This window comes from Euprymna scolopes, chromosome 22, assembly GCF_053919585.1.
Source record: "Euprymna scolopes isolate OS-2025 chromosome 22, ASM5391958v1, whole genome shotgun sequence".
Classification (NCBI taxonomy): Eukaryota; Metazoa; Mollusca; class Cephalopoda; order Sepiida; family Sepiolidae; genus Euprymna; species Euprymna scolopes.
Window position 1 is genome coordinate 39,706,354 of NC_136503.1, and position 237,501 is coordinate 39,943,854.

Genomic DNA, 237,501 nt, shown 5'->3' on the forward strand with positions numbered 1-237,501 from the left:
GATAATTTTTACATGAGAATATTTGTCAAAAATATTTCTTTTTAATTTATTTACTTGCCTCCACACGAGGACACAGTTAGACACAAGGTCGGTTTTTAATGTGGGAAAATTTAGCTCCCCAAAAAGGAGCACCCTGGATAGGAACAAAAATAAAATAAAAATTGTCTCGGTCATGAAGGATTTCTCCTCCACTGACCGAGGACAGAACAAATGAAGTGTAGTATCAGAACAGATACTACACTGTGATTATTATTGTAAATGTTTGTTTACTATCTTTTCTTAGATTTTAGCAATAGTTTACATTATAGTATGAATGTTTTCTTTAATTATGTTTTTAGGTATGGGAACATCATTTTTAGCCTGAGGATGTAATAAAGGAGAAGTCAAGATTCGATGATAAAACGTTGTGAAATAAACACGCAATATGAGAACATTAGTTCGAATAATCTCTAAAGTTCCAAAAAATAACATTCAACCCATGTGATTTTTCTCTAAATTAAATTAAAAAAAAAATTTCTGCACTAGTAACTTTTGTTTGTTTGTATTTAAATTATTTGTTTTATTTAAATTTTTTGTATTTTATCGTTTGTTTTCATTCTTAAAATTATTTATCGATGGTTTTCACTTTTAAAATTATTCATCGTTGGTGTATAATATGTTTTTTAATTCTTTGTTTCTTAACTTCATAATTCAGTTTTATCAGTATTAAATTGTATATTACTTTAAAATTACTTAATTTTACATAGATAATATTTATATTTTATATTGAATAAAGTTCAGTTTCAGTATTAATCGAACTGTGTTCCTTTTTCTTTTTAAAAATGTTTTATTGCTCTTTTTTAAATGGGCCTCATATAGTACTGACAGTCTGACAAATCTTACCTACATTGCCTGCATGCATTTTCAGTTAACAGGCCTTCTTCTTACTCTCGGTGGCCGTGGTATTACACACATTAATAGTGACGTCATCATTTCGTGTGTTTGTGTCAATTTCTATGGATAAGCGTTTGCGTTATAATGGTTAATGGAAGTAACATTAAAAAAAATTTTTTTTGCTATGGATAAAAAATAATATAAAACTTACCTTTTGTAAAACAAATACATTTTTATTAACGAACTACACAGACTAGAGTTAATAAAACAAAATTAATTTTAACGTATTCTGTTGACACATGGATTTAAAGATAATGTTCCTTACAAACCTCCGTACATTTTTGAAAAAAAAAAAAGCGCAAAACATAAGGACCACCCTCTATCAATTTAAATAATAAAATCAAAACGAATTTTTTAAAGGTTGATTTTGAATTTACAATTTTTATTATCTCAATAGTCTTATATTCTTTTATATGAATATATTTTTTATTATTGGAAACCTGTTATTAAAAAATCCATTTAAACTTCATATTGTGTAATATTTGAATTTAATATAATTTAGAGCTTTTTAAAATGATTTATTTTTTAGAATTGTTTTTTTTTTGTTGTAATTCAAATAATTATATTACCGAAAAAAAAAATTATCAAGAAAAGTGTGTTTTTTTTTTTAAGCATGATAATATTGATTTTATAATTAATTTATTTTTATTATATTATTTTATTATTAATTATTATATTTTAAATTGTTTTTTTTGTTGTAATTCGAATAATTACATTACTGAGAAAAAAATTATCGAGAAAAAGTGTTTTTTTTTTAACATAATATTGAACTTATGTCCAATTTTATTTACAACTTTGAGGTAAGTGAAATAAATAACAGGAGTTAATATATATATATATATATATATATATATATATATATATATATCATTTAAAAAAATTATTTGATCTTTTCAGCTTTAAAAAATGTTGAAAGGGTTTGTATTACTGTACACATAGATTCGAAAAAGTTGTCAAAAAACAAATATGTAACAAATAAATGTTATCAAAGGCAAGATAAGTTACTTTTCTACCTAACTGGATATGTTTTCAGTGTTTTTATTTAATGTAACATGTTTATTTAGCTCGAAAAAACATACTGTGTTTACCGATGTATTGGAAAATTCAAAATGGCACCCCACTCTCTCTTTAACACGGTAAGTTTGGGAAAAGGTGCTATAAATATAAAACTAGACAAAATACTGTTAGAAACTCGCTCAATATATGTTACCGTGACATAGGTTGACATATATTCGGTGGGTTTTTAATAGTATTTTCTCTAGTTTATTATTTATAACACCTTTTCCCAAACTTACTGTGTTAAAGAGAAAGTCGGGCGCCATTTTGAATTTTCCAATACATCGGTAAACACTGTATGTTTTTCGAGCTGAATAAACATGTTACATTGAATAAAAACACGAAAAATATATCCAGTTTGGAAGAAAAGTAACTTATCTTACCTTTGATAACATTTATTTGTTATATATTTGTTTTTTGTCAACTTTTTCGAATCTATGTGTACAGTAATACAAACCCATGTTGAAATTTTTATCGACCCACATTTATTTTGTTTAGTTTTTGGTATCATGAAATATAGGGTGGGGGTAGAACACGTAAAAAAATATATTTCCTCTAATATATTTAACGAAACCTACTTTTATTAAGTAAGTTTATTTAATAATGAATAAATATCGAAAATTTCAGGAAGATGTGACTATTTTTTAAAATTTTTACTAGATTTTTAGAACATGGGTGTGTCAACGGCTTCAAAAACGTCACTACATAGGAACGTTGTTTTAAAGGGTCGATAATGTAAACACGATTTTTGTGTCGCATTTTCATTATTTTTGTATGCTGTAAAAAATAAATAAAATATTAGCAGTTTATTTGAAGCTTTTTCTTTTTGAAGGCAAAAAAAAAAATTAGGATTATAATATTAAATTAAATTACACTTACATCTTGTTACATATAGGGTGGGCGTAAAACTGTGGTGCGCGTTGGAGGTACCTATTGACAATTGTTGATAGTTTTGTGAAGATTTTATCTCGCCTAAAGGTTTCTTTTTATTAAGTTCAAAAGTTGGCTGGATTAAAAAAAAAAAAAAGAAGACATATTTAACGAAACAAAAATTTCACTTAAACGATTTATTTGCAACAAAGAAATAATATTATTTTTTGTCTTTCAAAAAAACAAAAAAATATAGAAGGTTCGCACTTAATGTGACGTCATTCGGCGGGAAATTTTCGGTTTTTTTTCCGCTTATACATTTTCTTTCGAAACAAGTAAGTTATTTATTTTTTGATTTTGTCCGCATTATTTAGATTATTCGAACTCCTATTATTATCGAGATTGTTATATTCACAATATTTCAGCTGAATCTTGTTGATATAGATGTTTTCAAACATGGGAATATTTATGTCGAACTGAGCAAATCCCCCACCCCGGATCCACATTAAACTGACTTCTTGCTTTATATCGTGCTGGAGTGGGAAACATGTAAATAACATCGGGACACTAGTAAACTTTTTTCAGTTCGGAAATAATCCTCATTTAAAAAAAAATTCAGTGCTTATTAAGTAGCAGATCGATTTTTTTTTTAATATGTCGTTTCAACCAAAAACAATATTACGTACTAACTTAATTGTCATGCTGCAAATAGTAATATATTCTAAAATTACGAAAAATCGAGTAGAAATTTATTTATAGTTAAAAGGGTAAATTTTTACGACGTGCTCCAGAAGCACCCCAACCTCCCCATGTTAAGAACGGCTTTCGGAATAAACACCCCTCAACCTGGAAAGCCGTTCTTATCATGGGGAGATTGGGGGGGGGTTATTCCGAAAGCCGTTCTTAACATTAAGTTGGGGGTGTTTATACTATGCTGGGGCATTCGTAAAAAAATACCGTTAAAAGTAATTTTTATGGAAAAGTGGGTAAAATCGCATTTTTCGTAACGTCGTTATAAAAGTAGACAGTAGGAGTCTACACACAGGGGACATAACTCCGAAAGGAATATTTTAGATAACTTGTGTAATATTTGTTGTCTGTGTCGATATATACTATTTTTGGTATTATTATACAAACACCGTGACAGCGTTAGGGTTAGGGTTGGGTTTAGGGTTAGGGTTTACGGTTAGGGTTAGGGGTTAGGGTTAGGGTTAATTCGCTGTCACGGTGTTTGTATAGTTTTACCCTATTTTTTGTACTAAAAGCACAATAACAGTTATTCTACTCGGTGAATTTTCGTAATTTTTTGATATATTACTATTTTCGACAAGTACGTAATATTGTTTTTGCTTAAAACGATATATTTAAAAAATCGATTTACCGAATTGTAGTAGACTGGTGGATGTATCATACATATCCCCCAGTCGTACAAAATAGGAAAAATGAATTGTTTTGAGGAAGAAACGAACAACGTGTTAAATTGAATTAAACGAACTAAAATTTATTTCATGAAGAAACAAACGAAAGAAAAGGGTACAGACAGCTATAGCACTAGGTGTATCAGAATTTTTGTAGGAATTTTTGACACCCCTAACACGAAACTGAATAAAATATAAAAATCTCGTAATTTCTCTTTTAAAAGTGGGTTGTTTATTTTCTTTAGTGATTATACTTCCAAAATAAACTATTAAAGTTGTTTTAAAAGTAATAGAAATATATATATATTTTTTAAAACAGTAATGAATTTTCCGAACTCAATATTTTTCAATTTTTAAACTTTAAAAATCTATCAAAATTTTTCTATTGATTCTATTTTTACAATATTTTCAGGGTCAATGTGAAATTTTATGTTCTTTCCAATAAACCGAATATAATATTTTAGACAAACGTTTTTTTTTTAATTCACGCCCCCCCCCCCATTTTCAAGTTTCTATTAAAAAGTAAATAATTAATTTACTCACCGAAAAGTAAATAATTAATTTACTCACAAATTGAAGAGAAAAGGTCAATAAATAATATATTCAAATTTAAAATAAAAAAAACGTAGTGTTTTTGAGAATTTTACCTGTAAAGTTTGAAGTTTAAAACCTTTTTTTTTAAACCACGTTATTTGTTTTTTCTTTTTTTTTTTAATGGAACCTTGGTCCTTGCTCCTTTTAATTGAAAAATTTTTTTCGAGGAGTTATAAGAGTGGAAAGACAGTGGGTCGAATAATTCACGCCTCCCATTTTGAAATGTCTATTAAAAAGTAAATAATCAATTTATGTACCAAAGTGTTATATATCACAAATTGAAAAGAAAAGGTATTCAAATTTAAAACAAACAAAAAAAAGAACTGTTTTTTTAGAAATTTACCTGTAAAGTCCGAAGTTTAAAACCTTTTTTAAAAAAAAACCACGTCGTTTTTTTTTTTTTTTAATGAAACCTTGGTCCGTGCTCCTTTAATTGAAAAAAAAAAATTAGGGCTTGAATTACATTTTTCGAGGAGTTATAAGCTTGGAAAGATGGGGTGGAATTATTCACTATTTTCACGAAATTTCTAACACACCTAGTACAGCACATGTTTAGTTTGGCGCGCGTCTCTCGCTGTTAGCTGGTGAGAGGGAAAGTCTATTGTTGTAGAGAGAGAGAGAGAGAGAGAGAAAGTCTATTGTTGTAGAGAGAGAGAGAGAAAGTCAATCCAGGCCATGGAGATAGAAAGCATGTAAGGTGTACGTACTGTCTGTTGATTCTTGCCCCCCACACACATTCACATAGTAGCAGGTGACGTGAGGCGCGCGGGCGCGAGCGCCCTGAACTGGAGCGGATGGTCCGTCGACCGCTCAGCTCGGGAGCTGAGTCGAAAAGAGGAGAAAACAGCTCAGGTCTCTTGCTTTTATAGTTGTTTCCGGTGGTCTTTTGCGCATGTGTGGATTTCCTTCAAAGGGGAAGTGATGTTGCCCATGTATGCGTACGTTTGTGAATGTGAGTGTATGTATGTGTGTGTACGTGTGCACATATGTTTGTGTGCGCGTATGTGTATGACAAGAAAAATTGGCTTGAGATGTGTTTTTGTGCAAGACTAGAAGAGCTTGTACAGACTAAAGCTTAAGAAACACCAAAAATTCTGGTACATGATTTGATATTTGTGGCCTGGCGGACCAATCAAAAGGTTTGATTTTTTAGGGACATTCAGCCCCCTCCCCCCCTCCCTAAAATTTTGGAAAAACAAAGCCGGGTTGACTTGTTTTCAAAAACGAGGCTGCGTTGGCGTGTTTTACTTGTAAACAATATTCGAATACAGTTTTGGCTAGGAGCAAAGTGTAGTATCTGTTCTAATACCACACTCCACCTTTTCTGGAGGAGAAATCCTTTTAGATTGAGGCAATTTTTATTTTTGTTCCTATCCAGAGTGCCCCTTTTTTTTGGGGGGGGGAAGCTGAATTTTTCTCACATCAAAAACAGACCTTGTGTCTAACTATGCCCTCATGAGGAGGCAAATAAATAGGAACAATATTCAAAATGGCAACCAGTGAATTTATAAGGAATACATTGGTAAATAAAGGTTTCACTTAATATCATGAGAACTACTTACCAGCGACAATTTTAATTATGATAGTCGTTTGAAACAAACCCTTTGTGAGAAATTCCATTTACATCGCCATGTTTCTTGTTTAAGCCGCTTACACAGTTCTAGTAGACGGCCCATGTTTGAATGAGTCAAGTTAATTACTTAGCGCCCTTTTTTGTATCATGCTTTTTCATTTTGCAGTCCATGTTAAACCACTCGGCAGGAAGAACTCACCAATGGCCGCTCCGAAAAGAAAGCCTTACAGAAAAGGGAACTGCCACAATTTATTCATGTTATGGCATCCTTTTTTGAACATTTTCTTCTTGGTTATATCTACTAAATATTGGAACTTTTCTCCATTCAATTAGAATCCCAACCCTAACCCAAGGGACTTGCTTTATGGCTAAGTAAAGGCACCAGAACTCTTGCCGAGAACACCATGGATCCTTGCGAAGAAATTAACTAATACTCAAACAATAGGAGTTTAACTACTGGCTCCCTAATATAGGTAGGCAAAATTTGCCCACTTGCACAAGCGCGCATATTTTTGACACACGTGTCAAAAATATGCGCGCGTTCGCACATACAAAAATGGCCACCAATGATAACATAGAATTATATGGCTTAATATCTGAAAAACTACTCATTTGCAGAAAAATATGCGCGGTGTTGCACGGATAGAATGGTCACCACTGATAGCATTAACCAATGTAATTCCTTAATATCCAGAAAACTACTCGTTTGCAGCAAAATTATGCCTGCTTACGTGTACATAAATGGTCACCACTGATAACATAAGGAATTATATGTATCTGTATACAGATTTTTCTTTATTTTTAATTTCCTTGTGTCTTTATTGAAAAGTGAAAGCAGAAAAAAACAAACAAAAAACCCTTTAGCCAATAAACAAACAAAAAAAAAGCCCCCTAACTAAGTGGTCAGAAAGTAGATGCTCATTTTAAGTGAAATTTAGATGGAAAAGTGATCACCCAGTTTTTGAAAAAGTAATATCTTCATATCATGAAAACAATTTCTTTGTGACGGAAACGATTAGCGGATTAGTTTTTAGCACACCGAAATCTACAAAAAAAAATATATTTTCTATGCGAACGTGAGACGGGTCTTAAAGTAAAATTTTATTAAATATGTAACGCATGGAAAGCTAATCGTATTTAAAAAAAAAAAAAAAAATTCTTGTGCAGCTAGTGAATTTTTAAACCAACGCATTTCAGGTGAAAACATTATGCCCTTACATGTCGTTGAAATTAGTAAAAATTCCAAAAATAAGGAAAAATGATCTAGTAGAAAAATAACTGCAAGTAAAAATGGGATATATCGAATTTTATTGTATGTTTTAATATGGAAAGGTTTGTAGCATTTAACAAACTATTTTATATATGCGAATCAATGCACTCTGCCAACCGGTTGGTCAGTCTTGTCGAATCACATTGTCAAAGGGCATTTTGCTCTTTCTTTCTTTTCAGTTCGAGAAACAATCTCGTCTTTCTTCTGCAATAAACTCCTTTTGTTGTTATGTTTCAAGGAGATGTTTTGTTGTTTTTGTGATTATTAATTAAATAATTATTAGGAGACTAATGCACTAGGTGTATCAGAAAGTGGCCATTAAAAATGATGATCAGAACTTTAATAATACAACTTACTATTTTTCAAAGCTTATAACTACTTGAAAAATGTAATTAAAACCCTAATTTTTTTTTCAGTTAAAGGAGCAAAGACCAAATGATTGAAAAATAACAGGTTTAATAGCAAATTATGCAATATTTGTTCTTTTAAAGCTGTTTTCTTTAAAAAAATATAAAGAAAATCAACATATAAATGCCAAAATATCACTTACCTAAAAAAAAATACTATTATATGGGTAGTTCCATTCTTCATTGTTAAGAATTTATCCATATTTATATTTTAAATTCCATGTATTTTTTAAATAAAAGGATTTTTTAAAGCGAGGGTCGTAGAAAATCGCATTTTCGTAAAGTGTTTTGCGGCAAGCTTAACGAGCTGCTGCTGCTAATATTAAATTTATCAAATATGGATTTTTCCAAGTGACATAAATAATGTCTCTTTTTTTATTGTGTATATTAACCAAAATTAGTATTTTTCGTCCTTGTAGTTAAAAAGAAAGGCACATTCACAAGTTTTTCCCTTAAAACAAAAAATCCACTTCATCGTTTTTTTTTTAAATTCTTTTAATGAAATACACAAGTTTTTGATAGATATATTTTAATACTTCTTTATAAAATTAGTTTTTAACCTTTAAAAAATACAAAGAATGAAATTCTTTAATAAAACAAGGATGAAACTTTTAAAGCTGCAGTGACTTTTTTTTTTTTGCTGTAACAAAGTTTATAATATTAATAACACTAACATCTAATTTTTAATGTTACAAAAAATGAAAATGTGACGATATTTGTAGATGAATTGCAATTTTTTATTTAAAAAAAACTGCGATATTTATGTTAAAAACTAGATAAAAAAAAAAAGCCACTGCAGCCTTTTTTTCATATTTTTATCCTTGTTTTATTAAAGAGTTTTGTTTCAAAAAAAAAATTATAATTTCTTATTGTTGCATTTAATCTCTTAATAAGTCGTAAAAAATGTAGAAAAAAGTTGCCGCAGCTTTTTTAAATGTTTTCATCTATGTCTTAGTTGGGCTTACCTACGGTAAAAATGGGTTCGTCCAAGGGCTATAAAAAGCCGATACCAGAGTAATTCAGGGAGTAACTGCTGAGGTTGTTTGGGTAACATGTCGTGTTGAGTCATTTCGTTCAAAATCATGTGTTGAATTGTTAGAGGAGTTCAGGTTTTACTCGATGGAGTTGTTCGGGATCATGTTGTGGTGTGTTGAATCGTCGGAAATGTTTGGGTTCCAATCGATGGAGTTATTCGGGATCGTGCCGTGTAGAATTGTCAAAGTTGTTCGGGATTGTGTCGAATTGGCGGAGGTGTTCGGGTTCAAATTGACTGTATTCTTCAGAATTGCTGGATTGTGTGGACGAAATTGTTTGGGACCGTGCTGCTGCGTGTGATTTTTTTTTTGTTTTGTCTCTCTCTTCCCTCGTGAAACAACATAATCTCAAACACCAAGACATCATCATTTTCTGCATTGTCATTGGCCTGGATGACACTAACTGTATATCGAATGGATACCATAACAGTTAGTTTGTTGCATCTTGTCATAGCAAAGGTCCATACAAAATTTCAACCAAATCGGCCCTGTAGTTTCCAAGAAAAGGTTGAGTGGACAGACAAACTAAGAGAAATATAATATAGATATTTTTAAATGTTTTGGAAATTGTTCTTTTTTTTTTTTTTCGATTATCAAATTTGTTTTTAATAAAAAACTTAAAAGCATTTATTTTGTGCAGGTTTTAAAGATTTTAAAGGCAGGTACTTTGCCGAGATGTCGTCCAGAAAGATGAGGCGAACTGCTAAGCCGAACAACTCTGCACTGCAACCCAAGAGTAAGTTGATTTGAATCATTTTTTTTATTTAATTAACATACAGTCTATCACTGAACATTTTAGTCTTTCTTTTACTAATTTCTATCTATATAAAGTTAAGTGTATGCTTATAAGGGTTCGTACAGACTTGAAAAGACTTTATTTCAAATGAATAATCCTTTAAAATATGTAAAATGTCTTGAAAAGGCCTTGAAAGCCATATTCTTTATGACCAGTAAAAATTTGTGCCAAAATATTAAAAATAAAATCAAAATGAGTACTATTAAATTATTTCTCAAGTATTAATAAAAAATAATATAATAATACCATTACAATATTTGGTGCAAATCTATAAACGGGCCACAACAAATCTTTTTTATAATAAAAATCTGAAAAAAAATCTTTATAATGTACATACTTGTCACTGCATGAAAATGTCATATTTGAAAAATCACGTAAATCGATCAAGTAGTTTTTTTTATTTAAGAAAGTCAAATATTAGACATTTTATTGAAGAAAAACTTCACGCTATCTTGTTTTTGAATAATACACTGCTAGCGACACCTATTGGGAATGTTTGGAGTATAAGATCAGCAAGGGGCAGACAATCGACTTTCCACTCTCTAAAAAAAAAACTTGGAAAATTGAGACATTTATAAGTTTTTGAGGATGTTGAAAATGAAAATAACATTTAAAATTACAGCAAACGAGTAGTTTCCATGTTAAATGTTAGGTTAAAGAAAGTGGGTGATCACTTTTCTATAATAATTTAACGTATAATGATCACCCACTTTGTGGCCAGAGGATGTTGAAAACGAAAATGTTTAAAATTCCAGCCAACGAGTAGTTTCCAAGATATAAAAAATTTTACGTAAATTGAGCACCCACACGTTGACGCTCCTCCAACAAAAATTTGGCAAATGTGTTTCAGCAGCGTAAATTCAAGTTTTACACTATTGGGAGGGATTTTATTGAAGCAGTCGAGTGCCGTACATTGTTATTACATATGTGTATGTTACGTTTATGGGGGCAAAAAAATTAATCTGCAATTAAACAAAGAACAAGTGAATTTATTGGAAGCCTGGAAAAATCATGGATTACAATAGAAAAATGCAAGCATGAAAAGTAATATGGTTAAGCTTAAACAGGAAAAGTAAAGGACTAGTTGTTAAAACTGGAAAAGAAAAGGACAAGATATTCTAGTAAAAATATAATAAATTTATAACTTAAAATATTGCAGCATTAAGAATTCAATTTAACATTACATAATCAATTCTTGATGCTGCAATATTTTAAGTTATAAATTTATTATATTTTTTTACTAGAATATCTTGTCCTTTACTTTTCCATGTTTAACCATATAACTTTTCATGCTCGCATTTTTCTATCGTAATTTAAAATATGTATCTATTTTTTGATTTATTTTATTTTTTTTTTGACAGATAATCTGCCTCCAATTCAACAAAACGAGATGGAAGTTATTGAGAATTATGATGATGGAAGTTTGTTTTGTAATCTTTTGAAAAAATCTGGCGTTCAATTAAAATCCACCAATCACAGTAACGAACTTAGTAAGTAAATTTACTTGTAATTTAATTTATCTCTGTTGTGGCTTTTGTGAGAAATGCAGGATAATAAAAATACAACGCAATTGATAAAACAATAAATGAAATCTGATAAATGTAAAGATAACAACATTTTATTAAGAAGATATTTTAACTTTTAGCAAGCGTAACATAGTGCAGATGCGCGCATACAAATGCATGCGAAATAATGTCACAGGTAAAGAAAAAAAGACTATAAAAAAGAGAAAAAAGATGATTATTTGAGAGATGTGGAGAATGTTAGAGATCACGTGCAAGGCGTGAATGATGCTTGAGAAGACGATCACGTGCGGGACATCACAGCAGTAACGAGAGAATGAGGAAATGTTGTACAACAAAAAAAAATGCGAGTTGAAGTTCTTTTCTATTCTTGGTCTCCTTTGCGACTGAGGCTACAACATGTTGGTTTCTGGACAACGTTACACAAAGAGTAAAGTGTTGTTGCAATATTTTTGACTAATAATGGGGTATTGTCCTTTACAATTGGAAGATTCTATTTATAAACAATGCTGCTAGGAACTGACGAATCAAATTAATTCACGTTCTGCTACCAAACCAATCAGAAACCAGAATTGCTCCATAAAAAAAATTAAACCTTTTCTGTAGTCACCTCGCATGTATTTTCTTTGTGTCAACATGGGAAGAATCTTTTGCTCTGCGACTTCAGTCACCTCCAGGACTTGTATAGAACGACTAACCATCAGAAACTGTTCTGAAACTAAACATGGCTTACAACTCACGAAGTGTGGTACCTGTTCTGGTAATACGTGTCATATTTTCTTTTCTCCTTCCTAGACTGAGGCAATTGAATTTTTTTGGCGGACCTGAACAAGAGTGCCCCCCCTCCCAATTTTAACTGGTATTCTGCAATTAGTATTTTTTACGACCTAATCCAGTACAGTATAAACACCCCCCAACCTCTCCATGTTAAGAACAGCTTTCGGAATACCCCCCCCCCCCACACACACACCTCGAAAACTATACTACATACTAAAATATACTATAAAAATTATAGTGGGAGTGATTCTTGTTCAGGTTCGCTTTTTTATTTTTTATTTTTTTTGTCTCGATCTGGAATTTCTCTTTTTGGAGATCTGGATTTTTTTCTATATTAAAATCCAACTTTGTGTCTAATTCTGCTTGTGTTTGTGAGAAAATTGTCTCATTCGTGTAAGTGAAAGTTTGTCAGTTAGAAATATGTATGGATATGTGTGTTATCAACAGTATAATTATTTTGTAATACTGATAGCTTCATCAATTAAGTAGATGCTGCTGGTTGTTAGGGCTGTGCTGATTTTATGTAGATGATGTTGATGATGAGTACGGCATAATCACATTGACACACCGGTTCCCACTGGATCACCGAAGTTAAGCAACGTTGAACCTGGTTAAATATATGGCCATTTGAGACTTCCAGGCGCTGTATGTGCTCTCCGCTTATCCAATATTTGTTGTTTTTTGAGTACCGTGTGATGCTGTCATGTAATTTCATAACAAAACGTCTTTTTACAAAGTGGTTTACAGCAATGAGGTATACATTTTTTATTTTTTATTATTTAGAAAACATCAGTTTTTATTATAAAAAAGAAAATAATATTTTGTAAGGTTTTATTTCAATTCAAACAAAAAATGGAATAGAAGAAAGTTTGGTGCTTATGCACTTATGTTACCGTGCTATTTTATAAAAATAGTATTTTCAAGTTAAATTCAACTTTTACAATATCTTTTTTTTACTATTATTAAATTGTTAGGTGAAAATGCAGAATAATTACAAAACACCCTCCCCATCTTAAGAATGTATTTCTAAATAACGTTATTTCAACACTGTAACATAAGTACCAAAAGTTTATTTGTATAAAACTAAATGAAAAACATGATTAAATGGGAGAGGAATGTTTAATACAACAAATAAGACGTATTATTTGGATTCATCGGACTACTGTTCTCATCTTGAGTGTCATTTTCACAATAGCAATGCAACCTCCAACCTTCTTCAAGTGTATCTTGTCGAACTTGGGAATTTCGACGGAATTTCGAGTGAAACCCTTTATTTACTTCACAGGAGTAGCGTGCTCTTGTTCTGTCAGCCATGACTGGATAGAGGTCCTAAGTAATTTGCAATTGTATTCAGAAACAAATAAGACTTCCAAAAATGTTATCATTTTTATACATATTTATGTTATATTCTGTTACTGTTAATTAATAAATACTGAACATTTTATTAAAATTAGTTGATTTCCTGAATTTTGGTAAATTTTTAAGTGGAGGGGGAGTTTACGACTCTAAAATAGAATCCCCCAAACTTCTGAAGCGCTTTATTTAGAAACCCATTCTTAGCATGGGTTAAGGTGTTTTGTAATTATCCTGTACTTTCACCTAACAATTTAATAAAAAATTATATTTATATTAACGTTATTATTTAGAAACCTATTCTTAACGTAGGGAGAGGAGGTGAGGATGTTTTGCAACTATTATGTACTTTCACCGAACAATGTAATAAAAAAGGATATCGTAAAACTTGGATTTAACTTAAAAATAGTATTATGAAAATAGCACTGTAATTTTGTTTTATTTCGTTAAAAAATTGCTTTGGTTTAATTTTAATTCAAACGGCTGAACTCAGCACCACTTTTTTTAAAAGTAAAATCCGCCTTTAAATGAGTTAAAACTCAAACCACTTATCCAGTAAAGTAAAAAAAAAAAAAAAAAACTTATCTTGCCTATGATAACATTTATTAGGTTTGTTTTGCAATCCACAAAAGTATGAAAAAGTGGTCACAAAACAAATATATGACAAATAAATGTTACCAAAGGCAAGATAAGTTACTCTTCTACCTACCTCAATAAATTTTTGATGTTGTAAATATTTATTTTATTAAAAAAAACAAGTAGTGTCGAGCATTGCATGAGAACAAGGAAAAATGGCCACAATGTCTCTTGAAATCTTTGAAGTCTCGACAATAACTTAAAAATATACAAAACAGTAGTAAAAACCTCCACAAAAATTGTCATGGCAACTTAAAGCCGTAAAAATGAGACTTAATTATGCTAATTAGTTTAATGTACTTGAAAACATTATAATTGTAATCTGTACAAAATCTCCTTTCATTTGATATGCTACAAGCCATATTTTGTTTAGAATTTCTTTGAATTGTGTCGTGGTGGCCACCCAAGATTTATGATATCACGGACATGAGAAGCGGTAATTTTCACATCATCTAGTGTGGCTTCAGTCTGCATAGGCAAATTTGGAAGAGAGTTATTTGTTGGCTCTAAAGTGGAGTTGGAAGCGAATCGCCAAGCAAGCAGTTCCGCTTTCTTGGATGCTGTACATCCGATCTTCTGGTTGTTGGTTAGTAGGAAAATTACTGATTGCTCTTTATTCACTACTCTATTACAGATTTTCCAGAAATCATGAGTTCCTATCTTTTGCGATTCTATGTGTCTCCATGGTTATTTCAGCATGCTTTCTTTTGACTGTCACTATTTCTCTCTTACAATGATTTCTAGCATCTATGAATTTTTGCCTCTTTGTATTTGACTTATGATGTATGAACTGGTGGAATGCATGCTGTCTTTGTGCAATGGCAGCTGCACAATCTGTAGTGAACCATGGGGGTGAGTGGGGCTTGCTGTAATACTTCCATGTGGGAACATTTACTACAATGCCCGCTTTGCACCATTCAGTTGTCTCATTGGCACACTGTTCAGCAGGAAGAGAAAAAAAGATATTAGTACATGGGACATCTCTGATGTGTTCTCTGATGGCTTCTGTCAGCCCTTTTGTAGTGCCTTGTTGTTTTAAGCATTGGCTGCTCACTTTGAGGTTGGGATTTAAGTGTGATATCAACTACTACCACTAGGTGGTCTGCATTTCCAAGTGGACTGTGGGCATTAGTCACACAATCCTCGGGTACTGTGGTGAAGAATAGGCTTAGAAGTGAAGCCTGCTGGTGTTCACGATCTGGAGGCGGGTCTGTGTGAGAGAATAGGCTACAGAGAAGCTATAAGTAGAGCATCCAGCTGCATCTGTGTAACCTGAAAAACCAAGCCAATTTTTCTGGTGGACATTAAAGTCATAAAACACATCTATTTGGGCGTTACTATCTAAGGAAAGTGCTGCGTCTATACTATCAGGGACATGATCGATTAGGTTACAATCCTGACTTGAGGGAGAATAGTAGAGAAAATATAAGTAACGCAATATATATATATATATATATATATATATATATATATTATTATTATTGGTAGAACCAACCTCAGTAGATACCATAGAAAATGGTTGTGAAGAATCAAGAAGGATGACAAAATTGAGGAGAAAGAGCCCTATTGGAAGTGTGGTGAGAATACTGGTGCCTTATTGCCACCTAAATTCTAGAGAAGGTCAACTGTCATTATCAACAATAACATGAAATACTTTGCGATAGTTAGTGAAAGAGGCAAAGAGTGCTGGAAATCTGGGGAGCATTAGTGTCGCTCAGGCTCCAAGGAACACCGCTTGTTATTGCTATCGTGTAGTGAGAATTCCTAGAGAATACAACTACTGAAATCTATTGATTGGCCATATATTTGATGACAGATCTTAGCAATTTTTTATTTTCAAATTTTTTTCTAAATATGAAAAGTCGTCAGAAAATCAGATAATATGAGGCAAGTTTTTTTTTTTTTACTCGCAAAAAAATGAAACCTTTATTAAAATATAAAATTTTTGGTTTAATAAACTTTTTTGTGGTATTCAAACAGTTTTCTTTTTTCTTTTCCATTGTCAAGATCTTATGTCACCACTAAAAATCAACAATTTCTCCCGGTGGTGTTGTATAAATTTATTTTATAAATGTCTGAAAATTTTGGACTTAAATAAATGTTTCATTTATTTAAAAAAATAAAAATTTTCTCATCATTATCTGATTTTTTTTATATTTCTAATGTTACTATCCTATTATATTTAATTATCTTTATGTTACAGCACAAAATATGTAAAATATGCAGTGGAAAATTTTTTATTATTCTCTTTATATTACTGTAGAATTTCTCATGGTCTTTTAAGTAATATACCCAATTCAATCATTTTTTGCATTTGATAATAATTTCTCTGTAATTTTTTTTTTTCTTGTAGATGTAGAAAATATCGAATTCTATAGAAAACTTACCATCAATTTGAAACGACATGAAAATTACCCACAGGTATGTACAACTACTATTTTAACAGCATTCTCTCTCTTCTACCATATAATGGTGATGCAGGTAGACTAATTCTTACTTATACAGAGTATGGAATTTGCAGACTAAATTCCAATCTAATTGTGGATGGTGCTAAACTGCATCCAATGATGAAATCCCAATTTGTGATATTTTGGGTTGTGTAGGGCCACCACCTTTTTTTATTATTATTCCCAGGCAGTGGCATGCAGAGATCTGGTGATGTCCGAGGCCAATTCCTTTATTATATTCTCCAAAGATTCAAGTATAAGTCATAGTACAGAGAAATATTATGAGAAAGAGAGATAATTTGAATATGATTGGATGCCAACGGCTGCTGCTCTGTCACCTTCTCCCACTCTTGACATACTACTATTCACAGGTCCATTTAAACCTGGAAGCAGTACTAGTTGTTGGGGCCTCACCTAAGAGTGAACTCAAATCTTTCCTGGTGATGTTCAGGACCAACTCCTTAGTTGTATACTCCAAAGATTCAAGTATAAGATGTTAAGAACTTAAAACATTATCACTTTTACCAAAATGACTTGATTTGGTATTAAATAACCCAGAGATTATTCCATGCTTATCTTTATTAATTTGGATTTCTCATTATGTCGAAAGATGTCTCCATTCTGGTCATTTTTTTCATTGCAGGTATTGGATGAGTTTCTAGAAGGTTTGCAGCAGTACATTGAAAGCAGAGATAGGTAAATAAGGTTTATATTTTGTGCAACAGTTTGTAGTTAGAATTTCTATATTCATCCACCTAATCATGTTTGCATATACATTAGCATTTTCAGTGCTTGTAGGTTGACATACACAAGTGAAATATGACAGTTCAAAATAAATCAACAGGAATCCTCTTTGGGATATTTACATATCAGACAAAGGTAGATATCTACACCAAAATTAAGGAAAATTATCAAGTAGAATTTTAATTAAATATATAAATTAGTTTTATTGTATATTTTCGATTCTCCATTGACGCAAACACATTTTATGTTTTTAAAATGGAGAATAGTCATTGAATATGTTTGTGCCAATGTATGTCAACCGACAAGCACCTCATCTGTAATAACCATTTTATGGAAATGAGACTGTTCAATCACCAAAGATGAAATATATAAGTAAGTGAAAATTAACTGGTATTGCTATGTAACGGGATTGTCCCCGGGGTAATAAAAAAATCAGGATAGTAAATAAGAATTATAACTTAGATGGTAATCATCTGTACGTTGGAGAGGTGTACAACACCACTGTGATTATTTTGATGATTTCAAGGTTAAGACAAAACTATAAATACTCTATTTTTATTCTGACATATGTTGAGTTGAGGAATGTGTTAAAACCAATCTTTATCAGGAATCCCTTCTATTGAAATGGATATCCAGAGAGCACCACATCAGCTCCCAGAAATCTGGATCAAAAGGACCCCAACGGACAACTCACCACAGTTTGTTTACCATATATGAAAGGCATGTATGAAAAAATATCAGATGACATATAATCCATATAACATCAGGACAATATTCAAGAGCAACTAAACTCTCTAAAAATATCTTGTGTAAGTTGAGCTCTCTACAGAAAGAGACATGACAAAGAATTGTGTCTGCAATTAAATGTAAGTTTGGAAAAATATACAAAGGTGAGACTTGCCATCCACTAAAAGTAAGGCTAGAAGAAGATTGGAAAGCCATAATATGTGGAAATATTGATCACATGTGAAAGGATAAGGGAAACCGTCTATCCTTATGGGAAGAAGTAAAAGTTAAAAACAAAGAAGAATCCATCCATCTATAGCCTTGAGCCCCTTGAGGGGCATAGGCTATCCACAACTTTTTGTAGATGCTTTTGTAGCGAGGAGTTCTCTTTTTGAGGTGAGGGTGCTGGCCTCCATGCACAACCTTCCTAGAAGGTACATACAGCGCCTTCCCAAATGGTCACCCATCTGATACTGGCCAGGCTCAATGTTGCTTAACTTCGTTGATCTGGCGAGAACTGGTGTAGAGTAAAACAGTGCATATGTTGGACAACAGTGACCTCTTAAGTATGTTTGGTATAGTATTTTATGCAATGTGGGGAAACATTTATTATCAACTAGCTGGGTGCCCAGCATTGCCCGAGTGTTTGGAGGTGTGTGCTGAGCAAAAAAAAAAAAAAAGTTATAGCAGGTAGGTTCGAACCCGTACTGCAAAGGAGGAAAAGAAAGTGAAAAAAAAAATTTGACATCTTTGCCATTATGTCCATCGCCAAACTGGAAGTGGTGAAGGTTTAAATTAAGGCTAGTCAATCAAAAAGAGATGATGGCTTTCGAAAATATTGTCAAAAAAAGCGACTCCTCCTTGTAGAAAAATGCCCAGTTGAAGGCGAAGGAATTAATGTTTTTGGCCAATTTTTCGATATTTGTCGTCCAAAGGGCCAGGCCTCAAGACGATACCGATCTCATGAAAATCTGTCTCTGTCAAAAGTTTTAGGCAGACATACAAACATACATATATACATTTAAACAGACAGGTAAGATTTATATTATAGAATCTAATAGATTAGAATACCATTGAAAAAAATTATATAATAATATGTAATAGTCTGTAGTGATAATTAGTAAAAACACACATTTAAACCAAAAATAGGTTTAAGGTTCCTAAAATCCATACTAGAATTGTCTGCAAGAATCTTTAGTATAATAATGGGTCTAAGTGTTAAATGATAATCAGTTCTAAGTGACAGTCTTCAGGAGGTTGAAGGTTCAATCCTAATGCTACATATGGAAGGGGACAGATCCCAGTATTTAAAGGAACAACGTAAATAAGTTTGAAAATAATATTTGTTAAAAGGAAAAGACTAGAATCGAACCGACTATTAAAAATTTAATGTTATTTTTGTCTATCGTATTTGTTAAAAGAACATTGTATGAAACACCCTTCCTAAGTGTAACTGAGTCCCCCTTCTCAAAAGTGTAATATGAATCCACTCCTTCAATAATGAATGTTCATCACGTATGTTTAATAAGAAATGTCATCACAGTTGTATTTGTTGTGATGTACGCAGTATATAAATCTCTCATCCTCCATTATCTGTATTATGTTGTTCACCGTTATAAATATGTTGTCGATATATACACACTCTCACTACACAACACTAATATGATACTCGAAATACAATTAAGAATTGATCCTGGATATGACCTTAAACTATATCCGATGGTGAGGCCCCAGCTTGCAGGCTTTGGGGAGTGTGGAGCCACCCTTTAATTGCCATTGCTCCCAGGTCCACTCTGACCCGGAGTGGTAGTACCTGTTAGAGTCCCAACTATGGGTTAAATAGAAACTGACTTGAAAAAAAAATATATTTGATTAAAAAATTTTTCTTCAAAATCACTGGATTCAGCGTTAAATAACCTGGAAAGGGTTGATATGCCGTAAAACAAAAACAACCAACCAACAATAAAGAATTACTTAAAACTTCTACCGGTAATGGCAAGCTACCCCTGTAGATTAAATAGGGCTTCTATTAACAAAATTTAGTAAAGATTCTTGAGTTTAACAAAGCATACTTGAAGAAGGTCAGAGGTTATTTGAGCCGAAACATGAAAAATCCAAAATAAGAACCATAGTCCAAATAATTCAAATTATCAATTCTCGTCTCGAAAATTCCAAAACGGTACACTATTTAAAAATTTTTAAGGTATTTTTACTTTTTTGATCTTTACGATTAAAAACAAATTTATTTTTGTTAATTCATTTTCTTTTTTTTTACATTTATTAATTTTCTCTTTACTTCTTCCAGGTTCAAACATAGTTTGCTTCCTTGCATTGCCCCAGAGGATAGGTAAATACCCTAAAAGTTTTTGGTCTATTTTTATCTTCATTTCATAAATTTAAGAAATTTAACTTGTATAAATCTCTACATTAATAATATTGTGTAGCCATTACTCATGTGACTGTGTCTGTGTTTCTTCCCTCTATGTGACTTACACATTATTATTTTATTAATGTATTATTAAATTAATATTGATTTCATTACAAAGATGCAATAACGTAAAATTATATAAAGGGAAATTGTATGTCTAGCTAAAACTAAAAACTACAAAACAAATACTCACAAAGTTGGCCTTTTCTTGATCAGAATTCTTCTAAATGAATAATACTTATAATTTTCTCTAAATGAATAATGGATACTTATATATAATATATACTAATATATAATAATGAATAATAATACTTATAATTTTCTCTAAATGAATAATGGATACTTATATATGATATATACTAATATATAATAATGAATAATAATACTTATAATTTTCTCTAAATGAATAATGGATACTTATATATAATATATACTAATGAATAATTATACTTATAATTTTCTCTAAATGAATAATGGATACTTATATATAATATATACTAATGAATAATAATACTTATAATTTTCTCTAAATGAATAATACGTGTAATTTAGAAAAATAAGCATTCATTGTTTAACACAAAACTGGCAAAGATTTCCTCAATAATTATTCACTGAAAGTTACAAAACTCTGATCGTTTATAAGTTGTGACTCTAAATACAAATTCTCTGGGGACTGGCAGCTTCCATTAGTAAAGTTATGGCAAATAACCTTAAGTCTTGGGGCTTGTCTCTGCACAGTGTAGATTCAGAGGCTTAGAATAGGGTGAGACTTAAATCAGAGGTTTCTCTCTGACTGGTGCCCGGGATTGAATGACAAATGAAAAAGGTAGCAGTTAGTTCCTCTTTTATTTTCTTACTAGCAAGGAGACTCGACATTGCCTGGGATTGAATGATGATCAACAAATGTTTCACACTCCCATATTTTTATTGTCGTTGAAATCGATGAAATCGCCCATTTAAGCAAATCAATTGATTGACTGCTCTAGTTGAGGACCTATTGCAGTGCACTGGGAGAAAACTTACGTGCCTGTCGCTATGACTTATTTCACAATACATTGTAATCTGCATTGCACTGCAGAGAACCTACTATTGATTTTACAAAATTATTTTTATATATAATGGTTTGAATTAAAGTTTAAAATGCAAAAAGTCAAGTATCATACTCCAATTGTGCTCTAAACAGAAACATTCATATTGAACGCGCTCCTGTTATATCAAAGAAACTACTGTTGATTTTATATGTCGAGCCTTTCAGCTTGTGTGGTAATAAAACTACTCAAATGCACTTGTGATGTTGGGTTGTGTAAAGTGTTAACTTTGGTCCAAATCGTCTGTTCCTTCTTTCATTGAATTATTTCAATTATCGATACTTATCAAAGACATTCCAATACAAAACCTATATAAGAACACTGCCAGGCACATGAAGTTTCTTTTGCATGAAATTTCATAAAAATCGGCATGGCTGTTTTCGAGTCCATAAAGAATGAACTCACAGACACCGTTCCTTTTATGTATAGTAGAGATTATATACATGTCTGCATGTGTATGAAGGGAAATTCGGAAAGCATGGGGAGGTTTTAAGGATGCAATGTTTCGATAACCAACCACTGAGGTGTTCCATGCTTTACAATTCTGAATGTAAAAAAAATGTTTCTGAAAGTCATACATGTTATTTTTTGATTTGATGTAGGTTAGACACATATAGATCAAAAAGGTGCTACGGATTGTTGTTGGCAAGATGGTTAATAATTTTTTTTGGTGTTTACCAAGGCAGTTGCTAAGTGTCGGAGCTTTGACGAATTTAAGTCCAAGGAAGCAAGACGTTAAAAGTATGGCAGGTGTCTAATGGACTGTATTTACCTGCTTGAACATCTTTCAGCAAATTTGAGGCAATCAATGGATGGACCAGATTGTAGACCATAACTAGCTGTTACACCATAAAAGTTGTTCAGGATGTTCAGTGTGATCTAGTCGATGGTGTAATTGAAGAGCGTAGGTGAGAGAATGTATCCTTGTCGGATGCTAGAGTAAATATCAGAGAAGCATGACTGCTGACTATATGCACGGACTTTAGTGTGAGTGGAGAGATAGTAGGCTCTGATTAGGTCGCGCCCTGCTATCTCTTCACCTACACTGTAGTCCATGTGTATGGGGAAGAGTTTATAAAAAAAATTCTGATTGTTAATCTTGCCAGATCAGTAGTCATTCTATCACAAAGCCTTCTTTTCTATGGAAAATTTGCCTGATGCTACACTCTTGTGAAGAAGCTATTTTATGGAAATTCTACCTGTTTATTCCCTCGTTTTTTTTTGTTCTTGTCGCAAATTCCATGTATTTTAAAAACCAAAAGTAAAGAAAAATCTCTACGATGTACATACTCGTGACAAAATGAAAATATCATATTTCAAACAATCACATAGATTGATAAAGGAGTTTTATTTTTATATAAGAAAATCAAATTTTATGAGTATCCGAAAAGTGACTGTCTTGCCTGCTATTTAAAAACAATCTCAAGAAACAAAATGATATAACTCAACAATAATTCGAGCTTGCAAGATTTATGTGTTGTAATGCCTACAAGTTCACATTAATTACTTAAAAACGATTTTCTGTTATAAAAATAAAACTACTTGATCAATTTACATGTTTTTGAAATGTTTTGCACGCCTGTGGAACTCTGTTCCATCTGCCTGCTTCCCTCCGGACTACAACTTGGATGTCTTCAAGTCTAATGTTAACCAGTTCCTGATGAACCGCCCCCCCTAATTAAACACTTCATAAAATCTCCTCACTAACGTAATGTACTTGCAATAACCCTTATCCCTGAGTGGCTTCCGGGCCTTGATAAGTGGTGATCACTGTGTAAAAAAAAAAAAAAAAAAAAAAAAAATATGATATTTTCATTTCGTCACAGGTATGTACGTTATACAGATTTTCCTTTATTTTTGTTTTTTAATTTAGGAGAAATTCTGAATATAAGTCCATTTTGTTTTAATGTGTTTTTGTGATTCTTTTGTTCATTTTTTTCTCAATTTTTACTTTTTTTTATTCAGCTTGAGAAACAAACAACCGATCTGTTTGATACGTTTACTCTTGAATGTCGATTTGCTTCAGGTGAGTTGGAAGTCCTTTAAAAACATCTATTTTGTATCTTGCTTATGAGATTATGAGATGAGCACAAATTATATTATCTAGTTAATTGTCACATCACAGTAATTAACATATCAAAAAATTATGAAACTCGGTGATAAGGTAGAAAATTAATTATTAAATAGCTTTTGAAGACAATTTAGTGAAAATTGAGTTTTGCTAAAAAAAAAAAAGAAAGAAACTGGAGAGTTTCACTTGCAACAAGGGAGGTAAATATGTTTTTAAATCTTGGGCCAATTTAGCAATATTTTGTAATTTCTCTCTAATAATGAAGAAGTACCCTAAAAATTTTCGTTTTTCTGTTACTCGGTTTTGAATTGCCATATTTCAGTTAGATCTCAATGTATAGTTTATAATCAATCATGAGTTTTTTTTTTTTTTCAGCCTAAACTAATCACTACTTTACTCGAGAAATTACCAGAATTCATGGATGATGAGTAAGTAGTATTTATTAAATACTAGCTGGTATACCCGGCATTGCCCAGAGTAAAAAAGTGTAACACATTTCTTTTAAAACTTCTATCCCTCTCTCTCTCTCTCTCTCTCTCTGTATGCTCGCCATCTTTCTTTCTTTCTCCCAAGTTTCCTACCTCCTCTCTTGCCACACATGATCAAAACAAACACTATGAATATATAACTAAACATAAAGAAGTGAAGCATAAAAGCCTTCTCTAAAATGACTGGATCTGGTATTAAATAACCTGAGAAGGGTTGATATGCCATAAAACAACACAACCAATTAACCAGCTGTGACAATCAGGCTTTAGTAGGATGTATATCATAAAACTTGATCGGTCATCTCACAGTATGTAAAGCAATAACATACGGAATTTTCAAGAGTCTATAACAATTTTAAATGCCTGAACAAAAAAATCTAGAAAATTATTGAAGGCACATCATAACATATGAGTTGTTTTTAAGGTAGGCAGGTTTGGAAATTCACTGCAATTTTGTCCTCTTTTAAACATTTGATACTCATAATTATCTTTCTTTCTCAGCCTGTTTTATTTACTAATACCATCCATTTTGAAACAACTGAACCAAAGCAATATTTATGGAGGCATGAGAAGAGATATATGATTGAAAAAACAAACGTTTTATCAGTAAAGATTTTTAAGATTGACTAATAGTGTAATTTTCTCTCTTAACCTAGCCCCCCCCCCCAGTTGTATGGGTGTTTTTATATCCAGCTAAAAGCTAAAACTATAAAACATCGATCCACAAAGTTGATATATTTTTGATCGGGGCGTTACTCTGGATGAATAATATCTAAAATTTAGAAAAAATATACAAATGTATTAGGTTTCTGTGTGTGTGTGTGTGTGTGTGTGTGTGTGTGTGTGTGTGTATAATATATACAATATATATATATTTCATATATATATATATACAGGGTGTCCACAAAGTCTGGCTACATTATGTAGCCGGATTTTGTGGAAGCATCCTGTAGATTATTTAGCCAGACTTTGTGGGCACCCAGTGTGTGTGTGTGTGTGTGTATATATATATATATATATATATATATATATATATATATATATATATATATATACAGGGTGCCAACAAAGTCTGGCTACATAATGTAGCCAGACTTTGTGGACACCCTGTATATATATGTATATGAAAGGCATTCCAAAAGTAATACCTCATATTTTTTTAATTTCACCTAAATGGATCAAAGAGAATTGCAAATTGCATTGTTATGATGACTGAACTTATGCATTCATTACCTGGAATTTTCATCTCTCTGTTGCAGATATTGACACTGTAAGACTCTAAGAAAGAAACCCGTCACGGACGTGTGTTAGAAGCAGAAATGCATCATTGAATTCCTGGCAAAAGTGCATTAAGAATGGTGGTGACTATGTAGGAAAATAAACTCTGGAACACAAAACGCTTTAATGTTTAATGGTACCACTCCCTCCCATCTTAACTTTTGGAGTAAAAAATAGGAGGCTTTATTTTTGGAACTACTCTCGTGTGTGTATAAGTGCTAACAGGACACCTGGTGTTACCTGATCGTTAGATATGCTTAAATATGACATTTTAATTCATGCATATTACGTATTTATTATTAGCGAGACAATTTTCTATCAATTATTACATTAAACCTAATATATAGTAGTCAGATTAAAACTAATATATTTGGATGCCATCAGCTAGAATCAAAACAAAAACTTATAACTCTGTACCCTTAGCTTCTGAGCCATGCCCATATATATATATATATGTATATATATATAAAGATTGTTGATTTTATTTTATTTATTTATGTTTTTATAAGTGATTCTGTGATATTTTTCTTTCTTTTCACTCGCTGAATATTCTAGTCGCTGCACATTTTGGGACACATTATTTGTAATTATTAATTTATTATTTAAATATTTTAATGTGCATATATATATATATATATATATATATATATATATATATATATATGCACATATATTCACCTGTCACCTTTTTTAAAAGATGGAATTGCCCGATAGTCGAAGACAAGATTCTAACAAGCACGGCCGTATGGACTACAGAGTTTTATAATCTATATATATAAATTTGTATTCCTGTCTGTTTGTTTGTTTTTTTGTTTGTTCACAATTTGATTAATATATACAAAATGTGTCTTATTTTCATCTTTCATTTATTTATATATATATATATATATATATATAGTATTATACTTGCAAAAATATGTAATTAAGAGATCATCTTATTTGCATATGACATTAAGAAAGATCGATTTTACTAAATAGTGGTATCTTAGCTAATGTTTTCAGCAAGAGAATTATTTTAAGTATTCTATTTAAAATTGTTATTTAATAAATTTTAAACAAGAATTATATTGATAATATTTAATTTAATTTATTTTGGAAATAATATTTCCAACAGAGCGACCTTTTTATTTTTTAAACTTTTTTTTAGAGTTATTTGCCCCTAGATGCTATCCATAAAAATAAAAAAAACAAACATTCACCAAATATCATCTGGTAATTTCATTAAGTTTCTAGCTGGAAAAATAATTCTGTGTAGATAGAAAAATGTTTGGCTTTTATTGTTTTTTTTTTTAAATATTTAAAAAAAAAAAAACACTTACGAAAAAACTGAAAAGATTTCATTTGTTTGTTTTATTTTATTCCTTAAACAGAGCGTTGTTTAATACCTAAAAAAATGAAGATCTACTGGCCCCCCCCTTTAAATTCCACAATTTACATTTTTTTTTTTTTTACGCGTTAATTTCATCGATTACAACCTTAATTTTCTAATTAAAAAGGTAACTTCATATGACGTGACCCAGCGGCGTTTAACCCCTAAAAAAATGGAGATCTACTTTTTTTTCAGCCTAATATATTTAAACAGCCTTTATAAATATTATGAGAGAAGAAATTTTGAAAATAAAAAAATAAAATAACATGGTAGAGTGGTGGATCACTTTTCTATATAAATTTAACATAAAATGAGCACCCACTTTTTGGCCACCAACGAGACATGTTACCTCTAGCATTTTTTCAAGTTTGGTGATTGAAGGGTAGGACAAAATCTGACAAATACAATTTGTTTTTTTCTGGTGTGGGTGGGAGCGGGAATTACATTGGAAACATAAAATAACGATCTCTACTTTCACCTAACAATTTAATAAATAAAACAAACCCCAAAATATGACCAATTTTTTTTGGGGGGAGGGTGTTACATTAGAAACATAAAACGACAAATAAAAAGCAAATCGAAAAGCCCCCCCCCCCCCTAAAAAAAAAAGCAAATACACATTTACCAAAATAAGAAATAAACGCATGCATTAATATTTATAAACCTTATTTCTTTAGGTTCACAAAATGGTGAGTTTTCTTAGGACAGTGATCTCTTCTGTCGAAATATCTGGTGGAGAGGGTAGATACTTCTTTTTGGGGGCGATTACATTTACATGTTTTTATCCGTTCTTTTATTTTTGAAATTGTTGTGGGGGTATCCACGTTACCCATGATGAAAATGATTAGTATAGCAGGCGTGTTTCAAACAGAACTTCATATCAATGCTGGGTACCCATGCTAGTTATATATATTTATATATATATATAAATTAATTAACCTGTCCTTCTTTTTTTACAAGATGGAATTGCCCGATCATGGAAGACAAGATTCAATCAAGGGCACACATTCCACAGAGTTTTATAATTTTATATATATATATATATATATATTGCAATTAGGAAAGGAAGACTTTTATGATTCATGATTAAAAGTAAATTTGTATATATACAAATATATATATATATATATATATTTTCTATCCAAAAAGGTGGGAATTAAGGGGAAGCAGGAGAGGAAAGAAAAAAAAATGGGGAGCCAGCTGACCGGTTTCGACCCTCGCTTCTCAAAGCTGTATCGAGGGAATTAATTTTAAAATAAAGAATGAAAGCGATTAAAATAGCGTTTTATTAAATTTACAGGGGGAAAAAAAAAAAAAAAAAAAAAAGTGGGAAAACGATTAAAATAAAACGACGTTATGGACGAATACCCTAGAGATTAATCACGTTCAACCCCAGGAGGCATTCCCTTTGCTTGCAAAGAGAAGGTTTCCTGCAAGCAAAGGGAATGCCTCCTGGGGTTGAACGTGATTAATCTCTAGGGTATTCGTCCATAACGTCGTTTTATTTTAATCGTTTTCCCACTTTTTTTTTTTTTTTTTTTTTTTTCCCCCTGTAAATTTAATAAAACGCTATTTTAATCGCTTTCATTCTTTATTTTAAAATTAATTCCCTCGATACAGCTTTGAGAAGCGAGGGTCGAAACCGGTCAGCTGGCTCCCCATTTTTTTTCTTTCCTCTCCTGCTTCCCCTTAATTCCCACCTTTTTGGATAGAAAATATATATATATATATATATATATTTGTATATATACAAATTTACTTTTAATCATGAATCATAAAAGTCTTCCTTTCCTAATTGCAATATTTAAATTTTGTATCTCTAAAAACATCATGAAATATATATATATATATATACTAGCAAAACTTTCACAAGAAACACTCGTCTAGCTGAAAACACTATCAATAATTTCTCCCACTCTTTATCTGTGCTTAAACCTAAACGTAGATTCCATGAACAAAGCTTCTTTCTTAGAACTGCACACCTGTGGAATTGTCTTCCGTTTTCCTGCTTTCCGGCTGACTACAATATGGTTGTGTTCAAGTCTTAATGTAAATAAGTTCTTGATGAGCCGTTCCATATAAGTTATCAAATTTACCGAATTTTCATTACTAATGATTACTATATTGTCTAATTTCTACTGTACACTCTTTAACCCTTATCCTTGAGTGGCCTCTTGGCCTTGATAATGTGTTGATGCCTGTGTAAAAAAAAAAAAAAAAAAAAAAGTACCCGTCGTTGACTGGGTTCAAAAATAGCCTACAGAAAATGGACTCTGATTTATGAAAGTATGATAGGTTATGAAAAGGAAGGGTTGTAAAGAGATAGCTTCGAATTTGGGGGTATCAAAACCAAAGCAAAATATGATGAAAGTAAAAATAAAATAGATAAACCCCATAATTTATTATACCATACCTGTTCACACTGAAACACTTATCACAATATTCTGTGGATCTGTATTAAAAAACCTTGTTAAACTTTGTGACATATTTCCATTCTATGGAGGTCAGGCGTGAACGAACACCCAATAATTTTATTATACCGTGTTTCTTCAAACTGAAACATAATTATGAAAGTATACTTACGCAGATAGATATGAAAAGTCTTAAAGTTTGTGCCTATTTCCATTCTATGGAGGCCAGGTGCGAACGCAGACCCCACAATTTTATTATACCATCCCTATTTAGGTTAAAACATTCTTATCAAAGTATTCTTATGTACATCTATATCAAAAACACTTGTAAACGTTTTTTTTAATTTTTAAATTTATTTCCATACCTTGTGAACCAGGCGCGAATGCAGACCCCACAATTTTAATGAACCACCGTTCTGCTAGAGCCAACATACAGATTCCTGTGTCTTGATACATCTTCTATCATTATATCTAATCAATTTTTTAAAATAGTCAACCATATAGGAGCCTATTCATGACTACACACACACACACACAGCTTTATATTATATATATATATATATTTTGTTATTGTTGTTTTTTCAAGCGATACATATGGTTAATATTGGCTCCGCCACGAAGCTCATTTTTTTTATTTACTTAGAAAGTCACCCTTTTAATTTGTTTGGACGTATATAACATTTTTATTTATTTATTATTTTTAAAACAGTAATCTACGTACATGCGTGTTTCGAGGTCGTTAACTCTCGTCAGCGTAGTTCAACTGTTTCTAGGGATCGAACCTCAGACCATGTTTACCACAGTCCGGTGGCCATAATCCCTAGATTAATTATACTGTTTATTTTTATCGCTATTTATTTTTAAACTAGCGGGGGTACCCGGCGTTGCCCGAGTGTTTGTTTCCGGGACGGGGGGGGGGGGTTAAAAAATGTTATGGTAGGTAAGTAGGAAGGATCAAACCCGGAGTCATGAGTAAAAGTAGGAAAATAAAGTGTGAAAAAAAAACCAAAAAAAACATCTGCAACGTTAACAGTTCGGCCACCAAGAAAAGTCCATTCCAGTTGTTTAGGAAAAAAAAAAAAAAACGACTACGGTAGGTCGGCGTGAACGTGAAAATATAATGTGAATTGTCCAGCATGCTAACCACTACGCCACAGAGCACTGCAGCTTAGTTTAGTGATTTTAAATAACTTCACATGAAAGAACTACGAAGCCAAACCGGTGTTCTCTTAACTGTTCCTTGTGAACGATCCCCAAACGGTGTTAAGTGGTGGCAGGGGGAGGAGGAATTTATTTGAGAGAAAATATTTTACCACTTCCATTGATCTTAACCGATTTTGGCCGTGACTTCTCAGCAGAAAAAGTATAGAAATCTAAGATTATCGAGGAATTTGAGAAATAATAAGCCTATAACACACCTCAGATATTGTTCTGCCGTTTGTGCATATTATATTTGCATGAAATATCTTGATTTTTAATCCTATTAAGGTCAAAATCAGACGGCGGGAAAAAATGAGTTCATTTTATTTATATAGAGATTATATATATATATATATATATATATAATTTAAAAGATATGTTGTCTATTTTCAGGCCTTTATTTGAATGTGATGAAAATATGAACATACCACGCCAAGTTTTGGCGCAGCTACAATGGCTGGACCACATTGAAGACATGAGTGTAAGAATAATATTCTTTTCATTTATCTCTTTCCTCCACTATGTGTGTGACTAAAATAACTAAAAAAAAAAATCTGGTAGTTTTTAAGCAATCATCTATGTTACCCAATTAGAGGCTTCTTCAGACCCAAACAACTATTCTAAATTCTCCAAAATGAAAGGATGGATAGAGAATGATGTCTTTGGAGTTCTTTGCAGGATAAATAATAGATATTATTCCTGCAGAGTACTTTCAAGAGTGAATCCATATTGAGAGCTTGTAAGTTCAGAACATATGGATATAGCATGATCATCCCCGTAGAGTCGCTTGCAAGATATATCCAAGAAGAGAGCTTAATGTAATTAGAACTAGGTAATTTTTATTTTTTAATGGGAATTCATAGGCATTACCACTTAAATATTGAAAGTTTGAATTATTGTTGAATTATCTCCCTTTATATATATATATATATATATATATATATATATATTTTAGATTGTTTTCAAAATAGTGGACAAGACAGCCGCTCTTTGGTTATACATAAAATTTGTTCCTCTTACTTAAAAATAAAACTACTTGATCAAATTACATAATTTTTGGAACATGATATTTTTTTTTCATCATGGATGCATACATCATACATATTTTACTGTATTTTTGTTTTTTAATAGGGGTGGGTTCTGGACAAGAACCCAAGTTAGATTTAATAAGATCCTGGAGAGTCCCTTGCAAGTTATATTTATACCTTGCTTACAGCCTTCACATTCATTCACTCCCACTCATGTCTTGGGGGTTAATACCTCTGGCGTTGGTTGATGTGGCATTGCCGACTTTTGCTGTCTTCTTGGGATGCCAATCTTGGCAAGGTTTTCACTCCTCTAAAAAAGACTGATGTTGATACATTTCTTTTGATAGAGCTGTACCTCCTTCAGTTTGTGTTGATTGGTCAATAAATCCAGTCCAGTGTCACTCTGAGAATTGGTCATCAATTGCAGGATGAAAAGTGTCTTGAAAAATGAATCAGACAATTATATATTGACAACTCAATAAATATTCTTAACAGGCCTCCTGGCATTGCCTGGTGGTAAAATATGCATAAATATGATATTTTAATTTATACAGATTTCATATTTATTATAATAGTGCCAATCCTCTATTGATTATGAGCCAATCCTCTATTGATTATTATATTGTACCCAATATATAGTAGTGATTTCAAAAGTTAAAAAAAAATGACTTGGGTGCCATCAGCTAAAACCAAAACATTTAGTCCTTCTGCCTAAGCTGTTACTGTTTGAGCTATCGACAGATCGATAAGAAAATAATAAAAATTAAGTGACTTTTGTATATTTGCACATGCGCGTAAGTAACAGGTTTAGTCGACTTACACCTGCTAAGATTAATTTTTTTTTTTTTAAAATTTTAACCCCTTGACAACAATTTTTATTGGCTAAAAACCAAATTGAATTTGTTCCACAGATCCAAATCCCTTGGATATCAAGTTTTAAGTCTGTACAGTAAAAATTGAGAAACGTTTGGTAGAGATCATTCCGCACTCACACATACAGGCTCACTTTATATTTATATATATATGATTATTTAATTTAATCACATAAATTAATATACGAAAGTATAAATTTATGCGTAAACTTTAAGTATTTACTTAAACAGTGCTCAATACGTAGGTAGAACTAGGTAGTAAGTAGTAGTTGCCATATATTTATAACTTTATATATATATATACTAGCAAAAGTACCCATCGTTGACTGGGTTCAAAAACAGCCTACAGAAAATGGACTCTGATTTATGAAAGTATGATAGGTTATGAAAAGGAAGGGTTGTAAAGAGATAGCTTCGAATTTGGGGGTATCAAAACCAAAGCAAAATATGATGAAAGTAAAAATAGATAAACCCCATAATTTATTATACCATACCTGTTCACACTGAAACACTTATCACAATATTCTGTGGATCTGTATTAAAAAACCTTGTTAAACTTTGTGACATATTTCCATTCTATGGAGGTCAGGCGTGAACGAACACCCAATAATTTTATTATACCGTGTTTCTTCAAACTGAAACATAATTATGAAAGTATACTTACGCAGATAGATATGAAAAGTCTTAAAGTTTGTGCCTATTTCCATTCTATGGAGGCCAGGCGCGAACGCAGACCCCACAATTTTATTATACCATCCCTATTTAAGTTAAAACATACTTATCAATAGATATGCAAATTAGTTCACCTTTATTTAGGTGCTCGCATAACCATGACCGAGTATACTAAGAAATTCGTTTGAATAATTTTTAAATACAAAAAAATGTAGGCTTTTAATATCAGAAGTAAGTGTGACAAAAAACTCAACTTTATCTCCTAACTGTATCCTCAGTAATTACTGCATTCCATAGTTGTTGTAGTCTCACCATATTTTGGCCAAGTAAGCCTCTGGCTGACTTTGGTTAGGATTGAAACTGCTATCTTCAGACAATGTTCATCTGGAACCGTAAAGATTCAACATCTCTATCCACTGTGCCACAAGGCCTTCAGCAATTACTGCCATCCATAGTTGTCGTTGTTGTAAGACGACAACAACTATGGATGGCAGTAATTGCTGAGAATGCTGTTAGGAGATTCGGAGTTCCTATCCCGTCGCGGTGATCACCTGACGAAGGCCAGAGGATTAGTTGGCCGAAACGTCGTGAAACAACAACTAAAAAGATGAGGAAAATAGTCCGCAATAAATAAATTAATAAAATGATTTAATAAAAAAAATGAATAACTTGCAAGAATTCTTGCATAAGTGGGAAAGGAACAAGGTGGAAGAAAATGACTGGGTAGCAAGCAAGTTACTGACTGACTCTATCTCTCTGACTAGTTGGCTAACTGTCTGTGCACCCTACCTCCTTTCCTTCTTTCCCTTCCTCTCTTCCCTTATTGACACCATATAGGATGCTTATCAGCATCATATCACATGAATCCGAAAATTGGCATTGGTTTAGCACTGGTTTCCACACTATTTTTCTAATCAGAATCCTTTCTACAAAGACATTGGTCATTTATGGGAGGGACCATGTGGAGGTTGTCAAGCGAAAGTGATTTTTGTGGAACAAACTCGATTTGAAGTTAAAAGACTCAGACCATTGGTCTGTGTTGTTATCCAATTGAGCACCATCACCTTCTATCTAGGATGCTGAGAGCAGATACTACATTTTGAATTATTTGCAGAAATTCGAAAAATATGCATCTATTTTCAGAAAATAGAAAAATATGCATCTATTTTCAGAAAATAGAAAAATATAAATCTATATATAAAACAAAAATAAAAAATTAAAGCAGGGATTACAGCTTCCATACGTGCAGCTTTTTTTTTTATAATACTTAAATGCATTTTTTTTTTTTTTTTTTGCCATCCAATTATAATGTACCAGCACCAATCCTTGCTGATGGTTTGCATTCATGTTTTCTGGGGTTGTCTAACTTTCTTTCTGTTTTCAGGCTCTTCGAGAGAAACTGTTAGAGATTCTTATGGTAACGTCGTTAGATGTCCAGCGAGAAATCATTTCCTGTTTGCCCGAAATAATGGATGTCGCGGAACACGAAAAAGTTGTTGGAATTCTGAAGTAAGTACACATTTTCGATATTTTCTACTAGCTCTACCTACCTGGCGTTACCCGGGACCCAGTAAAGTCTTTTTAGTTTAAAATTCTTTATTCATTTACACATTTTTAAATTTGAGATAGACAACTTTAATTATGTTTTTCAATTTTTAAGGATTATTTGTATTATCTTGGATTCTTCAGAATACCATTCTCGTGAATGTTATTTTCCCAATGTTTTAGTCAATGTAACCTCCAACTTGTATCTTGTCGGACTCGTGAAGCTTTCTATTGAACTCTGGAATCTGCACGGGATTTTGAACGGAACCCTTTATTTAATCTACAGGAGTAGCATGCTCTCCTTCCGTCAGCCATGACTGAGTAGAACTCCTTAGTAATTTGCAATTGTATTTTGAGTGTCGCCAGCACTGGGGATTGAACCTTCAACCTCCAGAAGAAACTTTACAATTAAAATTTACCAAGTAATTTATTCACTACACCACATGTACATATTCTTGAGTTTGATAGAAAGATTCTCTGAGTCCAACAGAAAGATTTGTGAATTCGACAAGATACACCTGAAGAAGGTCGGATGTTACATTGACTGAAACGTTGTGAAAATAATACTCAAGATAGAACAGTTGTCGGAGTAATTCAAATAATATGAATTATCAATCTTCATTTAAAAAATTCAGAATCAGAAATAAGGTTGTATAAATCTGTATTGAAAACAAAAAGAAAAAAAAATCTCATTATGAAAATAGATTTGTATTCTCTTGTCCCTTAATCATCAAGTTTTCTGATGAATTATTTATTAAGTGGGAGATGTTTTGTATTAGTAGTTGTATTCACCAAATTAAGCCATTTTTGTAAGAAATTGTAGCTAAAAACGTTATTATATTGCCAATAATATGATACAATGAGAACAAATGAAAATTGGCTTGTCAGAAGCAAAGTTTGATTTGTCAGCTTAAATGGTATTTGGGTCTGACTTTGAGATCAGACAGCATCTATATATATAAAAGGCAAAATGGGCGTGCATATTTCTGTATGTATGCAAAAGGCTTTTTTCGCCGGGGTTCTCGCGGGGAGGGTTACTATTTGGGATAACTTTTTATATACTCTCTAAATTATAATATAATATACTCTCTAAATTATAATATAATATACTCTCTAAATTATAATATAATATACTCTCTAAATTATAATATCTACGATTTGTGAACGGTCGTCGTCTCTACATTTATTTTGAGCAAGTTTAAAAAACCCCAAAAAACCTGGTTTCCAGTGTTTGTTTTTTTTTGTATAAATAAAATGAAACTGAACTGAATCAAATTAACTCGCTTCGTGGTCATAGTCGGCACGTCTTGAAGGCAATCAGCTTTGATCACTATGGGGAGTATCGTTCATATCAGACAATTGCTATTCATTAAGACACTGCCAGAGCTCCCTTCCCCCCCAAGAGGGGGAGCTGGTTTTCCCCAACATCGTGGTGAAGTAAATACGGCAGAAAACTGGAAGCTTAACTGGCTGTAGGCCAGTTTAGCTTTCAGCCTTCTGCCGTATTTCGTTATCGTCTACGGCGTGATGGTTCACATCGTTAAATTTCAACACTTTACACTTCCGCTCCCGTCTTAGCGTAGCAGTAACATGTCACATTTTCTTTCACTTTCTGCCTTCACATCGCGTGTTCGGGTTCCAGCCTCCCTGCCTACTAACACCTTTTTTTTTTTTTCCAAACACCCGGGCAATGCCGGGCACCACCGCTAGTAAGTTTATATGTAATATTTTATCGCATATCAACACATTTTTTGATTATTTAATGCCAAAACAATAACTATTGTGAATGATTTGTTGATTGTCTCCATTTTTAACTAGCGGGGGTACCCGGCGTTGCCCGGGTGTTTGGTGTTTGGAGGTGTGTGTGGTGTTAAATAAAAAAGAAACGGGGGTGGGGTAAAAGTTGGTAGAATCGAACCCGAAGCCCTGAGGTGAAGTCTGAAAATAAAATCGGCCAGCCGGAATGAGTTACTGAAAGATGTTTCAATTTAACCAAATTGACAGGTGCGCGCACGGAAGTCGTAGAGCGTTACGACGACGACGTTTGTGCTGTAAAAATAGGGGTGATATTTCTTAGGGGGAAACTAAGTTCTTTGATCTCATAGGTAGGAGACACTAATACCGGATATTTAATTATCGCTAAAAAATCAACAACAGCAAAATAACTTTAAAAATGATAAAAATAGCTAATAATATCAGCAGGAGACCGTAGCGTAACAGTATATACACTCGACTATAAAACCTATAGTTCGAAGTTCAAGCCCTAATATAGCCAAGTTACTCTGATGAATTGTAGAGCAGTGGAACATGTGTACGTAGAGTACTGTTTTAAAAAGTAAAATAAATATGTTATTATTAAAAATGGAGACATATATAGATCATACATACGAATAATTAAGACATGATAAATGGTTCCTGCTAATTCTCTATTTGTGTAATATTTAGGCACATCATTCAAGTAACCTGCGATTCTTGTGCCAAGAACAACTTGTGTCAAGAGCAACTAGCAGTAACCGATTTTAAATTTTCATTTAGCCTAACTGGCATAGTGTTTCTTTTTTCTGTTTTTTCAGACTAAGATTTGACGGGATTAAACTAATTTGTTGATATATTCACTTTACATTGTCATTCTTTTTTTTTTTTTTTTACTTGCGTGCAAGCGACTCTATTGCGACCGTCGGTCGGTTGGTTGGTTTATCGGTCTGTCCATAGCACTTTTGTGCTTGACCTTTTTGGTTAAGATCAAAGGTCTGTTGTTCAATAGATGCTGTTCTTAGCTTTTTAAGCTTTTCTTGGCCTTTTAGCCAAAATAAATTTGTTTTGTCTTTTGGAAATTTTACTTAAATTTTTTAATTTTATATTTAAATTTTTTTAATTGCCATTTTTTCTTTAAGCGGAATAAATTAAATATCAAGATCAAAGTGTAGTATTTGTTCTTACTACATGCTGTATTTATGTTTGTAACTTTGTGATATAAAGTGGGGGATACCTTTTCTGTATTAATTTAATGCAAAATGATCACCCACTTTACAACCAGTCAGTCTCAAAGTCATTCAAGTCATTATCCAGATCATTCAAGTTGTTTTTGAAGGATTCCAGTTATTTTTTAAGCATTCAAATCATTCTTAAGGTCATTTAATTCATCCTTAAGTTCATTAAAGTCATTCTAAGTCATTTACTTTTTATTTATTTAAATCATTTCAGCCCATTTTTCGATCATTTTAGTTTATCTTTAAAAATTTCATGTCAATCCTTCATTCACGCATTCATTCATTACACGAGAGCACGCGACTAATGGCTATTGGCCTTATTTTGGTAAACATTTACTATAAAAAAACACTATAAAAAAGAAAAAAAATATTATTACTTTATAAAAAGTAAACAATTTTTTTTTCTTTTAACATTTTGTTTCTTTTTATGCGTGACTTGTATTTTTGTTTTCAAATATTCCCTCAGTTTGAAAAATAAAGTGTTTTTTTTACATAGATTTTTTAATGTAACCCCCCCCCCAGCCATTTGTCATGCTTTAATTTGTTGTATATAAATAGTAAAACTACATACATTTATCTATCTCTCTATCTCTCTCTCATATATATATATATATATATATATATATATATATAAGTAGATGTGCTTGTGTGTGTCTTTGTGTACAACTCTTACAGCCCTCATCATTGGACTGATCATGACCAAATCTGACATGATGATGGTCCCTCACTTAGAAATAGTGCACATCATTTTTCAAGGTTAAGGTCAAGGTCATAGCCTATGTGTATATACTCTCGTACAGCCCACACCACTGGATCAATCATGACCAAACCTCACATAATAATGGCCTCCGACCTAGGGATGGTGCAAACCCTTTTTCAAGATCAAGGTTGAATGTTAAGGTCATATTTGGTGCGGCTCTTACAACATCCACTTACTGCAAGGGTATCTTTGCTGGTAGTATATAATTGATTGATCTGATGAAATTACAAATAATATTATGGACAATTTTTAAGATACATGTTTTATGGCGTATCAGCACATTTTCAGTTATTTAATGTCAAAGATTATTGTAAATGATTCATTAAGTAGTTTAGTTTCTGTTGAAACTACATACAAAATTTGGGTGCTTCTTCATTATAATAGTGAGATTTGAAAATCGAAATATTGAATTTCAAGTAAAACCAATAGTATCTACTAAATTGTCACGTCACAGTAATGAACATATCCAAAAATTTAAAAAAAAAACAATAGGGTAGAAAATTAATTATTAATTAAAATAGTTTTCGAAAACAGTTAGAAAGAATTGAGTTTTGCTTAAAAAAAAATAAACCAGAGAATTCAAATCCTAACAAGGAGGTAATTATTATCTGAAAACTGAAGATCTTAGGTTAATTTAGCAAAACTCAATTTTCGCTAATCATCTTTGAAATCTGGTTTGATTAATAATTAATTTTCTACCTTATTGCTTTTTTGTAATTTTTGGATATGTTCATTACTGCGACGTGACAGTTAAGTAGATACCATTGGTTTTATTTGAAATCTAATTTTAAGTTTTCGTTATTATAATGGAGAAGCACCAAAATTTGTAATGTTCCTCGAGTGGTTATGTATGATGTTGCTTCTTATGGTTGTGGGTCACAAAACCATTATTTTCGTATAATCTATTAAATAAATCTCAAACATCTTTATGTGTGTTTGCTACAAACTTTTGTCATCCGCATCGTACAGGCACAAACGCAGCATCATTAGAAAAAGTGATCTTTCGGACAAACGAAAAATTGGAATAAATCGTTGATTATTTTGTGTAGAAATGTTGTGTTAAGCTTTGAGACATTGTGTTGAACAAAGATGGCGGCGTAATTCAGATCAGTAACCAAGATGGCGACCAAGAATCAAATGCGGTCCGTGGCGTAGTTAACGGCGAACTGATTGAATTCAAAATTCAACAATTTTTATGATAATTTTGAAACGTTTTCATTGGTTGTTTAGCACAGCCGGTGTTTATAAAAATGATTGGCGAATCCAGTCGGCTCATACCCTCATTAGGAGTCAAAAACATTTTACAGTTTGTAGATGAGGTCATATAAAAACTCTGCTTTCGATATGGTTTGTAAACCACGCATGCACTAACTGTTCTTCTGTTTTAAAAAGCTAAATATGCAACATGATAACATCTGTGTTCTCCTGGGCCCATCAATAACATGAAAACAAAATTTTGCTTTAGGTTTCGCCACCCAAGTCTCCTTTTTTTATGACTGGGCAATGCCGGGCACCCCTTATAAAGGGCAGTTGTCTGTGTATGACCAGCTAAAACTCTGAAACTATGAAACAAACTCCCACAAAGTTGGTATTTTCTTGATCAGCATTACTTTGGATGACGAATATCTAAAATTTAGAAAAAAATCAGTTCTTCTTTGACCCTAAACTAGTGCAGATTTTGTAACGAGAATTGTGTGTTTAGTTTCCAGTCATTTAATGTAGTAACTAAAGGGAAGCAACTCTGCTTTATTTTTTTTTTCAAGGAGTTATTTCTCTTATGTCAACTCATTACTTGAGTAATTTATAAAATGTGTATGTGTCCAGAAAGAGGAATGGCCTGGTCCAAAGAAAAAGAGGGGATGGGAAGAGGAAACCACAGGGATAGAAAAAGATGTTTTAATAGAATTATATATTACACTTTTGCACTGGACAATGTCAGGTAGCCATGCTAGTGTTAGATAAAATGAAGTTAGTTTTATTTTCTGGTGAATTTGTCTTGCATTTCAAGAAATATTTTCGTTTGCTGGTTAAATCACAAATGGAGACTAGAAAACCCACAAAAAAATTTTTACATTGGTTTTATTGCTGAGGTATATTAGCATTATCTTACTCTCACACTCCTTTATATAGAGGGGCTCCACTAAATAGAGTAAAGCACAGCACACCTTCATTACGTGGTTTCAATCTTTACTCTCCCATCATTTTTGATTGACTGATCATATCTTATATGGATGAAGATTTTAACCATCCGTCTGTCAATCACAATTCTTTTAAACATAATAAATACATTACAATATTACATTCTCCCTCACTAAAAAAAAAAGAAGGTAATCCTTGAGAGGAGGTATCATATTTCATACTGTGTAGATATGTTTCCCTGGTAGATAACATGCCAAAGCAGTAGTCAATTTTATATATAGAAGAAGAAAAGCAATTGTTCGTTAGTGAACAAATAATCAGCAATGAATATATCAAAAAAATTTTTTTATATAAATAGAGATTTTGTCTGTCGTAATTTTGCCGTCAATCGCTTTTTTTTTTTAATAAGTACATTGTGAAATTTGTTTTATTTCAAAATAGAGATCTTAACTGTATTTATAAATGGAGAATATTGCAATTATGATAAATTCCCCCCAAAATTTAGCAGATGCCGTGACTGAAAATCAAAATCGATTGATCTATTTAGATTTTCTTATAAACGGAGGCTAAAACATTATTTTATGACATAGATATATATTTCAGAATATGAATTGAAACATAAGTGATAATAAAACATCATCATCACCATCATCATCATCATCATCATCATCATCATCATCAGGACGAGCTCCTTGCCCGGACCAATGTAACTCTTCCTCTCTAGAGTTTCCTGTCTTCCATCAGCTGCCTCAGATCTTCAGGTTCACAGTTGACGTTGTGTACTACGTGGATCTAGGTCATCCTTTGCTTGTGCGTCCATGTCGTAGAGTCCATAGCAATACATCATTCACCAATTCATGCTTGCTTCTCAGACAGTGACGGACAAATCGTAGGCGGTTCTCTCTGATGGTATTAGATATGGCAGGTAGGTTGCCATAAAGTTGCTGCTTTGTGGGATGATTTTGCCAAGATATATTTAATACTGGTTGTAGCATACGGGTGTATGTACAGTCTAGTTTTCTTTCCAATCTTTTGGTGAGTATCCAGGCTGTAGAATAAAAACATAAGTGATAATAAAAAAATAAATAAATGAGTAAACATTATCAATATTGTTGGCAATAATATTTACAGTCTAAACAATTTATTTAGCTTCAATTACATATTGTATGTAGTGCTTTCACAATTATATAGCCCTCCTCAGTCTAGCAAAATCTATTTTTGTTTTTGTGCAAATTCTTATCTAATTAACAAAAATCAGTATTTATTTTACAACTTCACTTATTATTCACTTACTAATTTCCAGAACTCATAACTTGTCAAAATAGACTCAATTTTGAACTCCGAAACAACAAAGAACTGCGTTCCAATTGTTAATTGATATTTAAACACTCCATTTTATTATATATATTATATATTATCTTATCGTCATCGTTGAATTAGTATCATAATCATTATTAGCATGCTTATTACATTCACTATTGCCTTATGGATAATCTCGTTACTCCACCAATGTACGCACTGCTAATAATGACAGTGTTTTTTTCAAGTAGAATTACGAGGAGCATTTTTTTTTTAATATTTAAAGAAGTTTTTATTTTTATTTTTTTTAAACTTCAGAGAACTTCTTGAACAGACTCCTGTGTTGACCATTCTAATTTTAGAGACGATGTCCAATCTTGTTTTGAACAAAGATGTATTGTCTGAGGTAAGTGGTGCATATAAAATACATTAGTAATATATACTTTTTAACTGAAGTGAAAAGATATTTCTTTAAGATGAAATTGTTTTGTATTATTGGGATTACTTTTCTCATCTTAAGTGTTATTTTTACAATGTTTCGGTTGATGTAACCTCCAACCTTCTTCAGCAAGGACCCATGGTGTAGTGGAGAAGGACTTGGTGAAATTCAATTATAAAAGTTTCACTCTTCTGGAGGCTGAACATTCAATCCTCAGTGCGACTGACACTTAAGATACAATTGTGAATTACTTAAGATTTCAACCCAATCATGGCTGTTGGACCAAAACCATGCTACATCCATGGATTAAATAAAGGGTCCATTTGTATAGATTCCCGAGTTCGACAAGATACACCTAAAGAGAAGGTTAGAGGTTACATTGATTGAAACATTGTAAAAATAACACTCAAGATGAGAACAGTAGTCCGAATAATCTAAATAATTCGAATTATCACTCCTCATCTAAAAAATTCAGAAACGTAATATGAAATTGTTTGTCGGGAATGATTGCTGAAGGGAAATGAGAAAGTTAGGATCAGTTAGAACTTTGTTTAAAAAATAGTTTATTGTTTAGCTTAAACATGTAACGTAGGTGTGAAGATGAAAATAAAATTCATACATAATTTCAGTTAAACACCATGTCATGCAAAGTTATGAGAAATGAGGTCACTAAATTGCCTAGTTTCACTGTAAACATGAAGTTAAGAAATTGAAGCTCCATTTAATTCAGTAAATACAATCCAATTTAATTTTAAAGTTGTCTCTTTTTTCAGAATGTACCAATCTCAGGAAAAGAGTCAAGAGAACATTTTCATATTTTATTTTAGCATAACTAAATAGTAATCTATTATATAAAGGGTAGTTGTCTTTATGTGTGTTTGTATGTTTAGCTAAAACTAAAAAATAACAAAACAAATATCCTCAAAGTTGGTATTTTCTTGATTGGTTGCCCCAATTGAACAATATCTAAAAGCAATTGGAATATTTCCCCAAAATAGTCATGTTTACCTTGGCTTTTATAGTGTTTGTCCTGATTGCATTGTTTTGTGTATCTGTCTGTATCTTTTCCATTTTTCCTTTTTAAGTTTGCTTTCTGTAGCTATGCTCATGTTTTCTCATGTGTAATTCTTTTGACCCATCAGTAGTTGCTTTTTGTGATATTGTTATTCTTGCCAATGAATGACTATCTATGCTTCGTTATCTTTGGTTATATATATATATATATATATATATATATATATATATATATATATATATTATTTATTTATTGACGGTAAAGAATTTTATTTCATTTATGAGTAGTTCATAAAAATAATTTTTAATTATTGCCTTAAAACAAGGCGAGGAAGAAAGAAAAGTTATCTGTGCTAAACTCAATGGAAATAAGTAATGTGTACATGGGATGTTAAACAAGTTAAAAAAGGAGTATTTCATTATGAGAAAAAGAAAGAAATGAATATGAAAAACCCTTTACATTACTCCTCTTAATCCTTTTCTCTAAGTGTATAGCTAAATTGAGATTACATTTAATCGAAGAAACAATCTCTTTGCTTATAAAGAGAATTCTTCAATGATGATATATAAATTGATCTTGAATAGTAGAAAGAGGTGGAATATGCTCTATCTAGAGAACAAATTATTATTATTTCTTTTTTTATTCCTTTCTCACCTATTTTTTTTTAATTTATTTTTTACAATAATGTAAAAGTAATATGCATGTTCTACTCATAACTGTAATAAATAAACATTGTATACATTTTCTTTTGTAGGTATTAGCATCCGTTTTAAAAAGCTTATCTTCTTGCAAAATGGAAGACCTACCTGTTGTTGTGAAGTTCATATTGCATTCTGTACATGTAAAAGATGCAATTGGGGTAAGTGACTTATAAACTGTCTCCTACTATAATATAATTAATTATATTATAGTATATTATATATATACTCTAGTAGCTAATGCTGGTTATGTATGCACTTTAATGTATACAGCTAAACTCTTCAGAAATCTACTAATTGAAGATCACTGATTAATGTTTGCTAAGTGACACATCTGTCACTGACGGCGAAATTGATGAAATAGTCATGCCCATTTTTAGCAAAGTACGAACACCTACCAGCACTGTATCTCTGAAACTGTTGAGCGTAGATGGTTATGTGACCACTCAAAATGTCCGGAATTGCCACATTATTTGGGGGGGGGGGGGGTCAATAATACATTATGATGTTCTAAAACCAATGGCTTTCGAGATATTTGCAATAAACTAATTTTAACACATTTCGAACCTATGTTCCGTGTAATTTACATGGATGTACTATACATGTAATGACATGACTAACCCGGCTATTGCCCAGGGAGTTTTTAAATTTATGTTCTCAAACACCAGCAACACTACCACAGATGATTGGCTCCTGAAGCCACTCTTTCAGTATATTCATTATTGGTTAAGTTCCAGATAAAGTAAGCTGGTGCTACCAGATCAGGCTGTCTACTGACTTCCTGAGATGAAACGCACCTACATAGATGTCTTTGTTTTTTTATTCCCTTTTGCAAAACTTAGTCATGTTCTGCGAAAACAAAAACAAAAACAACATTCTCCTTCCCTTCCCCTCCCTCGTTTTCTTTTTCCTTCACCTCCTCACCCCTTTTTTTTTTTTTTTTTTTTTTTTGCCTAGTTGGTAGGGCGATAGAACATACCAACTGCCCCCCTGCAGAGGGTAAAAATCCTTCAATGGGACCACCAGTTGACCGTTGGTGGCAACCCGTAATGCATTAAGAACGGGATCCTGGTGGTTGAGTGGAACATGCCTAGGAAATAATAACATGATACTACAACACACCACTTTGGCCCTTACTAGGCTAGACGGGAGGTTGGATAGGCCCGATCCAATCAATCGGTTGGTCATGACAAGCACTAATTCAGACAATCCAAACAAAAACACACTAACACTCAACATAAACAATAAACTGAGTTAATAAGCGATGGCTGAAGGGTCAATCAAGCTGGGAAAAAGGTAACCATCAGGAATAATAAAAATACAGGGAAATCCCATACTTGGGTGGGCATAACCATATATTGTGAATGCTTGGAAACCTCCCCATGTTTGAGTATACCAGCTATGTAGCCCTGGAGAACCGAGGCGAATGGGATTTACCCCCTCATAGTTCTTCCCCATAAGGGGCTCCGAGGAGGGTGGGGAGCATGGCTGATGAATTTTTCAAAAATTATTATGAATGCCAAAAAATCCAAGAGACCACACACAGAAATAGACTCTGACAGCGACAATGAAGATACAAACTTTCCAAGATTCATCGTGCTAGAAGCAACGTCTAATATACCGTTAACTAAAATGTCACCCTTCATTATCCAAAAGGTAATATCAAGCAAAATAACACCTAAAAATGTCAAAAAATTAAGGAATGGTACCATATTGGTAGAAGTACAAAATAAAAAACAGGCCAAAACTCTACTTCAACTACAAAAATTGCATGAAACAAACATCAAAGCTTATCCACACCAAACACTAAACTACTCCAAAGGAGTCATAAAAAACCAGGAAATCTCCGTCTGCACAACAGAAGAAATCAAAACAGAACTAAAAAACCAAGGGGTCACAGATGTAAAAAGAATCACATTTAAAAAAAAAGGAGAGGTAATATATACAAACACTTATATATTAACATTCAATTATCCTCAAATACCAGAGACCATCAATATAGGTTATGAAAGAACGAAAATAGAACAATACATTCCAAAACCTTTACAATGCTACAACTGCCAAAAGTTTGGACATAATAAAGACCAATGTCTAAGATTCTTCACATGTGGAAACTGCAGTGAAAAAAACCCAGACCACGATGAAGAAGACTGTCCAAATAAAACCAAATGCACAAACTGTCAAGAAGAGCACCACTCTCACTCAAAACAGTGCAAAATATATAAGCAAGAGAAGGAAATAATAACAATCAAATATCAAAAAAATATAACCTTCCAAGAAGCCCGCAAAGAAGTCACAAATCGCACCAAAAACTCATATGCCACAATAACCCAACAAGCAAACAAAATGTACAACTACAATGAACTAAACCTTGCTCCAGAAATTGCAAACCTAGCAAAAGAACTAAAGAACATACTTGAAGAATTAAAATCTTTTTTATCAGAACTGAAAATAAATTCTAACAGCCAAATAAAAGTCAGAAACGAACAACCCAGTATAAAAGAAAACGAAACAAAGGAAATCAGAAAAACTTCCATCAATATTGAGGAATCAATCTCTAAAGAAATGAAACCTCCTCAATTATCAAAACGTGAAAGATCCAAGTCACTAACAAGGACAAAAACAGATGTTAAAAATAAACACACAACAACAGAAAAAATGGAAATAGAACAGAACAACAAAAAAACTACCCCCCAAAAACAAAATGACAAACAAAAAACAGAATTAGTATTAATTGAAAATGAAAATAAATTTGAACTAGTTGAAACTGGTAGCCAAAAAAGACAGTCAAGACAAAGTAAATCTAAAAGTCCCAGACCAAAACCCAAAAAAAGCCTCTCACCAGAAACAAGAAACAGACCATCCACTTCCAAAAGAAACACCCAAACTAACATCGAAACTATGGACGTAGACATAAACACCAACAGTCCAAAACCAAAAGAAAATATAAACCATGACTAACAAAATCCTACAGTGGAACATAAGAGGATTAAAAATTAATATCGAAGAAATGCAAATACTTATCAAATCCTTATGTCCTGCAATAATTTGCCTACAGGAAACACACTTAAAAGAAAATGACAAAATTAACATAAAACACTACTCAATATACAACCACATAAACAAATTATCATGCAAAGCCACCGGTGGATCATCAATACTGATAAACGAAAACATTCCACACAGCAAAGTGAACTTAAAAACAAATATGCAAGCTGTTGCAATAACTGCAACACTACACAAAACAGTAACCCTATGCTCACTCTATATACCACCAAATGAAACAATAAACGAAACAGAATTAAACAATATAATCAAACAACTACCTAAACCTTTTCTACTGTTGGGAGACTTCAATAGTCACAATATATGGTGGGGCAGTAAAAAAAACAACAAAAGAGGCCAAACCATAGAAAAAATAATTAACCAAAATGATCTATGCCTACTCAACAACAAAGAGAATACATATATGCACCCACCAACGGGAACCCTATCAGCAATCGATATAACACTATGTGACCCAACTATATACATGGATTATAGCTGGAGAACACATAAGGATACATGCGGAAGTGACCACTTCCCAATCATAATAGAAAACGAGAATCCCAAGCCAGAAGACAAAACACCCCGCTGGAATTTACAAAAGGCAAATTGGGAAAATTTCCAAAATACATGTCAATACAGATTAATACCTGAAGCGAATCCTGACTTAGAACACATCACATATTTCAGCAACACCCTACTCACAATAGCCGAGGAGAACATACCAAAAAGTTCCACTACTACAAAATATAACAAACCCTGGTACAATAAAGAATGCAAAGAAGCTATAAGAGCCAGACGTGCAAACCTAAGGAAATTCAAAAACAGTCCAACGAAAGAAAATTTGGACACCTATAAAAACAGCAAAGCCAAAGCACGGAAAACTATCAAAGAATCAAAACGGAACTCGTGGAAAGACTATGTAACAAAAATTAATCAAAACACAAAACCCAAAAAAGTATGGGAGATGGTCAGAAAAATAGCAGGAAAAAATACAAAGAACCCTATTAAACACCTTATATGCGACAACACAAAGATTACCGACAAACAAAATATCGCAAATAAATTAGCAGAACAATTCTCAATGAACTCATCATCAAAAAACCAAAATAAAAAATTCCAAGCTATAAAGAAAAATGAAGAAAAAATAAAAATAAACTTCAAATCAAAAAATGAAGAAAACTACAATCAATTATTCAACAGTGCAGAACTAGAGGAGGCAATAAACAAATCTCCCGATACAGCAGTCGGCCCCGACGAGATCCATTATCAATTCCTCAAAAAACTACCAAAACCATCACTGGACTACTTATTACAAATTTACAATGAGATATGGATAACTAACAACATTCCAAAAAACTGGAAGCAGGCAACAGTAATCCCAATACCCAAACCAAAAAAAGACCATACAAACCCAACAAACTACCGACCCATTGCACTAACTAGTTGTTTGTGCAAAACTTTTGAGAGAATGATTAACGAAAGGTTAAATTGGTACTTGGAAAGCAAAAATCTAATTACAGAAAGCCAGTCGGGTTTCAGGAAAAATAGAAGCCCCACCGATCACTTAATAAAACTGGAAACACGCATAAGAGAAGCATTTGCAAAAAAAGAACATCTAATAGCAATTTTTTTTGACATGCAAAAGGCGTATGACACCGCTTGGAAATACGGAATCCAAAAAGACCTGTATGAACTAGGACTTAGGGGTAGAATGCCAGAAATTATCAGAAATTTCTTAACAAATAGAAACTTCCAAGTACGGATGGACAACACTTATTCAGTCCAAAAAGATCAAGAAATGGGGGTCCCCCAAGGCAGTATCCTGTCTGTCACCCTCTTCAACATTAAAATAAACAATATCATAAAAAACATAGACCCAGGAATTGAAAACGCCCTATACGTGGACGACCTACTTATATACTACCAATCTAAATATATACAAACAGCCGAACGCAAACTACAACTCTGTCTGAATAAAATAAACAAATGGGCCATAGAAAATGGATTTACATTCTCAGAGGAAAAAACTAAATGCATCCACTTTTGCAAATTACGAAAATTCCACCACGACCCCAACCTGAAACTGGATAACAAGAACATCCCACTCACCGACCAACATAAATATTTAGGTATTATATTCGATAAAAAATTGAACTTTATACCGCATATAAAATATTTAAAAGCAAAATGCCAAAAGACAATGCAATTGATCAAAGTCCTAGCACACACCGATTGGGGTGCAGACAAAGTCACATTATTGAAATTATACCAAACTCTAATCAGATCTAAAATGGACTATGGATGCTTCATCTATGGAGCAGCAAGGAAGTCCTACATAAAAGAACTAAATACAATCCATCATCAAGGATTAAGATTAGCCTTGGGAGCATTTAGAACCTCTCCAGTAGAAAGCCTCTATATAGAGGCCCATGAGCCTCCACTGATTCTAAGACGACAGAAGTTAGCGCTACAATATTACCTAAAGCTGGTATCGTGTCCAACAAATCCTGCATACCAATGTACCCTCCACCCACAATACACACATCTCTTCAACAAGAAAGAAAATATCATCAAGCCCTACAGCCTCCGGATAAAAAACCTACTCACAGAAGCCCAAATGGACATTACAAAAATACATAAATATAACAAATCAAAAACTCCACCCTGGATGATCAAACAACCACACATAATATTAAAATTAAATAAATATCCCAAAACGAAAACCCACCCATCAACCTTCCATGAAGAACTACTTATCATCCAGAATACATACAAAGAATATACACAAATTTACACTGACGGATCAAAAGATGGAGATAAAGTAGGATGCGCAGCCATCCACAAAAAAATAAAACTAAAGAAAAGGCTCCCAAACGAATCTTCTATTTTCAGCGCAGAAGCAACAGCCATAGATTCGGCACTGAATATAATAACCAATGATGACCATCAAAAATATATCATATTTACTGACTCACTTTCAATACTCATATCTCTAAAAGAAAAAAAAATGACAAACCCACTTATTACAAAATTGCTAAACAAAATAGATGCCATAACCATGAAAAAAAACATTATCTTTTGCTGGATACCAAGCCATATCGGCATATACATGAATGAACAAGCAGATAAGGCAGCAAAGGAAACTCTGCAACAAAACCACATAAGTGGAAAAATCCCCTATACAGACCTAAAGACTAAAATAAACACATTTTTGAAGAGAAAATGGCAAGAAAACTGGAGCTCATGCACCAAAAACAAACTATTCCAAATAACACCAAATATTGGAACGAGAAACACCAAAAAGTTAACAAGAAAGGAAGAGGTAGTAATGACCAGACTGCGAATAGGTCACACTCACATCACCCACTCACATCTACTAAAAGGGGAGGAGACACCAAACTGTATAACGTGTCAAGAACCCTACACAATACACCATATACTGACAAACTGCATTGACCTTGAACAAATCCGAACAAAGTATTACCAAGAAAAAAATCTGAAAACAATATTAAACAAGATTGATCCCCAAAAAATTATCAATTTTCTGAAAGAAACTAAAATATACTCAAAAATATAAGGAAAGACCCCCCCCCCAAAAAAAAAGAAAAACCTTAAGAAGAACAAACCAATATTTAACACAACATAACGAACCTTTCGGCATTAAATGACCCCAAAGTGGTTGATATGCCGTAAAACAGAACAAACAAACAAACAAACCAGATAAAGTAAGACCCCATTTCATTGTAGCTTGACACAAACTGTCCATAACCTATCTAGATCAAGACAGCTGATTAACATCATGAATAGGATGAATCTAGCTATTAGCTATGATTCAATGAAGAGAATAAACACCTCCATGGCCCAAAAAATGGTGAAAGATACCCTACCCAACAGATGTCCTGTATCATCAAAGATATCTGAAGGTCACATTATCCACGGTGCAATGGACAATGTTGACCACACAGAACACAATATCAGGAAAGGATTCCAGTCATGACACTGTTCTAGTTATATTTCAGAACCAACCAGGAGGCAATCATTTTGAGGACAATCACATGACAACCTGCTCAGAACAACCAGAAATGAGAAAGTTAGCTGATGTGCTTCCCTGTCAGGTTATTGAGAAGTCTTACCTGATCAAAGGGAGCGGTGATATACCAGAATCATTTTCAACAACACCTTATAATGATACACGAGAACATAATATTGATGATGATTATGTTCTTTGGTGCATGGTCATGCAAAAATACATATATAATGAGGAGAGATCATTTCCTAGCTTTATTGCAATGATGAGTGTCCTCCAGGATAAACCGAAATTTGATGTTACAAAGATATCATTTGCACTCATCCTTCCATATATTGCAACCGAAATGGACACAATATTTACATCAATGCTTAATTTTCAGGATGTCTTGAAGCAAAAGAATACCACATCAGGAGCATTATGGTCTGATGAGGGGGTGTATACTATCGCAAAAGAAATACAATTGCTGAAACCCGAACAGTTTGGTAACATATTCCTTGGAATGGGACCATTTCACATGGAGAAGATTGTAATCGCTTGCCTTGGGAAGTATCTTCGCTGTATCGGTATAGATTTGGCTTTGATTGAGACAGAGGCTTTTTGGAAGATTGTTGTAGAGAATAGTGTTATGACAAGGGGTCACTATTGTAAAAGCAAGGAGTCAATGAGTCTGATATCAGAGGTTATGACAGCCCTAATGTTTGAAAGATTTCAGTTAGAGAAAGACAAAGATCACCATGAAATAGATAGGCACACTGAAACCATGGAAACTTGGATGCAACAGACATTAGATGATAGCCATGCAGAGTTTAGACAGATTTGGAACGTAAGCAAGATATTGAATGAAGACCTGAAGAAGTCCTTCACAGAATGGAAAGAAACAGAGTGCAATGAGAATGAGAATGTGAGGTATTGGAAGTTGTTTCTAGATGATCTGTATCCAATCTTGAGAGATCTTTCACATTCTATCCGACAAGGCAATTGACATATGTTCATTTCAGCCATTCGTGGTTGCATGCCCTTGCTCTTTAGATTTGGTCGAACCAACTATAGCAGATGGGGTACACTCTTATTTGAAGATTGCCTTGACTTAGAAAGGAAGTTCCCTGGTATATACAGATGCTTCACACAAGGTGGATGGATGATGTACCACACTTTTCAACAAGGCAGTGCAGTAGGATTTGACATGGCACTTGAAAAATGTTACAACAAATCTGCCAAGGTTGCAGGGGGTATCATTGGAATAACAAAACAAAAGGAAGCAGTAACTTTATGGAATCTCTTAAAGCATGAGAAAGATCTTTATGCAGCACAACTGCTTGAATGGTGTAATTTGGACAAAGATGATAGTGAACTTAGTCTACACCACGAGTTCAATCCAGCCTCTACGAAAATCGGCTATGAACGTGCTAGGACACTTTTGGATGACATAAAATCTATTAATAATCCATTCAGTACTGGCACCAGATTACACAACATCTCAACTGGGGCTGGTATATCCCAAGACGTGGTTGATGGATTGCTAGAGTGCCTGGCAACTGGTGAGAAAAGTTATGAAGAGTTTGTTACAATGAGACTTCAGAATAAGGAGAAGCATCTATATGATACAATACCTACTTACCGTAAGATTGTTTTCGTGCAGCATGCTTCTGCTCCATCCATTGGGCAGAAATCTGTGACAAAAAAGATGCAGCAGAAACGATAAGGTACATTGACTATGCAAGAGAAAGAGGATACAGCATGCTGGAGCTTCTGAAGTATGAGTTGACAAGTACATCTCATTTCCTGACTACTGAAGGTAAGGATGGAATACGATTAAAAAAAACAGATAAAGCGTCCCCATCAAGAGAATTGGTCAACCAACTTCCCCAGTACAAAAGAAATGTAAAATGTGATGCTCAAATGACAACAGTTGATTTCATGGCACTCGTACGTGTAAAAAAGATGGTATTGAAACATTTGGCCAATTGGTTGAGACTTTATCCAAAATTATTCTTGCTACCACAGAGGATTCAACAAGAATAGATATTATTTTTGATGTTTATAAAAAATCATCGATCAAGCAAATGGAACGTGCAGTGAGAAGTTCTGAACAAATAACCATCACCATTAAGTCTGACAATCAAAAGGTACCTGTTGATCTAGATATGTTCTGGAGCTCAATATTGAACAAAGAGAGGTTCCAAGAATACTTCAAGTGGATGCTACAAAATATTGTATCAAATTAAGAAATCTTCTTTGGTGAAGTATATAGTGGTGAATGTAGAAACTGTTTATGGGCAAAGAAATAACGATCACAGAGCTCTCCAGCAACCAAGAAGATGACAGAATCATGTCTCATATTAATGATGGTGTAAAACATGGTTTTCAATCGATCCTAGTTGACTCACCTGACACGGATGTTCTCATAAACCTCATCGACCATTTCAAGAAAACACGGGAACTACAAAAACTCTATGTCTATGTAAAGCTTGGCAACAAGAAGACTGTGCCTGTTCACCTGTTGGCTGATCAACTGAATAGCAATTTGGTGTCCTGTCTACCAGCAATTCACTCATTAAGTGGGTGCGACAGTACCAGTAAGGTGGGTTCAAAGCTGACTGGTCTGAAGGCTTCAATTGATCTAAGTCTATTGGAAAGGTTTGGTGCAGAGGAATTGTTGCCGAAGATAAGTAATGCTGAAAAATTCCTTGTAACTATATTAAAGAAAACCGACTGTTCAACATTTGATGAGTATTGACACAAAGTGTCGAAATCCATAAAATTAAACTAAAAAATTAAGGATAATGTACATAAGTAATATAATAAAAATCAGAATGCAATACACTGTGCGATGAACAATGTTAAAATTAGTTTATTGCAAATATCTCGAAAGCCATTGGTTTTAGAACATCATAATGAATTATTGATCCCCCATAATGTCGCAATTCCGGACATTTTGAGGGGTCACATGACCATCTATGCTCAACGGTTTCAGAGATACAGTGCTGGTAGGTGTTCGTACTTCGCTAAAAATGGGCGTGGCTATTTCGTCAATTTCGCTGTCAGTGACAGATGTGTCACTTAGCAAACATTAATTAGTGACCTTCAATTAGTAGATTTCTGAAGAGTTTAGCTGTATACATTAAAGTGCATACATAACCAGCATGAGCTACTCTAATAATAATAAAATGATCTCGATTTTTTTCCCCCTCAGTCATTATAACAAATAACTGAACATTTCCTATATACATCTCCACTCAACACAAGCATGACTTCCTGCATCTTCTTCCATGAAAATATTTCTACATTTTTAATTATTACAAAAAATATATTTATTTTGAGATTTCTGCCTCTTTTCAAAACATTTTCTAAATAGGTGGTAGCAACCATATTCTCTCCCTAAAAAATATTACTACAAGTGCCTTCAATATGTTTTTAGACTTTTTGTTGTACAGGCGTTTAAAATTGTCATAAACTCTTGAAAATTTAGTATGCTTTTAATATACTTGTTATGAGATGACTGACTAATCTTTATGATTTAAAGTTCAAATGAACAGGTACAGCAGGAATTGGAATACATCCTAATAAAGCCTGATTGTCACAGCTGGTGAATTTCAAAAATGCAGTCTGGACGTGAGGACACTTTAGAAAAACAATATGCAATAAAATTCTGTTTTTAAACTTGGAAAAAATGCCACAGAAATGTTTCAGGCCGCTTTTGAACCATCTTGCATGAATCGAGCATCAGTATTTGAGTGGCATAAGAATTTCAAGGAAGGCAGCGAGTCTGTGAGGGATGATGAAAAATGGGGGAGGAGTAAGGAAGTCAGAACACCCGAGTTGATTGGCCAAATAAAGAATTTCATGAATAAGAACCTTTGTGTGCCTATAGAAACAATACGTGCACAGTTTGATGTTAGTGTTGGAACTGTAGACACAATTAATTGTGAGGAAGTTAAGATGCGGAAGATTTGTGCAAAGTTTGTCCCAAGAGTGCTCAGAAAAAATCTGAAAGAAAGACGTTGTCATGGGCATCAAGACAGTTCCTCACCCTCCCTATAGTCTAGACCTTGCTCCCTGTGACTTTTCATTATTCCCTAAGCTCAAGGAAAACCTTAGGAACTGTCGTTATGAGACAATTAAGAAGATGAAAGAGGTTGTGACGAGGGTCATTGACACGCTCGCACAAGAGGACTTCCGTGTGGCCTTTCAGAAGTTGTTGGAATGATACAACAAGTGTATTGCAGCCAAAGAAGATTACTTAGAAAGGGACTAGAGTTTCATGCGTGTACTATAATTAAAAGTTCTCATGCAAAAAAAATCTGGAAACTTATTGAAGGTACCTTGTACCATGCCATCACTAGACACCGGAGTCAAGAGAAAATATTTTACAGCATCGCTACATTCCATGATTCTTGTATTCCTATTCTTTAATTTTACCTCCTTAATTATATTATTAATTATACATTTCGAGTAATCGTATTCAGTTTAAAAATCATGTTTCAGCTAACAGGCAAGTACACTTTGAACATTGATCTTTTCAATTTATATTTTTGTCAAATAAGCAATGTTTCTGACAAAAGGTGAAGAATTGCTGTTTTTCTGAGTCATAATTAATCCATCTAACTCTCATAGTTAGTTTTTTTGCCATGCCTGAAGTGATTTAAAAATTAATAAGACATAAGGTGGCAAATTTTGGAATGTCCAACGGACTTTGAACAGTCATAATTCTTTGGCTATTTGAGCTACCAATTTGGTACCATTGTTTATTTTATATAAAGATTTTTATGTCCCACATTTTTTTTTTTAGATATAATGGAAATAAAATTTTGGTTTTAGATACAAAAGAAATAGAAAAAATATGCAAGAATATATGTTATCAAAATTTGTCTCAAGAATTTCTTTTATTTTAAAGGTCTTTAACGAAATCAGAACAGCCTTAGAATTTTATTCCACCCTCGAACCGATTGTTTCTTCGACACCTGTAGCTGGAACTTCAAAATCATCCAAGTGAGTTACAGTTTATGAAATACTAGCTGTTCCTAACTGGTGTTGTCCACAAATCTTTTTACTTTCATATTTGTTTTGATTTTTAACATTCTTTTTTTTTTTTTTTTTTCGATGCTGTTTGTTTTTAACCAAAATGAGTTATTTTTCCAGAATTCCCCCTGATATTAAAAGAATGAAGAAAAATCTGTATGATTTACATAGCCATGATAAAAAAAAGTATTATACATCAAAAATCGCGTAAATTGATCAAATAGTTTTATTTTTAAATAAAAGTCAAATTTAATGGCTAAACTACAAGAGAGAATCTCGTGATGCCATCTTGAAAACAGTCTAAAGAAGGAAGGGAGATAACTCCAAATCATTTAAACGTGCGAGATTTTAAAACAATATTTTTAACATGGCAGAAGGGGCGCATTGTAAAAGCTCAAATTCGCTTACAAATGATGTTCTTTTTAGAAATAAAGCTATTTGATCAATTTAAGGGATTTTTTTGTGTACAATATTTTGTTTCTGTCACAGGTATGTACCTCATACAGATTTTTCTTGTTTCTTTAATATCGAAGGAATTCTGGATGAGGCCCTAAAATGATTATATTACCAAAAAATACTGGAAAGTTTTATGAAAGTTAAATTTAATTATTATAGAAGCCTATTAACAATATATGCTAGTGTCGAGTTGAATTACCTCTTCTCTAGAAGGTTGGACACAAGGTCAGATGTGGTTTTGAAATGCTAACATATTAGAATAAGTACTCTGGTCTACAAAAAATGCCTGAGTAATCCTGTCTACATTTCTTGGTACCTTAGACCATTAGCCATAAACTGCCCCCCTTTTTAGTAGGGGTAGGCTATAGAAACAAAATTTTTCAAATAAATGCCAAAAGTGGCTTATTACCTTCATTTATATGTAAATAGATGGGAACAAGTGATTTTGTTCAAAACGGGTCAAAATTGGAGGGTCGCTGGCCCCAAACGTGATTTGACCACGTCAACGCGTGAAAATGGCCCAAATTTCGCCCCCGAACACACTTAATCACTTATTGAAAGCTACAGGGTGCATTTTTTGACTATAAATGCATTTGTATCATTAAATCTAACATTCTCATTGGCTATCCCACAAGTATAGGGCTTTTCAATAAATGATTAAGTGTGTTAAATTTTGTTTCTATAGCCTACCCCTATTTTTAGACATGTTGGACTTCCAAGGGCTGAACAGAACTGTATCTTAGCCCAATAGCAACAGAGTTATTGGTGGAAAGTATCAGCAAAGTATTTTTTTATTTCTTTTTTTAAATATAACAAGAAGAAGAATCCACTACAAAATTTTTGGTTCTTTGTTTTGCGAAATTCGAAAATTGAAATATTGAATTTCCAGTGACATCAATGGTATCTACTGAGGTGTCATATTGCAGTAATAAAAATATCCAAAATTTACAAAAAATGGATTAAGGTAAAAAATTAATTAATCATGAAAACAGTTTTCGAAGACAATTTAGCAAAAATTAAGTTTTCCTAAATTGAACAAAGATTTCCAGTTTTCAGAAAAGATTTACCTCCCTTGTGTTATGATTCAAACTCTCCGGCATTTTGTTTTGCAAAACTCAATTTTCGCTAATTGTCTTTGAAAAATTTATCATTATTAATTAATCTTTTCTACCTTATTATTTTTTTGTAATGTTTGTATATGTTTATTGCTGTGACATGACAATTTAAGTAGATACTGTGGGTTTTACTTGAAATTCAATATTTCAAGTTTCGAATTTCACTATTATAATGAAGAAGAACCAAATTTTTAATCTTATTATCTCCCCGTAATCTACTTCATGATTAATATTAAAATGTTAAAAGTTTTTTTACACACTGACAGTGTCAAGAGATGTTTGTTGAAAACTGCATAAACTAAGGGCAAACGAGTGTTTAGTGAAGATTGTGTTCAAATGAATAGCACATTTAGTGAAAGCTTTAATGTTAAAATAAGAGTACATCATGGGAGTATGTTGCTTTTTATCAATATCATAGAGGCATTATCCAGGGAGTTGTGCAGGGAAGTTTAGGCAGAAGAGATGCTGTATGTTGATGACTTAGTACTTGTAAAACAATGGAAGTTTTGCTTGTTAAATTCAAAACTTGGAGAAATGCTATGGAAAGTAAAGACCTGGAAGTGAATGCCACCAGTGTTGGTCAGTGGTTGTAGTATTGGAAATTCCCGAGAAATACCACAATTTTCTTAGAAAACACAAGAAGTGCGATGGAATTGCTGGTAGGCTGAGAGAGGACAACCAATTTGTTTGCAAAAAGTGTAAAAACAGTAGAAATCAATGCAAACTCAGATATTCAAAAAAAAATGTGTGGTTAGGGTTATTGAGATTGTTCATAAATTTTGGGTTCTTTGTTATTGTCACGAAATTTGACAACCAAAAAAAAGTTTTCATTAACAAACAATGATAACTACTTACTGTTTTTATCAATTTCCACAATAAGCAATGTTACAAACTGGCTTCAATAAGTTTTTCAATCTTTTTCGTATGGGCACTTTTATTGATAGTACACACATGAAACTCTAGTCACCTTCTAAGTAATCTCCTCTGGCTGCAATGCACTTGTTGTACCGTTCTAACAAATTTTGGAAGGCCTTATGGAAGTCCTCTTATATGACTGTGTCAATGACTCTCGTCACAGCCTCTTAAATCTCAATTGTCTCATAACAACAGCCTTGCTGGGTCATAGCAATAAATCCAACTTTCATCGTAGGTCACCAGAGCACCAAGAACTGCAGGATCTGAATTAATCAGCCCGATGATCTCCCTGCTGTCATGATAACATCTTTCTTTCTGATCTATTTTAAATATAGTACAACAGTGTGGTAATCGTTAATTATGAAAATTGGGTATAATTTGATTATTTAGGGGGACGGCTCAACAAAGGAAGATTAAATTTGAACAGTATAAAGAGATGTGTGCAGAACAGGAATCTTCGATGGTATGGTCACATTGAAAAAAATGCATAAGAGTTAGGAGATGCAAAACAATTTAGAAGGCTAAAAAAATATAGGCTGAAGTGATAAAGATGGACTTGAGAGAAAGAGGGATGGATTAAGACCTGGTCAGAGAGAGGTTATCTTGAAAGTGAATTTTTAAAAGATGTCCAACACAAGCCAGCATTTAAAGTGAATGTTAAATCAAATATGATGATGATGATGATTTAATTTGAATTTTTACATTGAAATAAGTTAATATAATAACAAAGCTTACAATACAATCGTTGAAAAACTTTATTCACCTTAACCAAGGTCATCTGCAAATCTTCTTTGTTTTATCTCCGTAGGGAACCGTCAGGCTAAAATGCCGATGACAGGCAAAAGAGTCTGTGTAGTGTAATCGCGGAGGAGAAAGACAGGATTAGAGAGAGGGAGGGGTAAAAGGAGGTAGGAGAAAAAAAAGAGAAAGATAGAATGAGAGGTAGTGAGATAAAAGATTTAATTTTTTTTTTTTTTTTACATGGGAGTCACCACTTATCAAGGCCCGAAGGCCACTCAGGGATAAGGGTTATTGCATGTACAGTAATCAATAAGATAGTATTGTAGTAATCATTAGTATTGGGGGTTTTGATAGAGTGTCTTACTTAAGGGGGCAGTTTGTCAGGAGTTTGTTTATGTTGGACTTGAAGACGTCCAAGTTGTAGTCAGGTGGGAAACAGGCAAGCGGCAGAGAGTTCCACTGGAGTGCAGTTCTAAGAAAGAAGCTTTGCTCATGTAATCTACGTTTGGATTTAGGCACAGATAAAGAGTGGGGAAAATTATTGACAGTAGTTTCAGGCAGACGGGTGTTTGAAATATGTTGGACTTTAGCCCCATCAAAGCCGGGTAGGATTTCTAGTCTTCAACAAGAAACAAACTACTTATTTGTCTTTCCTAAAATGTAAAATGTTATTACGCTATAACAACACTTAGAATAGACGTACCTGCAAATGTGATGTTCATGTGGCTTAAGAAGCATGGAAATATGTTTTGTAAGAATTACATTTTTAATTTTTATAAAGCAAGTTAGTTCCTATTTCTTAGGTCCTGGATAAAACTATATCTGATGGTTAGGCTCCAGCTTGTGGGCTTTGGGGAGTGTGGAGCCGCCCTTTAATACCATTGCTCCCAGGTCCACTCTAACCCGGAGTGGTAGTACTTGTTAGGGTCCCAACTATGGGTTAAATAGAAACCGACTTTAACAAAAACAAATATACTCTATTAAAAAATTTTTCTTCAAAATCACTTGGCATTAAATAACCTGAAAAGGGTTGATATGCCGTAAAACAAAAACAACCAACCAACCAACCAACCAACCAACCAACCTATTTCTGAATTTTTCAGAGGAGGATTGGTAAGTTGAATTATTTGGATTATTCACATCTTGTGTCGTTTTCACGTTTTCATTGATGCAATCTCCAACTTTTTCAGGTGTATGTTGTTGAAATCAGGAATTGGCACAAAATTTCAAACACCTTTATTTAATTCAGAGGTGTAGCATGCGCTTGTTTAATGACTGAGTAATATTCCTAAGTCATGGCTACCAGATCAGGCTGTCTGAAGATATTGGCTTCCTGAGACGAAATGCACCTGACATTGATGCCTTTTGTTTTTCTACTTCCTTTTGCAAAACTTAATTATGTTCTGCAAAACCAAAAGCAAAAACAACTCGCCTTTTCCCCCTTTTCCTTCTTCCCATTTCCCTTTTCTATCTCCCCCACTTCCTAACTTAAAATGTACCAAATATTAATACTGTAACCCTTTTCTCTCTCCTATTGCAAAACTTATTAATGTTTCGCAGGGCAGGGAACAAAAATGATAAAATCCACTATAAAATAACCAAACCAAACCAAACACTACAAACTTGCAATTAAAGATACAAAATGCTTGAAGAATAAAAAAAATTCTACAAAATAACTGGATGCAACATAAAATACTATTTCTAAAATAACTGGATGCGGCATTAAATAACCCGAAAAGGGTTGATATGCCGTAAAACCAAACCAAACCATGATTGAGTAAAATTCCTAAGGCATGGTTGATGGGATAAAATTCTGTGCAGATTCCTGAATTCGACAGTTTGACCTAAAGAAGGTCGGAGGTTGTAACAACTGAATTGTGTTGAAAATGACATTCAAGATAAGAATAGCAGTTCTAATACTTCAAATAATACATAGTTGCCGCCGCCGCTGCCGCCGCCGTCATCATCATCATCATCATCATCATCATCTTGTATGAATCCGCAGATTCTATTGTTGACATTGGTTTTTCGAATATTTTTCTAGTCAGAATTCTTTATAGAAAAGCATTAGGGATTACGGGAGGGATCACATGAAGGTTGCCAACATCCTAAGTGAAAATCATGTTTGTCGAATGAACTGGATTCGAACTTGGGACGCGCAGTCAGTCTGTTTCAATCACTAGATCACCGTCACCTCGCATAATATGTAGTGAGTTCAGTTTATTATTAATTTATAGTCGATTTAACTTCCAATTTTTTATCTTATTCATTAGAATAAATTATTATTGATTCTTCCAATTTAGATGAACGATTCTTATTTGTATCTTTTCAGTGATAACCGGCAAAGCAATGAACTCATGGCCTTGGAATTATTGACGATGAAATCTTTTCACTCTTGTCTTCAGTTTCAGAAATCCTTAGTGGCGCCTTGGATAAAAGTAAGTTCATGTTGGCACTAATATGACTGGGTTCAGTTAATCATTTACAATCAGCATGTGAGTTCTCCGCGTTTTAGCAGGCAGAATTCAGGGAAAATAAAGCGAATTTCCATTTTATTGTTCGAGTGTCTCATAGATGCAAGTTCTTTTGCAGTTTCGGTTGAAATCTGTCTTTTATTCTTCCCTTATTTTGTCCTTTAGTTCTCACATTTCATGAGTGATATTTCTGACAAAGGAGAAAAATTGCTGTTTTCCGAGTTGGAATCCATCCATCTCGTACTTGTTGTTTTTTAACCTTGAAGTTCCTTCCATCACGTGTCTTCATGCCTTGTTTCTGTGAAAACAAAAAGAAGAAATAGCTGATAGTTAGAGCTTTACCTTATTTCATCACTATTTGTCTAGATTTTATTTTTCTATCTTTCTTTTGCTTTCTCTTTCTTTTTTTTTCTCTCTTCCTCTTGCTCCTGGTGCTACCAGATCAGGCTGTCTATTGGCTTCCTGAGACGAAATGCACCGACATTGATGTTCCTTTTTGTAAAACTTAATTATGTTCTACAAAACTAAAACCAAAAACAACAGCCCCTCCCCCTTTTTTTCTTCCTCCTCTACTTCCCAACCAGCCCTGTTAGTAGGGCATTAGAATATACCGACTGCCCCTCTACAGAGAGTAAAAATCTCTCAATGGGGTCACCTGTTGACTGTGGGTGGCACCCTGTAATGCCTAAGGACAGGATCCTCGTGGTTGAGGTACATGTTCACGGTACTATTAAGACAGGCAGTTGGATAGGCCCAATCCAATCAATCAGTTGGTCATGACTAGCACTAAATCAGACAAACACAACAAGAAAATAAACTCACGCTCCCCACATTAGGCAATAAACTGATTTAGTAAGCGGTGGCTGGATGGTCAATCAACTTGCTGAAGAATGGATAAAACACGGCTGGAAAACTAACATCTTTTTTAGAAATGAGGCCATTAGAAAAGATGAAGGAAACATGGGTGCTTGAGTCGATCAGCAGGAAGAGTATACCTCTCCTGTATCCTTGTTGTGTCGGGGCGAATGGGTTTCCCCCCCAACACTTCCCAAATAGGGCTCCGAGTCAGGTGGGGAGCAGGAGAAATGAAAAATTAAAAACATTTAAATGGCAAATAAAAAGCTTCAAAAAAGAAATCATTGTGAAGTTTCAGACAAATCTAGTTCAGATTCAGAAACAGAATCACAAAACCAAAATCTCGTTCAAAATCTACCTTTTTTCATAATTATTGAAGCAACTGAAGGAGAACCGATAACAAAAGTGTCTCCCTTCAAAATAGAAAAAATTTTCTCAAGTATCAAACCAAAAATGGTCAAAAAACTAAATAACGACACACTATTAGTGGAAGTAGAAAGCCAAAAACATATCACAGAAATCTTTAAATTGAGACTTTTTAATAACAAAAAAGTGAAAATCTATCCCCATAAAACGTTGAATACTAGTAAAGGAGTAATCAGGAGTTCAGAACTATCACTGTGTTCCTTGGAAGAAATTAAAATGTTATCGATGTAAAAAGGATCCAAATTAAAAAATATGGTGAAACCATCGATACAGACTCCTATATTCTAACATTTAATACCCATCAAATCCCAAGTAACGTCAAAATAGGATACGAAAAAAATAAATATAGAACCATATATACCAAATCCTCTCAGATGCTACACTTGTCAAAGGTACGGACACCATCGAGACCGGTGCACATGCTCATCAGTATGCATGAGGTGTGGAGAAAACGAGACCCATACAGATTGTCAAAAAGAGCCAAAATGTATTAACTGCAAAAAAGGCCATAGTGCAAATTCAAAAGAATGTGATAAATGAAAGAAAGAAAAAGAAATTAAAATAAAATATACAAAAAATATAACCTTCCAAGAAGCTCATAAAATACTCGGAAATAACAAAAAAAAAAAAACATACAGCATACAACCGGACCAAATAACCAAACAACAAAAGAAGTATAAAACAAATCAACAACAAAAATAAAGATTACAAAAGTGAACAAAACTTCCAAACCAAAACTCAACTCAAAAGACCCACAAAACCCCAAAATGCTACAACAACCACAGAAACAACCCCTCTCACCAAAAAAAACCAAAAAAACAGACACCAAAAAGGAAGGAAAAGGAAACAAACCACCAACCAACAAAGAAGCTAAAACCAAAATAAACAGACCACGTTCATCTTCCAGACCAAAAGACTTAATCCAAAACAGGAAATGGACACGGAAGATCGAAGATCAGACACCAATGACTAACAGAAGTTAAAAAATAAATACATAAAATAAATAAAAATGGCAGAACAAAATAAAAAAAACTAGGAATGTAGCAGCTCTACAATGGAACTGTAGAGGATTGAAACCAAACTATGAAGAACTACAGCAATTAATCAAAGGATACAATCCAAATATCATATGTTTACAAGAAACTCTTCTGAAGGAAAATTCCAAACTATCCTTTAAAGACTATGAAATATACAATAAAATCAACTTTTCACACATAGACTGTAGACCAATAGGCAGTACGACCATTATGTTAAAGAAAACAATACCCCACGAAAAACTCAACCTAAATACAGAACTTCAAGCTGTTGCAGTAAGAGCTACCTTACACCAAACTCTCACAATCTGCTCAATCTATATTCCACCAAAATATAAACTAGGAAAAACTCAAATAGATAGAATAATTGAACAGCTCCCTGCACCATTCCTAATCTTGGGGGATTTCAATGCACACAGCCATCTTTGGGGAGACAGACAACTAAACCACAACGGAAAAATAATAGAAGCTATACTAGAAACTACAGACATATGTATACTGAACAACGGCAAACACACCTACCTACATTCACCTACAGGAACAGCCTCAGCCATAGATCTAACACTCAGCTCTCCGACAATTTACATGGATTTTAATTGGGATATCCATGAAGAACAGTGTGGTAGTGACCACTATCCAATTATTATCAAAACAAACAATCCCACAATAGAAAATGGAGCACCAAAATGGCAACTAAAGAGAGCTGACTGGTCCACATTCAGGAATCTCTGCCAAGTACAAATAAATAATGAAATACTTCAGGAACTTGACCCAGTAGCAACGTTCACTCAAATGTTAATAAAAATAGCAGAGGAAACAATCCCCAAAACTGGAAAGAAAAACAGTAAGTAACCTTGGTTCACAAAAGAGTGCAAAGAAACAATCAAGAAACGGAAAAAAACCCTAAAAAAATTCAAAATAAATCTATCCACAACAAATTTAGAAATTTACCGCCAAGCCTGTGTAAAAGCACAACAAATAACCAAAAGATCCAAATGGGAAACATGGCAAGATTATGTATCTAAGTTAAATAATAAAACACCTAGCAAGAAAGTATGGGACATGGTGAGGGGGGGAAAAAAAAACCTGACGGTAGAAAATGCACTGAAAAAAAGGACATGGCAAACTTACTTGCTGAACAACTAAACAAAAACTCTTCGCCCAAACACCACAGTTTAACATTCCAAAACTACAAAATAAAAGCAGAAAAAGGAAAACTGAATTTCACCTCAAACAACACAGAAAAATATAATTTACCATTCACAATATCCGAACTTAAAACCGCTCTGGATAGAACCAAAGATACTGCTACTGGACCAGATGAGATCCATTACCAATTTTTGAAACAACTACCAGAAACTTCATTAAATACCCTTTTAAACATATTCAATAATATCTGGCTCTTGGGTTACCTAATGTTTGGCAAGAGTCCACAATCATACCAATCCCAAAACCTGACAAAGACCCCTCGAATCCAACAAATTACTGCCCTATCTTTCTAATTAGCTGTATCTGCAAGACTATGGAGAGACTGGTAAACGATCGCCTTGTATGGATATTAGAAAAAAACAAGATAAACATCAATGTGGTTACAGGAAAAAAAGGAACACAATGGATCAGTTGGTTAGGAGGGAATCTTACATAAGAGATGGACTTATCAGAAACCACCATGTGGTGTCAGTATTTTTTGACTTAGAAAAAGCATACGACACCACATGGAAATATGGCATTATGAGGGACCTGCACAACCTGGGAATCAGAAGAAGGATACCAATATTCATACAAAATTTCCTTAAGAATCGTTCTTTTAGGATGCGACTCGGAAAAGAAAAATCTGAAGTGTATGAGCAGGAGATGGGAGTGCCCCAGAGCAGTATAATATCCGTTGCACTCTTCCTGCTAAAAATCAATAGTATTGGTAAAGTAGTGACCACAAACATTGATAAATCCCTCTTTGTAGACGACTTTTCAATCACCTATTCATCCTCTAATATGTTAACAATAGAAAAAAATTACAGGAATGCCTTAACAAAACAGAAATGGGCTGATGAAAATGGGTTTATCTTCTGAAAAACCAAAACAGTTTGCATGCACTTTTGCAAAAAAAGAGGATATCATCATAACCCACAACTAAAAATGAATAACAATGCAATACCAATGGTACAGCAAACCAAATATCTGGGGATGATCCTGGATAACAAATTTAACTTCAAGCCACATATAGAAGCACTAAAAAAAAAAAATGCCAAAAAGCATTAAACATACTAAAGATAATATCACACACAAACTGGGGAGCAGACGGGGAAACCATGCTCCTACTATATAGAGCATTCATTAGAGCTAAGTTGGACTATGGTTGCATTATATATAACTCAGCAAGGAAATCATATCTAGAGTAACTCAAGCCCATACAAAACCAAGCACTCAGACTCTGTTTAGGCGCCTTCCAAACATCACCTATTCAAAGCCTGCACACAAAAGCTAATGAACTCCCCCTTCACCTGAGATGGGAAAAACTCTCGCTCCAATATACGCTGAAACTTAAAAGTCTACCAGAAAATCCTGCTCATGGAAACGTATCTACATCAATGTATGAACATTTCTATACCAGCAGACCTACAGCTATTAAACCTCTGAGATATCGCCTTAAAAAGGCTATTACAGAAGGATACAAAGAACTAAAAAACATACAAACTTACACAATTAATAATACTCCACCATGGACAATCACAGAACCATATATTGACATGACTATTAAAACAGCTAAAAAACAGACTAACTACCAAACCTATCAAAACAAATTCCTAGAACTTATGGACAAATACTCCACATACAAAACCATCTATACAGATGGCTCAAAAATAACTGAAAGAGTAGGAGCAGCAGCAAAAATGCATAACACACACAAGCAAGTCCGATTACCAGACGGTGCCTCTATATACACCGCAGAGTTACAGGCTATTAAGATGGCTCTAGAACTAGTCCGGGAGTCTAGCGAGAATAAATTCCTTATCTTCAGTGACTTCATGTCCAGCTTAATGGCATTGAAAGAAAGGGACATAAACCATCCGTACATCCTGGAAATTATGGAAATATACCAACACCAAGTAAAGGAAAATAAAACAATAATATTAGCATGGATACCAAGCCATTTCGCCATAAAAGGAAATTCAGAAGCTGACAAACTCGCTAAAGATGTAACAAATCTGACTCCATCAAACATAAAAATACCATACACAGATAGGAAAAACAAAATGAACTCCTACATAAAAATAAAATGGCAAAAACTATGGAACGAACAACTAAACAACAAACTTAGAGAAATACAACCGAATGTTGGACAAGACAGAGCCATAATACCAATACGAAAATTAGATGCTATATTTACCAGAATTCGAATTGGTCATTCAAGACTAACACATAAATACCTTCTAAAAGCAGAAGGTATCCCTCCGTGTAGAACTTGTCAACATCCACTAACCATTAAACACGTATTAATGGAGTGCAAAAAATATGAAAATATTCGTGTGAAATATTTCAAAGAACAAAACCTTCAAGCAATATTTGAAAAACCTTATAAAATATTAGATTTTCTAAGAAAAATGGAACTTTTGGAATGCATTTGAAAAAAAATAAAAACCCTAGGAAAAAGACTGACTTAGAAATACTAAATTTTAATTAAAAACAATCTATTACCTAAAGCCTCAATGAAGAATATTCTCTTCACATTTCATGGCATGAAATGACTTATAGGGTTGATGTGCCTTTAAACAAAAACTTACCCTACCTAATCCAAAATTTAAATTAATTTAAAAAAAAAGAACAATTATACATAAAAATCATTGGTGTACTTCCCCATCACAGAATGCAAATATCATATTCTAAAAGTCATATGGTCCTGGATATGACCTTAAACTATATCCAGTGGTGAGACTCCAGCTTGCGGGCTTTGGGGACTGTGGAGCCACCCTTTAATTGCCATTGCTTCCAGGTTCACTCTGACCCGGAGTGGAAGTACCTGTTAGGGTCCCAACTATGGGTTAAATAGAAACCGACTTGAAAACAACAAATATATTCTATTAAAAAATTTTTCTTCAAAATCTTTGTATTCGGCATTAAATAACCTGAAAAGGGTTGATATGCCGTAAAACGAAAACAACGAAATCTCACTCTGTCCTGTTTGTCTTGCCTTCCATTTTCCTGTTATAACAGTTCTCCCTGAAAATGTTGGGGTAAGAGAGTTAGCTGCTATGTTTACCTAGTGGTTCACCTCCAACTTCACCTTAGACCTCACAAACCACTCCAAATTTCCCTTTGCAGACAGAAGCCACACTTATGGATCTGAAAATGAACCCCTTCTCATGTCTGTGATATCATAAAAAACCTAGATATCTCCAAGGCGTGTGGGCTTGATCCCTGCTATACTAATTAAGAAATGCTCTGCTGAGTTGGCTCTTGTCTTCTCCAAACCTTTCAACAAATGCCTAACTGAGTCTTGCTTCCTTAATAGCTTTAAAATTGCCGTCATGGTACGAGTTTTCAAGAATTCTGGCAAAAGAATTGATCTGCTCAATTATCGCCCAATCATTTTCATCCCACTCTTTGCTAAAATCTTTGAATCATTAACCAATCAATCAAGCGTTAGTCTACCATCTTGTAAATGCTAAGCTACTTTCTAACCAACAGTATGGATTTATGCAAGCCTGTTCTACTGTGGATATATTAATCGTCCTTACAAGGGGTATCCTATGTCTTTTGAACTGAACGGAGGCGTTTGAATATGGTGAAAATGTGTATTTAAGTATACTTGTTTTGTGTTAATGCATATACAATGCATATGCTCTTGCATAAATGTCTTTGAAAAGAATATGGTTTTATATCAATGTGTATACAACATATATGGTCTTGTATAAATCTGTCTAAATAGTTTAGCATAAATTTCTCTCAAAAGTGTAGTTTTGCATAAATGAAAAGAACATTGTCTTTAAAATATGTCTATCAAAATTATGTGTTTGCCATTATTGTTTGTCTATTTGAAAAAAAAATATAACAAAACTTCTGTAGAATCAAATTGATGTCTTTTGTTTTTCTTTCTACATTTGCAGGTATTGAAGAATGTGGTCGGCTCCAAGGAACATAAAGTCTTTGATGTCTTCCTTTTATTAATCATTCATTCCTTGAAACACACCAAAGCTGTGGAAAGTCTGTTCCGTAATAAAATCCGATCTGGAGACTTTACGGAAAAACTACTCCAGTTTGCCTTCTCTCGTCACGCTATTGTCATGCAGGAATATTTCAACAGTGTTCTCTCTTTGGCGTTGGCTTTTATTTGCTCGCCAGAAACTTCCATCCAACATTTTGCATGCATTCTATACAAAAGTGCCTTCATAAATTTGGACCGATTTTGCAGACAAGTAAGTTTGGCAGTTATAGTCAGTTAATGTACTTCATAATTTCTGCTGTAGTTCTACCGGAAGCGGTGAGAAGGCAAATCAGTTTCTTTCCTTTTATTGTTCTTCAGTATTTCTAGTGTGAAGAAACAAAATATAAGAAAAAGACATCATCAAAAAGTATACAATAAAAATTAACAAAATTATACAAATAAAAATTAATACAATTAGTCTTTGCAATTTTAATAACAAATTAAAAAAAAAAAATAAAGTTTTTATTTTATTTGAAACTTTATAAGAAATATATGTTTATGAAAGTAACTTTGTTTTGTTTTTTTTAAATTTTAAAAATAAGTTTTTTATTTGAATTTATGTATAAATATCTGTTTATGAAAATATAAAAATAAAATCATTGAAATCAAAATAACAAAAAATTTATAGACATGAGAGAAAAAATGCGAAGAAACTGATTTGTCTTGTCACTTCTTCTGGTAGTGCTATGCCGGAAATTAGGAAGTATGTTAGCTGACTATAACCAGTTTGGCTGTGACTGTTGCATAATTGTAAACTATCTAAAGAATCTGCTTATGCCAGGCAAGGAGTTATCAGATTTGAAAAGAAATTTTAATTTTTACTTAATCTCTGGCAAAATTCCCAACTCCAGTTTTCCCACAATCAAATGGAACTATTTCCCTTGCCAATTTCACTAAAAAAAAAACAAAAAAAAAACCTGTCATTCCTTTTGCATAATTTCAAAATCTAAAATTTCAAAAGAAAAACTACTTATTTCGGGTTCTTTTGCAATCCACGGAGGTACGAAAAAGTTGTCAACAAAAACAAATATCTAACAAATAAATGTTATCAAATGCAAGATAAGTTACTTTTCTACCTAACTGAATAAGTTTTTAGTGTTTTTATTTAATGTAAAATCTTTATTCAGCGTGAAAAACAAGTAATGTTGAATGCTGCCGGAAAACAAGAAAAGATGGCTGTGGTATCTCTCTAAATCTTTGAGGTCTCTACAATCACTTCAAAATAAGAAATAAATCAAAATGGTGAAGTGAAGTGTTGGCTATTGTGAATGCTGTACAACATGGTTTAATCCAAAATACCCGGTGTCCGAAATAATGCAAGGGACATAACTCTCTCTCACACAGTCTCTTTGCCAACAAACATGAACGAATAGATGGTGAAGTGAATTGTTGCCTATTATGAGAGTTATGTAGCATATTTTAATCCAAAATATCTGCTCTCTGGAATAATGCAAGGGACATAACTCTTTATAATCAGACATGAACAAAATGAGGAATGATGAGATGTGTGGGAGGAGTAAGGAAGTCAGAAGACAGAGTTCATTGGCCAAATAAAGAATTTGATGGATAAGGACCATTGTGTGTGTCTATAGAGACAATCAGTGCACAGTTTGATGTCAACATGGGAACTGTACACAATTATCAACAAGGAACTGGAGATGCAGAAGGTTTGTATAAATGCACCAGTCCACAACTCCATCCTTGTCACAGACTATTTGCTCAAGCTTGGCATCAAAACATTTCCTCACTCTCCCTATAGTCCAAATCTTGCTTTCTATGACTTTTGGTTATTCAATAAGCTCAAGGAAATCCTTAGTGGTTGTCATTATAAGACAATTGAGGAGACGAATAAGACTGATGAGAATCATTGACACGCTCACAGAAGACTTACATGTGGCCTTCCAGAAGTTGTTGGGACGGTACAACAAATGCATTGCAGCTGGAGAAGATTACTTTGAAGGAAACTAGAGTTTCATGTGTGTACTATCAATAAAAGTGCCCATACGATAAAACTCTGGAATCTTATTGAAGGCATCTTGGATATCAAAATACTCTAAATACCCTTACCATTCTTAAATTAAAAATTTATTAAAGAAATTTAAAAAAAAAAAGAAAAAGATATAAAAAAAGTTAATTCCATCCATTTTGTAATGTTTTAAACAAAGTTATATTTTGTTTGTGTATTTAAAAAATTATTTATTTTGAAAATATTTATTTTGAAAATATTTATATTGAAAATATTTATTTTGAAAAATAGAATGTTATAGTAAAATGTTGTACATTTAAAATATAATTTATGTTGAAACAATGTTGCTGAATTTTTAATGATTTCAATTAAATTCCATTAATGTTTTCTGTTGTGAAGAAACAAATTCATACATTTCAAAAGATTCTAAAATAACTGATACGACTACTTTTATTGAATTAAAGATATTTATCTTTTTCACAAAAAAAAGGGGAAAAGTCTTATAAAAATAAATTCCATTTATTTCATGATATTCTAAACTGAATGTTCTATTTTATGTGTGCATTATAAAAATGTTTATTTTGAAAATAACTGCGTTGAATTATAGACTGATACATTTTATTTGTAAATTTTAAATACAATTTAGTTTGAAATAATGTTGCTAAATTTTTAACAATTTCAATTAAATTGAATAAATTTTTTGTTATTTCATTTTTGTGATATTTTGTTACTTTATTGAACTTGTTTTGAATTACCAGAAAAGTTTGGTTAAAAAAACAAGTATTCATTTTTGATTGCCCTTCCTTTTCGTTAGTATAACTCTTCCGAAAATGAAAGCAAAAAATACTTCCAGCAAGTTAAAGTGCATTTATATCAACTATTCTTTGATTAATGTTGTGTGAAAAATTTTAGGATAATGAAAAATTTTTCAATAATTTCATTAACAGGAGATTGTTGCCAATCTGATCACTCATATTGGTTCTGGAATGGCCCAAGAAATGGACACTGCACTGGAAATTTTGGCTGATCTGTCTGAATCCTGTATAGACCTTATAGCACCCTTTGCTATCTTTGTAAAAGTGAGTCATTAATTTAATAAACGTAACCAAGTATTTGTAATTCTTATTAGTGGAAAGAAGAAGTAATAAAAATGAATAAATGTCAAAATGAATAATCCCAATCATGCTTATATATTAATAAGCTTTAAAAAAGATGTCATATCATTAGGTAAAATAAATTGTTCCTTTTAATTGGGCAGCAAGATAATGAGGGAAATTCGAATATATTTGAACTTCTTATTCACAGACATAAGTCTGTCATGTGACAGCATACAACAGTCTGACAATGTCAGAATGGTTTAAACTCTCATCTGCACTTTACTTCTCCATATTGTCTGAAGTATTCACAAAGTTATGCCATACAAACGTTGATAATTCAAAAACTATTTATCTGATATGGCAGAGGTATTTTTTAAAATGTGTAGTCATTTACAGTATTTACATACAGTTTTATTAGTTCCATGGCCTTTTGGTTAGGAGCAAAGTGGCTTGGTTTTTTTTTTTCCACACTCCACGATTCTCTCCAATGAAATTATTGTATATATAGGGGGCATTCCAAAAGTAATGCCTCCTATTTTTCTAATCCCTCTAAATGAATCAAAGGGGATTGCAAATTGCATTGTTAAGATGACTGAACTTATGCATTTATTACCTGAAAGTTTCACCTCTCTGTTGGAGATATTGATGGTGTGAGACTCTTAGAAAGCAACTCTTGTCATGGACGTGCTTCAGAAGCAGAAATGTGTCATTAAATTCATGGCAAATGTGCATTGAGAATGGTGATGACTGTGTAGTAAATTAAATTCTGGAGTAGAAAAGGTCACTCGTTTTTATAGTACCAATCTTGTCTTCATAGCACTTTAACGTTTTAGTTGAAGAACAAAAGGAATCTTTACTTTTGGAATGAGCCTCATAGATATATTTATTTTCTTGAATAAAACTTTTAACCATGTGGGAAATTTTAAGTAGGACAACCCCTGAAGTAAATGTGATATTATGATCACTGATGATTCTAGTTAAGACTAGGATAGACATTTTTTAGGCATGATGACAAAGATGACCAATTATACCCATTTTCCCACACTTTTGAATGGCCTTGCGCCTAATTTCTTTCAAATGTAAATTTAAAAAAATATTTCTGCAAATAAATATTGCAAAATGTAGTATCTGTTCTGATACTACACTTCATCTTTGCCCTCATTGAAGGAGAAATCGTTTTAGGCTGAGGTAATTCAGTTTTTCTCCCAACTGACAGTGCTTCTTTTTGGGGAGCTACATTTTGCCCACATTAAAAACTGACCATGACTAACTTTGGTCTTGGGAGAGGCCAGTAAATAGGGACTATTGTGTTTTGGTTTTTAATACGAGGTAGCATGATAAATTTGTTGCCCTAAAGAAAACAACACTACAGCTTTATTTTAAAACTTTTATTGAAAAACATCAATTCAGGTAACTTGATGATGTAGTAGAGCTGACATCTATTCAATGCAGCTGCCTTCAGCCTCAATCACCACCTTGATACGGGTCTGAAACTGGGAGCATGACTTTTCCACAAGTGCCGGCGGGAGCTCAGCAAATACTCGCTGATGGCGGCAATCAGGCTGGCTTTGGTGTTAGTGATGTTCTCGACGTATGACCGAACGAAGTAGTCCAGCAAGTTCAGGTCATGGGAGGAGGGCTAGTTAGAAAAGGGTACAAAGTCGTAGCACTCCTTCTCAAGCCAAGCCTGGGTCTCTTTGGACTTGTGGGTCGGCACTAAGACCTGCTGCTATACCCAAGGTCTGTCAGGGGATCACCACACTCTTGCTATATAGGAGTCTTATTAGAGTGATGCTGTCGTTGAGTCTTAGAGAGAGAGATGTTGTAAAGAGGGTTGTTGTAAGAGATGTTGTTGTGTTCGTGTTATGACGAGATTCATATTAATAAAATGTTTATACTTAGAAGTGTTGATATGAGATGTAGAGTTCACATTGTCGATATGAGATGTCGAGACGTGTATGTAAAGACATTTTATAACACATGATATACAAGACATATAATAACAATTTTCACTTTACCTTTTGGTAGAATCACAACACAAAGATGACGTTTATAAAAACACATGATGGGTTTATTTCTTCTCCAGACCGGTCGTGGTTTTCTGAGTCAAGAATTCAAAGCTTCACATTCTAATTTCAAAAGTGACCGTCTCGCTTCTAGACGTTCGAATGTCCATGTCTGGACTGTCGTCTGTCGTCCTCAGACTCTCTCTGACTCTCCCCCAGTTTCTCCTTCAGTTTCTCTCAAGTTTCTAACTATATCTAGAACTTCCCATTTTCCATGACGTCATACACATGTTAAAACATGTGTCTTCTTTCACGTGTTCTGGACATGCGTGTCCAAAACTTTTTCCTTTGTTTACAAAAGGAATTTTAACCTATATTCCCAATAACCTATTTTTCCAATATGTTAAAAACATGTTTATTAAATTATCTTGTATAGTTGCATTCCTCAATTGAATTTTTCATAACAGACTTGTCAACGCACATTCTTTTCTTGAAACTATTTTATCTCTAAGCTAAACAATGGTTTGTTTTACATTCCATTTTCTAATTCTCTCTCGTAATCTATTTCTAAACCTAATTTACGAGGTTCGAATTTCGTCTATTCTATTTCATTTTCATTTTAACTAAATCTCTCTATTTTTATACTTACATGAAAAGGGGACAGCCCTTATCATGTAACACTCTTCAGCACATCCAGGTACACTTTGGTGTTGACTTACAAGCTGACTTCGAATATGTAAGGTGGCATGATGTGGCCCTCATTTGAAACCACACCAAAGGCCATAACATTTCCAGAAACTTTGTTGAGCTGTACCTTCAAGCATTGAACCGTCCGGATTTGTATTTTGAGAGTGCTGGCAATGGTCCTGTTGTCATAACTTAGATTGATAGACAGCATAAATTGTACAACGATGCATCTCCGATCTTGCTCATTGAACATTGTGTCACTTTCGAACATGATAGAAGGCTCCTATTGCTCTTGGGATTTGTACACAACTGGTCAACTAGTAGGTGGTTTGCAACAAAAAAGAAAACCGGTTTTCATCAAACGGAAATTGAATCATGTTGTCTTTTCTGGGCCGACAATTTTATTGTTCCGCATTGTACACATTTTTCTTGACACAAATTTGAGATGGCATTTGGTTATTTCTTTTTTAATATTTATTTCAGGGTTTATTGGATTATACGGATCGTCTGAAATTGTCCCAAATTAGAAAGGTCTATTTTGCTATTAGCAAACTAGCTTTTCATTCAGATAAAGATGGTGGACGGACAAAGGTCAGTCTAAATATTACGGTTTTATTTTTTTCCAAAAACAAATTATTTGTGATGTTTTTTTTATTCTTTAATACCAATCCTAAATTATAACAGAATAGTGTGATGAGTTTCTTTTCTGGTCAAGAAGTGAGTGATGAATTAGGCTTTCTGGTCAATCATTTTGTTTTATATATGTATTTAAAAAACTTTTCCCCAGGCATTTCCAGAGTATTGTGATAAACAAATGTAGAATCTCATTTTTATTTTTCTGTTAACAACAACATAAGATAGCTATATTGAGTTGCTTTCAATTATTGTTATAATGTAGTCTTAGTCGTGACACCTCAGATGTAACCATGAGTCACACGGGCTATTGTCCACAGTAGCTGTGGAGTACAAATTAACTTCATCTCGAACTGTAGGATCACATATATAGCATCGTCTAGTCTCGGACCTTTTAAGAGTATCCACAAAATTCCCTAGATGCTGAACTATGTACATATCAACGAATTTAGCTCGGAAGGACAAATACATGCAAACCCTAAGTCCATGTGGCAACACGATTTCCACACCAACTGGTTTTCAGAGGTAGAAAAATGATGCTTTTGTTCTCCTGGATGTCTTTGAGTTTAATCATTTGGTCACTGATCATACTGGTGTTCCTTTCTTTCACCAAAAGTCACTATTTGACAGGAAGCTCCCGTTACTGGTTTGGAGATGTCTGTGAAAAAACAGAATCACTTCAAAACAACAGCAAAGAGGAAATGACTGACAAGTCACTGATAATTTTCTTATAAAAAAAAATTTTCAGTGAAATATTCCAATCTCTATCTCTACTTATATATAAAAGGCACATTGTGTGTATGTGTTCCCTATGGACTCAGAAATGACTGGGTCGATTTTTTAAAAAAATTTCACACAAATGTACTTGATGTGTCTGGGAGTGCTCTTATATCAGGTTTTGTATTGGAATACCTCTGATAAGTATTGAAAATCGATAATCAAAAAAATTTGATTGAAAAATGAAGTTTGATTTTGACCAAAGTTAACACCTTATACAGCCTAACATCACAATTGCATTCAAGAAGTTTTATCACCGCACAAGCAGAAAGGCCCAGCATATAAAATTTTCAATAGGTTCTTTAATTAGTCAGGGGGGGCATTTAAAATGAATGTTTCTATTTAAAGCACAACTGAACCATGATACTTGACTTTTGCATTTTAAACTGTAATTTTAGCCGTTATATAAAAATAATTTTATAAAATCAATAGTAGGTTCTCTACAGTTCAATGTAGACTATGTCAGTGCATGAAGTGCGTTTTGCTCCCTCCCACATTGTGTCTTAGTATATTTATTTTAATAACTTTCTTCCTCTCTTTTCTCCTCTTCGAGACAGAGAGAGAGAGAAAGAGAGAGTATTACATAATTTCTTTTCTCTTTATACTCAGATCATATCTTCCTCTGTCTCGTTTTTTTCTTTTCTTTAGCAAATTAGTTTTTCCAAAATTGACAGTTCATTGCCAGAATTCATTCTATCAGTGACTTGTTACAAGCACCTTGCTTGAGCTTTGTGACCCTTCTAATCCTGCCAGCTGGTATTATTTTTTTTAACTTGTTTCTGGGAATTTAAAATTTTGCCTGTTTTCGTTAGTTAGCATTGACAGAATCATGAAAATTTTATCAGCAAGGTCATTTGATTTAACTCGGGATGCACAATATCGCCACACTGTCAAATGCTGAGTGTAGAACGGTGGCTATATATATATATGTGTGTGTGTGTGTGTGTGTGTGTGGCAACAATCTCACCTCTGAGAAAACTCAGAAATGATAGTCTAAGAACTTTCACGACTTAACCAGCTCTAACGTTTCCTCCCTCTCCCCAACTCCTCTGATTGCAACTTAATGGATTGTTATGTGTAGAGCAACACTAAGAATGAGTTGATTACCTGGATCAAACAAGTGTTCACATGCCCCAAGTTCAAATCCAGCACTTAAGAACATTAAGAAGATATCAATGAAAGAGAGTAGAAAGTTTACTTCTTACAGACTTGTAACAGCTCCTGCACTATCAGCTAGGCTTCAGCTGCTGCCCCATCGATGAAATGTTGCATCCCTCTGACTGTTTTACAAGTACTTTAATGACTAAATACTCTGTGATTCTCTCTCCTCTGATCTTGAGTACATGGTGCTATGGGGAAAGAGGTGGCTGGTTAATTTTAATGCATCTAAAACCAAGCTTCTATCTTTCTATCATCAACACTCTGCTTCCTGTCTAGCATCGAAGAAATGAATGGCCCTCGTCTTATGGAGGCTCCATGTTTTGACAAGCTTCTGGGCCTGACCTTTACTACTGACCTGAAATAGAACATGTACATCAAATCCGTTGCCAAGGTGGCTGGAGAAATAGTAGGATCATTCTACCGCTCCAGTAGATATCTCACTGCTGATGCAATTCTCTACCTGTATAAGAGTCAAGAACGTCCAAGGATAGAGTTCTGTTGCCACATCTGAGCAGGAGCTACTAGAAAGACCTTATCCTGCCTTGACAGAGTTCAAAATAGACTTCATAGCCTAGTGGGGGGGGGATGCCTTTTTCTCTTCCATGCAACCTCTTTCCTGTAGAAGAGATGTTGCGAGTTTGTCTCTGCTTTCTCGTTATTTTCATGGCAAGTGCTCCTCTGAGCTCCAATCTATGATCCCCCTTGCCAAACTTTCACGAAAAACACTCGTTTAGCTGAAATCACTATCAATAATTTTCCCTATTCTTTATCTGTGCCTAAACCTAAACATAGATTCCATGAACAAAACTTCTTTCTGAGAACATCATGCCTGTGAAACTCTGTTTACCTGCTTTCCAGCTGACTACAGTTTGTTTGTCTTCAAGTCCAACATAAACAAGTTCTTGATGAGCCATTCCCTTAAGTAATCCAATTTACCAACTTTCCACTATTTACGATTACTATGATATTGTCCTATTGACTTCTCTACACTCATTAACACTTATTCTCGAGTGGCCTCCAGGCCTTGATAAATGGTGACTCCATTTATAATAATATAATAAAATATATATATATGTATTTTATCATTAGTTTCAGCAATTTGAAATTAAGTTTTAAACAAAAAACAAACAATTAAAAACATCATTTTTGGCTTTGGAAAATAGGCTAAAATTTTTCTGATTCCAATACCCTCAAAAGTTCTGATTATTGTTGATTCCGATTAATCACTGCAACACTAGTGTATAAATATATAAACTCCTTACTTCAAGTGGCTTCATGCATTGTCTGGAGCAATTTCCATAAAAAAAGAAACATTATTGGTTAAGATTGGCGTTACTTCTTTCCTTTCACAAAAGTGTAGAAATAGTTCCTTAACACCCTGTATATCTTCCACTCACTTCTTATAGCTTGAGCACTGTAGTAAGTGAAATTTTCAACTACCATTAACCATAATGCAAAGTTCTTCATAAAACAAATGAATTAACACATTTTGGTGGCTAATTTCTTTCTGGAATGTTTTTCATTTTCATTTTCCTTTTAATTATTTACCTATGAATATACTATTTTAGTATATATAAATGAAAATATATGAATGAATTTATATAAATATATATATATATATATGAATGAATTTATATAAATATATATATATGAATGAATTTATATAAATATATATATATGAATGAATATATATAAATATATATATATGAATGAATGAATATATATAAATATATATATATATATGAATGAATGAATATATATAAATATATATATATATATGAATGAATGAATATATATAAATATATATATATATATGAATGAATGAATATATATAAATATATATATATATATGAATGAATGAATATATATAAATATATATATATATATATATGAATGAATGAATATATATAAATATATATATATATATATGAATGAATGAATATATATATAAATATATATATATATATGAATGAATGAATATATATAAATATATATATATGACTGAATATATATAAATATATATATATATATATGAATGAATGAATATATATAAATATATATATATATGAATGAATGACTATATATAAATATATATATATATATGAATGAATGAATATATATATAAATATATGAATGAATGAATATATATAAATATATGAATGAATGAATATATATAAATATATATATATGAATGAATATATATAAATATATATATATATGAATGAATGAATATATATAAATATATATATATATATGAATGAATGAGTATATATAAATATATATATATATATGAATGAATGAATATATATAAATATATATATATATATATATATATGAATATATATAAATATATATATATATGAATGAATGAATATATATAAATATATATATATATATGAATGAATGAATATATATAAATATATGAATGAATGAATATATATAAATATATATATATATGAATAAATGAATATATATAAATATATATATATATGAATGAATGAATATATATAAATATATATATATATATATATGAATGAATGAATATATATAAATATATATATATATGAATGAATGAATATATATAAATATATATATATATATGAATGAATGAATATATATAAATATATATATATATATGAATGAATGAATATATATAAATATATGAATGAATGAATATATATAAATATATATATATATATGAATGAATGAATATATATAAATATATATATATATGAATGAATGAATATATATAAATATATATATATATGAATGAATGAATATATATAAATATATATATGAATGAATGAATATATATAAATATATATATATATGAATGAATGAATATATATAAATATATATATATATGAATGAATGAATATATATAAATATATATATATATGAATGAATGAATATATATAAATATATATATATATATGAATGAATATATATAAATATATATATATATGAATGAATGAATATATATAAATATATATATATATGAATGAATGAATATATATAAATATATATATATATGAATGAATGAATATATATAAATATATATATATATGAATGAATGAATATATATAAATATATATATATATTAATGAATGAATATATATAAATATATATATATATATATGAATGAATATATATAAATATATATATATATTAATGAATGAATATATATAAATATATATATATATATATGAATGAATATATATAAATATATATATATATGAATGAATGAATATATATAAATATATATATATATGAATGAATGAATATATATAAATATATATATATATATGAATGAATGAATATATATAAATATATATATATATATGAATGAATGAATATATATAAATATATATATATATGAATGAATGAATATATATAAATATATATATATATATGAATGAATGAATATATATAAATATATATATATATATGAATGAATGAATATATATAAATATATATATGAATGAATGAATATATATAAATATATATATATATATGAATGAATGAATATATATAAATATATATATATATATGAATGAATGAATATATATAAATATATATATATATGAATGAATGAATATATATAAATATATATATATATATATATGAATGAATGAATATATATAAATATATATATATATGAATGAATGAATATATATAAATATATATATATATATATGAATGAATGAATATATATAAATATATGAATGAATGAATATATATAAATATATATATATATGAATGAATGAATATATATAAATATATATATATATATGAATGAATGAATATATATAAATATATATATATATATGAATGAATGAATATATATAAATATATATATATATGAATGAATGAATATATATAAATATATATATATGAATGAATGAATATATATAAATATATATATATATATATATGAATGAATGAATATATATAAATATATATATATATGAATGAATATATGTAAATATATATATATACATATGAATGAATGAATATATATAAATATATATATATATGAATGAATGAATGACTATATATAAATATATATATATATATATATATGAATGAATGAATGACTATATATAAATATATATATATATATATGAATGAATGAATATATATATATATATATGAATGAATGAATATATATATATATATATATGAATGAATGAATATATATAAATATATATATATATATATGAATGAATGAATATATATAAATATATATATATGAATGAATGAATATATATAAATATATATATATATGAATGAATGAATATATATAAATATATATATATAAATGAATGAATATATATAAATATATGAATGAATGAATATATATAAATATATGAATGAATGAATATATATAAATATATAAATATATGAATGAATGAATATATATAAATATATATATATATGAATGAATGAATATATATAAATATATATATATATATGAATGAATGAATATATGTAAATATATATATATATGAATGAATGAATATATATAAATATATATATATATGAATGAATGAATATATATAAATATATATATATATGAATGAATGAATATATATATATGAATGAATGAATATATATAAATATATATATATATGAATGAATGAATATATATAAATATATATATATGAATGAATGAATATATATAAATATATATATATATGAATGAATGAATATATATAGATATATATATATGAATGAATGAATATATATAAATATATATATATATGAATGAATGAATATATATAAATATATATATATATGAATGAATGAATATATATAAATATATATATATATGAATGAATGAATATATATAAATATATATATATATGAATGAATGAATATATATAAATATATATATATGAATGAATGAATATATATAAATATATATATATGAATGAATGAATATATATAAATATATATATATATGAATGAATATATATAAATATATATATATATTAATGAATGAATATATATAAATATATATATATATGAATGAATGAATATATATAAATATATATATATATATGAATGAATGAATATATATAAATATATATATATATGAATTAATATATATAAATATATATATATATATATATGAATGAATGAATATATATATATATATATGAATGAATGAATATATATAAATATATATATGAATGAATGAATATATATAAATATATATATATATGAATGAATGAATATATATAAATATATGAATGAATGAATATATATAAATATATATATATATGAATGAATGAATATATATAAATATATATATATATGAATGAATGAATATATATAAATATATATATATATGAATGAATGAATATATATATATATATATATATATATGAATGAATGAATATATATAAATATATATATATATGAATGAATGAATATATATAAATATATATATGAATGAATGAATATATATAAATATATATATGAATGAATGAATATATATAAATATATATATATATGAATGAATGAATATATATAAATATATATATATGAATGAATGAATATATATAAATATATATATATGAATGAATGAATATATATAAATATATATATATGAATGAATGAATATATATAAATATATATATATGAATGAATGAATATATATAAATATATATATATATATATGAATGAATATATATAAATATATATATATATATTAATGAATGAATATATATAAATATATATATATATATTAATGAATGAATATATATAAATATATATATATATGAATGAATGAATATATATAAATATATATATATATGAATGAATGAATATATATAAATATATATATATATGAATGAATGAATATATATAAATATATATATATATGAATGAATGAATATATATAAATATATATATATATGAATGAATGAATATATATAAATATATATATATATATATATGAATGAATGAATATATATAAATATATATATGAATGAATGAATATATATAAATATATATATGAATGAATGAATATATATAAATATATATATGAATGAATGAATATATATAAATATATATATGAATGAATTAATATATATAAATATATATATGAATGAATGAATATATATAAATATATATATATATATATATGAATGAATGAATATATATAAATATATATATATATATGAATGAATGAATATATATAAATATATATATATATATATATATATATATGAATGAATGAATATATATAAATATATATATATATGAATGAATAAATATATATAAATATATATATATATGAATGAATAAATATATATAAATATATATATATACGAATGAATGAATATATATAAATATATATATATACGAATGAATGAATATATATAAATATATGAATGAATGAATATATATAAATAAATATATGAATGAATGAATATATATAAATAAATATATATGAATGAATATATTGAATAAATATATATGAATTAATATATTGAATAAATATATATGAATGAATATATTGAATAAATATATATGGATGAATATATTGAATGAATATATATAAATAAATATATATGAATGAATATATTGAATAAATATATATGAATGAATATATTGAATGAATATATTGAATAAATATATATAAATAAATATATTGAATAAATATATATAAATAAATATATATGGATAAATATATATGAATGGATGAATAAATATATATGAATGAATGAATGAATAAATATATATGGATGAATAAATATATATGAATGAATGAATGAAAAAATATATATGGATTAATATATATGAATGAATGAATAAATATATATGGATGAATATGAATGAATGAATGAATAAATATATATGGATAAATATATATGAATGAATGAAAAAATATATATGGAAAATATATATGAATGAATGAATGAATAAATATATATGGATAAATAAATATATATGAATAAATGAATGAATAAATATATATGGATAAATATATATGAATGAATGAAAAAATATATATGGAAAATATATATGAATGAATGAATGAATAAATATATATGGATAAATAAATATATATGAATGAATGAATAAATATATATGGATAAATATATATTAATGAATGAAAAAATATATATGGAAAATATATATGAATGAATGAATGAATAAATATATATGGATGAATAAATATATATGAATGAATGAATGAATAAATATATATGGATAAATATGAATGAATGAATGAATAAATATATATGAATGAATGAAAAAATATATATGGAAAATATATATGAATGAATGAATGAATAAATATATATGGATAAATAAATATATATGAATGAATGAATGAATAAATATATATGGATGAATAAATATATATGAATGAATGAATGAATAAATATATATGGATAAATATGAATGAATGAATGAATAAATATATATGGATAAATATATATGAATCAATGAAAAAATATATATGGATAAATATGAATGAATGAATGAATAAATATATATGGATAAATATATATGAATGAATGAAAAAATATATATGGAAAATATATATGAATGAATATATATGGATAAATCCTAAAATATGAACTTAAAAAAAAATATGTCATAGCATCCCGCTCTGACCACCGTTAATATTGTAGTACACACATTCAAAAATGTATTAGTGACTTGATATGGACAGTAGCAAATTTTATTTCCGTGACCACCAAACCAGGCTAAGGTAACCGCTCTCTCTTTCTCTTGCACAGGAAATGTCATGCAGATTTTTAAAAATTGTTGATTTGTTTTGAGATTTCTTGCCAATTCCAAGCCTTAAAAGCAAAAACAAGACAAAAAACAAGTTTTGGTTTTTCTTCCATTACCGCCTCCAAAATGTTTTTTTCTGAAATTTGTACGACTCTTACTTCTTTCAGGCATATTTTTTTTTCTGCTTATTACTGCTGAATCTAGAGCTGAAAAATTGGGATCATTTTATTATAAACTAGTATTTCAGCCCGGTGTTGCCCAGGTGTTTGGAGGTGTATGTTCAGAAAAAAAAAAACAGCGCTCAATTTTTTAAACTTTGCCCTCTATTATGACCCCTTAACATTTGCTTTGGGCTCGAATCAAGTTATTAAGTTAGATCCATGTCCAAGGAACCTATATCTAAAATTTCAAGTGTTTAGACCCAAAATTGTCGGAGGAGTTTGGTAGAGTTCTCAAAGGTCAAATCATTGAACTTTGACCCCTTAACAGACAAATTTCTGGCCGAAAACCGATCACAAAGATTTCCCCAAATCTCAGTATCCTGTATATCAAATTTCGAGTCTGTAGACTGAAAATTGACAGAGTTATTGCATAAGGAAATGTAGACACACACACAGACATGTTCACTTTTATAGATATACAGATGTAGATATAAACGTGTTTTAAAAAAAAAAAATTTCATAAGAAAAAATTTTATATAATCTTTTTTGTTTTGTTTTTTATTTTTTTCAAATTCCTGCATTGTTTGGTATTAATTGCCATAATTAATTACCTAATAATTACTAATCATGTTTCTACCTTTTTAAAATTTTTAGCATTGTTTGCTATTAATTACTGTCATTAATTAATTATGTATTACTAATCATATATCTATCTTTTTATGAATTTTTTTTTTTTTTAGTTTTTAAAATTTCCAGCTTTGTTTGGTATTAATTGCTATCATTATTTAATTACCTATCAATTGCTAGTCATATTTCTACGTTTTCTCTTTTATTTTTCTTTAGAATGAACTTCACATTGTCATCCGAAAACAATTAATGAGTAATAAATTACGGTAAGTTTTTTTATAATACAACTGGGAGAATATTGGAACAGAACAGTTTTTTTTATAATACAACTGGGAGAATTCTGGAACAGAACAGTTTTGTGACAATTTTATGTCCCCTTACAAAGATCCAAATTATTTTTTAAATACAAAAAATTTAACGGTTTAAAAACCAAGCAAGTGTAGATTTTTTTTTTTTTTGATAAACAAACAAATCAAATTTGATATTTTGATACATAACAGAATCTTTATCATGAAATATAAGTTGTTTTTTCTTTTTTTACGTACCATGATGTTGGTGGAGGTAATGCCTGGCACGTCTCTCTCAGATGTTGTTGGTGAGGGTAATGTCTAGTAGAACACGCTGGTCCAGCGTGTATTGTAAAATGATAAGTCTACTGTGTTAAAAGTACTATTGATATGAAATTCCAAATTTGATGGTTTAAAGATCAAACAAGTTCAGAATTTCTTTTTAATAAACAAACATATTATTTTATTAAAATCAAATTTGATATTTCAATACATAACAGAATCTTCATCAAGAAATATAAATGCTTTCTTTTTTTTCTTTTTTTTTTTTCATATACCATGATGTTGGTGACGGTAATGCCTGGCACATCTCTCTCAGATCTTGGCTGAGGATAATGTCATTAATTAAAAAAAAAAAAAAAGAATTCTGCACTTGTTCGGTCTTTAAACCATTAAATTTTGAATTTCATATCAAGTTTTTTTAATACAGTAGACTTTTATCACTTTATTTTTTAAATGTTTATTTCATGAGTTTTATTTTCACTATCTTCTATATTAGTAAGTGTAGTCTAAAATGTAATTAAAAAAAAAATTAATACAAACCAGGTGTGAGGAGCGAACCTGAGACCTTTTTGTTGCAGATCGGGAGTCTGCCAATGGGCTACATCCATCCTGCCCACAGCGACGGTTGGGTTTCGCCCAATGGCTATAGAAAACAGGCCGATAGGTCATTCGGCGTCAGTTGAGAAAGATAATGCATTTAGTATTAAAATTACTAAAAATCGTAAATTTTTATTTTCTTACTAAAAAAATCTACTTGATCAATTTACGTCATTTTTGGAATATGACATCTTCCTTCTGCCCCAGGGTCTCTTGCATTTTATTATTCTAGAGTTGCTCTTTTCGGCATGGTCACACCAATTTAGGAGTTCATCAAACGTTAGGATATTCAGACTCACCAGATAACCTGAAATTGCATATCTATCCAATCATTGTCCATCATGATGCTTAAGACGAACAAGTGAGGACTGGATGGAGACCAGCAATCACCTCCAGGCAGCATCACACACACATATATATATATATATATATATATATATGTACCTCTGGAAAATATATACGAGGACATTCCTAAAGTAATGCCTCCTATTTTTATTCTGCCTGAATGGATCAGAGAGAATTGCAAATTGCATTGTTATGATAATTGAACTTATGCATTCATGACCTGAAAGTTTCATCACATTGTTGCAGATATTGACGGTGTGAGACTCTTAAGAAAGCAACCCGTTATGGATGTGCATCATAAGTAGAGATGAGTTCCTGGAAAAAGTGCATTGAAAATTGTGATGACTATGTAGAAAAATAAATTCTGGACAACAAAAAGTCTCCTGTTTTAATGGTACTAATCCCATCTTTGTAGCTCTTCAACTTTTCTCAACAGAACTTATTTTTTCTCAAACAAAGAGAATACCTCCTAGGTGGTTTGACTCCGGCCAGAGATATTTTCAGTTCTCTGTGATTCCCTCCTCACTTCCCTTAACCAAGCATCCAACAACTGCTCAACTACCAGTCATATGCATCAGCAAAACATGCTGCACAGTTTTCGTGTTTACACAATTTATGAAAAATGTTAGGGATAATCATTCAAAGATTGGCGGCCTTGATGTATCCAGTGCCACCTTGAATTGTTTGGACATCTCCAGGCTGATTATAGCTTGTTTATTTATTTATTTTTTACTATTTGAAATATTATGGAAGTAAGCAAACTACTTGAGTTTGTTTGCTTGCAGTGTGAGTTAAATAAAGGAGTAATTGTTGTATTTATGCTGTATTTAAAACAATGACGGTACACTGGTGTTTGTGAAATATAACAATATATCTTTATTGTCGGTGACAGTTATGGATGGTTGGTCGTTAGGAGGGAGATGTATACATGGGAATTCGACAGGTTGATTCTTCTCTGGCCCAAATTGTCAACGAACTCCCAAATCCTTTTCAGTCATTTGTGACTACCTGAAACGTGCACTTGGGATGGCATTGTCAATGTAGCCACATCCCAAGGTCGTTTTATATGGTTATTGTCGTTTCACTGAATTGACCTGATTTTGGTTTGACTTGATTACACCTGTGTAACCTTTTGCTGAAAATGACCTTTTGCCAAAAATGACCTTTCAGATATATATTTATCTTCTTTTTGACAATTCATCAAGATTGTTGTTTTTTCCCATGCAGGTGCCTGGAGTCAAGTTAATAATTTTTATTGAAATGAAATTTTGGTACATTTAATAATGGTCTTGTGTTGTTTCTTACATTTTTTGCCAGGTGTATATCTTTGTCAAAATGATTTCTTGGTACACACGCCCTAGATAGTTAACATAATCTCAGAAAAGTTGATGCCAATCTTGTTAATCTGCTTTCAATTTATAAAAAAAGGTTCAATAACTTTAATAATGTTTTTTTTTGGTTTTTTCAGGTACAAACAGAATGGTATTATTGGAGCAATCATGTTGATTAAAAGTGTTCTATCTTCAAGGTAAGTTCGCATTTTTTTCTTCAGCTTGAAAATCTACGGTCAAATCAGCTCCCCGCAAAAAGGGGGAACTCTGGCAGTGTCCAAATGAATAGCAATTGTCTGATATGAAGGGTTTCCCCCATATTGATCAAAGCTGATTGCCTTCTAGACGTCCCAGCCTGGAAGGCCAGGAAGCTGTTGACTTTGCTTTGATCAGTTTCGCTTTATTCATACGAAAAAGACAAGCAAACACTGGAAAGGACGGGATGGGGGGAATTTCTTAAAAGTCGCTCAAAATAGAGACGATGTCCGTTTTTGAATCTGAGATATTATAATCTAGGGAGAATAAAGAAACTTCTCCATAAACGTAACGGATGCGAAAAGCCCAGTGAAAAAAAGCCTTTCTTGGACATACACAAACGCGTGCACCCGTTTTGCCTTTTATATAATAGACTAGCGGGGGAGACTAGCGGGGGGGGGGAGTACCCGGCATTGCCCGGGTGTTTTTAGGTGTGTGTATGGGGGGGGATAAGTAATAACCCAGAAACGATGTTAAAAAAATCGGAAAAACCAAATCAAAAAAAAAAAACAGCGAAAAAAAAACGCTGTGTGTATGGGGGGAGGGGAGTAAACTAAAGAATAAGCGAAGTAAAAAAAATAAAGAAACGTTGCCCGCGTGTCTAAAGATGTAAAAGAAAAAAAAATAGTTTTGGTCGTGAGGCTGGATTGAACCCGGAACGCGAAGGTGAAACTAACTCCAACCACTTAACTGTCTAGGCCAAGAGTAAGAGGAATTGATTATAGTGTTAAAATAAGGCTTATAAAGCGAGTGAAAGAGGTTTGATTGACAGATAGCCACTAAATGAGGTCATCGCGGGAGCGTTACGAGATGACGTAGCAGTATTTTATTTTTTATTAAATTACGTATTTCGTTTCTTGTCTAGACATCTCTCTCTATCTGTCTGTCTCTCTCTCTCTGTTTGTGTATGTGTGTGTCTCTCTCTCTCTCTCTCTCTCACTTCGTCTTCCTTACTCTAAAGACTGTTACTAAAAAAGAAAATGGCGTCTGGCTGTTTCTTTTTGTAAAAACTTTGATCATTAATATTTTTTGTAAGCGTATTTTTTTTTTACTTCACATTTTTGGCTTGTTATTTTTCGTTTAACTATCGTTTCTAACTATTTTGAATGTGCTAATAACTTTGATAACGTTGCATAGCGTAGAAAGTTCATAGTTTAGCTTGTGTAAGGGTTAAATTTTTTTTTTACCGATAACATGTTTTTTTAAATTCAGACTGCCATTAGAGCTTGTTGACGTCAAGATCACGTGACATGACTCAGCGGGTTTTAAATACAAGTTGACCCAAAATAAACGGCCCCGTGTATACTTTATGTAGAAGAGTTGGCGCCCGTATTTTTTGGGGCAGGTATAAATCGACTAGCGAGGGGTACCCGGCGTTGCCTGGGTGTTTGTAGGGGTGTGTAGTGTTAAATAAAAAAGAAGCCGGAGGGGGGGTAGGATCGAAGCCGAACCCCTGAGGCAAAGTTTGAAAATAAAATCAGCCAGCCAGAAGTGAAAGATGTTTGAAAGTCATCGAGCGTTACGACGACAATGATGACGATGTAAGCATTGTTATAAGCGAAGTAAGAAAAGAAAACGTTTTAATTAAGCGGGGGGGGGGGACACAAAAAAAAATAACGTAAGGCAAACGAACGAACGTTACATGAAAAATGGCTTAAATAATACAGGGTTCAATATTTAAATTTAAAAAATCGAAAAAAAACAAGAAAACATTTCACACCACGATTCGAACCCAAAACGTTTAGATAATGAACCAAGGCCTTAACTACCCGTGCTAAAGCGGCGTATATAAAGTTTGTTCGGTTTATCAACTCTTTAAAGTAAATCAGGTCACAACGTCATGACGTCTTCTAACGCATGCGTTGTTGACCCTCCCCCCTTCTCTCACTCTCTCTCTCTCTCTCACTTCGTCTGCCTTACTCTAAAGACTGGAAAATGGCGTCTGGCTGTTTTTATTTTAAAAAAAAACTTCGATCGTTAATATTTTTTGTAAGAGTATTTTTTTTTATTTCACATGTTTGACTTGGCTTTATTTTTCGTTTAACTATCCTATCTAACTATTTTGAATGTGGTAATAACTTTGGTAACGTTGCCATAGCGTAGAAGTTCATAGTTTAGCTTTAATTAATTTTTTTTTTTACCGATAACAACATTTTTAAATTGTAAATTAAGACTGCCATTAGAGGTTGCTGACATCAAGATCACGTGACATGACTCAGCGGGTTTTAAATACAAGTTGACCCAAAATAAACGGCCGCGTGTATACTTTATGTAGAAGAGTTGACAGCCGTATTTTTTGGGGCAGTTATAAATCGATTTAAAAATATGTAATGTTTAACATTAAAATGTCACTTTTTTGGCCCCCCTCCTGCAGAAAATCGATCAGTTGACGCACTTCTGATGGTCACTTTGGGCCAATTTTTCGATATTTGTCGTCCGGAAGGTGGGGCTTTCATATGAGACCAAGTTTGTGAATTTTTGTTGTGTCTGTCGAAAGTTTTTAGCAGACACACAAACATACATACATACATTTTCTCTTTTATATATATAGATTTAAAAATATGTAATGTTTAACATTAAAATGTCATTTTTTTTGGGACGACCCCCCCCTGCAGAAAATTGATCAGTTGGCGCACTTCTGATGGTCCTTTTGGGCTAATTTTTCGATATTTGTTGTCCGGAGGGTGGGGCTTTAATATGATACCAAGTTTGTGAATTTTTGTTCCGGCGGTCAAAAGTTTTTAGCAGACACACAAACATACATACATACATACATACATACATTTTCGCTTTTATATATATAGACTAGTGGGGGTGCCATGTGTTTGGATGTGTGTTTTTTTTTTTTTTTTTTTTTTTTTTAATACATTTTCACCCCAAACAAGGCACATTGCCACTTTGGTGTAGGGGGCTACTATCAGGGGAAACAACTACTGGGGTACTATGTAGGGATTAGGGCAGCGAGATGTTGGTTCACGTTGCACTTGAACTTATGCATGTCAGTACAGTTGGGGAAGCAGTGACCCGGAATGGAATTCCAAAGTCTAGCAGTTCTGGGGAAGAAACTACTGGAGTAGAAGGATCTTTTACATCTAGGGATCTCTACAGTGTGGGGGTGGGATTTTGCAGCTTGTCGGGTCTGTCGAGGGTGTTCACGTCGTGGGGGCACAAGTGCTTGCAGTTCTTCAGAGCATTCACCATTATAATACTTGTAGAACAGGCAGAGGGATGCAACGTTTCGACGATGGGACAGAGGCTGAAGTTTTGATGCCAGTTTAGGGCCTATCAGATTTGCGACTCTCTTTTGAACCTTGTCGAGGAGCGAGAGACTAGTAGCCGATGCACCGGCCCAAATATGACAGCAATACTCCATACATGGGCGAATAGTGGCCTTATAGAGGTACAGGATACTTTCGGGTGTTAAAAGTTTTCTAGCACGGTAGAGAGAGCCCACCTTCCTTGCAGCGGCCCTGGCAATGCCCTCGATGTAACTGTTCCAACTCATGTTTCCAGTGAACGTTAGGCCAAGGAGCTTGAGAGACGTACTCTCAGATAAAGAGTCGTTGGCCATTGCTATAGGTGGTAGAGAAGGTTTCTTGTAATTATTGAATGAAATCAGTTTTGTCTTGGTGGCATTGAATGTGACCATCCATTTTTGTCCCCATTCCACTACTGATTGGAGGTCATCCTCTAGTGTTTCTGCCATTACTTTAGATATATGTTCGTTTGTTTTCCTGTCGTGCCTGCTATAGAGTGTGGTGTCATCAGCATATATCCCCATCTCAGAGGCAATCTTGTCGGGGAGGTCATTTATGAATATCAGGAACAGCAGAGGTCCCAGGATAGATCCTTGGGGCACTCCCGCATTTATATCATATTGTTTAGATGTACGACCGTCGAGGACAACCTGGATTTTTCTCTTATCTAAGAAGGATTTAATTACGTTAAGTATTCTACCAGTGATACCGTAAGATCTAATCTTCCTGAGGAGACCCTCATGCCATACCCTGTCAAAAGCCTTAGATATATCTAGAGCTACCGCTCTTCCCTCTCCCGCTTTGTCCAGTGAATGGTATATGCGTTCAGAGATTACAGTGAGGATGTCTGCTGTGGAACGGGCTTGTCTAAATCCATATTGACGGTCGGTCAGAAGTTTAGCATCTGTAAGGTGCTGGACTAGAGCATGGTTAATTAAGGTCTCAAATATTTTGGCAAAAAGTGGGAGGAGGCTAATAGGGCGATAATTTAATGGGTCAGTTCTTTCGCCAGAATTCTTGAATACTGGTACTACAGAAGCAGTTTTCCAACAGCTCGGAAAGCAAGATTCATTAAGGCATTTGTTGTAGAGTTTGGAGAGAACTGGAGCTACTTCGGCTGAGCACTTTTTTAATAGCACAGCTGGGATGAGGTCGGGTCCACATGCTTTGGAAGTGTCAAGGTTTTTTATGATAGCATGCACCTGAGCAGGGGTGATTTTCAGGTCGTCTAGCGTGGCGTCTGTCCGCATAGGAAATTGAGGTAGGGGGTGGTTTAGAGGGTCCAGTGTGGAGTTTGAGGCAAACCGACTGGCAAGCATGTTAGCCTTCTCGGTTGCTGAGCAAAGAACCTCGTGATTGTTGGCTAGTGGGGGAATTGTTGATTGCCCATCATTTACTACACTGTTGTAGATTTTCCAGAAGTCACGAGTTCCTAGTTTTTGTGCTTCGATGCGTTTTTTCGTGGTTTCCGTAAATTCCCTCTTAGCTGTCGCTATTTCTTTCTTAACGTTACTTCTAGCTTCTATGTACTTCTGTCTGTTTGAACTGGACTTATGTCGATTAAACCTGTGGAATGCATGCTGCCTTTGAGCAATGGCAGTTGCGCAAGTCAAAGTAAACCATTGGGGAGAGTGGGGCTTGCTATAGAATTTCCGCATGGGAACATGCGCTTCGATTGCAGTTTTGAACCATTCAGTGGTCTCGGTTGCACACTGTTCAGCAGGAAGAGAAAAAATATTTCCCCATGGGGCGTCTCTGATAAGATCTCTGATAGCTTCCCAGTCAGCCTTTTTATAATATCTCGTTGTTTTGAGCACTGGCTCTTCAGTTTTGGGTCTAGAGTTTAGGGCGATTTCAACCATTATCACCGCATGATCAGCGTTCCCAAGTGGGCTGTCGGCTTTCGTTACACAATCATCAGGAACTGTGGTCAAAAACAGATCTAATAGTGATGCGTGTTGTTCTTCCTGATCAGGGAAGCGGGTTGGAAAAGTAACAATTTGCGCTAGGGAGTGAGATACAGAGAAGCTATGAGTTGCGCTGCCTGCTGCATCTGTGTAAGTAGAGAATCCAAGCCAGTTTTTGTGATGGACATTAAAGTCGCCAAATACATGTACTTGGGCGCTAGTGTCGAAGGAGAGTGCTGTGTCTATGATGTCAGATACTTTGTTTATTATGGTGCAGTCTTGGGTCGAGGGAGAGCGGTAGAGAAAGTAAAAGTAGCTAATGTTGTGTTGCATGATTAGTCTAAAGCACATAAAGGCTTGATCATCCGTTTCTAGGTTTGTTTCTCTAGTCAAGGGAAGGGTATTACGAATGTAAACTCCAAGTCCGTGCATATGTCTGTCAGAGTCCTTACGGCAGAGTGGGAGATATCCAGGCATGTTAAAATAATTAGAGGGGATGGAGGAGTGTAGGTTAGTCTCACTTAGTGCTAAGATATCCGGGGTATTTGTTAGGAGAAATGCTTCAACATCAGCTAAATTAGTTCTAAGCCCACGGATATTTGTGAATGCAAGCCTCAAGGGAGGAGGCAAGTTGGATTTGTTTGACCCTAAGCCTGGTTTAAGCTTATTTTTAGATTGTACTGTCATCATGTTTTTTTTAACGAGTTTCAGTTGGGTTAGGGGAAGCCGAACAGGAGGTTATGCAGAATATCACACATGCATCACAAGTAGACCATCAGCTGACCCTCCATCAACTAGGACTGTGGCCTCAGGAAAGCCCACCGGGGATGAGTGCAGGGTCCCTTTCCATGCGCGCCATGGCACTGCAAACATCCCGATATTATTCAACTGTTGATGGAGCAGCCGCTCTAAGCGCTACCAAAGAGTTAGGTCTCCTGTACTACCAGTCGGAAACAGCAGCCAGTAACTGTCAATCCGGTACCCTCAACCCATCGGAGGAAGGTCAACCCAATCTAATTGCTCAGGCATATGTGGTACTCAAGCATTCTCAAGTGCCCAGCTTTAGGGGTGGGGTGTGTCGGGAGTGGGGAAACGGCGTTCATTGCCCTAGACAAGAAACAAGATCTACCACTGGGTGTTTCTGTCGAATCACTGTGATAGTATCTCTGCGCCTGACTAATAGGCAAAGAAGGAGTATGGAAGCCGGGCGATAGGCAGGACCTATCTACTCCTTAAGCATTTTAGGTTTGCAAACCGGTAATTTGATTGAGTCACCAGCTCTAGGAAGGTTGTCATCCAAGACTGAAGAGGCCTCCCTCCTCTTTGGTTTGGTTTCAGAGTTTTCCTTCTCCTAGACGGATGATCTGGAAAGATCTACTGGGTCCGTCACCACTGAGAGGGTTTGCTCCGCGCCTGGGTTCTAATCCAGGTATTTCTGCGACCCCGCGTGGTTAGTTAATGTTATTGGGTTAGTTTGTAGAGGTTATATCTGCTAAAATAGTTACACTCCTCAAAGTGGATTAGGGACATTGTTATTTCATTGTTACTGGATAAAGAGGTTGAGTAGAGCTCATGCAGTGTAAGCAACTATGATTGTAAGGAGGCTTGTTAGGAGGAGATAATGTGGTTTGAGGCTTTCTCTTTTGTATATATATATATTTTATTTTTTCCTTTTATTTTTATTTATTTATTTATTTATTTTTTATTCATGTGAGCTTGGGTCTAGTATAATATTAGAGTGTGAGTAGGTGTTAAGAATTGAACTACGAGTTGTGCCCAAGCTATATTTTAGATGATAGCAGGGCATGAGATGCGAGTGCAAATATAGTACGGGTAAAAACAGTAAGTTTTGAGTCATGTGTAATTTGGTAAATAGATATATGGGCTGGTTTTAGTAGGTAACCTGGTTAAAAAAGGCATTACTATGCTTCCATTTCCATTGTTACTGGGAGAGGGTATAGGTAAAAATTCATGCTGTGAAAGCAACTAAATTTGCTACAGTATTGGATTTGGGAGAGACGAGTTAATGTATGGTTAGATATAGTTTTGTAAGTTTAGGAATGGATGATTAGATATGGTTTAGTAGGTTTAGGATAAGGATAAAGTGTTAGGGTATGATTTACTTATTATTAGAAATTCTGATTTGGTGCCCAAACCGAATATTTAGTAAGACTGAAAGATAAGATATGCTCAGTATAGATACAAGAGAACATTTGATATGGAGTACAGTTATACCTGATAGATATAGGTTATTGCATATGTTGTAAATATAGTTAAATATAGATGGATGGATAAGTAGTAATGTATACGAATGCATGGAATTTTGGACACTTTGAGTAAGTTGCCTTTAGACTACAACGAAGGAGAATGACTTCGCCTTTCTCTTAATATCCGGAAGTTTTTATTTCAATGAGTACCGGTTTAGTTTGTGTAATGATTATTGCAATACTATCTCTTAATAAAGAGATATTAATGGTTGCTGTTCATTATAGATTACTTTAAGTCAATGTATAGGACTATGGCTAGTAAGTATTTACTTAGAAGCTTGGTTATGGGGTAGGAGTTTTAATCAGGGGCATACCTAGGAAATTTTGGTTGTTAATGGGTATCGATTTTCGAGTCTGTTAGGGTCAAGGGCGGAGAGCAAGGACCTCTCTAAGTTACGTGAAATGGATTAGGTTTAGTGGCAACTTGAAAAATAGAGCAGTTTGATTTGTCAGTGATCAGGAGAAAGAGAATTTAAGTAAAAAATAAAAAGGTTTGTCATGCAAAACAGACGATGCAGTCATCTTGGAGGTAAAGTATCTATAGGGGGTACTTAGTATACAACCAGCAGTATTTTTCAGTTTTGAGAGGAATTTTAGGTGCAATAGTTTCATGGTTTGTTGTACAAGTCCGTAGTCTAGGTCAGGGACGAAGCACTTCTAATATTGCAACTGGGTGTATCTAATTTTAAAAGTAGTTGAATAGAGTATTATGAGGTGTTCTACTTAGCTTAGGGATAGAAAGGAAATTTAAGGTAATATTCAGAGTGATATAAGCAATTTCATGAGGATCAGATATATGATCACTGGATGTTATGCTGCTCAGAAAAATTTTTGTATCTATTCAGAAGGATGTCTTGGTGATATAAGGTCTGATACATTAAGAGTCTGAGGATACATGAGGTTGTGAGCTGATGAGGATTCAGTACAGGCGATTATATATAGTTAACAAAGGTGGTTTAGTTAATACGCACGTATTGTACATATAAGTATACTGCTTCAGTTCTATCCTCTATTGCAAAGGAAACCCCGTCTGCATTTCGATTGGCAATTTTGTCAAAAGAGGAAATTTAAAACAGCTTATCTAATTTTTCGTATTTTGATGAAATGATGGATCAAGAGCAAAGGTGTCCGGAAAGGAAATGGCAGTGTACAAGTAAGGGGTGGGGGAGGGTCACTGATATTTTATTAGCGTTATTTTAATTGAGAAAATTAACATAAAAAAAAAAAAAAAATCGCCTTGCGATGGCTGATTTATATTAAGTAACGTACTTAAATAAAGTTTTCATATCCTCTAAATAAATACGCATAATTTCTTTTTTTTTTTTAATTTTTTAACCGAGTTTATCTTTACTATAGCATTGACTTATTTAAGTGAGATGGGTTTTGTAAACTGCGAAATGGTCTATTTTAATGGAGAAAATTATCGGTTACAATATGCCTGGAAATGTAAAGAATATTTGCTTTAAATTTCATGCTAAACAGTTAAAGATTTTACTTATCTTTGGTTTTCTTTTGTTGGACACTCGAGACTAAAGACCAGGGTGGTCGTTTCTCTTGGCCCCGAAAGGTCAAATGGCATTTGTGGTACCAAGATGCTATCTAATTCAGTAGAGGACTGGGTAGGCTACTTTAGGGGGAGGGGGGGTTGTTAACGAGCATCTCTCCCCCCTCTCTGGCTTTCTTACTCTTTCTATTTTCTCTCTCTGTGTCTCTATAAGAGAATAGAGAAGGAGAGAGAGAGAGAGAGGTGAGTAAACGTGGAGGTAGACACGTTTACCAGAATTAAAGGTCAGCTGACCAAATTACGTATGTGTGACGTGGTTGGCTAGATCTGTGAGATTTGATTTGAGCTTTGAAGAAGACGGACGTTTTCCGTGGTCTCCCCCCTCTTAACTGGGGAGGGGGGGGAGACGAACGCTGACGTGTGTGAAGAAGAACTAACACAAGCCGATTTCACTTCCACTTCTGCAGAACCTCTGGGGAAAGTGAAATAAAAAACTATAAAACCATTTCATCGTCTTGGAGTGATAAATCTTCGTCAAACAGGTATCAAATCTCCCTCCAGGATGAGAAATTGCCAGATGGTTCAACAGCGAGAACAGAGGTAGGTTCAGAAATTACATGTCACACACACGATTCCCTTTATGATAATCAAACACACAACCATTTATATTAGAGACAATCACACGGAATCTTTGATGTTATATAGTGTATACACCCAAACGTAAAAAGTACCCCTAAATGAAGAACTCTATATAACATATTCAAATGTAACGAAAGCTCAATTTGGTACCCATCAAGGATAACCTCGATGATAACGAATATATAACATATTCAATTTGGTGCCTTAACTGACCAGACCACCTAGCAAGGGTGGGTTTAAAAGAAAAAAAAGAACTTCGATTACCACGGGGAAAAAAAGGACGAAAAAAAGACAAGAAAAACACAATAAAATGTCTGAAAAAAAAAAGAAAAAAAAAAAAGAAAGAACAGTAGAAAAAAAAATACAAATCAACACACACACAACGTAGGGTCCATTAAAACACTAGGCGAATTAGAAAAATAATTAAGAAAAAAAAAAAGCACTACACACGTACAACCTTTTCACGAAGAAAGAAAAGGAAGACATACAGACACACAGATGTAAAACTTTATATATAGAAAATAGTTAAAAAAAAAATGTTTATCGTATTGGGAATTAGCTCATTATGAACGAAGAAAAATATCATTTAATGTCAAAATTAGAAGGAAAAACAAAGAATGGCTTTATTTTGTAAATTTTTAACAACAGCCAGTGAGAAAACCAAAAAAAAAAAAAAAAAGAAATAGAAGATATGACTGTAACGAGCCTTTACCACAAAGATAAACATGTCAATGTTGTTATGAATATTTTGTGTCATTTTTAAACTGTGAACTAAGCGTAACTTTTAATGAAAAACAATATGTACTGTTGATGAAAAGACAATGGTCATGTCCTGTAAAATGATTTTTTTCTTTTTCGCTGATTGTGCGAATTTTTTTCGTAGGAATTTTTTTTTTTTTTTTTTTGCAGACGTGGACAAAATTTTGTTATTTGGAATTTTGTTGTTAGTGAGATGGGACTTTGTGATTGCTTATAGGATATTTTTGTATTTTTTAATTTATTATTTTTATGTAATTGATGTGTTGTCAAACGGTATTGGCAGAATTTTCTTGTTCTTTGACATGTATTTTTTTTTTCGCAGAATGGTGAGGTGAAATCTTTGCTTGTGGGGTCTATTGAAAGAATGATTAATAAAAGAAAGAACGTGTTGTTAATTAATTAATTAATAATCATAATAGTAATAATAAAATTGGGAAAAAGAGAAAGAAATAAGATTTAAACAGTGTAATAAATAATAATAATAATAATAATAAAAAGTTTCGGAAGAGCCAAAGGTTCAGTCGGTATTAATTTCAATTTTCGAAAAGTAGAATAAATGTTCTATTCGACATGAGTGACGTTTTGACCACATAAGTAAGGTAAAAAAAAAAAAAGGATAAATATAGGGTTAAATAAACTATATGAAGAAATGAAAGAAAAAAGTGGGGCGTGAATGGAATTTAATTTCTGTGGCAAGCATGTTAGAATTTTGGAGAGGTGTTGAATTACATGGGTAGTTATTAATTTCATTATTCTCGGGAAATGATTCGAATTTTATTTTTTTCTCGTGATTTCTATTGATTTCGAGTAGAATCAACATGGAGCAAGTTTGAGTACTTCATGTGTGGAAATCCGATGTTTTCCGTGAAGCTATGTGTCTTCAAGGCAGGTTGCGCTTACCGACTTTGGAAAAAAAAAGTTTTTTCTGACATAGCAGTAAACGGAATGTATTCTGTCCAGCGTGAGCGGATCTAGTTGTAATCAACTTCAGGGAGCAAATGAAATGCCCTCTGACATGGTGTAAGGGGCAGAGGGGGTGCAATGGCTGACGTGGCCATTATGTTACGAATCGCTCAAGAGAAGATGAATGAAATATGTATGCAAGTACTTAGGAAAATAAAATGTTACCCTATTGTGAATTAAAGGTACCAAAATTTAAAAAAAAAAAAACCATGCTGGGTGAATTTAATTGGTATTATTAAATTAAATTATTTTGGAATAGATTTGGTTGGTTTAGTTATATTTTAGGGACGTTTAGCGCGTAGTTGCATTTTTTCATGAGAATTACAAGGCGATTAGGCTGTAGAAAGCAGTTTTTTCTGTTGTTTTATTTTTTTTATATAAGCCACGGTATTGTCACAAATTAGAAAATTTGGCAGGGGAAATACTATTTTAGAGTAATGAGAACCCTGTTAAAACAATACTAGTGGTTCCAGTGAGTTGGAAGATGCCACGTAGGCCCAAGCAACGGCAATAAGTCTTGTCCAACAAAAGACTGGCGTGCGAGGTCGCGATAATTCCTCAGGGTACGGAGCGACTGGACAGTCGGTACCAAGCCTAATCACGGGGAGATAGAAGAAAGGGAAAGATGCAGATTACGTAAGGGACAAGATAGAGCCTTATTATTTTTTTTATTTTTTTAGAGGAATGTGTGAGGGATATCTGGGTTGGAATCTTGGGACTTGCTGGGAATGCAGAAAAATCACAAAGGGAAAGCTACTTAGTTAGAAATCGATGCGCAAGTAAGCTTTGGCGCATTAGTTAGGAGTGATGATTCCGTATCTTGTCGGGTTCCAGGAACTCAAACAGGCTCCGAGTGAATTAGTGTGAAGGCGTATCTTGGCTTAGACCAACCAAGGAAGTTAGTAGAAGAGCTTTGTGAAGTCCCGAAGTAGTAGATAGAATAGAACAAAGCTCCAGTAATAGGACCACTCAGAGAAAGACGTCAGGGCATTACAGTAAAGGAAAAAAACTGGGACTTAGGCCTATGCTGAAAGTCGAGAACGCGAGTGGGATGGTTGGGTCGGTAGAGCATCAGACTTTTAATCTGAGGGTCTGGGGTTCGAGTCCCTATGCGATAAAGCTACCACCAACATGGAGCATCCGACGTTCTGGTCGTAATTGCGATATGCTGGCCCCATTTCGAAAAAGTGATCGAAAATGGAGTCTCCATTTGTTTGGCCAAGTGGTCCAAATAAAGAGCAGAGTCAGTGGAAAATATCCAACAATGCAACCGCCTAGACAAGATGTATATCTGCAAAGCTGTATCTTTGTCTAACTTGGAAGCAAGTTAATGTCGAGGAGGGACTTTCGAGAAGCAGCAGAAGGGTTGATAGTGTTGTAGAAGAGTACTGGTGCCTGATCTTTCTTGGAAAAGGGGTGAGTCTGGAAAGTGAAAAACTAAAGATGTACTTCGGACATAATTATTTTTTTTAGTTAGTTAGTTATTAAAAATGTATGGCTTGCCATACATTTTGATAAAAAAGGGGTGGAGGAATGTTAACGAGCATCTCTCCCCCCTCTCTGGCTTTCTTACTCTTTCTATTTTCTCTCTCTGTGTCTCTATAAGAGAATAGAGAAGGAGAGAGAGAGAGAGAGAGAGAGAGAGAGAGAGAGACAGACAGAGAGAGAGAGAGAGAGGTGAGTAAACGTGGAGGTAGACACGTTTACCAGAACCAAAGGTCAGCTGACCAAATTACGTATGTGTGACGTGGTTGGCTAGATCTGTAAGATTTGATTTGAGCTTTGAAGAAGACGGACGTTTTCCGTGGTCTCCCCCCTCTTAACTGGGGAGGGGGGGAGACGAACGCTGACGTGTGTGAAGAAGAACTAACACAAGCCGATTTCACTTCCACTTCTGCAGAACCTCTGGGGAAAGTGAAATAAAAAACTATAAAACCATTTCATCGTCTTGGAGTGATAAATCTTCGTCAAACAGGTATCAAGTCTCCCTCCAGGATGAGAAATTGCCAGATGGTTCAACAGCGAGAACAGAGGTAGGTTCAGAAATTACATGTCACACACACGATTCCCTTTATGATAATCAAACACACAACCATTTATATTAGAGACAATCACACGGAATCTTTGATGTTATATAGTGTATACACCCAAACGTAAAAAGTACCCCTAAATGAAGAACTCTATATAACATATTCAAATGTAACGAAAGCTCAATTTGGTCCCCCTCAATGATTCAAAATGGCGCCCCAGGATGATAACCCTAGTGAGAACTCAATGATACCGATATGTAACACATATTCAATTTGGTACCTAGATGATAACGAATATATAACAGGGGTCACTTGGTGAAAAGTTTTCCAATTGGCGGCGCGACGATGCTTCCTCGCTTGTGTATCGTTTTCAGAGATATTAATGTTAACAATTGAAATACGCGTTCCAAACAAATATGATGGAAATAAAATAATAGCATATATAACATAAAATAATAGCATATATAACGTAAAATAATAGCATATATAACGTACAAGGTGAAAAGCGGAAAAACTGAAAAAGAAATGTGCAGTTACTACAGCTTTCGAAAAGAATTTAAATCATATTCACCGTAAGGATTTGTTGAAATAAGTTAAACCGCCGTGAAGGAAAACCATCAATAAATTAACGAATGGTAGAGTTTCAGGTTTAACTCAATAAATCTAATTATTTATATACGTTTTTTTTTAAATATATGCAATAATTGGACATGCAATAAGTCTGGATTTCTTACACGGTGGAAATGATTTTGAAATAAAGTTTTCATATCCTCTAAATAAATACGCATAATTTCTTTTTTTTTTTTTTTTTTAAAATTTTTTAACCGAGTTTATCTTTACTATAGCATTGACTTATTTAAGTGAGATGGGTTTTGTAAACTGCGAAATGGTCTATTTAAATGGAGAAAATTATCGGTTACAATATGCCTGGAAATGTAAAGAATATTTGCTTTAAATTTCATGCTAAACAGTTAAAGATTTTACTTATCTTTGGTTTTCTTTTGTTGGACACTCGAGACTAAAGACCAGGGTGGTCGTTTCTCTTGGCCCCGAAAGGTCAAATGGCATTTGTGGTACCAAGATGCTATCTAATTCAGTAGAGGACTGGGTAGGCTACTTTAGGGGGAGGGGGGGGTCACTTGGTGAAAAGTTTTCCAATTGGCGGCGTGACGATGCTTCCTCGCTTGTGTATCGTTTTCAGAGATATTAATGTTAACAATTGAAATACGCGTTCCAAACAAATATGATGGAAATAAAATAATAGCATATATAACATAAAATAATAGCATATATAACGTAAAATAATAGCATATATAACGTACAAGGTGAAAAGCGGAAAAACTGAAAAGGAAATGTGCAGTTACTACAGCTTTCGAAAAGAATTTAAATCATTAGGTAGGCAGGCATGAACTCGTATTGAAAAGTGAAAAAAATGAATTTAATGTGTTGGTAATTTTGCGCGGGTGGAAGATATTGGCACAAAGACGAAATAAAAAAGATAGACAGGTGGGATTGAACTCGAAAAGGTATGGTAATTAGTCATCCTCGCTAACCGTTATGCCAAAGAGGACAGTGAATTCATCGAGTTGGAAATTAAGTTAAGAATCAAAGGAGTCGGCACAGAAATGAAAATGGCTTTTAAACCTGGCCTGGCCCCAGTTACGGAGCTTTCTGCTTTTTATCGTGGTATTTATTTGCTTCCCCACGAGGTTGTTTATAATGTGCCCCCCCCCCCAGTGGGAACTCTAGCAATGTCCAAATGAATAGCAATTATCTGATATGGAGGGTTTTCCCCACATTGATCAAAGCTAATTGCCTTCTAGACGTCCCAGCCAGGAAGGCTGTGAAACGGTTGCGGTTGCTTTGATTTAGTTTTGCTTTATTTATTCGAAAAAGATGAACAAACACGCAAAAAGACAGAACAAAGGGAATTTTTTAAAAGTCGATCGAAATAAAGATAGAGATGATGTCTGTTTTCGAATCTGAGATATTATAATCTAGGAAGTATAAGGAAAATTCTAAATAAATGTAACCTCGTCGAGGAGCCCAGCGAATAAAAAGCCTTTCTCGGATATACAAAAACGCGTGCATCCGTTTTGCCTTTTATATGTAAAGTTGTTTGGCTTAAGTTACTTTTTTAACTCTTCTTCACCCCTAACAGGGTATATCGTAAGGGGCTACTGTTTGAGACCATGCTTACGAAAGATGTTGGTTTACATTACATTTAAACTTCTGCATATCAGTACAGTTAAGGAAACAGATAGCAGGAAAGGAATTCCAAAGTCCAGCTGTTTGAGAGAGGAAACTATTAGAGTAGAAAGCTTTCTGGCATTTAGGGACCTCAACAGTGAAGGGGTGTGATTTTGTTGCTAAGTGGGTGTTGGGAATATGTATGTTGAGGCAGCACAAGTGCAACGAGTTCATCAGAGCATATTCCATTAAAATACTTGTAAAACAGGCACAGGGATGCAACATTGCGATGATGGGACAGGAGTTGAAGCTTAGTTGACAAAGCGGAACCTATTAGATTGAAGACTCTGTTTTGGTCTCTGTCCAAGAGGGAGAGATTAGCAGTAGACGCACCAGCTCAGATGTGGCAACAATACTCCATCCATGGGTGAATGGTGGCCTTGTAGAGGTACAGGATACTTTTAGATGTGAGTAGTCTTCTAGCATGAGAGAGGGAGCCCACCTTCCTTGCAGTAGCCTTCACAATATCCTCAATGTATTTGTTCCAGTTCATAATGCCTGTGAGTGTTAAGCTGAGGAGTTTGAAGGAAGAATTCTCAGGTAGCGTTTTATTTGTCACGGATATCGGTGGTTGGAGGAGCTTCTTATAATTGTTAAAGGAGAGCAGCTTAGTCTTACTAGCATTAAATGTTACCATCTATTTATGGCCCAATTCCACTACGGTCTGGAGATCATTTTCTGATGATTCTGCCATTGTCTCAAATTTGTGTACATCTACTCTTCCCTCGTGCATGTTCTAGAGCATTGTATCATCAGCAAATGTACTCATCTAGAACACAATATAATCAAGGAGATTGTTAATGAATATTAGGAATAATAGTGGTCCTAGGATTGACCGCTGAGACACTCCTGCATTAATGTTATTCTGTTTCGATGTACATTTAACAATGACAACCTAGATCGTCCTATTGTCTAAGAAAGACCTAGTTATATTTAGTATATGTCCAGTTATACAGTATGATTTTATTTTTATTAGCGGCCCTTCATGACTGACTTTGTCAAAGGCCTTGGATATATCAAGGGCTGCAGCCCTGGCTTCGCCTGCTTTATCCAGTGCATGGTATATGCGTTCAGAGATAACCGTTAAAATATTTGCAATAGAACAACATTGCCTAAATTCATACTATTTGTCGGAGATTAGCATCAAGGAAAACAATTCACATTTGATATATTACACAATAGAGAGTAGATTGATAATTCTTATTGAGAAAAAAGATGGCCATATAAATATGCAAATGCTTTAAAGACTTTGTAATTATTTGTTATATTATAGATTTAGATCAATTGTTAATGATTTTATTATCTTGTTTTTGAAATAAACATGCTAATTATGAGGCATGGTCATTTTTTTCCCCCTTTATCTGCTGTTTTTTAAAAAATTTTTTTTTTTTTATCAACCGGAAAAACACTTGTGTTTTTCTTTCAATGTAATACAATTTTTTTAATGTAAACTTTGTTTTCTATATTTTTCAGCAATGATGAGGATGTGAAACCAGATATTCTGAGTGATGTAATTGGTCTGTTGGAACTAATGAATACAAGCAGCAAGGACATGCCGGGAGCTCATTCCCTTTTCATGGACGAACTATCGAGCATGGTCAGTAAGACGACTTTACATCCAAAAGTACTTGTAAGTATATTGCCGACGGCCGTACTTTCTTATTTCTATAAACCAGACATGGGGAGAAATGATATGAAAATGATACAATGGAGTTGTAGTGCGAGTCTTAAAGACATGTTTAGATCTAATGACCCCAGAGAAAGATTAAATCTGGATAATATGGAGAGATCTTTGCAGAACAGAAAACTTTGTTGGTTTGGTGACATTGAAAGAATGAATGAGTGCTTGGATTAGTAGATATAGAATAGTTTAGGCTACAGATTCAATTCATAGTGGTATAATGCCATATGTCAGTCTCTCAACGACCTTAAACCATAACATTTATGATATGGAATAATGAATACGAGTTCTTGTGTGAGTAGATGTAGAACAGTTGAGATAGCAGGCTCAGTTTACAAGAGAAGGCCAAGGAAAACATGGGAGGAAGCAGTAAAAATGGATCTAAGGTGTAAATAAAAACCTCTGTAGAAATATATCAGCATGCAAAAGGGATGTTAAATCAAATGTGATGATATGATGATGATGAAGGGTTGGAAGTAAATGGAGAAAATGATGATGATAAAGAGACCATTATGGTTACATATATATGTGCATTTATTTCAAATACAATGTAAGAGGAACATAATAAAACCTTGTTCATAAAAGAACTGTGCAAACAACACACGTAATTGTTAAAGGTAAAATAAAGAGCAAAATTAAAAAGTATGTACTGCCAGGACAAACAGACTGTAGAGAATGCATCGGTTGTGTTGAGTAAATACAAATTCTGCCAATAATTCTGTGACCATTAAAAATGTGTCATGCTGAGATGAAGAAAAAGACCATGGGTAAATGTTGATCTGTGAACAATTGGTGCAACCTGATTATTTACTTCCTTCCCACTGCAGAAAGATGTGACACTAGGTCGGAAGGTGGGAAGAGTTTAGCCAAAATCCCTGCACTTTTCAAAAAATTCCAGGGCAGCCTGTTGGCATTCTTCAGTCAGGGTACCTCAGGCAGCAAGCAATAGACTTACTCCATCCCCAAAAGTAAAGGTAAGGCTTGGGAGGGTACACCCCTTAGAACTACCCAGAAACATATCTCAGAGTGACAGAAGAAAGGCCACCTTCAGTCAGAACGGCCCACCTCTATTGAATTAATTATCGAGAATGAATCCTCAACATGGTAAGAATGACGTTTCTGACTTTCACAGTAAAACTGTGGAACAAAGACTGTTAATAGAACAACTAACTGTAAACATGTCATTCGTGTAAACCATGTCAAAATATAGCACTAAGTAGAACATATTCGTCCAGCTCTTTTGTCTTGAGCAATGTGTAGTATCTGTTCTGATACCACACTTTTTTTTATCATAGATCAGTGAAGGAGAAATCCTTCTAGACTGGAGCAATTTTTATTTCTATTCTAATCTAGAGTGATCCCTTGTTGGAGAACCTGGATTTTCTCTCTCCATTTAAAACTAATCTTGTATCTAACTGCCCTTGTGTGGAGGCAAGTAAATAAGCACCTGGCTTGAAGTTGATACCAGAAAGAGCAAGCCTTGATTTAGATTTTTAATCTCGTACAGACGTAGTGTAAGTATTTTCTTTTTGGTAATTCTAAGTTCAAAATCCATTCTAATTTTGGCAAGAAATAATTCATGGGAGATAACTTAAATATCATTCAAGGGAAATAACTTTAAATATATTGTACCAATAAACGTGTTTCTTATTACATATGCAAATTTGTTTTTGAGTTTTAGTTTATCTTCATTTTTTTTCCAGGAATGGCTTAGTGACCGAGTGATCAATGATTTCCAAGATAATTATGTTGTAGATTTAAAAAAGGAATTTCTTGACAGGTTTGTATTTTATTTTCTGTTCAAATAAGCAAAATAATCAGAAATTTAATATCGTTTTCTTGAGATACCATTTTCACTTACAGCTTGTGTAGGAGTGTAACAGAGTGCGGACGTGTGTGTAGCGACTGTGTGCAAAGTGATGTCACGGCAAGGAAGAAAAGGAAAAAATATAAAAAGAAGAATGTGTACGCAGACCGAGGAGCAGGATCACGATCAGAATCATGTTTGAGAGGATCGCGATCACGTTAGAGACATGGGTGATGTCACAGCCATAACTAGAAGTCATACGTGGTGGGAAAATAAGGAATAAATGTCTTTAATGAATAGTTGTGACTTTTAAGGAGTGTAACAGAACGTGGACACCCGCATGGTGACTGTATGCAAATCCTGAGCCATGTGAGAAGTGACGTCACAGCAAGGAGATGACAAGATAGTGATAGAGCTATATTGTCAGGGACTCTTGTTTCTGGTAAGAGCACTGATGGCAGACAAAATTGGCACCAAATGATATTAAGTCCACAACCTGGCTAAAAAGGACTCTTGGGAAAATCCAGAAGTCGAAATCAAGATCCATCAGCCTCTGCTTCTCTCTGTCTCTGCATGTGGCAACCGAAATGAGTTAGGTGCGGAACCACAAATCAATTGAGTGAGAGTGGCAATGCTGGTTCTGTGTCATTCATATGTTCTAGGCCAAACCACCTGACTTTGCATACAACCCCTGAGCCTCGCTGTTCTCAAATGTTGAGGTTAAAAACCTGCAATCTTGCATGGTTAATGAATAGTTGTGACTCTGAAGCAGAGTCTAACAGAACATGGAGACGCGCATGGTGACTGTATGCAAATACTGAACCATGTGAGAAGTGACGTCACAGCAAGGAAAAAAAAAGATATAAAAAGAAGAACGTGTGCTCAGATTAAGGATCATGTTTGAAGACATGTCAGAGGATCATAATCATGTTAGAAACGTGGGTGACATCACAGCGGTAACGAAAAGTCATGTATGACGGGAGGATGAGGAATAAAAGTCTTTTCTTCACACCTGAAACAGCGAGTGGAAGTTCTTTCCTCTTTCCTTGTCTTTGTTTCCTTTGCGATGGAGTCTACAACGTTTTGGGTCCTTACATGTTTACACATGTGTAAACATTACAGGAGGACCAATTTTTGCATGACAACACAAGAAACAGAATTTGTTTTTATTTATCATCTAATTTTTAATGATAAATCAGGTCAAAGGATTTGCTGAAGGTATTATATTTATATTATATAGATGTTATTTTAAAGGATGGATTAGTTATGCTAGTATGGTTATGTGAAATGCTCAACCTCCTGAATAAACCACTACAGAAACATGGACATATTGAATTGTAGAAACATTGGCCGGTCATGGTAGACTTAGAAACAAGTGATTGGACAAGACTATATAGAATGGATTTGGAGATAGTTGACTTGCTGAACCATAAGACGTGATGAGTGAAACTTCGAAATAATAAAAAAGCGTTTGATCCCTGGAAAGGGAAATGTGACGTAAATGAGGAGAGAAAAAAAAGCAAATCATTTTATTTTTTAATTATGTTTTAATTTCTTTTAAATATTAAAAAAAAATATTTACAAATTTATTGTTCTTGAATTGTAAGCCATGTTTAATTTCAGAAGAGTTTTCAGTGGGTAGCTGTTCTGTATTAGTCTTGGACTTAATAATTTTGCAGGCAAAGAGCAAAAGATCTTTCTCGTGCTGACACAAAAAAATTGTGTGCTGGAATGCTAAAAGATTCAATATTTTTATGGAGCAATTCTGGTTTCTGATTGGTTGCTAGCAGAACATGGTTCCATTTGATTGGTCAGTTCCTATTGCTAGTCTCTATAAGTAAAACTTTCCAACTTTCGGCGCCCTTCCTCGGCCTTTTGGCTGAGATCAAAGTTTAGTATCTGTTCCCGCAGATGCTGCACTTTGTGCCCTTGTGGCAATTGGTTGTTGGTCTATGTAGGGGCAACCCTATATAAACCATGTCCCCCTCCCTCCCACTTCACCTCACATAAAAACCGACCTTGTGTCATATTTTGCTTACGTGGGGAAGCAAATAAATACCTACCCTTGTATTATGTCCAAAATATTGCAACAATTATTACAAAAATGTTTCTGAATTTTTGAGGTTTGATAATTTGAATTTGGACTACTGTTCTCATCCTGAGTTTTATTCTGACATTTTGACTACTGTAACCTTCAACCTTCTTTAGATGTATCTCGTCAAACTTGGGAATATTTCTGTCCAACTTGAGAATCTGTACAGGATTTCAAGCCTTTATTTAATCCATGTGGGATGTAATATGCTCGTGTTCTGTCAGTATAAAGTAATTTGCAATTGTATTCTTAGTAAGGCCTGCACTGAGGATTGAACCTTCAGCCCCCAGAAGAGTATTGCTTAGAAGGGAGTTTAAATTTAGTACTTTATCTATTACGCCATGAGTCCTTTACTACACAAGTGTCTCCCCATTGCCATTGTTCCAGAGGAGAACTGTCACAGAAATAAATATCAAAGCAAAATTTAAAAACTGAAAATAGAATTGACAAAATTTAGTGCTTGTCTAGAATATATTAAAAACAGAAAAATGTTTGTGATGTACGTACCATGATGGAATGAAAAGATCACATTCTAAAAATCATGTAAATTGATTGAGTAGTTTTATTTTTGTAAAGAAAATCAATTTTTAAATGATTCTAAGCATTTAATGGGAACTCATAGGCACTACATGGTTGATCGCGTAAGTTTGAATTATTGTGGAGTTATCTACCTTTGTTTCTTTGAGATGGCGATGTGAGATAGTCCTTTTTTTGCTTTCGGATAAAATTTGATTTTCTTAGCTAAAAATAAAACAACTTGATCAATTTAAGTGATTATTGGAATATGACGTTTTCGTTCTGTCATGGGTACATGCATCATATAGATTTTTCTTTTCTTTTTGTTTTTCTGATATAGGGAGAATTCTGGACAAAAACCTAAAATTTAAGTTGTGTCTTTTTTATTTTTACTTAAGTTTATCTCAATTCACCCCAAATAAATGGCACAATGCCACTGACATGTAAGGAGTTACTGTTAATTCGGGGCATGCTTAGTGGGGAGTTGTGCGGTGAGTTGCTTGTGAATTAGCATTATGTTATAAGCATTATATTCCGAAAAATGAGGATCGTGACTGGAAGTAAAAATACACGAGTCATTGCCAGGTGGGTCTTCTTGTAAGCATTATCATTATGTCATGTCTTTTTTATATGGCCTACTCATCATTTAACATACTTAACGATCAAAACGAGTTTTGGTTTCGAAACTCCTGAGAAAAAAACAGTGTTATTGAATTTGAAGATCCCCCCTCCCAACAAAAATGTAGATCCAAACAAAATATATCCATAAACTAATTGTTACAGAAATAATGAATATTGAAAGTAAAATATTTAAAAAAAATATAATAAATATGAATATATTTAAACTGCTTTTTACAGAAATAGTCAATATTGAAAGTAAAATATTTAATATGTTAAATAAGAATAACCATAAACTGATTTTTTTTAAATAATAATTATATCAAAAACATTATTGTTTTAATTTTTTTATTTCGCAATACAAGAATTATTTGAGTTTGTTATATATATTTTATTTAATTTTTTTTTTTTTTAAATTTTGATAGAAAATCTTTTTTACCCTTGGATTTTCAATTTGGTTTGGATGAAGACCTTGGTGATAACATTGCCCTAAACATTCTCCCATTGCTTGAAAATACAGTTGGAGTTGAAACCAAAAATACTTTTGATGATGACAAAAGGTTTGGAAAAAATTTTTTATTTTGTTTTTTAGTTTTAATGTTCTTTCCATTATTACCTATCATATAAGTAAGTTATTACATATCAATTAAAGTATCAAGTCTTATTGCTTTGTTATCTATATTATATTTGACTTTGTCTGTCTGTCCATTCCAACTTTTTCTCGAAAACTGATAGGCTGATGTGGCTGAAATTTTGTATGAACTTTTCTTATGATGAGGTGCAGCAAACTAAATATCATGGTATCCATTCAATGTGATTAATCACCACAATACCACATTTACTCTAGAAGTTTTCTCAGAAAATATTGGGCCGATTTTGTATAGGCCTTTGTTATGATAAAGTGCAGCAAATCAAGTATTATGGTATCTGTTCAATGCGCAGAGGGATTAATAAAAATTAGTATTTAATGCAAAAATGAGCACAAATTTAATCATATTCAACCATCAGTTTGGCATAAAGACTTTATTCTAAATCAATTGGTTATAACTTTTATCTGTTCTTAATAGGTTAAAAAGTCCAGTGCATATTATATCTAAGTCTATCTGCCTATTCCACTACTGAACCGATCTAGCTGAAATTTTGTATGGATCTTTGTTATAATAAGGTGCAGTGAACTAAGTATTGTGGTATCCGTTTGATGCACAGTAAGGAATTAATATAAGTTAGTCACCACAATACCACATTTGCTTTAAAAGTTTGGCATAAAACCCTTATTCTAAGTCAACAAGCTATAACTTTTGGCTGTTTTTTTTAATGGGCTAAAAAGTCTAGTAATTATATCTAACACTTTATGAAAACTAGCAGTATTGAGTTATGTGTAATACCTGTTATGTGTGATGCAGGTTTAAATAATTATGAGACTTTGAAGTGCGTAAAAATTGTTGGAATAAAAAAAGACTGCATACAATTGATTGAATCAAATAGTTTTCATAAAAACTTTCTAACCTTGTTCAATCATTAAACTAGTACTCTTCAAGCAAACTTTTAGATTTGGTTTATTTTTCTGTTTTTCCTTGAATTATGTAATAAGTATTCTTTAATCTTTATTGCAATTTAATCAGTTTTTCCTTGTACTGTTTTTTCTTTTGTTTTTTTACATAGGCATAACCACTTATCAAGGCCCAGAGACCACTTGAGGATAAGGGTTAATAGTGTACAGTAGTCAATTGGACAATATAGTAATCGTTAATAATGGAAATTTAGTAAATTTGTTAACTTAAGTGGAACGGCTCATCAAGAACTTGTTTACGTTGGACTTGAAGACAACCATATTGTAGTCAGCTGGAAAGCAGGAAAACGGAAGATGATTCCACAGGCGTGCAGTTCTAAGAAAGAAGCTTTGTCCATGGAATCTACGTTCAGGTTTAGGCACAGATAAAGAGTGGGAGAAATTATTGATAGTGTTTTCAGCTAGATGAGTATTTCTTGTGAAAGTTTGGTGAGGGGGGAGTCATAGATTGAAGCTCAGTCGAGCACTTTCCATGAAAATAATGATAAAGCAGAGACAAACTCGCAACATCTCTTCTGTATTGGATTCTGTTCAAATTCTATATTTTATACCTCAAATATAGTTATGACTATCTCCAGGGCAGGCTATTCATTCTAGTTAATGCTACAAGAATCAGGAATAAGTATTAGTCCTGTAAGATTATGTACCTGAGAAATAACAGTTTTTAATGCATTAAGTGGAGCATTTTTTTTGTTTATGTATTTTAATAGTTGAATTTGTTGATGATCATTTTAATTTAATTTTGCTACTCCTAATGAAGAAGGCATCTATCTGCAAAATATTCTTAGACAAAGTATTATTTGAAGTGTTTAAATTCTAGTTTTCTTAACAATATTGACAAGAAAAGTAAGAAACATAAATGACTTTTTTTTTTAATTACATTTTCACCTCAAACAAGGCATAGTGCCACTTTGATGTAGGGGGCTACTATCAGAGACATAAGTTGCAGGAATACTATGTAGGGAGTTGAGCAGCAAGATGTCTGTTCACATTACACTTGAACTTCTGCATGTCAGTACAGTTGGGGAAGCAGGAACCCGGAAGGGAATTCCAAAGTCTAGCTTTTCTGGGGAAGAAACTATTAGAGCAAAAGTCTTTCTTACATCTAAGGATCTCTACTGTGTAGGGGTGGGATTTTGCTGCTTGTTGGGTTTGTTGGGGGAATTTACGTCAAGGGGGTACAAGGGCTTAGAGTTTGTCAGAGCATTCACCATTAAAAACTATTTTGAATTTGAAAAACTATTTTGAATTTGAAAAACTATTTTGAATGAAATGTTGATATATGAACAAACATATCTGCCTTACTTAATTTTATTATATTGAGTTGTATGTATATATATTTTTTTTAAATATTTACAGTGGCATTGTTTCCCTATTGTGTCTTGTTCCAACTTTTCGTCTGCTTGCTCTTTGTGAAGTACAAAACGATGCAACTCTAGAGGGTATCATGGCATTATTAGGTATGTATTTGAAAGTGATGCAAAAACTAATTTCTACTATACGTGTGTTTAATTATTTTGTCTCTTTTGGTATCTATTCAATCAATAATTTTATTTCAACTTTTAAGAATCTTTAAAAGATAGATGTAGATACTCAAATATAGTTTTTTGTTTATGTATTTTAATAGTTGAATTTGTTGATGATCATTTTAATTTAATTTTTGTACTTGCAATAACCCTTATCCCTGAGTGGCTTCCGGGCCTTGATAAGTGGTGATCACTGTGTAAAAAAAAAAAAAAATATATATATATAGTTTTTAATATTTTAACTGCTTTTAATACAGGAAACTCATTATATTAATCAAAAAATTATTTTCTTGTTCATTAGAGCAAACAATAGTTTCAGCTCATATATATATATATATATATATATATATATTTATATATATATATATATATATATATAGAGAGAGAGAGAGAGAGAGAGAAAGAGAGAGACGCACACACATATCCTTTTCTTAATTAATCCAGTTATCACGTTGGATCACCTTAAACAATTTATGTCTTTATCTATGTTTTTTTAAAAAAAATAATTTTTTAACTCTAATTTTGAATATATTTTTGCTAAATAGCAATATTTATGGTTATTCATAATGATTACATTGCTAAATACATTTCCTCTGAAGATATCAGCTATGCATTGAAAATCCATGGATAAGGAAAAGAACTTTACATTTATTGTATTCCTTGTTTCAAACAATCAATTTTTTTTCTAAAAATTCTATATTTTTACTTGCTTCACAGAATTTAACTATAAATCCTACAATTTATAAAGTTTACCATATGTGTATTTCTTTTTTGTTTTTTAGTTAGGCAATCATCTATCAGATATCAACAAAAATAAATGGCAACCTTCACTGGAAATAACTTTGTTGTAATTTGTCTCTTAAAATTTACAGTCAGTATTACACATACACGTACACACACACAAACATATATATATATATATATATATATATATATATATATATATACTAGCATTGGTGCCCGGCGTTGCCTGGGTATTTGGAGGCGTGTGTTGACCAAAAAAAAATAAAAAAGTAGTAGTAGGAAGGCAGGTTCGAACCCGTACTGCAAAAGAGGAAAAGAACAGGAAAAAAACGTGACGTCTTTGCTGTTACGACCACCGCCAAACCGGAAGTGACGTAGGTTTAAATTAAGACTAGACAATCGAAAAGAGGGGATGACTTTTGAAAATATTGGTGAAAAAAGTGACCCCTCCTGTAGAAAGTGTCCAGTTGAGGGTGAAGAAATTAATGTTTTTAGCCAATTTTTTTGGTATTTGTCACCTGAAGAGTCGAGCTTCAAAACGATACTGATCTTGTGAAAATTTGTCACCTCTGTCGAAAGTTTTAGGCAGACATGCAAACATACATACATACATTTATATATTGGTAGCTCAAATTTTCCACCCAAACTGATTAAAAAGCTTGCCCTATCTCTGAATACCCTTTATGTAAAATTTCAAATGTTTAGACCAGAAATTGTCTGAGTAATTTGGTAGAGACCGCTGATCAAATTTAAAAAAACTTTGACCCCTATTATGACCCCTTAACATTTATTGTTTTGGGCTCAAATCAAATTAAGAAGTTAGATCCATGTCCAAGGAACTTATATCTAAAATTTCAAGTGTTTAGACCCAGAATTGGCGGAGGTGTTTGGTAGAGTTCTCAAAGGTCAAATCGTTGAACTTTGACCCCTTAACAGCCAAATTTCTGGCCGAAAACAGGTTACAAAGATTTTCCCAAATCTCAGTAACCTGTATATCAAATTTCGAGTCTGTAGACTGAAAAACACACACACACACACACACATAAACACACAGACAATTTCACTTATATATATATATATATATATATATATATATATATATATATATATACACATACATGCGTACATAGGTGGTTTCATAGCTAGGTTCGCATCTCCCTACCAACAGGAATTATCATCTTACACTGATGATTGCATAAGAATGAAACACTAGTGTCTATAGGTATAAAAAAAAATAATAAATGGTCAAAATTATGTAGCACCAATGAAAAATCAAAATCATGATTCAAGGTTAAGAATAGTGGAGCAAACATTATTATATCTGTTTTAACAACAATCAATATTTGGCATGTCCTCCTTATGCCTTTATAACAGCTTTTATTCGTTTTTGCATATTATTGGCTAAATTGTTGCAGGTGGTAGGACCTATTTTCTGCCACTCTTCATGAAGTTTGGATCCTAATTCTTTTTTATGAACATTTGTGCATTCTCACTCTTTTCCCTAGATTGGATCACAAAGTTTCAATGGAATTTAGGTCTTGGCATTAAGGAGGCCACTTCATCACTGTAATCCCTTTTTTCTCAAACCAACCCATTGAAACTTTTGACGTATGGCATGAGGCTATGTCTTGTTGGAAGATTACATCACTTGGAATGTTATTATTAAATATTTTAGTCAAAGAGGTTTGGTAAACCTGGTCCAGCATTTTAGTATAAATTGTGTTCATTCTACTCTCACATGTGTACAACAGTCCAGTGTCTGAAGAAGCTATGCAACCCCAAACCATTCTGCTTCCTCCTCCAAATTTGACAGTTGGAACCACACAATCAGGATGAAATTCCTCTCCTTCCCTATGACAAACAAGGGGTGCCAAAAATCTGATGAAAAAAATGAGAATTTACTAAAATTTTTGAATAGATGTTATGGATGTGTATTCACATAAAAATTTTAATTGTTCTTCTCAAAGTTTAGGAAATAGAAGATGTTAACTTACCTCAAAATTACTTTTGTCAGACCAAACAATTTTAGTGTCCAATTTTCATATTTTTTTGCAAATTCCAGTCGTTTTTTTTCTTGTTGGCCTTAAACAAGTATGACTTCTTCCTTGCTTTGCATCCTTTTAGTCCTGCTTGTAATAACCTTCTCACTGTTCGAGCTGATATGATTTTTGTTTGCATCCTCCCTAAGTTCAGCAGCAAGCCCTGAAAAACTTTTCTTCATATCTGCAAGGGATGCTCTTTTTAAAAATCTGTTTTCTCTGGCAGTTGTAGACTTTTACAGCCTTGTACTTTTCTGTTTTTGAAAGACTTTCTTTCCTTGTACCTTTTAATTGATGTTTGAACTCCTTTCCTTGAACATTCCATCTTTCTGGCAATTTCTATCTGAGGATATCCTTCACCAGATAAAGCAACAATTTATTCCCTTTTAATCTCTGAAAGCTGCTTCTTTGGAGCAATTTCAATGAAATATGCTATTATAGCACTGGCAGGAATCAAATATTACCTGAAAAATAAGAAACAACTTTTAGTATGACAATGAATCATTTTAAATACAAGAACACAAGTTTGCTCAGCTGGACAAACTTGAGTCCTTGTACCGGAAAAATATCCAGTAAATAAAATGTTGTTTCGTAAATCATTATGTTTTTGCATTTTTTTGCATTTCCATACACCAAACATGGATATAAATATCACTAAAACATCTGCTGGGTCATAAGCTTCATTTTGGTACCTTACTTGCCTGGGTGGGTTGTCGGTAGGTTGAGATAAACTGCATCTCTCTCTCTCTCTCTCTCTCTCACACACACAGTAAATCGAACTTACTAAAGGAGAGAATAACTTCCAGTGAATACCGGAAAATATCCAATAAATAAAACGTTTAGTAAATTGTTATTTGTTTTTCATTTTTTTCATTTTTTTTGCATTTCCATACACCAAACATGGATATAAATATCACTAAAACATCTGTTGGGCCATAAGCTTCATTTCGGTACCTTACTTGCCTGGGTGGGTTGCCTGTAGGCTGAGATAAACCGTGTCACACACACACACACACACACACATACATTAGGAAAATTTATAATAAGATAAGATTGGAATGAATTTAATATGAAACTCAGCTAAAACTCTTGAAAGAGGCTTTAAAGCAAATAAATACTACAATTTACTGTTAAATATTTTACATTTGCTTTCAACTGTTCACTGTACAATTTTTAACCTTTAAATGTGTAGATTTAAACTATTATCTAGGTTTTTTTTATTGATGCTCCATAATTTTGACCATGGCTGTGTATATATATATATATATTATTTAATTATTGGAATTCTTTGAGATGAATAATTTTATATATTTTATTTATTTGCAGACTGTTTTCCTCTTCTTCATAGTTGTTGTTTCACAACGTTTTGGCCAACTATTCCTCTGGCCGGCGTCAGGTGATTAACCACAACGGGATAGGAATGTTGAATCTTGAATCTCTTGACATTATCTTCAGTAATTACTGCCTTCCATAGTTGTTGTCATCTCACCACGTTTTGCCCAACTAATCCTCTGGCCGGCTTTGGATAGAATTGAAACTGGTACCTCCAGACAATGCTCACCTGGAACAGTAGAGATTCAAAGTTTCTATCCACTGCGCCTTCACGCCCTGTGGCACAGTGGATAGAAACGTTGAATGTCTACAGTTTCAGGTGAGCATTATTTGAAGATAGCGATTTCAATCTTACCCAAAGATGGCCAGAGGATTAGTTGGGCAAAACGTGGTGAGAGACAACAACTATGGAAGGCAGTAATTATTGAAGATACAGTCAAGAGATGAGGCTTTCCCATCTCGTTGTGCTTAACCACCTGACGAAGGCCAGAGGAATAGTTGGCCCAAACATCAGGAAACAACAACTATAAAGATGAGGATAATAGTCCGCAAATAAATAAAACATATTTATTATTATTATTTTAAAAAAAAAATATTTCACTCATCCCAAACAAGGCACATTGCTAATGAATCATAAAAAAACTACTGTGAATTAGAAGTCATATTTACAGGCATATCTTAAGTAGAATTATATAGCGAGATGTTTGTTCACATTACATTAAAAAAATATATACACACGTATATTATGTGTTAAATAATGATTGCTTGTTTCTATTTGTATACTTAATCCCTGAAAACGTTAAAAGAACAACATAATCATTAGGAAAATGAGGACGGCATTTCCCTCAACACTATGAATGTTATCAAGTGACAAGCACAGGTTCATTTTTAGGATGTATTTATCTTGTAAGCAAGTAATTATTCAGATCAGGGGTGCTCTGGCTCTCCTTCATCATGCAACCAAGGTAAGGGATTAATTAAAATTTAAGATGGGCAAAATCCAGCAGATGAGCAAAACAAAAGAAAGCCAGTTGAAACCGGTCAGGGTGGATGTCACACCAGGACATAGTCAAGAAAAAATTCCTCAGAAGTTGAACACCATAATATTTACAGGATGCAATTTGGCATCATGAAAACTGATGTTTTTAAAGTTACAAAATTTTGATATATATGATTCAGTTTTTGTCATGCTCGCAGATCTGATGCAAAAGTTTTCCATACGCAACTTCGTTTAGAATTTGTCAACTTTCAACTTAGGTTCAACATGTTTGTCTAATGTAAGAGTTGTCGAGTTTATTAATATTTTGTTTAACATTATAAAACACTTTTTTTTTTTTTTTTATACAAGGGAGTCAGCACTTATCAAGGTCCAGAGGCCACTCGAGGATAAGACTTAATGAGTGTATAGAGGTCAATGGGACAATATCATAGTAATCATTAGTAATGGAAATTTGGTAAATTCTTATAATTTGGTTCATACTCTTTGGATTTTTAGAACATCTTTTCTTATTTGGAGTATTGTTTTCACAATGTTTTGATCGATATAACCTCCAACCTTTTTCAGGTGTATCTTGTTGAATTCAGAAATCTGCGCAGAATTTCAAACGAAACCCTTTATTTAATCTACTGGGAGAGGGAGTTAGCTTCCTCTCATTCTGTCATAACTGGGTAGAAGTCCTAAATAACTCACAATTATATTTTGAGTGTTGCCTATTGAACCTTCAACCTTCAGTAACTTACAACTGAATTTTACCAAGTACTCTATTCCATATGCCACAGATCTTTGTGGAAACATACCATAAAACATATTATTTTGAATTTAGAAACAACAATGTGTTTTTCTTTTTCTTAAGATGAATAAAATATTTATTTTCGATTCTTAATTTTTGCTGTAAATCGGCAAGAATCATAGTATGTTTATTTTTAGCTTTTCCTTTCTACTTAATTTTTTTTTTCTTTTTCAGTCTTAAAAAATGTTTCATGTTGATTATGGATTTGGTATATTCTTTCTTTGTTTTCTTTAGGTTGTCCCGTCTGCATTATGAAGTCGCATGTCTTAGACAAGTTTGATTCTTTGTCACGGACTGAGAAAGATGTTGTGTGTACCGTCTTGTTTTACACGCTTAACTGGTTCAGAGAAGTAAGTACTACCATAAAGGAATTGGTACACGTTAAATAAATCAACAACGGAATTTGTACAAATTAATTATGTGCGTTTTTATTTCCAAACATCAAAACGTATGGAGGATTTAGAAGTTTGTACAACAATAGAATGATTCCAGAAATATTTTGGTTGAAATAAACCATGGAATGTGCTCGATCACTGCTTCTTTCTTGTGTGGCATTCACAGCAAGAACTCATCTTTCTATCACAACAGAAAAAAAACAAAAACTTTCCTTTCATGACCCAAGCTTTTCCCTTGTTCTACATCTACTAATCCATGCATTTTCTTCCATTCATTTAATGTGACCAAAACAACAAAGTCTCCTTTTCTGCATACATCTCCCTATACTGTTCAGATTTAATGTTTCTCCAGGGTCATCGGATTTAAGCTTATCTTTAAGGCATGTGTATCATTCTCATTTTTCTCCATGCAACGCATATCCTCAACCCTCATTGTCCAGGTTTCACTTCCATACACCACTACACTACATACACATGTCTGATAGATTCTTTATTGTACATATATTTCTCAGCAAGGTTTAACAGTGTAATATCTAATTTATTTCGTAATTTTTAATTTATCTGGTGCTACCAGATTAGGCTGCCTGAAGATATCGGCTTCCTGACTTAAATGTACCAAACATAGATGCTATTGTTCTTTCGCTCCCTTTAAGAAAAAAACAATTTTTTTTTTCCAAAACGATCAAACCAAACACCATAAATAAATATTTGAAGATATAAACAACTAAAAGCATAAAATTTTTCTCCAAAATGACCAGATTCGGCATTAAATAACCTGAAAAGGGTTGATATGCTGTAAAACAAATAAAACAAAATAACCAAACCAATTTATAATTTATATAGATTTAAACAACCGTACACACGATATCCTTTAAGCCAGAGGTATTTATTTATTGGATCATTACAGAAAAAAATAAAGGTTTATTTTGAAAAATGATCATTTCTATCTAAATTTTTTAATCTCCAGCTCATCAACATGTTCAGTTCACAGACGGAACCTGAGATTCTCTTGAAAGTGGTAATGAGATTACAGCAAATTACAGAGGTGCAAACCACCTTGGAGAAATGCTTAGCAGGTAAGATTATTTTTTTCTATTTTATAGTCATGTAGTGATCGTTCATTAGATGCAATCAAATAAGCATCCCCGAAAGAGTATGTTAAATGTAGTTATATAAGCATTTCTAAAACATTCTGTTAGATGTAATTAAATAAATAATTTAATTTAATTAATAATTTTCCCCACTCTTTATCTGTGTCTAAACCTAAACGTGGATTCCATGAACAAAGCTTCTTTCTTACGACTGCACACCTGTGGAACTCTCTTCCATTTGCCTGCTTTCCAGCCGACTACAATTTGGTCATCTTCAAGTCCAACGTGAACAAGTTCTTGATGAACCGTCCTTTTAAGTAATCCAATTTACCAAATTTCCACTAGTAACAATTACTACAATATTATCCCATTGACTACTATACACTTATTAACCCTTATCCTCGAGTGGCCTCTGGGCCTTGATAAGTGGTGACTCCTATGTAAAAAAAAAAAAAAAAAAAAAATCATAAAAAATTGTTAAATGTTGTTAAGTACTTGTGCCCCCTCGACGTACATACCCCCCTCCCCGACAAACTCACTTAGCAACAAAATCTCACCCCTTCACTGTTGAGGTCCCTAAATGCCAGAAAGCTTTCTATTCTAATAGTTTCTTCTCTCGAACAGCTAGACTTTGGAATTCCCTTCCTGATACCTGCTTCCCTGGCTGTGCTGATATGCAGAAGTTTAAATGTAATGTAAACCAACATCTTTTTAATCTTTCCTAGACATGATCCCAAATAGTAGCCCCTTACGTCCAAGTGGTCATATGCCTTGTTAGGGGTAAATGTGAGTTAAAATAAAAAAAATAAAGATTTCTAAAAGAGTATGTTAATAGATAAACATTTCTTTAAAAGTTTGTTATAAATGTTTATCTATTGAATTACATCTAATATACTCTTTTATGTTACATTTAACATACTCTTTTATGAAGGGCACGTGTGATATTCCTATTTTTTGAATAAACAATCATTTATTTAAAGTTTCTAATTTCATTTTCTTTGTGTTCTAAAAAGTGGATTTCTATCAATTTATACACGTGTTCATGATTGAGCGCTTACCCACTGAACTGGACGATACACAACATCTATCTTCGACAAACTGTGCCAAACTACATGGCGCGTAAGAAAAAAAAAAAAAGAAAAAATATGTATTGTTTTAAAAAAAAAAAGATCCTGATAAAGGTTTTGTTATAAGCTGAAAATTAGAAACTTTAAATAAATTCAAAAAAATAAAATCATTTACGTGTCCGATCCTCTAGCCATCATAAATAAGTATGTTAAATAAAACATTTCTAAAGAGTGAGTTGGATGTAGTTCAATAAATAAACATTTGTAACAAAGTATGTAAATGTAGTTAAAAAATATTCCTGAAAGTGCATATTAAATATACTTAACTAAATAAACATTTCTGAAAAAATATGTTAAATGTAGTTAAAAAATAAACATTTTTCAAAGAGTATGTTAAATATAGTTAAATAAGCATTTCTAAAGGTGTATGCTAGATTTAGTTAAACAAGTATTCCTCAAATTTACTTCAATAAATGATGATTTCTAAAAGGATTTGAATAGTGGAGCATTTATAAAAGAGTATGTTAAATGTAGCTTTTATGTGAATACATGTTAAATGTAGTTAAATTGATAAGCATTTATGTGAATACATGTTAAATGTAGTTAAATTGATAAGCATTTATGTGAATACATGTTAAATGTAGTTAAATGGATAAGCATTTATGTGAATACATGTTAAATGTAGTTAAATTGATAAGCATTTATGTGAGTACATGTTGAATGTTGTTAAATTGATAAGCATTTATGTGAATACATGTTAAATGTAGTTTAATTGATAAGCATTTGTGTGAATACATGTTGAATGTAGTTTAATTGATAAGCATTTATGTGAATACATGTTAAATGTAGTTAAATTGATAAGCATTTATGTGAATACATTTTAAATGTAGTTAAATTGATAAGCATTTATGTGAATACATTTTAAATGTAGTTAAATTGATAAGCATTTATATGAATACATGTTAAATGTAGTTTAATTGATAAGCATTTATGTGAGTACATGTTGAATGTAGTTAAATTGATAAGCATTTATGTGAATACATGTTAAATGTAGTTTAATTGATAAGAATTTATGTGAATACATGTTGAATGTAGTTTAATTGATAAGCATTTATGTGAATACATTTTAAATGTAGTTTAATTGATAAGAATTTATGTGAATACATGTTAAATGTAGTTTAATTGATAAGCATTTGTGTGAATACATGTTGAATGTAGTTTAATTGATAAGCATTTATGTGAATACATTTTAAATGTAGTTAAATTGATAAGCATTTATATGAATACATGTTAAATGTAGTTAAATTGATAAGCATTTATATGAATACATGTTAAATGTAGTTAAATTGATAGGCATTTATATGAGTACATGTTAAATGTAGTTAAATTGATAAGCATTTATGTGAATACATGTTAAATGTAGTTAAATTGATAGGCATTTATGTGAATACATGTTAAATGTAGTTAAATTGATAAGCATTTATGTGAATACATGTTAAATGTAGTTAAATTGATAAGCATTTATGTGAATACATGTTAAATGTAGTTTAATTGATAGGCATTTATGTGAATACATGTTAAATGTAGTTAAATTGATAAGCATTTATGTGAATACATGTTAAATGTAGTTAAATTGATAGGCATTTATGTGAATACATGTTAAATGTAGTTTAATTGATAAGCATTTATGTGAATACATGTAAAATGTAGTTTAATTGATAAGCATTTATATGAATACATGTTAAATGTAGTTTAATTGATAAGCATTTATGTGAATACATGTTAAATGTAGTTAAATTGATAGGCATTTATGTGAATACATGTTAAATGTAGTTAAATTGATAACCATTTATGTGAATACATGTTAAATGTAGTTAAATTGATAAGCATTTATGTGAATACATGTTAAATGTAGTTTAATTGATAGGCATTTATGTGAATACATGTTAAATGTAGTTAAATTGATAAGCATTTATGTGAATACATGTTAAATGTAGTTAAATTGATAGGCATTTATGTGAATACATGTTAAATGTAGTTAAATTGATAAGCATTTATGTGAATACATGTTAAATGTAGTTAAATTGATAAGCATTTATGTGAATACATGTTAAATGTAGTTTAATTGATAGGCATTTATGTGAATACATGTTAAATGTAGTTAAATTGATAAGCATTTATGTGAATACATGTTAAATGTAGTTAAATTGATAAGCATTTATGTGAGTACATGTTGAATGTTGTTAAATTGATAAGCATTTATGTGAATACATGTTAAATGTAGTTAAATTGATAAGCATTTATGTGAATACATGTTAAATGTAGTTAAATTGATAAGCATTTATGTGAATACATGTTAAATGTAGTTAAATTGATAAGCATTTATGTGAATACATGTTAAATGTAGTTTAATTGATAAGCATTTATATGAATACATGTTAAATGTAGTTTAATTGATAGGCATTTATATGAGTACATGTTGAATGTAGTTAAATTGATAAGCATTTATGTGAATACATGTTGAATGTTAAATTGATAAGCATTTATATGAATACATGTTAAATGTAGTTTAATTGATAAGCATTTATGTGAATACATTTTAAATGTAGTTTAATTGATAAGCATTTATATGAATACATGTTAAATGTAGTTTAATTGATAGGCATTTATATGAGTACATGTTGAATGTAGTTAAATTGATAAGCATTTATGTGAATACATGTTGAATGTTAAATTGATAAGCATTTATATGAATACATGTTAAATGTAGTTTAATTGATAAGCATTTATGTGAATACATTTTAAATGTAGTTAAATTGATAAGCATTTATGTGAATACATTTTAAATGTAGTTAAATTGATAAGCATTTATGTGAATACATGTTAAATGTAGTTTAATTGATAGGCATTTATGTGAATACATGTTAAATGTAGTTAAATTGATAAGCATTTATGTGAATACATGTTAAATGTAGTTTAATTGATAAGCATTTATATGAATACATGTTAAATGTAGTTTAATTGATAAGCATTTATGTGAGTACATGTTAAATGTAGTTAAATTGATAAGCATTTATGTGAATACATGTTAAATGTAGTTAAATTGATAAGCATTTATGTGAATACATGTTAAATGTAATTTAATTGATAAGCATTTATGTGAATACATGTTAAATGTAGTTAAATTGATAAGCATTTATGTGAATACATTTTAAATGTAGTTTAATTTATAAGCGTTTATGTGAGTACATGTTAAATGTAGTTAAATTGATAAGCATTTATGTGAGTACATGTTAAATGTAGTTAAATTGATAAGCATTTATGTGAATACATGTTAAATGTAGTTAAATTGCTGAATATTTATGTTACATGTTGAATTTAAATAAATCAATAAGCATTTTTGTGAGTACATGTTAAATGTAGTTAAATAATAATTTCTAAAAGAGTATGTTAAATTTAATTATATAAAAACACATTTCATAAAAGAATGTGTTAAATTAAATATTTCTAAAAAATATGTAAAAAGTAGGTTAAATATATATTTCTAAAAATGTATGCTAACTAAAGTTAAATAAACTTTTTTGAATTAGTATGTTAAATAAGTAAGGACCTATTTAATTGCTAGCTCTATCGGGTGTAGCTCAGTGATATTTTAATTTTCATTTCTTTACAATGAAGGTTGATTAATTAAAGGATATAATAAGAGTTAAAATGAGTTATCTCCCTTGCTGATTTTTATTTTAGTTGATTATGTAAAAATGTTTGGTGCTTATATAGATTGGTGCCTTTTTAAACCACCGCATTTCAGGTGAAAACATTATTACAAAATTCGAAAAATTATGATAAATGATCCATTAGAAAAATAATTTAAAGTAAGAATAGAATTTATCGAATTATAAAGTTTTATTATATGTTGAAATATGAAAGAGTTGTGTGACCAATTCAGTTTGACAAACAAAAGAGATAATCCTTAACTTAAATTGTGGGTTTGCCATTTTTAAACACATTTTTAAAGAATATAATTGTGGATGATTTTTTGTTAAAAATACATTTATCACATGTTCTACTGAATCATTTTTCATAATTTTTGGATGTTATACTAATTTCGCCATGACATGTAAGTATGTAATATTTTCACCTGAAATGTGTTAGTTTAAAAGTTCACCAATGTACACAAGCACCAAATGTTTCATATTAGCAGTTGTCTGGGCTGGAGCAAGTAATTTTAAAAAATAAATTTTATCTTTGTACAGTATTATATTGATAATAGTGTATTTATTTTATTTATTATATTGATAATAGTGTATTTATTTTCTATTTTATTAGTTTCTTTTCTCATATGACTTGCCTTTAGAATTCTGTCACTACATTTTTTTTTTCAAGCCATACCAACATGCAGAAATTTAAATGTAATGTAAACAAACATCTTGCTCCACAACTACCTACCCAGGTTGTCCCTTTATAAATCTATCTCCTTTCACACTAACAATATGCTTTGTTTGGGGTGAAAAAGAGAAAAAAATAAAAATAAAATAACATGGGACAATACTAATAAATAAAAATTGGCTAGTCAAAAGCAAAGTTGGATTTGTGAGCTTAATGCTATTTGGCTCAAACTTTGAAAATCTGACAAGTTAGATATCTACAAGTCAAAATTTTGTGGTCAGCAATGTGTAAAATCGAAATAGTGAGGTCTTGTATCTCAGAGAAGAGTATATTGTGTTGTAATAGTTCCTTCTGATAATTTTTGGTCAAGTCAGCTGATTTATGGAACCTAAAAAGCTTCAGGTGTTTTTCACTGGAGCAAATCTGGTTGATCTAATTTATATATCATACTTGCATTGGCATCTTCCGGCAGTTTACAGTAAGCAGCCTGAAAAGTTGCAGGAAAAAAGCCGACACAAATACTGCCAGACGATAAATTTAAAACACTGAAAGTAAAATTTTAACACCAGAAGATAGAAGTTAAGATTTACCATAAGATGAATTACATGAAAGAAATATTAAAAATCTTTTCAACAAATATTTCAAAGAAATAAGATTTTTTTTAAAGATGAAGACATGGAAACAGCTATGAACGAAAATCGGATATTTTTTTTTCTGTAAAATATTGAAGTTTTCTTATGCAAGAAAAATTTCAATAAAATAAGTTTTTTTTTGCAATGACAAAAACAAATTAATTTTTTTCATGGAAATAATTATGATAAAAAATATTTTTTATTTATTTATTTTTTTCAAGAATACTATAAGATGAGTGATTTGTTTTTCTTAGTAATGAAAACAGTGTCTGCTGGTTAGCTAATTACACCAGTTTTTTTGGTTGCTTTTCTGACAACTTACCGTAAACTGCCAAAAGATGCCAATGTGACCTTGGGTCAAATTATCGATCAATACCATGTTCGGTTTAATATTCATTTTACATGCTAGCCTGTGTTAAGACAGCTTTTAGAAATTGACTTCCAAACTAACCTATCTCTGTCCAGGTCTTTATTTATCCCTCTTTTTCTCAAAGCCATTTTTATCATTTTCTCCCATGCTTTCTCTGGCCTTCAACTACCAACTGACCCTGCTACTTCAACTGGTTCACATCTACTAACCCAAGAACTCACATCCATTCTATAAATGTGGCCATACCACCAAAGTCTTCTGTTCTGCCCATATCTCCCTATACTGTAAAGATTTAATTTTCCTTTGAGTTCATCACAACTAAACTTGTCTTTAAAACTCAATTCACACATCCATTGTATAATTGCCGTACCATTTCTCACCATGCAACACATGTCCTTAACTCTCACTGGCCATGTTTCACTTATACTATATCATAACATGTTTTACACACACCTGATAGATTGTTCCCTTGGTCCGTTTACCTTTGGGATTCTCTCTTTGCTCTCTGTTTCCTTGACTGTACTGATATTTAAGAAATTTAAATGTAATTTAAAGCAACATTTTGATGTGCAACTTCCCATTTATCCTAATAATCCGTATAAATTTGACAGCAACCCAGAAGAGTACCCTACACAAATTCAGGAGCGAACAGTGTTTAGTCAGATTCAGTTCCTGATATTAAAGATTTCCTGTTTTGGTTTGCCAAGTTTTGTACTCATTTCTATTTGTTAATTTATTTATTAAATTATTAAGTGAAAATACAGAATAGTTACCTGCCCCTTATCATGTTAAGACTGGCTTTCAAAATAATTATCTGCAGTTTACGGACTGTGCTGAAATAATAACACTATTATTTAGAAAGCCAAGACTCTGTTCATAGAAATTGCAATTAATGTTAGTTGCATGGCAGTGTCATCAATAAGACACAACTGGAGATGTATGGAAAATAAAGACAAGAGCAAGATGTGACACAAGGTTGTTTGTCTCCAGTGTCTAAAGACTCAGTTTTCAAAAATAGACTGAGGGACCCCTGACATGCTTTTACAAATGAGAGCACCTTAGATGATGAATAATAAACTTAACTTCCCACCTTTCAGAAGATTGAGTATGTAGTTATAAAATTACAACCAGAAGCAACTCTGATGGTACAGTGTAAAAACCATTTACAACTATTGAGCTAGGCTGAAAGACATCTGACTAGTTACAAGCTCCAGCCAGAAAGACATCATCCTCGATTTCGAATTTCTCACATACATAGTGAGAGCCGTTTCTTTTGTTGTTCATTGTTGTTCAGTGTAATTCAGAGGAAATAACTTTAATATTGCTTAAGGGAAATAATGTGTTCGATTGTTTTTGTTTAACTTTGAATCTTTCTTTGGACTTATTGCTTGGATGGGAATTCATAAATACTCTTTTATAAATACTTATTTATTTAACTACATCTAACATACTCTTTTATAACTACTTATTTATTTAACTGCATCTAACATACTCTTTTATAAATACTTATATATTTAACTACATCTAACATACTCTTTTATAAATACTTATATATTTAACTGCATCTAACATACTCTTTTATAAATACTTATATATTTAACTGCATCTGACATACTCTTTTATAAATACTTATTTATTTAACTGCATCTAACATACTCTTTTATAAATACTTATTTATTTAACTACATCTAACATAGTCTTTTATAAACACTTATTTATTTTTTTATGTGAGATTTTTTTAGTTCTGTTCTTTTGTTCTTAATAAATCATTTGTAATGTGATTAAAGTTTCCTCTTTTTTTCTCTTTAGTTCAGATCTTATACAAGATCATTTTCTACTGGTTTCTTTCCTTTCTTTCTGCAGCTACCTCTGGCTATGTGCCACCAGTTGCTTGTTTTGATGTCGATGAAACGGTGACAGTACCACCTAGCACTGATAATCCTGCCTCAACATCTTCATCAACAACAAAGCGTGGGAAAAAGTCTGCAAAAAGGTAGCAGTTAGTTCCTCTTTTATTTTCTTACCAGCAAGGAGACTTGACATTGCCTGGGATTGAATGATGATCAACGAATGTTTCACACTCCCATATTTTTATTGTCATCGAAATCTGTGACATCGCCCATTTTTCAATCAAATCAATTGTTTGCTTGCTCCAGTTGGGGACTCCTCACAGTGCATCGGGAGGAAGCTTCACATGCCTCTCTGCAGTGACTTAGTTCACAATACATTGTAATCTCCATTGCACGGTAGAGAATGCACTGTTGATTTTATAAAATAATTTTTATAATAGCTTGAATTAAAATTTAAAATACAAAAGTCAAGTATCATGGTTCAATTATACTCTAAATAGAAATATTCATTTCGAGTGTGCCCTTGTCATATCAAAGAACCTAATGTTTATTTTATATGCCTGGCCATTCTGCTTGTGTGGTGATAATGGCTTCAATTTAAGTTTAAAATGAAAAAAAAAATCAAATATCATGGTTCAATTGTGCTTTAAACAGAAACATTAATTTCGGACAGGCCCCTGTCATATCAAAGAACCTACATTTTATATGACTCTTCTGCTTGTGTGGTAATAACACTTCTCAGATGTACTTGTGATGTTAGGTTTTATAAGGTGTTAACTTTTCTCAAAATTGCCTGTTCATCTGTCATCAGATTTTTTTCGATTATTGATATTTATCAAAGATATTCCAATTAAGAACACTGCCAGATACATAAAGTATACATTTGTGTGAAATTTCATAAAAATAGGCTATAATCACATTAGACAATCAAGTGATTGTTTAATGTGATTATAGCCTCAAAAGTTATGAATTATTAATAAGTTCAATACAAAGCAACAAATCTTAGTAAAAACAAATATTAATATACTAATTATATACTATTACTAGACATTGAATAGATACCATAATATTTAGTTCACTTCACCTTATCATAACAAAGGTCTGTACAAAATTACAATCAGATCAGTTCTGTAGTTTCTGAGAAAAAGTTGAATGGACAGAGAGACAGACAGGCAGAAATATATTATGAAGCCTTACAAATGTAGATTCTCGGGTTGGTTAAGATTGACAGAGCTCAGAGGACCGGAATGAACCCGATTAACCTGGCGAAGTACATAACACTCATCAGTATTCATTTGTAAGGTGGATGTATGGGGGCGATGCTCGTAATTCTATGAGAATGAAGTTGGAGTGTGAGAAAGGTAACCACAGGCTGTCAACCGTTATGCTTGAGCTTAGCAGTGTTAAATATATCTTGGCAAGAGCATCCCATGAAGCAGCAACTTTATGGCAACCTACCTGCCATATCTACTACGATTAGGGAGCGACATCTACGATTTGCCAGTCACTGCCAGAGGAGCTAGCAAGAGCTGGTGAGAAATGTATTGCTGTGGACTCCACAGCACGGGCATATGAGCATAGGATGACCTAGACCCATGTACATCCAGTAAATTGAACATGGCATTAACTGTGATCCTGAAGATCTGAGGTAACTGATGGAAGACTGGGAAATCTGGAGAGAGAGAGAGAGAGAGAGAGAGAGAGAGAGAGAGAGAGAGTCACATTGGTTCGTTCAAGAAACCTGACCAGATAGATAGCAAAAAAAATCTGACTGAGCAAGAGAAAGTAGGGACGTGTTTGGATACTTGACTTCCCTCCAGCTACATTCCACTTGAAAGGCATCAGACAAGTAGAGAAAAGCTAGAGAGAACTGAGAGCCTTTGTTATGATGATTTTAGCTATGAAAAAAATGACACAGTATAATGATGTCATGCATGTTTGAGTAGAAAAGAATTATTGCAGTTTGAAGTGATCCATATGTAAAGAGAAGTTAGTGATTTTATCAGATTATTATTATTCAGATTTTATTATTATTTTATTATATTATTATTATTTTATTATATTATTATTATTCAGATTTTATTATTATTTTATTATATTATTATTATTCAGATTTTATTATTATTTTATTATTATTATTATTGTTCAGATTTTATTATTTTTTTATTATTATTATTGTTCAGATTTTATTATTATTTTATTATTATTATTATTGTTCAGATTTTATTATTATTTTATTATTATTATTATTGTTCAGATTTTATTATTTTTTTATTATTATTATTATTATTCAGATTTTATTATTTTTTTATTATATTATTATTATTTTATTATATTATTATTATTCAGATTTTATTATTATTTTATTATTATTATTATTGTTCAGATTTTATTATTTTTTTATTATATTATTATTATTCAGATTTTATTATTATTTTATTATTATTATTATTATTCAGATTTTATTATTATTTTATTATTATTATTATTGTTCAGATTTTATTATTTTTTTATTATTATTATTATTGTTCAGATTTTATTATTTTTTTATTATTATTATTATTGTTCAGATTTTATTATTATTTTATTATATTATTATTATTCAGATTTTATTATTTTTTTATTATTATTATTATTGTTCAGATTTTATTATTATTTTATTATATTATTATTATTCAGATTTTATTATTTTTTTATTATTATTATTATTGTTCAGATTTTATTATTTTTTTATTATTATTATTATTGTTCAGATTTTATTATTTTTTTATTATTATTATTATTGTTCAGATTTTATTATTATTTTATTATATTATTATTATTCAGATTTTATTATTTTTTTATTATTATTATTATTCTTCAGATTTTATTATTTTTTTATTATTATTATTATTGTTCAGATTTTATTATTTTTTTATTATTATTATTATTGTTCAGATTTTATTATTATTTTATTATTATTATTCAGATGACTTGTGCTACTAGATCAGGCTGTCTGAAGATACTTGCTTCCTGGCATAAAATGCACCAAACATTGATGCTATTGTTTTTGTCCTTTCTCTTTGTAAAACTCAATCATGTTCTGCAAAGGCCAAAACATAAATAACAATTTTCCTCTACAAAGCAATCCAACTAAACACCATGAATAAATATTGGAGGATATAAAGAACTTGTAGCATAAAATCTTTTTTCCAAAAATGACTAAGTTCAGCATTAAATAACTCAGAAGGGGTTGATGCCGTAAAACAAAACAATCAAACTAAGCATTATGAATAAATATTTGAAGCATAAAAACTTTTTTTCAAATGACTGGATTCAGCATCAAATAATCTGAAAAGGGTTGAGATGCTGTAAAACAAAACAACCAAAGCAAATTGTAACTACTGACCGGTTTCAAGGAAAAGAATGGCGCCTCAACTGATGTTTATAATTTTATTGAACACTGTGAAAACTAAAAGAGAATATTACATTTAACAAGGAATACATTTCAATATTAATTCATGAAAGAAACTGGATAAGTGACACCACACTCTATAACAGACACAACAGGAAAACAAATGAACACATATCTAAAGAAATGGCAGAAACACTAGAGGATGACCTCCAATCTGTAGTGGAATGGGGACAAAAATGGATGGTCACATTCAATGCTGCCAAGACTAAACTTGTTTCCTTCAATAACTACAAGAAACCTTCTCTACCACCAATAGCAATGGCCAAAGACTCTTTATCTGAAAGTACATCTTTTAAACTCCTCGGCCTAACGTTCACAGGAAACATGAGTTAGAAAAATTACATTGAAAGCATTGCCAGGACTGCTGCAATAAAGGTAGGTTCTCTCTACCATGCTAGAAAGCTACTAACGCCCGAAAGTATCCTGTACCTCTATAAGGCCACCATTCGCCCATGTATAGAGTATTGTTGTCATATTTGGGCTGGTACATCTGCTACTAGTCTCTCACTCCTAGACAAGGTTCAAAAGAGAGTCGCCAACCTAATAGGTCCTGAACTGTCATCTAAGCTTCAGCCTCTGTCCCATCGACGAAATGTAGCATCTCTCTACCTGTTCTACAAGTACTTTAATGGTGAATGCTCTGACGAACTGCAAGCACTTGTACTCCCTCGACGTAAATACTCCCAACAAACCCAACAAGCAGCAAAATCCCACCCCTTCACAGTTGAGATCCCTTGCTGCCCAACTCCCCACATAGTACTCCTGTAGCTTATGTTCCTGATAGTAGTCCCTACATCAAAGTGGCAATGTGCCTTGTTTAGGGTGAAAATGTAATTAAAAAAAAAAAAAAAAAAAGATTGAATGTCAATTACCATGTCTGTCCAAGGGCCAGTTGTTAAATGGTGTGGAATTGTTCTAACCGCTTTCCCTACTTCCATCGCTTTTTGACTCTCTTTTTTCTGTTGTCTCACATGTTTATATTGACCTGTTTTCTTGCAGGTGTTTAACACCGGCAGCTGTGAGGTCAACTACTTGACGTATTCACCTCTGGCGACGTCAGTTTGGACAGATCTGTACTCATCGGCCGGTTACTTTACCGTACCCACTGTCTGCACATGCATGTGCATGTGCACACAGTCTCAACACGTGACATTTGAACTGTTGTTGTATCAATTGTTATTCCAGTTGTAACCCCATGTCTGCGAGATATGGATGTTAAATACAATTAAAAAATACTGATACTAAAATATGAATATTAAAATATTAAATAAAAGTTCTAACTGGTTCGATTTAGTATAATGGTTAGGGTGTTTGCTAATTGTTTGGGAAATAGTATGTGATGCCCCCTTGCTAAACACTCATTATTATAAAATTGAGGATGAAGGGTAAGTGGAGTAATCCTAGAAAAGGAGTAGCTCCCTCCTCTACACCTTGGTATAGTAGCTAATAAAAACAGCCTTTAGGTTGCCCTTGACTATAGTCAATCATTGTACTTTTTACTCCAAAAGTGCTAAAAACAATTAAATAAGACAAAAATCAGCTTCTCCAAATCTGATCAGAATCAAATTAAGACAAAGGTGCTCAATATCATTTTAGATAGAACTTAATTACTTATCTATATAAATACAACAGTAGATGTATGTGTGTGTGTCTGTGTATAAATATTTAACCAATAAACTCTTAAACTACTGGTCACATAACACTGAAATTAACAAGAAATAGGGTTCATACACCAAGAGTGGTTTATAATGAGTAAAATCTTTGGATGGATGAATAACATGTACAGAATTATGTCTGTAAGTTGAAATGCAAAAATGTTCATTTCAACTTGCCGACTTATTTCTATTACTTTTGTGCATGCGCAAATTCATTCATAGCTTGAAATGGTTTAATTTTAAATCTTTCTTATTTATCGGGTGATAGCTCAAACGGTACGGAATGTGGCTGGAGCGCTAAATGTTTTGGTTTCGATTCTAGCTGATGGCACCCAAGTCAATTTTTTTTTATTTTAAATCTTTTGAAATCTGTACTATATATTAGGTACAATGTAATATTCAATAGAGAATTGACTTTGTAATAAATACAAAACTTGCATGAATTAAAATATACTTAAGCATATTTCATGACTGGGCAAGGCTGGGCACTCTTCGCTAGTCACAACATAAATATATATATATATATATATATATATATATATATATATATATATATATTACCCATATAAAATTGAGGTGACATACACAGGATTTTAAAAGTTCTGTATTGTAAGATAATATTGAGGAAGATGTGACGTGACAGTTTTAGCTACGAAAAATAACACAATGCAGTGATGTCATGTAGAATCCTGTCAGTTAAAACTTGTTCATATGTGGAGAGGAGTTAGCAAGAAATTTCCCTTTTATCCATTTACATTAGTTTTTATTTCTTTTTTTCAAACAAATTTCTTTTGTAATATTTATTAAAATCACTTTCTTTGATTTTATTTTACAGAAAAAAAGGTGACAAAAATTCAGATGAGACTTGTGATTTGTCCGTGTCAGAATTAGTAAGTACTATTACATAATTTTAACAAATATTTTTTTTTACGGAAATCAGAACTTAATGCTATCGATGGTACAAATAACCTTTTCATCTTTCACTGAATTGAAGTGGCATAGGATTTTAATGAAGAATCCACACATATGAATTGTTCCTTAATTGTTAAACTGTTAAATAAGTTGGCTCAACTGTTGAACAGTGAACGACAAGTACTATTAGCCCTCTTGACTCATTTCCCTTCAGTGACATCACATTCAATCATCAATCTAATACTTCTAAAAAGACTGTGACAATATGGTTATAGGCATAGGATATAAAGTGTAGATTTAAATATGTCCATAAATGTGTTAGCTAGAAAGAAACAAAACAAACAAAACTGTCGAAGAACCCTACGGAAGAAAGAACATAGAGAAAAAATGCAAAAGGAACACGTGGAAAATTATTAATAGATTAGCAGTTATTCTAAAAGGTATGGATGGTTCTACACTATAAACAATTCATTTGTGTGGATTTCAGATGACTTACTGCTTATGTGAACCTCATACGTTGAAATCAAAGGGAGAATCCATTATTATTATTATTATTATTATTATTATCATCATTATTATTATTATTATTAACTACCTAGGAGTATTCACACAAGCCCTCATGAAAGATTGTTCTTTTAGAACAACTTGTGGTATTCCCTGGAATCTGAGTGACAACAGGTTTTCCTAGATTTCTAGTACTCGCCACCACTTTTAGTAACCTTTGCAAAATATATTGCGTTATCGCAACAATCGCTTACCATTGATTTCTCGTTGCCAGCAACCATTGGTCTTCACTGGAATTTGGGTGATAATAAGCCTCCTCAAGGTCCCAATTTTCTTTGCACATCTCCAGCAGAATGCTTGGGTAGTGCTTCTTTTCTCTTTGACCTTCATTATTTGGTGTGGTGCCTGTTTATGGTATAGTGACAGGTTGGCGCGTTTTTTTTTTTTCATTTATACAGTTTCAGTTTTCATAATTTCATGTGATGTTACTTTTTTTGTGTGTCTTGCATCTGTATCCAGTTTGTGTGTAGTTTATGTGTGGTGTTAGTCTCCACATTTAACAGTTTTCCTTAATATTTCTGCAGTTTTCATTATTGAAATTCATTGTATTTTCTCGGCAATCCCTCTGATTACAATTTCACCCATTGTTTTTTTTTCAAAGTTTTTTGGTATCGTTCCTGGCGCTTAGTGGTGTTATTTTTACTTTCTTCATTCTCCAAATCTCTTCAGTCTCTCTGGCCAGTTCTGTGTATTTACTCTGCTTCTCATTCTCTTTGATTTTCACTCTGTGGTCTGCTGCTGCTGATTATTATTATTATTAGTAGTAATATTGATCAACCAATCTAAATGCATATGACAGAAGGATCAAAGCAGACAAAGGATGTTTCTTATTCAATAAAATTCATTTTTTGATGAGTGACTATGGGAGGATTTATTTTAGTTACCTATCCAAAAGGTGAGACACAAGTTTAGGTGTTAAACTGAAAAGTCAGTGCACTAAGATTAGTGCACTATGACCTAAAAAATATGCCCAAGCAGCCCCATCGGCATTCTCTTGGTAGAGGCACCTCAAGTAATTAGCAGTAAACTAACTTAAAGAGAAAGCAAAGCCATGAAAGGTGAACCTCTTAGGACTAGATACGATCGCATCTCTGCCCGACAGCAACAATTTGGACTGCTAAGTGAGGATATAGGCCTAACATATTTTAAATAAGTTGGTTCAGCTACTCCTCATATTCTCTAAAATATCATTAATCAAAATGGAAATATTGTTAAGATTAAATATATAATCTATGAAATTGATTGGAAATACAATTTCTTTTTTTTGTAAAGAACATGGCTCGATAATTACCATAAGTAACTGACCAAACAGGAATAAGTATGCACCTTGTTTAACAAAAGCTATTAAGCATTTGTATGTGACCAATTTTGATTGTGTCTACTTTGGAAGATGATAATTTTTTTTATTGTTGTATGGTTTATATTCTATTGAATGTAGCTTTTGAAATTCACTTGTATGTATATTTTTATTTTTTTTATTTTAGGGCAACAGTGAAGTGACCACTCATTCAGACCTTACGACGGATAATTCATCCGAAGTTGGAGTCAGTTTGGACAGCTATTCTCAGTATTTCAGGTAACCTATTCAAATCATGTTGTAAAAAAAAAAAATGGCGCACCTGTATAAACAGAATGTAACCGTATCTGTTCCTTCAACTTTAGCAGATCGTCATTGTATCTACTGTGCCATCTCTCATTTGGTTCATTAGCCTTTTAGTTACTCTAGGTGTACCTCTGTATTACTCTATTTTTTACGTTGAACAATGAACGAAAAGTATTCGTGTTGTATGTGGAAGGGGACAGCCCCCGGTTTTTAGTTAGAAACATAGAAATTAGGATCGAATATTATTATTGAAAGAGAATTCTTGAATCGAATGCAGTTATTAAAAATTAAAAAAATTTTTTTAATTACATTTTCACACCAAACAAGGCACATTGCCACTTTGATGTAGGGGGCTACTATCAGGGACATAAGCTACAGGGGTATTATGTGGGGAGTTGGGCAGCAAGATGTCAGTTCACGTTACACTTGAACTTCTGCATGTTAGTACAGTTGGGGAAGCAGGAACCCGGAAGGGAATTCCAAAGTCTAGCGGTTCTGGGGAAGAAATTACTGGAGTAGAAGGCTCTTTTACATCTAGTTAAAATGAATACATTTTTTTTGTTAGATACGATTCCAGGAATGCAGTTAATTATCCATTGTAGTGAGGAATGCAAATTAGAAATAACTTATACAACAAAAAAAGTGCGGTAAACAGTAAGTTGTGTTGGTTTAAATTGGGTCAGAGTCCGAGGCAGTCAGTCAGGGGTAGCAGTCCGAGGAGTCTGAGTGAGTTGGGAAGACGGACAGAAACTCTTTAGGAAGTGAAAGGGGTCAGGAAAAGTTGACAATGTAGCAACGTAGCAGACATCAAATTCCAATCACCAACTGGATGAATAAACGTCATGTATTTGTTACGTAAGCCTTTTGTCTTCGTTCGTCTTTCAAAGGTATGTATTTTTTCTTCATCGACTTGCATAAAGAACTTTGTATGAAAGCCTCCTTCCAAAGATTGACTGTATCCCTTTCTTCGATAATGCATCTCTGTCCTGTTTAAAAAACTTGCATTACACTTCTCTTCACATCTCTCAACTTCACTGTCTTTCTCTTCTATTATAAACTAGCCTGCGTGCCCACGTTTCCCGGGTGTTTGTAGGTGTGTGTTGAGCAAAAAAAAAAAAAAAAAAAAGTGGTACTGAGCAAGCAGGCTCGCACCCATACCGCGAAGGAGGAAAAGAATGTGAAAAAACCCCCCCAAAAAACGTGACGTCTTTGCTGTTGCGTCCATCGCCAAACCAGAAGTGGCGAAGGTTTAAATTAAGGCTAGTCAATCGAAAAGAGGGGATGTCTTTTGAAAATATTGGTGAAAAAGTGACCCCCTCTTTGTAGAAAAGTGCCCAGTTGAGGGTGAAGGATTTAATGTTTTTTAGCCAATTTTTTGATATTTGTTGTCCGAAGGGTCAAGCTTCAAAATTATACTGATCTCGTGAAAATCCGTCGCCTCTGTCGAAAGTTTTAGGCAGACATACATACATATATGCATGCATACATTTAAACAGACAGGTGAGATTTAGAGTATAGATGTCCTCTCATCTCTGTGTAACCTCCAACAACGAGTATTATTAGCCCTCTTGACTAATTTCCCTTCAGTGACATCACAACCTGTTCAATTATCAGTGATATGGCTTTGTAACTTAGTAATGTTATAAACATTATTAAATCAGAGTTACTTCCCATTGCTAATTGAGTGAAAGGATTGAATGAAGGTGCTTCTTTACATTGGTGAGCTTTTAAACCAATGCATTTCAGGCGAAAACATTATTACGTACATAAGTGTCATGTCAAAATTAGTATAGATGATCCAGTAGAAAAATAATCTATTATATAAATCTCACCTGTTTGTTTAAATGTATGTATGTATGTATTTATGTATGCCTAAAACTTTTGACAGAGATCGGTATTGTTTTGAAGCGTGACCTTTCGGATGACAAATATAAAAAAATTGGCTAAAAACATTAATTCCTTCACCCTGAACTGAGCACTTTTCTACAAGGAGAGGTTGCTTTTTTCGACGATATTTTCAAAAGTCATCCCCTCTTTTCAATTGATTAGCCTTAATTTAAATCTTCGGCACTTCTGGTTTGGCAATGAATGCAACGCCAATGACGTCACAATTTTTTTTCAGGTTCTTTTCCTCCTTTTCAGTGTGGGTTCAAGCTTGTTTGCCACCACCTTTTTTTTTTTTTTTGTTGAACACACACACCTCCAAACATCCGGGCAACACCAGGCACCCAGGCTAATTACAAATAAAAATATAATTTATTGAATTATTGAGTTTTATTGGTTGTTTTTAATGTGGAAGAGTTGTGCGATAAATTCAGTATGATAAACAAGGGAGATAATCCTTCACTTAAAATTTACTTGAATCAAGAGTCTGACATTTTTAACCATGATATCTAGGAACGTAATTGTGACTGATTTTTTTTTATTTTAAATATTTAAATAGCACATCATCTACTGGATCATTTTTCATAATTTTTGGAATTTATACTAATTTCGACATAACATGTAAATATGTAATAATGCTTTTTTCTTGAAATGCGCTGATTTAAAAAGATCACCACTCACACATAATGATTACTGATTCAGTGCGTAGTTGTCCTTGTTTCCTTTTTGATGCCCAAGTTTGAGCTTTAAATTTATGAACTTGTACTTTTTTTATGTTGATTCAAACTTGTACTTTATTGGATGGCGAAGCTTGCCCTTGCTTCCTGAAATTATCATTTTGTTTATCCATAATTTTCAGAGAGCTTGACATTGACGTAATGGACATTCTACTGGTCGGACCAATCACGCAGATGAACACGGAGGTCAGTTGTTAAAAAGATATTTAAAAAGATTTTTCATTACTTATATGCATTTCGCATTCTTATTAATACAGATTATATAATGCATATAATTGTAGGAATCAATGTTTTGCTGTCAACAAAATCTGATTTTTTTATGTAATCTATATTATATTTCTATTAGTCTATCTGTCTATTTGTCCATTCCATTTTTTCTTAGAAATTACTGGGCCGAAATGGCTGAAATTTTGTCTGGAACTTTGTTATGATAAGACGCAAAGAACTAAATATTATAGTATTTGTTCGATGCACAGTTGAGGGTTAATGGGGATTAGTCACCACATTTACTCAAAAAGTTGTTTCAGAACTACTGGGTCGATCTGGCTAAAATTTTGTATGGACCTTTATGATAAGGTGCAGAGAACTAAGTATTATGGTATCTGTTCAATACATAGTTATGGGTTAATTGCAACTAGTATATAAGTTCTACTTTTTCTGGTGGTGGATATGACCTTAAACTATATCCAGTGGTGAGGCCCCAGCTTGCGGACTTTGGGGAGTGTGGAGCCACCCTTTAATTACCATTGCTCCCAGGTCCACTCTGACCCGGAGTGGTAGTACCTGTTAGGGTCCCAACTATGGGTTAAATAGAAACTGATTTGAAAACAACAAATATATTCTATTAAAAGATTTTTTTTCAAAATCTTTGGATTCGGCATTAAATAACCCGAAAAGGGTTGATATGCCGTAAAACAAAAACAACCAAACAATCTACTTTTTCTTGGAAACTATCAGGCCAATCTGGCTAAAATTTTGTATAGATCTTTGTTACGATAAGGTGCAGCGAACTAAGTATTATGGTATCCGTTCAATGGACATTTAGGGATTAGGTGAGATTAGTGTTTAATGCAAAAATTAACCCAAATTTAATTATATTTAACTACCACTTTGGCATAAAGCACTCATTCTAAATCTATAATCTTTAACTTTTGCCCATTTTTAACGAAATAAAAGTCTAGGTTGAAATAATAAATAGCAAATTGAACATTTGATTATTTCACGTACTTTCTGACTCTTCAATTTCAATAACTATGTTATATTCTTGCTTATTTGTTAGAATTTTAAAAAGCAAAACTGCAGAGACAAAGCTTATCAAGTTTTACAAGAATATGCTTTTTTATGCAATTTTTGAAATAATTTGTAATAAATTTTGACCAATTGCTGCACTTGTTCTCCAAAATAGAGGCAGCTTATAATAAATGATGCCAGGTGAAACAAACATAGAAATAACACCTCATTTCATGTTGTATATATTTTTGTTTCTTTCATTCTTTTGTATCAGTGTCTCCGGGACGTGATGGTACAACCACCGCAAGTGGAATTCCTACTCAAAGATTTTAACCGAAAACTCAAGCATTCTCTGCCAACAGCAGTTACAAGAAGGTTTTGCTTTGGCAAAGTAAGTTTTTTTTTTTTTTAACCTTTTTATTCAGAATATATTTAAATCACCATACTCTCATATCTTAAAAAAATTGGTCTTTATAAAAAATTCTAAAAAGAACCCTTTATACAACGGTCCTAGATATGACCTTAAACTATATTCGATGGTGAGACCCCAGCTTGCGGGCTTTAGGGAGTATGGAGCCACCCTTTAATTGCCATTGCTCCCAGGTCCACTCTAACCCGGAGTGGTAGTACCTGTTAGGGTCCCAACTATGGGTTAAATAGAAGCCAACACAAAAAACAAAAACAAAACAAAAAAAAAACAAAAAAACAAACATACTCTATTAAAAAATGATTCTTCAAAATCACTGGATTCAGCATTAAATAACCTGAAAAAGGGTTGATATGCCGTAAAACAAAAAAAAATAACCTTTTTATTCAATCAAAATTCTTCCTTTTTTAATAATTTTGATTGCTTATTTCACATCTACAAAGACCAACTGCATTGTATTGTTAATAAACACAAAATCTGTTGGATGCAAATTTACAAATTTTGACATAACGAGCAAAGTATCTTAGACTAAGGGCTGTTGCAGCTTTGTAGCATAGCTTGAGCGATATCTTCAATCTTCACGGGTAACCCATTGTTGAATAATCCAGATCTCCGAGAATGATGTCAAAAAGGAAAGTTGGTCAGAAGCCTGGATGCAGACTTTTGGGAATGACATAAAAGAAGTCAAAATGGCTAACGTAGAATCCCCAGAGATTGTGTCAGTGAGATTAATTCACATTTCAAGACAATGCATATTGGAATGTTGATGTCATCTGAAAAAAGAGATGACAGACAACAGAGAGAGAAAGAGAGTTTGATCACAATGGCCAAGCTAAGCAACACACTTTTTGTCCACTACAAAAACACACCAACCCCACTCCGCGTGCTGTCATTAATATCAGAACTGGATACAATTACTGATTCCGATTCTGATTCTTTATAAATCTCTAACTATATAGTTGTATTTTTTCTTTGATTACTGTAAAAACACAAGTTAAATATGCAAATATTTTCCTAAACGTAAAAATATACTTGTGACGGAATATCTGTCGATTTTAGCTTCACTGGTGGTTTAAAATCAATAAATACTTATTATTTTATCATTATTACCAGCAATGGAAAATTTTGATTTAAACAAAATCAAATAAAAATGATAATTAAAAGAACTGTTTTGGCATCGGAAAATCAGTACAAATTTTTTTGATTCGAATACCCTCAAATATTCCGATTTTTCTGATTCCAATTAATCATCCCAACACAAATTAAAACTGTTATTCAGAAACCGAAAAGATTATTTTGAATAAACAAAATATTTTTATAACCAACTGCGTGTGTTTTATTATCGCCAACAAGTGTCTATATTGAGACAACGACAAGGGTTGATTTTTAGAAATTGAATAGATTGAAAAACACGTTTGATGATCGGTTGCAGCAGATATATAACATTTTATTGGCGCAAAACTATTTTTGACATTTGTGATATCGATAAATGTCAAGAACTACTTTTTGTGTTCAAACAAACGACTGATAATAAACGTTTTGTCTTTAGTCCCTGTCCCATCACCACACTGTTGCATCTCTTTGCTTGTTTTACAAGTACTTTAATAGAATCTGCTCTAACAAGCTTGTTACACTTATGCTCCCTCAGTGTAAGTATCCCTGATCAATCTGTCAAGTAGTAAGATCCCACCCCTTCACTCCCCAGATGCTGGAAAGCTCTCTACTCTAATAATTTCTTTGTTCAAACACTTGCTTCCTGTTTCCCCTTATTATACCAACATGCAGAATTTTAACTGTAATGTGAACAAACACCTTGCTGCACAACTCCCCACTTGGGATGCTCCTATAAATCTGGTCCCTAATTTACCGTAGCTTATGTTACCTTGTCAGTGTACCTTGTTTTCATTGGCTGTTTGAAGAAAAAAGTGTAGTATCTGTTTGGATACTATCATCATGAGTCGCATCTTCTACTTGATGCGGATTGCGAACACACAGGCTTATTTTTCGCCATTCCTTCCGATCCAGGGCAAGTTGGTTGATGGACGCTCAACTGTTGAGAGATGTCCAATCCAAAACATTTTCTGTCCATCTTTTCCTTGGCTTTCCTCTGCTTCTTTTGCCTTCTAACATACCATCAAAGCATAACTTTGACAGGCCAGTGGTTGATCGTTTGACATGGACAAAATTTTAAGGGTTTTGTTTTTGATTTTATCAAATAGAGGAGTTAGGGAAGTAGTTTCATGGAGGGTGGATATTAAACCTCATCTTTTTTGTCTTTGGTTAGTGAAGGAGAAATCATTCTAGACTGGAGCAATTTTTATTTTTGTCTCAATTCAGAGTCTAGGGAAACGTGTGACTTACCTAATTAGCACGTGTGCATAATTCAACGGGTCGGTCGTGGAATGAAATGAATGAAGAAGAAAGAAACAAAAATGGCTGCCTTATCTCTTTATATGCCTGCAATGTGACCACCCGATATGCAAATGAGATGCTCCTGGTTGGAGATAAAAGAGGGTTGATTTTTTAGAGGGTATTTCATTTTGAAGTTGGATTTCGAAGAAATAAGTTGAATTAGCAGAAGTACGTTGGGAGTTGAGACAAGGTGCGTTATGTGTACAGAAGTTGGAAGTTTGGACAAAAGTGTTAACCTTACCTAGGAAATTATTGGTGTGACGGGCGGAAGAAATAACACTCAAGTTATTGAATTATACAGAGTGTTCCTTTAGATTATCTATTCAGGAGTCCGATACATTCTAAGAATGAGGACTGCTGCCACATTTGTGAAGGTGCCGTTCATGATACTATTTCTTGCCTTGATGACAAGAAACAGTATCATATCAGCAGAGTTATGTGCACCTAAATTCGACACCAGACACATCCGGTATGCCAAGGGAATTTCGTACATTAAAACTGCCAGGTGAATTGCATAATAAACTTTGCTGTAATTGATGCATCATAAGAATAATGTTAACAACTGGTATTTTAGTGCTTCTATAGTAAACGACCCATAGCAATCCAAATGTTTGCATTTATGATTTATGGGACAAACTGGAAATGGCTGAAGTAGTTTACGATTTGAAAGCCGCAAAAAAAATAAAAATGTAAAAAGCATAAAACTACAGTATATGGATGCAAAAGCAGATGAGGGTATAGTTAGGAATAAAAAAACATTGCCTCCCGCCTTGGCGATCCTCACCCCCTCACGATATTTAAGTCTAATGAATTTGCACGAGGATGAAATGCGGAAAATTCTGTGTAGCTTAATTGCTGTATATGTTTTCAAAACTTACTACTATATAAATAAATAAAAGATGAGAATTCCAAGTTATAGAAAACTGTATTATATCATCAGATCAATAAGGAAAAGGAAAAAAGATTGTATGTAGAGCTTTTACTATCTTAACAGGTTTGTTTGTGTAAAGATTAGTTGTATTTTTACCAACTTTATATATATGTAAATATATTTGTAGTCATCGACATACAGTCCTGTTTCGTTGTATCACAACTCATCAGTGCCGCTAGACTAGCACCTCACCCAAGCCTAGGATCGAACCTGGAACTGTCGTGTTGACAGTCGGCAGTTCTACCTCTCGACCACAGAAGCGATGCCTGCAACTAATCTGTCCGAATGGCTATTTAAATAAACATCCGTCCGGTACTTGTAAAGTGCTCAAACGTTTGTTTGTAAACAAACCACGAGCTTTGCATTTTTCAGCCAAATTAAGTATCGAGTAAGATTATTTACGACAGTGCTCAACCCAAAGAGGGGGGCTTTTTAAAATATATTTGTAGTCATCGACATACAGTCCTGTTTCGTTGTATCACAACTCATCAGTGCTGCTAGACTAGCACCTCTCCCAAGCCGAGGATCAAACCTGGAACCATCGTGTTGACAGTCGGTAGTTTTATATAAAGTTGGAAAAGCTTACAAAAAACAAAAATATTAAAGTCGATTCACTTACTGATTTGAAGAAAATTATTAAACCTATCTTTAACACAGAAGAGATTTGTTAATTGACCTTACTTACCTTTAGTCAGGGCAAAAAAAATAAAGCTTTGTTTCATTCAATGTATGTATTAATCGACTGCCCAATAATGGCTTAACTATTTCCAATCTTTTCTGTAAAAGGCAATCAAAAACACTGTACTATGAGGCGTTTCCTATAAAAGTACCGCTAGTTCTGTGTACCATTTCTACCAGCTTAGATGATGGTATGATTGTATCCCATTTATTTTTTCATCTGTTTCTACTCTTAGGACAGACCTTTCATCTGACCTCTGTTGCTCTCAGATCTAAAATGGAGATGTTTTTAAACTAAATGGGGCTCTGTATGTAGATGGAATCTTCTCAATTGTTTTCAGACATTCGAGGCAGTTTGGCTCACTTTCTGTCCTTTCTCTGGAAGGTGCTTGACAATCTATAGTTACTCCTTGTAAGGCATTCACAGCAAGAACTCGTTTTCTTTCTATTTATTTTATTTTCCATCTTTAATTTCTTTGCCAATGTCACTTTATGTGCCTTCACAATATTTCACAGTATCGATTGGCTTTCACAATATCGATTGGCTTGCCACAGATTTGTGTACTGAAGTGTTGCATTTCATATATTTAAATTGTGACTACCTGCATCAGCTTCGTATTGGGAAATACTCCCCATTCCTACTTTGTCGTAATATTGAAGTATTTTTTTTTTTTTTAATTGAAACAATATTTTTCAGGAATCCAGAAACACAGATGTTGGCTTCACATTATTGAAGCAGAAAAGTCCCACTGAAATCGTTCAAAAGACAATTACGTTATTACCTGCATTGTGTGAACAATTAGAAGGATCCAGTGGTTTCTTTCAGGTGAATAAATTCCTCCTTTTAATCTCAATTTTTGACACATTTAAAAATGTAAAGAAAAAAAAAATGGACTTCTCTTCAATAACACCACAACAAAGAACAACAAATGTTAAACTCCAATGCACTCTCCCAAATTCAATCAACTCTTTTGCTCAATTCATCCTTAAATTAGCTGTTCTCCACATATGCAAGTTAATATCACCTATAAAAAATATGTATCTACAACCACAAGTTCTTTTTTTCTCACTGAAAAATGTGAAACAGTTCTAATACTATGAAACGAAAATATCATATTCCAAAAATCACCTAAGTTGATCAAGTAGTGTATTTTTAAATAAGAAAATCAAATTTTATGACTAGATTTATGTTGTGAATTCCCATAATCATTTAAAAGTGATTTTCATTATAAAGATATTTGATCAATTTATGTGAATTTTGGAATATGATATTTTTGTTTCATCATGGATATGTACATCACACAGATTTTTCTTTATTTTGATTTTTCTTAATATAGGGGGATTCTGGACATGAGCCAAACTTTTCAAGTTCAGACTTTTTCAATTTTTTTTTTTATAACTTCACAGATTCAGACATTAGTTTATACTAGCTGTATATATCTGGTGTAAAAACCATATTGCCGTATGGAGGATTTAGTTGCATACTATTTAAGATACACCAAATCTCTTAAGCTGTTATAATTTTCCTAAAAGTTGGCCATATTTTTGATTTTTGGAGCATAAAACATAGCCATCTTCTGAAATTCGAACAGGAAAATAAAATACCATAACTTAAAGGGAAATAACTCAGGTTAACTTTCTTTAATTTTTAAGCGGATCTGATGTTGGTTATAATAATAATAAAAAATAAATAAATCAATTTTATATAATATTTCTAAATAGAATACTTAAAACAATTACTAATTTACATTAAAAATTTAGAGCTAATTATTAAAACAGATTTTCTTTAATGTAATATGCAAATTAGATAATCTCTTGAATGTTGATTCCCTGATAAAAAAAATGATATACATAGAAATCATGTGGTAATAAAAGTATATAAAATTTTATTTTCAGTATTAAAATCTATTTGTGGAACAGTATATGTTTTGTATATATTAACCAAATTGTGAACAAACAAATAAACAGACAGGACTATGAATTTGTTATAATAGATGAAATACTGGCAAAGAATAATTTGTTTATGACAGAGATGTACACTTATTTTATAAATAATTTAGGAAATAACCTCAAATATAATGTGTTTTGTCTCTATTTCAGTATCTATATGTATTAATATTTATTCCTTTGCATATAGCACTATTATCTATATGTTTGTCTAGCTAAGGATAGAAAACTACAAAATAAACTGCCACAAAGTTGGTATATTCTTGATTGACATTGTCCTGGATGAATAATACTTAAAAGTAAAGACAAATATTATGCATTCTTGAGGGGTCAATTGGGCCAGTTTCCAGTACAGCGGAAGGTCGTTTTCTTCAGTCATTTTCATGTTATTTCTATTGTTATATAAAAGTCATTTTGTGTGTGAATTCCTTCCTCATAGGCTCAGCCGTTTCAGAACCTATCTTTTGCAAATTTCACACCAAAGTAATTTATATTTCTGGCAGTGTTCTTAGATATGTTTTGTACAGAAATTCATCCGATAAGTATCAAAAATCGAAAAAAAAAGATCTTAAAAATAATTTTTCTTCTCTTAAAGATAAGAATTTTTACAGTGGAATATTTTACACTACACTAGTGTAACCTTGGCTGGTATAAGGTAAAACATTCCTCTGTAAAAATTCTTCTTTTTATCTATAAGAAGAGAAGACTATTTTTAAGATCGTCAAGCCTAAATATTAGCTGTGATTATTGTAAAGAAACACAGACGGAATTTGATGAACGATGTTATCATTATTATTCAAAAAAATTTTTTTTTTTTTGCGAATTAGTCCGTCAGGCAAATTATTTCTCGTAATATATAATAATCAATAAAGGATTGATTCTATAATGATACATTCTCAATCTGCATAAATTAAAATATCATGTTTAAGCGTATTGTATGACCGGGCAACACCGGGTGTCTAGCTAGTTTATCATATAAAGGAGAGGTGAATGACTTACATTATTCTTATTTTCAATAGAGAGGAATGGTGAAAGAAGAGGGAAAACAGAAAGATGGATTGATTTAGAGAGAAAGAAGTTTTAATGATAAGATGTTTCATACACACTTTTTAATCTCTTCTACTTTGTTTTTTTTATTGCCTCAGGTAATGCCAGGAAGCCCTGCTAGTTCAGTAAATAGTCAAGCTAATGAAAGTGTCATCACTATCTCAAGGGCTACCCAACTAACAGGGCTATGGTAAAAATTCAGAATCTGTTATCCTCTCTTCTTGTGGCAAGCAAGGATGTGTTAAACTCAAAACTGTAACTTCATGGAATAAGGATTTTTGTTGCCTGTTCTGAACCGAATTTTCCCAAATTGATATGCAATCGCTGTGCTTGCTGCTCTGAGTTTCGGAGGTAATCTTGTATTTGTAATGAATAGTTACAACCAATGTGATATACAATCTTTGTGAACTATGTGTTCAGAAATTGTGGGTTGATACCTTTCACATCGTTATGACCGCGAGAGGTTTTGTGAAGATTTTGATTCAACATTGCCAATTCCATCATCTGCAGCTATATCCATTAAGCCAATCATTCACTTTTATTTTTTGATAATGGTTAACTGGATTAAGTGGTGGAGGTATGCACTTGCTATTCTAGTTCAGTTTTTGTTAGATAAAACCTAGCCTACAAAGAGGCAGAATTCTTTGTAGGCAATGGTCAGAGTTACGCCCCTTGCTATATCAAACTTTAGCATAGAGATTTCTTTCAACATATTGTCCAAGATGACTTCTATGAACATATGTATATGGACAGGTTAAGAAAAGAATTTCTAACCTAATAGATCTCACACTGTGTGGCAAGCGCCAATCCTTTTTAGATCATCATATTAACATTGACATACTTTGATTTTTGTGCCATTTACTTCCTGCAGTGTATGCTAATCAATATACAACATGTGGTTAAATAATCAACAGTTAATTATTCTGCACTTTTCCTAAGTGGATTGTTAATTATTCCGTATTTTCAACTAACACTTTCTATGGTTAAATTTGACACAGCTGTCAAAGCTCCCAACTCCAAATTTGATACTGCCGGCAAAGTTTGCTATACCAAATTTGATGCACGGTTGTCAAAGCTCACTAAACCAAATTTGACACACGACTGTCAAAGTTCACTACGCCAAATTGGACGCACGACTGTCAAATCTCACTACTTTAAATTCTGCTCAGTATCTAAAGAACAGAATTTTTATTCAAACCAGTAGCATCTCATTTGCATATAAGTAATGAGATTTCTCATTACTTCATGAGATGATCAGTATGTAAATAAAAGCCGGAATTATTTTCTTTTTGTCTTTATTCTTTTTTATTTACCACTGGACACTACATGCTGCACAAAATCAGAGGTTTGTATCAATTTTTAAGAAATTTAATCAGACAACAGTGTGTAATTGATTTTGCACATAATCATTTCCTCTTTCTGGTTGCAGACTTTGATAGCCAACAATGATGGAATGTTGGACGGACCTGGACAAACAACCCATGAATTTCAAAGAGCGGCTTTATGCTTCCAATTCTTAATAGAAATTTTCTATTCTTTATTCGCATGGTAAGTTTTTGCATTATCTGAAATTAAATGAAATAAATTGAAATGTGCACACATCCAAGGAAATAGCTGAATCCTTGGAAAATTACCTTCAATCTGTGGTGGAATTTGGTCAAAAATGAATGGTCACTGTTCAGTGTTACAAAGACACAGCACCTTTACTTAAATAATTATAAGAAACCTTTCTAATCACCAGTTACCATGGTTGATACCATTCTCCACAAAAAACGTCAATTTTCAAACACCTCTGCATAACATTCTGAGGCAACATGAATTAATATAAGTAAATAGAAGATATGTGTGCTATAAAAATGGTAGGTTTCCTCTACTGAGTTAGTTAACTTTTTGCTAGGGTTAACCTAAGAAAAGAGTTATTTCCCTTGGACGGAATAAATTTAAGAGGTAAGTGGAGTCAGACATGACACCTTCAGACACAGACATGTGGCTTCAACTAAAGCATCATAGTCTCCATTTTCAGTTGTTAAATAAATTTGTTAATCATTCCACTTAGTTGTTGTATCATTTTTACATGGTTATTGCACACTCATTTAAAATTTTAATACACGTAACACTTTTACATGCCTAACATTCAGTATCTCTATAAAATGATCATTCACCTGTGTATGCCGTAGTGATAAGACGATTCTGATTCCAATTCTTTATAAATCTCTAAATATTTAACTTGAAGGTTATTTTTTTTTTTTGATTACCATAAAAACATGTTAACTGTGCATATATTTTCTCAAACGTAAAAACACATTTGTGGAAGGTGATCTATAGATTTTAGTTTTACTGGTGGTTTAATATCAATAAATATTCATTATTTTATTATTGCTACCAGCAGTGGAAGATTTTGATTTAAACAAAATCAAATAAAAATAAGGAATCGTTTTTGGCATTGGAAAATAAACACAAATTTTTTTTATTCCAATTCCGATAGTGATTCCAATACCCTGAAAAGTTCCGATTTTTCAGATTCCTGATTCTAAATCTAATTAATCATCTCAACACTAGTATGATGTATTGTTACCATATCAGAGCGGGTGCACCAACCATTAGCCCACCCCCACCTCTTGGACAGGATTCAAGAAAAAAATTTCTTACCTAATAGATCTTGCACTGTCTGCCAAGTTTCAGTCCTTGTCATATCATCAATGTTGCATCCTGTTTGTTTTAAAAGTACTATGGAATGTGCTCCAATAAACTTTATGCACTTGTACACCCTCAACGAAAATACTTCTGACCCATCCGCTTAACAGCAAAATTATTGATTAAAAATAAAACAACACCAGATGGCATAATTAAAAAACGAAACAAAAATTAAACCAAAAATTAAAAAAAAAAATCCAATCAAAAATTGAAACAAAATGTTTTTAAAAAAAATCTAAATGAAAATTAAAACTAAAAATGAAAACAAAAATAAAAATAAAAAAAATCAAAACAAAAAAAATCTAAACAATTCTTTTTAAACAATTAAAGCAAAAGATCAAAATGTAAACAAAAAACTTAAAAATAGAAACTCCAAATAAAAACAAAAATTTAAACAAAAAATGTAAACAAAAAATAAAAAAGATAAAGCTAGTCAATTATTATAGTAAAAGCTGAGTTGATCAACATTTGTTTCCCTGATGATTTTTTTCCTATATACTTTAATATATATATTAAAATATACCTTAATTCTGGAATTGAGTTATGTTTTATTATTTATTATTATGAAACCAATACTCTATTGATTTATTATATTGCACCTAAATATATATTAGTGATTTCAAAAGTAAAAAAAAAAAAAATGGTTTGGGTGCCATCAGCTAGAATCAAAACCAAAACATATAGCTCTCCAGCATCATTCGTTACCATCTGAGCAAAGTTCATATGCATATAAAAACTTTAAAAATAATGTTCCTATTTACTTGCCTCCCCACAAGGGCAGAGTTAGACACAAGGTCGATTTTTCATGTGGGGGAAAATCCAGCTCCCCAAGGAGAGGGCACTCTGGATCGGAACAAAAATAAAAATTGCCTCAATCTAGAAGGATTTCTTTTCCACTGACCGAGGACAGAAAACATGAAGTGTAGTATCGGAACAGATAATACACTTTGCTCCAAGACAAAAGGCCAAGTTGTTAAATGTATATTTGTGCATGTGTAAAAGATATACTTTTAGTTGACTTACGTCTGCCAAGTTGTATTTTTTTCAGTTTTGACATCTTAGAATCTATTTTTACCAGTTAAAAAAATCAAATCGAATTTGTTCCACAGGTCTGAATCCTTTATATATCAAGTTTTTATTTATTATATATATTTATTATACAAGTTTTAAGTCTGTAGACCAAAAATTGATTGAGTAGTTTGGTAAGCTTTTGTTACGCATTTATTGAATTAAAAAAATATAAGAAACTTATAAACACAAAATAATTTTTGTCCCTGCTATGCACTCGCCAAATGTCCGAACTGGAAACCAAAAAAGTTGTATCTTTGCACTGGTGCATTTAATTCTTGCATTACTTCCCCTGTTTTGTAGACGGTGATAGCTGATTTGGCGTCCCCGACGAAACATCTTTCGACAGATATTTTCACTGGAGAAATTTATCACATTCTTAGATGTGATTTGAATTGATGTGAATGAACTTATCACATTCTTAAATAATAATTATTACTATTATTAATACTAACTATAGATTCATTCAATGAAAATGTTTTTGAACGTCTTTTTCTATGCGACATATTCTTAAAAGTAATTAAACATTTTTTATTAAAAAAGTATCAAGTTTACACCAAAAATACTACTTATAGTAATAACTACTACTGCTACTACTAATAATAATATTAATAAAAGTAAATAAATATTTTTATATAAAAAAGTATCATTCTTACTCCAAACTACTACTACTACTACTACTAATAATAATAATAATTACTACTACTACGAATACGTCGTCTAAGAATGTGATAAATTCCTTCAGTTAAAATATCTGTTGGAAGATGTTTCGTTGGGGACACCAAATCAGCTATCACCATCTTGAAAACAGGGGAAATAATGCAAAAATGAATTGTCTCAAGATATATGCTGGAATGCTGCACAATAATCATTTTCATATCATGTCGGAAAACATTTTACCTCAACTGTTCTAGATTTACTAACTCAAACACTCTCATCCATTCTTTCAACATGGCCATTCCATGAAAATCTCCTTTTCTGCACGCATCTCATTACGTTGTTCAGATTTAATCTTCATCTGAGCTCATCAGAAGCAAACCTTTAAGACTCGCATTGCACATTCATTCATCAGATCAAACAATGACTACATATATTTCTATCATGTTTTAATTTTTTAATTATTTTGTTTTTATGGGGATAGGGCATCCCACCGGATGTCAGACAATTCACCCACTATTTCAGTCATTCCAACCAAGAGATCTTTTTTTAAATTCTAACCGTTCCTTTGAGTGCAATTGTTTGTAATTCTCTTGCGTTTGATTTACCGGGTATATTCAACGGGTTGTTTCTGAAATTCTTTTTCATGAGTCCAGTTGCTCCTATAATTACTGGAATGATGGATGTCTTAAGATTCCAGTTTCTTTTCATAACGTACATAAGGATTTGATATTTCATTAACTTCTCCCTCTCAACTCTGTTAAGGCCAGCATCTTTAGGGACACTAACTAGAACTAGTGTTGCTACTTTCTCTCTCTTGTCCCATATCACTATATCAGGTTCAACAAGCAAGCTTCTCTTTTTATTAAAACAACTTGTGTTTTTCATCTTTTGTTACAAAAGATCTCATGTGGTTTGTTTCATTAAATTCTCTTTTTTTTTAATTGAAGGAAAGATCTGAGTCTTCCTGCTAACGCTGTTTTACTGAAATCTATTTTAACCGTGATTGCATCCCGGATAAAATCCAGTACAAACACTGACTTGCCTTTGCAAGAAAGCTTCAAGTAAGTTATTATTTACAATCCTTATCCCCGAGTGGCTTCCGGGCCTTGATAAGTGGTGATCCCCATGTAAAAAAAAAAAAATATATATATATATATATATATATATATATATATATTTTTAATTTACTTATTTAAATTATTTCATTTTTTTTGTGGGGGGGGGGACTTAGATTGCATGTGTTTGTTTTGTGGATTTTTTATTTCAAAATTTTCTTTTTTATACTTTTTATATCTTTGCATTTTTAAAGATATTTTTTCAATTTTTTTCTTTTTTATACAATATTACATAAAATATAAAATATTTATCAAATATTTATAAAATATATTTATAAAAAATATAAAATATATTTATATAAAATATTTATAAAATATATTTATGTAAAATATAAAATATTATATTTATATAATATATATATATTATATGATATATATATATATATATATATATAATATTATATAAAGTAATACAGAAAAACTTCTGGCATTTTCAAGCTAAATGCCTCTCATCAGAAGAGAAGGACCAGTATTAAAAAAATACCAAATATAGATAAAAGCTGGCTTAAGAACATTTAGATTGTAAATGAAGGAAAAATATATATTTAGAATACAAGAATAACGAACATTAAAATGTGACTAGAAAGAAGGAATTCGGCATATGCAAATAATAAGGGAAAAATTTTTTAACAATAAAAATAATTATAAATATCAAAGGAAAAATGAAAAAAAAAATGGAAGTGTAATATATAAGTAATAATAAAAAGAAAATAGGGCTCACTTAGAAATAATTAGGATCATTAAAAAATAATAGAAAATGAAAGAAAGATAGGAAAAGGAAGAAAAAGGTAAAGAAAGTAGGAATGAAGATAGAAAAAGCAAATAAAGGATACAGAAATACATAATAAGGAAAAAAAACATGCATATAATAAGAAATGAAGAAAAAATTTAAATTTATTCTTTCCTAATTCATATGATGATATAATAAAGTTATATGTAACTTTTATTCCTCATCTTTAATTTAAAAAAAAATATATATATATATATATAAAAGTGAAAGTGTCTGTCTGTCTGTGTATCTGTGTGTGTGTGTACATTTCCCTACGCAATAACTCTGTCAATTTTAAGTCTACAGACTCGAAATTTGATATACAGGGTACTGAAATTTGGGAAAATCAATGTGATCGGTTTTCGGCCAGAAATTTGGCGATTAAGGGGTCAAAGTTCAACGATTTGACCATTGAGAACTCTACCAAACTCCTCCGACAATTTTGGGTCTAAACACTTGAAATTTTAGATATAGGTTCCTTGGACATGGATCTAACTTAATAACTTAATTTGAGCCCAAAAGCAATAAATTTTAAGGGATCATAATAGGAGTCAAAGTTAAAAAAATTGACCTTTTTTTTTTTTTTTGCTCAACATACATTTCCAAATACCCGAGCAACGCCGGGCACCCATGCTAGTATATATATATATATAATATAAAGCTGAATGTCTGTGTGTGTGTCTGGTCACGAATAGGCTCCTATATGGTTGCCTATTATAGAAAACTGATTACATATAATGAGAGAAAATGTATCAAGACACAGGAATGGGTATGTTTGATCTGGCATAATGATGATTCATTAAAATTGTGGGGTCTGCGTACGCACCTGGTCCACAAAGTATGGAAATAAAAAATTTAAAAATTAAAAAAAACGTTTACAAGTGTTTTTGATATAGATGTACATAATAATACTTTGATAAGTATGTTTCAACTTAAATAGGGACGGTATAATAAAATTGTGGGGTCTGTGTTTGTGCCTGGCCTCCATAGAATGGAAATAGGCACAAACTTTAATAAAGACTTTTCATATCTATCTGCGTAAGTATACTTTCATAATTATGTTTCAGTTTGAAGAAATATGGTATAATAAAATTATGGGGTGTTCGTTCGCGCCTGACCTCCATAGAATGGAAATATGTCACAAAGTTTAACAAGGTTTTTTAATATAGATCCACAGAATATTGTGATAAGTGTTTCAGTGTGAACAGGTATGGTATAATAAATTATGGGGTTTATCTATTTTATTTTTACTTTCATCATATTTTACTTTAGTTTTGATACCCCGAAATTCGAAGCTATCTCTTTACAACTCTTCCTTTTCATAACCTATCATACTTTAATAAATCAGAGTCCATTTTCTGTAGGCTGTTTTTGAACCCAGTCAATGACGGGTACTTTTGCTAGTATTTATATAAAATGCGAAGCTCGCTGTTTGTTTGTTTGTTTACAAACAGGCGGTTTGAGCGCTGTAAAAGTGGTGGACAGATGTTTGTTTAAATAGACATTCGGACAGGTTATTTGCGGGCATTGCTTCCGTGGTCGAGTGGGAGAACTGCCGACTGTCAACACGATGGTTCTAGGTTCAATTCTTGGCTTGGGAGAGGTGTTAGTCTAGCGGCATTGATGAGTTGTGATACAACGAAACAGAACTGTATGTCGATGACTACAAATATATATATTAGGTACATGCAAAATGAATAGCTGATGCTCAAAATGTATGAACATTTTTACCCCTCCTTTTACTTAAAAATTCATCAAAAATCAGGAAATTGACCAATTTTAATGTAATTTTCAGTATTTATCAAATAATGATCACGGATTATAATGAACTCCTTATTTTTATTTAAATCTTAGTAGAAATGTATTATTTTGTTTAAACAAAAAAATACTTTTACTAAAGTTATGGTTTTCAGTTGTAAAAAAAAAATGCATGCATTTCTTTTTTTTTATGAAAATAAAGCATCGTAAATTGTACAATTAAAAAAAGTTAATTTTTATAGGAACATTATGAAAAAAGCCCCTAAAATACGTATTAATGAATTCGATATAACTCGAAGAAAAATCAATTTCTTGAACTACCGATATTATTATTGAATTAAGCATTGTTTATTTAATATTTTGACACAAAAATTATAACTGTAAAAAATATTTTTACTTTTTTTTAAATTACATGTTTCGCTTAATTTTTATATGTAAGATTCTAATATTTTCCTTGCTTGCATGAATGTGAAACTTTTGGCGTAACATAATTTTTATATAATCTTGAAAAATAAAATAAAATTTTTTTTAATTTAAAAGCAGAAACATAGAAAAATAATTAAATTAAAAAATGGTAAAAATCGTACTAATGTTCAAGTTAGGAATGTATGGATTCACAGCTGAGACAGAAAAAAGAACTGCACCCCCTACCCCCCTTTAACTACTTTATGTCATTTTCAGACAGCCTTTCGACTGTCTCAGATTTTTGGCTTCCGTATAATCCATCTTCAGAGACTTTGGTTTTGTTGACATTTTGCAAAGCAAGAATCTCTAATTAAGCTATTTTGAGTACAAACAATGTGTTTTTTTAAATTTAATTTAATATCTTAGAACTTTACTAATTATCATTGAAATAGATCCAGAACACTAATATTTCTATCAAAGGATTTTTACAGTGAATTTATTTAACTTCAAAATTTAGCTGAATTGGTTAGCTTGTCATGAAAACATTTTTCATCATTTTTTTTTTCATGTGTACAGATATTTTTTTTCTTTTTGGAAATGAACTTTGATGTTTCAAATACAATCGAAAAGTAGTCGGAAACCTACAAAAAAATTATGATAAATCCGTTTTCAAAACTATGTCCCCATATTTTTTCTGCTCTTTTTGCCCATATTTAACTAACAGGAAGGGCAACCTTGCCGATCATAAAATCAACCTTGCCGATCAATTTAAATTCATGTAGATTTTGTATTTGTTATTACAGAGCCAATTCTCTATTGAATATTGTATGTATACATATATATATATATATATATATATATATATATATATGGTTTTAAATAAAATGGTAGGCGGCAGTTTCTCGAGAGCTCTTTCGGCTATCATCTCTTCAGGAGCAAATCGATAGCAATCTAAATAATATTGTGGCGAAAATAAAGAGTTCTATAGGGGAACTTATTTAATGTGCCAACGTACGGGGGCATTAATTAAATTTATTTACGTTTAAAAAACGATTAAAAATGTTGGCACAACGAGGGAGAAAGAAAAAAAAAAAAAAAAAAAAAAAAAAAGCGGGAGAAAAAATTCAAAGTTCCCCAAAGAGAAACAATGCGTTAGATGTTTCTTTTTGCCGGCACAAAGAAGGTTGACGCACCGCAATAGAGACAGCCTCCAAAATCTTTAAATGATTTTTGGAGTCCGCTCTATGTAGCACCTCGAACCAATCTATTTTATATCTATCGGCACAGCATGGGTTGTCAACCAAATGCTGGCCAATAGCAGAGTCCAAGGCTGCAGAAGGAGGGAGACCTCCAAACCCCATCCTCCCTTGTCTGATCTTCGATGGAACATGCTGGTTTATACGAGTCAAAAGGTGCAAGGATGTTCGCCCAACATAACCAGCATCGCACTGGCATTTAAACTGATATACAATATTACTATTTTGAATGTAAGGCAAACTATCCTTGCGGAAAGACGGAAAAGCAGATCTCGTAGTATATACCACACGCAAGGTCACCGAATTGAAGCAATCGTAAATACTTCTTCGAATCTTTTTTGAAATTATATTACTCCCCTCCCCTATCCACGGTAATTTCAAATAAACCGGGCATTTCAAGGGTCCAAACTTTTTAGGGGATTTAAAATCCGCAACCTTTTTGAAAATACAATCATCAATAAGGTCAACAGGATAACCATTATTGATGAATATTTCCCTGATCTTATCGAGTTCGACATCCAATCTGTTAGGCGAACAAATCATGAGGGCTCTATGTACCAAAGTATTAATTAAACCGACCTTACGTGATTTAGGTACAAAAGACAACCAGTTCACATATAGTCCAGTAAATGTCGGCTTTCTATAAATTGTAGTGAGAAAGCCCCCCCTTGAGCGTTCGACAAGAACGTCCAAGAAAGGAAGCGAATTGTCCTTCTCACTTTCCATAGTGAACTTGAGAGCCCCATGTAAAGAATTCAGCCTATTAAAAAATGTCGACGCATCACTTTGCGAAGGAAAAATAGCAAAAGTGTCGTCAACATATCTGAAATATGCAGTGGGTTTAGATGTAGAATGAAACATAACGGATTCATAATACCCGACGAAAATATCCGCTAAAGTTGGGGCCAACGGACTCCCCATTGAAACCCCGTCAACCTGACAGTACATAATATCACAAAAACTAAATTCCACGGATTTCGTACACATTAAAATGAGTTCAATAAGAATCTCTTTAGAAAACCGTGGAGCAGTCAGGTGACCATCATATAAAGCGTCGGTACATATGCGTATAGTCTCATCCAACGGTATGTTGGTGAAAAGACTAGAGACATCAAATGAACACATGAAAGACGTCTCTGCATTAGAATCCAACCCACGTACACAATCAACGAACCGAAAGGAATCTGGGATACAATGCGTGGTGTATAGCTCACGCACAGGTTGCAGAATTTCTACAAGCCACTGAGCCAAAGAATGTTGTGCTGAACCAACCATTGATAAAATGGGTCTCAGTGGAACACCTTGCTTGTGGATTTTAGGGAGACCATACATTCTGGGACGCTGTGACCCAGAGGGCCTGATCCTGTCATAGACATCCTTGCAAAACACCTTCTTTTTAAATAATGCAAGTAAACGTCTCTGCATTTTAGCCTCGTTCTTGCAAGTATTATCCGTCACCTCGACAGCGCCGAGTTTACGGAATTTCGAACTATCATTGAGAATCACTGCCATTTTCTCAACGTAGTCGGATTTATCCAAAATCACCACTCCTGCACCTTTGTCTGGTTTACACATATAAATATCGGTGTTAGATTTTAACGCTTTCATCGTTTTAAATTGCGTTATATTCCAGACAAAGTCGCTATGATCAACAGGAATGTTACTATATCGGTGAGCTAAGGCAACTAAATTGGATTTCATCCCAACAATTTTTTCTGGGGAATTAGGCACATTATGTCTAAGTTGAGAGAACAAAACTTCAAAGGCAGAAAGTGTTCTCTCTTTATTTAAACTCGTGGGGGGAATACAAAAATCTAAGCCCCTAGACAAAACTTTATTTTCAATTTCTGTAAGGACCATTTTTGAAAAATTGAAAATATGTTTGCTTCCATTAGTGGGTTCACACCCATATCTTCTGCGAACCAGAAGAGCAAGGTGTTTACTATTATCTTTGGAAGCATTTTGCCTAGCAAACTGATCACCGATAGATAAATATTTGCAAAAACGGAAAAAATCACAAAAGGACAGGAACCCCTTAACTACGGACCAAAGTTGATGACGATTACTAATGTACGTCTCAAGGTTCTCCATCAACTTATTCATATCGTCACGTATAAACGCACGCTCCATAGACAAACTTGGCTTCACTTTAGATGCAGCAATACGTTTACTAATGTAAGCTGGGGCTACATCTTGTTGCAGACAGGAACGCAAAAAAGCTAAGGAGAGATTGGTAGATCTAATTCTACTCCTTAATCTTACAATATTATTACACAATTCTATTTGTTGGTGTGTATACCTCTTCCGTAAATATTTAAATAAATGTTTAGAGGTACAGAATTTATATATGGTTTTAAATAAAATGGTAGGCGGCAGTTTCTCGAGAGCTCTTTCGGCTATCATCTCTTCAGGAGCAAATCGATAGCAATCTAAATAATATTGTGGCGAAAATAAAGAGTTCTATAGGGGAACTTATTTAATGTGCCAACGTACGGGGGCATTAATTAAATTTATTTACGTTTAAAAAACGATTAAAAATGTTGGCACAACGAGGGAGAAAGAAAAAAAAAAAAAAAAAAAAAAAAAAAAAAAAAAAGCGGGAGAAAAAATTCAAAGTTCCCCAAAGAGAAACAATGCGTTAGATGTTTCTTTTTGCCGGCACAAAGAAGGTTGACGCACCGCAATAGAGACAGCCTCCAAAATCTTTAAATGATTTTTGGAGTCCGCTCTATGTAGCACCTCGAACCAATCTATTTTATATCTATCGGCACAGCATGGGTTGTCAACCAAATGCTGGCCAATAGCAGAGTCCAAGGCTGCAGAAGGAGGGAGACCTCCAAACCCCATCCTCCCTTGTCTGATCTTCGATGGAACATGCTGGTTTATACGAGTCAAAAGGTGCAAGGATGTTCGCCCAACATAACCAGCATCGCACTGGCATTTAAACTGATATACAATATTACTATTTTGAATGTAAGGCAAACTATCCTTGCGGAAAGACGGAAAAGCAGATCTCGTAGTATATACCACACGCAAGGTCACCGAATTGAAGCAATCGTAAATACTTCTTCGAATCTTTTTTGAAATTATATTACTCCCCTCCCCTATCCACGGTAATTTCAAATAAACCGGGCATTTCAAGGGTCCAAACTTTTTAGGGGATTTAAAATCCGCAACCTTTTTGAAAATACAATCATCAATAAGGTCAACAGGATAACCATTATTGATGAATATTTCCCTGATCTTATCGAGTTCGACATCCAATCTGTTAGGCGAACAAATCATGAGGGCTCTATGTACCAAAGTATTAATTAAACCGACCTTACGTGATTTAGGTACAAAAGACAACCAGTTCACATATAGTCCAGTAAATGTCGGCTTTCTATAAATTGTAGTGAGAAAGCCCCCCCTTGAGCGTTCGACAAGAACGTCCAAGAAAGGAAGCGAATTGTCCTTCTCACTTTCCATAGTGAACTTGAGAGCCCCATGTAAAGAATTCAGCCTATTAAAAAATGTCGACGCATCACTTTGCGAAGGAAAAATAGCAAAAGTGTCGTCAACATATCTGAAATATGCAGTGGGTTTAGATGTAGAATGAAACATAACGGATTCATAATACCCGACGAAAATATCCGCTAAAGTTGGGGCCAACGGACTCCCCATTGAAACCCCGTCAACCTGACAGTACATAATATCACAAAAACTAAATTCCACGGATTTCGTACACATTAAAATGAGTTCAATAAGAATCTCTTTAGAAAACCGTGGAGCAGTCAGGTGACCATCATATAAAGCGTCGGTACATATGCGTATAGTCTCATCCAACGGTATGTTGGTGAAAAGACTAGAGACATCAAATGAACACATGAAAGACGTCTCTGCATTAGAATCCAACCCACGTACACAATCAACGAACCGAAAGGAATCTGGGATACAATGCGTGGTGTATAGCTCACGCACAGGTTGCAGAATTTCTACAAGCCACTGAGCCAAAGAATGTTGTGCTGAACCAACCATTGATAAAATGGGTCTCAGTGGAACACCTTGCTTGTGGATTTTAGGGAGACCATACATTCTGGGACGCTGTGACCCAGAGGGCCTGATCCTGTCATAGACATCCTTGCAAAACACCTTCTTTTTAAATAATGCAAGTAAACGTCTCTGCATTTTAGCCTCGTTCTTGCAAGTATTATCCGTCACCTCGACAGCGCCGAGTTTACGGAATTTCGAACTATCATTGAGAATCACTGCCATTTTCTCAACGTAGTCGGATTTATCCAAAATCACCACTCCTGCACCTTTGTCTGGTTTACACATATAAATATCGGTGTTAGATTTTAACGCTTTCATCGTTTTAAATTGCGTTATATTCCAGACAAAGTCGCTATGATCAACAGGAATGTTACTATATCGGTGAGCTAAGGCAACTAAATTGGATTTCATCCCAACAATTTTTTCTGGGGAATTAGGCACATTATGTCTAAGTTGAGAGAACAAAACTTCAAAGGCAGAAAGTGTTCTCTCTTTATTTAAACTCGTGGGGGGAATACAAAAATCTAAGCCCCTAGACAAAACTTTATTTTCAATTTCTGTAAGGACCATTTTTGAAAAATTGAAAATATGTTTGCTTCCATTAGTGGGTTCACACCCATATCTTCTGCGAACCAGAAGAGCAAGGTGTTTACTATTATCTTTGGAAGCATTTTGCCTAGCAAACTGATCACCGATAGATAAATATTTGCAAAAACGGAAAAAATCACAAAAGGACAGGAACCCCTTAACTACGGACCAAAGTTGATGACGATTACTAATGTACGTCTCAAGGTTCTCCATCAACTTATTCATATCGTCACGTATAAACGCACGCTCCATAGACAAACTTGGCTTCACTTTAGATGCAGCAATACGTTTACTAATGTAAGCTGGGGCTACATCTTGTTGCAGACAGGAACGCAAAAAAGCTAAGGAGAGATTGGTAGATCTAATTCTACTCCTTAATCTTACAATATTATTACACAATTCTATTTGTTGGTGTGTATACCTCTTCCGTAAATATTTAAATAAATGTTTAGAGGTACAGAATTTATATATGGTTTTAAATAAAATGGTAGGCGGCAGTTTCTCGAGAGCTCTTTCGGCTATCATCTCTTCAGGAGCAAATCGATAGCAATCTAAATAATATTGTGGCGAAAATAAAGAGTTCTATAGGGGAACTTATTTAATGTGCCAACGTACGGGGGCATTAATTAAATTTATTTACGTTTAAAAAACGATTAAAAATGTTGGCACAACGAGGGAGAAAGAAAAAAAAAAAAAAAAAAAAAAAAAAAGCGGGAGAAAAAATTCAAAGTTCCCCAAAGAGAAACAATGCGTTAGATGTTTCTTTTTGCCGGCACAAAGAAGGTTGACGCACCGCAATAGAGACAGCCTCCAAAATCTTTAAATGATTTTTGGAGTCCGCTCTATGTAGCACCTCGAACCAATCTATTTTATATCTATCGGCACAGCATGGGTTGTCAACCAAATGCTGGCCAATAGCAGAGTCCAAGGCTGCAGAAGGAGGGAGACCTCCAAACCCCATCCTCCCTTGTCTGATCTTCGATGGAACATGCTGGTTTATACGAGTCAAAAGGTGCAAGGATGTTCGCCCAACATAACCAGCATCGCACTGGCATTTAAACTGATATACAATATTACTATTTTGAATGTAAGGCAAACTATCCTTGCGGAAAGACGGAAAAGCAGATCTCGTAGTATATACCACACGCAAGGTCACCGAATTGAAGCAATCGTAAATACTTCTTCGAATCTTTTTTGAAATTATATTACTCCCCTCCCCTATCCACGGTAATTTCAAATAAACCGGGCATTTCAAGGGTCCAAACTTTTTAGGGGATTTAAAATCCGCAACCTTTTTGAAAATACAATCATCAATAAGGTCAACAGGATAACCATTATTGATGAATATTTCCCTGATCTTATCGAGTTCGACATCCAATCTGTTAGGCGAACAAATCATGAGGGCTCTATGTACCAAAGTATTAATTAAACCGACCTTACGTGATTTAGGTACAAAAGACAACCAGTTCACATATAGTCCAGTAAATGTCGGCTTTCTATAAATTGTAGTGAGAAAGCCCCCCCTTGAGCGTTCGACAAGAACGTCCAAGAAAGGAAGCGAATTGTCCTTCTCACTTTCCATAGTGAACTTGAGAGCCCCATGTAAAGAATTCAGCCTATTAAAAAATGTCGACGCATCACTTTGCGAAGGAAAAATAGCAAAAGTGTCGTCAACATATCTGAAATATGCAGTGGGTTTAGATGTAGAATGAAACATAACGGATTCATAATACCCGACGAAAATATCCGCTAAAGTTGGGGCCAACGGACTCCCCATTGAAACCCCGTCAACCTGACAGTACATAATATCACAAAAACTAAATTCCACGGATTTCGTACACATTAAAATGAGTTCAATAAGAATCTCTTTAGAAAACCGTGGAGCAGTCAGGTGACCATCATATAAAGCGTCGGTACATATGCGTATAGTCTCATCCAACGGTATGTTGGTGAAAAGACTAGAGACATCAAATGAACACATGAAAGACGTCTCTGCATTAGAATCCAACCCACGTACACAATCAACGAACCGAAAGGAATCTGGGATACAATGCGTGGTGTATAGCTCACGCACAGGTTGCAGAATTTCTACAAGCCACTGAGCCAAAGAATGTTGTGCTGAACCAACCATTGATAAAATGGGTCTCAGTGGAACACCTTGCTTGTGGATTTTAGGGAGACCATACATTCTGGGACGCTGTGACCCAGAGGGCCTGATCCTGTCATAGACATCCTTGCAAAACACCTTCTTTTTAAATAATGCAAGTAAACGTCTCTGCATTTTAGCCTCGTTCTTGCAAGTATTATCCGTCACCTCGACAGCGCCGAGTTTACGGAATTTCGAACTATCATTGAGAATCACTGCCATTTTCTCAACGTAGTCGGATTTATCCAAAATCACCACTCCTGCACCTTTGTCTGGTTTACACATATAAATATCGGTGTTAGATTTTAACGCTTTCATCGTTTTAAATTGCGTTATATTCCAGACAAAGTCGCTATGATCAACAGGAATGTTACTATATCGGTGAGCTAAGGCAACTAAATTGGATTTCATCCCAACAATTTTTTCTGGGGAATTAGGCACATTATGTCTAAGTTGAGAGAACAAAACTTCAAAGGCAGAAAGTGTTCTCTCTTTATTTAAACTCGTGGGGGGAATACAAAAATCTAAGCCCCTAGACAAAACTTTATTTTCAATTTCTGTAAGGACCATTTTTGAAAAATTGAAAATATGTTTGCTTCCATTAGTGGGTTCACACCCATATCTTCTGCGAACCAGAAGAGCAAGGTGTTTACTATTATCTTTGGAAGCATTTTGCCTAGCAAACTGATCACCGATAGATAAATATTTGCAAAAACGGAAAAAATCACAAAAGGACAGGAACCCCTTAACTACGGACCAAAGTTGATGACGATTACTAATGTACGTCTCAAGGTTCTCCATCAACTTATTCATATCGTCACGTATAAACGCACGCTCCATAGACAAACTTGGCTTCACTTTAGATGCAGCAATACGTTTACTAATGTAAGCTGGGGCTACATCTTGTTGCAGACAGGAACGCAAAAAAGCTAAGGAGAGATTGGTAGATCTAATTCTACTCCTTAATCTTACAATATTATTACACAATTCTATTTGTTGGTGTGTATACCTCTTCCGTAAATATTTAAATAAATGTTTAGAGGTACAGAATTTATATATGGTTTTAAATAAAATGGTAGGCGGCAGTTTCTCGAGAGCTCTTTCGGCTATCATCTCTTCAGGAGCAAATCGATAGCAATCTAAATAATATTGTGGCGAAAATAAAGAGTTCTATAGGGGAACTTATTTAATGTGCCAACGTACGGGGGCATTAATTAAATTTATTTACGTTTAAAAAACGATTAAAAATGTTGGCACAACGAGGGAGAAAGAAAAAAAAAAAAAAAAAAAAAAAAGAAAAAAAAAAAAAAGCGGGAGAAAAAATTCAAAGTTCCCCAAAGAGAAACAATGCGTTAGATGTTTCTTTTTGCCGGCACAAAGAAGGTTGACGCACCGCAATAGAGACAGCCTCCAAAATCTTTAAATGATTTTTGGAGTCCGCTCTATGTAGCACCTCGAACCAATCTATTTTATATCTATCGGCACAGCATGGGTTGTCAACCAAATGCTGGCCAATAGCAGAGTCCAAGGCTGCAGAAGGAGGGAGACCTCCAAACCCCATCCTCCCTTGTCTGATCTTCGATGGAACATGCTGGTTTATACGAGTCAAAAGGTGCAAGGATGTTCGCCCAACATAACCAGCATCGCACTGGCATTTAAACTGATATACAATATTACTATTTTGAATGTAAGGCAAACTATCCTTGCGGAAAGACGGAAAAGCAGATCTCGTAGTATATACCACACGCAAGGTCACCGAATTGAAGCAATCGTAAATACTTCTTCGAATCTTTTTTGAAATTATATTACTCCCCTCCCCTATCCACGGTAATTTCAAATAAACCGGGCATTTCAAGGGTCCAAACTTTTTAGGGGATTTAAAATCCGCAACCTTTTTGAAAATACAATCATCAATAAGGTCAACAGGATAACCATTATTGATGAATATTTCCCTGATCTTATCGAGTTCGACATCCAATCTGTTAGGCGAACAAATCATGAGGGCTCTATGTACCAAAGTATTAATTAAACCGACCTTACGTGATTTAGGTACAAAAGACAACCAGTTCACATATAGTCCAGTAAATGTCGGCTTTCTATAAATTGTAGTGAGAAAGCCCCCCCTTGAGCGTTCGACAAGAACGTCCAAGAAAGGAAGCGAATTGTCCTTCTCACTTTCCATAGTGAACTTGAGAGCCCCATGTAAAGAATTCAGCCTATTAAAAAATGTCGACGCATCACTTTGCGAAGGAAAAATAGCAAAAGTGTCGTCAACATATCTGAAATATGCAGTGGGTTTAGATGTAGAATGAAACATAACGGATTCATAATACCCGACGAAAATATCCGCTAAAGTTGGGGCCAACGGACTCCCCATTGAAACCCCGTCAACCTGACAGTACATAATATCACAAAAACTAAATTCCACGGATTTCGTACACATTAAAATGAGTTCAATAAGAATCTCTTTAGAAAACCGTGGAGCAGTCAGGTGACCATCATATAAAGCGTCGGTACATATGCGTATAGTCTCATCCAACGGTATGTTGGTGAAAAGACTAGAGACATCAAATGAACACATGAAAGACGTCTCTGCATTAGAATCCAACCCACGTACACAATCAACGAACCGAAAGGAATCTGGGATACAATGCGTGGTGTATAGCTCACGCACAGGTTGCAGAATTTCTACAAGCCACTGAGCCAAAGAATGTTGTGCTGAACCAACCATTGATAAAATGGGTCTCAGTGGAACACCTTGCTTGTGGATTTTAGGGAGACCATACATTCTGGGACGCTGTGACCCAGAGGGCCTGATCCTGTCATAGACATCCTTGCAAAACACCTTCTTTTTAAATAATGCAAGTAAACGTCTCTGCATTTTAGCCTCGTTCTTGCAAGTATTATCCGTCACCTCGACAGCGCCGAGTTTACGGAATTTCGAACTATCATTGAGAATCACTGCCATTTTCTCAACGTAGTCGGATTTATCCAAAATCACCACTCCTGCACCTTTGTCTGGTTTACACATATAAATATCGGTGTTAGATTTTAACGCTTTCATCGTTTTAAATTGCGTTATATTCCAGACAAAGTCGCTATGATCAACAGGAATGTTACTATATCGGTGAGCTAAGGCAACTAAATTGGATTTCATCCCAACAATTTTTTCTTTTTTTTTTTCTGGGGAATTAGGCACATTATGTCTAAGTTGAGAGAACAAAACTTCAAAGGCAGAAAGTGTTCTCTCTTTATTTAAACTCGTGGGGGGAATACAAAAATCTAAGCCCCTAGACAAAACTTTATTTTCAATTTCTGTAAGGACCATTTTTGAAAAATTGAAAATATGTTTGCTTCCATTAGTGGGTTCACACCCATATCTTCTGCGAACCAGAAGAGCAAGGTGTTTACTATTATCTTTGGAAGCATTTTGCCTAGCAAACTGATCACCGATAGATAAATATTTGCAAAAACGGAAAAAATCACAAAAGGACAGGAACCCCTTAACTACGGACCAAAGTTGATGACGATTACTAATGTACGTCTCAAGGTTCTCCATCAACTTATTCATATCGTCACGTATAAACGCACGCTCCATAGACAAACTTGGCTTCACTTTAGATGCAGCAATACGTTTACTAATGTAAGCTGGGGCTACATCTTGTTGCAGACAGGAACGCAAAAAAGCTAAGGAGAGATTGGTAGATCTAATTCTACTCCTTAATCTTACAATATTATTACACAATTCTATTTGTTGGTGTGTATACCTCTTCCGTAAATATTTAAATAAATGTTTAGAGGTACAGAATTTATATATGGTTTTAAATAAAATGGTAGGCGGCAGTTTCTCGAGAGCTCTTTCGGCTATCATCTCTTCAGGAGCAAATCGATAGCAATCTAAATAATATTGTGGCGAAAATAAAGAGTTCTATAGGGGAACTTATTTGATGTGCCAACGTACGGGGGCATTAATTAAATTTATTTACGTTTAAAAAACGATTAAAAATGTTGGCACAACGAGGGAGAAAGAAAAAAAAAAAAAAAAAAAAAAAAAAAAAAAAAAAAAAAAAGCGGGAGAAAAAATTCAAAGTTCCCCAAAGAGAAACAATGCGTTAGATGTTTCTTTTTGCCGGCACAAAGAAGGTTGACGCACCGCAATAGAGACCGCCTCCAAAATCTTTAAATGATTTTTGGAGTCCGCTCTATGTAGCACCTCGAACCAATCTATTTTATATCTATCGGCACAGCATGGGTTGTCAACCAAATGCTGGCCAATAGCAGAGTCCAAGGCTGCAGAAGGAGGGAGACCTCCAAACCCCATCCTCCCTTGTCTGATCTTCGATGGAACATGCTGGTTTATACGAGTCAAAAGGTGCAAGGATGTTCGCCCAACATAACCAGCATCGCACTGGCATTTAAACTGATATACAATATTACTATTTTGAATGTAAGGCAAACTATCCTTGCGGAAAGACGGAAAAGCAGATCTCGTAGTATATACCACACGCAAGGTCACCGAATTGAAGCAATCGTAAATACTTCTTCGAATCTTTTTTGAAATTATATTACTCCCCTCCCCTATCCACGGTAATTTCAAATAAACCGGGCATTTCAAGGGTCCAAACTATCGGTGATCAGTTTGCTAGGCAAAATGCTTCCAAAGATAATAGTAAACACCTTGCTCTTCTGGTTCGCAGAAGATATGGGTGTGAACCCACTAATGGAAGCAAACATATTTTCAATTTTTCAAAAATGGTCCTTACAGAAATTGAAAATAAAGTTTTGTCTAGGGGCTTAGATTTTTGTATTCCCCCCACGAGTTTAAATAAAGAGAGAACACTTTCTGCCTTTGAAGTTTTGTTCTCTCAACTTAGACATAATGTGCCTAATTCCCCAGAAAAAATTGTTGGGATGAAATCCAATTTAGTTGCCTTAGCTCACCGATATAGTAACATTCCTGTTGATCATAGCGACTTTGTCTGGAATATAACGCAATTTAAAACGATGAAAGCGTTAAAATCTAACACCGATATTTATATGTGTAAACCAGACAAAGGTGCAGGAGTGGTGATTTTGGATAAATCCGACTACGTTGAGAAAATGGCAGTGATTCTCAATGATAGTTCGAAATTCCGTAAACTCGGCGCTGTCGAGGTGACGGATAATACTTGCAAGAACGAGGCTAAAATGCAGAGACGTTTACTTGCATTATTTAAAAAGAAGGTGTTTTGCAAGGATGTCTATGACAGGATCAGGCCCTCTGGGTCACAGCGTCCCAGAATGTATGGTCTCCCTAAAATCCACAAGCAAGGTGTTCCACTGAGACCCATTTTATCAATGGTTGGTTCAGCACAACATTCTTTGGCTCAGTGGCTTGTAGAAATTCTGCAACCTGTGCGTGAGCTATACACCACGCATTGTATCCCAGATTCCTTTCGGTTCGTTGATTGTGTACGTGGGTTGGATTCTAATGCAGAGACGTCTTTCATGTGTTCATTTGATGTCTCTAGTCTTTTCACCAACATACCGTTGGATGAGACTATACGCATATGTACCGACGCTTTATATGATGGTCACCTGACTGCTCCACGGTTTTCTAAAGAGATTCTTATTGAACTCATTTTAATGTGTACGAAATCCGTGGAATTTAGTTTTTGTGATATTATGTACTGTCAGGTTGACGGGGTTTCAATGGGGAGTCCGTTGGCCCCAACTTTAGCGGATATTTTCGTCGGGTATTATGAATCCGTTATGTTTCATTCTACATCTAAACCCACTGCATATTTCAGATATGTTGACGACACTTTTGCTATTTTTCCTTCGCAAAGTGATGCGTCGACATTTTTTAATAGGCTGAATTCTTTACATGGGGCTCTCAAGTTCACTATGGAAAGTGAGAAGGACAATTCGCTTCCTTTCTTGGACGTTCTTGTCGAACGCTCAAGGGGGGGCTTTCTCACTACAATTTATAGAAAGCCGACATTTACTGGACTATATGTGAACTGGTTGTCTTTTGTACCTAAATCACGTAAGGTCGGTTTAATTAATACTTTGGTACATAGAGCCCTCATGATTTGTTCGCCTAACAGATTGGATGTCGAACTCGATAAGATCAGGGAAATATTCATCAATAATGGTTATCCTGTTGACCTTATTGATGATTGTATTTTCAAAAAGGTTGCGGATTTTAAATCCCCTAAAAAGTTTGGACCCTTGAAATGCCCGGTTTATTTGAAATTACCGTGGATAGGGGAGGGGAGTAATATAATTTCAAAAAAGATTCGAAGAAGTATTTACGATTGCTTCAATTCGGTGACCTTGCGTGTGGTATATACTACGAGATCTGCTTTTCCGTCTTTCCGCAAGGATAGTTTGCCTTACATTCAAAATAGTAATATTGTATATCAGTTTAAATGCCAGTGCGATGCTGGTTATGTTGGGCGAACATCCTTGCACCTTTTGACTCGTATAAACCAGCATGTTCCATCGAAGATCAGACAAGGGAGGATGGGGTTTGGAGGTCTCCCTCCTTCTGCAGCCTTGGACTCTGCTATTGGCCAGCATTTGGTTGACAACCCATGCTGTGCCGATAGATATAAAATAGATTGGTTCGAGGTGCTACATAGAGCGGACTCCAAAAATCATTTAAAGATTTTGGAGGCTGTCTCTATTGCGGTGCGTCAACCTTCTTTGTGCCGGCAAAAAGAAACATCTAACGCATTGTTTCTCTTTGGGGAACTTTGAATTTTTTCTCCCGCTTTTTTTTTTTTTTTTTTTTTTTTTTTTTTTTTTTTTTTTTTTCTTTCTCCCTCGTTGTGCCAACATTTTTAATCGTTTTTTAAACGTAAATAAATTTAATTAATGCCCCCGTACGTTGGCACATTAAATAAGTTCCCCTATAGAACTCTTTATTTTCGCCACAATATTATTTAGATTGCTATCGATTTGCTCCTGAAGAGATGATAGCCGAAAGAGCTCTCGAGAAACTGCCGCCTACCATTTTATTTAAAACCATATATAAATTCTGTACCTCTAAACATTTATATATATATATATATATATATATTAGTACTGATTTCGAAAGTAAAAAAAAAATTGATTTAGATGCCATCAGCTAGAATTGAAACCAAAATATTTAGCGCTCCAGTACCATGTCTTCCTAGTGTTTGAGCTAACCCAACAGATAAGAAAGATTTTAAATTATAATAATTCTAGCTATGATTGAATCTGCACACGCATAAAACTAATGAAATTGAAATGAACTTTTTACATTTCAGTTTTCCGACATATTTCTGTACGCGTTGTTCATCCAGATAAACAAAACCATCTTTGATGTATGATTACTATTTCCTGTTAATTTCAGTGTTATGTGACCAATAGTTTAATAGTTTATTTCTTAAGCATACATATACATATATTTACTGCTTTTTATATATATATAATATTTTTGATTTTTATATTTTCTCTTTTTTATTTGTATTATTTATTTTTTGCTTCTTTAATTCATATTGTATATGCTTTTTCTTGTCGTCCAACTTGTTTGGGATGGTGCTATCAGATCTGGCTGTCTGAAGATACCGGATTCCTGACTTAAAATGCATCAAACATTGATGTTATCATTTTTTTCCCCGTTTTCTTCTTGCACAACTTAATCATGTTCTGCAAAATAAAAAAAGGGAAAACAATAATTTTCCTCTACAAAATAACCAAACTAAACTCTATAAATAAACATTTGAAGATATAAACAACTTTATTGATATGCCATAAAACAAAACCAATCCAAACTTTACGAATAAAAGATATAAAGAACTTGAAGCATAAAACCTTTTTTTCCTAAATTACTGGATTCGGCATTGAATAATATGAAAAGGGTTGATATGCCATAACACAACCGAACCATGTCACTAGTTTGGAATCATTACTTCAATGAATGTTTTTCTTTCTTTTCATTCTCTGTTTAGCCTAACAATGAATTACATGTACAATTTTGGAAATACCGTCCCAAATCTCCAAACTGCCGTCAAGCTGACAGAATTGCTTGTGACATTAACAGAGAAAAGAATGAGCAGTGGACAGGAGCATAAACCAGGTATGAGTGTTTCAATTCAGAATTATTTTATTAATTCCAATTGTTGTGTCCTTATTATATATGAGAGGTGTTCAAGATTTAATTGATTTAGCTGAAATTTTGCATGGGTGCCCGACTTTGCCTGGGTGTTTGGAGATTTGTGTTGAGCAAAAAAAAAAAAAAAAAAAAAGTGGTAGTAGGCAGGCAAGCTCGAACCCGTGACGCGAAGGCAGGAAAGAAAGTGAAAGAAAATCTGACGTTTTACCCCTACTCCATGACACAACCAGAAGTGTAAACTGTTCAAATTAAACGTAGTCAATCAAAAAGATGACTTGCAGAAATGGCGCTGCTTTTAAACCTCCCACGAAGGCCATTTGTAATGTGGGAGGAAAAGCAACTCCCCCCCAAAAGGGGGCACTCTGGCAGTATCAAAATAAATAGTAATTGTCTCAGTATGAAGGGTTTCTCTTGCATTGACCAAGGACCAATTACAGAACAGATACTACCCGGCTTGGAGACCAGGCGGTTGCATTCCAATAGTTTTGCTTTATCTATATATATAAAAGCGAAAATGTATGTATGTATGTATGTATGTATGTGTGTATGTTTGTCTGCTAAAAACTTTCGACAGACACAACAAAAATTCACAAACTCTGTATCATATTGAAGCTCCATCCTTCGCTCCAAAAATATCGAAAAATTGGCCAAAAATGTTCATTTTTTTCACCCCGAAATCGACAATTTTCGACAGGGAAGGGGGGTCAACAAAAACGGCCCTCTCGACCGGTTCTACGCATGCGCCAGATGACGTCATGACCTGATTTACTTTAAATAGTTGAAAAACTGAACAAATTTTATGTACATCGCGTTAGGTCAGTTGATTAGCGCGTTGGTTCATTATCTAAACGTTTTGGGTTCGAATCGTGGTGTGAGATGTCTTTTTTTTTTTTTTTTTGATTTTTTAAATTTAAATATTGAACCAGTGTTATTTAAGCCATTTTTCACGTAACGTTCGTTTTTCTTTTTTTTTTTTTACTTCGCTTATCCACCCCCGACCACACCACCAAAAACACTCGGGTACCCACCGATTTTTTAAATTTTAATATTGAAACAGGCTTATTTAAGCCATTTTTCACATGTTCGTTTTTCTGTTTTCATCGTTCATGTGCCTTACGTTAGTTTTTTTTGTGTTTTTTTTTCCCCCGCTTAAGTGTTAACGTTGTTTTCTTTTTTTACTTCGCTTATAACAAACAAACCTGGTCATTGACGTCGTCGTAACGCTCGACGACTTCCGGGCGCGCACCTGTCAATTTTGTTCTTACTTAAATAAATTCAAACATCTTTCACTAACTCATTCTGGCTGGCCGATTTTATTTTCAAACTTCGCCTCAGGACTTCCGATTCGTGGAATCTAACCGACACGAGAAGTCCAATGCAAAAAGCCTTTCGCGGATATACACAAATGCTTGCACCCATTTTGCTTTTTATATATATAGACTAGGAGGGGTACCCGGCGTTGCCCAGATGTTTGTAGGTGTCTGTGTTGGGGGGGGGGAAGAGGATAACAAAAAAAAATGTTTTGGTAAGTAGGTAGGATCGAACCAGGAGCAAGGTGGAAAAAAAGAAAGTGAAAAAAAAACCTGACATTTTACCACTGCGTCAGCAAGGAAGAGTAACAGAAAAATATTTGAATTTATTTAAGGATTAAAAAATGAGATCAAACGTCACCATAGAAATCCCGCAGTTAACTTTTACTGCTAAGCAGTTTTTTTTTGGTTTGTTCCCACAAATTGACAGGTGCGTGAATTTAATAAGGTCAAATAGAAATCCCGTAGTTAACTTTTACTGCGAGGCAGTTGTTCCCCAACTTTGGTTGTTTGTTTTTCCAAGATGTTGGGGGGGGGGACCAGCTCCCTATAAAAAGGGGAGGGTTCAATTGAATAGCAATTGTCTGATGTAAGGAGTTTCACCCGCATTGATCAAACCTTGTTGTTTTCTGGACGTTCCTGGCACAAGAGCCGGGAACACTGCCTTCGCTTCAGGTTTAGTTTCGCTTTTATACGAAAAAGTCGAACACACAGGAGGGGAGCCGAAATAGCAAGAATTTGTAAAAGTCGATGTAAATAAATTTGCGATGCCCGTTCGCAAATCGTACATATTATGATCTGGGGGGTATATAAACAGTTCTAAGACATACTAAAAAGAAGATTGTAATAATTCCACATCGTATGATGTAAAATGATGCATTCTTGAATTTAAACATGGTCAGAAATCTGTAGAAAACAGCTCCCAGATCTGGTTCCCACTCCCTTCTTCCATTGATGAGGCATTTGTCAGTCAAGATAAAGCTGTCATTTTGGAATCTCGACACATGACATATTTGCCAAATGGTCCAAGAAGTCAAGATTACAATATCATTCATTACCATATGCATTAGACATCTGAGAGATGGATTCCCATGTTGCTAACACATTTCCAGAAGCAAGAATGTGTCTAGTGCTTGAAGATGAATTCAGAGATGTGCCAAGAAGATGAGTCAAATTTTTCAAAAGACTGATTACATAGACTGAAACCTGGGTCTATTACTATGATCCCGAGACCAAAACCCAATCAATGCAGTGAATGCAATTGGACTCACCACCTCCATAAAATGCAAGGGTACAGCCCTCTCCTGGCCAGATCATACTTCCAGTCTCCTGGGACCAAGATTGAGTAGTGACAACTCATCTTCTTGGCACATCTCCAAATTTATCCTCGAGTACTCATTTCTGGAAACGTGTCTGTAATCTTGGAATCCATCTTATACATGTGCAAATAGTCATGAATGATAGTTTCCACACATACGGTACTAAGCTTAATTCCTTGGGCTATTTGTCGAATAGTCATGTGTTGATCTTCCAAAATGACAGCCTCAACTTAGCTGATAGATGCCTCATCAATGGCAGAAAGGGGAGTGACAACGTTTGGGAGCTGTTTCCACAGATTTCTGGGCGTGTTTAAATTTACGATGGCATCGTTTTACAAGGTCATATGTTTCTTTGGTTTCATCAAAAAAAGTCTCCTGTGTCGTATGTTCTTTCAAGCTCCATTTTATACCTGACTCCGTTCAAACACCTGTAAATCAGAAATCACTATTATTTCAGAGCTGTAATTTTTGATATAACCTATGGAGATATAAATTATTGCACATACAAAATTTCAACTAGATCGGACAAGTAGATGTGAGTCAAGGGCATTGCTTATTGAACACTTCTTGTATTTCTAATGGAAAATCTAAAACATTAGTTTAATTGGCATATTTTCATAAATCCTGATCATTCATTCTAGTTTGGTTTGTGAAATTATTATTTAATGTGCTATTTATCATATATTTTGGTGTATAAGACGATCCTTAAAGTTAAACAAATCATCTTTAAAAACTAATATTTCATAAAGATACCGGGTGTTGCAACCTGTAGCCTAGGCTAAACAAACATGGTTTGGTGATTTAGCAGTCATGTTATACAACCGATATATGATAAATTTATTCAAATTTGCTCCAATTTTGTACCTCGTCTTATCTAACAGTCACCTTATGTGCTGAAATATACGGTATGTTTATAGATATATTGTATTTATAGAAATATTGGATTTAAAACAATATTGTATTTATAAAAAAATAAAATAGGAGAATTTAAAGTTAAATAAAACTTTATTATATTATTGTTGTGAAGGAACATAACTGGCTATACACCGGTTACAAACTGTATATATATATTGGACTGTTTGGCAGACAGCGGCAGACAAGCAGTCGCAGTAAGACGGATAGTCTTACGTGTTGATTATCAGACTTTCTTCCCCATACTTGTTACTATGTACTTCTATTTACCTTAGGCGAGCAGCCTTACGTTTCTGTATTATAAATAAACCCCATTACACATACCACTCGGTGTAACTCACGTTTGTCTTTATTTCCTAAGTATTTAGGAATATAACAATGGCGACGAAAGGATGTTCTTTCTCTTAACAGAGATAAATTACCGTACCAAGGACTGTGTACAATGCAAGGATTTTTTGTTTTACGAAAAAAACAAACTACACAAGGATTTTTGACCACGTGCGTCAATGAATTTAAAAATTTTTCCTACCTAAAGTAGCGAAAAGTACGGATTTTTCTTCGTAAAGAACTAACAAGAAATTATAGAAACATGTTCAAGGTAAAGTGGAATTTATATTTATTTTGACAAGTAAAAAAAAAAAAAAAAAAAAAAAAATGGTCGCAAGTTGAATTCGAAACTACACTAAAGGATTACGAGTTTCGAAAGAAAAAATATAAATTCAACGACTATTGTACCATTTTATGCCACGTGGGAACGGCAGCCATATATTTTTTTTTTTGGAAAATTAATTGTTTGTTATTGCCTTTATATAAATAATTGGAACTATTTGTCGTGGGAAGTAAGAAATATTTTGTGTATGAACTTACGTTGTTGAAAAAAAAAAAAAAAAAAAAAAAAAAGAATTATTTTACAAAGCCTGTTGAATTACTATGGATGAACTTTGTTGAAACGTGTTGTGTCTGCATATTGCTACTAATTTACGATATACGTAAATTTACGATTTTTCTTTGGAATTATTGTGTAGAATTCGAAAAGACATTTTTGTACTAGAAGCTAACATGGAACAATTAGCAGAGTTAACTAAGGCTCTAGCCCTTAGCATCCAGGAACAGACAAAAATGACTCAACAATTTTTAGCGCAACAACAACAACAACAACAAATTCAACAACAACAGCTACAGCAACAGCTGCAACAACAACAAGAAAGAACACAAAAAACTTTAGAGGCACAACAAGAACAAACAAACATACTACAACGACAAATGTCGACACAGCAAAAGAATTTAGAAAAGCTAATTCTAACGTCGACCGGGAAGAAGACTAATTTTTCTGCCGAGGGTATTTCAAATTCACTAACGGAATTTCGTTACTCCCCGGATACTGGTGTTACTTTCCCTGCATACTACAGAAGATACGAAACAATTTTTACGAAAAGATGTTTAGACTGGACCGATGAGGAAAAAGTTACCCTGCTACTACAAAAACTGGGTACTGATGAAAACACCAAGTATGCAAATCTAATTCTACCAAAAAAACCGGAGGAGGTTTCGTTCGAGGAAACAATTAGTACCTTGTCGAAAATATTTGATAAAAGGGATAGCCTATTTCACTCTAGATACAAATGTTTGAACATTCAGAAGGCAGAAGCTGAAGACTATCTAGAATATGCTTGCACTGTGAACTGTTTATGCGAATCATTTAAATTGAATGAAATTTCCGCAGACCAATTTAAATGTTTAATCTTTGTACAAGGTCTCACAGCACCAAGGGACAAAGATATACGTTCACGGATCCTAACAATTATGGAGGCGGATCCTAACATAACATTGCAAAAAGTCACTGAAGAGTGTCAACGTCTGATTAACATAAAGAAAGACAACACTCGCATTGAAGAGAAAAATATTTTTAAGGGACCACAAGAAAGTCCAGGTTCCAAGAACACAGGATCCTTAAAGGATACAAAGACCCAAAGCTAAAGTGTAAATGTTGTGGTAGTTTAAGACACAACAATAAGACCTGCTGGTTTAGGAACAAAATATGTTATGAATGTGGTCTCAGAGGTCACAAGGGAACATACTGTGCCCAGAAGAAAAGACAAGGGACCGATAATGTAAATACGCTTCGCATGAATAAAGAAAAAAGCTGCGAAAGACGGAAATATGTTGATGTTCGGATAAATGGACATCTGGTTACATTGCTTCTGGATAGCGGTGCAGATATTAGTATTATAAATGAAGATATATGGAAAAGGATAGGTCGACCTGAATTAACGAAAACCAGAAAGACGGCGAGAAGTGTGTGCGGCAAAAGATTAGAGTTCAAGGGAGAATTAAAATGCAAAGTGACATTCGCTAACCAGACTCATAAATCCAAAGTGTACGTCGTACCAGGAAAGAATACATGCCTGTTTGGGGTAGATTGGATTGTCCTGTTTAATTTATGGGAGAAACCCATAAATTCGTTTTGTAACGTTTTAACTGCAGAAAAAGCAAACCAAAGGGAAGACTTCCTGAAGGATTTGAAAACTGAATTTCCCAATGTTTTTGCCGAAGGACTAGGACTCTGTATTAAGACAGAGGCAAAATTTGAATTAAAGAAAAATGCCACTCCAGTATTCAAACCTAAAAGGAATGTGCCTTTTTCAGCGATGGACGCAATCGAAAAAGAGTTGGATAGACTTCAACAACTGGAAGTCATTGAAAAAGTTAACCACACAGATTGGGCAAGTCCAACCGTGTATGTAAAGAAAAAAAATAACAGAATAAGGGTCTGTGGAGATTTTTCAACGGGTTTAAATGACTGTCTATTGGACCATAATTATCCCCTTCCGTCCGCAGAAGATCTGTTCTCTAAGCTTAACGGAGGAAAAATTTTTTCTAAGATAGACCTCTCAGATGCTTACTTGCAAATTAAGATCAGCGATGAATGCTCCAAATACTTAGGCATAAATACTCATAAGGGCATTTTTAAGCTAAAGAGGCTTCCTTTTGGATTAAAGGTTGCTCCTGCTATTTTCCAGCAAATTATGGACACGATGCTGGCAGGGTTGGAATTTTCAATGGCCTACCTTGACGATATCCTAATTAAAAGTGAAAATTTGCAAGATCATAAGAAGCATGTAAAAGAAGTATTCAAAAGAATACAGGAATTTGGTTTTAAATTGAGCCCAGAAAAATGCGATTTTTTTATGAAAAAAATTAAATATCTAGGTCAAATAATCGACAAAGAGGGTCGAAGACCGGATCCACAAAGGACTGAAGCAATTGAAAAGATGCCTGCTCCAGATTCAGTGACAAAATTAAAATCGTTTTTGGGATTAGTTCAATACTATGCAATTTACATCCCTAACATACATAATTTAAGAGCTCCTCTTAACGAGTTACTGAAAAAGGGTGTTAAATGGAACTGGAATAAGGAATGTGAATCTGCTTTCCAAAATATCAAAAGATGTCTACTGTCAGACTTAGCATTGGCACATTTCAATCCAGAAAAGGAACTAATACTAGCAACGGACGCCAGTGATTACGGTGTTGGCGCTGTATTACTTCACAAGTATGAGGATGGTAGGACAAAAGCTATCGCCCATGCTTCAAGAACGTTGGTTGCAGCGGAGAAAAATTACAGCCAAATTGAAAAAGAGGCGCTGTCGATAATATTTGGAATTACAAAGTACAATCGATTTCTCCATGGACGATCTTTTATTTTGCAAACCGACCATAAACCCCTACTTACCATATTTGGATCAAAGAAAGGCATTCCCACACATACTGCGAATCGATTACAGCGATGGGCTGTAACCCTCTTAAACTATCAGTTTAAGATGGAACATGTATCCTCAAAAAAGTTAGGACACGCAGATGCATTATCACGGTTGATCCCTAAAAGAAGCGAAAGTTTCGAAGAAACGGTAATTGCTGCGCTTAAAGACGAAAGTGAATGTACAAGTTCAATGTGTAATATGATACGTGAACTTCCGGTAACTTTCGAAAAAATAAAAAAAAGAGGCAGTAAATGACATTTTCATTAAGAAAATGAAAAATCAATTGGGATGGATAAAAAAAAATAAAAAGGTAGATCAAACAACGCCTTTTTCCATCTGTGAAGATGTGCTCATGTATGGTGAGAGGATCGTAATTCCACTAACGTTACAGAGGAAAATTCTGAAGGAATTTCATACAGGTCATCCGGGCATTTCGAGAATGAAATCCCTTATGAGAGGATATGTGTACTGGCCTGGTATGGACAAGGAAGTTGAAAAATGTGTCAAGACATGCAGAGGATGTCAATTAGCAGCTCGAGATCCTCCAGTAAAAACGACGCCATGGCCAAAGACGGACCTACCCTGGTCACGTCTGCATATTGATTATGCGGGACCTATAAATGGTTATTTTTACTTGATTATTGTAGATTCTTTTTCAAAATGGCCAGAAATATTTAAGTTTAGACATCCAACAGCAAAAAACACTGTGAGTGCGCTTAATGAAATTTTTAGCCGTTTTGGAGTGCCAAAAACCTTAGTGAGCGATAATGGAACAGCATTTACTGCTCATGAATTCAAAGAATTCTGTGACTCACTAAATATTCTACATATGACAACACCTGTGTACCATCCACGATCGAATGGGTTGGCCGAAAAATTTGTAGATACGTTTAAAAGGGCACTTAAGAAAAATCTTACTACGGACACAGACGAACAATGTATTCAAACATTTTTAGCAATTTACAGGGTGACACCAAATCCTAATAATAATGTCAATTCTTCCCCGGCTGAGCTAATGTTTGCAAGAAAGATAAGATCTGTCTTCGATAGGCTGCTACCAGAGAAAAAGAAAGTTTTCAAAAAAGAAAACCTTAATACCAAGTGCTTCTCCCCAGGTGAAAATGTATATTTCAAAAATTTTCAAAATGGACGAAATCAGTGGGTTGAAGGTATTATCAAAAAAAGGATTGGGAGCACGGTCTATACCATCCAAGGATTAAGTTTTGTCTGCAAAAGACACAGAAATCAAATACGTCCCAGACTGTCTCCAAATGTGGAAGAGACACCAATGGAAACATTGTGCGATATTTTTGATATACCAAAACCAGCGTGTGTACCGCAAACAATGAATATTTCGCCTGAACCGACCATACGGGCTGGACAGAAACCTTTACCCCGGGTAACGCTGACCAGAAGGAAAAGCGCAAGAAAGAGAAAAGTTACCAGGAGATTAAGCCCTGACCCTAAAAGGAAGAGGTATTTAAGCTAAAATCAGGAAGATTTCAGCTTCAGGGGGAGGTGTTGTGAAGGAACATAACTGGCTATACACCGGTTACAAACTGTATATATATATTGGACTGTTTGGCAGACAGCGGCAGACAGCGGCAGACAAGCAGTCGCAGTAAGACGGATAGTCTTACGTGTTGATTATCAGACTTTCTTCCCCATACTTGTTACTATGTACTTCTATTTACCTTAGGCGAGCAGCCTTACGTTTCTGTATTATAAATAAACCCCATTACACATACCACTCGGTGTAACTCACGTTTGTCTTTATTTCCTAAGTATTTAGGAATATAACAATTATCAAATCAATAAGGAAAAGGAAAAAAAAAAAGAACCTCTTTAGGTCATGGCGTTTCAAAGCTAAATGCTTCTCATCAGAAGAGGAGAAAAGCCAGGAATATACATTCACAAAAAGAAACTGGCTTAAGGACAGTTGCTTAGAAAAGAGATAGAAAAAGGCCATAAGTATGTAGCATTAGGAAAATGTTAAAGAAGTAGTTAAGAAAATGAGGACAAATGAAAGGGAGTAGTGAAAGAAAATGGAAAGAAAAGTAGAGGAAAACAAAAATGTTTTTTTTTTTTTTTTTTTTTTACATAGGCATCACCACTTATCAAGGCCAAGAGGCCACTCAAGGATAAGGGTTAATGAGTGTACAGTAGACATTGGACAATATAGTAATCATTAGTAATGAAAATTTGGTAACTTATATAGAACGGCTCATCAAGAACTTATTTACGTTAGACTTGAACACAACCATATTGTAGTCAGCCGGAAAGCAGGAAAACGGAAGACAATTCCACAGGCGTGCAGTTCTAAGAAAGAAGCTTTGTTCATGGAATCTACGTTTAGGTTTAGGCACAGATAAAGAGTGGGGGAAATTATTGATAGTGTGTACAGCTAGACGAGTGTTTCTTGTGAAAGTTTTATATGTATATAAAAAAAAAAAAATAAGTAGTTAGAGAGCTAAATAAAACAGAAAATGTTCAACCTTTTTAGAATTTGCTAAGTAAAATCTATGAAGTAGCATTCAGGAAGTAAAATAATAGTCCAATGTGCAATGAACCAATGGTATTGCTTGTATAGAAATATTCCATCCATCCATAGCCTTGAGCCCCTGGAGGGGCAGAGGCCTTCTATAACTTTGTAGATACTTTTGTAGCGAGGAGTTTTTTTTACTGAGTGAGGTGTTGGCCCCACGCCCAACCTTCCCAGAAGGTACATACAGCGCCTAGCCTTCCCAAATAGTCACCCATCTTGGCCAGGTTCAACGTTGCTTAATTTTGGTGGTTTGGCGAGAACCGGTGTGTCAATGTGATTGTGCCGTACAATACAAATACTGTATTTATAGTAATATTTCTAAATCAATTTTCAATTTTATGTGGGATCAATTATTGATTTAGATGCACTCAACAAACAAAAAAAAAACAAAAACAAAACGATTTTGTGCCAATCTGCACCTTTTAATACATGTTTTTATTTTTGTCTTTGGTTTTGTTTACAGCGGAATTGGCTGAAATGTTTCTGCAAAGAACTTGGCTTAATAGTGCTGGGCAGCCGGAGAAAGGAGCCAAGTTTAGCAAGCAGGTTCAAATCCTTTTAAAGTGAGTTTGTGATTTATTTACATTTTTTTTCTTTTATGATCAGTCACGCCTAAATCCCAGAGCTAATGAGAAAGATTATTTAGAGCACTAAAATAATCCATCGAACAATGAAACAATTTTAAGTAAAAAAAAACAAAAAAAAATCGTCTTCACAAGCTGAATGAAATTATTCCCGGAAATTGTCAAAGCAGTTTACAAAAAAGTGTTTATTTTCACGGTTTCAACAAATTCATTCATATTTTATTTCACAATTATTAGTCAATTTAACTTACTCCCCTCCCCCCATTGTTAAACTGTCCCAAGTCTGCATAAAAGAAGTATACTATTCCCCGCCCCCCTCACGCACATTGTAATAATTAAAAAAAAAATTAATAATTTTTAATATTTAATGGATGGCAAAGTTGTAATTCTATTTTGTTTACTTAATTTTATTTGCTGATATTGTGTAAAAAAAAAAAAATTTAATTGTCTAATAATTTCGAATGAACAATCAAGTTAGAAACCTAAATAGCTTATTTCTGCATTTGTATAATCAAACCATGTATGTTTCTCCCTCAAAAATAAAAATAAATACAAAAAAATATCCAGAACTAATTTAATATTGTTTCATTTTTAATTTGTTAATTATTTTTTTTTTTTAATTGATTAACTGATTATCGTTGTTCAAGTAATGTGTATTCATTTTACGATTATCATTTAAACTGTTAATAATTATGATCGCTAAATTATTTTTCAGTTTGTTCTTTAGAATATACTAGCATTTCAGCCCGGCGTTGCCCGAGTGTTTTGAGCAAAAAAAAAAAAAAAAAAAAAATATGGTAAATTTTTTTAACTTTGACCCCTATTATGACCCCTTAGCATTTATTATTTTGGGCTCAAATCAAGTTATTAAGTTAGGTCCATGTCCAAGGAACCTATATCTAAAATTTCAAGTGTTTAGACCCAAAATTGTCGGAGGAGTTTGGTAGAGTTCTCAAAGGTCAAATCGTTTAACTTTGACCCCTTAATCGCCAAATTTCTGGCCGAAAACCGATCACATCGATTTTCCCAAATCTCAGTACCTTGTATATCAAATTTCGAGTCTGTAGACTTAAAATTGACAAAGTTATTGCGTAGAGAAATGTACACAGACACACACACAGACACTTTCACTTTTATAGATATATAGATTTTTCACAAACTGCTTTGGCAATTTCTAGGACTCAATTCATTTTTAGCTAGTTAATTAACTTGTTTCCTTTTCGTAAACTGCTTTAGCAATATACAGGACTAACTTTGTTCGGTGTTTGTGGAGATGAGGTTTTCTTAACTTAAAATTGTTTTGTTATTTGATGGATTATTTTAGCTGCCTAGATTATCTTTTGCGAAAGATGATTGTTTTTGTTTACTGAATGCTAGTTACCTCTCCAAGATGATTGTCTCCTTTCTCATTAGCACCCCTCTACCTTCTCCTCATCATTTTCATCATCTTCAATTTAATGCCCATTTAACATGTTATGCAGATAACAGAATTATTTTGATCAAATGAATTAGAAAGTGTCCGACAACGCATTACATATAGTTGCATTGTCACATCTTTGTGGTTGTTTTACAAGTACTTTCACAGAATGTGTTCCAACGAACTTACTGCACTTGTACACTCTCAATGAAAATACCCTAGACCCACCCAACTAGCAGCAAGATCCCATCCCTTTACTGCAAATGTCTTCAAAAGATTTTTCTATTCTAATAGCGCCTTTCCTCAAACTGCTTGCCTTTAAAATTCCCTCTCGACTTCTCCAGCTATACCAACATGCAGAAATTTAAATGTAATATGAACTAACAATTTGCTGCCCACCTCCCCATTAAGGTTGCTCTCTTATAAATCTGACCCTTATCACAGCAGTCCCTTATGCTTCAGTACCAAATGTGTTCTCCCTGAATTTGCCCTTTACTATGAGTGTAGTTAGAGTTTTTCCCTGAATAATCCCCCCTAAATTGTAGTGGATTTGTGACAACCGATGTCATTAAGTAAACCTCTACTTATAATCTGGATTCTCTAGTATGGAATATTTCGTTGCCTGTTCCATTTTCACCTTGATTCATATAAATAATAGAACATATACATCTTTTCGAACTGTATTTCTTTATAATCTGATATTTTCTCTTCTTTTATGGCAGGTATTTTATCACTTACTCTAATAATCCACTGGATGCCATTGGAAAACTAACAAACGAAGCTCTTCCTGAGATGTTGGATTCAAATCGTAAAATATCGGAAATGTATCCAACTCTAACCGTGTAAGTGATAGTTTTCTGTTTTATTATGCCACTAGCTCGGGGTACCCGGCGTTGCCCGGGTGTTTTTCGGTGTGTGTGAAAAAAAAAAAAGGAAGCTTTTACGACGCGCAGTAAAGTGTGAAAAAGCAAACAAACAGGTGCTCGTTTTTGATTGACATGACGGCGATTTTGTGCGGGACAGTTTTTAATGAGGTCAATTGTCTGTTTTGAAAAACCCGCGCTCGACATTGAACAAACTGGCTCTGGGCCTGTGATTAGAGTCGAGTTTCGCTTTTGTTTATACCGAAAAGCGAATGTAACGCATGCCGATGCGGGAAATGTGGAATAATTAAGGTTTGAAAGTGAATAAAATTAAATAGACAGGCGAGGTCCATGGGGAACTCTGAGATTTTACAATTTATGGATGATATAAACAGTTTTAAGAAGTTGCGAAGCAAGCGAGCGCTTTTCCGAAAGAAGCCTTTTGCGAACATCGCGGAAAAGCGAACACACACACATACACTTTTTCATTTTCGCTTTTATATTTATAGATTACTTTGCTGAACATCGTCCTCTGATCACGTGTCCTTTTGTCTCTGTTGTGATGTTACTTCGCGCAGCTGGTTAGTCATTTGCATATATCAACGGCTCTGTTACATTGATATTCATGAGATTAACATTAACTTGCATGATTAAGATTATTTAGACTCTGTTCTTGTTTTGGATGTTATTTTCACAATGTTTTTTTTTTTACATAGGAATCATCACTTATCAAGGTCTAGAGGTCACTCGAGGATAAGGGTTAATGTGTATACATTAGTTAATGTGATTATAGTGTAGTAAACATAAGTAGTGGGAATTCTGTAAATTGGATTACTTAGGGGGATGGTTCATCAAGAACTTGTTTATGCTGGACTTGAAGACAGTCAGATTGTAGTCAGCTGGAAAGCAGGCAATCGGAAGAGAGTTCTACAGGCGTGCAGTTCTAAGAAAGAAGCTTTGTTCGTGGAATCTACATTTAGGTCTAGGCACAGACAAGGCGTGTGAGAAATTATTGATAGTGGTTTTGGCCAGACGAGTGTTTTTCGTAAAAGTCTGGCAAGGGGGGACCATAGATTGAAGCTCAGCTGAGCATTTGCCAGGGTTGCAACGTCTCTTCTGTGGGAAAGAGGTTGCAGGGAAGAGAAAAGGGCATTCCCCACTAAGCTATGAAGTCTATTTTGAACTCTTTCAAGGTAGGATAAGCTGCTTCTAGCAGCTCCTGTCCAGATGTGGCAACAGTACTCCATCGTTGGCCGTACCTGGCTTTTATATAGGTAGAGAATTACATCAGGAGTGAGATATCTACTGGAGCGGTAGAAGGATCCCACCATTTTTCCAGTGACTTTGGCAGTGGATTTTATATACGTGTTCCATTTCAGGTCAGGAGTAAAGGTCAACCCCAGAAGCTTATCAAAACATGAAGCTTATCCAAATCATATCCTTACATCATTTGTAGACATTTATGCTGACGACACTACCATTTATGGTAGTACATCTAAGACAGTAAACGACCAAGTTCTCTCCAATTCTCTCTCCTCTGATCTTGAGCACATAGTACAATGGGGAAAGGAGTGGCTGGTTACTTTTAATGCATCTAAAACCAAGCTTCTCTCTTTACATCATCAACATTCTAATCCACATTTGTCATCAATTGAATGGCTCTCGTCTTCAGGAGGCCTCAAGTTTTGACAAGCTTCTGGGCTTGACCATTACTCCTGATCTTAAATGGAACACGTATATCAAATCTGTTGCCAAGGCCGCTGGAAAAATGGTGGGATCTTTCTATCGATCCGGTAGATATCTCACTGCTGATGCTATTCTCTATCTATATAAGAGCCAGGTACGTCCAAGGATGGAATACTGTTACCACATCTGGGTAGGAGCTGCTAGAAAGGACTTGTCCTGCCTTGATAGAGTTCAAAATAGACTTCGTAGCCTCGTAGGAGATGTCCTTTTCTCCTCCTTGCAACCTCTATCTCACAGAAGAGATGTTGCGAGTTTGTCTCTGATGTATCGTTATTTTCATGGAAAGTGTTCAACAGAGCTTCAATCTATGGTCCCCCTCGCAAAACTTTCACAAGAAACACTCGTCTAGCTGTAAACACTATCAATAATTTCCCCCACTCTTTATCTGTGCCTAAACCTAAACGTAGATTCCATGAACAAAGCTTCTTTCTTAGAACTGCACGCCTGTGGAATTGTCTTCCGTTTTCCTGCTTTCCGGCTGACTACAATATGGTTGTGTTCAAGTCTAAAGTAAATAAGTTCTTGATGAGCCGTTCCATGTAGGTTGTCAAATTTGCCAAGTTTTAATTACTAATGATTGCTATATTGACCGATTTCTACTGTACACTCTTTAACCCTTATCCTTGAGTGGCCTCTGGGCCTTGATAATGTGGTGATGCCTTTGTAAAAAAAAAAAAAAAAAGAAAGCCTTTGTCTGATGTAACTTCTGACCTTCAAATGTATCTTATCGAGCTTGAGAATCTGTGTAGAATTTCAAGTCTACTATGGGGTGACTTGTTCTCATTCTGTCAGCGCCATGACTGAGTAGAAGCCTTTAGTAATTTGTAATTGTATTCTTAATGTCACCCATGCTGAGAATGGAAGCTTGGTGTGATGGATAACATTTCTTCTAAAGGTTGAATATTCAGTCCTCAGTACAGACAATACGAAGAATACAATTACAAATTACTTGAGGCTTCCAGTCATGACTGATGGAACAACAAAAAACTACCTTTTCTGTTTGGAAATATTATTTTATTATTTTCATTTTTCGTCTTCTTGTATCATGCTGAGGTTAGATGTTTTGTGAACGATTTCCAACTTTTCTTGTCTGTTGTCATTTCACTTGTGCTGCCCATCAGCATAAGCTTGCCATCAACTGATCTCCTTCATGTCTTAAGCAACCTACCACGTACGAGGTGCCCTCAATAAGTTTCTAAACTTGATAGCACACACATAAAACATTAGTCCCCTTCGAAGTAATCTCCTTCGGATGCAATGCACCTGTTGTATCATTCTAACAACTTCTGGAAGGCCCTATGGAAATTGTCTTGTGTGAACGTGCCAATGATCCCTTGTCACAGCATCTTTCATTTCCTCAGTTGTCTCATAATAGAAGCCTCTAAGGTTTTCCTTGAGGGAATAACCAAAAATCACATGGAGCAAGGTCTGGACTATAGGGAGGGTAAGGAACTGTCTTAATGTCCATCTTGGTCAAATGGTCTGTGACAAGGATAGAGTTTTAGACTGGTGCACTCGCACAAATCTTCCACATCTTCAGTTTCTCACAAATAACTGTATGTACAGTTCCTACACTGGCATCAAACTGTGCACTTATTGTCTCTATATGGTCCTTATCCATGAAATTCTTTATTTGGCCAATCAACTTTGGTGTTCTGACTTCCTTACTCCTCTCACACCTCTCATCATCCCTCACAGACTCTCTGCCTTCCTTGAATCTTTTATGCCATTCAAAAACCGATGCCAGATTCAAGAAAGATGGTCCAAAGCAGTCTGAAGCATTCCATACGTTTCTGTGGCATTTTTTCCAAGTTTAAAACAGAATTTTATTGCATATCGTTCTTCTAAAGTGTCTTCACGTCCAGATTACATTTTTGAAATTCAGCAGCTGTGACAGTCAGGTTTTAATAGAGTGTATTCCAATTCCTGCTGTAGCTGTTCATTTGAAAATGAAAATCATAAAAATTAGTCAGTCATCTCATAAGATGTATAGCAATAACATACTGAATTTTCAAGAGTCTACAACAATTTTAAATGCCTGTACAAAAAATGTCTGGAAATGTATTGAAGGCACCTCATAGCTTTGGACCATTGACATGTGGAACACACTTTGGAACATTTCATGTTACTGATAGCGAGCGATGTAGCCATATTATGAGGATCATTCCAAAAGTAAGGCCTCTTATTTTTTTTTTTTTAACTAAAAAGGTAAAATATTGAAGAGCTATAAAAACGGAAGTGGTACAATTAAAATGAGTGACCTTTTGTGCCCAAGAATTTATTTTTCTACATAATTCTTAATGCTCTTTCATCAGCCTCTTTTGATGCCTCGGTTGTAAAAGTGTGAGCGTGCTTTCTCAGTCGCATCTCTGTTGCTACTCTGAAATCGACGAACCCATTTCCTGCCTGTCCTGGCATCAACTGTATAAACGTTCAATAGGTGCTGGTGAATTCAATCAGCTCAATTTTTTTTGCATGGAGGAATTCAATGACGCATCTCTGTTTCTGATGCATGTTCACAACAGGGGGGGGGGCTATCTTAGAGTCTCATGCCATTAATATCTACAACAGAAAGATGAAACTTTCAGGTCATGAATGCATGAGTTCAGCCATCATAACAATGCAATTTGCAATCCTCTCTGATTCATTTGGGTGGAATAAAAAAAATAGGAGGCATTACTTTTGGAACCTCCCTCATAGTTGAGATATCATTGTACAACATATTTTTGTATGGAAGCTTGTAGAATGAGATCGTCAAGTTTTCCTTCATCCGATGAAGAAAATTTCCAGTCTACAGGCCTGCGTGCCCTCCGGGGCTCGGGTGACAAGATCAAAGTGTAGTATCTGTTCCGACAGATACTGCGAGCAAAGACCAAATGTGGGTGCAACCCCACATACCTGACCTTTAACCAGCTCCCATTTCCCACCTCTCGGGAGCTGGTCCCCTTTTTCCCTTCCCTCTCCCTTCACTCCTCACATTAAAAATTGGCCTTGTGCCTAATTTACTCGGTGGGGGAGCAAATAAATACCCTCAAGTCTACTTCTGCATACAAAATTTCTAACAGATACAAATTATCGATCCTCATCTAAGAAATTTTTTAACATAATAATCACATCATTTTATTCTTTTTATTTTTTTACCAACAGCGCTTCTTACCCAATGTTCTATCGTGAGGTGTTTGCTGAGCTTGTGGCTGTTGCAAAAAAAATTTCTTCAGGCAACAAAAAGGGTGAATCATACGAAGTGAGTTTGCTTTGTTTATTTTTTTAATTTTTTAATTTTTTTTTTAAATATATCAGAAAGGAATGGAGCAAGTGATTAATTTGTAACTCTCGCTTCCCTTATTTTGTCCTTTAGTTCTCACATTCAATGAGCAATGTTTCTGACAAAGGGCGAAGTATTGCTGTTTTCCAGGTCGGAATCTATCCATTTAGCACTTATTGTTCACTAGTTGTTAATCTTGAAGTAGCATTCTAATTTTTTTTAGCTCCTTAAATCAAGTAGCTTCATGTCTTGTCTAGAGCAATTTCTGTAAAAAACAGTGATTTTCTTGAAGTCAAAACTATAACGATGATCATCTAATGAAGGTAAACTTCCATTCTTACCTGAGGATGAATAAGTCTGAAGCAGAAATGAGTAAGGAAATCAATGAAAATGAAAGTACACAACTGAGTTATTTCCCCTTATTTTGCTATTGGTTTTGTTGAACTACAAATAGAATGGAAAGATGTCGATGTGTATTCAGATTGTGCACATATAGCGATAAACAAAGCTTAAAAACTTTTATATTGTATCTACTTGTCATGGAATGAAGATTGTATATTCCAAAATTCATAAAAATTGACTAGGTATTTTTTTTTATTTCTGGAAAACAAATTTATTACTTTTTACCAATAGGTGACAGACGAGGCCATGATTTTTTTTTTTTTTTTTTTTTTTGAGAATATAATGAGAGATCATCTGATTATTTTTACAGTTTTCACATGCATTAGGGTTATCTGATTCTTTGATTGTAATATTGATGCATTTTTCACTCTCAGTAAAAAAATAATAACTAAAAAAAACTATTTGATCAAATTACATGATTTTTGGAAATTTTCATCTTTGTCCAGTGACTGGTACATACATTGTACAGATATTTCTGTATTTTCTTTCATTTTAAATGCCGCTATAAGTGTGATCTGAATAAGCACTGATAAGTCTCTGTGCTAGTTGGAGCCAGTAGTTCATTGCTTATACGTACTCGTTAAGACACATAGCTGTTGTTGCTCTCTCTCAAGTTTGAAAGCTTTTTAGTTTAAAAAAAAAATCATGCATCTTAGGCTTTTCTTAATGAAGAAGATCACTGTGTGCTTTTGGATAATTCATCACTGGTCTAAGGAAGATAACTCCATTTTACTAAGAGATCCATTTATTTTTCATACTAGCGGGGGTACCCGGCGTTGCCCGAGTGTTTGTTTCCGGGACGGGGGGGGGGGGTTTAAAAAATATTATGGTAGGTAAGTAGGAAGGATCAAACCCGGAGTCATGAGTAAAAGTAGGAAAATAAAGTGTGAAAAAAAAAAAAAAAAATCTGCAACGTTAACAGTCCGGCCACCAAGAAAAGTCCATTCCAGTTGTTTAGGAAAAAAAAAAAAACAAAAAAAAACGACTACGGTAGGTTGGCGCGAACGTGAAAATATAATGTGAATTATCCAGCACGCTAACCACTACGCCACAGAGCACTGCAGCTTAGTTTAGTGATTTTAAATAACTTCACATGAAAGAACTACGAAGCCAAACCGGTGTTCTCTTCTCAACTGTTCCTTGTGAACGATCCCCAAACGGTGTTAAGTGGTAGCAGGGGGAGGAGGAATTTATTAGAGAGAAAATATTTTACCACTTCCATTGATCTTAACCGATTTTGGCCGTGACTTCTCAGCAGAAAAAGTATAGAAATCTAAGATTATCGAGGAATTTGAGAAATAATAAGCCTATAACACACCTCAGATATTGTTCTGCCATTTGTGCATATTATATTTGCATGAAATATCTTGATTTTTAATCCTATTAATGTCAAAATCCGACGGGAAAAAATGAGTTCATTTTATTTATATAGAGAAGATGAGAATCTGGGATGTTAATCAATGCAAAATATTTAGCATTACAAAAACATTAATAACAAAAAAGAAACTAATATTTGGGCTTGATATTGAATGCCCTAGAAAAGTCACTTCTGATTAATTACAAATATATATATATATATATATATATATATATATATATATATATATATATCCTTACAATTCTTCAAAGTTGTGTTTTCTTAATAAAAAATGTAGTTGAAAAAATAACAATTCGATGCTTATGCAGAGAAGTTATCGTGCTGTTTTTAAATAGTATTTTCAAGGTAAATTCAAGTTTTATGGTATCTTTATTTTATTAAATTGTTATGTGAAAGTACAGAATAGTTGTAAAATATCCTCCTCTCTCCATGTTAAGACTGGGTTTCTAAATAACGTTATTATTTCAGCACAGTAACTTCTCTGCATAATTAAAAAAAACAAATCCTCAGCAATTAAAAATGCATTTTGCTTTTTTGTTATTAATGTGTTTTGTAATGTTAAAACTTTGTTACATTAAATAAAGCGGTTGAAAAACAAATAATTTTTTTTTTTTTTGTTACAATTAATCAGAAGTGACTTTTCCAGGGCATTTTTATAATTAATCGGAAGTGAGGAGAACTGCTGGAACACGCCGAGCACTGATCAATTGTTAAAATGCTAGATAAAAGAAAATTTTTTTTTTTATTTGCATTTTGTAAAAAAAAAAAATATTCAAGTAATTTTTGGGGGTGATGATGTGGGGGAGGTATTTTTACTTTTTATTTTTCAAATCTTTTGGTTGAGCGTTCGATTAACCAATGAAAATTTGAATTTTGAAATGGAATCAGACACTTTTTGGAATAAATTGGAAGAAGAAAAAAATTTTATTTTCTGTTTGTCTCTATCATAAATCACATTGCAGAAAGCTACTAAGTTGAGAAGTTTCCTTTTATTTTTTCTACCCCATCACCTCCCTCTTTGGCATTGACGGCCGGCCAGCAGTCGACTGAAAAAAATATTCCTTAAAAAATATCCTATTCTCTAATAGGTTACTCCCAAAACAAAGAACAGTAAATAATCAAAACTTTCACAAAAACTTTCTTTCTAGAGTCACTACTTATCAAGGCCCAGAGGTGACTCGAGGATAAGGGTTAAGGAGTCAATGGGACGATCTCGTAGTAATCATTAGTAGTAGAAATCTAGTAAATTGGGTTACTTAAGGGGATGGCTAATCAAGAACTTGTTTACATTGGACTTGAAGATGATCATATTGTAATCAGCTGGAAAGCAGAGAAACGGAAGAGAGTTCCACAGGCGTGCAATTCTAAGAAAGATGCTTTGTTCATGGTTCACATTTAGATTTAGGCACAGATAAAGAGTGGGGGAAATTATTGATAGTGATTTCAGCTAGATGAGTGTTTTTTGTGAAAGTTTGGCAAGGGGGGGACCATAGATTTGAGCTCAGATGAGCACTTGCCATGATAATAACAATAAAGCAGAGACAGGCTTGCAACGTGTGGGAAAGAGGTTGCAGAGAAAAGAAAAAGGCATCCCTCACTAGACTACAAAGTCTATTTTGAACTCTGTCAAGGCAGGATAAGGTCTTTCTAGCAGATGTTGCAACAGTACTCCATCCTTGGGCATACTTGGCTCTTATACAGGTAGAGATTTGCATCAGTAGTGAGATATCTACTTGAGTGGTAGATTTTTCTAGCCACCCTGGCAATAGATTTAATTTAATCCATTTGTCCCATTTCAGATCAGTAGTAAAGGTTAGGCCCAGAAGCTTGTCAAAACATGGAGCCTTCCCAAGATGAGAGCCATTCATTTTGATTGATATCAGATGGGGATCAGAGTGTTGATGATATAAATGATAAAAGCTTGATCTTAGATGTATTAAAATTAACCAGCCACCTCTTTCTCCATTGTACCACGTGCTCAAGATCAGAGAGAACTGGGGTCATTTAAGTAATATATTCATAAGATTTTCTGGTATTTTGTCATATTTCACATATAATATAAATAAGCACCTGAAAATTACAGTTGACTTGAAAAGGAAATACTTACATTTTTTCCTTTCATTTTAATTTGATTATTTTTTCATACAAATTTCACTTAATTTTTTGCAAATGGATCAGAAAATAACACTTTCTCATCAAATTGAACAATTATCACACTTTTCATAAACTGTAAAATGATTAAATTATAAAACGTTGATTTCGTACAATCACAACATAAAAATATTTGTTTCTTATAACTAGACATTTAGTTCAAACTGATGAATCTAATATTTCGTTCTATGATATTTAAGCAGTTAGAAAGAGAAATTGAGGTGGGGTGTGGAAAATTGATTATAAGGAAGTTTGTGTTGAAAATATAAAAAAAACATAACATGTAGTGTGAAAAGATAGAAAAGAAAAGAGAAGTTCTAAACTTAAAATTTTTTTTTTATTTATTCATATCATACAACAAAAAAAATCGAGAGAATGTGTTTAAAAAATAACATGGATGTGTAGAGTGAGAAAAAAAGAGAGAGGGGGGAAGGTGTTTAAACTTTAAAAATTTTCTATTTTCTTATCCATGCCTCCTCAGTTACTGCTAGTTAACTTGACTAATCTATATTTAATTTCTTAGTCTGTCTGTCTGTCTGTTCCACTTTTTCTTGGAAAATACTGAGCCGATCTAGATTAAATTTTGTATGGACCTTTGTTATGATAAGGTGCAATGAACTAAGTATTATGGTATCTGTTCTGTGCACAGTTAGAGATTAACGGGGATTAGTCACCACAATACCACATTTCCTCTAGAAGTTTGGCATAAAGCACTCCTAAGTCAACGGCTGTAATTTTTGCCTGCTGGTCTATCTGTGTGTTTAACTAAAACTCAGGCACTACCAGAGATACATTTACAAACATTTGATTTTTCTTTTCAGGCGAGAAAAGAGAAAATTCTTGAATGGAGTTGGGCGGTTCGAATCTTCCATGTTTTGATTACTTTCGTCAAGGTTTGTTGCATTTTTTCTTCATGGATGTTTTAAACTGAAAAAAAAAAATGGCAAAAAAGATGAAAATTTTCACTCTTATTGTCTCTCCATCTTTTTGTCTTTTAATCAGCTTCTTTGTATTATGCCTTTAATGAATATTTTAAATAAATCTATATTAGAATGCTTAACGTGACCAAACAATCTCAAAACTTTACATTTGATGACAGAAGATATTGATGCAAGTGACTTTTCGCAACTTTATAAAACTGATGTGATCAGATAGTTTATGATCAGTAATAAAGCGTATAATGTGAGTTTGGAAAGTTTCTGACATAATTTTAAAGTCCAGTTGACGTATTCAAGTCTGTGTAAGACTACAGGAACGACATGTATATTATAGATTTTTGTTTTGATTTTTATGATATACATTTAGAAGTTAGGGTGGTTTTGTTTCTTTGTGAAGGTGGCAATCTAAGCTAATCTTGTGACCCCTCCCCCTCACTTTTTTATATTCTATCACTCTTGCTTTTCTGTTTATCAGCAGAAAAAGGAAAGAATAAAAATATTTTAAGTCTCCTTGCATTAAAAATAAGAGTAAAGAAAAATCTGTATTATGTATGTACTTGTGATGAAACGAACGTGTCGTATTCCAAAAATCATGTAAATTGATCAAGTAATTTTATTTTTATAAATAAAATCATTTTTGAGTGATTAATGGAAGTACAAATTATTGTTGAATTATCTCCCTATATTTCTTGATATTTTTTCCAAGATCGTGAGCGAGACAGTCACTTCTTGGTTACTCATAAAATTTTATTTATGTTCATGTTTATCCATTTACAAATGTTGTCTGTCTATTTTTTCTTTTGTCTACCCTATTATGTCTTTAACACATACACTTGATTGCTTAATGTGACCAAACAACCTCAAGACTACAGTTTTGAGGATATTAATGAAATATAAGTGACTTTTCGCAACTCTGTGATACTAATTGTTATAAGAGGCATAACTACGTATCGAACCAGATACGAAACTATATAAAAGCGCTACCATTTTAAGGTAGAGGCATCTTGTCTTGTTTGCAGTCTAGTTTTACGTTCTTTTCTTTTTTACAAGGTGGTCATCACTTATCATGGCCCGGAAGCGACTCAAGGATAAGGGTTATTGCATGTACAGTACGTTAGTGTGGAGATTTAATAAAGTGTCTACTTAAGGGGGCGGTTCATCAGGAATTTGTTTACGTTGGACTTGAAGACATCCAGGTTGTAGTCAGGTGGGAAGCAGGCAGACGGAACAGAGTTCCACAGGCATGCAGTTTTAAGAAAGAAGCTTTGTTCATGGAATCTACGTTTTGATTTAGGCACAGATAAAGAGTGGGGAAAATTTTTGACAGTGGTTTCAGCTAGACGGGTGTTTTTCGTAAAAGATTGGCATGGGGGGACCAGAGATTGGAGCTCAGACGAGCACCTGCCATGGAAATAACGATAAAACAAAGATAGGCCCGCAACGTCTCTTCTGTGGGAGAGAGGTTGCAGGGAAGAGAAAAGAGCATCCTCACTAAGCCACAAAGTTTATTTTATACTCTGTCAAGGCAGGATAGGCTGTTTTTAGCAGCTCCTGGCCAGATATGGCAGCAGTATTCCATCCTTGGACGTACTTGGCTTTTATATAGATAGAGAATTGCATCAGTAGTGAGATATCTTCTGGAGCGGTAGAAGGATCCCACCATCTTTCCAGCGACCTTGGCAACAGACTTGATGTACGTGTTCCATTTCAGATCAGGAGTAAAGGACAAACCCAGAAGCTTGTCAAAACATGGGGCTTCTCCTAGACGAGAGCCATCCATTTCAATTGATGCCAGATGGGGATCAGAGCGTTGATGATGTAAAGATAGGAGTTTGGTTTTAGATGCATTAAAGGTAACTAGCCACGTCTTCCCCCACTGAACCACGCGCTCAAGATCAGAGGAGAGAGAATCAGAGAGAACTTTGTCATTTACAGCCTTTGATGTGTTGCCATAGATGGTCGTGTCATCAGCAGCATAGATGTAAATGAATGATTTAAGTATGTGTTTAGGGAGATCATTGATGTAGTTCAGGAAGAGAGTTGGGCCCAGGATTGACCCTTGAGGGACACCAGCATTAATACTGCAGGCCTCTGATTTTTGTCCATCGACCACTACTCTTATGAGCCTATTGGAGAGAAATGATTTAATGATTGAGAAAACATTTCCAGTTATACCGTAGCTGGAAATCTTGTGAAGTAGGCCCTTATGCCATACCTTGTCGAAGGCCTTTGATATGTCAAGAACAATTGCCCTAGAAAGGAAGCCTTTGTCAAGAGATTCACTAATCCTGTGAGATATAACCGTCAGCACATCTGCAGTAGATCTTGCAGAACGGAAACCATATTGCTTGTCACTAAGAAGGTTATTTCTGCTGAAGTGGTTGACTATTTCTCTATTTAATATGGATTCCAGCAACTTACTCATAACACACAGGAGACTTCTTGGTCTGTACTGAAAGGGAGATGATTTATCACCTGAATTCTTAAATACAGGGCATACTGATGAGGTTTTCCAGGGAGTCGGAGAGCACTTTTTCTTAAGGCAACGCTTAAACAGCTCTCACACGCTAAGTTCCTTTTTCTTTACCTTCATTTACATTTATCTAACTTCAAAAGCAAGTAGCCATTTTGTATTTGTATTATTGCGAAGTACTAATAAACCTTCTTTTAGTTACGCATCCCACTCGGCGTATTTTGTCATATTATTATATACCGTTGAAACAGGATGTAACACTAATGTGATACTAATGTGATCAGATAATTATATTTACATATTGTGGTTATATTTACATATTGTGCCTTGAGTAAGGTGGATGGCCAAACAAAATCAAGAGCAGAAGCTTGCTAACTCCTGATGGATGTAACAAGGGACATAATTCTGTTTCACAATGAATTACATCTTTTTTCATGCCCTTTATTAAGAAGACTTGATCACTGTAATGAAATGCATGATGTGGCTTTGGAAAGTTTCTACTTTTACACTCCAATTGATGTATTCAAGTCCATATAAACTACAGGAAAGACAAATGTGTTATAGATTTTTTTACTTTGATTTTTTTTATGGTATATGTGTAGAAGTTATTTTTATTTTTTGTTTGTGATTAGATGAAGATGAACATAAAGTGAACGACTTGGTCGAAGGACACTCAATCATGTTCGTGTGCATTCTGCAGCTAGCAGGGAAAGCGATAAATAATAAGCATTTATAACTGGTTTAGATTTATCATGCACTCATTGTGGTCATCTTGAGCAATCTTTCTTTGTCAGGGGTCAGCAACCTTTTGGAGCATGAGGTTCCAAAAATCTATGCGAAGAGGACCAAACAGCCTTAGCTCCTTTCTCATGAAGGGCAACAATGTTATTATTTATATAGATAAATATTTTTTGTGCATTTGAAGAAAACAAGTATTAAATATGATATCATTATATTTAAATGCTATTTTACTATAGTAACAGCAAGAAAAAAAAAAAAATTACAAACATATTTTACAAAAATATCTTTATTTTACTGCAGGAATAAAACAAATTAATAATACAATTAACAAAAATAAAAAAACAAAAAAAATTTGGTACTTGTGCACTTTTGCCACCGTGCTAAAATAGCATTTTTTGAAACATGGGAGGAGAGGATGTTTTGTAACTATTCTGTGCTTACACCTAAATATTTAAAAGAAAAGATATTGTGAAGCTTTTAACCTGAAAAAAACTATCTAAAAAACAAAAACATTCATTTATACATTAAAACACAATTAGAAAGAAGATACAATAAACAAACTAAAAGTAAAATACCTTAAGGTGGATGAACAGTTATGCCTTTTACAATTGCACAAATCTAACATAATGACAAAAAAAAAAGTGCATTTAGGTTTAAATTTTGATAAATAAAAATCAAAGGTAAAACATGTTCTCAAATAAATTTAAATAAAAATGTAAATTTTCACACAATATATTCAGTCTGTTCCACTATCACCCTGATCTGGTTATATTTACATATTGTGCCTTGAGTAAGGTGGATGGCCAAACAAAATCAAGAGCAGAAGCTTGCTAACTCCTGATGGATGTAACAAGGGACATAATTCTGTTTCACAATGAATTACATCTTTTTTCATGCCCTTTATTAAGAAGACTTGATCACAGTAATTGATTTATGCTAAACTGATAAACAAGACGCCTTAAAGAGAAAAAGTTGTTACACACTTCACATGGACATTTTTGTCTGAAATTATTTCATCTTTAGTAATTAGCAATTGTTTGGTATTAAAAAAAATACTCATTGTTTTATTCATGCCATTTTCAAGGTGGGAGTCTGATAATGATTTGAATGTAAAACTATTAAAAAAAATCTAATTGATTAAAACTCAAGATGGATGCCAAATCTGTTTTGACGGAAAAGGCTAAAATAAAAAAAATACTTGGTTTTTTTTAAAATTTGAAATATTGTTTTTACACAATAACAAGTCTTCATAACATAAAACATTTTGTTTGTTCTGATACAAAGTTCTAATTTATTTTTGAACATCTATATAATTGTATTTTTTATTCCTGTTGATTGTCAAAACATAATATTGACTAGAAATTCCATTAAAACTTGATACCTTTTGTATAAAAACAAGTTTTTTGTACGAAAAGGTTCTAAATAAAATTCTAAAACAGTTCAAATGATTTTGGTGCTTGAAGAAAAGATAACAATTAAAACATTGAATTAACAGTATATTCTGAACATTTTGAAAAATAATTTTATTACAAGACACAAAATACAATTTAAACCAAGTCAATAAAATAATTTTGTTTATATATTTATTTCCAAATAGGTTTGCAGTTTTTTATAACACAAAATTCATTATTTAATCAATTTTTAATTATGGTTTTCGTTTAAAAAATATTTATATTTAATTACTATTTGTTCCCTAGATTCATAATCACAGTTCATTGGCTTCAAAATAAGGACACCATCAACGCTCAAATTCCATCCTTATTTCTTTTTTTTACACTTAAGTCTCAGTCCTATAGATATTAACCTGCTTATTTTCGGTCCTAAATGAACTGCAAAAAAGTAATTGGTCTATTCTTTCAAAAGGGGTTTAGAGGGTCTGATTAACTGTTTATTTATTTTTTTTATCATACGTCCTACTTTTTTTGTTATGCTTTTTTTTGTTACTTCTAATGAATTGTACATATAGTGTCCAGAAAGTCACTGAAGCGTTTTGAACTGAAAGAGATTCTTTATTTTTGATGATATCTTTCTGTAACTTTAACACAATTTGGTTAAAACATTAAAAAAAAAATGCAAAATTCAAACAGTCTTTATTTATGAAAAATAATGTCTTTTAAATGTTGCTCATTTTCAGCTTCTCATATTTATACTCTTTCCAAAACATTATTCACAACGGATTGTGATTTAACTTCCTTATTTCATTCCTGATGTTTTCCTTCAATTCTTACAGGGTTTAGGGTGTCCAAAAAGTCACTGCAATAATTGTTATTTTCATGTAACTGCCAACTTTCTTCAGGTGTTTCTTGTTGAACTCGGAAATTTGCATGAAATTTCAATATGAGATTCTTTATTCAATCCACTGCTCTCATTTTGTCAGCCATGACTAGATAGAAGTTCTAAGTAATTTGTAATTGCATTTTGAGTGTTTTCTGCACTGAGGATTGAACCTTCAATCCCCGAAAAAGTTTAAGTTAGAACTGAATTTTACTAAGTATTTTATTCACTACAAGTTTGATAAGATACACTTGAAGAAATTTGGAGGTTACAATTGATTGAAACATTGTAAAAATAACACTCAAAATGAGAACAGCAGTCTGAAGAATCCAAATATGAAAATTTAATCTGTAAAAATCTATGAAACAATGTTATGTGTATTTTCACACAGAACTTAATTATTCTTTCTGAACTAGTTCTGTTTTTTTTTTTTTTTTAATTTAATATTGAAGTTCAATCCCAGTACAAATCAGATCATAGTTCTTTCTTTTCTTTTTTTAAATGCAAGTTTTTAAATTTTCTAAAACTTAAAAAAAAATCTTGTTTATTATCGACAGTTTGACTTTTTAGCATGTGTCATTTCTTCCAAACAGTATGACATAATTTTTAATTCCACAGGCGGAGATAGTGCTCTTTCACTTTTAAGTTTTCCTAAGAGTTTTTGATCATAGCATAATTTTTATTTTTTATTTTCTTTAAAGAAATTTGATGCTCTCGTGAATTTAGGAACAGCTCTAAAGGTGAGTGAATTGTTTCTTTTTTTTATTTTTTCTCTCTCTTCTTTTCTTGACATAAATGCAACATTCAAGCTGGTCAGAATGAACTTCAATTTTTACTATTAATCTATATATAAAGTGGTGTCTGTACCGGGCAACTCCGAGTACGTCTGCTAGTACTATGTAAAGCACCTGTTTTTTTTTTTTTTTAATTTAATTGCGAATCAACTATTAACTATTTTTTCAAATTATTTGTATTTACATGTTATTAACTTTCCTTTTTAATCAGGAATAAATTTAAACAAATGGAAGATTTTATAGAAGTTACCATTCCAGGGTGAAATTTGTTCTGTTTTTCTGTTCACTGATGGGCGTAGAAATTTCATAATTGTAGTAATAAAATATTTATTTTCTATTAACAGACCGGTCGTGTTTTTGTAGATGCTTTCACTGTCCAAGCGATGCCATTGTTGGATCTGATGTATCGGAGCCAGTATGAGAATATTCAAGCATTGTTAAAAAGCATGCAGCTGAGTACAAGATCTCTTCACCATATTTGTGGACATTCTAAAGTGAGTTATGTCCCCTTATTTAATGCCTCAATTTTTAAAACTCACAAGTTGTCACCCCTTGAAGTTGTGAGTTATACCCCCTTAATTAAATAGTAAGATAGTTACTATTTAAAGTTATGAATTGTCTCCCCCTGTCACGGAAATTCTGTGTGTGTTTTTTATCCATTTGTCTTACTCGCTTAAATTATCCTAAATTGAATCATTAAAATATTTTCATTATAAAAAAAAATATATGTAATGAAAACAATCATTTATTTTTACTCTTGTTTACCTGAAACAGATTAAAGGAACCAATTTTTAGGACCATATCTACTTACATTGTGTAGGGAGTTAAGCAGCAGCAATAGCATGTCTGTTCACATTACACTTTAACTTCTGCATGCCAATACAGTTAGGGGAGCAGGAGACTGGAAGGGAATTCTAAAGATTATCAGTTAGAGGGAAGAAACTATTAGAGTAGAAGATTTTCTAACATCTAGGGATTTGACCAGTGAAGGAGTGCGATTTTGCTTCTTGTTAGGTGTATATGCATCAAGGGGTTATAAGTGTAGTAAGTTCATCAGAGCACATTCCATTAAAGTACTTCTAAAACAGATACAGGGATGCAACATTAGTGATGGGACTGGAATTTATTTATAATATATAATATAATTTATTTACTGATAATGTGGGATTTATTAGATGTGAGACTCTTTTTTTTGTCCCTGTTCAAAAGGGAGAGACTAGTGAGACATCAGCTTAGATTTGGCAATAATATGTCATGCATCGTGGATTTGTAGAGATACAGGATACTCTTACGCGTGGGTAATTTTTTAGCACGTTTGAGGGAACCAAACTTTCTTTGCAGCAACCTCGGCAATATCCTCAATGTACTTGTTTCAGTTTATGTTGCTTTTGTCGGCATGAAAGGAATTCAGTTTGCAAATTTGTCAAAAATAATTTTTGATTTACCTACTTGTTGACCTATTTGCATTATAAAAAAAAAAAAGCATGTAAAGTTATAGTAAATATTCCTTATGAATAAATTAATAAAGGGGACCGACATTTTGTTATTTTAGGAAGTACAGTACCAGAATAGAAGGGACTAAGATAGATTCTGTCATTTTCTATTGAATATAAAATGTTTTTATACAATACTTTGTCACAAGTGAATATGTAAAAATAAATTGTTTTTGACAAATTTCCCAATTGTATATCCTTAAAAAATAATAATTTGATGACAATAAGGACATTTACCAATTACTTGTTATTTTGAGGCATTCTTTATTTACTGTTCTGGTATTTATTAATTTTAAAATATATAAATCTATTTCATTTCGAATATATATATTAATTTATTCATTTTAATAAACAAAATTACCACAGGTTGCAACAATAAATCTACTGTTTCAGTCTAAAAAGAAATCGTCAGGCGGTAATAAACCTCTCGTCTTTCAGTAAATGACTGGCATCGAGTAAGACCAGAGGTTTATTGTCGCCTGATGATGTCTTTTTAGACTGAAACAATAAATTTATTATAGTGACCTATGGTAATTTTGTTTACTTAAATTGAATAAAATAATATCCTGCTCTTTTCATTGACACTGTCAACAACCTCGTTGAAATTCAATGGTTTTTACTTTTAGACATTTTTAACCTGGGAAAATAGATTAAATAAAGAACTGTAAAACTGAATCTTGAACTATTGGATTATTAGCTGTTTATAATTATCAGCCGCAAACAGATCCTACAATATTGATATAATACAGCAGATAAAATAATTGATGCAACATTTGGAGTAATCGCACTCTTGCAAATGGTTTGTTATCTTTCTACACAATAACAATGGAAGAAAATTAGGATCGTATTTAGCCATGTCTATTATTATATTTGGGCAAAATTATTACTCTGTAGTCTATAAATTTTAATGGACACAATCATGCTGTGCACTCCTTTTATGTCATTTTTTATTTCAATTTATTTTTTATTTAGTTTTTGTATTGTCGTTTGGAGACATGATTAGTGGTAGAGCTAAGGAAGCTGTGTTTTTATGACTTTTAAGATAAACATGCTGAAACTTGTGGCAATTTACTTGTTATCAAATTACTTCGATGAATTTATTTTGGCATTACCTAAAAGGAATAAACAGCACAGTGTCCTGTGTGGATATTCATGTCCAGATGTCAATATTCTACAAATAAACACATGCCTATCCTTAATACTACCCTAATCTTAAGTCTAGATGTTGCATGTTAATAATGCGATTAATGTGGTACTAGCTTGAACCAACTTGCTTGTGTTCAAGTTAAGTCCAGAGGAGTCGAAAGATTAAGACTGCTAGGCTTCAACCTCATTGATTTCCATTGACGATGCATTGCACCTGCATGCTAGCAGGGCTCATGATGGAGGTTAGTGCATGTTGAGTGCAAGTTGTGTTAATGAGATGCTACCTTCCCACACATACACCTCAATATATAAGGGTGACACACATGAGATTTTGGGTAATCGCAGTCAAACAGCCCGAGAGTTCTTTAGTTAGATTAGAAACAGTTGGTCAGAACTAGAGAATCTTTATTCAAGATGAGAAGACGGAAAAAGAAGAAAGAGATCTGAATCGATTCAGAGATGCAGAGGCTCTATCCACGAGGAAAATTTGGAATAAAAACTGTCACTAAACAATAATATCCAAGTCATGTTTTTGGGAGAATGCACAAATTGTCACGAGGGGGCACCGCCCAAGGAAAGGAGAAAAGATATATGTCATAAGATCTCTTTATAATCTGTATATATGTGATACACACACTCATGACTGTATACACACATGTGCACACATAAAAGCAGACGATTATGGCCATACCATAATTATATAGAATCTATACACAAGAATATATACATCCTCCACAACAGAATATAGCATTGCGAAAAAATAACATTTTTTGGTGCTTGTCTAAAATTCGTCCTATATTAAAAAAACAAAAAAAAAAACAAATTTGCATGATATACTTTCAGAAAATATTGTACAATAGAAGTCATATGAATTGATCAAGTAGTTTTATTTTTAACTAAGAAAATCAAATTTTGCGCTCAAATGAACAGCGATGGTAGCACAATGAAAACAAAGGAAATAATCGTAGCACAACAAAACAAGGGAAATAACTCCAAATAATTCAAACTTGCAAGATTTTAGAAAGCTATTTTAAGCATGGAAACATAGGAAAAACACAAATTAGTTTAAAATGAATTTTCTTTATGAAAATAAGACTATTTAATCAATTTATATAAGTTTTGGAATACAATACTTTCTTTCTATCACGGATGCATATATATAATACAGATTTTTTCTTTTTGTTTTTTATATAGGAGAATTCTGTACAAGATCCATTTTTTTTTAATACAAATCTCTTACTGCTTTATTTTTTTTTTATTTATCCTATGGGTCAGCCATTTTCTAAAGCACCGTTCAGCTTTCAACTTAGCTATATATTTTTAAGAAAGAAGTACAAATGGTTTTGCATTTTTAAATCAAAGAAATCTTATCTAAGATCATGTTATAAAATGTTCTGTGTTTTGTATGCTTGATAATGCAGACCATTCAAGTCATGTCAGATAAGGTTTCATATCAAAATCTATTTCTTACAATTGAGGTCCTGAAAATACACTACATTTGAATATGATTGTCTATTAATGAAATTGTCTGCATCTCTTATAGATTGTGAAGAGTGTGGTGCTTACCAACCAAATTCCATTGGTAAAAAAGAGTCTGGAACAACTGATGCTGAGAGTAAAAGAGATGCTTTCTATAAATAAATGTGAAGAGGGCTACATGGTTGGAATCTTGAAGAACAGGGATTTAATGGTTGGTAAAAAGTTAAATTTTTTAAGATATTTTTTAGCAAATTATAGTCAAAATGTATTGTATAATTTCAGCCGATATTTTACAATTTTCAGTAAATCTAGCCAATATTTTACAATTTTCAGTAAATCTAGCCAATATTTTTGCAATTTTCAGTAAATCTAGCCAATATTTTTGCAATTTTCAGTAAATCCAGCCAATATTTTTACAATTTTCAGTAAATCCAGCCAATATTTTTACAATTTTCAGTAAATCTAGCCAATATTCAAGAATTTTCAGAAAATCTAGCCAATATTCAAGAATTTTCAGTAAATCTAGCCAATGTTTTTACAATTTCCAGTAAATCTACCAATGTTCAAGAATTTTCAGTAAATCTAGCCCATTTGTTAGAATTTTCAGTAAATCTAGCCCATTTTCTAGAATTTTCAGTAAATCTAGCCCATTTTCTAGAATTTTCAGTAAATCTAGCCCATTTTCTAGAATTTTCAGTAAATCTAGCCCATTTTCTAGAATTTTCAGTAAATCTAGCCAATGTTTTACAATTTTTAGTAAATCTAGCCAATGTTTTTACAATTTTCAGTAAATCTAGCAAATATTTTTACAATTTTCAGTAAATTTACCCAATATTCTACAATTTTCAATGAATTATCTCCCTTGCCTATTCTTGAGATTTTGTTTTTGTAACTGAACTTATGACTCTTTTTTCAAATATTTGTTTTTTTGTTTTAAAGTGTTGAAAATAAACTACCTACTAGCAAAAATATTCATTCCAGGATCGATTTATAAAGTGGAAACCTTTTATAGACCATTTAATTTATAAAAGGCATTAAACCTAAAATATTTCAATGAAAATCATTCCTAACTATTGTTAGAACTAGGTCTTACACAATTGAATTTATCAGATCAGAAAAATTAGGTTTTAAAATTATTTAAATTTTCACAAATTCTTAGAAACAGCATAATTATGGCGCAGATCTTAAATAAATTGAAGTAAAAGATTGGTGGATTGATTTTTTAGACGTTTTGTTTACTAAAAGGGAAGTAACCCTAACTTTACTTCCCTTATGTCAACTCATTTCTCTTATAAAAGAATTGCATGCATGTATGTTGGGATTGGGTAGAGAGTAGGAAACAGGCGCAAGGTAAAAAGGGAACGATAGACAGATATAGAGAAGTAAAAAAATAAATGTTTTAATAGAAATCTACTTTTGATCCAAGCAACGCTGGGTAGCCTTCTAGTTATATAAGATAATATTGACCAGATTTTAAAAGTTGAACCTAAATAGCATTTAAGCTGACAAATCAAACTTTAATTTTGTACTAGCCAACTTTAATTAGTTATTGCTGCACCATTTTATTTGCAAGAGATTTACATACTCTGTTACAATTTATTTAAAAAGCACTTTTGGCAGTTTTGATCTGCAAAGCTTAAACATAGATCGCTAATCTGGCTCCTTCAAAAAGAAAAATCTACAGATCTCTGTTGTTAATGTTTCAATAATTATCTCCCTTGTAGCTATAGCTCTTCCAAGCTCTGTGTGATATTTTTTTTGTGGATTGTTGCAGGGTGAGGAGATTCCTGCCGAGCCCAATGTTCCATCTCCAGCTACGCCTGAAGCGGAACCAGAGGAAGAAGATGAGGTGATGTCTGAGATAGAAGAGGAAGAGCAACAACTTAGTGATGTGGTAAGTATTAATCTGCGCAGCACCTTAATAAAAGGATTGAGTTGAATGATTGTTATGTTTTCAACCATGAGTGATCAAGAAACTAAATAGTCTTTTTACACATATTCACACTGTATTTATACGGAGGTCTTTTTATTCTCTCCGTCACTTTTTTCATCTTTGCCGCGTCATGTGTGGCTTTATTTAAAAACATTTTTTTTTTTTTTTTTTTTTACTGTTTTTTTTTTTTTTGGTCTCAAACAAGGCATAGTGCCACTAGGTCATAAATGGCTACTATTTGGGACCAGATTTGATGGGATACTATGAAGAGAGTCCGACAGCAAAATCTCTGTTCACGTTACACTTGAACTTCTGCATGTCAGTACAGTCAGGGAAGCAGGAGCCTGGGAGGGAATTCCAAAGTGTAGCAGTTCGAGGGAAGAAGCTATTTCAGCGGAAGGCTTTAAGGAATCTAGGAATCTCTACAATGTAGGGTGGGATTTGCTGCTTGTTTGGTTTGTCAGGGGTATTTACCTTGAGGAGGTACTAGAGCTTTGAGTTCATCCGAGCACTTACCATTGAAGTATTTGTAAAACAGTCACAGGGATGCCACATTGTAACGTTGTCCGGGAATCAACACATTATGTCCAGTTTCAGTCGCAAAGGAGACCAAGACAAAGTATAGGAAATAACTCCAACTCGTTTTTTGTAGCAACAACATTTTATTTCGTCATTCTCTCTTTATCGCTGTGATGTCCCTTATGTGATTGTCTTCTCGAGCGTCCTTTTACGCCTTGCAAGTGATTGTGAACATCATCCACATCCCAATATCTCGGACGTTATCTCGTCTCTTTTGTGATCATTCTCTTTCTTTCTTTATAGTTCTTTTTTTCCCTACCAGTGACGTAACTTCGCATGCATTTACATCTGCGCATTTGCGTTATGTTACAATATTTCACTGATGGGACAGAGGTTGAAGTTTAGCTAACAGTTTGGGAGCTATTAGGTTGGTGACTCTTTTTTTGAATCCTGTCTAGGAGGGAGAGACTAGTAGCAGATGCACCAAATGTGACAACAATACTCAATGCATGGGCGAATAGTGGCTTTGTAGAGGTACAGGATACTCTCGGGTGTGAGAGACCTTCTAGAACAGTGTCTAATAGTTGTTCGTCTCCTCATCTGTTTAATAAAATGAGTAAAACTTCTCATGCAAGAAAGACACACGAAAGATGTGCACTGAGTTTCTTCAAGGTTTTATTGGAGAGAATAAACATAGGAGAGAGACTACTGAGTAATGCTTTATTACCTAAACTTACTTTCTAATAAAATGAGTGATGGACAAATGAACAGACATCGATAACATTCAGCTTAGATTATTTCTACAATATTTGGCCATGTCCCAATCATATTGCTTCCAACAGAGAGACTGGACTGAAAATCTTTGTTTCTCTTGTTTGAAAATGTGACGTTGTCCTATTGATATAGAATTAAACAAAAGTAGATTGAAAAGGCAGGGACAAAGATCAAACTCCATACACAAAACATAGTTGAACAATATGAAGGTATTGTTTGACTATGTTTTGCCTACTGAGGTTTACCTTTGCCCCTGCCTTGTCGCTCATCTTTTGTTCAATCCTGAGAACAGTTCTGTTTTACAGATCTGGTTTGTCTTGATGAGCACTAAGTGTGACTCCCATCAAAGTCTATACTAACTAACTTAATTACTACTTCTGATGAAGGGTTCCTCTTGAATTTGAAACCATGTTTAATTTCAGAGGAGTTTCTGATAGGTAGTTATTCTATACAAGTCCTGGAGATGACAAATTCTTGGTAGACAGCTGTTCTGTACAGGTTCTGGACTTTATAATTTTGCAGCAAAAGAGCAAAAGATCCTTCTGGTGTTGACACGAAAAAATTAAGTGCTGGAATGCTAAAAAGATTTAATTTTTATGGAGCAATTCTGGTTTCTGATTGGCTGATAGCAGAGTGTGAATAAATTTGATTCGTCAGTTCCAATCAGCAGCAGCATTTATAAATAGAATCTCCCAACTTTGAGGGAGCATATCTTGATTATTCATAAAAGATATTGCAACAGTTCCTTACTATATAACATACCTCCAACCTGTAGGTATCACAAAACCAACCAGTTTAGTATATGGAAAATGGATATATATATATATATATATATATATATTTACCAGTGGTGAAAAAACCGGACTAGAGTGCTCAATGTGTAGTCAGAGCAGTATATAGGAAATTTATTACTGTGAGTCCAGAATGAGTTTACAAATTGTTTCAGCTAGAGGAAAATCCTCAAAGAGAGGAAAAAACCAACTAGCATCATTTTGACTTTATAACTTAGTCCATCTATGAATTCTGATGATGCTAGTTGGTTTTTTCCTCTCTTTGAGGATTTTCCTCTAGCTGAAACAATTTGTAAACTCATTCTGGACTCACAGTAATAAATTTCCTATATATATATATATATATATATATATATATATATATATATATATATATATATATAATATGAACAAATGATTAATAAAACATGTTAAAAGACATCTTGAAAAAGAGTTAAAAACATATTTAATTTTAAAAAAGGAAGCACAAGATAAGTGGATAGTCCTTAATCCGCGGAGTTTCGAAGAAATACTCTCCTTCTCATCAGAGGGCAGGAATTAGCAAAATGCAGGATCGGATTTTGCATATAAAAGTATTTAATGAAACTACAAGTAAGTCACAGATCTTACTTGGTTAAAAAATCTGTGACTTACTTGTAGTTTCATTAAATACTTTTATATGCAAAATCCGATCCTGCATGTTTTATTAATCATTTGTTCATATTATAAGCTCTATTTCCTTTTCGGTTTTATTGAGCTTTTACATCTGGCTGAGTTTATTTTACTTGTAAATATTAACTCTTTAATATTTATAATATATTTTAAGTTTACCATTTTGATTACTTTGGTAAACTTATTGTAATTTTTATTTTTATTTTTATATATATATATATATATATATATATATAGTGACAGTCCTCTCAATTCCTACAGACCGACAGTTTCGGCGATTTCAGTGGCTTTTTTGTCAGACTGAATTATGTTCCTGTGCAGTTCTAAAAGGTTAATCCTTCCAGGCTTTATCTCCTCGCTCTTTAAAAAGAGGTTAGTTTATTGCTAATCTACCGGGGAATGCTGACGGGACTTTTTGTAGAGCTTCCACTAGGGTGCTGACTTTTTTGAATCCCACTTTCCTGATATTGTGTCATGTCTTCCTGTTGTGAGAAGGAAATAAATTCAACTTTTTCTAACTTATTTACTTTTTGGCTTCATTCTGAGAGGAAAAGAGCAAATCATAAATATGGTGCCACAAAAGAAAAAATTTTTTTTAAATCCAAGTTGAAAACTTTTGGGAATTAAATTTTTGCCTTATCAAATTATGTTTCCATCTATTTTTACATGGTTCCAAGTCAGAGTTTTTAAGTAACAGTGGTTCGGTGGTTAACAGCATGGTCTGATGACCTGGGTGCCCAAAGTTCGAATCTAGTTTGTCTCAAAAAAAAAAAAATCACTTTTCACCTGATCTCTCCTGTAGAAATAATTCTGACTGAAGAAATATTCAGAAAACCAATGCAAACAATAGAATCTTTACATTCATCTGATATGCTATGACCATTAAAAGAAAAATCTGGCTTGATACTAGGAATCATATTAAGAAAATTCAATGTGTTAGCTGTTGAAATGAATCTTATATGGACAATGAGAGTTGTGCTTTCAGGTAATTTTTGTACATTTTTTGAAAAGTAATGGGAATTTACCTAATGTGTTTAGGCTGAATGCATCTTAAAATAATTGCTTCCATTATTATCAAATTTCATTTACCAGAAGATAACATTAAATTTGTAAGGACTTTTCACTTGTTTGAAGCCTATAAAATTTGGCTTTTCTACCAATAGGACACAAGAAAGCAAATCTTTTCATTTCCAACAAACTTGGAACATTATTACCAAAATAAATTTGATATTATTTGTTTTGCAAAGATTTGACATTTTTAGATATAATGGAAATAAAAGATTGGTCTGAGATACCTCTATCTAGGCATTTTTTTTTTTTTTCATAGACATCACCACTTATCAAGGCCCAGAGGCCATCGAGGATAAGGATTAAAGAGTGTACGGCAGTCAATTGGACAATATGGTAATCATTAGTAATGGAAATTCGGTAAATTTGTAAACTTAAGTGGAACAGCTCATCAAGTACTTGTTTATGTTGAACTTGAAGACAACCATATTGTAGTCAGCTGGAAAGCAGGCGAACTGAAGACAGTTCTACAGGCGTGCAGTTATAAGAAAGAAACTTTGTTTATCGAATCTACATTTAGGTTTAGTCACAGATAAAGAGTGTGGGAAATTATTGATAGCGTTTTCAGCTAGACGAGTGTTTCTCGTGAAAGTTTGGCAAGGGGAGACCATAGATTGGAGCTCAGATGTGTGCTTGCCATGAAAATAACGATAAAGCAGAGACAGGCTCGCAACATCTCTTCTATGAGAAAGAGGTTGAAGGGAAGAGAAAAGGACATCTCCTACGAGGCTATGAAGTCTATTTTGAACTCTATCAAGGCAGGGTAAGTCCTTTCTAGCAGCTCCTGCCAAGATGTGGCAACAGTACTCCATCCTTGGCTCTTATATAGATAGAGATTGCATCAGCAGTGAGATGTACTGGATTGATAGAAGGATCCCACCATTTTCCCAGCGACCATGGCAACGAATTTGATGTAGGTGTTTCATTTCAGATCAGGAGTAAAGGTGAAGCCCAGAAGCTTGTCAAAACATGAAGCCTCCCCAAGATGAGAGCCATTCATTTCAATTGATGCTAGATGGGCATCCGAGCGTTGAACGCATATTTCCTTCAAGACGTGAGGCAAAGTCTTTTCAGCCTATCTTCGATTAAATCTGTAATGGCTTCGGCATAATGAATTGCAAATAATAACGCCAAAGCCAGAGATCCATACAACATGGCAGAATGAACACTGGTGAATGTGTGACGGGGGGGGGGGGGTCTTTTCAACTCCATGCTTGATCAAAAACTTGATTATGGATGCTTTCTGAGCTAAGTTGTCTTTGGTAGTTCTGCCACTTCTGAAATCAATTCTGTAACATGCCTCGATATCCCAACCGTAAGGAGTGTGATACACCAAGGAAAATCTGGCAATATTGTGTAAGTGATTATTAAAAGTTTTTAAAATAAAATGAAAATAGCATTTTAGTTCGGCTTTGTTTTTTGCAGCTACCAGTTTCTTTGTTCGTATGTCCTTTTCATAGCCATATTCATGTGTTTTAATGTGCTGATAATTTGGTCGCTCTTATAAAGTGTCTATGTAGTATTTCTCGGCTTTTTGTTTCCAATTTTGTTACTCTCTGCATTGTTTGCTGTGACAGAATTTTTTGCGACAGTATCAGCCTCTCTTTGTTTTGTGTTGTGTATTTTTGTAGTTCTTTTATCACATCATCTAAACAGTCTTCAATACTTACCAGTTCTCTTGTCCCCACCCCCTCCTTTAAGCATGGTGCATAATCATTAGTATCTTGTTTTTTTATTTATAATCTTTTGCCTTGTGTATCTTGTTTTTAATTGCAAAACTCCTGCATTTTCACACTAATTATTCACTCCTTTTATTTTTTATGCTTTATAAAGCCATTTTGAATTTCTTTCTTGCATCTCTAATTGCAGGAAATGGAAGAAGTAGATGAGAAAACGAATGGAAATGATGAAGAAGAAAATGAAAATGGTAGTGATGTGTATTAGTCGAGACATTCTAAAGTCAGACAGGCGTACATATTGAACAATGTGATATATTATATATCTCACTGTTTATAAAATACTCTTCAATTTGAACAAGTGGGTTTAAATTACGAATATCAAATGAGAGTTTTTGTTGAACATTCCTAAAACTCTGCATTTTCATGTTTATTCAGATCTTTATTAAATCTCAAATTTTACATTTAAAAACCTTAATAAATGCTGGGATGAACCAGAACTGCTTGATAGACACCCAAGATTTTACTTTAAGAAATAAATTTGGTATAGACCACCACCATTGTCCGAGGGTTAACAGGATATAAAGTTTAGACATCTTTTTTATTATTATTATTCTACTACTACTACTACTGCTACTACTACATTTTAAATTTATTTCAAATATTTTAGTACAACTCTACTTGCCAGTAACTCAAAGCTTAGCCAGGTCATACAAAGGTTATTCCAAAAGTAATTTTTTTTAACTCAAAAAAACAAACAAGAGTGGTACTATTAAAATGAACAACCTTTTATGCTCCAGAATTTATTTTTCTACATAGTCACCACCATTCTCAAATGCACTTTTGCAAGCAATGAACAAAAGCCTTGATGTTTTGGTTGTAAAAGTCGGCGCCTGTCAAGGCAGTCCATTTTTTACATGCGATTACAGTGTTGTTGTCAGAGAAATGTTGCTCACATAGTACATCCTTTGGAGGTTTGAACAAGTGAAAGTCTGATAGTGCCAGGTTGGAACTATACGATGAGTAAGACAGTATCGTCCAGCCGAACTTTGTCACATATTCCATGATCTTCCTATTTGTGTTGTATGGCGTTGTTGTGTTGCAAATGGAATGTTTCGCTTTTCTCTGGCCTTACATGGATAATAATCTTTGTCAACGTTTCAACGTATCAGTCGGCTATATTTTTAAGCAATCCAGGGGGATGCTGCTCTTCCTCTCACAGCTTTTTGAACTTCTTGAGGAGTGTGAGTGGTGTCATTTCATCGACTGCCGTTGCCGTTTGGCTTGTAGTGGTGACATCACATCTCGTCACCAATGATAATACCATCCAAGGATCTATCACCTTTGGCTTTGTACTGCTTCAGCAAGTTCCGAGAGATATCCTCTCAGTGATCCTGTGTGAGCATTCGTGGAACCCCCCTAGCACATATTTTCCTGTATGCTAGGGATGACAACGTCGTTCCTAGTGAACTGACACCCACATTTCAACTCTACATGCATTTCATTCACCATTACCTGCCAATCAGCGCAGATGAGTTGGTCAAGACGCATTGTGTTTTCTGGTGTGCTGTCTGTGCATGGGCATTGGGAGTGCGCATTGTCACTCTCATCTTTGTTGGCACTCTGAAATCAATGTACCCATCTCCTTGCTGACATCAACTGCATCAGCTTTGTAAATGTTCAACAGGCGCCGTGAATGTTGATCGGTTCAATTTTTTCTGCATGGAGGAATTCAATAACGCATCTTAGACTTCTGACGTACATCCATGACAAGGGCTTTCTTAGAGTTTCACATTGTCAGTATCTGCAACAGAGAGATGAAACTTTCAGGTGATGAATGCATAAGTTCAGTCATAACAATGCAATTTGCAATCCCCTTTGCTACACTCAGTCAGAATAAAAATAGGAGGCATTACTTTTGGAACGACCCTCATATATGAAACTGATTTTCTGAAACATTGGGGGGAAGACATTAATACTTTCAAAGTCAGTTAATATACTTTCTAACTTCTGACGTAGCGCTAACGAAACTGGTGACAAGGCAAATCAGTTCTTTTACTTTTTTCTCTAACGTCTATATCTCCCCTATGCATGTACTCTTTTTTTTTTTTTTTAATTATGTTTTTCCGCTTTTTCCTTTTTTATTAAATAATTATTAAAAAGTTTTACGGTCTTATTTTAATTTAGAATTATTGAAATAAGTTTTACTTTTTTTTTTAAAGACTTATTGAAAACACTTTTTAAAATCTTTTCTATTTAATAATAACTAATTGTGTTATTTTTATTTGTATAATTTAGTTTCGATTGTATACTTTTCGATAATGTCCTTTTCTTCTATTTTATTTCAATGAATCGCTTCACAATAGAATCCCCACTGATACATTCAGTCAGAATAAAAGTAGGAGGCATTACTTTTGGAACGACCCTCGTATATGAAACAGAATGATTTTTTGAAACATGTGGTAATTGAAAGTTTTTGTTATAGTCAGTTAATATACTTTCCAACTTCTGGCGTAGTGCTAACGAAATCGGTGACAAGGCAAATCAGTTCCTATACTTTTTTTCTAATGTCTATATCTCCTTTTTGCACTTTTTTTTTTTTTTATCTTTTTAAGTGATGAACTATTTAATAAAGGCTAATTGTGTTATTTTTATCTGTATAATTTTGTTAGTTTTTATTGTATACTTCTCGATAATGTCCTTTTCTTATATTTTATTTCAATAGAAGTACTGAAGAACAATAAAAGTGAAGGAACTGATTTGACTTGTCACAGCTTCCAGTAGCAGACACACCAGAAGTTAGGAAGTACGTTAGCTGACTATAACCAAAGTTTTTTTAGAAGAGAAAATGGTGAAAATATCACCCCTAATCTATTCTATCAGTGTTTTTTTTTTTTTGTATTATTAAATCTATAATATTTGTTTGTTTTTCCTCTACCATTCCCTTTCTCCAACAAAAATTGCTTCATTTATATATTGATACTAGTTACACAATATTTTTGACATATGTACAATAGACAGCCATATTGAATAATTGATACAACTGTGAGCTGATATTTATACAACGTAATCTGTTTATAATAATTTTCAAATAATATTATTGGTTGATTATTTTCAAAATTATTTGGTCCAAGTATTAAAGTCCAATTAAAAAATGATCAGTTTATTATAAATATGTGTTTTTTTAATAGACGGCATAACTGTGTTGATCTTGTCAGATTACCAAAATTAGGCAATATTGAACCTGGTCAGTACCAAATGGGTGACTATTTGAGAATGCCAGGCACTGTATATAGGACGACCTCAACACTTTCCTGCATAAACCTACCTCATCATCTCCTCCCACTTGGATATACATATTGCTGGGGATCACTTGTGAATTTAATATTACCATAACACTTTCTCTTTCAGAGGAAGCCGGTTCAACCGTCCTAGCGTGAATGCTGTTTTTTTTTTAATATGTGTTTTAGCAATATCATTAAAAAGTATTAACAGCCAATAGTTAGCTTAAATGAATATAAAAAACTAAATAAATATTCTAAATTTAACTAGAGTTTTTATATCCTGTTGATAGTTGGTTTAAAAACATTTGAAAGTATGTTTTTTTACCATAGTGCTCAATATTTATGTACTATGTAAAATAATAAATCTTTTTTTTTTATAGACTAGAGTTAAAAGGGCTCCTTTTAAAAATAATTGTTTTGAAAGTTTTTTTTTCTTTGAATGTTACATGTCTAATTAAAGTTGACATAGATAACGTTTTTTTTAATCTAATTTTCATAGATTAAAGTTATGACTTTTAAAAAAAAAATTTTTTTGTCTAGTTTACTTATGAAAGTCAGACTTTAATGATCTTTCAAATGAGCAATCAACATGATCATACAAATATTCGTTAATGAAAAATCAGGCATTTATAGTTATGGAAGGCCCAAAGTGTCATTATCATCAACCCTTTTATTGTCTTCTTTTCCGTGATCAGTCTGCAGTCACAGTCTCCAAGCTTGGTGGTCTAGAGATTTAATTTTATTCAAATTCCACTAAGATCGATCCTTTGGGTCTTGCTTGATAAGTGGTGATTCCTTTGTAAAAAAAAAAAAAAATCGTTTGTATACAAGTTTTTTTTTTAGTTGTTCAACTTTCCTCTAGCCTTCCACCTCAATATCTCTGCATTTTCTAACATGAGAGTTGTTCCTCTTAACATGGTTAAACCAATGTAGCCGACCGATCGTCAGGAGTTCCTTTAGCTTTGGTATATTCAGCCTCGTCGACTCGACATTGCATATTCATCTGATCATTATTCTGTTATGCTGAAGACAGGTGAGCAAGGAAAAGGGTGATGCTTTCCACCTGAAGATCTGTTTTTTTTTTTTATTCCAAGAGTCGTTCCTCTTAACCTGGCCAACTTAACAATCTATAATTTTCTCCATCTATCTTGAACACTAACCCAGTCTAATAATTCTGAACCAGCAGTGACAGTCGGTGCATGGGCATAGAATATCAGATGTAGATGTAAATATATGATGCTAAGAAAATAGATGTAAATGTGTCAAATGAAAATAGAAAAATAAAAAAAAAACAAAGAAGATGCCAGCAGAAGAACGAATAAAGAGAAAACAGTTTTTAAAAAAATACATTAAAAAAAGTATTCTATATGCTGTTGTCATTGCTGGTGTATTTTTATTGAATTGAGCACATTCTTGTAGTATGATTTAATCAAAGAAAAAAACAGCAAAATAAACAAGGCATGACTTTTTACAAATGCAAAAAATTTAGTCTTATATCAATCTGTATAGTTTTAAATTCTGAAACTGTTTTAAAGTTTTTTATTTCAAGATAAGATTTTGTCGGTATCTGAGTAAGAATCCAATATGTGTGTGTTGGTGTTTTATTCTGTAAAAAGTAGTTGAAAAAAAACAAACTTACCACTAACCCTAAGTCTGACTGCTTCCCTCCACATGGACTTAGGGATAGTGGTAGGGTAAGCCGTTGCTTTCTTTTTACTATTGTTTAAAACTGAAATTAACGACCTTCTCCACACAAATCGACTGCCATTTTTCATTTACTCATATTTAGCAAAGTCAAAGTGATGATAACAATTTAAGAGATAATAACTCTTAGAATCAGTTTTCACACTTTAAAATTATACATTATATTTTTTTTGTGTCCATCTGTTAAATATATACTGTTCAGGAGATATGGAGAAACATATGATAGGTTATTAGGGTCTTTTATTTTATGATTTAAAAAATGCCTGTATGTTGTTTTCACCCCTAAATCATGTATAAACAGAAATAAAATACAAATCTCATTTTTTTTCATTGAAAGTTTTATGCAACTCGTTTGCAATTGGCTTTTTACAATGCTTGTTTGAAAAGTTCTTTTTTTTTTTTTTTTTTTTTAATCATTTTTTTTCCCTCAATGTTCTTTAAGTAAAATTGAAATAAATAAAAACAAAAAAAAATTAACAGACTGGAACAATAAAGTCTGTATACTTTTCTACAGAACTTTACAAAAAATAAAGACCTAAAATATACGTTGTGTTTTTTTAATTTATTTTCTTTTTCTTCTCCACTTGTTTATTGAATGCTGCATGGCCTTATGGCCAAGATCACAGTGTAGTATCTGTTCTGATGCCACACTTCACCTTTTCTGTCCTTGGTCAGTGGAGGAGAAATCCTTCATGACTGAGACAATTTAAATTTTTGTTCCTATCCAGAGTGCCCCTTTTTGGGGAGCTGAATTTTCCCCACATTAAAAACAACCGACCTTGTGTCTAACTCTGCCCTCATGGGGAAGCAAGTAAATAGGAACATGAAAAATATTGAGAGTCCTTCACAAGAAATTAAAAGTCGCTCTTTGGGAGTATTTTTTTTATGACTACATATTAAGGACAGTTTGTAATGGGATTTTCCTCAGAGTATATTGTGGGTAGTATGTGAAAAATTATAACGTGAAATAAATAAATAAATAAATAAGTTCTCAAAATGCCCTTTACAGAAAGGAGAGAGAGAGAAAATATAGGCGCGTAGACACCCAAAAGAATAGAGATAAAAAAGAGAAACGCAAATGTCAATGATGTCTGCCTCTAAATATTACTGATAATAATAATAATAATATTAAACACTTATAGGCTCCAAAACTATTTGTGAGAATGGCACTAAATTTAGCATAAAGAGCCCTTGGAATGTTGAATATTGAAGGGTTCATCAACAAAAAATTAAAAGTCGCTCTTGAGTTTTTTTTGTTTTTTTTGGGACTGCATTAATAATGCTAGTCTGTAATAGGATTTCCTTCAGAATGTAATTATTGATGTGACCCCCCCCCCCCAAAAAAAAAAAACTACATAAGTTCCCAGAAGAGCCCCTTACTGGAAGAAAGAAAGAGAAAATAAAAAAGCGAGAACACCCGGGATAAAAAAGACGAGAGACAGAAAGGACAATCATGTTTCGTAAAAATTTAATCACTAAAGCTGAAATAAAAGCTTTCTTTTAACTTAATATAGCGTATGTAAAGGCATGTGAATTGACGTCACCAGTGGGATGGGGGGCTCGTAAAAAAAGAGAAAACAAACACAAGAGAGACGTGGAAGCAGGAACAAGATGTTTGAAATCTTGTGGGTGACATCATGACTGTACAAATAAGGGAATGTTGCTACAAAGAACAAGTGAGTTGAAGTTATTTCCTATTCTTTGTCTGGTCCCCTTTGCGATTGAAACTGTACACACTATGTGTTGGTCCATGAACAACGTTATACTAATACTATCTTTCAATATTTTATTTCTGTAAACCACAGAGACAGTCACATTAAGATTAGACGCATAATATATTTTAACATTTGTAAATAATGCATGAAAGTTAAATTCCATAATGATGATTTTCCTACGTTACTTCAAAGCCCCCCCCCCTCTCCACCACATTTATGGTAAATTTTTTTTTTACTCACATTCACCCTTAACAAGGCACATCACCACTTCAATGTAAGGAGCTACTATTTGGGACCATGCCAGGTGCAGAGATATGATACCAGGGCCACCATGTGCTTGGCTTTGTTTCCTGATTAAGACATTGAATGCCATCCCTAATTCCCTATTCCCAATTTCTCTCTTCCTCTCAGAAACTGAGCAAATTGGGTTTGCTTGCATGCCACTTGTGCTCACTTGGCTGGCTTGGGCCGGTCTTGTCTCGCTGCTGTTTCTAACTGACAGTACAGAAGCCCTAACTCTGGTAGTGCTTAGAACGGCTGTTCTATCATCAGTTGTATAATATTGAGATAGTTGTAACCCCATGTCGCGCATGGAAAGGGATCCTGCTGCTATCTCTGGTAGGCTTTCACAAGACCACTACTTTCTAGGCAAGATTCTGCTAATGGACCACTGTCTGTGTATACTTGGTGTTAAAACTAGCTCACTTTGTTCAATACTTTCCCCTTAACTAGAAATTACAAAATAAGAATCATTCTCAATGTTTAAAGATAAAATTTTCGATAAATATAAAATAGGTTTATATCAGACAACCACCATGTTTCTAGCATGATAAAACGAGCAAAAATATGTCCAGTGACATGGTCCTAATCTGTGGTATGGTGCCTGGCCTTGGTTGAATGAGGATAGCATCATTGGGTATAGCGAATGACCACACTAACATTTACAAGTAATATGACTTGTCTATGAATTTTATTGTTATAACGAAGGAAGAAATTGAAACATATATACAGGCATGGAAATACATAAAAAATTGAGAAAACAGAAGGGTCACCAGTTAGCAAGTGCTAACAAAAACAGTTTCGTAATTGAAGAATTGAGAAAACAAAATTTGATAAAAAATATTTTATATTTTTAGTAGCATATAAAAGTTATTTTCATAAAGTGTTCATTTGCTATAAACTAGTGATTGGTAAAGAAAGTGTAAATAGTTACAAGTCGAAATGTTCATAGTTGAATTATATGTGTATGTACGTAATATATGCATGTGAGCATTTAGCAGCGTGCCATTGTGTATGTGTATGTGTTGGTTTACCTTGTTCTTGTTAGTGTGTGTATTGCTGTGAGTAGTTGTTACTGGTGTGTGAGAATGTGTTCCCAAGATAAAAAAGAAACTTGTATGTGAATCATTGAAGTGTTCCTTTTTGCTTCCCTCCTTTTAATTGTCGGGCACTGTCATAGAATGGTGGGCACCATCGTCCATGTTGGCCATTGCTCTTTTAAGTTGGCTACTATCACTTCATAGCAGTGGCAGACACTTTTAAGTGGTGCTGTTTCAAGTTGAATAGTTATTTTTAGGCGGTATTTGCTATTTTGATGTGATTACTGGCGGGCAATGGTGGCCACTGGTGAGCATTGATGGGAATTCACTGCCTAAACAACCGCCATTCACTAGTTTTAATCATCAGTCATAGGCGGACATAGTCATGTCCGCCTTGGTGTTTTGTTTCGTGGCTGAGCAAAGCAAGGAGCACCTTGCAATTCCGAAAATGGGATGAAATAAAGATTAGATACCCGGTAGCAGAAGATGAATACTGGCGAACTGTTGCAATATTTGGGACCTATTGATGGGGTATGATCCCACACAGTCGGACGATTCTATTTATTAACGATGCTGCTAAGAACTGACGAATCGAATTAATTCACGTTCTGTTACCAACCAATCAGAAACCAGAATTGCTTCATAAATATTAAACCTTTTCTGGAGCAATTTCACATGTTCTTTTCCCGGGTTTCGACACGGTAAGAATATTTTGTTCTGTGGAACTGTCTACTACAAACAAGTCACCTACCAGGACTTGTGTGTAATGGCGAACCATCTGAAACTCAAAATGGCTTACACTTCTAGACGAACATTTCAAGTGACACCGGTTGTTCGACCTTGACATAGCTGTTATGATAGACATGGTCGAACCTTTGCGAGCAAGATTTTTTAAAATATATTTACAAAACTTTTTAAGATTTAAAAGAAAAAAAAATATATTTACAAAACATGTTTTTTTTTATATTAAATATTCACAAAACTTTTAAGGATTAAAATTTTTTTTTTTCTATTTACACAAAACTTTTTAGTGTAAGTAACAAAACGAACGTAAATTTAGCAAAATATATTTAAATAAATGGATGTCTTTCTGAGTGCGTTTTTTAAAAATATATTTACAGAACTTTTTAATAAAACTAATAATAATGATTATAATTATAATAAAAATTAAAATAAATAAAAAGAATGAACTATAAAAAAACATTAGAAACTGAGAATTTCGGACGCTAAACTTACTTGTATTTAATTTTCCCTTGTGGAGAAGTAGGCACCTCCAAAATTCACTACAGAATTGCCCCCCTTTATGTAAAACGATGTAACTTTATTATAAATTAATATTATGAATATAACTTTTGTACTATTTAAAAGAAGAAGGGCAAAATAAACTAGTAATGATTTAAAAATATTTTTTTCATCGTACGAAAATAATGAAATTGCGAGACAAAAATCATGTTTACATAATTGGCGCTTTAAAATAACGTTCCCATGTAGTAAGCATTTCGAACGTGAAAACCCACCCGTGTTTAATAAATCTAGCAAAAATCAACTAATGGTAAGATTTTCGTGAAATTTTCGATACTTATCCATTTTAGAATGAAATTACATATAAAATGCAGTTTCCGTAAAATATACGAGGGGAAATATTTTTTTAAAGTGCGTGCCCCTCCCTCATTTATTTTTTTCGAAATTTGAACAAAATATATTTATATCTATCGAAATTTCTATTTATTATGAAACATAAGAGTTCAAATAAGTAAAAAAAAAAATATATTTTTAAAATTGAAATACACGTATTGATCAAAAACTTACCTTGATGTTGCAATTAAAAAGATGCTATAAATTTAATATAATTATGGTTTTTATTTAAATAGCGTTTTTTTTCTAATTAATATATACTATAATCAGTTGAATTGCCAAGAAAAAGAAACTTCCTAAAAATTAATTAATTTTTAAAAATTGAAACGATTAAAATTCCATTATTTCAAAATGTTCCGTTACAACATAGATTTTTAATTAATTTTGTTTAAATTTCTTTTTAAATATCAAGTTTTAATATAAACATGACTCATGCCAGCTATTTTACCGCCAAATTAAAACCGATTTAAAAATATTATTCCACAAATATTAAGCATTTTGTAGCCCCCCCCTCATATTTTGTTTGTCTCTTTTTACAGGACAAAAGTATGGAAGCCGATTGTTACCCAAATAAACACTCGTAAAACCGTATTTGATATTTAATATATAAATGTTTATAATATTATTAATCATTAAACTGTGTAAATCTTAAAACCTAACAAAATTATAACAAAGATTAATTATTAATTGTAGTTTGAAGAAGATAAACAAAGGTTTAAAAAATCATTAAGTCGCTTCTGCTTTTACATAGTTCGTATAATTAACACAAGTCTGACGTCACATTGTTTTGGCAGTCCCTATGGAGAAGTAAGCAAATAGCAAGTTTTTTTTTTAATAAAAATAAAATTATAAAAATTTGTATCTTGTGATACTACACTTCATCTTTATAAAACTAAAAATTAGAAAAGATATGTGGATAAAAAATATTTTAAAATCTCGATTATTTGTACTTGTTTCATATAATTGTGATTTTATTATGCATACAAATTGCCTCGGCTAAGAAGGATTTCTCCTTCACTGACCGCCGACATACATCGCACTTTAAATAAATATTGAATTGTATTAGAAACGCACCAAGAAAGTTAAAAAACAAAACAAAACAAAACAAAAAAACACTGTACATAAAATTAATCTTGGTCACAGAAAAACCGAATAAGTCATTTATTTTAGATTTGTTTCTTCCATTAGAAAGTTTGGTTATAATAATTTTATTTATTTATTTTTTTAAATTATGTATTTTTTAATTGACATCATCCGAAATTCTCAGTTTTAACGTCGGTTTATTTATTTATCTGGTATTTTTTACGACCTGTCCCAGCGTAGTATAAACACCCCAACCACCCCATGTTAAGAAAGGCTTTCGGAATAAAAACCTTTCAACCTCCCCATGTTAAGAACGGCTTTTGAGTTTGGGGGTGTTTATTCTGAAAGCCGTTCTTAACATAGAAGGTTGGGGTGTTTATAATACGCTGGGGCACGTCTTAAAAATTTACCATTTATTTATTTATTTATAATAATAATAATAATAATAATAATAATAATAATCATTATTATTAGTTTTATTAAAAAGTTCTGTAAATATATCTAAAAACGCACTCAGAAAGACAACCATTTTAAACATATTTTGTTTAAATACGTTCGTTTTTTCCTACATAGGGATCAGTAGGTGTGTCAGAAATTTCGTGAAAAATATTGAATAATTCCAACCCGTCTTTCCAAGCTTATAACTCCTCGAAAAATGTAATTCAAGCCCTAATTTTTTTGCCAATTAAAGGAGCAAGGACCAAGGTTTCATTATATATATATATATATATATATATATATATATATATATATATATATATATATATATATATATAAAATGTAGCAGAAACAAATAGAACTCTTTTCTTGTGCGTCAGTGCCTCCCCTGACTGTGCGATATGGCACATACTGACCAATCAGAGGCATAGCGTAGGGATCTTCCTTACCCCCTTAAGGAACTATAACTGCTTCCGTCCCGGACAAGAAAAACTCTTCCTTTTTCCAGCGAGACGTCAAAGAGAGCGGACCTGTTTCCTCACACTCTCTCTCTGCCTACATCGGTATCAACGGTCCCCACTTGGGAATAACTACCGGGCAAAGGCAGACGAGTTCTATCCCAGCTATATCTAAATGGCATCTTGCCTTACTTCAATAAACCTTTTCCTTGCAAGTTTTACGAAGTCGTTTGCTCGTTTATTCAGTAGCTTGTGTTGAAATATTTATTTTATTAGGGAGTGCCTGAAAAGCATTAACTCCACTCCCTAAAAAACAAAAACAAACAACGTGTTTTTTTTTTAAAAAAAGATTTTAAACTTCAGACTTTACAGGTAAATTTCTAAAAAACACTACTTTTTTTGTTTTAAATTTGAATATATTATTTATTGATGTTTTATCTTCAATTTGTGATATATAAAACTTTGAATAAATTAATTATTTACTTTTTAATAGACACTTGGAAATGGGGGGGGGGTCGTTAATTAAAAAAAAAAACAACTTTTGTCTAAAATATTATATTCGGTTTATTGGAATGAGCATACAATTTCACATTGACCCTGAAAATATCGTAAAAATTGAATCAATAGAAAAATTTTGATAGATTTTTAAAGTTTAAAAATTGAAAAATACTGAGCTCGTAAAATTCAATTAATTTCATTACTGTTTTAAAAAAATATTTCTATTACTTTTAAAACAACTTTAATAGTTTATTTTGGAAGTATAATCCCAAAAGAAAATAAACAACCCACTTTTAAAAGAGAAATTACGAGTTTTTTTTTTAATATTTTATTCGCAGTTTCGTGTTAGGGGTGTCAAAAATTCCTACAACAATTCTGATACACCTAAGGCATCACCACTTATCAAGGCCAAAAGGCCATTCGAGGATAAAGGTTAAAGAGTGTACGGTAGAAATTGGACAATAAAGTAATCGTTAGTAATGAAAATTCGGTAAATTTGTTAACTTAAGTGGAACGGCTCATCAAAAACTTTTGTTTACGTTAGACTTGAAGACAACCATATTGTAGTCAGCTGGAAAGCAGAAAAACAGAAGACAATTCCATAGGCGTGCAGTTCTAAGAAAGAAGCTTTGTTCATGGAATCTACGTTTAGGTTTAGGCACAGATAAAGAGTGGGGGGAATTGTTGATAGTCTTTTCAGCTAGACGAGTGTTTCTTGTGAAAATTTGGCGAGGGGGGACCATAGATTGGAGCTCAGTCTAGCGCTTGCCATGAAAATAACGATAAAGCAGAGACAAACTCGAAACATCTCTTCTGTGAGAAAGAGGTTGTAGGGAAGAGAAAAGGACATCCCCCACAAGGCTACGAAGTCTATTTTGAACTCGATCAAGGAAGGATAAGTTTAATCTAGCAGCTCCTGCCAAGATGTGGCAGCAGTACTCCATCCTTGGCAGCAGTACTCCATCCTTGGCAGCAGTACTCCATCCGTACCTGGCTCTTATATAGATAGAGAATTACATCAGCAGTGAGATATGTACTGGATTGATAGAAGGATCCTACCATTTTTCCAGCGGCCTTGGCAACGGATTTAATGTACGTGTTCCATTTCAGATCAGGTCAAGCCCAGAAGCTTGTCAAAACATGAGGCCTCCCCAAGACGAGAGCCATTTATTTCAATTGATGCCAGATGGGGATCAGAGCGTTGATGATGTAAAGATAAAAGCTTGGTTTTAGATGCATTAAAAGTAATAAGCCACTTTTTTTTTCATTTTATCACTTGCTCAAGATCAGAAGAGAGAGAGAATCGGAGAGAACTTGGTCGTTTACGGTCTTAGATGTGCTACCATAGATAGTAGTGTCATCAGCATAAATGTCTACGAATGATGTAATTAAAATGTTTAGTCTAAATAGAAAAAAAGTTTGTTTTATTTAATCCTTAAAGTTTTGTAAATATTTGATATAAAAAAAAACATGTTTTGTAAATATATATTTTTTCTTTTAAATCTTAAACAAGTTTTGTAAATATATTTATTAAAATCTTGCTCGCGAGCATTCGACCATGTCTGCTATTTGACGTGTTTACAAACAATCACCCGCAATGTCAAGGTCGAACAACCGGTATCACTTGAAATGTTCGCCAGTATTTGCCTTCTGCTACGGGGTATCTAATCTTTACTTGATCCCGAAAATGTAGCATGCTATTTGTTAGCTATGATCGTTAATTTAAATTTTGTAACTGTATACAGTAGTGTTTGTGCATAAAAATGTTATTTGGAAGTCCATAATAAATAAATTCTGTCATTATGTTTTATTTATTTTAATGGCAAGTGCTCGACTGAACTCTAATCTATGGTTCTCCCTTGCCAAACATTCACAAAAAAACACTCGACTAGTTACCACCACTATTAACGATTTCCTCCACTCTCTATTTGTGCCTAAATCTAAACGTAGATTCCATGAACAAAGCTTCTTCCCCAGAACTGCCCACATGTGGAACACTGTTCCAGTGGCTTGCTTCCCGGTTGAATACAACATGGTAGCCTTCAAGCACGATGTAAACAAGTTCTTGTTGGGCCGTCCCCATAAATACTCAAAATCTACCTAAGTTATACCATTAACGATTACTAAACTACCACCTTACATCATTAATCCTTTACCTCGAGTGGCTTTAAGGACTTGATAAGTGGTGACTCCTAAGTAAAAAATAAAAATGATCCGTATTCCGCATAAGTAGGTATTTTTGAAGTATTAAGCGAGTACAATGAAGGCGAAAAACAAAAACAAATAAAAAATAAAAAAAATAAAAAAAATAAACCATGAACAAAAAAGTCGAATAAAAATTAGAGAAAGTTTAAATAATAATCGAATCGAAAGCGACACAACTACGTTTTTATTTCGTTGGTTTAGTTTTACGAAAGTAAACACATCTGAAGAGAAATCTTTGTAGACTGAGGCAAATGTTTTTACGATGTGCTCATTATGGAAAACAATAATGGAGAAAAAGTGATTCATAACGAAAACAGTTTTTGAAGACAATTTACCTCTTTGCTTCCATGCGAGTCGTTTCTTACTTTATTTTTTATTTATTTATTCACTTTGTTTATTTATTTCTCTTTTTGCTTTTACCAACTGTGTATACCTTCTCTTTAAATGTATTTATTTAATGCATTTTAATTACATATGCGTAAAAATGGTCTCTAACACTTAGCCCCACGCGAGCCGTTTTTAAGGTCAGAAGAACTCTACTCGAAAACGAATAGCCTATGCAAGAATATAGAAGAGCTAGGACCACCTTTCTTTCTACTATAGAAGACAGAAGAACTTTATTTAAGTAGTATACTTAATATATGCAATCACCGTACGCTTGCTTGTATGTAAGTGTCCTCCATGATACCCATACCATACCAAACCACTGCACGTGGCTCATAATTTGACTGGCACTATATTTTTAACTGCAATATACATAATCCCAGCTGTGATACTAGGGCTAATTTTTCTGAATAGATGCAACACTCTGCGCCTGACCTTAATGACTACAATTCCAAATCCCAACGAATTAGCTGTCCCTATAACTGGGAGGGAAAAACCTAATAGCTAGCTACGAAATCCTATACATTTTACCTCCAAGACGATTGCGTTTGTCTTACCTGCATGCATAAAAAAAAAAAAAAAAAAAAAAAAAAATTTCCTCCCTTCTTCAGACTAAACCTTACCTGTAACTCAAAAATCCTAATGGAAATCCATCTGTAAATAAATAACCCCTCTTCTCTTGAACGCTAACAATCTACTCCTTCCAACCTATCCGCCACTAAACTCCCACATTGCTCCGCATCTGTAGTTGAATCGCTAACTTCCAGCCCCTAATCCCTCACATGCAAACTGTTTTAATAACCATCACTAAACATCTATACATTTCTACCTCTAAGGCATGCATTACAGCTCATTCCTATCCAGTAAGGGACTTAACAGCCTATGCACACAAAGGCAGGTACTTAACAGCCAAAGTACCCAGAAACAAAGCGATATGCACTACACAACTGTCTCGAGTTTTGCAACGATTAATTACGTTATTGAAACGACACTCCTTGTTATGCAAAACGCCCCATGACTCTTACTAAAAAATACCTACAACTCCAACTCTATTCGCACCTACTGAAAACCTGCCCATATATATCTATTCACCTAATTACGCATGACTCAATACTTGCTGTCTTATCCATGCTATATTGCACTTACATCTTAACCCTCCTATCATCTAAAATAGCTCGGGCACAACTCGTAGCTCAATTCTTAATACCTACTCATACTGTAACACTATACTAGACCTAAGCTAACATTAATAAAATAAAAAAAAAGGGTACGATTAAAATCACATTATCTCCTCCTTAACAAGCCCTCTTACAAACATAGACGCTTACACTGCATGAACTTCACCCACCCCCTTTATCCATTAACAAGTAAATAGCATGTCCCTAAATCACTTTGGGGAGTGTAACTAATCAGTAGATATAATCCCCCACAAACTAACCCAGTAACACTAACAACGCGGGGTCGCAGAAATACCTGGATTAGAACCTAGGCGCGGAGAAAACCCTCTCAGGGCTGACGGACCCAGTAGGTCTTCCCAGATCATCCGTCTAGGAGAAGGAAAACTCTGAAACTAAACCAAAGGGGAGAGAGGCCTCTTCAGTCTTGGATGACAACCTTCCTAGAGCTGGTGACTCAAACAAATTCACCGGTTTGCAAACCTAAATTGCTTAAGGAGTAGATAGGCTCTGTCTATCGCCCGGCTTCCATACTCCTTCTTTGCCTATTAGTCAAGCGCAGAGACACTATCTCAGTGATTCGACAGAAACACCCAGCGGTAGATCTTGTTTCCTGGCTAGGGCAATGAACGCCGTTCTTCCCCATTCCCAGCATGCCCCACCCCTAAAACTGAACATTTGGGAGTGCTTGAGTATAAGATATGCCTGAGCGGTTAGATTGGGTTGACCTTCTTCTAAAGGGTTGAGGGTACCGGATTGACAGTTCCTGGCTGCTGTTCCCGACTGGTAGTACAGGTGCCCTAACTCTTTGGTAGCGCTTAGAGCGGCTGCTCCATCAACAGTTGAATAATATCGGGTTGTTTGCAGTGCCATGACGCGCATGGAAAGGGACCCTGCACTCATCCCCGGTGGGCTTTCCTGAGGCCACAATCCTAATTGGAGAAAGGTCAGCTGATGGTCTACTTGTGATGCATGTCTGAAGCTCCGCATAACCTCTTGTTTAGCTCCCCCTTACCGAAACTCTTAAAAAAAATATGACGACAGTACAATCTAAAAATAAGCTTAAACCAGGATTAGGGACAAACAAATTCAACTTGCCTCCTCCCTTGAGGCTCTCATTCACAAATATCCGTGGGCTTAGAACTAACTTAGCTGATGTTGAAGCATTTCTCTTAACAAATACCCCGGATATCTTAGCACTAAGTGAGACTAACCTACACTCCTCCATTCCCTCTAACCACTTTAACATGCCTGGATATCTCCCACTCTGCCGTAAGGACTCTGACAGACATATGCACGGACTTGGAGTTTACATTCGTAATACCCTTCCCTTGACTAGAGAAACAAACCTAGAAACAGATGATCAAGCCTTTATGTGCTTTAGACTAAACGTGCAACACAGTATTAGCTACTATTATTTTCTCTACCGCTCTCCCTCGACTCAGGACTGCTCCATAATAAACAAAGTATCTGACAGCATAGACACGGCACTGTCCCTCGACACTAGCGCACAAATACATGTGTTTGGTGACTTTAATGTTCACCACAAAAACTGGCTTGGATTCTCTACTCACACAGATGCAGCGGGCAGCACAACCCATAGCTTCGCTATATCTCACTCCCTATCACAAATTGTTACGTTTCCAACCCGTTTCCCTGACCAGGAAGAACAACACGCATCACTTCTAGATCTGTTTTTGACCACAGTTCCCGATGACTGCATAGCGAAGGCCCACAGCCCACTCGGGAACGCTGATCATGCAGTGATAATGGTTGAAATCGCCCTAAACTCTAGACCCAAAACTGAAGAGCCAGTGCTCAAAACAACGAGATATTATAATAAGGCTGACTGGGAAGCCATCAGGGAACTAATTAGAGATGCTCCATGGAAAAATATTTTCTCTCTCCCTGCTGAACAGTGTGCAAACGAGACCACTGACTGGTTCGAAACTGCAATCGAAGCGCATGTTCCCATGCGGAAATTTTATAGTAAGCCCCACTCTCCCCAATGGTTTACGTCGACTTGTGCAACTGCCATTACTCAAAAGCAGCATGCATACCGTAGGTTTAACCGACATAAGTCCAGTTCAAACAGACTGAAGTATATAGAAGCTAGAAATAACGTTAAGAAAGAAATAGCGACAGCTAAGAGAGAATTTACGGAAACCACTAAAAAGCGCATCGAAGCACAAAAACTAGGAACTCGAGACTTCTGGAAAATCTACAACAGTGTAGTAAATAATGGGCAATCAACAATTCCCCCACTAACCAACAATCACGAGGTTGTCTCCTCAGCAACCGACAAGGCTAACATGCTTGCCAGTCGGTTTGCCTCAAACTCCACATTGGACCCTTCCAACCACCCCCTACCTGACTTTCCTATGCGGACAGACGCCACACTAGACGATCTGAAAACCACCCCTGCTCAGGTGCATGCTATCATAAAAAACCTTGACACCTCAAAAGCATGTGGACCCGATCTTATCCCAGCTGTGCTATTAAAAAAGTGCTCAGCCGAAGTAGCTCCAGTTCTCTCCAAACTCTACAACAAATGTCTTAATGAAGCTTGCTTTCCGGGCTGTTGGAAAACTGCTTCTGTTGTACCAGTATTCAAGAATTCTGGCGAAAGGACAGACCCATCAAATTATCGCCCCATTAGCCTCCTCCCACTTTTTGCCAAAATATTTGAGACCATAATTAACCATGCTCTAGTCCATCATCTTACAGATGCTAAACTACTGACTGACAAGCAATATGGATTTAGACAAGCCCGTTCCACAGCAGACATCCTCACCGTGATCTCTGAACGTATATACCAATCACTGGACAAAGCGGGGGAAGGCAGAGCGGTAGCTCTAGATATATCTAAGGCTTTTGACAGGGTATGGCATGAGGGTCTCCTCAGTAAAATCAGATCATACGGTATCACTGGTAGAATACTTAACATAATTAAATCCTTCTTAGATAAGAGAAAAATCCAGGTAGTCCTCGACGGTCGCACATCTAAACAATATGATATAAATGCGGGAGTGCCCCAGGGTTCTATCCTTGGACCTCTATTGTTCCTGATATTCATAAATGACCTCCCCGACAACATTGCCTCTGAGATGGGTATATATGCTGATGACACTACACTCTATGGCAGACACGACAGGAAGACGAATGAACACATTTCTAAAGAAATGGCAGAAACACTAGAGGAAGACCTCCAATCTGTAGTGGAATGGGGACAAAAGTGGTTGGTCGCGTTCAATGCTGCCAAGACTAAACTAGTTTCATTCAATAATTACAAGAAACCCTCTCTACCACCAATAGCAATGGCCAACGACTCTTTATCTGAGAGTCCATCTTTCAAACTCCTTGGCCTAACGTTCACAGGAAACATGAGTTGGAACAGTTACATTGAAGGCATTGCCAGGGCCGCTGCAAGAAAGGTAGGCTCTCTCTACCGTGCTAGAAAACTACTAACACCCGAAAGTATTCTGTACCTCTATAAGGCCACCATTCGCCCATGTATGGAGTATTGCTGCCACATCTGGGCTGGTGCATCTGCTACTAGTCTCTCGCTCCTTGACAAGGTTCAAAAGAGAGTCGCAAATCTGATAGGCCCTGAACTGGCATCTAAGCTTCAGCCTCTGTCCCATCGACGAAATGTTGCATCCCTCTGCCTGTTCTACAAGTATTTTAGTGGTGAATGCTCTGATGAACTGCAATCACTTGTGCCCCCACGACGCGAGCACCCTCGACAAACCCGACAGGCTACTAGATCCCACCCCCACACTGTAGAGGTCCCTAGATGTAAAAGATCTTTTTACTCCAATAGTTTCTTCCCCAGAACCGCAAGACTCTGGAATTCCATTCCAGGTCCCTGCTTCCCCAACAGTACTGACGTGCAGAAGTTCAAGTGTAACGTGAACCGACACCTTGCTGCCCAAATCCCTACATAGTACCCCAGTAGTTGTTGCCCCTGATAGTAGCCCCCTACACCAAAGTGGCAATTTGCCTTGTTTGGGGTGAAAATGTAAAAAAAAAAAAAAAAAAAAAAAAAAAAACTCGAGTTTTGCTAAGAGTTTCAAAGCTAAGCTTATTGTGAAAGAAGTTGATTCGAAAACTACGCTGAGGCAAATGTTAGTACGATGTGCTCGTTACAGAAAAACGTAATGAATGAAAGTCGAGTTTTGTGGTTTGTTTAATTTAGCAAAACACACACACAATCTGCATGTCTCTCTCTCTCTCTCTCTCTCTCTCTCTCTCTCTCTGTCTTTCTATTCAAAATGCATATGCCGAAATAAGACAACAGATAAGCAGAAAGACACGCGTACGCACGCACACACACACACACACACACACACACACACACACACACACACACACTATGCCCCTCTCTCTTTTTCTCTTCAGTTGTCTTTCTCTCTCTGTTTAATGAAAGCAATTATCTAGTTAGTCACAAATCGATGAAAATGTCGGTTCTAAGATGTTTTTCGTAACTAATGGCATTGAATGAATATCACACGGCGACTACGTTAAATGTAATGAAGAAGCATTCTGTAGCGTTCGGTAAATGCGAAACATGGAATGATGGATTATGTCTGTTCAGCCAATGAAAGTGCTGCTGTAAATGTGTAACGAAGAAAGAACGTTCATTAGTTTTCTATGTAACGAGCTGTGCATGTATGGTGTGATATGTGTGCCCCCCCCGACAGATCGCCAACCCCCAACGTCGTGTGTGCCGTGGAGTTTTCGTCAACTTCTTATCGCCGGATCGTCATTTTCTCACTGGCGACTGTCGATGGGGACACACGTGGGTCCACAGCTAGCAGAATAGAATAAAACAAACAGGGGAAAAACGCAAACGCCAATACTTCACATATTCGACGGGGTTCGGGCTTGTCACCTTCGTCTCTAAAAACTGTCCATCCGTTCTTAACGACTGCCGATATCAACTACTCATCCATTGTCCACTGCGGCTAGCTGCCAACTATTGACTACTCAGCGTTGCGATATCAAGTCCCCCACCCGGGCTACCCGGAAGCTGCCCTTCCCTCTCTAAGCATCTCGTTGATACCCTCATCAAGTGTCGTTGGTTCTCTTTGTAATCTGTTCTATAGGATTCTATTGTCATTTATCAAATCTAAAGGCTCGATCTAAAAATGTCCATTGTTAGTTACTTCCTCGTTCTTTGTTTATTCGAATCTATTAGTCTCCTGTCATTTCCTATCTATCAGTCTATTGTCCACCCTCCTATCAGCACTTAGTGACCATAGGTCATCTTCATATTATCACAATGGTAGAATTACGTAATATCCAAACGAAATATGGGGAATCACAATAAGCGTAAACTATGAAAATATAAGCTCCAGTAATGTCTGGGGTAGTGGAAGTAAAAAAAAAAAAATTAGTAAGTTGCCCTGCTACCACCTTAAAAGCATGTCGTAATTGTGAGAGTGAATCAGAACGGAGAAATTGTTGCAATTTATGAATCGTAATCAAACCGATTAATTATTAGCAGAAAACAGGGGTTTACTGAAAATGTACGACTAAAATTATGCCCGATCAATGCACGACTGACAGCTCCTGCTGTTTGCATTATGGAAACAACGTGTTAAGTTGCTTGAATCAGCAGGAGCCGAATCGGATATTTAGTCCTGGCGGATATTGGTTGTACATATTATTAAAATTGGACGATGAAATAATGCATAATTTTTGCCCCTGCTGCTGATTTGCTATTAAAGTAGCTTCAATATGGGCGAACTACTGGGCTTATCAGCGCGGAATATTGTAAAAATCTGTTGTGATATTATTAAAATAAACAATAAAATGAATTTACTTACAAGTTTCAGTCAAGAGATTTTTTTTGGCAAATATATTTTTAGATTCATATAAAAAGTATTTACAAAAAGTAAATTATTTTAAAAAAATATTCTCTCTTAAGGCAGATAGTAAATAGATACATAAATATTTATTTACGTAATGAACCCCTTAAAGACTGAAGCAATTTTTTTTTCCATTTTTGTTTGCCATTTTTTTTTCATTATTTTTAATTTTAAGTTTTTAAAAAATAAACGCGTTTATTTTTAGATTAGTAATGCCTTAATTTTACTAATTATTAAACACGATTTTATGTAATTAAATCCTAAATGACCGAGACAATTATTTTGCACATTGTATTGGGAAAAATAATTATTGACCGTTAAAAATTTACTTAATCAAAGCAACTTCGAGAGACTCAAGTTTAATTAAAAAAAAAAACAAGAACAAAAAAAAAAAAACAAAAAAAAAAAACAAAAAAAAAACAAACAAAACAAAAAACAAAAAAGACAAACAAACAAACAAACAAACAAAAACAAACAAACAAACAATAGTCGATAATAATAAGGATTTCTTCTACTTTTTACAAATATTTTCTAGTGTTACTTTGTTATTGTGTTACATTGTTATTGTGTTACTTTGTTATTGTGTTACAAAATTCAAAAGTATTTTTACGATTTGACCCAGCATAGTATAAACACTTCCAACCACCCATGTTAAAAACGGCTTACAGAATAAACACCCCGACGTCCCCATGTTAAGAACGGCTATCGAGGTTGAGGGGATGTTTATTCCGAAAGCCGTTTTTAATATGGGGAGGTTGGGGTGTTTATACTACGTCTACAGGGTGGTCAAAAAGTCAGGTAACATTTTAAAGAAAAACGATATTAGCAATACACGTATATTTAAGTACCATACATTGAAATATAAAATGAAACAAGCATGAAATATGTTTATTTTGTTAATTGTCGTCCATTTCT

At 33.4% G+C, this 237,501-nt stretch overlaps 1 protein-coding gene across 1 annotated transcript; it reads left to right on the forward strand.

Annotated features, from left to right (window-relative positions):
• Nucleotides 1-2,911: 2,911 nt before the first annotated feature.
• On the forward strand, nucleotides 2,912-215,221 carry LOC145243368 (Fanconi anemia group D2 protein-like). The gene is made up of 43 exons (XM_080106191.1): nucleotides 2,912-3,194; nucleotides 9,796-9,891; nucleotides 11,313-11,441; nucleotides 16,594-16,661; nucleotides 17,331-17,383; nucleotides 20,463-20,504; nucleotides 23,639-23,699; nucleotides 24,120-24,172; nucleotides 30,884-30,971; nucleotides 34,447-34,571; nucleotides 42,114-42,201; nucleotides 44,004-44,108; nucleotides 55,920-56,014; nucleotides 61,604-61,709; nucleotides 69,166-69,474; nucleotides 72,177-72,308; nucleotides 75,503-75,610; nucleotides 86,353-86,402; nucleotides 89,116-89,175; nucleotides 106,283-106,439; nucleotides 108,194-108,270; nucleotides 111,949-112,083; nucleotides 114,453-114,553; nucleotides 120,759-120,874; nucleotides 121,887-121,995; nucleotides 130,329-130,458; nucleotides 136,260-136,314; nucleotides 138,385-138,476; nucleotides 141,247-141,310; nucleotides 142,629-142,745; nucleotides 147,500-147,628; nucleotides 151,226-151,344; nucleotides 155,166-155,279; nucleotides 174,249-174,376; nucleotides 184,723-184,822; nucleotides 186,983-187,102; nucleotides 192,017-192,113; nucleotides 196,887-196,958; nucleotides 203,193-203,231; nucleotides 203,630-203,779; nucleotides 207,468-207,614; nucleotides 209,178-209,297; nucleotides 215,009-215,221. Exons 2-43 carry the CDS (start codon nucleotides 9,831-9,833, stop codon nucleotides 215,081-215,083), a joined length of 4,296 nt encoding a protein of 1,431 aa, XP_079962317.1. The 5' UTR covers nucleotides 2,912-3,194; nucleotides 9,796-9,830; the 3' UTR covers nucleotides 215,084-215,221.
• Nucleotides 215,222-237,501: the final 22,280 nt, after the last annotated feature.

Coding starts and splice junctions, on each gene's coding strand:
- LOC145243368 (XM_080106191.1), top strand. CDS start 9,831: ATGTCGTCCAGAAAGATGAGGCGAACTGCTAAGCCGAACAACTCTGCA. Junction 24,173..30,883: donor CCAGAATTCATGGATGATGA/GTAAGTAGTATT, acceptor GTCTATTTTCAG/GCCTTTATTTGAATGTGATG. Junction 112,084..114,452: donor ACTTTTGATGATGACAAAAG/GTTTGGAAAAAA, acceptor AAATATTTACAG/TGGCATTGTTTCCCTATTGT.